Source organism: Xiphophorus couchianus, chromosome 1 (genome assembly GCF_001444195.1).
Source record: "Xiphophorus couchianus chromosome 1, X_couchianus-1.0, whole genome shotgun sequence".
Classification (NCBI taxonomy): Eukaryota; Metazoa; Chordata; class Actinopteri; order Cyprinodontiformes; family Poeciliidae; genus Xiphophorus; species Xiphophorus couchianus.
The window spans coordinates 13,343,596-13,580,179 of record NC_040228.1 but is presented as its reverse complement, the minus strand read 5'-3'; the positions used below and the strand labels follow the sequence as shown (position 1 = coordinate 13,580,179).

The 236,584-nt window shown below is 39.9% G+C and overlaps 13 protein-coding genes and 2 long non-coding RNA genes across 28 annotated transcripts; 7 read left to right on the top strand and 8 right to left on the bottom strand.

Annotated features, from left to right (window-relative positions):
* Positions 1-8,410: 8,410 nt before the first annotated feature.
* kcnc4 (potassium voltage-gated channel, Shaw-related subfamily, member 4) lies at positions 8,411-53,003 on the bottom strand. The gene is made up of 4 exons (XM_028019800.1): positions 50,974-53,003; positions 15,080-16,007; positions 14,224-14,397; positions 8,411-9,199 (listed from the first exon to the last, which is right to left on the bottom strand). The coding sequence occupies exons 1-4, from the start codon at positions 51,589-51,591 to the stop codon at positions 9,132-9,134; spliced, it is 1,788 nt and encodes a 595-aa protein (XP_027875601.1). The 5' UTR covers positions 51,592-53,003; the 3' UTR covers positions 8,411-9,131.
* Positions 53,004-53,110: 107 nt separating this feature from the next.
* On the bottom strand, positions 53,111-56,441 carry hspa1b (heat shock protein family A (Hsp70) member 1B). Its single transcript, XM_028019789.1, has 2 exons — positions 56,279-56,441; positions 53,111-55,167 (listed from the first exon to the last, which is right to left on the bottom strand). The coding sequence occupies exon 2, from the start codon at positions 55,146-55,148 to the stop codon at positions 53,232-53,234; it is 1,917 nt and encodes a 638-aa protein (XP_027875590.1). The 5' UTR covers positions 55,149-55,167; positions 56,279-56,441; the 3' UTR covers positions 53,111-53,231.
* Positions 56,442-56,707: 266 nt separating this feature from the next.
* On the bottom strand, positions 56,708-78,463 carry ahcyl1 (adenosylhomocysteinase-like 1). 3 transcript variants are annotated; one of them, XM_028020940.1, is made up of 18 exons: positions 78,072-78,463; positions 77,797-78,003; positions 68,376-68,490; positions 66,053-66,196; positions 64,859-64,959; positions 64,646-64,748; positions 63,713-63,807; positions 63,503-63,609; positions 62,975-63,091; positions 62,128-62,191; positions 61,926-62,014; positions 61,674-61,744; positions 61,428-61,522; positions 59,840-59,938; positions 59,641-59,709; positions 59,480-59,558; positions 59,232-59,352; positions 56,708-59,147 (listed from the first exon to the last, which is right to left on the bottom strand). In XM_028020940.1, the coding sequence occupies exons 2-18, from the start codon at positions 77,986-77,988 to the stop codon at positions 59,141-59,143; spliced, it is 1,668 nt and encodes a 555-aa protein (XP_027876741.1). In that variant the 5' UTR covers positions 77,989-78,003; positions 78,072-78,463; the 3' UTR covers positions 56,708-59,140. The 3 variants fall into 3 exon arrangements, with proteins under 3 accessions (XP_027876741.1, XP_027876732.1, XP_027876749.1); XM_028020931.1 differs by having other exon boundaries at positions 77,797-78,462; XM_028020948.1 differs by lacking the exons at positions 77,797-78,003; positions 78,072-78,463 and adding an exon at positions 71,374-71,458.
* Positions 78,464-79,952: 1,489 nt separating this feature from the next.
* nfyal (nuclear transcription factor Y, alpha, like) lies at positions 79,953-88,303 on the bottom strand. 6 transcript variants are annotated; one of them, XM_028018888.1, is made up of 10 exons: positions 88,182-88,303; positions 87,343-87,444; positions 85,417-85,488; positions 84,515-84,661; positions 84,228-84,359; positions 83,696-83,798; positions 83,415-83,587; positions 82,703-82,876; positions 81,779-81,889; positions 79,953-80,845 (listed from the first exon to the last, which is right to left on the bottom strand). In XM_028018888.1, the coding sequence occupies exons 2-10, from the start codon at positions 87,421-87,423 to the stop codon at positions 80,786-80,788; spliced, it is 1,053 nt and encodes a 350-aa protein (XP_027874689.1). In that variant the 5' UTR covers positions 87,424-87,444; positions 88,182-88,303; the 3' UTR covers positions 79,953-80,785. The 6 variants fall into 6 exon arrangements, with proteins under 6 accessions (XP_027874689.1, XP_027874703.1, XP_027874711.1 ...); XM_028018902.1 differs by having other exon boundaries at positions 79,953-80,842; XM_028018910.1 differs by having other exon boundaries at positions 83,433-83,587.
* A 1,145-nt stretch (positions 88,304-89,448) lies between these two features.
* ngrn (neugrin, neurite outgrowth associated) lies at positions 89,449-91,012 on the top strand. The gene is made up of 3 exons (XM_028012361.1): positions 89,449-89,898; positions 89,993-90,103; positions 90,348-91,012. Exons 1-3 carry the CDS (start codon positions 89,663-89,665, stop codon positions 90,916-90,918), a joined length of 918 nt encoding a protein of 305 aa, XP_027868162.1. The 5' UTR covers positions 89,449-89,662; the 3' UTR covers positions 90,919-91,012.
* Positions 91,013-92,457: 1,445 nt separating this feature from the next.
* On the bottom strand, positions 92,458-109,677 carry sort1b (sortilin 1b). The gene is made up of 20 exons (XM_028012348.1): positions 109,069-109,677; positions 106,963-107,022; positions 106,736-106,809; positions 106,546-106,648; positions 106,274-106,435; positions 105,023-105,096; positions 103,174-103,223; positions 102,747-102,874; positions 102,003-102,147; positions 101,377-101,532; positions 100,560-100,666; positions 100,329-100,431; positions 100,071-100,239; positions 99,598-99,788; positions 99,326-99,515; positions 98,432-98,548; positions 97,680-97,788; positions 97,467-97,579; positions 97,236-97,365; positions 92,458-94,673 (listed from the first exon to the last, which is right to left on the bottom strand). The coding sequence occupies exons 1-20, from the start codon at positions 109,339-109,341 to the stop codon at positions 94,659-94,661; spliced, it is 2,469 nt and encodes an 822-aa protein (XP_027868149.1). The 5' UTR covers positions 109,342-109,677; the 3' UTR covers positions 92,458-94,658.
* A 4,861-nt stretch (positions 109,678-114,538) lies between these two features.
* sypl2b (synaptophysin-like 2b) lies at positions 114,539-120,837 on the top strand. Its single transcript, XM_028021130.1, has 6 exons — positions 114,539-114,691; positions 114,853-114,930; positions 115,467-115,585; positions 117,236-117,437; positions 118,708-118,896; positions 119,974-120,837. The coding sequence occupies exons 1-6, from the start codon at positions 114,674-114,676 to the stop codon at positions 120,091-120,093; spliced, it is 726 nt and encodes a 241-aa protein (XP_027876931.1). The 5' UTR covers positions 114,539-114,673; the 3' UTR covers positions 120,094-120,837.
* Positions 120,838-122,452: 1,615 nt separating this feature from the next.
* amigo1 (adhesion molecule with Ig-like domain 1) lies at positions 122,453-129,416 on the bottom strand. Its single transcript, XM_028019570.1, has 2 exons — positions 129,251-129,416; positions 122,453-127,800 (listed from the first exon to the last, which is right to left on the bottom strand). Exon 2 carries the CDS (start codon positions 127,699-127,701, stop codon positions 126,184-126,186), a length of 1,518 nt encoding a protein of 505 aa, XP_027875371.1. The 5' UTR covers positions 127,702-127,800; positions 129,251-129,416; the 3' UTR covers positions 122,453-126,183.
* Positions 129,417-148,804: 19,388 nt separating this feature from the next.
* Positions 148,805-156,179, top strand: gpr61 (G protein-coupled receptor 61). Its single transcript, XM_028024369.1, has 2 exons — positions 148,805-149,256; positions 151,761-156,179. The coding sequence occupies exon 2, from the start codon at positions 151,987-151,989 to the stop codon at positions 153,400-153,402; it is 1,416 nt and encodes a 471-aa protein (XP_027880170.1). The 5' UTR covers positions 148,805-149,256; positions 151,761-151,986; the 3' UTR covers positions 153,403-156,179.
* A 2,819-nt stretch (positions 156,180-158,998) lies between these two features.
* gnai3 (guanine nucleotide binding protein (G protein), alpha inhibiting activity polypeptide 3) lies at positions 158,999-187,697 on the top strand. Of its 2 annotated transcripts, none has more exons than XM_028017929.1 (9): positions 158,999-159,455; positions 178,264-178,306; positions 178,782-178,923; positions 179,012-179,169; positions 181,061-181,189; positions 182,883-183,012; positions 184,863-185,016; positions 185,287-185,496; positions 186,989-187,697. In XM_028017929.1, the coding sequence occupies exons 1-8, from the start codon at positions 159,338-159,340 to the stop codon at positions 185,475-185,477; spliced, it is 1,065 nt and encodes a 354-aa protein (XP_027873730.1). In that variant the 5' UTR covers positions 158,999-159,337; the 3' UTR covers positions 185,478-185,496; positions 186,989-187,697. The 2 variants fall into 2 exon arrangements, with proteins under 2 accessions (XP_027873730.1, XP_027873720.1); XM_028017919.1 differs by having other exon boundaries at positions 159,318-159,436.
* Positions 165,735-169,057, bottom strand: LOC114144770 (uncharacterized). The gene is made up of 3 exons (XR_003595537.1): positions 168,579-169,057; positions 167,223-167,432; positions 165,735-166,722 (listed from the first exon to the last, which is right to left on the bottom strand). It is a non-coding gene; the product is annotated as an uncharacterized LOC114144770 (long non-coding RNA).
* On the top strand, positions 166,627-167,113 carry LOC114144774 (uncharacterized). Its single transcript, XR_003595538.1, has 2 exons — positions 166,627-166,730; positions 167,044-167,113. It is a non-coding gene; the product is annotated as an uncharacterized LOC114144774 (long non-coding RNA).
* Positions 187,698-187,725: 28 nt separating the features above from the next.
* gnat2 (guanine nucleotide binding protein (G protein), alpha transducing activity polypeptide 2) lies at positions 187,726-196,540 on the bottom strand. The gene is made up of 9 exons (XM_028017906.1): positions 196,240-196,540; positions 193,810-193,852; positions 193,400-193,541; positions 193,131-193,288; positions 192,892-193,020; positions 192,478-192,607; positions 192,244-192,397; positions 190,348-190,563; positions 187,726-190,051 (listed from the first exon to the last, which is right to left on the bottom strand). The coding sequence occupies exons 1-8, from the start codon at positions 196,343-196,345 to the stop codon at positions 190,373-190,375; spliced, it is 1,053 nt and encodes a 350-aa protein (XP_027873707.1). The 5' UTR covers positions 196,346-196,540; the 3' UTR covers positions 187,726-190,051; positions 190,348-190,372.
* A 6,569-nt stretch (positions 196,541-203,109) lies between these two features.
* On the top strand, positions 203,110-227,875 carry ampd2b (adenosine monophosphate deaminase 2b). Of its 5 annotated transcripts, none has more exons than XM_028022333.1 (19): positions 212,059-212,188; positions 212,380-212,519; positions 218,429-218,553; positions 218,647-218,777; positions 218,881-218,949; positions 219,050-219,152; positions 219,273-219,477; positions 220,820-220,961; positions 221,087-221,176; positions 221,380-221,509; positions 221,613-221,807; positions 221,887-222,018; positions 222,134-222,297; positions 223,266-223,392; positions 223,491-223,654; positions 223,875-223,995; positions 224,194-224,367; positions 225,044-225,154; positions 225,256-227,875. In XM_028022333.1, exons 3-19 carry the CDS (start codon positions 218,524-218,526, stop codon positions 225,469-225,471), a joined length of 2,304 nt encoding a protein of 767 aa, XP_027878134.1. In that variant the 5' UTR covers positions 212,059-212,188; positions 212,380-212,519; positions 218,429-218,523; the 3' UTR covers positions 225,472-227,875. The 5 variants fall into 5 exon arrangements, with proteins under 5 accessions (XP_027878108.1, XP_027878134.1, XP_027878127.1 ...); XM_028022326.1 differs by having other exon boundaries at positions 212,362-212,519; XM_028022307.1 differs by lacking the exons at positions 212,059-212,188; positions 212,380-212,519 and adding an exon at positions 203,110-203,469.
* A 1,958-nt stretch (positions 227,876-229,833) lies between these two features.
* LOC114136202 (glutathione S-transferase Mu 1-like) lies at positions 229,834-233,418 on the top strand. Of its 2 annotated transcripts, XM_028004159.1 has the most exons (8): positions 229,834-230,000; positions 231,063-231,138; positions 231,226-231,290; positions 231,388-231,469; positions 231,595-231,692; positions 231,788-231,883; positions 232,749-232,859; positions 233,077-233,418. In XM_028004159.1, the coding sequence occupies exons 1-8, from the start codon at positions 229,965-229,967 to the stop codon at positions 233,173-233,175; spliced, it is 663 nt and encodes a 220-aa protein (XP_027859960.1). In that variant the 5' UTR covers positions 229,834-229,964; the 3' UTR covers positions 233,176-233,418. The 2 variants fall into 2 exon arrangements, with proteins under 2 accessions (XP_027859960.1, XP_027859886.1); XM_028004085.1 differs by lacking the exons at positions 232,749-232,859; positions 233,077-233,418 and adding an exon at positions 232,097-232,557 and having other exon boundaries at positions 231,788-231,955.
* The last annotated feature ends 3,166 nt before the right edge of the window (positions 233,419-236,584 follow it).

Below are 236,584 nucleotides of genomic sequence, written 5' to 3'. Positions count from 1 at the left end.
GACAGTGACATTGAAAGCTGGGAAAGAGTTTCCTTAAAGCAAGTGAAAGCTGGAAACATACATGTTTTGATAATGCAAGCTGTCCTCTTCGCCAAAGATGGAAATGAAAATGTAATTTTTTTGTGATCAGTTCAAACAACATCAATATTTATCTGTTTCTGCAGCAGTTTCTGATGCTCTGGTCCCCTGTGTTGACAGGTTTGCCTTTACTTGTCACATCCTAAAACAAAGCGTGTGGTCATAGAACCCACCCACATGCAATCAAAGGTGCTTTTCTTCGACCGAGCAGCAATTAGTAAGCGGGAATATCAATATTTAACAACATGACATTGAACATGGAGATGTTGAGGCTCCTTGATGAAAAGCATTTTGGCCTTAATGGTTTCCTTCCTAACTGGGAGTGGGTGTGAGACGTGTCGTCTCTAATGCGTTTGCCATTTCATGCGCGCTGGCTTCATCAAAGGGGATAATTGCAGCCATTCAGGGATTCTGTTGGAGAGCAGCGCCGGAAAAGCCTTTTTGCAGTGACAGCCGAAGAGCAGCGGGCGGCTGATTAGACCACTGCTGAGCAGGAGTGCATGTTCGCCTTCTCATTGGTATCGCAATGAAGTAAAAAAAAATGTTGCTATGCAGAAACGTACGGGCTCCACCTTAGTTCCATTCTTGTTTCTAAAGGTGCTTTTGCTTTAAAAATGGTTCATCTAAATAAAGATATGGCTGAATAGTAAAAAAAAAAAAAGCCTAATTGTTTATCATTATTATTCTCTGTTGAACTATGTTTAAATGGAGCCAGTATTTCAGAAAACTGGCAAGTGAAGCAAATGCACACAGTAATGGCTGAGTGATTTCCCGCCTGTCTTGAGACATAATGGCTACGCTTTTACAAAAGACATCCTTTCACTCTAAGAATCTCATCTAACATGAAATAATGGTAACTAAAAGCTTTAAGCTGTCCAGAAGCTTTTCATGCAGTATCAAGATCTCACTTGGCTTTGGCTGACCTCAGACTTCAGATCAAGTCTTTGCTGCTTGTAGGTTGAATCAATTTATAGTTGTACGGTGAAAGAGTGTGGATGTTTCTGCCTCATGATTCAGATAGGACTTGCATCAATATTTATCTTACTGATATGGTGTCTTGAACAATTGTTGACACCCAACAACATTTTATAAAACCAGTTGTTTAGCAAACAACTTAGTAATACTGACCAGAAATAAAATGAATACCAAAAAAAAAAAGACATTTGATCAATTAACATTGCTGGAAATGAAACAGCTAAACTTTTAGGTGCTACTTTCAATCTGTACAGGGAAATTACACTTTTTCATATTTTGTTCCACTACAACCTCATGTTACTGTTATGTACTGAACATTTGGTGATGCTTTATTTGAAGTGCTGTGCCTAAGACTGACATGACACTGTCGTGAACATGAATGAGTCTTTATGAATGTTTGACTGTTGTCATGAAGCGTCATTTGGTAAATGATTATATCTGTAATGCAATGTTGCCCTAAAATTTGCAGTAGAAGTCCATTAAAAGTGTCATTATTTACCAAATGACACTTTATGACAACAGTCATAGACATTCATGAAGACTCCTTCATGTTCATGACAGTGTCATGTCAGTCTTATGCACACCCCTTCAAATAAAGTGTTACTGAATATTTTCCCACACCCAATGTGGTTATTATGTAGGCCAGAAATTATCATCTCAACTGACCAGAGATCTTCTGTGGCAAAATTTAAACAGGAACTATTCTGTCTTCTGTTCTCATCTCGCCACTCTTTCTTAAAGGTTTTATTGATGTCTTGTAGAACTAATAGATGTTCTCTAATGTTCTCTAAGGAACCTGAGGACTTCACAGAATGGCTGGATTTGTTATGATATCACATTACAGACTGATGGACTCTCTGAATACTGCAGTGGCTGTGTATTTTACAGGATTATTTCAACTTGTTTTGACAAAGTAGCTTTTAGTCATAACACAGAGTGACCTGTTAACCTGTGCTAATTACCTGAAATTTGATTTGGAGTATAAATTCATCAGGAATAATGATGTAAAAGAAGTGTTTAAATAATAGTTGCCGTGTCTCACTTGTTTTTGCATGTTAACAAATGTCACATAGTGTTGAAGTACACCATCCTGCCCTAAACCTTTACTGCAGCTCTGTTCAGCTGGCGAGTTGAGGATGTAAAATGCCAACATGAAAAGTCTCAGCTATACGTGCATGAAGCAGTTTGCTTCTGAAGGACGTTAAAATATCAGCATTCAGTCTTAAAATGAGAGGTGTGCAAAGCAAAACGGCTGATGTGCAAAATAAGGCTGACTCACGCGCTACCCTGGTGTCGCCAGACGTTATTGGATTAAAGCTCGTTAGCACGGCTGCCTGTCATCACACTTTACTTTGTGCTTTACCGAGGATGACTTGAGCCAGACTTTGAAGCTTGTTAGCTGCGACTCAGAGGCTAATTTGAATGAAATTCAATATAACTCCTGATTGCGGAGGTGCTCGGTGTGCAGCCGACCATCATGTGGGGGTGGCAGAGGCCGAGGCGCAGAGGTTGGTGGCAGGAGCGGGGGAGTCGGGGTGACATACAGCCCGTCAGGGTCAACGCTGATGGAGTCGTACATTCAAAGGGTATGATTAGTGTTCTCCCTCTCTCTCACACAAACACAAGGGAACACAGTGAGCGTCCGCCGCTAAACACCCAGGGAAGTATGGCTTCTGCAGCCTCTGAAGTGCGGAAGAACCTCTGTCATGGTACTTGGGCTGTCTTTTCAAACAAAGTTAATCCTACGTCTCTCCTGTGGTGTTGTCGTCTGGTTTTTTTTGGATGACCTTTAATTTTAGGGTGGTCGTATTAGAACTTTATGAAGTTTTTATGAAACCAAATCAGAGAGTGGAGAGGAGACAGACGTGAGAACCAGCCATTTTCTTTTTAGGCCTTGTGAGTCTTTGATTTAAGAAGTGATTATTTAAAAAAAAAAATAAAATTTATGATTTATTGAAAGATTTATTGAAAGAATGTGATTAGTGGACATGAATTCCTGTTTCTCTGTACTTTCAGCTTAACTCAAATGGATGAAAGATGTGATCATGATTTAACCTTTCCTATGAAAAGACATTTTTCCACACCCAAATGAAAAAGCAATACACACAATATCTGTGTAATTTTTTTAGTATTATTTTAATTTATCACACTCTAAGACATACATTTTATACATCAGAAATCATTAAATATGCATTGATATTTGTAGCTTTATAAAATGTTTTAAGATAACAAGGCCTCATCATTTCCAAGTATACTTGGCAGCAGCCTCAGGATTTAGCCTGGTTTTCCAAAGAAAGATAACAAACTGAACTGGTTCTAGAAAGGTTTAAAGTCATATTGCAGCTTTTGGACATGGATTTTTTTTTTTTCTTTGGAGCCGTGAATTTATGTTAAAATGTCTTAAAAGTGATTTAACTGATTAATCCTACCAGTGTACACATTTAACGAGAGCAAAAAGACGTTTTGGAGGAGTTAATACAGAATACAGAAAAATATGATCAAAGCTAAAATTTGCAAAACTGGACCACTAGAGGTCATCTACTTTTTTAATAAGCTGTAAACCGGGTTCAGCAGCAACAACTTTCAGAAGCAATTAATTTCAGATCAGAGCTCTGAAACATGGCTGGCATTTTCGGCTGGACCTGCAGAATAAAAACCAGAAAGGGGCGAGGGAGGGCAGCTCCAGAGCTCTCTCTCCCCTTTAATTTTCTTCCATCTGTCATCTGTCCCTGCTGGACTGTGGGTTCAGAAAAAAGCCTCCAAATTACCCCGACATTTCGACTGCTGCTTCAAATCCACACTTTTTTCGCGTTCAGCTCATCTTGAATTGACTTGCATGAAGCAAGATCAATAAATAGATTCTGTTCAGCGTGTCGTTTCTCTATCTAAATGCTTTCACAATAATGATTCGGGTCAACAACGATTCATCATTAACATGTAACTTTACATCCTCATTAACTAATGGACTGGCAGAAGTTTATTCGGGATAAGTCAAGACTACACAGTATGAGTGGCTCAGACAGCAAAATGGCTCTGGTTGAGCCCCTCTCCATGGTAACCGTGTTCACTATTGTCATGACAACCTCTTACAGAGGGGAAAAAAGCAGGGAACAAGCAGGAACAATAAAAGGGAGTAATCATGGATGACAGGACAAGCCCTGGCAGATTTTCCATCACCCTTCAACTTTGGCTGTTCCTCTTCAATCACAGTTAATTTTTATCAATTTAAAGGTGCTCTTCATTCATTCATTCATTCATTCATTCATTCATTCATTCATTCATTCTTTGCTACATTTAAAGATCACATTTGAAACAACTTTCATCAATTGGGAGTGTTGGATTTTATTTCAGAATAATCTGGGTAAAGGGGACTGAATTCAAATCTGAACAGTTTTTTTTTATCATTATTTGTGTCTGTAAAAATTTAAATCCCATGAAACACATTAGTTTGTTATCAGAATTTCTCTAAATCTAGAACAGTTCAAAGGTTATAAACACCTTTTTAAAGCTCGACAAAAACGCCTGACAAAAGTATCAACGCTGTTGATCATATTTAGTAAATGTTTGTTACTGAAACTTTTTCATGATAACATTTTTACTATTTTTAAAGTTTTTCAGAAGCTACAGTGAATGTAGACTTAAAAGACACCATGGAGTATTCTATGTTTAAATTAAATGAGATAAGAGATTTGAATGAAAAGATAAACATGCTTGGGAGTAAACATATTTTGATGGACCTTATAATATTCAAAATCTTTCTTGAAGAAAGACAGTCAACTAAAAGTGAACTGCCCCTTTTAATTGAAAAGGTTGTCTCATAGTTAAATGCGGGATCACTTAGGAACATAAAGATCTGGATCTGGACGTCATCAGAGGACATCAGGGGTGGACCGCTACAGGATCATCACTTTCCAGAAGCAATGAACACCACTATCCAAAAACAAAGCTTAAATTATAAATAGAAAAGATAATGTGAAAATCCTTGCTTCTGAGAATGACAAGAGAATCATGAATACCTGGATAAAAAAGCTATTGGGTGAACCAACATATCATGAGCACCCAAATATATCTGACTACACCTTGATCCACCAACGTTTGTATGGAGGACCAGAACTGACATAATTAAAAATAAAAACAGAAATCTATTTTTTATGTTCTTCCTCTTCCTTATACATGCATTTTCAACAAGAAATTTACATATTTTGTTTTTTTCTTTTCCTTAAACATGTGTTTTCGTCAAGAAATGGTGTGAAACTAACCAACCAATCAGCAGAGGCTGAGGCCTTATGACACCACCCCTCATTCGCATTTAAACATTTCTTGATAACAAGACACGCAAAAGGAAAAGGAAAAAATAAAAAAAAAGTAGCCAAGGCAATGACAAAAGAACAAACGCTTGTATAAGGAAAAGACAAAACAAAATATATAAATTTCCTGTTGAAAATGCATCTTTAAGAAAAACAAAAAAAATAAATAAATACATTTTTTGACAAAAATGCAATTATGAGGAAAAAAACACGTATAAATTTCCTGATGAAAATGCATGCTTAAGAAAAACGAAAAAATAAATTAATATTCTTTTTGACAAAAATGCAATTATGAGGACAAAAAACACGTATACATTTCTTATTGAAAATGCATGTGTAGAGAAGAGGAGTATGTTTGTCATCCTGGTTTGTCTGCCTGGGCTAAGTTCATGTAAAGCTTTTCCTAAAAATGATTCTTTTCGTTGATCATTTCCCTCCATCTCAGCGCCACATTGCATCCCTGAACATCCAACCTTTTCATTAAGGAGCTAATCCACTGATCATTTTGCCGCACCGAAGTGGAAGCTTGCGAGTCGTCTGAGCGAACCAGAGCAAGCAGGCAGCGTTTATTTGCATGTGATAAACAGCAGTGAGAGAAAGGGACGCGTGTAGCCGAGCGTTAATTAGCTGCCTGTCATCTCTGATCTCCATGGAGATGTGATCTGCGTGCCATCTACACCTTTTGGTACATAATCAGGGAGGCAGCAGAGAGCAGGAGGCGCAGCTGTGACTGCCGCTGCAGCGCTCCGAGCAGGCGCTCCGAGCCGTCTGCTGGTTCGTCTATAAATAGCTGCAGATAACGCTGATGGAAAAACTCCTCTGTTAATGAGGAACAAAAACAGAAACCACACCAACGTATCTTCAACACCGGGGGGGAAGGAAATGGGTTTTATTTGAATTTCTGCATAGAAATACATGCCTTGGAGGTATAACATCACACACTCCCTCCCATACACACACACACACACACACACACACACCCACACACACACACACACACACACACACACACACACACACACACCGACACACCCGACAGTTAAACTGGGCTAAAATTCACCACAGTTCCCTTTATGATCAGTTCAGGTCAAATATTGAACAGATGTGCAGTGTGCTTGTCTGATAACGTCAAATATGTACAACAGGAAATACAGAAAATAAGGGTAAAAAGGTGAATATTCAAAATAATGATCTCTCATTGTTGGTTAACAATGAGAGAGCTATTTTATGATGCATAAACAGACCTTACAGGTGATTAATCATGTATCATGTACTGTGCTACATACTTACAGCTGCTTATACGTTACAGACATCAGCGTCAGTATAGAAATAGTTTAAGGACATAAATTAATTTCCCTTTTGCTTTATTAAACATAAGGCCACTATGGTAGAGCATGAGGAATACATTATAAACATGGGTAAAGAAATCCTTGTCCTGCTGCTTCTGGGCTTGGAAGCAGCGAGAAACAAAAGCTGATTACATTACAGACATCTAAACTCCGGGGCTGCACAGTGGCGCAGTTGGTAGCACTGTTGCCTTGCAGCAAGAAGGTCCTGGGTTCGATTCCCGGCCGGGGTCTTTCTGCATGGAGTTTGCATGTTCTCCCTGTGCGTGCGTGGGTTCTCTCCGGGTACTCCGGCTTCCTCCCACAGTCCAAAAACATGACTGTCAGGTCAATTGGTTTCTCTAAATTCTCCCTAGGTGTGAGTGTGTGTGTGCATGGTTGTTTGTCCTGTATGTCTCTGTGTTGCCCTGCGACAGACTGGCGACCTGTCCAGGGTGAACCCCGCCTCTCGCCCGGAACGTAGCTGGAGATAGACACCAGCAACCCTCCCGACCCCATTAGGGACAAGGGTGAACAGAAAATAGATGGATGGATGGATGGACATCTAAACTCCATTACTCACCATGAGGCACAAGCGGAACCGATGGCATTGTACAGTATGTATTTTTACCAGCACGTACAGAAAATCTACCACTTAATCTAATAGAGTCTGCATTTTGTTCCAGAGTCAACCAGTAACGATGCATCGACTGCACTGAGCTAATATGACAAACAGACAATACTGCTCCGCCGATTTATTTTCTCCAGCTTCTGTCAAACTGTCCTAATTTACAAACATTTACAAGTTAACATGTTGCTTAAGCAGCATTGTTTCTGGGCTGTTCCAGACAGACAGATCTGCACATTCTGCAGCATTAGAAGGCAGTGACACAGCAGAAGGCAAACAGTGGAAAATATGATAATCTAGGCTCAAAGGTGTCTTAATAAAAACCTACGGTTCTGTTCAAACCTATCACCACCATTGTATTATTTTAGGCTTTTATTGATTTATTTCAACTGTGAAATGATAAGACAACATACAACTCCAATGATTTGGTTCAATAATCAATGCTAATTTTCAGATAAACGCCTCCACGTTTTGAAGCCATCACCAGGCATAAAGTATTCCTGGCTAAATATCCTGCCTTGCTTATTATAAGATATAATATTAGTAATTTAATTTTGTGTCCGGATATTGACTCTACTTTTAAAAATAACTCAGAAATTTTCAATACCATTGTTGTCAATACCATTACAGAAGTCTAATATTATGTTAGGAACTTAACTGTGTCAAAATTTAAAGTTCGCAAATTACTCCTTTAAAATTTTCAACCTCAAGCCAGTAAAATAGTTAAAATCTGATTCTGCACCAGAAAGGAACCCGGAGCTTATTGATGGATACAGAAGTGGTCGATTTATCTGCTAAAAGACATGTAGCAAAATATTAGATGTACTGCATGTATGTATTAGAACTGCTTGTATTATTTTTGACTCTTGGTGGATAGAAAATCCAAAGTAAATTTATAGTTGTGCTCCTAATTCTTATTTTTATAAAAAAATTAAAGTTGTATGTCGTGTCATCACTCCACCAGGAAAACTCAACAGTTCAAATAAATGATTAAAAATCCAAAATGAATAAGACACAATATCCCCATGATCGGTGTGTGTGCTCATATTTCTGTAAAGGTTGTAATCCCAGTGACTACCTATCTAAATAAATAAATAAAAAAAGATTTAACTACACAAACTAATAAATAGCAGTCACTGTGAGGACAGTTTTTGTTTGGATTGTAAATTATTTTAAACAAATTCAAAGTTCTTTACTAAGTTTCTTGCTTGGAGTTTAAGACCTAAATTAGTTAGTTAGTTATTTAGCGGCCAGCTGACCTCTTACTTAATTTACTTATATAATATCACATTTTAGAATAAGATGTATTGCCATGCTGAAAGAAGAAGAACAAAAGTGCTTACATAACTTTGGTGCTTTTTGTTTTTCTCTTTCTTTAAATAATTGTGGTTTTGTTTTTTACTGTGTAATGTTGCTGTACTGGAGGAAAATGATTCTCGCAACAGAAATAATAAAATTTGGGGTTTTACCACTTTGAACTGTAAAAAAAAAAATAGAACAATTTCCTTTGGAGGGGGAACTGTCTGAGGTTTCATGAGCCTGTAGCGCATAAGTATGCAGAAATAAATGGCTTCCGGGCCCTTAAAAGGAGCTATATTGTCCAGTGTATTGTAAGTGTTTCTGGTATAACTCTAGTACCATGTTAGGTCATGCAATACATGCAAAGTGCTTCGCAAATATGGCTGTACATATTTACTCTTGATCAAATATGTTACAGGAGGAAACAGAAATGATTCATCTTGATGTACAATATGTGGCTCTACGGTATTTTTCGACTGCAGGGATCGGACAGCAGACTTCACATTTCCACCTCCTTCGTTAGGTCAGAGTGGTGACCTCCGGCTGGGTGTAGTTTCCAGTGGTACCGAGAATATCTCTACAGCCTTCTGTTGAGAAACACAAAGGTAGAGATGAACAACAATATTTCATTATCTTTAAGCCATGATCATTAAAGATTACATGAGAAAAAATTACTTAATGTGTAAAGAATTTATATAATTTGAGTTTCACTTTATGAACTGAGTGACAGTTCTAGTGCAAACATGTTGGTACTCTTGAAATAAGAAAAAACGATGTCACAAGTAACTTTTCAGCAAGATATTGGAGCTTGTTTTAACTCAATAATTCATCAATATTGATGACAAAGTGCTAGTTCCACTGTCATATTATTTCACTTATAGATGGGAAAAATGTCTTGTTAAGAAATAATCTACCAGTAACTAATACATTTAAAATAAAAAAAGAATTATTCACTTAAAATATGCTCCTCTTGTGTCATTTTAAGTGTATTTTGATGTTTGCATTAGAAACTAGACCAAAAATACTTTGATTTTGTGTTTTTGCAGTGCAATTTCTTCACCTACTTGAAGGACCCGGTATTTGTTTATTACTCTGTTATGTTGGATTGAGTTAAAATCTCTAGTTTTGACAGAGCAGAACAAAATGTTAATACTCAGAGGGCTCATTCAGACCAGGCATTAAAATAATCAGCACAGAATAATGCACATCTGAAAATAGTTTCATTGAAAGATTAGCTATCCACATCTAAACTTCTAGTGCTGAGCTGTGCATCGTGGGCAGTGGCAAAGTGTGTGGAGGGAACAAATAAACAGAGATGGAATAACTGAATTTTTATTCTACATCAGATGTAAAAATTCAGAAAGGTTATTAAAGGACTAAAATTATCATTAACTAACTAATAACTATTTAAAACACAACGGTACACCGCAGACAGAAAACCTCTGAGGTTGGCAAAAGGCTCTGCTTTGTATCTTTGTGCTGTTAATGGAAACCTACTAGTGAGAAAAAAAAAAATCAATCTTCCAATTTATCCAGAAGAGTCTCTGAGGAATATCCAGGTTCATCTGGAACATTTCCTCTGCTTGTTTGCACATCCTCACTCACTCTCATGGTGCGCTCTACTCTACGAATGCATTTTGAAAGTGTTTGGTTCGACATGTATAAAAACACGGCATTAAGTATTGAAGAAGCTTCCTGTGCTGACTTTATTCAAGTCAACCATTTGTTGGTGCTGTAAGCCTCCCTTTACTGTTAACTCTGAGAGCATCTCCAGATGTCCATCCGTCCGTCCGTCTGTCCATCCATCCATCCATCCATCCATCCATCCATCCATCCATCCATCCATCTCTTGCTCTGCAGCAAGTCATACCTCTTTGGTGAAATATTATCCATACCTTTTACCCGGCAACTCTCTGGTATCAAGCAGCCCAAGTCCCCATGGGCACAGCACTGAAGACCAGAGCCACTGAGTCATAATCTATTTACAACAAGCCCACTGAAAATGGCTGCAGCCACAGAGGCAGCTTTTTTCATGCTTGGAAAAAAAATGAGACTTTGAATTTTATCCATTTTTTTCTGGTAATGGTGGTTAATCAGCAGCACATGTATGAGAAATATTTATGAAATAGGACAGCAGCAGGATGTAGGTTTTCTCCACTCACAATTAACTACAATTAAAATAAACTATAAGCAAAATTATCAACAAGTCATATCAAACAAGAAAGGAAGCAAGCTAAATTTAGCCTAGTACCTCTACATGGAAACATCTCGAGCTCGAGCGAAATGTGAGTTAATAGAATGACCTTTCTTTCAGATAATGTTGGCTAATAAGAGACACATGCATGTGAGATGATCCTGTAATAGAACAGGATGCTGTTATACAGATGCTCACCAGATACAGACCACTGGATTCAATTAACACGCTTCTCTCTCCATCACAGATTAGTTCTGGGATGTTCTGGCTTTCATCAGCATTTTGTCACTTGTGTCTCTTTTTATCACTTTTTCACAAGAGAACCTGAAATTTTAGGGGGTTTTTTCACGCTTTCAGATTATTTTTCCTCCATTATTTTTTACATATCCCTCATCTCATTTACGCTTGAAAGTTGTTTGACATTAACACAGGCAAAGCTTTCTGTTTAGGTTCTGTTAGGTTTGCAAAAAATATTTATGTTTGTTAAGCTTTTCAAATTAAGAAGCTTACATATGTTTTTTAGCACTGGATATTTGTAATTTGGTCTCATTCCTCCAGACAGGACGTGAGTCAGGTCTGTAGGCCACATTGCTTAAGCACACCTTATGGCACAGCATCATTATGACACTTCAATTTTACTTTTATGACATAACAGGACATTTCTCCAATTATTAGTATCTTTGGCAAACTCTGATCTGACTTTTTGTGTTGTTTTTGGAGTAATGGCTTCTTCTTTGCTGAAGGGCTTTTCAGCCTGTGTCAGTACAGAATAACGAGAATCTCATCAGCTTCAACTCATGAGGTGTTTTGCTTTTGTTCTTGTGTCGATTCGACACATTTCACAGCCGTTCCTCTCTGGGAGACAGGACATGTCTCCTGCCTGGACAGACTGCTGGACATTCCCATGGTGGCAGAATAAAACTGCACGAACGGATGAGTGTTACGCCTTTAATCATCTGGAAATTGTACCAAAGGACAAACCAGACTTGTGGAGGTCTGCAATGACTTCCAGAGATAGAAAAGAGTTATCTCTCCTTTAAGGATCTGAAGAAGGTGGTTCATGTTTTTATAAGCTCTCACCTGGACTATTGTAACTCTTTAGAAATTAGTCATCACTGCAGGGTGTGGAAATATGTCGAAACGAAGCAGCTGTTAAAAAAACAGTGACGTGCGCAACATATTTAGCAATCAAAGGAAAAGCACCTCAAATACTTGTCTACACTCAATTCATTTATCAAAATGGGCTCCATTGAACTGAGTTTAGTTCAGTATGATTTCACAGTTTAAGAACTTCAGTTTTTAAGCTGAGGAATCTCTGCTACCTGGAGTCACTACAGGCAGCTCTGTGTCATTTCTTTACATTTTAGATCAATAGAAAATCAATAAAAGAGCTTTGGAGCTGTAATTGCATCATCTATCTGTCTGTGCTGACGAAAACTAATGTTTCTCTTGCACCGCTGCTGATTTGACACAGGGCACCAAAACACATCTGGTGTTTAATGGGAAAAGGTCCACACAGTATAGTATTAGGATTTAAAAACAAAAATAGGGACAGTTTATTTTTGTTGTTATCTTGACTGACAGGAGAGCAAACACTATGGTGAGATCAAAAGACCTTCAGAAAAACGATTGTAGCATCTGATGAGTCTGGTTAAGCTGACCCTGCAACATGACAGTGACCTAAACCATACCAGTAAAACCACTAATGGCTTGCTAATCACTAGAAATTGGAAGATAAGTTGCTTCATCAGAATCTTTTGAGAAACTTTAGAAACAGGAGTAACATGCAAGAATCCCTGAATCTTGTCAACTGAAAGAAAAAAGTCGGACAACTTTCCTCAGACAGGTAGCTGCAGCTACGTGAAGATGCTCACTTTCAGACGAAGAAGGGAAGACGATCTAAAAGTAGAGGGTAATCTGTGCATTTTCTCTTTCCTTTACATCTTTTGCTTGATTAGCAAAACAATAATAATTTTTTTCCTGTAATTATTTCAGATTTAGCAACATCAAACTCATTTAAAACAGAGATCCCACCTTTTTCTCTGAGATCACCAAACACCCTTAGAACGCCTCACATTTCACATATCTATTTTTTTTTTTTTTTTTTTGCACTTTGCTAAATCGCATTTCACTCGGAGAGGTCATTAGCCTTATTGCTTTGGGAGAAACAAAAACAGGCCTCATAAATGGAGTACTTACTACAGCCGGGGGCCCGAGAGAGTTTGCATGTTTTTTTCAACAGCCCATTACATGGACTTTGTACTTGAATGTATTTCCTGAAAGCTCCATCACTCACTGAGTGTTGATTAATGTTATTTGTTGCAAGCTGGTGACAAGTTGTAACATGCAGGCGGGGAAAAAAAGAAAGAAAAAGAAAACGGCATCAGTTTTGGCAGATAGAGTTGAATTCAAATATTTATGAGATTTTTTTTTTTCACTCTGTCTGACATTTAATGGGTTAGTTGAGATTAAAAAAATATGCAGATGTCAAATTTATTTACTTAGCACATTTAAAACAACAAAGGTTGACAGACGTCTTTTATAGCTAAGCTGACAATCATAAAATACAAAATGGTATAAAACTGATTAAAAACAAGATTGTTAGTATTTCCAAAATCTATTTAGCAGTCAAAGGTTATGAAAAATTAGTAAGTTTTTAAAAGACATTTAAATGAGTCTATGCTGAGCATTGTGGACACGTAGATCACCTTTATGATTTAACTTTAATCTGGGAACATGCTCTTAAAGGTGTGTGGCTGCTGAGAGAAGATTGCACAAATCAGACAGAGCTAGATCATTTAAAACTTTAAATGTGAGCAATAAAGATTTTAAATCAATGCAACAGCAGACAGGAAGCCAATCAAGATATTATGAGACTGGAGTCATGTGTTTAATATCTCTAATCCAAAAAGAGGGTTTTCCTTTGATTGCTAAATATGTTTTCATATTACGTTTTTTTTTGTTGAAAAATATATATTGTATTATAAATATATATATTATAAAAATATATAGAATTCAAATATACTGAATTATATTTCAATGTCACTATGACTATTGTTTCATTAATTAATTATCTGTTTCGTTTGCAATCAGATACCAACATCTTAGTTTAATTATATATATAAAAAAAAAAACTTTGATTCCCAAGTATGGCAATTATAATTAAAGAAATCAAAGACCAACAGTAAAGACATAATGGATTCTAAGTTAATTTAAGTGAACTGAGCTGAACTGGGGTTTTTATAAAAACCGAACTAAACTTAATTAAACTGAAACTGCATTTTATAAAGAGTGAACTGAATCTTTACTAAACAACTTGAATTGAACAGGATTAGGATTAGACTGAACTGAAGTAAATTTCATTGGATTGGATTTACTTGAACTGAGCTAAATGAAACTTAAGGTGATGTAACCCACCAACGTGGATGCTGGGCTCTCCCGACGTTAGGATGAAGCAGGTGCCCTCCTTGTTCTTGCCTCGTCCTCTGGAGCAGTGCAGCGACCACTTCTCACTGGGGGACAGCGGCTGGGTCAGACTGCAGCCTTCCTCGTCTGAATGGGCCACATTCGCGTCCCCGTTCTGTTTGGAGTCTGACGTGGAGACGAAAACACGACGACAAGAAAGCCAAAGCTATTATTAAGGATTCCCCGTAGATCCAGACCACGGCTGAGGCATATTGCATAAAAAGCAGCATTTTTGCTGTGATGAAATCCAATTTGACTGAGATGTTATGGGCAGTAATTTGATCGTGGTGGATTTCTGTCTACATGAGTAGACGCAGAGCATCTGTCGGAAAAATGCAACGACTCTGGAATCTGAAAGCCAACCACAGTGGTTTTGTGGTATTAGAAGATACATAGTATTCATCATGAATAGTCTCCTGTTTTCAGGTGGAGAAGTAAAGAATCCTAAACATAAATACTTACCTATACTTAAATACTTGAATAATAATTTGTTTAAACAATGAACAATTATACTACAGACATAGAAAACATACGTGTATGATAGTCTGGGTATTTATTCGCCATATTCACAATGTAAACAGTGATATTACAAGAAACTGCTATATATTGTGCAGCCTTAACACCAGAGTGATCTACTAAGGTAGGATATTATCGAAAAAATAAAATCTAATAAAAGAACCACAGATCAAAACCTCTGAGCTCTTTAAGGCATTGAGCTCCAAAAATCAAAAAAATTAAAAAAATCAAACGGCATGCAAAGACTGCAGTGCATTTTGGTTGGACTGTGTGTGTGAAATGTTGGCCTCACCTGAGCGGTTCCTGCTGCTGCTCTCCTCCGCCGCCAGCGGACACGTGTCGCTCTGAGTGCTGTCTATGTGTGAGTTTGTTTCCGATTTCACAAAGGAGGCCGAGTCGGTCGGCGCGTCTCGGTTCTGGGTGTGCTTCTTCTTCTTCTTCGGCAGCTTCTGCTTCGCCATAGCCAGCGAGTAGTACATGCCAAAGTTGTTGACGATGACCGGGACGGGCATGGCGATGGTCAGCACGCCGGCCAGAGCACACAGCGCCCCCACCATCATACCCAGCCATGTCTGTGGATACATGTCCCCGTAGCCCAGCGTCGTCATGGTGACCACCGCCCACCAGAAGCTGATGGGGATGTTTTTGAAGTGGTTTTTAATCTTGGGGTTGTAGGTGACTCCAATGCGCTCGGCGTAGTAAATCATGGTGGCAAAGATGAGCACTCCCAATGCGAGGAAGATAATCAGCAGGAGGAACTCGTTGACGCTGGCCCTCAGCGTGTGACCCAGCACGCGCAGGCCCACAAAGTGACGCGTGAGCTTGAAGATCCGTAGAATCCTCACGAAGCGCACCACGCGGAGGAAACCCAGCACGTTGCTGGCCGCCTTGGATGACAGACCCCTCAAACTCATCTCCATGTAGAAAGGCAGGATGGCCACAAAGTCAATGATGTTGAGTGTGTTCTTGATGAAGGCCAGTTTGTTTGGACAGCAGATGATTCGGACCAGGAACTCGAAGGTAAACCACACCACACAGATTCCCTCCACCATGATGAGCTTTGAGTTGGTGACGGTCTCATCCCTGATCTCCATTCGCGTGATATTTCCCTCTGTGACAAGCTCTGTAATGTTTTGTTTTACGTCGAAGGCCTGATGCGTCTCCAAGCAGAACGTAGTGATGGACACCAGGATGAAGAAGAGAGAGATGATTGCCACTCCCTGTTTGAGACAGATAATCAACATTAATTACCATAATGCCATGTTTTCCCTTTTCCTTAATATTGAAACCACTGACAACGGACGATGAAATGTCAGTCACCTCCCAAAAGTGACATGCTTTAAAAAAAAAACAGGGTTCAGAACAGTAACACGATCATTCTGTCATTTATCCTTGGTGTGTATTTGTATGTCAGAGAAAATAATGATCAGTGTAGATCTCTACACCCGCCCTGACTTTAGAAGAAAACCAGAATATTCTGGCACATTATTATATTATTTTCTTAAGTTTTTTAAAAAATATGATGTCATTTTTATCACAATAAAAAAGTTACAACTGTTTGCTATTCCTGCAGATGGGAGTACATTTCCTAGAAATCAAAACTTTTTTAAAACTAAACCAATCATGCTGGGATCCTACATTGTAAAAAAAAGTCTCTAATTTACAGTAAAATACCAGCATCTGTATTTAAACTGTTTTTATACAGTAAAATTCTGGAAAATGTTAGTTATTGAACATTTTAAATACTGTAAAATTTTACCGTATTTACTGCACAAATACGGTAAAATTCTGGCAACCACAGGTGCCGATATTATACCATAAATTAGAGACGTTTATTTTTACAGTGTAATTACAGGAGTCAAGCCCGTCACTGACAGCAGGAGGCGCTGTGACAGTGCTGTGCACACCTCCATGAGAGGGCAGCCTCTTAGGTATTTTAAATAAATGTAAAGATTTTATTTTATTTGTCATTCAGTACCCAACACAATTGCGTTTATAAAATCAACCATTCACACAGAGCAACATGTCCAGGAAAAGTATCTAATAGATGTTTAGGGACTTTGTTTGCTCTTTTGTTAAATCTGTGTAAACCCTCTAAATGCTCTTTTTTTTAGATGTAAACATTTAATATATGTGATAGTTTACACTGACTGTATGGAGGGAGCCCACCTGTTCCACAACAATACCTGTGCTGTTTGTATAAACGCTGGGCGCTTATTCATACATGCTCTGTGCTAAATGCAGCCTGCGCTAATAGTAAGCTGACTCTCAATCCTTTCTGACTCTCCAGCTGGATGAATAATGCTCCTGTAACACGAGCGCACTCTCTCCCTTCGGGAACCATGTTCTTTTTTTTATTCAGCTGGGTTTTCTTTTGGGTCTTGGATTAGAAAAGGACATACAACACGAAAAGCTAATTACAGGCAAATAAACACAATAAGAACCAGTCTGAATAATAGGGATTTATTAACTCGTGATTGAAACAGCATCAGCATTGCACTGCTGTAGTGCAGGGATCAGCCATGACAACGCTCGCAGCCCTTTGGGAAGATGATGACTTTGCTACACGAAGAGCAGGGAAAGCCTCAGCTCCGTCCAGGGAGAAACTCACAGGAGACATTCTTACAGGGCGAACATAAACACATCCTGCACTGAGGCGAATTACTGTAGCTGCTATCATTTAGCACGTTGAGATGGCTTAATTGAAACATAAATTAGAACTCTAACTTTACAGTATGTGACATCTGTGATGCTGATTAGCACACGCGTTAAAGATGTGTAAAAATCAATTTATCATCTGCATGATCTCACACTGAAAATCTTTTGAAAAATCAAACCTTTTAATGTTACTACAGTCATTTTGTAAAGAGTGACAGAAAATCAGCATTATCTAAAGTAAATTACTTTTATTAACTCAATTAAACTAAGACAGGAAATTGACTAGTCACCCAGACTTACCAACAAAGTGTCACATTAGATCTATCTGTCAATTTTCTAGAAAATAATCCTTTTTGTTATATAAAGTGCTAATGCAATATAAATAAAATCTTATCTTAAAACTGTTTTTGACTGACCAAAACAAACATAACAAACATAAGAACACAATTTTTTATATACTCTTAATAGGATCTGTTTGCTGTAGTCAGATAAGACTGGGGTTTTTATTTGGCAACAAATATACAGGTGTTAATGCTGAAAAAAGTCCCTGAACTCCACTGTTAAGCATGGTGGTGGATTTGTGATGCTGTGGGCTGCTTCTTTTCCAAAAACTCTCGGGAACTTTGTATCTAATCCTTTAAACTGAATTTAAATAAACATTTTTGCACCTTCTTCCAGAAAACTGAAAGCAGCTTGTCACTGGTTTCATATCATCAAAAGTAGAGGCGCCAAGGGTTTTATTAAAAAAATTCAAAATGTAGGATTTTCTTACTTTCTGAATAAATGTAATCAAAACAAAAGTTTTAATTTTCTAAACATTTTAGTGAGAGATAATAATTCTGTTTTTATTGCAGCACTTTTTACTAGTCTCTATCAGGAATGTGAGCAATAATGATGAGAACTAAGCATCAACAAAACTCAAGATGTGCAATTTTTTTTTCCAAACATATCTTCATGTTAAAATCTCTATGAGCACCACTGTTTCATATCAAGTACTTTTTAAAACATCTCTGCTACATCTCAGGGAAATAATGTCATTTTTGTCACACTTATGTTTTAGATCAGCAAACAAATTTGAATGTCAGGCAAAAATAAAGTTAGCATTTTAGTGGTAGTGTGATGCTACAGAACCAAGATGACTTGTTATACTTTTCAGTGACTGTTGTCATGAAGCGTCATTCGGTAAATAATGACACTTGTAATACAAAGTTGTTCTATAAGTTGCATACCAAATGACACTTCATAACAGTCACAGACATTCATTAAGACTCCTTCATGATCATAAGGTGTTATGTCATGTTTATGACAGTGTCATGTCAGTGTTATGCACACCCCGTCAAATAAAGTGTTATCTAATTTTCTTTCACACCAGAACACAATTGACCGGACAATGAATTCTGCTCTCTACTAGAAAACAAGACGACCGACTGATAAGTTCATGACCCTAAACTCAAGCTCAGTTGAGTTTTGCAGCAGTCCATCTATTAAAGTGTTAAATAAACTAACAAAATTAAGGTTTTTGAGTGCCCTAGTTAAAGTCCAGACATAAATTTAAAAGAGCTGATGTTTTGTTCATGCTCTAAACAATTTAATTCTGCAAAGAAGAAAATTCCTCCAGGGTGACGTAAAGAATTCGCTGCACTTGTAGATACAAGGACTGACATCAAAATTTGCTTGATGATCTGAAACGTTTTGGTGTGACAAAACATAACAGCAGAAGAAAGCTTTATGGAGGCAAATACTTTCTCCTGTCACTGCATCCACATACATAACTTCATAAAATCCCAGTTTTTCAACCACCATCCACTTCCTTTCACCCATTTACCTTCCTCCCTCATCTCATTGCTAGCATCCCATTAATCTGCTCTCCATCGTCTCTCTCCCACTTATTGAACTGATGAGAGTTGGTGACACACCAGCACCAGAGTCGCCCAGCCTCACACTGACCCTCCTCCCCCGCCTTCACTATAGGCTCATCATTAAACCCTCTGACTTCCACCTCCTCACATCCATTCATCCATCCTCAACAACCAATACCTCCTGACATCACACAACCCTCAATCACACATTGTTGGAGCAATCTGTTGAAGCAGAGAGGCAATAAAACCAGAGGCCGCGCGATGCTCATCAAGAAGACATTGGTCCAAAAGCATCTGAATCCAGATAGGTTCATAAAATGCATCTCCTACTATCAGCGCGTGAACTAATTAGTGGCTGCTGAATAAATAGCAATTGATAACAATTATAAACCTGTAAACTTACATCTACACTCAGTCTGCCGCAGAAAAAAAACAAGCAATTATGGGGTTGCAAATCCAAAAAATAAGAGACTGATGACATCAACATGAGTTGCTCTTTTTGTGTTCACTCTTCCTGTGACTCATTGCACTGAGTGGTTATTGTATCGCCGTTACCCCAACATCGCCTACTGCTCTGCTCTGCTCAGTAAAAGTGAAGCCTTATTGAAAGATGCTAAGTAAATCCAGTGAGCGGCATACACTCACTGACAAAGCAGAGCAATGAGGAAAAAGGAGTCGTTGATGCTGTTTAGAAAATAATGTCACCAGGTCGAAGATTATATGCATAATTTAATTCCTTTTTCTTTTTTTTTATTTAGACAAAACAGCATAAGTAATGAGATTTAAAATTAAAACATATTCAAATGCAGTGTAACTGCAGTTAATCCCCAAACAATTCACATCCCTGACTGATTTAGGTTTAAAATGAGTTTCACTCAACCAAGAAGTTTGTTTCTGAGAGGAAATGAGACAGCATCTCTCAAAAATAGTGTAAATTTTCAGAAAGGTCAGCGTGTTTAATTATTCTTTTTTTTTTAATGGCTTGTTAAAATTTATCTAACCCATTCTAAGTCATCAATGGATGATGCTTATGTTTGCTGAGCAGCTTTCCGAATGTTTCTATTAGCATTTGGATGATTTATCTTGTCGCTGCTCCAGGTCTTTGAGTTTGAAAAGCCTCCTAACAGTCTTGTGATCTTTGCCTCCTGTCCGTTATCCTGCAATAGCTAGCCCCGCCCACTTCATCACAACCCTCCGGGGCTGACTACTGACCAGTTCTCTGTCTAACAGGTCCGGAAAATCTCTAAGACCTGGGTATTACCCTAAATGAGATCTATAAGAGATAATCTATTCAAACTGGTGTCGAAAGCGATTCGTCTAGCTCTAACTACCTCCAATCCAGAAGTTACGACCCTTTTCAGTTAAGAAACAATCAACTGAGTAGCCCTCACAGCTGCATAATTCCAAAAACCACTTCTGTTAACGGTAGCTCGCTTTCTAAAATATAACTCGCTCTTGGAACCGGCTAGACTAAATTTAGTGACTTGGATGTAAGTCCCTGGGTCATTATTTTACTCTCACCAAAGGAAATTATGAAGCCTCCTCTTTACTAGAACCATGTACCTTATTTTTACCTTTATTAGAAGAACTAAAGAATGATTACATGACTCGATTAATTCCAATGTCCACCAACCTCATTAGAATTTTAGAATATGAATTTTATTAAGCGAGCTTAAGCAGGAATATGTGACATACAAATCAATAATCAATTGTATATAAATTTGAGAACAGTATAATAAAGTCCACATGTATAACTATACCATGCTGTCTCCTTTCCCTAACCTATGTCACTGTTTCTGAGATGGAATTTTATGGAGCAGAGGCAACTCACACCCAGTTGATGGTGAATCTTGGCAGCAGAGACATCCAGATTCCTTGGACAGAGTCTTTATCCTTGTGCGGAAAAGTCCTCCTTAGAATAGTAGCAAAGTAGAACGGGTTTAAATCCTTTAAAAACCCAGCTCTTTTATCCCTCCGGGAACTTTGTCTTTTCTCCAAGTCTGTTGCAATGTATTCGGGGTGGAGGCAAGACCGATGGCCGAATCTGGAACTCGGGCTTGGGCGTCCGGAACTTGTCCCTCCTTGGCGACGCTGAGTGTCAAGTCTCCCGTGGTTCCAGGGTGCGGTCTGTTGCTGTTTCCTCTGCTTCCCCGTTTCGACTCCTTCAGCGCCGCGGACAAAGAACAAGAACTTCTCCTTTTCCGTCTGCTTTTATACGTTTCTCTGCCATGCATGTGTATGGGGAGTTTTAGTTTACGTGGTTACGTGGTTTCCTGAACATCTGCTGATTTCCACGGAAACCCCCGTCGGCCCCTCCTGTCTGCTGACTGGGGTGGAAAGTCCCGTCCTTCCTTCTGCTTGTTGATCTTAGCCAACCATACTGCTCCACCCATCCTGTGCGTACTGGCCATCTGTTCAGAACTGCTTGCGACAGCAGGAACTCACAAGTTCCCCTTCTCTTTTCACTCACTCTTTTCTCTGATTAGTTATTAACCACCGTCAAATATTAAAAACTATTTGCATCAATTTTCAAATCATCACAACTTTGATATTCATTAAGAATTAATCACCTCTTTCTCTTATTATAAATCATCAAACATAATCATCTCATTGTTGTTATCATTTCAGATCATTATTCGTACATTTCAGAACCATTCAGTGATTACTTATACACATACACATTTTACCAATTGTACTCATACATGTCCAACTTAATCATTATAAATCAAAACACAAGATTGCTTTATTTCCTTCAGGCTTTCATGCACCTTTTTCTGCGTGTACCTGGATAGATCTCAAACCCCATACCATTTTTCTTGACACCCCCTCCTTGAGATCGGACGGTGCTGCGCAGAAAACACAAAGTCCAAAGTCAAAAGAGATCAAGTCCATCACCGCAATCAGCAGTCAGGATGTCTTGTTCGTAGCAGGTAACCGGAGACGATGACGGTGTCCAGGTATCCACAACCTCATATTCCGTCAGATTGGACGGCGGAGAAATCCAGCGCTCGGCGTCCAACTGGGGAGGAAGTGGAGATCCTGCTGATCCAGGAGGGCTGATGTCCTCCAGTGAAGACTGCAGAAGCGAAGACAGATCCAACTCAGAGTCTGGCAGTGTCGGTGGGTTGTTACAATATCCCTCCAACTCAGCCAGTAGATCCTGAAAATCCATATTGGTCGAAGGCGGATCTGGTGACGGAGATGATGCGAAAAGGGTGTCCTCTGTCTGGCACGCTTGGTGAGATGAACTGAGAATCTCAGTTTGGGTACCTTTTCTGTGAGTCGCACTGCTGGTTTGGCATCCGACATCGATATACATATCCGGAGACATGGGACATGCGGGTGGAAGATACTCGCCTACTGCCACAACTCTTCCATCGAGAAGGTGTAGAGTTGGCAGGCATTGTCGAGTAAGCTGGTGTTCCCATAACTTCTGAATCACGGGCAGCAGGAGTCCCGTGTGCATTGGAGATGTTGTAAGGTCGTCGTCTTCTTGGCCAAAGGCAGAGGTCCACACAATTTTGTGCACCCGCTCCAGGAATCTAGATGTGGAAGCCGCTATGTAAGGCAAATCTCCTTGCCCTGTTGCGCAGAGAATTGCCGTTACATCTGTGATACGGCTGCTCACGCAACTGTGACACCAGCGGGAGGACGATGCAACCCAAATGAATCCATAGGATTCTGCGGTGATCCCACATCCCACACAGCAGGTTGGTGCCTGAGGAGAAACAGCAACCTAGGTAACTTCACGATTAGGGGTTTTGGATTAATAATAACACAACGAATATGCAAAAGCGAAAGCGGAGAGAGTAGCTGGTTTAAGCTCGTGTGCCTGCTTGGGCTGCCAGCCAGGGGGAATTGATCACAGGAACCGGAATGTCATGATCTGGAGCTGGTTCGCCCAGATCATAGACATGAGCTGAATCATGGAATATTGCAGCATAGGTCATCATCCATATAACGATGGCTAGGTCTGAGGTCTCCTGAAGCCAGTAGAGGACCACCAAGATCCCCCAAACCGTTGCCCAAAGAGCCAGAACTACCCACTTTTGCAGCCATATGCGCCTGCCCCGACCTTTGATGGAGAAGGCCTGGCGCGCTAAGTAGACGAGGATAGATACTGCGAAAAGCCCCTCTAGAATAGCTGTGAGGATCTTAAGTAGTGCGGTTCGAGTAGCTTGACGGCCCCCAAGGGCCAGCTCCAGTGTCAGGGCTGTGGTATCGGTAACAAGCCATAGACAAACCACAACGCCCCTGCGCCAGTTGATGCGGGTGCGGCCCATCAGGTAACAAGCGAAGAGGGATGAAGCTAACCCCCATTTCTGGAGGATGATGGGTCGTAGGATAAGCTTGACATATCCTTGTAGCGCAACGAAGATCCTCATAGGATGTCCCCTGGGCCAGGAACCAGTGTGGCAGTAGAGTACCCAGGCTAGGGTAACCCCTAAGTGCTCAAGGGTACTCACTTGAAGTGGTGCAAAAAGTGAGTTGGGGTTTGATGAGTTGGCTGAAGAGTTGGATTCCATGATGTCCGATGATGGGTCCTCCAGTTCAGGTCCCGTCAGCAGCTGCAGCGAAGATGGAATGGCTCGCAGGCACACGGCAGCTCTCTCTTATGCAGAAATAGGCTCCTCCTTCGGGGGGAGGGGCTGGTAATCCCTCCTCTTGCAACGACACAGTGCTTTTAGCCACACCTCCAAGACAATCTTGCCAACGATTAAGGCCACAGCCACGCCCAGAAAGCCCAAGAGATATGGCCACAGCAGGCTCAGAGCATCTAGCAGCCACTGTTCGACGATGTGGAGGCCTCCTTCCACTACACTAGCAACCTCTTCCACGACCTCGGTGATTGCGGTCACGATGGTTGCACCCATAGTTTCATACCAGAAACAGTCGTGTTGGTCCGCTTCTTCGCCACATTTCTGCCAAATCTCCTTAGAGATTGTGCAGGTGAGATTGGAATACAGAAGATTAGGTCCGACCCAGTCAAACCCTGAGTCCACTTTCCCATCACACAGACTCTTTCGGAAAGCATGTCCTTCGGCTATGGCTATAAGGGGATTTGGGATGAAGGGAACTGGAAGACCCAGAATACTCTTGCGCTTCTGGAGGTGGTAACCTAGGATTGCGTCGGTACAGGTCTGTCCGCTCACTATAGCCCTCCGCCATGTACCATTGATTTTGCGCCAAGTAACTTCTGAAGAGTGAGTGTCATACTCATCTGCATAATGCTGTGTGCAGTAGCGTTCCCAACCTCGGACCTCGTGGCAGGGTCTTCTGGCCAAACTTATGACACACTCAAAGACTTGTCGTGTGTTATTTTTACAAGTCATGCGCCAGGGTCTCGGGTTGACGTAGTTTTCAGGTCTCCAAAAAACTCCAGGCCAAATCATGCGGTCCTTAGAATAAACTGTGGCGAGGTATTGGTACTTGATCCAATAATTGGTAGACTCACTGAGGCAGGGTATAACCCAGGCTTGAAGTTCTTCTTGTTGGAGTCCCCACCATTCCCAGTCCCAATTTCGAGAATAATCTTCGTACCAGGCTCGCAAAGCCCATTTAGCGGTAGGGAGGACGTCAGGACTAGGGCAGTGATACCTCCAGGTGGAATAGAAGGCCTTGCTAGTTTGTACGAGGTCACATCGTGGTGACGAGTGGGTTTTCACCCAACAAGTGTTATTAAGGCTGTCAAAGATACTGCGCGCAACACATTTGTCAATTTTAGCAAAGTCGCCTTTAGGAGCGCTCAGAAGGTCATCAGGAGTTGGAAGGGGTTGTGTACGTAAATTGGCAATGTGAAACTCCTCTAACCCAGCAGGAGAGCGAACCGCTCCCTCTGGGAAGTCTCCCACAAAGAACGTTTGGTCTTTGGCTACGTATGTCCATGGGAATGTGCTATTCAGCCAGGTTTCAATTTCTGTACGTACTGAGCGTACAGAGTGCCAGAAATCCGACCAGTATTCTTCTACAGCTGTGACAATGTAGTTTTGGCCCCTGCATTTGACGAACTTATTCCAGAGGCAGGCATTTAACCACTTAAAGTGGTGCCTATAACAATGTTGTTGGTCAGATTGGTACATAAACCGTGTAGGACCTTGTCGAATCAGGAAGGCCGTAATGTTAGTCAAACTTTCGTTGGGGGGCGGCCTTGTTGCCCAATCGAGAAAGTCGTTTCGGGAGGTCCTGTTAATCCGCGCTCGCTCTGTGATGTTGGCATCCTCTCTGCAATTTAGGTGATAGTCACCCCAAAACTCCCCTCGTGGGAGCCAGGCTCGACAGCCTGAGGACCTGGGCGGGGCCGGGTATACTACTTCGGTATCCCAGTACCCTTGGTTCGGCAACAGTAGTAGCGACCGACAGGCCATGTTGCAATGCCATTCTGGAAATCCTCGATCCGGATGAATCCAGTTGCACCTCACGGTCCGTCGTTCTTTGCGCTGTAGAACCCGTATCCAGCAGAGCGCTCCGGTGTCGAGGAAGTCATAGGCGTAGATCTCCCAGGTCCGATTCAGAAGGTCGTCTAGGGAGGAGTCGTTCAGTTTGTAGGCTCGGCTTTCCACATACTTTTTGCCGTTTTCTTTGGTGAATAATTCGGTTCGATTCTGGACAGAAGTTTCGTTGTCCCATGGCACAAAAATAGCCTTGGTGCTTGTATTCCAGCAGTTGAAGGTGGCATACTTGGAATGTCCATATGTGACTCTTGTATGCGTAAGGTACCATGGTCCAACTCCGATGAAGTAGAAGATCGTAGCGAGAACAGCAGCAGCAAATAGCAGAGCGAGAAGCGTCAGCAGCCCTTTCAGGCAAAAGGATTTTCCTGTTATCGTAGTCGTTTTCCGTAGCAAAGGTTCGTTAGAGGTGTCCGAGTCGTCCTCAGCGTCGTCAGTGTCAGTAGAGCCGTCCGAATCCGATGTTGCGTCCAGCCAACCCTGGTCTGTAGGCTTGCGCCTCATGCCGATAGCATCCATCCTGGCCAGATTAGTGATTCTCTGGGATCCGGTGCATCAGGCGTTGTACAAATTTTTCTTAAAGCCTTGATGCAGCCTTGGTTAGCAGGGTTCTTCGCAACCCGTCTGGTGGCTCTTCTCTGCTGCAAGGCTGTAAATATTGGAGAGGGGTAGGGTAAATCGGGCTCCAACCCCCTCCACACCCACTTCCAGTGGAACACCCTCCAATAGTCCGGCCGAGGAAACGGGCCTTGGGCGGTGCCGTTTTTCAGCGCCTGGTCATACCAAGATTCGTGATTGTACCCTATTGGGGCGGGTACTGAGATGTAGGTGTACAAAGGTTGCCCATGCAAAGTTAGTCTGGTGCGATACCCCCAGGTTGACGGGGTAAAAATCCTCTGGTGTGGTGGGTTGGGGTAGACCCTGTCTATTTCCAATTTCAATGGAAGCCTGGTGTTATTAAATATATAACATCCTGGATTCATTTCCCTCTTTACTATGGTTTTTGCCATACTTGGTGATGTGGTCCAGATAATCATGTCAGTAAGTGAAATTTCACAATACAGTCCTTGCAGTGGTTCAAGGTAATGGGGACCCCACCTTATCCGTAGTTCGATCCCCTGTACCCTGAGATACACTGTATTAAAAGTCCATGGCAGAGATCTTGGGCACATAGGTGAAATTGATGCATAATGGACCGTGTTATTGGACCCTCGTCCTTGCCAAGCAGCCGGTGCGGTAGGGATGAATAAATGTGGCTTCGTTGGAGGGGGTGGCGTGTACTCTTCACTTTCCCCCACCTGTTTTGTGTTCTGGAAATCAGTGGGTCGAAGATATATGAGGTACTTGAGAAAATATGCTTCGGTGAGCGGATTGGAAGGAGTGAAATCTTCTCTTGGCATATCAAGTAGTATAGAGGTAGTAGGGAGTCTCAGAAACGGGCCTTTATCTGATAGTCCCGACGAGACTCCAGCTCCTACTTTGAACATTTTAGTTACAAAAACCCTTGTACCTTTCCGTCTTGTGGGTTTCGACTGACGTTGGGACTTGGCGACTCGTTTTCCCCCTTCCGGTGTGTCCGTCAGTTTTGGCTTTTCTTCCTCCATGCTAATGTTGAGGTGAGCCTATGCCAGGCGTGAGTCTTGGGTTTCTTCTTAGGAGGCTCTGGTTCTGTGTAGGACACGGTGGCGTAGTTCTGCTCGTCCGGTACCACTTTGATGGCTGCTCCGACCGCGTAGATTCCTTTATAGGGGACGGTGATCATGCGCACTGACAGTTGAACCTGACAGGAGGTGCTGGGATCGGAGGGCGTACCCACCCTGTGGGCCACGCCTCCCGGGTGTTGCAACACTCCATCCCGAAACTGGGATTCCGCTGTCACCCAGAACAGGCAAGACTTCTCCTTCGGTCTCACCGCATTGCTGCCCCACCCGTCCACTTCAGTGGTGTAGTAGTACAGACCTGAGCTGCGTACCCCATCCTCCCTTGGTACGTCCGGCAGATCCACCACAGGAATTGTGCAGTCATTGATGACCTCCAATATCTGATGTGCCCAGGTGGTCAGCTCCCAGGGGCCTGTCCAACCCCCATTTACGGCTTGGTCTCTGGTGTCATCTGGGAGTGCACTTAGCCCCTCGGCTGATGGTTGGTACGCGTGAGGCCGATGCACCCGGAAGATCACGGGAGAGTGGTTGGTATTCAATGGTGGAAATGACGGGGATGCTCTAGCAACTTCATATGGCCAAGCGGCGTGAATAGAGTCCCACAGGACATCATGGGGCCCTTCTTCCCTCCTCCATACCCATGGGTCCGCTTCTTCTGGTGTATTAGGGGGAGCTGAGGGTCCCGGTAATATTATCGGTATGAGGCTCCCATAGTTTGGTTGTACTTGTCCATATGTTTTGTAATATCGCAGCGAGCTGTAAAACCTTGTCACTTGCCATCCATCAGCCTGACCCGTCAGTATTACGTCTCCGCCCCTTAGTTGGTCCTTGCACACAGAGCAGTGGCTTAGGTCGTCTCCATCCCAGAGACAATAACAACTTTTTGGGTCTTCGTTCCGCAATCCCCATTGGGTCTCTAGCTTAAGCCGGGGCAAGTAACCCACCCGGCAGTTCCCGCAGATCGTGTTGTTCATAATCGTAACCGGGGAGACGCGAAGATGTTGTAGCATCTCTGCGGTAGCCTCCTGTCGCCTGGGTTTTTCGCGGCCCGGTCCCTCCCAGGTAATGGGGAGTTGGTGATCTGCTAAGCAGACCGGACAGCAACTTTTGGCCCTTCCCCATATTAGCATCTCTCGCTCCTCCGACAGGACTCCCTTTTTAGCCCAATCCAATTTCTTCAGGGCTCGTCCTGCCCAAATCCCTGAAGGTGTTCTTCTAATTACAACCACCCCTTTCACGGTGGCCAGTCCGATATAGGGTGGAATGGTACATGATTCACTGGCCATTTCACCGGCTTCTGTTTCACTTTAGTCAGGAACTGGCTTGAGCTGCTCAACTCCTTGAATCCCTTTTCTTTTCAGCAATACTGTGTTCCTATCCAGTACTTGCTTGACGATGTCAGTGGTCTCAAACTTGGGTTTTACTGCTGCACTTACAGGTTGCTCTCTTGCTTTGACCCACACGCGCTGTCCCTCTCGGAATGGCACTCTGGGCGTCAGCTTCTCCTTTTTGTCGCTGGAGCTCCGCCCCACTTCCTTCGTGGTGAACGGCCGTTGGTTGAGCTCCATTGCAGGGGCAGGCCTCTCGGCTCTGCTTCTGTCGTTCAGTGCCTGCCCTATTTCCACCGCCTGTGTGCTCCAACTGTTGGTGTTAGCATTTTTAGCTATCCAGCTTTTCACTAACCCTATGGCTCGTTCCACCACTCCGTTAGCTTGTGGGGTATAGGGTGGAGAGTAAACTCGCATTACTCCAAACTTCTGACACCATTGGTCAACCTGTGAATTACGGAAATGAGTCCCATTATCCGTGCGCAGCTCTTTCGGGATTCCCAGGGCACTGCATACTTGTTCCAGCATGCCGACAACACTATTGCCGTTTGCTTTCCTGGCTGCTTTTGTAGTTACAAATCCCGACATAGAATCCACCAGCACTAAGAGGTACTTCTCACCTCTTCTTCCTGTTATCCCCATGGGGCCTGCAACATCCATGCAGACTGAACCCCAGGGGACCGTGCTTTTGATGGATAACCCCTCCATCCGCTGCCCTCGGCGACCTGCGTTGTATTGTCCACATACTTCACAGTCCCTTAGCACGCGTTGGACTTGTTTCACTGGGATCCAAAGGTCTTGCTCCTCCAGCTCCTTACGGGTAGGTCGTACGCCTGCATGTCCAAGGGCCTCATGCACGCTCCGCACGACCTCGACCACGTACTCTTCTGGGACCTCCCGTCCTCTGGGAGTGCTGTCCCACTTCTCGGTACCGACAAAGACGATCTTTCTTTGCTGGACATAACAGTCCACTTCATCATTCCCACGCCAATGAGCTCCCTCATGCGTGTGTGCTTTTTGATGCTCAACATCTATTTCCAACTGTAGTATTAGCTCAGCAATCTTTTTCCACAAGTCTTTGTGTGCCACTGGTTTGCCCTTTGCTGTCTCGAAACCATTTTCTTCCCAAATGGCCAAGTCTTCTCTAAGGGCTTGAGCACAGTAGTAACTGTCGGTTACTAACCTGGCACTCTTGATTTTCCTTTTCACCAGCTCCAGCAATCCTTCCAGTACGGCCGTTACTTCTCCGGCTTGAGCGCTACCGGGAGCTTTTCCTTTCTGACGGCATTTTTCCTTGCCGTCTTGCTTCAGAATAAATCCCCAGTATGCCGACTGGTCGGACCCCTTTCTGGATCCATCGGTGTAGATTGTCCATTCCGGTTGTCCTGGCTTCTCAGGTGTCTCTGGCGGTCGTTTCTTACTGGTGGGTTGTGCTGGCCCAATTTCAAGCTCAGGGTCCAGCAGGATGTCCTCCCATCTTCCCCACCGTGTGTTAGTTGCTTTAGTACTTTCCACGGTACCTTTTCTTAGATATTTGTGAACTTGACTCTGTGTGATGACTTTAACTGGTTGTCCCTGTGCTAGATCCTTCAGCACACCCCAGTAACGAGCCAACACCGCTAGCTCTTTCTCCTCCTGCGGATATTTCTTTTCAACAGAAGTCAGGGTGTAACTCCACAGGGTAACCAAGCCTCCATTTTCGTTACTCACTTTAATCATAGCATCGTCATTCTCGCAACTGATTTCTGCCACCAATCTTTCTGACAAGCTTCTTGGCTCCAGTCTCACAGCTGCTTGAATGGCTTTCCTCAATTCCTCCAGGTTCTGTTGATTTGCTGCTGTCCAAACCCAGGGTCTTTTTCCGTCTCTCTCGTCGTCCTCACTCTGTCTCAGGCAGTGGTACAATGGTCTGGCGTACTTCTGATAGTTGGGTACATGGTCCCTGACATAGTTGCACAACCCCAATATTTTCTGCAAGTCATTTTCGGACTGAGGTGGTTGAATGTTCATCAGCTTTTCTCTGTACCCATCTGAGAGTCCCAAGTCCGAAGTGACTTGGCAACCCAGATAATTCACCTGGAACTGTCCAAATTGACATTTCTTGAGGTTTAACTTCAGACCTGCCTTGGTGAGGTTTTCAACCACTTTTTGCAGCCTCTCTAGGTGTTCTTCTTCTGTGTCATCAGCAATGAAAACATCGTCAATGTACACAGTCGCACCTACGTCCCCCAGTACTTCCATCACTGCTGACTGGAACACATTCGGGGAGTTCTTGTACCCCTGGGGTAACCTTTGCCACACATAGCTTTTGCCCTTGTGGGTAAATGCAGTTTTACCTTGCGACTGTCTGGCGAGGCGTAGAGAGAAAAATCCCTTAGCTAGGTCGATGCAGGACTTGAACTTTTTGACTCGAAGAGTTTTCAGCGCTCCTTGTGGATTGATTAGACTGGCTCGGTTCGCTATTGTTCTCCGATTCAGGGCTTTGAAGTTGATGACTGGCCTCCAACCCCCTCCAGCCGATTCAGGTTTCTTCACCGCCTGGATGGGGCTGTTGGTGATCGGGTTGAGTTCCTCTCTGATGATCTCCAGGGCGCTCAGCTCCTTCACTATCTTGTCCATCTCCTCGACTGCTCCCGGGTTCAGCGGGTACTGCCGGACAGGTGGATGAACCCCACCTTCGATGTGGTGAACAAACTTTGGACCCAAATCCCCACAATCGTTCTTGAACCGTGCCACTTGCGCTGTAACGATGATCTCACGCAGCTTCTCTTTCCCAGCCGGGGAGAAGTCACTCTCTGCGAGCTTCTGTTCTGTCACCGTCGGTATGTCAATCGGTTTGTACCAGTCCTGCTGCCCGGATCCGGTTTGGGTCGGGCCGATTTTCACTAATCTTGCTTTCAAACTCGTCAGCCTTCGCTCCAGTCGGCGATGTGTGCCTTTCTTTTTACTGAGTTCGTCTAAGTCTTTTACTGTGAGGAGATTGTAGGGCCCTTTCACCCACACTACTCCTTTCCAGGTCCCATATGGCATTTCTTCTATTTTTCCATTAGCAAACTGAACCTTCAGGTGTCCTGCTGTTTCTAGGTCTTTGCGGGTCATAGACACCTCCGCTCCGGTGTCCACCAGGTAGGGTACTCCCTCCACTTTAGCGTAGATTTCGTCCCCTTCCCAGTAGGCATTTTCTAAAATGACCCGCGACCTGGACGTCATTACTTTGGTGACCCCCCGGTCCCGGCTTTACGGGACTCACGGAGGGCCGTCCTCTGTTCTGGGCTCAATTTCCTATACTCCTCATCTGTCAGGAACTGACCTTTCCCTGGCTGGTTTTGTGAAGCCGGCGGGTTGGTCGGTCTCCCTTGTGGTCCTGGTGGTTTCTGCTGGAACGGCCGGTTCTGGAAATTGGATGGTGGGGTTCCCTGTTGAAACGGCCGGCCCTGGAAATTGGATGGCTGTGTGCCTTGCGGGAACGGCCTGCTCTGGAAGTTGGATGGCTGTCTGCTGTTGACCCTTCCAGGTGGCTTTGCTGGTTGGCTAGCCTCCTTCTTCCTCTTGTCCTCGTAGTACTGCTGCTCCAGGTCGAATCCTTGCACTGCCACATCCATCTGGGCCCCGGTTGTACTTCTCACTGGCGAACACAATCTCTCCTCTTCGTCCCTTTGTCACCTCACGCAGTACCTTCACATATCTCGCGGGAGAAACGGTTTGCTTTAGTGTGTGCCAAAGCGGTTCCAACCGGCTTCCTTTGTCCAGCCGTCCTCTAGCTCTCTTCACCTGGGACTCTTCGTCGTCCATGTCCTCCAACACCAATCTCTCATAGTTGCTCTGTGCTGACTCTGTTCCAACCATCGGGTCCGCAGTCACGCTGGTCAGCCACAACTTTTTGGCCCCTTCGTGGTTGGTGGTAGATAGCACGGTTGGCCAAACATCTTTCAAATACTCCTCATTATTCTCGTCTGCGTTTTTACTCCGTATCACCAGCCTTAGATTCTTTAGTTCTGCGTATGCATCTTGTCCAGTAGTAGTAGCCGGTGGTTGGGCCGACACCCCTTGTGGTCTCCGCGGGATCTGTGGTCCTGGCTCTGAAGACGTCGCCTGCGGCTCCTCTTCATCAGCCGACACCTCGTCCAGCTTCTGTCGAGTCTCCTTGGAGTACTTGTAGGCAGCTTTCTTCAGTCGTCGCAGCATCACATCATACATAATTCCCATGTATGCGTTCCTGAAGTTGGTGGTCAGGGAATAGTGTGCCGTCAGGGTAGAGCAGGATGGTGTCATCAGGATGTTAGCCCACTCCCCGACTGTCGCTTCTACCTCGAGCAGCACCCTGTCTCCCAGCCTGCTGGCCCATCCTGCTGGAATCTGGTACTCGGTCTGACCGACCTCTGGTACATATGTACGCCGTCCGTCTTTAGCCTGTACGGGGCCCCAGGTCACGTCTCTCGCCAGTCTCTCAGAAGAACCCTCGATGTCAAAGGTTTCTATTTCTTTCTTCTTACCTCGGTGCTGTCCTGTTCGGAGCGTCTTATGCCCTGTCGGTGGTTGCTTTGAGTCGGAGAAGATGCTGCCGTGATCACTCTCTTCTTCTTCTTCTTCAGAATGTTCAATCTCCTGTTGCTCTTCTCCATCCTCCGAGTCGCTGATGTCCTCATACTGTTGTTGTCGAAGAGGTTCCCTCCTGGGGGAGTTCAGCGGTTGAATCTTAGCTGGTTTCATCGGTCCTACTTCTCTTTGGACCATCAGCTGCTCATTCTTAACTCTGTCTGTGTTGGGTTGTCTCAGTTCACTGCTGCTTCCCTCGAATGAGAATTCTTTGACGTATCTTGCTGCGTGGGACTCTGGTCCGACTGGTGCTTCCCTCAACTTTATCCTGAGTGGCTCCATAACCTTGGCTTTGCCGGTCTGGGTGGTGTTTGAAACTTCGCTCTGGGGTATTTTTAAGGGATATTTTTTAATCCCCTGTGATGGATGGCTGATGTGGCATTGCTCCTCCATCTCAGTTGCCATTCGTACCCCCTGCTCAATGCGGAGTCGATGCATACGGGGGTCAACCACCACCACCACCTCTTTGAACACAAAGAAATGACTGTTGGTCTTGGCTATATTCACCACTCCGTTCTCTGCAACCGACCTGGCTGTGTCCCCTGGCAAATCTGCCGATTTCAGTCCCCGCACGCTCACCATCACTCGTCTCATGCCTTCATTACTGGCAGCCACTAGACCCCGTTCGAGTCCGTGCCACATCTTCTTCCGATATTCCTCCAGACTCTCCTTTCTTGTAAACATCAATTGGGACCAGGATTACGGCACCATAAGGAAGACTGTAGCCCTTCATTATCACCACGTCTCCTTTAGTTTTTGCACTACAGGAAGCTTCTAGCACCCGTGAATCCTTTTGGTAACATCTCCCTGCTTGGTTTTTAAGGCTCTTTCGGAATCTTCGGTGGTGGATCTTGTATCTGTCGTTGGTGAAAACAATCAGTCCGTCACCTTCAAGATCCCATATTCCTCCAACAAATTGATAAATCTTGAGCCCACTCTGCAGGCCCACGCTGATGGTCCCTAGTGGTATTTCTGCTAACTCTCGGGCCATCCTCCATACATCCGTTTTCTGGGTCTTTTTCCTGGGGCGGCCGGGGTCCCACAGCTCCTCATCCGATTCCTCCTCGTCCTCGTCGGAACTGCTGCCCGCTGGGGTCTCCGTAGGTGGCAGTGGCTGCCTCCTCTCCGTGCTGTGGACTCGGGGATGAAACCCGAGCTCCTGACCCCGTCGAGGGGACCAATCCCTGGCCGCTTGCTCCAACTGCTCCTCAGTGAAACCGTTGATGAGCGATCCCTCGTGGTTTTCCTCTTCTGACTGCTCAGAGGGGATCTCGTCGTACCGCGATGATCCCGGTAGAGCTGGGATGTTGTCATCGCCGCCCGTCAGGTCTATCAGGTCCTGCTGAGCTTGCTTCGGCTGGTTAGTCGGTGTTGTGGCTCTGCTGGGCAGTCGAGAGGGGGCCTCAGCCACCTCCGATTCCGCCTTCTCTGGGGCCTGCTCTTTTCCTCTGGTCTCCTTGAAGGCTGAAAGTCTCTGCAGGACCTCGGTATATTCTTTGTATTTACGCACCCCACTGGCGAGAGGGTTCACCAGGATCCCGTTGATGCCTGCTGCCAATGTAGCTGTCTTCACTATGCTGTCATATTTCTCGGAGGGGCTGTAGACCATCCGCAGCTTACCAATCGTCCATCCTTCAAGGAGTCCAGCGAACCATTCCAGCCATTCCTTGATCTCCGTTTTCTTGGTCACCTTTACCGGGCATTTAACGACTCCCAGTCGGTGACCATGTTTAAGCTGGGTGCAAAAGTATATCCGAGTCTGCACCAGGTACTTCATTAAGTCCCGTGCCATGTCCTCTTTGATGGTGTAGTGAGATTCAAAGAAAACCCTCCTATTTATCTCAATCCAGGAATCCAATCCATCACCGAGTAATATCAACGTTACAGGCAATTGTGATAATGTGGATTGGGAAAGATGGGATTGATGACTTTCCCCTTCTCAGCTGATGTTGCTTGCCTCTTGTCCCATTGCTGGCTTTAGCAGGGGATCCAGTTCCCCTCCTTCTTCTTCACTCATAGTTGTCTTTGTCTTCGAGTTGCCTATCCCCCAAAGCCTCTCTTTGCGCTCTTGAGTAGGGATGGGTCCAGGCTGTGTTGGCTACTGGCTTCACTGTCTGAATACTGTCTTTTATCCTCAGTAGAAGCTTTCCCTCACCTGCATGCTATACAGTTACTGCAAGGGTTGTGACTGACGGCCTTATCAGTCACCGTTAACTCTATTCTCTAAGAGTTAACCATCCAAGTGAGCTATTCAGAATCACACATCTGTTTTTACTGACCTGGTGTATAGGGCCCGCCTACTTGGCACCGCCCCACGTTGGGCGCCATGTCCGTTATCCTGCAATAGCTAGCCCCGCCCACTTCATCACAACCCTCCGGGGCTGACTACTGACCAGTTCTCTGTCTAACAGGTCCGGAAAATCTCTAAGACCTGGGTATTACCCTAAATGAGATCTATAAGAGATAATCTATTCAAACTGGTGTCGAAAGCGATTCGTCTAGCTCTAACTACCTCCAATCCAGAAGTTACGACCCTTTTCAGTTAAGAAACAATCAGCTGAGTAGCCCTCACAGCTGCATAATTCCAAAAACCACTTCTGTTAACGGTAGCTCGCTTTCTAAAATATAACTCGCTCTTGGAACCGGCTAGACTAGTTTAGTGACTTGGATGTAAGTCCCTGGGTCATTATTTTACTCTCACCAAAGGAAATTATGAAGCCTCCTCTTTACTAGAACCATGTACCTTATTTTTACCTTTATTAGAAGAACTAAAGAATGATTACATGACTCGATTAATTCCAGTGTCCACCAACCTCATTAGAATTTTAGAATATGAATTTTATTAAGCGAGCTTAAGCAGGAATATGTGACATACAAATCAATAATCAATTGTATATAAATTTGAGAACAGTATAATAAAGTCCACATGTATAACTATACCATGCTGTCTCCTTTCCCTAACCTATGTCACTGTTTCTGAGATGGAATTTTATGGAGCAGAGGCAACTCACACCCAGTTGATGGTGAATCTTGGCAGCAGAGAGATCCAGATTCCTTGGACAGAGTCTTTATCCTTGTGCGGAAAAGTCCTCCTTAGAATAGTAGCAAAGTAGAACAGGTTTAAATCCTTTAAAAACCCAGCTCTTTTATCCCTCCGGGAACTTTGTCTTTTCTCCAAGTCTGTTGCAATGTATTCGGGGTGGAGGCAAGACCGATGGCCGAATCTGGAACTCGGGCTTGGGCGTCCGGAACTTGTCCCTCCTTGGCGACGCTGAGTGTCAAGTCTCCCGTGGTTCCAGGGTGCGGTCTGTTGCTGTTTCCTCTGCTTCCCCGTTTCGACTCCTTCAGCGCCGCGGACAAAGAACAAGAACTTCTCCTTTTCCGTCTGCTTTTATACGTTTCTCTGCCATGCATGTGTATGGGGAGTTTTAGTTTACGTGGTTACGTGGTTTCCTGAACATCTGCTGATTTCCACGGAAACCCCCGTCGGCCCCTCCTGTCTGCTGACTGGGGTGGAAAGTCCCGTCCTTCCTTCTGCTTGTTGATCTTAGCCAACCATACTGCTCCACCCATCCTGTGCGTACTGGCCATCTGTTCAGAACTGCTTGCGACAGCAGGAACTCACAAGTTCCCCTTCTCTTTTCACTCACTCTTTTCTCTGATTAGTTATTAACCACCGTCAAATATTAAAAACTATTTGCATCAATTTTCAAATCATCACAACTTTGATATTCATTAAGAATTAATCACCTCTTTCTCTTATTATAAATCATCAAACATAATCATCTCATTGTTGTTATCATTTCAGATCATTATTCGTACATTTCAGAACCATTCAGTGATTACTTATACACATACACATTTTACCAATTGTACTCATACATGTCCAACTTAATCATTATAAATCAAAACACAAGATTGCTTTATTTCCTTCAGGCTTTCATGCACCTTTTTCTGCGTGTACCTGGATAGATCTCAAACCCCATACCATTTTTCTTGACACTCCCTCCACAGATTCTGTATCAGATTGAAGATTGTCTGAGTCATTCAAAAATATTAATTTTACATCCAACCAAATACAAAAACATCTTGTTTAAATCATATCTGACACAGATATGATTTTAGGCTTCTGCTTTTCTTACACCTGGCTTTAGAATGAGCCTAACTTCACAGATTGGATAAACGTTATTGATGCTCTCACGCAGTGTTGTATAAAGTACTGAAATCTCAGAGTCAAGTAAAAGTATAAGTACCTCTCCAAAATATGACTTTGGTAAAAGTCGAAGTCACTGACTGAAATGTTACTTGAGTTAAAGTCTTAAAGTATCTGAAACTTCTTGTACTTAAGTATGGAAATTACTGTAAAAATGGATGTACTCAAGTAATGTAATGAAAAGTACAAGTAAAAAGTAAAACAAAGCAAATGCAGTTTGAATGACATTTTTTATATTTTGGTAAACTTGTCAAATACACTTAAAATAATGTACCCAACCAAGTGCAGGCAAAATTAAACCTGCTAATAGATATACCTGCAGGCATCATTTAGTTAAGAAAATTAGGTGCTTTACCTATAGCACAAGGTTAACTTAACCTGCTTTACAACTGAACCAGCTTCTTAGTATACCCTCCAGGACAGAAAATACAAAGTTTTTGTAAGCCTCAAGTTTCCCTTCAAGTAAGGTCAGTGCTGAAAATGAGAAAAATAAATAGTACAGAAAATGCGGCCAACATGAAGAAAAAGAGCTGTTACGATTACTCTACTTCACAAATCAGTGAATCAGTCAATGCTACAGTCAGTAGGTGGTGCACACAACTGGTCATTATGCAAAAGAAAAAAAGAATTGGGAGGGAAATGCAGCTTATTGGCATCTGTAAACCTGGTTTTGAACTTGCATGCCTTTCCTATATTCGTTAAATTTAGTCTAAATTGCTATCGCTATGGCTTCTGTCCCCCTTGAACAGAGGAGTCTAGGTAGCCTGCTACAGTCAACATTAGGCCTAAGCTAAATACACCACGTATGGAACTGAAACAATGCCAAACAAAGTTCATTTATGGTCAACGTTTCACAATACAGTAGTGCCTAGTGACCAAGCTATAGTTACTGAAACAGGAGGATTATAACCATTTCATAAGAAGTTACCTCGATGTGTTTCTTCAAGTTGGACGGGGAGTTTTTGTAAGATAGAATTTCCACATCTTCGGGCAGGAATAACATAAACTGCATGCGGTACGACGAATCTTTAACACCCACGAAAGAGTGTATTGTGTTTAAATAAGGCCACGGGCTCTCATCACCAGCTGGTGGTTCCCCTGGAGCCGTGTCCGACGTAGTTGCAGTCGTTGTGGTCTCCGTCTCCTCCTCCATGTGGCTGCTGCTGATTGCGAGACTTGCTTTGTGTTTAATGGGAGAAACGAAACAGGTGTATCCTATTGGTGGTAATGAACAAGCCCAGGCAAGTAGGCTACGGACTTTGTTCGGTAGCCTACTTGCTACTTGCTAATCAGTAGGTGGGATCAAAACACTTGAGTTTCTCTCTCTCGCTTTTTTGTAACGAGTAACTAAACCACACATTGAAAATGTATCGGAGTAAAAGTACGCAATTAAGTTCGGAAATATAGTGAAGTAAAAGTGAAAGTCATCAAAAATTTTCATACTCGAGGAAAGTATGAAGTACTCCAAAATATACTTAAGTAAAGTAGTGAAGTATTTTTACTTCGTTACTATACAACACTGCTCTCACGTTTAAATCACAGTGAGCCCAACTAACCGCAGGTTCACAACACGAGATAAACAAGAATGCAATTTAAAATCGCCAAACAGCAGAGCTTTTTAAACACCAAAGAGAAAGCTTCTTTCTTCAGCGAGTCCGTGGGCTTCTGCATAGCTTTGACTAACAGATGCTGCACGGGGAGAACTCCAGCGTTTACTGATGTTATACCAACAAAACAGCTGAGACTAGATAAACCCACCAGCTGCCGCAGTCCTGAAGTGATGAGATCCCGGCAGCCTGGGGTTTACTGAAACTCCAAATGGTTTATCTTTGAACTACACAGAGCAGGCAATCTGCAGCCAGGGGCGTCTCTGCAGGGAAGGTTATCAATGCTCTGACAGACATGAAAACAGTTGAGACGTAACCAAACAGTGTAACAAGTGACCTCACACCTATTGAGCATGTGTCTGCAGGGAGCTGCCAGAGAACTGCTTATGTAGTAGACCATAGAGAAGTAGTTATTTCTCTTGCTCATTATCTCTGTGTAAATGTGAGTGTTTGCCAAGAAACCGCTCTGTGGCTCACTTAATGCTTGACACAAAGAGAAACCGAGCATTAGAAACTCTAAAGGCGTCATTTAGTGTCTCCAACTTGAACTGTGTAAAAACAAAAAGGAAGTCTTCTTAGAGGGAACCAGTTGTGTCATAAAGCTGCTGATTTCTGTGCAGTTAAGGAATTTGGAAGTGGGTTAGTGGCCATTACAATCATATGAAGTAGAGTAACATTTCATTCCTGAGCCATATGGTTTAATAAGGAGTTCTTCCATCCTGTCCTGCAACTCTTCTCAGGAGAGTTTCCTCAACGTTTAGGGGTTTGATAATGTGGACTTTTAAATAGCCTTCCAGCAGGACATTTATCTTTCAGTTTTCATTATATTTCTTTCTAAAAGGGGGCGGGCTCATTGAAATCGATACTCTGTGCAAGTTCTTTCCCACCAAACTCGCTCCTCCATGTGGACCTTGCTTTGTGCACTTGTGTCAAGTCATATTCGAAAAGGAAGGAATCAGCACACAAACTATTTCCTTAAACTTGACCGGGCCGCGGGCCGGTCAAGTTTAACAAACCTCTGGCTGACATCACACGGCTCCAAACATTTTATTGCTCAATCATTTAATTAATTGTCAAAGCATAATGTTATCAGGTTTCAGTGTGCATTCGGTTACAGCCGAGCTCCCCACCGGGGGGAAGCGGCTCAATCCTATCCGGTAAAATTAGAGCTGAAGGAACAAAAGCAGGAAAAATATCAAGCAGCAGGTTGTTATCGGCAGCAGCTGTGCGGAGTCCCGTCACAGTCATCACAGCAAGCTGCCGAGCATCACGCTGAGCTACCACCAGTACGGACATGCTATGTGCAAGAGGACCAGTAACAAACCCACAGAGCTCTCAATTGAGATAATAAGAGCAGCCAGCTCTGATATTCCTGGAACGCATGTCACACTGATTCATGTCTGCGAGTCTTGCTCACCTGAGGACAAAACATTAATCTCCACCACTCAGCCTGACAGCCACATCTCTGCTGGGCACTTCATTATCAGACATTTATATTCATAAATTCACAGAGCCAAAAATATCTGGAAAAATGGTGGTGATTATCTACACATGATGTATAACTGGATGGAATTAATACGGCAGGTCTGAGTCGCGGTTCTTGCGGGGGGCTATATGTCATTTTGCACTTTATTAGACCTTCATGTATGACCAGCAGAAGCAGGAGAGCAGCGCTCAGCCGGTGGGTGAGAGGTGAGGAGCCTCCTCCACAGAGGAGAGACACAAGTGGATTAGGAGGATCATTCACACAAGCAGCACTGTACACAGTCTAACGCTGCTCTGTGTCTGCAGTGGAAACATTGAGAGCGAAACCTCTCTGACCAATCAGAGGATCAGGGGCAGCTTCTAAAAAAAATGTTTTTTTTGAAGAGGATTACTCCAGTATGCAGTCAAAGATGTGTTTTAGTTTTTAATCAATGCATATAAGATGGTGAGATCCTTTTTGCAGTGTGAATATGGGATTCTAAAACAGCTTTTTAAAATATTACAGTTTTTTTTAGTCTAATTCATATGTCTGTGCAGTTAATTAGGACTTAGTTGTCAGTTTTGACTCCAAATTATTATAAAAAAAATGTTAGGTAGCCTCTCGTGAAGCATACATTTTTGTGAATCAGAATATTTTTGGGGGTTCTACTTCAAGAGCCACAACTAAGACTGATACGAGCTTTATCTGTAAAAATCAAGAAATTATTTGCGTAGAACTTGACTGAAAACACGAAGTAGGCTGAAGGATCTCGCAGAGAAACACTTCCTGCCCCAACCTAAGGAACCCAAGAACAGATGTGAAACAAGGTCATTACAAAAAACACAGTTACAGAAGAACCCAGAATAAAAACATCTAAAACACAACAGGCCTGAGTTAACACCAATGTTCATGATAATTCAACAATAACAAAGAAACTGGGCAAACAATGTCCCCCATTGATAAGGTTAGTCCTAAAAACAACTGCAAACTAAAAGAACACAAATCCTCATATCACACCTGCTCAAACTAAGAGAAACTTTAGGGGAACTATTCTGTAAACTCTGGGGGGAAAAATGTGACTTTTTGTAATGTTTTCATCCTGCTACATCTGGCATAAAGCTAATACAACATTTCGGAAAATTAACATCTCAGTCAAACATGGCCAGAGCTGCTTTGCTGATTCAGAACCAGGACATTCGTTGACAGAGGCATGAATTTTGCTCTCTTTGCAGAGCATAATTATTCAGTACTATAAATTGTTTGCTAAAAGTGACATATAAATTCACTTTTCAATCTTTCGTTTGTCCCCGTAGGGAAATTAAAGTTTAGCTCAAGCAAAGAGGAATCACACACAACAAAATCAGACAAATTGTATCCACAAAATCTGCAGCAACAGCCGTTGTGGCAATATAGAGAATAAAAATATAAACAGTAAAACTGGCGCTTTAGGCCAGCTGGAGTGCTGTTATTGACTTTCATTTAAAAACTTTACTGCTTCAGTGAAAAGGGACATTTTATATATTTCTCTCGACCACCGGGGAGGTAATAGCGGCAGTCAAGAGGTAACGTAAAAAAGCAGCTAGGAGAATGTCTTTAAAAACACTTTGATGCTTTGAGGTCATGGAAAATCAAATCCTATCATTCCAAAGGAAAAGGGTTAACAAACAACAATACTGGGAAAAACTTAATTTAGTTTAGTTTATTTATATAGAGCCATTTCACAACAAATGCCATCACAAGGCGCAGATTCAATACATTCAGTTTATTGTAGCAATTGGTAAAAAGTTTTAGATGTAAGGAAACAAAGCCACTTGGATTGAGTCGTTCTGAACATGTAGATGGTTGAATGCTTTGGGTCTCTAACTCTGTAGGTAAACTTCTTAAACAACACTGACTTATTTATTTTTTTAAGATGGTATTTATTCATTTGTTAGGGATAAACTCAGTTCCCAAGTCACAAGCAACAATTTCAAAATCAAAACAAGGACCAGCCTTAATTGACAAAGGCTGCACAAAATTTAGCTGCGAAATAAAACTGCACAAATCACAGTAAAAGAACAAATAGTAATCACAAAAGTAGTAGAATTATCAAAAATGATCCATAATATTAGTTAAAAACAAATGCAGGAGCCTCTCCGATGTGAATTGAGACGCTCTCAGTAAGAGAAAACGATAACCAGACAATCAGACATCTGGAGAGTTCCGCATTGCGTTGCTGGCAATTTGACAAACATAAAAAGCTTGACCATTAAAGGTTTTATGGGTAAACAATGTAACTATAAAGTCAATTTTAAAACGCCATAGCCAATGAAGTAAACAAGGGCATGCTTTCCAGTGCATTTTAAAGGATTAGATACAGAATACTGAAGCAGCTGTTAATGTGAAAGGGAGGTTAGCTAAAGTCAACAAATTACACTAATCTACTTGGTATGTAACTAAAACATTGATCATTTGGTAGCCTATGGGGCAGGAGAAAACTTTACCTACCTGCTTTGTGCAATGTACTGGTCCAACTTGCAGGCGAGGAGATGCTACCATGTTGTGTAGTTTCTCTGCAACCCTTCAAATGATTTTTAACCAAATAATAGTGGGTGTGTACACTGTAAACCTAAATATTCTTTTACATAATAAGCAAACCTATTATTACTAATCTTTTCATTGTTTTTTTAAAAGGTGGGAACATTACTAAACAAATGTGAATTGTAAACTACTCAAAATGAGTATTTGCTGTGCAAATGGCTCTGAACTGACACAACTCTCATTTACAAATTCTTACCTGTGAATTTTGTTTGGTAGTTCAACTGTGTTAGTTCGTTCAATTCTGTTTTGATTTTTTTTTTAACCCCCACATTTGACTCATGCAGAGCCCACTGAGGATTGTTTTTCTTTTCCATTCCTGTGCAAAAGTTGTATATTGTCTTGACAAAGCTGTGTATTTTGTAAAAGCAGCATGGATGTCAGCATAAATTGAATTTTATACTCTTCTTGTTGGGGCCTGCCATAGCAATGCATAGGGAGAGCAAGTCAGTCACTGCTCTCAATATGCATTACTATGGCAGGCACCTATTGTTCTACACCTCAAAATAATTGCCGCTTCCTACTACCGTTAATGCGGCTCGTACCGCTGCGTGCACCCTCACAATATATATTCCACATCCTCAAGACGTTCTACAGAAGCACCATAGAGAGCATTCTGACCAGCTGCCTCTCTGTGTGGTGTGGAGGCTGCAGCGCCTCCGACTGGAAGAACGTGAGGAGAGTGGTGCGGACAGCAGAGAGGATCATCGGGGCCCCCCTTCCCTCCATTCAGGACATTTCATCCCAGCGCTGCGTGTCCCGAGGCTGAAACATCGTCAGTGACCCCTCACACCCCCACCATGGACTGTTCTCCCTGCTGCCCTCTGGAAAGAGGTTCCGCAGCATCCGGTGCAGGTCCACCAGGTTCTGAAACAGCTTTTTCCCACTTGCCATCAGACTGCTGAACTCTTAACTGGACTGCACTTAAAATCTGGTCTCCACTTCATACCTTGCACATGTACAGAGCTAAATAACTTCCATTTTACTGTCAGTCTTGCACTTTATATTTTATATTCATATTTTATACTGTATTTTATTTTATTCTGGAGTAACCTCACAACATTGGAACCTCAAAACACTGTCCTGAGCCGTATGCAACGAAATTTCGTTCTGTATACACCCTGTGCATGCAAAATGACAATAAAGTCAGTCTAAGTCTAAGTCTAACACATGCGGCTAGATCTATGTCTGCTATTAACGTGGATTGCTGCAAATCAACAAACGATTTGATAATTCGTACAACTGCTATAAATTCATTGCATCTCTGAATAGTGCTGTTTATGTTATGTCTTACATGCATATCAACTAGTGGTGGCAAAAGCAACAAAAAAACTAGTATGCTCTGGACTGAAGATGGAGTTCATGAACACATAATCAAGACATGCTTTGATTAAACTAATTAATTCCAGTACCGAAAAATTGACTTTATACCAGGTGGGTCTCTAAAAAAAATAAATGAATTACAATTTACATTTAAAAATTCAAATAAACGTGAGTTATGATTGCTGATAAACATAAGTATCTTATTAGTAACTTATTAGTACTGAAACCTTGAGTTCTTTAGCAATGAGACGCGACTTCAGGAGCAAAAAAATCAAGCTCTATGTTAGAGTTTGATTTGTTTGGTTTTTGATTTTGCCAAATCTAGACCATCCCATACTGTGTGCAGCTTTCGTAATGATTACTAATTCAGGTTTATAGTGCGCATATTTGAGCCTGCATGTTTAATTAGGAGGGTTTGTATTTGTGCACCCCTGTTTTTGAAAGTCATTAAAGTTGCTTATTTGTATGTTTATTGCATTTTAATTCCATGTCCAGGGAAAAGAACAATTAAAAAAAAACATATTCATAGGCTGAAAATGAATATGACATTAATGCCCAGGAATGCATGTGCACTTCTCTCTGCCGCTGCGGTTTCTTGACTCCTGCTTTTACGCATTTAACCGATCCAGCCTGTGATCAGACCAAGTTATCTGCCAGCTTCACAGGCAGATAACTAAGTCTATCTGCCTCTCTCATTTCCTTCCTCCCGTCTTTCTGAAATAACATAGGAGCTGTAAAGCTGCCAGTCGGTCCAATTCCTGGACATTTACTGAAGAAAATAAAAATTGGACACTCTAGCAAAGCCACCTCCATACGTACAGTTTAAGAGCTGAAAATCAGTCAGACAATCCCACACTAGGTTTTTAGATTGGTTCCCGATAGAAGGAGAATACAAGAGTCAGTTAAAAGCTGTCTAGCCTTTGTCTAATAGTTCACAGAGTGAGGAAACACAAAGAAACCGAGTCCAGATCCACCAGAGATGTTGATTTCTATTTATAGTTATTATGCTCTACAAAGCACAGACCTTTCGACGGTCTGAGAAACCACTAATGGATTCATACACAGAATTACGCTTTAATTTAAGCATGGATGGATCAAACCATTTTTTAAATCTCCAGAACAGCACAGACCTTTCGACGGTCTGAGAAACCACTAATGGATTCATACACAGAATTACGCTTTAATTTAAGCATGGATGGATCAAACCATTTTTTAAATCTCCAGAACAGCACTTTATGTTGCTTTTAAACCTTTGGAGTATCTTTCACTCTTACTTTCTGGGAAGCAATCCGGGGTTGGAAAGATTCCTGTTTTTCCTTTTATGACTTCCCAGAGACTGAGCACTGGTCCAAAGACAACATGTGTAACGATCCTTCAGGCCGACTGTCCAAAAACCCTTTTCCTGAAAACAACTCTCTGACTTCCAGAGAATTAGCATCTTATCCTATAAAACAGGGCTGAACTTGCAGTGATATGTCTTGCAGGCTGTTTAGTAATCAGCATCCAGTACTCTTGTGTCTTACATATTAATTTATGTGATCATTTGAATTACATAAACGCAGATTTTCCCACACAATCTGACTTCATAAAAAAGGCAAACTATTCCTTTCACACGATCACTGGATCATAGAAATGCTCTAGTTTAGATGCTGGCATTTGACAAAATGTAATATTTATTGCTAGTTTCATAATTGGCTACTATGTTATGTTTTTATGGTGTAAAGCATTTAGAATGTTTAATAGAAAAAATAACTTTACTTGACTTTTGACATTATAGACATTTTCTCTGCTGTTGACACAGAAGTTTATCCTGTATGATTTATTTCTAGTGACCTTGACTGTTATTTGGAAAGTGCTAGAGAACTGTGGGTCATAATTAGAGGAATGGAAAGAGGTGATGCACATTTTATGCATTTACGTGCCACCAGCTATTAGTAGATGTGGAAATGCTGTTGTAGATCAACATATGTTGCTCTCAACAAAGATCTTTACGACCAACAAAAAATATTTATAAAGTAAGATTTAAAATATGGAAGTGATTAGAAGGCTGAATGCATGATTAAATCAGGATATATCAGCACAGATGAGGGAATCTGTTTCTCGGACAATTATTAGTTGTACAGAATACAAAAAAGAAGTCCTATTTTCTGTTTGCCACTACAGGGACACAAAAAAAAAACATGTAGGAGAAATTCCTCTTGTAAAATGCAACTAAAATGTAACAATATGACCGAACTCCAAAATGGAGCTAACCAAAAACTGAATAACAGCTGGAGAAAAAGAGGACTCGTTTAGATCAGCGCATATTCATGTGGGAGAATGGTCCAGTCAAACTCCAAAACAAAATCTAACTGAAGGTATTTGGTAAGACTCGAAGATGCTCTCTGTTGAATTTCTACTTTGTGTTGACTGGTCACATGAAATCCCCCAAAACACGCTGGAGTTTGTGATCGCAATGTGAAATAATGTGGACCAAGTTCAAGACTCTGCAAATATGCTTCCAGATTTAAACTGGTCAGCCATTTAAATGCAGCTGGTTTCAAATGCAGAACTTCTAACTGACATGAATAAAGTGGTCATAACAGAAAATTCAGCTGACCTTAGCAGACGCGCACCTAAAACCTGGTCTTTCAGAGGATGTGGCTTTAAAGACGCACAGATGAGCTTTTAGAAATCACATTACTTGAACTTAGCTCAGAAGCTCTCTGAAATAAAAAGGCCATAAAAGTAATGTGAGTCCCTTCATCCTCTCGGAGAGCACGCTCTCATAATGCACACGCAGAGTACATACATGTTCTACCCAGAGAGGAAGTGGACAGAGTGTTATGACTGGGTCAATATGAAACTGCTTGCACTACGGATTCAAATCTACACAGTAGTTTTTTTGTTGTTTTGTTTTGTTTTGGGGTTTTTTGGCAGAACTTCCCAAATGGATTCATCTGCAAACGCACCGACAGATGTGATGAACTGGCAGGTACAGCAGAGGTCTTGTGAAGCAACACAGGTGCTTCAGATATCCCCTGACTGAACCATTAAATAAACTGTTTATTTAACAGTTGTGGACTGCACATTACCTTATACTTGTGTAAAACTGAGAGTTTCTTAGCTAAGACCACTTAGCTAAGCTCACAAACAGATGTTACAGAAACAATGAACCTTTCTCAGCTAAGCACATTTTCTTTTCTGGCCTGACAACTCCTGCTGATGACACTTGATACTTGCTTTCATGGTTACTTCAATGAACACTCTGCAGCTTTTGTTATTGAGCCATTAGGCATATAGCAGCATTTCAGTTGCCTACAGCTGGAGTGCTGTATCTTCAGGGGTACAAAGAACGAAAGCAAGCTAAGCTCAACGAGTTCATGTTCGATCTGTCACAAAGCACTATCTGTTTTATTTAAGCCTGAGAAGAGTGTACGTAATTGCCTTGATATGTCAGTTGTATTTATTTTTCACAGAGGGATGTTTGTTTACTACCAGATACGTCTGGTTTCCACCACTTTGTAAAGTGGACAACACTGAGTGATCATCTCTGCTGTTTTATTTGGGTATATTTAAGTTTGTTTCTATTTATTTGTCTACATTTTGGTCATATATCTATTTTGTCTTTCAGATGAAGCAAACTAGACTTAATCTGATTCCCACACATTTAATAGCACAGTCTTGCACATCCAAAGTAGAGCAAACTTAATGAAATCAGTGCTTTGCACAACAGACACCTCAGCAGCTCTGCAGGAGTTCGAGGCGCACGAAGAGACAATTATTTTCCGCACTGCACTGTGAAAGAAGCATTGCTGAGAAAGAAGCCAATGTTTGCATCATCCTTCTTTTCTCCTTTGAAATTTCATGCATTATCACAGACAATGATGTGAGCCCGCTCTTTGTTAGCTGGCTATCTGCTCAGCATCTCTTTGACTGTTTGCTTACAGCTCTGCCGCGTGAGATCTGTAAAACTGCTGCTGGACATGCATGCATTGCCTAAAGAGTTTGCTCACCTCTCCAAATCATTAATCACCTCTTTCAATCGCTTCTATGGATAGAGGTGCATCAAATCCAGATCAGAGGAATGTAAACTGCTTCTACAAATGTTTTGTGAACTAAAGGGTTTGCTTTTTGCAGCTTGGTGAATTCCAGAGAGCTAACCATGACGGGTTCCACCTGAGCAATAAGTGTACTGTAAAATTTCAGTTGAAAATGTCTAAACCAGTCGTTTCAGTTGTCAGAAAGCTGCAAAGAGTCAGATGAAGTGGTATAAAGCATGGTGCCACTGGACTCTAGAGCAGTGGAGTCGTGCTCTCTGGGATGATGAATCGTGCTTTGTCTGGGATTCCAGAGAAGTCTGGGTTTGGCCACTGCCAGAAAAACAGCACTTGGTCTGACTGCTTTGTGTCAAGAGTAAAGTTTGAAGCAGAGAGGATTATGGTGTGGGGTAGTTTTCTCTGGTTACAGTAGAACAAACCTTTAATGCCTCAGCATTTAAATACCTTTTGGGCTGGGTCCTTGATGTTCCAAGATGACAGTGCACTAATGAAGTTTGTTGTGAAAAAAGTTTACTATACTTACAAATGATAAAATACTGATGGGATAAATTGGAGAAGTAAATGTGAGCCAAGTCTTTTTGCCCAACATCAGTGTCTGACCTCACAAATACAACTCTGGAAGCATGTTCAGAAATTCCTATAAACACCTAAACCTTGTAAATAACCTGCTGACGTGAGTTGCGGCTGCTATGGCTGCAATGGTTGGACCACCACAATATTTAGGACTTTGTATTGAAAATGGGTTGTCATTAAGGTTTATTTGTGTGTAAAGGCAAGACAAGTGACCCGATAGTTTTAGATGTATCAATCAGAAATCCACTTCAGCTTACATAACAATCAGACCACAGATATCAAGAGCTAAGCAGAGTCAGCTTTATATTACACACATATTGCACACGTCATACCTGTAAACAAACCATTTCATTGCTGGAACTCTGGAACTAATGTACAATAAATTACTTTTATTGTACTTAAGCATATTCAGGTATTACAAAGACAAACGGTAATAAAAAAAACAATCCGATCAGAACTTGAATAGGCCCAGATTTTATTCTCTAGGTATTCCAAGCTGGTACAGACAAAAACAAAAGACTTGCAGTAAAAAATATCAGCCATCTAAGCCTGACCTGCATTCAGGCTTAAATGGCTGAATGGAGATACACACCACACTTTTAAGATTTTAATTCGCAAGGAAATTTGGAAACCATGTATCAGCATGCTTCCACTTAATAGTTATGTGCTACTTTGCTTTTATGTATCACATAAAACCCAAATAAAATATAACAAGGGCTGTGATTATTACGTAACAAACTGTGAAAATGTTCAACTAAAACTTGAAACAATGACTGTTTCCACACACAATGAAAGCAGTCAGATAGCAGCTAATCAAATGTTATTAATCTCTTCTGCGACATACTGTACATATATAAGCTAAAGATATTTTTATCACAATTGTGTAATTATAAATGTTCTTTATCTTTGATCAACATTGAATGTTAAGTGTTTACTCAATCGATCATTATTGGCTTATGAGTGATAAAACTGAGTATATGTGTGTGTTCTCTGACATGCATTCAGAGCTTGTACAAATTTTCAAAGGCAACTTTCCTGAAGACCTTTAATCTACAGGAAACTTTTATATGTCACACTTTATCTTGAATCTAGACACGTCTTACATCGCTCGTCTTTAGGCCCCGCCCAGGATGTTCATGTGAGATTCGCAACCAAAAAACGTTGAGTTCAACCAAGAAAAGGGAGCATAAAAAAAAACTTACTCAACCAAAAACTTCTGATATGCAAAAATAAAAGTTTCAAACGAAAATTTGTGATTTCAATTTTTTTTAAAAAGTTTTTAAAGCAAATTTTTTTTGTTTAAAATAAAATAATTTGTACAATTTGATTGAGATATATATATTTTTAGTTTGTTTGAAACATTTTTTTTTTTTTTTTGAAAATCCAAAAATTCTGATTACAACTCTATTTTTTGTTTGACATGTTTTTTTGTTTTTTTTTTTGAATAATTGTGAAACAAATTTAACTCCATAACAGATCTGCTTTTTCAGTATTTCTCCTGCCATAGTGGATAAAGCAAAAGCATATGTTGATTCCGGTCATTGATTGTTGCATCTCTTTTTATTTGTTCAGATTTAATAAATTAAACCACGTGTCATGGACTTCACTGACGGGTTACTTTAATTTATCACTTTTTATCATTAATGTGTGCATGTTTTTAAATCCATAAATGCACAGTAGTTCTGCTGCCTGAACTGACTGACTGGCTGAAACTTTAGGGGACACCTGTTGATACAGAACAAGGAAAAAAAAACATCTTCAAAAGGAAAGCACAAGATGCTCTGGTCTCAATCTGGAAACAAAGTGGATCTAAAGAGAACCCACCAGCTGAACTCACCCTGGCTGCTTTGGAGGTGTACGGGTCGTCAAACAAGGCCCACAGTTTGGGTCGCCAAACTTCCCAGCACCCCCTGGACCTGTCGCTGCGGTCCTCAATGCCGAACCGTCTCGGCGTGTCTCTGTCGTCGTCTGTGTCCTCCGGGTCGGGCGGCTCGAATATCTCCAGAGCCTCTTCCGCGTCCCGGTGCTGCCGGTAGGTCATCCAGCAGCACGGTTCCACGTCGGTGTCATCTATCCCCCAGAAGGCCAGCTCCTCCTCGAACAGCGGGCCGCACACGTCCGCCGGACAGTGCAGCTTCCCGGTCCGGTAGTAGTTGAGCACATAGGCAAAGATGCCCGGGTGTCGGTCAAAGAAGAACTCGGAAACGCTCGGGAGCTCGGCGTCCGATTCGGAGCAGCAGCCCTGGGAGTCCGGTTCGGCCAGCCAGGCCAGGCGCGTCCCCGGCAGCGTCCGCAGGGTGCTCTTGTAGGTCTCATGCCGGGTGCCGCCAACGTTGATGATGATTTTTTCCGAGTCCTCCCCACTGGCCATCTCCTCCTTCAGACATGATTTAGACGGAGGTTTGTTTCCTGACTTGCGCCCTCGGTAGGTCGAAACGCACACAGAGCTGATCATTTAGAAGCTTGTTGCTCCCCGCTGCTTCCCGCTGCTGGCCGCTGGTCTGATCAGAAGGCTGAGAGAAGGAAGGTGCGTCCTCACGTCAGAGTCAGTGACCCATGACTTTCTGCTGCCAGAAAACAGAAACGAGCGGATAAAAGTGAAGGAATCCACCTGTGGGAGACCTCACCACGGTTCAGATGTTTTCAGCTGATTTGTTCCGTACTCTGCAGGTGATTCCTTTGGTTTATTTACACGCAGTTGGCTTTTTACGCAAACCAAGCGCGCCCTATCCAAAACGAATCTCTCCGTTTTAGACCAAATCCGACCTCCAGCTCTAATCCGTGTCAACTTTCCACCTCTCTCCACTCATACACACGGGGACGCTGATCCAGCTCAGAGGAACTACTCAGAGACAGGTTGCGCTAAAAACCGGGCTCTTCTGGCGCGCCAGATGTGAGCTCGCTTTGCAGCTGGGGATGTGTTACACCTCCTGAAGCGCAGCCTCTTTTCCCTTAGCGACACAGCCCGGTTGGACGGAGCGCAGAACAACAGGCTGACCGAGTTAACTCTTTGCCTGCAGAGGGCTGACGCATCATTTATTGAATCCCCGGCTCCCTCTAATTAGCGCGGCAGGCTCATCAAGTGTTTGTGCGGCAAAGAGAAAGGAGAGCAACAACCCTGCTTAATTAACCCTATTTATTTTCCCTCCAGGTTGAGGTGCATTGAACATTCATTAAATACAATTATCTGTTATTTCACGCTAGACATTTTTTGTTTTGTTTTGTTTAATCTGGTGAAAATTATTTCAATTCTTACACACAGACACAATCTAATTATGTCATCTTATTGAACAGATTAATTCATCGTTAAATGTTTAGTTGTTATTTCTTTTCTCACCCCCTTCATGATTTTGTTTATTTAATAAGTAAATTACAGCTCACGGTGTGATCCAACAGGTAGTTGTTGGCTTCTTGTGCGATCAGACAACGGACAGCTCGAGGTTTCCCTCTAGTGGACAACATATTAAATGAACTTCAAATACAGAGAGGGTCTCAATAAATGAAATAAGAAATTAATTTTGCAAGGTAGAAATCAAAATCTAAATTTCTTCACGATTGTATGGCCATAACATAATGTTAAAAATCCTTTTCGTTTTATCTAAAAGTTTCTTTTTTTGTTTGTTTGTTTGTCCAAGGAAACAGAATTTTGTTATCATTAGTTGTGAGCTATAGAAATGAACAATCTAAATATATCACTCTTGTACAGTATATCTATAATGTACAAGTTGATCCTTTTATCTTACGTATTCAAATAAATTAGCGCTTTGTTGATATTTAAATTAGTGATGACAATCACTGCATTTGATGGACGACTTTCATCTACTCTGTCATTCTATTCATATATTAACCTAGAAAATCTGTTTTTATTTAGCCTTTTATATTTGGATTTTATTTGAATCTCGTGTGTATTTATTCTTATCACCTTAAATGTTAAAGTACTTAATCAACACTGAATGGTTAATAAGAGGCAAATGTTATTTTTTGAACATGTTTATTTTAAATATGTGTAAAAACAATGAAAAACTTTCTCTTTTTTTTCAGAAACCAAACATAAGTCAGAAATCTTTATCCAGCAGTCAAATGCTGCAGTTAGTTTTAGTCGACCTCCTCGACAGTGGGACCCTGAGAGGTTCCTCCAGCCTGACTGCTGGAGCTTCCTGCCGCTGCACCTTGATACAACTTCGCCACGACCGGTTTGCACACCCTCTCCAGCTCATTCTGCTGATGTTCATACTCCTTCTTCTCTGCCATCTGGTTGTTCTCCAGCCAGGAAATTGTCTGGTTGCATTTGTCAATAACCAGCTTTTTCTCCTCCTCACTGATTTTTCCTTTCAAGGCGTCATCTTCGACGCTGCTCTTCATGTGGTAAGCGTAGGACTCCAGGGAATTCTTTGCCGCGATCTTTTCTCTCTGCTGGTCATCCTCCGCCTTGTACTTGTCTGCATCCTGCACCATCTTCTCGATCTCATCTTTGCTGAGTCGTCCCTTGTCGTTGGTGATTGTGATTTTGTTTTCTTTGCCCGTGCTTTTGTCGACGGCAGACACGTTTAGGATGCCGTTGGCGTCGATATCAAAGGTAACTTCGATCTGTGGCACGCCTCTGGGAGCAGGAGGAAGACCCGAGAGCTCAAACTTCCCCAGGAGATTGTTGTCCTTTGTCATGGCTCTCTCACCTTCATAGACCTGAATCAGGACTCCTGGCTGGTTATCTGAGTATGTGGAGAAGATCTGAGTCTGCTTTGTGGGGATGGTGGTGTTTCGCTTGATAAGAGGGGTCATAACGCCACCGGCTGTCTCAATGCCCAGGGACAAGGGTGCCACATCCAGGAGCAGTAAATCTTGGACATTTTCTGAGGTGTCACCCATGAGGATAGCAGCCTGGACTGCTGCACCATAGGCCACCGCTTCATCAGGGTTGATGCTCTTGTTTAGTTCTCTACCATTGAAGAAGTCCTGCAGGAGCTTTTGGATTTTGGGGATTCTTGTAGAGCCACCAACTAGGACAACTTCGTGGATCTTGGATTTATCCAGCTTAGCATCTTGTAGGGCCTTCTCAACTGGCTCCAGTGTTCCCCTAAAGAGGTCTGAGTTGAGCTCCTCGAAGCGTGCCCTTGTGATTGAGGTGTAAAAGTCAATGCCCTCAAAGAGTGAGTCAATCTCAATGCTTGCCTGAGTGCTGGAGGACAAGGTCCTCTTTGCTCTCTCACAAGCTGTGCGCAGTCTCCTCACTGCTCTCTTGTTCTGGCTGATGTCCTTCTTGTGCTTTCTTTTAAACTCCTCCACAAAGTGGCTGACCATTCGGTTGTCAAAATCCTCTCCGCCGAGGTGTGTGTCCCCAGCTGTGGATTTCACCTCAAATATTCCATCCTCAATGGTCAGGATGGACACGTCAAAAGTGCCTCCACCAAGATCAAAGATGAGGACATTGCGCTCTCCTCTTTTGCCTTTATCAAGGCCGTAGGCAATGGCTGCAGCTGTCGGCTCATTTATGATGCGGAGAACATTTAGTCCGGAGATCACTCCAGCATCCTTTGTGGCTTGCCTTTGGGAATCATTAAAGTAAGCTGGCACTGTGATGACCGCATTCGACACCCTCTGTCCCAGAAAGGCCTCCGCTATTTCTCTCATTTTAACCAGGACCATCGAGGAAATCTCTTCAGGACAGAATGTCTTAATTTCTCCTTTATATTCCACCTGGACTTTGGGCTTTCCGTTGTCGTTGATCACCTTGAAGGGCCAGAGTTTCATGTCAGACTGGACCACCAGGTCATCAAACCTTCTTCCAATGAGCCGTTTGGCATCAAAGATCGTGTTGGTGGGGTTCATGGCAACTTGGTTCTTGGCAGCATCCCCAATGAGCCTCTCTGTGTCGGTAAAGGCCACGTAGCTGGGAGTTGTCCTGTTGCCTTGATCATTGGCGATAATTTCCACTTTTCCATGCTGGAAGACCCCGACACAAGAGTAGGTGGTGCCCAGATCGATGCCAATGGATATTCCCTTAGCTGATGACATCTTGCTGGTTGAGATGAACCTAGATAGAATCAGAATTAAAATAATTTTATTTTAAGGGTAATCTCTGATGAAAGCCTTCAAAGTGAAAGAAAACTGTTAGGATCACTAATGCTGATTAAAAAAACCTTTGTGCTCAGCATTCATTTAGATATCAGTTTCAGAAAAGTTGGCCTGTAGTTTTATCTTTTTAACACCTACAGTGCAGCTTTGAATCATCTCCCCAGGCTGTTTTACAGTCATTCAACACTTTGACACATGTGACTAATACACCTCACATTTCAATATAGCTAGGAACATGCTTGGATCATCAAGCGACGACTAAAACATTGAACTGAATGGAGTAGGGCTAGTGTTGCCCAGAAGAGGTCTTGAAATGGGACCTTAATGCCCCATCTGTAATTTTGTTCTGACTACAATTTATAGGCCTCCACCTTTTCAGAAGACCATATTGTAGGCGAAGTAAAATGCCTTAAACTTTTTTATTTCAACGTAGGATCTCAGTTTCTTTACATGTACAGTATGTACCTTTTCTAATTGCCTTGAGTAATAGCACCTAATTGTAGCACATTTTCATAATAGTCTTTGTACTTGACCTCTTTTTGCCACTTATCTCAGACGTTTAATTTATTTCAGCTAAATTCAATAGCTGTGCCTGTTTGACGACAGTGAAACAGCATTTCTGCAGTGATGTATTAACTGGTTAATGTTAGTGTCTTTTATTGGACTGTTTTCCGTTTTTTACTGATATCCTTTTTAGATTTCTTCCTCCTCATAAAGCAAAAAGAGTTTCATCCTCTAAGTCTGATACCACAGTTCAAATTGTGTTACCTTTAGCACATTTGTAATAGATTTTATGGAGCAAATTGTGTGTCTTCACATCAAAATATTTGACTTACACTTCCAATGACTTATTGTTACAGGCTTAAAGAGTAAGACTCAGCATGTCTCATTTGAACCAACTCAAAGAAATTAAGATGAACCTTCACACAATTTTCTGTCAACAGATATTTTAAAGCATTTTAATAAAAAAAAGATAAACCGACTGAAATAATCACTCCTTTCCTTTTCATTCTCCAAGCGTTTTCAATTACATGTTTGACTATTTAAATGGTAGAATTCCAGCTACTTACAGTCAGTGGTGATCTCCTTGTTGAGGAAAAGGTTAGAGCTTCGTTCTCGTCAGCTTCTGCTGTCAGGTGTTTCTTCTGAAATAATGCCTGGATTGAGTCAGGCCCATTGCATATATAGTAACACCCTGGTTTCCAGAAGGCTCCCAGTAACCCCTCCTCCTCCTTCAGGCCCAGTGAGGAAACTGATAATATTAGAAACTAATGCAGCTGGCTTGGAGCGCGAGAGAGAGTGTGAATATTCTGGAGAGGGAGAGCAGATTGACGCCCAGCCAGCAGGGCTGACTGAGAGGAAAGCAATGCAGGGAATGCAGTGGCGTTAAGGCTCATTCTGGAAGCCAGGAGGAAGTTCTTGCTGTCTTCAACTCGAATTTTATCTCTAAAATGGCTCATTCTCCACACACACACAAAAAAAACTCCACACTTTTAAAGTCAGTTAAAAAGCTTTGCTTTATTGCTGATTTAATGCATGAATTTACATACATAGTACACACTTAAAGTTATTTTAATCACATAAATGGTTAATTAAGGTGACACAGTTGAATCAAATTAAGACAGTGACAATCATACGCCAGACATAAAGTTCATTATTTTTCTTAAAATACATCTCATATGTTAAAGTTACAATTAGTACCATAAGTAGTGGAAGGAAGACGTTACGTTTAAATAGGTTTTGTTAAAAAAAGGAATGATGATTCGCTAAATTAAGGTCAGCGCTGATGGTTGGTATAGAAAACCTGTTTCAAAACAAGTTCGGACACTCATGGGATTTCCAAACTGGAGCAAATAGTGCAGATACTCAAACCCATTAAAACTTTGGGTCTAAAGTTTTAATAGAAATAAAATGTAACTGTTTAAATGAGGTTTCTCTGCTGCTAGCATTTGGTTCTCACAGACAGAAATGTTAGTCTTTTATTTTTTCCGATAAAAACAATCATTCTTAACCAGAAAGATCAAAATTTCTCTTTCTAGAGAGAGAAAAAATCATGCATTTTTCTTCCTTTTGAAACAGTGTCCCAACCTCTTTGAATACAGGATTATAAAAAAATCAAAAAGGCACACTCATACCATGGCCTTTAAAGGCATCATTCAGGCAAAAGGTTTTTACAGTGACAGAGATCAGGACTGGAATGTGTCAGAGCAAATGGAAAGTTGGAAATAAATTAGGGGAGTCACTTATTGAGAGAGCTCTTGTGGCTTTACTCTTCAGGTTTTTCCCAAGTTCCCTTCAGGTATATGTAAAGCCTTTATTTTTAACACATACTGTACTGTGTCAAAATTAACAATTTCTGTTATTTTTTTCTTTTGTTAAATAAACTTCTTTAGATTGTAATGTTAAATTGCAGTGCTTTAAAAAAGTATTCACATCCTTTAAGCTTTTTCACCTTTTTTACGTTTCAACCAGAAACTTCAAGGGATTTTATTTGATAAAGCAACACACAGCAGCATATTTGTGGAGTGAGAAAAAAACGATTAATTGTTTAAATTTTTTCCTATTTGTTTTGCAAATAAAAATCTGAAAGTGAGTCAAGCACTTTTTTACCACAATGCCCCTACCTTATCAGTATTCATCTGAAAATGGAAAAATGATTCATTAGTCAGAGAAGCAGAACAAGAGGTTACTCTGGAGGAGCTGCAGAGGTCAACAGCTCATGTTGGAGAATCTGTTGACAACACTACTACTAGTTGTGAACTCTACAAAAAGGATTGTGGAGAACGAAGGCAAAAACTTTTACCACAAGCCGCATAGAAGATTTAGTAAATATGTGGAGGAAAGTGTTCTGGTCAGATGACACAAAAGTAAAACAATTTTAACTAACAGTTTTGCACTTTGCAGTGGAAAAGTGCACACTGTCCCAACTGTGTAACATGGTGGCGGCAGCATAATGCAAGGGGGATGTTTCTCTTCAGCAGGAATTATTGGAAAGTTGTCAGAGTTAATTTGGGAGTCCGGAAAGGAAACCAGAGGCAGCAAGTTTGAGACGGGGGTGGAGGTTTAACTTTCAGCCTAAACAACCAGAGCTACAATGAAATCTGAACCAAAGGCCTCCATCCAATCAGAATAAGTTTGAACTATTTTGCAAAGAGGAATGGACAAAACGTTAGTCTCTAAAGACGTGCAGCTCTAATTTGAGTAGAAGGTGGTTATACAAAGCTTTGACTCAGGGGGGGAGAAGAAAACTGCTGGATGTAAGACTCTTCAGATTTTTATTTGTATACATTTGGAAAATCCCGTATCCTTCAACTACCTTGCGATGCTGTCAAAAAATCCCAATGAAAATATTGAAGCTTTTGGTTGTATTGTTACAAAAAAATGCATATAAACACATTTTTTTATTCTTCATGATCTAGTGGATGTTACCTTTTAGGGCTTGTGTGCAGGCAGCATTAAAAAATGCTTTCATGCATACGAAACGACTAAGATAATGTGCATACCATCACAGAGCTTGCTTTGGCTCAGCCTAAACTCTGGTTCAAAAAATGTGCCCATAAATTCTCCACACCACTGACAAACGAAACAGAAACGGCCATCGTTTGGCACTGTGCGTTAAATAGAGTAAACGAACAAATCGACAGCTCTGTGATCAGGAAACAAAAACTCATTAACAACTAAATACACGAAAACATCAATGCATGCAAGTAGGATACTCTCTGAACACAAGACAGACCCATGTTAGTTCATTATATATTATAAGTTCTCTATATGTCTTATCCTGAAATATTTAGATCTACTCCTAAGGTGCTATTAATAAGTTACATTCAGCATAAGTAAAATAATTCCTCCGTTTTGCAGTAGTTTAGAAAATAAAATAGATATCTCTGTTTATCCCAGGGCAACGTTTCACTGAGTAGCAGACATCTTTATTAGTACCTGTGAAGTAAAGAAAGTGTTAATGGATTTCTTTGTTGTATTATAACAAAGCGTAATCATAGGAAATCACAAATTGACCCCAACCTGTAATAATTTGGCTTAAACGGGCCGTTCTTGTTCAGCCCCATGTACTTAGCCTGCTCATCGGACAGCTCTGTCAGGTGGGCATCAAAGTTGGGCAAGTGCAAACTGGCCACGTACTCATCTTGGAACAGAGACAGAGAATAATTCATTATAGATAAAGAGGACATCATCCTCAGCTCCAATAAATAAATGCTGTAAACCCTTTTGGGAGTCATAAGACGGCAGCAGGGATTTAGGGAAACTCCTACCCATTTTCTTGGGCAGAAGATACACATCTTGTTTGTATCGTCCTTCTGGAGCATTGTACAGCTCAATCAAGGCTAGAGCCTACAGACAACACAGAGCCAACAGTAGATGTAAGATTTTTTTACAGCAACACTTGCAAACATTATACTGCAATAACACTGACCTGAGTAGTAGCAGTGATGGACAACACGAACGTAGGCACTGTAGAACAGCTCAGATTTAAAAGACGACCCTGAGGAAAACCAGAATGCATGCAAAGCGTTTATCATACATTCAGTAAACAAACTAAATAAAATAGAAGTAAGGTCTGAAATATGTCAGGAACAGTGAGGTTTTACTGTGAACTTCTCCTGCGACTTTACCTCTGCCAGCACAATAACCCTTTTCCCATCAGGCCAGATGATGTGGTCGACCTGAGAGCGAACCCTCTCCCAGGTCAGCTCGGGGCTGCGTAGACTCGCCTGAAGAGCACAAAGGAAAATACACACACACACACACACATATAAAATAATTAAGAAGGGAAAAATTAAAAGCCACCTGCAACCGAACCAAACACAAATGAGCTTGACTGTGCTGGGTTTCTATCACATTTGGATGAAAAGATGAGCGTTCACCCCGTTTAGAATGGTGGTGCTGTGACATAAAATCACAGGAAAATCAAAGCCTTGGCCTTTCTGGGGGAACAAAGAAATGTAACTATTAGATAATTTATCCATCAGTGCTTTCACCACCGTGTCTATTCAGTACCGAATCAGATTGGATAGGGGATCAGAATTATATAACAGTAGGTATCAGGATGAAATTCTACTCCCGGTACCTGATGATGGTCTTCTGTCTGATTTTGTTTTCTTCACTCCACGCTACACAAGTTGAGGTGTGGGCGATATTCACGTGCACAGCTGATTCCGTGCACATTATTTTGTTGATTGACTCTGGGTTTTTCGCTTCGCATCTATGGCTTTTTAAGCTTTTACTTTGATGTTCACAGTGGGAAACAGAGAGAAGCCGCATCAACTCCTCAGATTCTCACTGTGTCTGTAACACGATGTTCCCTGCTTCCCTCAAGCATGAAAAGACACTGTGCAGCAGAGGGCGCTGTGCTTAGGGCATTCTTAATAATTGTCTTCTAATTGTACAACTCTAAAAACAATGTTTAAAGTCAATGTATGTTTTTGTCTGCATAAAATTAACTACAATCATCATGGATTATATTACAAGCTAAATTATAAATAATGAGACGTAAACAGAGAGTAAACAAACCACTCCGGATGTAAACATTTTCAGCAGAAGCAGGACTGCAGCTATAATTTTGAATAAGATATATATTACAAAACAAATCTATTTTATGGAATGTGTTGCAGGAACATTACAGTAACTTTCTTAACCACATTGAGAAAGGTTGACCTGAGAAAACTCTGGTTGGGATAAAATATCTGCAGCTTTCAGTCATAAATAGAACAACCTCAAAATAAAGTTGTGTAAATAAGTATTTTTAATGTATTCAGGGTACATGGCATTAATTTTATTACCTTTAATGAAGTATCAGACTGTGACTTAGTGTTGGCCGATGCCTGTTCTTAAATTGTTCAAATCAAGTAACAGTTAGTCACTCAGGGAGTAAAAAGGAAAGATAGAAATATTGGGCTGAGAAACCAAGCCAGTTTAAAGGTCATATTCCACATTCCTCACCATTAATAATAGATGGAGCTTAACCTCTTCACATCTAATCACCCTAATTGCTAAATCAGGAGCTTTATAATTGTGATAAATTCCAGCAAGGAATAAAACATGAAGGCATATTTGCAAAGCTCACAGGATTATAAGAACAAAGAACATAATAGGGTTTTTCCCCCATGAAAGTGTGTGAATGTCTGCCAAGTTGTGCTTAAAACAGGCAATTGTTTTTTAGTGGGAACTTTTCCATAAATAACAGAAAAACAATTAAATTACCACATCGATCTCTGTATTGGAATGCCCCATATTGCAGACAATGCAGCCATTTTTCATTCGGTCAAGGTGCTCTCTGGAAACAACGTTCTTGTTCCCTGCAAATAAACAAACGGAAACTGATGACCTCTGAAGAAAATCCCTGAATCAAAAGGGAATGATGTTTAAAATGAGACACATTTTTGCACATGGCCAACGCTGTGCCCATTAAAGCAGAAGTAATAGATGTCACTGCATGGGGCTCCATACCAGTGCAAGTTATCACCACGTCCATCTGCCGGATGACCTCGCTCAGCTTGACCACTCGAAATCCGTCCATGCTGTGCGGACACAAACCAGATCTTAGTATTTTGTTTACACAAGAGAGAAAATAAGCGAATGAAAAGACGACATAATAATGCACTAGTTAGCATCGCAGCTAATTCAATGCACAACACAGAAATTCTAGTGGCGCACATTTATTGATGGGGGAGTGCCGAATGGTGATGTGCAGTGACTCACCATGCCTGCAGAGCACAGATGGGGTCAATCTCTGTGATGCACACAATGGCGCCAAGGGCTTTAAGAGCAGTGCAGCAGCCTTTTCCCACCTACAGATCACAAGGCAGTGCAATATAAAGGTCAGCTGCACCAGTGGAAATTCAATCATTTCAAGTAAAAGCTTTTGTTCTTTGCTTTTTTTTTTTATCTAGGAATGACTCACCTCCCCATAACCACACACAACCACTTGTTTGCCTCCAAACATTATGTCCGTGGTCCTTTTCAAGCTATCAGAGAAAAGTAAAATAAAATATCACAATCATCCCGGACCATCTTTATTTTATTATTTTACATCATTTAAAAATAAAAAAAAATGGTAGCAGTAAACATCAGTAATTAAAGACAATGTAAAGAGAGACATTGTATTTTTGTCTTCACTATCAGACATTAAAACAGACTAAATGTTTTCTGTTTTAGGTCGGTTATAGTTCTAAAAAAATATTTCTACTTACTAAATGTCATAATAATGTGAGAAGATCTTTCCTATTTTCTTTAAAATATACACACACTTCATATTTAGAAAAGAACAATACTGTGGATATACTGAAGAAACATCTACAGCATGGCATTGACAAAGTCAATGTTTTGAGATGCTGCGACAGGTTGGCGACCTGTCCAGGGTGACGCCGCCTCTTGCCCGGAACGTTAGCTGGAGATAGGCACCAGGACCCCTCCCAAACCCACTAGGGACCAGAGTGTAAAGAAAATGGATGGATGGATGTTTTGAGATTGTTGTCAAAAAGCTCTGACCATACTCTCATTGATTGTTTTTTGGGCAGAAATAAAAAGATGTGTATGATAAAAGTGTGAAACCTGTGGATTTTAGTAAATAAAAATAAACAATACCCCTCCTATTATTCTTGCATTTAAAACGGATTTTATTTTGGTAATCCAAACGTCTTTTAGCAGGAAAAAGCTTAGTCTGATTAATGTTAGACAGTGTGAAAAAAGCCGACAAGTCTTTTTATACAGCCTACTGTAAATATTTAAAATTTTCTAATCTTGCTCACCCATCCAGAATAGATTCGCGGCAGCAGTAGAGGTTGTCAAACTTCTGCTTCGTAACCGAGTCGTTCACATTCATCGCAGGGACGCACAGTTTGCCCGCCTTAGACAACTGATACAATCTGAGAAGACAAATTAGGAAGTCCTTTTAGGCCAATCAGGTGACATGGCACCTTTGTTCATATCCAATGAAAGCGAGATGGCCATCTTTATGACACTGAGCTTTCTGGAGCTTCTGGCTAATTGAGTCTATGGAAGCGTATATTTTAGCTGCGTCATGTTTCTCCAGTTCCCTGAAGTGATATAAGGGCAAAGTCCTCTTAAACCCACAGTGACCTTTATCAATACCAACATGACCTATATAACACCCTTACATGTTGTTCCTGTTGACACAATATTCAGAATGTTATTTATAAGCAAATGCATTCAGGTAAATTCCGACTTTTCCAGGAAAACAAAGAACAAATCGGAAGAATGAAGCCACGGTGGAGCAGAGATAGAGGCTTGAAGTGAAAATGATAAAACTGTCTGACCTGTGAACACCAGTGACGCTCTCCTCCACGATTCCTCGGACCTTCTTGAACACGCTGGGATACTTCTTGTAAACCCAGTGAGTCAAATCTCCACCATCGTCCAAGATCTTTCATTTGAACCAAAGAGGAGATCGTTTAACTGCATCAAAGATTTATGAATGCCCCAGAGAGAGAGGTGTTAAATTCATGATTCAAATGTACTCATAATACCATATTGGCCTGCCAGCCGTCCCTGTTGACACAGCGATCGATGCACCACCAGAAGTCGTCCTCTGATTCACCTTTCCAAGCAAACACAGGTACACCTGCAGGAAGCAACACACACATGACAAGCAAAGACAGAGGCCCATTAGGGTGGCATTACATAATAAAAAACACAAGCATGAAACGGTTAACTTTCAAGGTCACTTAGAGTTCATTCAGACTTACTACTAAGATGAAGTAAAACCTAATCTACTTTTATCTGTTAAAATGTAGGTCACTACAACAACAGGATTTTATTTTTGCCTAGAATACAAATTTGATAGCTATGGCTAACCCTCACACTGTATTTACTCATGATGTTCAAAAAAAAAATAAAAAATAAAAACAAATTAGATTGAAGGATCTAAAAAAAAATTGTCTGTTTTGTTGTAGCTCAGGATTCCAGTCAAAGTTAAAGGAAATGTCTCTATCTGGATGCTTGCGATACATTCAATTATAGATACTTAGTACTGATCTACTGACTGTGATTATATGAAAAATACTCAAAGTAAGACATCCAGTCATATTTTGTGTAGCCATTGTTTAAAAATTATATATTTTTTAAACACTTTTACGCAGGTAAAAGTGATCTAATGAATTTGGGTTTTCTCTAATAACCCATAGATAATGTCCATGGTGAAAAAAAGATTGTGTTGCTGCTGCAGGTTTGATCAAAAACTCCCCCAAAAAACTGATTTTTTTAAAATTTGAAGTGTGGGGGAAAATCCCTGTTATTCATATGCATTGTAAAATTCAGATGATTTATTATGTTGCTGTTCAGGTAAATCTCGACTTCATGTTACCAAGGCGTTGAGCGAATCATTTCAGAAAACATCATGCTTTAAGCCAGTAGATTATATAGAAAAAATCCCCACAAGCTTCTGGAGGGGACGATCTCACCAGTTTCAGCGAGAGCAGCGGCCACCTCGTTTTGAGTGGAGTAGATGTTACAGGCAGTCCAGCGGCACTGGGCCCCGAGGGCCACCAGAGTTTCAATCAGGACCTAAGAGGGGATGATGGATTGCACACACGTGTATAAAAAGTTAGGAGATGTGAGCTGTAACAAAACATCAGCTGGACCTGCAGAGAACAGGACGAGAGGACAGAACGTACGGCTGTCTGAGCAGTGATATGGGTGCAGCCCACTATCTTCGCCCCGGCCAGGGGCTTCTCCCCCTGGGCTCTCTTCCTCAGCGAGATCAGGGCAGACATGTCTGTAAAGCAAAAATATAATACTTAAAAGCTACGAACATTTGTTTCTCACTTGAAAACAAATTTTAAGTTTGTTTTTTTTTGGGGGTGGGGGGGAGGTGTCAATAAAAAAACTCAGCTTAGGGAGTTTCTCTGATAAGTGTACATTTATGGATTGGACATAAAGATATGCTATAATTTGGAAAATAAAAAATTTAAATTGACCATCCACAAATTGTATATTTTAACTTTTATATTTTAGGTGTTCAAGTAAGGAATGAGTAAATGAAACATTATTTTAAATGCTGGAAATGTTTAAAGATAGAGTCAAATTGTGTATTTTCCAACATGCTTGGGGACCCCTGAGTTAAACAGTAGTGTGATGATTGATATAAAAATGCTACATGAATCAGAGCAAATAAGCTACGTTTGTATTTTTAATAAAGAAAAGATGAGAGTCTGAGTTTGATTGGAATGAGTGACTCATTAACAGTATTTTTTTAAATAAAAAAGTAATAATAATAATAATAATCTCTTTCTACAAGATGGTTATAAAAAGAACGGCAGGAATATGACAAACTACTAGAACAACAGCAACATACCATCTACAGCCCTGCAGATTTAAAGCCTAATAAACACTTGTCAGGCATTCACATACTTCCCTTGAACAATGTAAACAGCTAGAAGCACAGCAGACAGAAGTGAAAGACTACAGCACTGCATCTTTGAGCGTTGAAAGTAAAAGGACATACGAAACGATAAAAAAACTGATCTGTAATAATGTTTTCAGAATAACATCAGTACTGAAGAAGATAGGGTCTTAACTGTTGCGAAATTAGAAGATAAATTATAACAAGTTGTGTAGTGGTAGTAAGCAGTTTTTTGGCAAATATTCAGGAATAAGAAACTGCTTTCTTTGTTTGTTTCTTTGTTTTTAGAAGTTTTAAAAAGCAGACTGCCTAACAGCAAAACGATTTTGTCTCCTTTTACTGCAGAGTAGAAGAAAAGCTGCAAACTCAAAACTACACTAATCAGGAAACTACAGTTTGGATTTCAACTTCTGCAAAGAAAAATCTACATTATCTTCTACATAAGATGTTATAACTGTGTGGGTACCTTGCTCTGCTATTTCAATTTCCCGCCGTCCAAATTCAGCCTGTTTGATGTTCTTCACACAGAAGTCGGTGCTGCCGTGGCTGTTGACCTGGGCTTTGTCCCGGGGGGAGGTTTCATCATCCGAGCTGTCGGTGTAAGAAGCAGCTGGAAAGCGAAGAACACAAAAGCTCACTTTTGTGTTGAAACACACGAGCGGAGGCAATAATAAAATCTATACTTCAAATCTATTGTGAGAAAGAAAGGACCTCTGTGTGCACTTCCTGTGGGGGTGCGTGTGTGTGTGTGGACATGTGTGTATTTATGGCGCCTTGAAAAAAGTATTCACACCCTCTGAGCTTTTTTTCACATTTTGTCACAGTCCAGTCACAAACCCCTAACTTGTTTAATTGGGATTCTACGTCATAAATCAATGCAAAGTAGAGTATAATTGTGAAACGAAAGGATAATGACAAATGGTTTAAACATTTTTTATAAGAGTTGAAAACAGTGGTGTTAAGTTGTACTCAGCTCCCCTGGATCAGTACTTTGTAGAACCAGATTTGCCTACAGCTATAGTGGAAAGTCTTTCTGTGGAAGGATCAGCTTTGAAAAGTCCAGAGACTTTTCTTGCTAATTCTTATTTGCAATAGCTGCAACTCATTCAGAATGGAGGTTAGTAACATCTGCTTTTAAAATAGGTCCACAAACTCTCTAAAAGGTCTGGACTTCGACTGAGCCAATTTTGCACATTAATATATTTTGAACAAAACTATTTCAAAACTATACAAGGACACTCTGCCCTGATGTCGATTTATCCTGGTCCCCTGCAGAGTATTTAGCTCCATCCACCTTCCAATCAGCTCCAACCATATTCCCAGTAGTTGCTAAAGACAAGCATTCCCACAGCATGACGCAGCTCCCACCATGCTTCACAGTGAGAAATAGCACTTTTATTTTTCCCTCACATAGGACACTTTGATTAAAGACAAAATCAAATCAAATCAAATTTTATTTGTATAGCACATTTCAGCAGCAAGGCATTTCAAAGTGCTTTACCTCATAACAAACACAAAAACACAAAGTCATGCAACAAAGACTCAACAATCAAAACACTACATTAAGTCAAGTGCCACCATTAAATTCGTAATTGATTATGTTTCAAATACAACTCTAAACAGGCGGGTTTTTAGTTGAGATTCAAAGGAAGTCAGTGTTTCAGCTGTTTTACAGGTTTCTGGAAGTTTGTTCCAGATTTGTGGTGCATAGAAGCTGAATGCTGCTTCTCTTCGTTTGGTTCTGGTTCTGGGGATGCAGAGCAGACCAGAACCAGAAGACCGGAGGGGTCTGGAAAAAAAGTTACATTTGGTCTCATCTAACCAAACACCTTCCTCGACAAGTTAGCTCTGGTTTATGTACCTCACTCAACCCAAAACAGGATTCGAACCTATTAGTTAGAACAAAAAGGTCCTGAGAAACTCCTATTAGTTTATATAGAGAAACTCCTGGTGGGCCTATTCTTATTCTGTTTAGCGACCCAGAACAGGAACATTTAGTTTCATACTTCACTCAAACCAGAGCAGGAGTTAGAACAATATCTGGAGAAACTACTCATTACCTCAGTTAGTATTAAACTTTTGGTATCGGAGCAGGACCTAGAGAAAGTCCTGTTAGTTTAAAAGAAACTAGGAACAAACTTAGAAATTATAAAATCAAACAAGGAGAACCAACATCTGGTTTTATCAGAACAAGAATCCAGAGAAAGCCCTACTAGTTTATAAATTACTACATATTGGTTCCCCACTTATTAAAAGTGGGGAACCAATATGTAGTAATTTATACTTTTACTTTTCTTTTTTATTACTTTATCCAGAGAAATTCCTATTACTACTTAGTACTTTTTGTGTTTTTTCCCTTTTCTGTCGTTATTTTTGTTTGTATTTCCTCTAACTCATGTAAAGTCCTTTGAATTGCCTTGTTGCTGAAATTATGTTATATAAATAAAATCACCTTACCTTACCTGAAGTCTTGACATGGTATATAGTATATGGTTTTATTTTACCAAATCTATTAGCCCAACATCATAAACTGACGTCTGTTTTTCGACCTACCATCGGTTTCCCTTACTTTGTAGCTACCTTGTGTTTCTCTATCACCTAAAGTCCAGATAAAAGATTGAAATTTGTGGCTTCTATGTGAAATATGTGAAAAAGCTGAAGGAGTTTAATGTTTTCAACTCAGTGTACAGTAGGAAGTAGAGTGTTGCTTTAATGGATATAATGCATAAGTCTTTCAAAATAATATGTCATATGTATGTGTGTTATGAAACCATTAATGCCCATAGTACCTGAGCTGTAGCTGTCTGTGGAGGACTGGGAGATGGAGCGTGAGAGCGAGCGGCGACCCGCCTTGGTCGGAAACTTGCTGAACTCCTGCTTGTCCTCTGCATTCGCAAACTGGATCTGAAAAAAAGTCAATCAAATGCAACACTGAAATCACACGCAGACAAGGCCAGAAAGTATCATCGCCACACATTAGCAGTGTAGATGCTCGGTAACATGCTTACGTAACTGCTTATATTTGAACTCATTTTGCTGTTTCAGCCTCAAAACTGTCCTTTGAAAAAAAAGAAAAAGGTGGAAATCAGCTCATTTTTGCAAAACGCAGGTGGATCAGGAAGAAGAAAGCTGCTGCTTATTTTTAGACGCGCTCCGCTGCTCTGTGATTTATGCTTTGTTCAGATACACAGGCTCGAGTTGTTGTTGTGGGCTATTGGTTTTTCATCATGCTAACCGAAGCCTTCAAAGCGCCAAAGATCAAAGCCCTGGAAACACATGAATCAGAACAGCAAAAGCTTGATTAGCGTCTGTATGTTGTAACCTTGCTTTTCGTAAAAGTCGTAACTTTATATAACTGGTTAGACACCTGGTTATAACAGTTATATCGTAACTGAATGTGGTCTTTGGTTCCAGCATCAAAACACATTTTTCCAGCTTATGAGCTTTAGACAGATGTAAAGAAATATTCTGTTACATCACAGTCCCATAAGTAATGCTGTTCCTCAGCAACACAAGGTCTCCAGGGTCGTTCCATTTTGCACATTTTGTGTTTTGTATAATTGGGGATAGAAAAAAAATACAAGCTTGGACAAATCCTCTCAGAAACTAGAGATGCACACTGGAATCACCCGATCTTCAACTTGATTGACCCTTATCGGTGATCAGCTGGTCAGAAAGTTGAAGATCCAATCTTCATCTTTTTCCTGATCTGTGAGCTTCACACAAGATATCGGTAACAACCAAAGTAATGCAGAAATCAAAATTAATGCATTAATTTCAATTAATTAATTAAGGAGAGAAAATCTCGTTTAAAAAAATGTATAGTTGCATAATTCAGTAGAGTATGAAGTATAAAACTGTTGGTTTTCTTGCATTAAAACCATCTTGAATGTCCCTGCATCTGGATCTGGATGGTTAGATGAAGCTACAATGTTCCAGTTTCAAGATATCTCAGCATAATCCACATTTTATTTCTATTTACCAAAGTTTATTGGAATTGAAAGGCTTACTGAGGTAGTATGGTGGCACGTGTTAAAAAAATGTGGTTGCTTAATCCCAGTTTATTAAGTACAAAGCCTCTAATTAATGATACAGTCTTTTTTGATCATATCCCATCACAAATCAAATCAGATGAAGTTTTGGAAAATAAATTGAAATGGCAGAAGGAACAAATACATTTTGAAAACATGAAGAAAGGGAGGTGCAAAAAGGCTTAGAAAGTCAAGAAGCCACTGAAAATCTGTAAGAAATTAGAGAAAATTTCTTCCGCTTTGTACAAATTATGTTAACTGATTACCTATAAAACGGTTTGTCATTATCAGGACAGCATAAAGAGTGGCACAACTGGTAAAAGCAAAAGGACTTTCACAAATAAAGTCTTCTTTTGGCAAAATATAATAATGTAATTATTATAGTTGTATGTATTTCTAAACTTCTCAATGTTCCTATAAGCTCTCTTGGAGCCACACCCCAAAAGTAAAAAGAACTGAATTTCACCATAAAACAGCTCTAGTCAGGCAGCCCATCATATTTCTGACAAAAGGAGTCAAAAGAATAGTTAGAAGAGTTGTTCAAGACCTTAATGGAACAAAATATGACCAAAACATGACTAGATCCTGATCAGGAGTGGCTCTGACAGCCATAATGTCTGCCTTTCCAAGAATTCCTACTCTTGTATCCATAATCGCGCTTTGATGTTGCGTCCATCTGTCTGTCAGACAGCGCTGTGTAAAGTCATAACACTGTACAGTGTCATGCAATCATGGCTGATCCCCTTGCAGACACACAGACAAAATGCAGAACACTTTTCCTGTAAGTCCTCTCTAACTCTCGATCATTCGACTTCTCTGTCTTGGTGGTGTTGCAGTGCTGCTTTAAGTTATTGATTTCCCACACACAGTTCACACCGCTCCCTTTTTGAGACACTTTGTGACAATGCTGTCGGGCTCCCTTGACCTCTTATTTTCAATGTCCGTAACTTGTGTTTGGAGTGCAAACTGTTGAGCAGGCCACTGGAGTTGACAAAACACACAGGGACGATGAATCGGTGGGCCAAACAGCTAGTAGAACAAAACCCCCGAGCGACATGCACTGCATCACATACACTGACCAAGAAGAATGACAGTACAGCTCAACCTTGATAAAAATTGCTGAGGAGTTAACGATTCAAAGACTTACATAAATACAACTAAAGCCAAAAAGCTAAGAGAAGCATCATGTGGCTCAGTTTTCAGGAAGTGACCTCACGGTTGGATGGAAGGGATTCGTTCTCCTGCAAAATACCGACGAGATAACGGCAAACATAGTAGTTTCAGTCTCTTAACTTCTTGACCCTATGATCCCTCGGCCCAATGTTCATCACACCTCGACTTCAGCAGTCTACCATGCAACCGAACAGAAACTCAAGAAGCTTGGGAGTCTGGGTGAGCAGAGCAGATCTCTGCATGGCTCTGTTTTCACAACCCAGACTGTGGCCTTTCTCACATCACTCAGTACATTGAGTTTTCCTCTGGATCGTTTCATGTGGATTCAGCACACACTTTGCATTTTCCTTTCCCGACTGGTAAACATTTAAATAAGACCGTACTCCTGGTTACGACGTATGGTAATGTAAATGATTGTTACTGCCTGAGATAACATCACAAAACCTTTGTAGTTCAATGTAAAACAGTGCTAAACAGAATATCGTAACCCATCTCAAGCCACAAGTGATCCAAACTGACCTCTGCCTGGGAGTTCCAACATCTAAAAAGATAGGTTTCCTGTGAAGCATTACAAGCAACTCACCTGTTCTCTCCCATGTCCATGCTTGTGAGCCATAGCTGCCGGTCACTGTCTACTGCTCGCTTCAGCTTTCTAGCCTACCTCTCTGAGTCCTGTGTGTGTGTGTACGCGCGATGGTACCAGGTGTCCCTGATGCTATTATCCCAGAACACTCCCAGGCAGCTCAGGGGGAGGTTCCCACCTATTACCATAATTTCTAAATGGCCAACTTTGGCTAAAACAGGCCAGGACGTAAAAAGAGAGGTCAATTTCAAACACGTCTCTCTCTCTCTCGCCGTTTGCTCCGCATTGTCCTTGACAACTCGCTGCTGAAGGCTTCAGTTTTTATTTTATGGGGATTTTTTTTTTTTTTTTACAGTGCAGATAGAGCATTGTACGAACCAGAGATATGACGACACCACACGCAAACAAGTACAAAAACACATTTGCTGAAGCTCGTATTTTCAGCTTGAGTTCCTAATTTGCAGCACTAAATGTACTGGGATTGGCAGGAGGAATTAAACCTGTTCTCCATTGGCCTTCTGCTGCATCATTAGGCATCTCTTTAGACCCATCCTGCAGCTAAAAATACCCTTTCTCTCTCAGATAACAGGCCAGGTCAAAGACTTAAGCCGTAGAGTGTTACAGTCGGTCAGTGGCGTAAAGGCTCAGTGTGGCCCCGACATAAGGCAACCAAAACTACTTAACCAGACACCGCCACCGCGGCTCTATGGCACCATCTAACTGTAATCCACACACATCCTCGCCGTCAACTGCTCACAGCCGCTGCATTCAACAAGTCAAACACAGGCAGCGCAGCGGGTAAAACAGGTCACACGGCAAGGCAAGTTTCAAGGGATGTATAACACTGAAATCAGCACACTCCTCCTGGTATGCAAGGGCTACTGTTTAAATCAATGCATGCATGACCGATTACTCGGTGTTGTGAAAAAAATACACCGTGAACTAATCCTGCCTTCCTTGCAGGCTTTGTGACCTTCAGCTGAAACTATAAGTTCTCCTGATTAAGATAACATGCAGCCGTATTTTATGAATAAACACTTGCAGTACAGCCACACTGATTTAAAGGGGTAATCCAGACTTTTTTCCATGTGGGGTTCTGTTAAGATGCTATATTCAATCATTAACTTGTGGTAAATAACTCTCTTGGGGTCTTTACTTTAATTAAACCAGGATTCTTTTTTTTTTTTTAGGTAACAGGGCATCAGAGGAAGTCTAACTTAGAGGTCGGCCATGTTAAACCTAACATCAAAAAATATGCTTAACGCATTTCACGTTGCAGAATGTTGCAGAAACAATCGGTCCCTTCTGTGTGAGTCACTGTGCATAAATAAACCTCAAAGAAATGTTTTGAAGTTCAAGTTATTTTATCATCAAAGTGAAAATGACAATAGAGTTACCTACTTCAGGTTAGGTACTGACTTCATATCACCTCTTGATATAACAAGAGGTGATATACCAGGGATAATACAATCTCTGTATTATGAATAAATACAGGGATTGTATTTATTCATAACAAGAGGTTATACCAAGAAAATCTAACGTTTCCATATGAATGCTTTAATTTGTCAAAAGATGCACTAAAATGAATTAAATATATTGAAAGTAAAGGGAACGGTGAAAAACAAAACTTATGAGGATGTGTTGTAATGCTTCCTTAACTAACTTGAGTTTAAAAAAAAAAAATTAGACAAAGGATCTGAGTTTATTTTGTTTGGTATCGTCACGTCATCTAGCCTCCACTGCGTCATCTAGCCTCCACAGAGGATGATACACTCCTGTGGCAAATGTGTAATCACTTGCATGAAGGGTTTACTGAAATGAAAATGACGAATGTGGGACAGTCTTTAGAGGATCCGAAAGCTTTCATGTTGAACTTCTGTTTTGCGGTCCTCCCCCACCTTGTCCACCTTATCTCATTACAGCATTAACTTTGATTCCTCATCATTTCAGAGTATAATCCGTTCTGCCTTACTCAGACCTCTCCATCTCGCACTGTGGAAAAAGATTAAAAAATGCGAAACATAAACTATTGAGAACTATTTGGGGGAGAGATTAGATAATCTCGATAATACAGGACATTGATCAAATCTATCAAAAGCTGAAGAACGTAATATGATTATAATCAAAAGGAGAAGAAAGCAAACTGTTTACTTCTATTTGTTGAGCTATAACCTGTAGAAAAATGGTTAGTCCCAAACCCCAGATATGCTCCATCAACATAAAATATTTGATGTATTCTTAACCAAGGTTTAGGAATGAAAAAGATTTTTATATTTTCTTGACCATTTTAGAGTCCCAGAAAGTTTAGGCTCTGAGATGATATTTGAATTTGAATTTCTAACCTAACCAATATTTTCCAATCCAAACGTTTTTAGACATTTAGTGATGTTTAAATTCCCTTCAATATATACATAAGTGAATATTACTAAATACATTCCTGCTATAATAGTCTTTTATGTTCACATAGCAAGGCGCTGCGTCTGTTATATCATATTAACACCCAGTTGAACTTTTTCACATTTTGACACATAATTAACAAACGTCAATGTATTTTGTTCGGCTTGTTTGTGGTAGACCAAGACAAAGTAGTGCATAGTTGAGCAATGGAAGGAAAACTGACACTGCTCTTTTAAGTCTTCCAAATAGAAAACAAATGTTTATTAATATCTTTGAAAACCCACATGTGCTTTGCCTTGCACTTCACAATTCCTCAGTTCTTTGTGTTGGTCTGCCACCTAAAATCCTAACAAATCCCTTCGGGTTTGTGGTTTTACCATGACAAAATGTGGAGAAGATCAATAGTGCGAATAAGTTTGCAAGGCACTGTAAACATGATATAACCAAACTTCAAAGTGGGCACGCAGCAGTCCACACCTCCACAGGGATCAGATACAAAATGATGATGCAGGAACAAATTCAATGTGAGTAAGTCCCGTTCTCTGGAGGTCGGTGGGGGGGGGGGGGGGGGGGGGGGGGGGGGGGGGGGGGGGGGGGTGACGTATTGCATAACTGTTTTGTATTGAAAGAAAATGGAGGAGGAGGCAGAGGTTTGCTGTTCTTTGACTCACCCACCATCACACTCACTCAATCAAATTTGTAGAATTGATTGTATTTATCCACCAGACATTTTTCAGACCGTCAAAGTCAATGCAGTGTAAACCAAAATAGTAACAAAGTTTTTCTTCTTACAATGATTTGTAGAAGTCGTCTTTACTGATTTTGCAAACAGGTGACTTGAGTCAGACACTGGACTCTCAGTTTTATTCATAACAAAGCGTTGTTTTCATAAAGCTGATGCACATTCCTATCATTCAATATGTTTGGAAACAGGCTTCCCGGAGGCAGCTCACAGTCCACACAATATTGCCTGTCAGACAGGAAGGAGGTCTAAGCTAATATTTTAAAGCCTCTGAGCCCCGCTGCTGGGAACGCAGATATGGCTATCTTTTGTAATTTTTATGTAATTTGGTTCATATTATGAGTATTCAACTTGGTATGAGACGGGCTGTCTTTACAGAAGCTAAATCACAAACACAGACATACAGTAGATGTAGGACAAAAACGAAGATTTAATATTCAAGGTGATTATTTAGCAAAAATAAAGTGAGTATAATATCTACGTATGTTTTCATGACATTAGAAATATGTGGAAACAACCTTCTTTTAATCTGCAGAAATTACATATCGTTCTTACACGTTTATGTGTTTCTACACTGGACTCATTTAAAGCTTTTCCTGTTTTTGATGCAAAAGCAAAGCAGATTGTGAGGTGAAATCTGTAATGAGACATTTTTTTATAGGATAACGAATCGTCACCAGTGTGGATTCAAATCTATGACTAATTTTACGCAAACAACATATAATCAAACATTTGAAGGATCTAGTTGGCTCTGTATTTGAATAACTATGAAGAGGCTTTGGATGTTGGCACATTAATACTAATAAAGAACTTTTAGATTTTGTTGAGTCACAAGAAATAAAGCAAGGAAGTAGAGATATTATACTACTTATATTATAATATTAAGAACAAACAAAAAACAGTCACTGTTTTGTGAAGATTTACCTATCTAATACATATACAATTAAATACAAATCATGTAACTAAGCATCTGTTACATGCTTAGTTATATGTAACAGATGCTTACATGTATCTGTTACATGTAAACATGTAACAGATGCATGTAATCTGTTACATGTATCAGATGTAACAGATGCTTACATGTATCTGTTACATGTAAGCATGTAACAGATACATGTAATCTGTTACATGTATCAGTTGTAACAGATTACATCAAGTGGATTAAAAAATGGATTTTTAAAACTTAAAGTATACTCAGTTTCAGGCCGTGTAACAACATTTAAAAACTGCATTCATGATGAAGATGTAAAAAATATAAACATTGCTGATCTAAAGTTTCCTATTTTCCACAAGAATACAAATTAAGGAACATAAAAATAATGACAGAGTGAAAGGTTATCCCGCTGTGAGAATCTAAGCCTTCTAGCAACTACTGTAAAACAATTATACCGAGTATCTTTTTTTTTTTTTTAAGGACGTTACATATTCAGGGAACAAAATACTAAACAAATGGCTATTTCTGGAGATAAAAAAAACAACAAAAAACATCTTCTCCTCTAAATGTGAGCCGGTTCTCAGAAACACAGCCCTCGACCTGTAACCGGCAGTGGATAAACACTCAGATTTATCCGGTGCTGGGAACCAGCAGTGGATGTGTAATATGAACATCTGACTAGAGAAAGTCTTTTTTGTTTTGCGCCGTTGTAAAGCAGCCAAGACATTCAAAGTCTTTTCCCTCAGGTGCACAGTGTGCAGTAAATACACTCTTATCAAGCTGCTCCAAAAACTAATGATTCCCACCCACATGAGAAGCCTGAACTTGGTCAAAGCTGACCGGGTCAACAATGACAGAGTTCAACAGCTAGATGGTTGGACTGGTTAAGATGGCAGAGCTGGATGCACCACTCAACTTTTTCTTGGCGAACTTGATATCCAGTTTTCTTTGACAAGTCCCAATTTGACTTATTCGACATTTTATTTCTAAGAGCTATCAGACATCAAAGGAAATATATGTACATTACTTTCTTTTGTAGAAGGGATGATTTTGAACTAAAAATAAAGAAATAAGATTATATTCATTGATGCATCAAAGCGCAGTAATATATTTCAAATTAAACGTAAAACAATGCATCATTATTGAACAGAAGTCGTGGGGTATCTTACTTTGGATACATTTAATGAAGAGAAGATGGAAAAAAGTGCTTTTCAAGTTCTGATCGAGATTTAATAAACCGTGCATTTTGTCACTTTACCAAGGACTGAAATCAAAGATTAAAAATAGTCTTTTTGCTCTTTGGTGTTTTCAAAACAAACAATATATTTTATCAATACTGCATGGGAACACTAAAAAAAAAATCTAAATCAGTTTTCTTTCAAGTATAAATTCTCTGTTTTAATTTTGAAACAATTCAGATTGTTTGAAGGACTTAACCTTATTTTAAAAAGTGGTTTGTAGAAGAAGTAGATTTTAATCCAACTAAAAATTAAAAAGTATGCAACAAGAATATCCTGCAATAAGCCTGTGTTCCTAACCTCTACTGGATTTTTATTAAACTCAAAGAAATGCATCAAAGTGCATGCTCTTGGTTGGAGGGAAAATAGAGGGAGCTGTAAGTCTTGAATCACATAATAAATAGAGTTTATTTTCTTTTATAATATCTGACCTGCCAGTCACAGAGCAGAGCCGTTCAAGGGAAAGTTGGCTGATTCTGATTCTTGCTGGATTGATTGATTCTTATCGTTTTTACAATTTTAACATCCACATTCCTGCGCCTCTAAGAAAAGCTACATAAACCAGAGGTTATGCGGGGTTGAATGTTTTCTCACAGAAAATCTTCTATGGCATTAACTACCACATACTTAGTGTGGAAGCTCCCCCCCACATGGAGATTACTAAGGCCTTACATGTAAGCTTTAGGTTTAGTTTCCTAAACAAAGAATATTTACATTGACATTGTATAGAAACAGTACAAGAATACCTAACGCTTGACGGTAATATTGTTTAAAATGACATGTCACACAGTATTACAGTATAAGTTGTAATTCTTCTATAACGACTTCTTTCATACTAAGTGAAATGGGAACAAATATATACAGTATGTCCCACTGAAACTACTAACCCGACTGAATTACCCTGCTTTTTAATACCAACTGCATGTTAGTTAACTAAATGTTAAAGTGTGGCTTTGCAACGCATTCACTGTGGCTTCTTTCCCCATACTGTCCAGCAGTAGCCCAGACTGCAGCACACTTCTCCGCACCAACGTGAACGTGTCCTCCTCACATGTGACCGGCTGTTCATTTGCCCAATGGCAGCAAGTGATGGCGGGCATCACGTTTCTTACCTTCTTCACCGACTTCAGAGTCGGGACTGCGGTGAACGCCGCAGAGGGCATCTCTCCAACGTTCATGTTCACGTCGCTGCTGTTCTTGCTGACGGTCAATGCGGAGTATTTTTCCGCGACGTTTTCCGTCTCTTTGACATATTTAGTGGCCTGCTTGACCTCCGTCTTGCTGTCCACTGCCGAGTCTGTCATCGCATCTAAGTGATACTAAAACAAGGAGGAGATGAGAGGTGGGGGGGAAAGAGAAGCCGGTTGTCTGTGGAGTTTAAACTAACGTTAGCTCCGTCCGTCGCCTTCTTTGCTCTTTGGCGTGTTGGTTTAAAAATGACCGAACGGATCCTGTGATCTATATAAGTACAAATTAGACGCTTAGGTCAAGTTTTCTGGCGTCTTTAATTCCCTATAAGCGCTGCGGAGGCAGTTGCTGGTCCTGCGTTGTGCTGTCAACCTCGTACAGAAGCATCTCTGATGGGAGGGGGCGGTAGGCTCAGCCTGTCACCTGAGGAAGTGGGCTGTGTTCAGGCGATGATCATCCACACAGACAGCGCTCCAACCGGAGGACGGAATTCGGAACAGAAAGACGGGAAATTCTGTTCGTAAAGAGTTTTCATAGTATTTACTTCCGACTTGTATAACTCGTCGTCAGTTTGCATAAAGTAAACCTTAGTCCGTAAAGCCTGTTTGACCGTTGCCAAGGAGGCTGAGAACAAGTCCCGCCTTCTTTGCTGTGATTGGTTGACTCTGAGATCCATTTGGACAATCCACCGCTTCTGATTTGCTGCGCTTTATTAAGCTTAAAGGGTCCTGAACAGGGATAGATTGAGAAAAAAAACAACAAAATGTTTAAATAGTTTTAGCCTGTTTTAAACATTGATATAATGAATTGGGCAGGATCGTCGGAGAGAGAATACTCGAGTACATAGAAAATACTCGAAATACGATGTACTGTTATGTATCAGTTTGCATATATTGAATGAAAACCAAAAAAGTAAAAAAAATAAATTAAAAAAATTAAAATGGTCCGAAGGGTAATGGTATCCTCCTCAAAATAAAAATAGGCAATCTAGGAGTAACACGTTACAATTTTATTTGATTTGCTTAGATATTGAAGATTGACATTTCTAATAAAAAATACTTTTATAAAATAAAATAAAATATAAAGAGCATTGTTTTGTGCCTTAAGACCTTAGGTGAAGCTCCAAATTAAGCAACCCTAGGGGTTTCCCTCCACCTTATAGGACAACATCCTAATCAAACAAAAGAAAACCTGGATCATAGTGTGCCATTCCAGAATTATAAGTTCCCCCCATCGTACATCCCTTAGAAATATTTCTGCAGAGGCCGAAAGTTTTACAAAAAAAAAAAATGCCTTAAGGCCAAAAGGCTTTGGGGTCACAAATGTCTTGGAAAGAAGGGAACAATGTAAATCCATTAAACAACCAGGTGAAAATAAACTGCTACTATTACAATTCATGATAACATTATTTTCCATCTCACATTTATTTTCAAGTTACTGCTGTTTTAGCATTAGCATAAATTTGTAAAGTGGAAAAAAAGTACATGACTTTCCTTTATTTTTCTTACTTAATAAAATTTCTGAAAGGTTTTGTCTTAAGTACCCTTTTCTTTGATAATCATTTGTAAAATCCAGTGCAACTAATTGCCACTTCCAATTATCACAAGCCCCGGGGCTCCAAACACAGTAGTGGCAGCATCATGCTGTGTGTATGCTGGACAGGGAAGCTGGTCACAGGAGATGGAATATAAATGGAGCTAAATACTGCACAAACCAAAGAAAAACTACTAGAGACGGCAAAAGCTAAAGACTGACGTGCAGATTCACAAGTGAAGGCATCTGAAGCAGATTTACACCTTGATTATAAATTGCAGGAAATGCGTTCAGTTTTTTAAGAAAAAGTTGAAAGCACGTCTATTTGATTCTACATTATATGTACATGCCATTGTGTGACATCACATAATATCCCAATAAAACACATTAAAAGGTTTGTGGTCGTAACATCACAAAGGTTCAGGATTAGGAATACTTTTACGAGGCACTGTATTTGGTTCAACTAAAAAAAAAATTTTTAAAGTCTGCCCCAGTTAAGACTCCGGGGGCTTTCCTAATTAGTTCTTAAGTAATGAAACAAAATATCTCATTTCTTAATAAAATTTTAATTGACATGTTTTTGAAGACAACATGAAGACAATGTCCTTTTCACAATTATAAAAAAAAATATTAACATTGACAGATGCTGATGGATAAAAATCTCTATCTACAAAAAAAAACAAAAAAACACCTAAGTGGACTTACAGATGAAAAGTTCTCAACTATACATGAATGAAGTTTGTATTACAAAGAATTGCTTTTTTTTCCCAGCAAAACACAAAGTCCAACTATAAATTGTATAAAATACATCCTTCTATACAATGTCTTCACATTACTATCACATCTCTGGAGCACCATGTACTATGCAGCCATTCGGCAAGTCCAAAAAGTACATGGATTTAAATAATTACATTTTTATGTAAAGGAGGAATCAATGATACAAAACAGCAGGGTAGCATAAAGTAACAAATGCATCAGAAAACAAAAAAAAAAAAATAAAATGGTACCATTAAAAAAAAAAAAGTCAACTGGAGACAGATCAACAAATTGTCAACAGACCAGAGTCTGAGTGTGACTGTCTTTTTTTTCTCCTCTGTGTGATGAGTTGACAAAAAAAAAAGAACCTTAAAACAGAAAAATACAACGAAACTGGGCTCAGCCAACATGATAACATCCTCCATTTTAATGAAGAAGATCAGAGACGCCTTCTGGCTCAGCTGTGGCACAGCCAGCTCCCTGGAAGACCAGTCAAGAAGTTGAGAGAGAAAAGAAAACGCCACAGTGAAAGCACTGCTGGGTGTGTTGAGGATTACAGAAGAGTGGGCCGGATGGTTAGCTGGGTTGAAGAGTCACAGGCAGGTCATGATGTCAGGGAAAACGCTAGGACACTCTGATCATCTGAGTCACTGTCTCATCTGTTGCTGCCGGGGCGATTTCCTGCTGCGAAAAGAGCAACCATTAATTACGAGAAGTTTTAACAAGGCTTCCTGCTAATTTTAAATGTCTTCATTTCATACTTTTGCTGACAAATTAATTTTTTGTTTGTACGTACGTGTGTGGTACAGATGTTTACATGAACATATTCAAGAAAATGTCATACAAGTATGGAGATAAGTCCAATATGTAGATAATCATTGTAGGTCTAAACACAATTGTACATTGTCTTTTTTGGAACTGTGCATATGAGGAAGAACTCGACTGCAAAACTATGCTGATGTTGGATTTGGCAATGTGGTAAAGCACTACTTCCCTTCGTAATTAGATAAGCACTATTCTAACATGTCGACAAAACCAGAACACATGCATTAAATACAGGAAATAACAACGTCAGATTTCTCTTGTTATAGCTATAAAATTCACCCAAATGTTAGCGCTTTGCTAAACAAGACACAATTGCAAAATCTTTAAAACCATCAGGTTTACTTTTAAGCCTTGTACTTCACAGGGGAAGCCAAAAGAAACATCAATAAAAATATCAACAAAATGACCCTTTTACAATTCTGTTTTGGAAAAGCATGGCTTAATCATGGGTTCTGTTTCTATCTTTAAACAGACAATCAGTAGGAATGTTATTAAAGGTCAATGCAAGAAGCTCTTTGTAAAAATTCTGAAGCTTATCTTTGAAATGATAAAATAAGAAATAAATTGTTGTAATTGCATTTTTTCATGCTCAGTTTTTGTCTCTCTGTACTTATCCAGACTTGGAAAAGTACAAAATAGAATTCCATGATTTCCAAGAGTTTTCACACATGCCTAGGAACATGCTTGCATCTTAAATATAAAGTTACTCATCCATTATGAAAGCTTAAAAATGTATGACAGACAAGTTGCAACTTTGGAGCTTGTCTTTTCCCCCACATCATAACTTCTTACTTGCGATAGGCCTAAAGCCGCCTCCTCCTTTTCTTTAGGGGAAAAAAACCGCCCTCCGTCTCCACGCTTACGCTGCATAGCATGACGGTGACGAGACTCGTGTAGATATTTCTGTAGGAGACAAGGAAATAAATTTTAAAAAATCTATTTCAATGGACCAAAAACTATTGGTCCATTGAAAAATTTAAATTCATTGGTTTATTCCCTTCTGTATTACTACTAGATTATAGAAGGTCATACCCCATACCAGAAGTTTTCTTTACTTTTTCCATGATGTACAAACAGCAAGCTTCTTACTATGTTCATAATAAAGTTTTATAGTTTATGTTTATTTGTTTTGAAGGAAAAAGAGAAAAACCCACACATGCTGCAAGTTTATTTTTATATTAAGAATAAATGGCAATTTCTCAAGTTAACTGGCCCCATACCTCTAACCCCTATGTCTATAAATACGGGTCCAATGTATTAAGATCAGGTCCCTATAAGGCCCGTTGGACTTCAGAAGACAAGTGATTATACCAAAAAAGGTCCTACATAGACAATATGAACAAGTATACACATTACTGAAAGTGTATGGCAACATTATACTTTCCCTCTGATACACTTGAACAGACATAACACTACCTAAACATTGCTACTACACTGTGAAACTGTGGTATTTTTACTAATTTTGTCATACTGCAACAACTTCCACCCGTCCCGGCTGGGGATGGGAAAAACAAACCAAGACGGAAACTGTTGCCAAAATAAATTAGTACAGTTCAAAAACAGGTCCACTTTTTTCCACTGCAGGTTAAATATTTGAGACATTTTCACACAAGTACAAGTTACTAGATAGACAGCTTATTCAAGAGCCTTGTTGACGACCATCAGTAAAAGAAGTTTATTGTAGTTTTTCTCTAAGAGAAACAAAGCACTGCATACCCTCCTCTCCTTGGGGATCTTGCCCTCAGCCTCCAGTTTGGCCCGGGCTTGCCTTCGCTTCAGAATACGATGATATTGTTTGGCGTTGACGTACAGAGGCTCTTCCTCCAGCATTTCAGCTCCCGGGAGGGGGATACGCTGCATGGTGGGAACGCCGCCTCCACCTGGCACCATCTGGTAAACGCAGGAAAATAAACATGAACAAAGTACTCAAAAATCTTTACCATGTTAAAAACTTAAACTTAAAAATATGCAGATGTAGAAATCAGTCATGGCACGTTTCCATACAACACTTCACAGCCATCACACCTTTTGCAACTAAACAGAAGTTTTCATTTTAAGTACTTAGTTTTAACAGAGGGGAGATTCAGACCTGATTGCTGCTTTCACAGAGTCAATCAAATGATTCTGCAAACCAACAAAACTCCCAAAAGGTGGACTATGTCAAATTAAAATTGATTAAAATCTATTAGTCTTATGAACATTAATCATGAAAATGCTAGATGGGTTTACATAAAGGAAACACATAGCAGGTGTGATGACTCATGAGTGTATAACTTAACATATTCAGACAACACTGAAATGATCCCAACGACCTCTGTGACAAAACCAGAAATTGGCTACTGTTGGTGCTCGTTTCCCCAAACTCTGCACCCATGTGTCAGTCTAGATGTAAAAAGACAGGAAAAAAAAAAATAAAGATGCTGAGTACCTCTGCACAGGGTCTTACCATGACCATTCCACCTGCATTGACCATGTTGCCGGAGACAGGCAGGGTGACGGTCACAGTGCCTTGGCCGCTGTTGGTAGTGTTGGTGTTAGCGCCCCCTGTTGCTTGCACTATCTGAGCACCTGCCAAGCTGGCAGCGGGGATTGTGATCATTCCTGGAGAGAAATAATTAGCACAGACATTGTTGAGACTCACAGCTAAAAATAAATAAAAATGCTTATGAAGTTTACACACAACAACAAAAAAAGAAGAAATAATTGTACCCTGCTGTAGAACAGAGCCATCTGCGTTGACGGGCTGGTAGACGATGGTCTGCCCGTCAGCTGTCTGTGCCACCTGTTGACCCTGTACGCTGATCTGCTGGCTCTGATTTACAGCATAAAGAAGAGATATTAGAAAACATAGACTCCCTGTACTCATTTTTACCCTTTGGAGGGAATTATCTAGCAGTTTAGTAACTGAAATGTATTTTTAAAGGATAAGTCATATTTGTGAATACTCCAGGGCAGGTTACCAGTGATGCGTAAAGATTTTAACGGTTTACACGACCAGAACAGCTAAAATGTCCTGTCATGATGTTTCTATGGAGGAAAGTCAATTTACTGAGATACCAGAGTAAGTGAAGAGTTAGAAACGTTAGCAGCTGGATTAAAAATGGCTTATAATCAAAAATCCAACCGTCATTGTCACTTTCCGTTTCTGCAGGAGCAAAACCAGAAAGCAGAGACTGCTAGTTTCTGTCTTCTGTGGTACAACAGAAGGTCAATGATGCTGGAGTCTGTCAAAATGAATGACCTGGTTCTGTCCAGCAGTGATAGCTGTCTGAGGCTGCTGGATGATGATTTGTTGAGGCTGACCCTGCTGGCCCTGGAGCTGCAGAGTCTGACCACCTTGAAGCTGTATCTGACCAGGCTGCACCAGTTGGATCTAAGGAGACAATTAAATGTGTCTTAATGGATCATCAATACCATAATAAACCAAGACAAAAATGGTCTCATTGCTATAAACATGGGCAACATGTGACATTACATTCTCCGATTGTTAAATTTAATCACAGATCTTCATGGACACTTGTCTTTTACCTGCTGCAGACCTTGAGCTCCAGACACAGGAACCTGCATTATGGTCTGACCTTGACTCCCTGACATGGCTTGCACCATAATGGGCTGGCCTGACGATGTGATGAGCTGTCCGCCGCTTACCTGTACCATTAGGGGCTGCCCCTGAACCTGCAGAGAGGAATACAAAGCTATTAAAGTGGCCCTCATGCAGTGTGACCCGTCAGCGCCCACATGGGACATGAAAGGCTGCATGCAAGTAAAATACACCTCAGTTACACAAAACTTTGGAGAAAACTGAAAATGTATCACTGTGAAGTTTTGTCTCCTGAATGTACAAGTGTAAGATAAGATGTGTGTGACTGATAAGGATGAACTTAACTCTTAACTTGCATAAAATGCATATTGTGGAAGAAAATAAGTCCCAAAGGAAAAAGCCTGAGAGAATTCATCAGTTGATATAATGCAAAAAAAAAAAAATACAGAGACAACATCATCATCACAGCTATGAATGAGATGCAGCTGACAGCAGTGACAGTGGATGCATCCTTTTCAATGCTGAACTCCATAAAGTTCACATTACCCGTGCTTCCAACAGTACATCTAAAAAAACAAGAACGTTTCGAACTTGTTTTTTTTTCTTCTTTAAAGCAGAGAAAACACAACTTAGACAAAACACTGATTTCTGTTTGTTTTTTTCTTTCACAGCCATTGGAGGAAAGCCGCACACACTGCAGGCTGGCAAACACAACACACTGTGCTGAGGAACATGCAGTACAGGTAGTTGCAGGAAATGCTGGAGGCGGGGGGGAGAAAGACGATGGTTCAAACGCCACAGACAGGTCATGAGAACAGCCCTAGGTACGGCATGCAAACTGGTCACTTATTAAAGCGTTACTGCAGTGACAGGGCGGCTGTGACACCACTACCTGGAGTGTCTGCACCTGCTGGCCTGGCGCCTCTGCTTGCAGCTGCACAGCCGTCACTGTGCCTTGTGTCTGCAGGCAAGGCGGGACGTTACACTCTCAGACAAGTACGGTAAAGACCAAAATTACTCATACCTTTGCCGACTGATACTTCAGTGATCTTTGTCTTCTGGGTGGAAATAATTAAAGCACAATCAAGGACGACAAGACGCTTTGTCCGCATTATCTCGAGCTTTGTGGCTTTATATTTTAATTATTGTTTTGAGAAAAAGCTCTCAAGCCGCCTGAGTATTTTTCCGCAGACTGGATAGATTTTGGTACAATGTTTTCCAAAAATCATCCACATTGTATCCACCAGCTCTGAGAGGATCCTGTAGAAATCATGTACCAGTGACTCATATCTGACTCAAACTGGTCACTTCAGGACACAAGTGGATTACGTAACTTGATAAAGGTAAAGGTCTATAGAATCTATAGAAAAACAAAGCTACATTGTTTTAAAAAGATAGTCATCAAAAACAGTTAAAGTGATCAAAAATAAATCAGTAAAGAAGATTAGGTTAATGGGACAAAACAACTAAGTTACACATTACAACATTTATAAAAGATGGCTTTTGTAAACAAGCCTTAGACATAAAAAAAAAAGTATTTTGTAATAATCAACTAAATATAAATGAAAATTATGACAAAGTTTTGGTCACTTTTACAACAAGGAACAGCCTTCCATGTACTACACCAGTTCACAAGGCTTTGGGAACATTTTGTTCCCACTATGACAACCAATGTTTGTATACAGTAAGGAAATGTGATTCTGTGACTGACGAATTGTTTATAAAGCAGGGTGTCACTCCTGCTTGCATCATTGGTCATTTTCCAACCAAAATAGAAATAGTCAGTGGTTCTAGTGATTGTATAATATAAAATATCCAGAAATATTCAACAACCAACAGGCATCGGTTAAACGCAGTGGTCCAAAATGGAAGTGACAAGAAACAAACCAGTGACACATAGGAATTAAATGGAATGACGAATTAACAGACAAATCAAACTGACCCAGAATCCAGATAAGAACAATTTGATCGTTGTATCAAGATAACGGACGATGACTATTACTGAATAGTTATATGGCATTATTTATATTTATGTATAAATAATGCCATATTTATACATGAATATGTAAAAACATGGCATTAAATACTGAAATTAGAACTGCATAGTATGTCAAATTGCAGTAGTAATTACAACATCACTGTGTGTAACAAAATAATCAGTTTATTGGATAGATTCCAGTCTAATACTAAAGCTTTTTGAGAAAGGTGAAGATATTGAGAGATGGTAAAGGCAGAAAATGTGGATTAATTAAGTTATGTCATCACCATTTTGAGCAACAGGATCAAAAATAATTTCTGATATTGTGCAAACCTTAAAGAAGTGTATTTTTACAAAGTAAAATATTAAAAGATATATTTTAGGTATATGCTGAAAATTATATTTTCAAAAAGGATTGTTTTATTTATTTGAAATCATTATATTCAGGTTAGCTTTTTTGAAAAATTGGCATTGGTGAATAATAAAGAACAAAATGGCTGAGGAATAGGAAGATGCAGGGCAAACAAAAAAAACTGTTTTACAAAAAAAACAAAATCAAGTCAAATTTAGACCATCATAAATCAATAAGCTTTGAAAAATGTTATGTTTTCCTACTCTTTGTTACGTGCTTACATTATTCCTTGCCAGAAAACAAAAGAGAAAACATATTCACTTAAAATGTGGCATTGGTTGAAGTAACCTTAGGCTTGTTGGCAAATATCAAAGCAATAAATGTGACTTCCTTTAGGGCTCCTTTTATCTGGCTGCTTTAGAAAATAAAATGAGGTTAAAAAAAACAAAGCACTGTTAAAGAAACTGCTCAAAGTGTGGTCTCACCTGCTGCTGGATCTGTCCATTAGCAGTCTGCACAACAATCTGCTCCCCTGTTGTAGTGGTGGCAGTGGTGTACTGCTCCATGCTTTAATATGATCAATCCTCCTGAGACAAAGACATGTACAGTTATACAGTCATTAATACATTCACATATTTAAAAAAATACATATTTCAAGCAGATATTGTATCAATCAAACATGACTGTTTTTGCTGATTATTATCTCGTAAAAAAAAGGTCGTTCTTTATCTTTTTATTTCTGCCGTGTTTGGTTGCTTTAATTTTAAACACGCAACGCCTACTTATCTTAAATAAATTCAACAATGTATCTTAAAACACAATTTTTATATCTGGGACAACATAGGAGAACAAGAAGGGCGATATTTATCCGCGTTTTATTCACTGTTGTAATAATATGGGGCTAACAAGGCTTTGAGAGCTAGCTGTGGTGAATTCTAGAAAGCACAAAATGGATGCTCGCTATCTTCAAGTGGAAAGTCGGGCGTTTTGCTTCTTGTTTCAAATTGTAACCAAACATTAGCTGGCATACTCATCCGCTGATGAGTTTACGGCTTCATTGGGAAGTGCCGCTTTGTTTAACACTCCTTTTAGCACAAAGGCTAACATTAGTGCAGCAGGGAGCTCATGTTTTTCCCCCCAGTAGCCTAACACCGAACGAGAAGACGAAGGTCTTTGTGGCTAAACAAGTCCTCGGACACAGCGGTCAAAATTACTCTCAAATTAAATTTTTTTCTTGCATTAAGCAGGGTTAGTAATTTGGTTGGTCCATGACAAACCAATCCGTGCTGACAACTACCAATGCCTTCAATCGTGGCTCCCTTACCGTATCTTCACTGTCCGGTTTCCCTCTGATTGGCTCCAGTACAGCTCGCTAAAACCCAATCAACAAAGTGAGCGGACAAAATGGCGCAAATGAAACAACGGCAGCTGGGAGGAGGTGCGCAGCTGCGTGACACATGACTACAGGGGACGTATAAACGTGCAGTACCCCTACCTACCACTGGATGGTGCTACATTTGCCAATCATTAGGTGCCTTTAAATTAAAATTTTACTGCAACCAATATGCATTGTTGTTTTGTAGTAGTGACATATTGATACCTGGCATGGACATTATTTGGTGTTCACTGTTTGTTAATTTGCTGTGAATTCTCCATTCACATGTAGGATACAATCGGACAAAAAAAAAACAACTAAGGACCAAAGGTGTCACAATACATTAAATAATTAATTTATTAGATTTATTTTGAAATGTTATATTAAAGAAAATGAAAATGTAAATAATCAAATTATTAAAAATACTAAGTTTTATCTCTCAAACGTATTATTATTATTATTATTATTATTATTATTATTATTATTATTATTATTATTATGGTTCCTTCATTACCATTTACAATGGAAACAGTTAATTATAAATGTATAAATTATAAACAACTCAGATAAATTGAACTAAGTACCAAGCTCTGGTCATGATCTATTTAGAGCAGGGGTGTCAAACTCCAGTCCTCAAGGGCAACTGTCCTGCAGTTTTTAGATGTGCCACATGTACAAAACACTGGAATGAAATAGCTTAATTACCTCCTTCTTGTGTAGATAAGTTCTCTACAGCCTTACTAGTGACCTAATTATTCTGTTCAGGTCTGCCGCTCTATTCAGCAGCGGCACATCTAAAAGTTGCCCTGCACCACTGCCCTGCCCTATGTCACAGTTTGACACCTGTGACATACAGAATCACACTAACAGTTTAAATTATGTAATGGTGAAGATTAGAGTAAAGTACTTAAACAATTTTCAAGTGATTTTTAGCTATTTTAACTTTTCATTCATTATTTTGTAGTGATTTACATCTATTCAATAATTTATTCAACAAGTTGTTTAATATTTAAATAAGTATTCGCATATTTATATTTATTTAATTCAATGTCACGTGTCATCTATTTAATTGTAAGCTCATTCAAATTTGGCACGTTTGGACCTGGCTAAAATCAATTTCTTTCGGGTTTATGTTGGCACTACAATTTCATGTTGTAGACACTAACTGTCCTCCGTACCGCTAGGTGGCAGCCTTGCATTAGTTCATAGCACTGAGCTGTGTTTGCGGAAGTAGTCACACTGTGAAGAGTGCATGTGAAGTCAGAAGGAGGCATTGAGCTTTAGTCAAGTCTCGTGTTTATTCTCAGATAAGATCAACGCACGCTTTGCATTATCGCAAACTATTCTGTGTTCATTCCGTCTTAGTTTTTGCCAACTGACCAAATCTAATCTTTTTGTTAGTATTGCACTCGAATGAAGCCCGTCCATCTATGAGTATGGCCCGACCGTTTCAGGTCTGCTGCCTCCTCTTTAGGTTTTCTGCTCCCTCTTTGGCTTCCCCCGTTTATTTAAACGGCGTCAGATTCTCCAGCAGAGGCAGCAGCAAAGTCTGGGTGGGACAGAACCATGTGAGCGGAGACGGAACCAGACCACAAACGTCCAGATTCAACGATGACGTAGAGCCTGAGCTGGAGGGGCTGGAGGATAAGCTCCAGGCTGTGCTGGAGTAAGAACCATTATACATTATTATTACAACCACAAAACATATTCTGAATGCAAACGTGATCATTGTAAGCAGCTTATCTTATGTTTCTTTTCAGCAAGGAGAAAAAGAGACAGCGATCAGTGAAGTTTGATATGATAAGAAGGAAAATGACTCCACCAGGAGCCCCCCAGAGGAAACTAACGTGGGATGCTATTGAGCAAATAAGGTGATGGTCTCTTTTTTTTCAGTGTAGTGTGTGCGCTACTTTTTTTTCACCAAAAACCTAAAAATAGAGGCAAAATTGTGGTGAATTTTTACCATTAGACCAAAACCTGTGTATGGTGAGTGTTGATTCTACTCTTATACAAAAAGTAATATTGGTTTTGTGGCTCTAAATAACTTTTGTTTAGTAGAAGCAAAAGCAAACATGACTCTTTAGATTGCTGACACTTTTCACACACTTATTTCAGATATTTGAAGCAAGAGCAGCCAGAGGAGTGGACGATCGAGCGCCTCGCTGAGGGCTTCTCTGTCCCCCAAGATGTCATCCTGAGGGTCCTGAAGAGCAAGTTTACTCCCTCTCCCAACAGAAAAGTCAAACAGGATGCTAAAGTGATGGTTAGACTCAGCCAGCAGGTGTTACCTTCTGATAGCAGGAGGCAGGAGAACAAACTGAAGCTTCCTCAAAGTCAAACACCAGTTACACTCATACCTAGACAGACAGAAGGTGCTCTGATTTCTGAGACTGCTCCGGCTCAGGTGCTTCAAAGTAAAGGTTCAGCATCTCTTGTTCCTGTTCAGCCTGCAAAGCTGCCAGCTGGGACTTACAAAGAGGCTAGAGTGAAGGGGTCAACAATAGACGGGGATGGTTTTAGTACAAAGGAAACAGAGGAGGATGAGGAGTGGGAGGAGAGCTGGGATGGGCAGGTTCTGACAGAGGAGGACCTTGAGGAGATTCTGGACATGGATAAACCCGCGCCTGTGGTGCAGGTGGGGAACGATTTCTTTGATGCAGAGGGAAACTTTTTGTATAGAACCTGAGGACAGAATGAGTTGAAATGCTGAATGAAGATGATTTGTACACTGAAATTAATGTAATAAATAATTTTCTTAGAAATGATCAAAATCCATGGAATTAGTTTTATATTGAAGCCATTTCTTTTAGCTTTTTTTAAAAAATATATCTATATTTGGGTTTTTTTTCCATGTGCTGTATTGCAGTATTAATACTTTTCACATTACAGCTGCACATTTTATTAGAATTTAATCAAACTGATTTACTCAGAGTAACACCTAAATGAAGGGAAAGTAAGTTAGATATGTTTTTTTAAAAATTGTATTCAGCTCTCAGAAAATATGTAAGAGAACCTTGCAAAAGGTTTTTGACATATGAGAGAACATGTTAAGCCATTCAGCTTGAGGGAAAACAGGCTGTTATCTCTACAAAAACATCTGAATCTTCCTTCTCCCTAGATTTAAATTCTTATCTAATATTTATAGAAGGAAAATGAGTCATTCAGTGGTATAATTTGCATAGATATACTCTTAAATAATGGATGCTTGCTGAAGGTGTAGATTTAACTTCCTTGCCCAGTAACACTAGATGACAGTGTTTTGCTCCAAAACTATTAAATGTCATTCTTAAATTTCCCTATTCAAATTATTTTTTAACTTTATTTGGACTGAGGCCAAATAAAGCTAAAAACAAACTATTAATACACAGAGTTTGCAGATGTTCAAAGTCAGGATCAGAGATTAATGAGTATATTTAAGCATTTCCAGTGTCGCATGTCTCAACCTCATCAGGGTTTAATAAGACATTTTGAAATACATTATTCAGACACACTCATTCAGAGTTCCTTGTGTTATGCTACACCCATATCAGTATCATTTATCGCAGGAAGAAGTCATAGCAGCAACTTCAGTCTGAGGCAGCATAACCACATCCTGCAGGTGTTGTGTTTAATTTGCCTACCTGCAGAAATCTCCAGTTGCTAAAGTGCATCTTGATTTCTGCATGTTTGAAGAAAGCAATCAGTGGTTTCAGAGTTTATTTTGGAGTATGAGAATAAAGGGCGAGTATAAATGCATGCCATACTTCAGATTTCAAATTCTACGCCTTCCGTTTTAAAACACACTCTTCATTGTGGCCGATCACATAAAATCCCAAGAAATTACAGTGAAAGTTGTGATTGTAATGTCAAATATGGATTTAGTTTTTACATAGAAGCTATTTGTGAAAGTGTAAAAAATTGTTTTTTTAATGTCCATTACATGTTATACAGACATGTATACATACCAAAACCAAAAATACAACTATTGCTTAAACCAGATACAATGTATTGACTAGTAGCTGACTTCTGTGTGCATTTCTACTCTAATAAGGTTTTTAAATTAGCATAATGTCAATATGGAGGCTATTACATCAACTGTCGACAGTGACACAACAAAACTTTAAAGAACTTAAAGTGCATTTAAGACTTTAGAAACACAACATTTAAATTCCAGTATACAAGATTTTAAACCATTAATAAACTTTTTTTTTAAGTTGATGGTATTCACATGAAATAAGTAAACACAAAAAGAGGAACACGACTTTATTGCCAAACCCAAAGAAAATAGCCTCCAATACACAGTAAAGAGAAACAGCAGTTACAAATGTTCAAACTTGAATATTTACACAACCAATCACAAAGACTCTTTAAAATCGATACATCAGTTCGAAAATGCAAGGAAAACGTGTTTTCTTTAACACAATGCAATAAAGCTTCATTAAATAGATCTCATTTTCCAGTGTATTGCAGCTACATAGTAACCTTTTTCTCTTTTGAACTTAATTTCTTGTCAAACAGTCTCAACCAGAACCAATTTTAATATCAGCCCCCAAAAATAGTTTTTGCTTAAAAACCTTTTAGAGTTAAGTATCGTTTACATGCAGTTTAGCACTAACCTGTATAAAATAGATATTTACTGCGCCAGGAGTCTTTATCGGGGTAATAAGTGAAGCTTGGGGTTGTCACCGACATTAACTGTTAAAACTAATAAGATGGTGGACGCCGGCCACATGTCAGATAATCACACCAGGCACTTGTTTAACCACATCCAATTTACTGCACTCTACACCAGCTGGTTATAAATAATGTAAACCTATAAAGTATTTAAAACAAGACTGTGCGAAAATGTTTTTAAGACAAATCAGAGACGTGGTTGACATGGTTACAGATAAAACAGTGTAAAAGACGCAACCAGAAACAAACATTAACGTTTGTATTGCAGCTCACCCAACCCCTACCAGGCTACAGTAATTATGCTTTACAACATTTACACAATTAATTACCTTCTTTGCATTGCTGTTATGTTTTCATCGCCAATTTTTTTTTTATGCATTTGGTTTTCTAGTTAATGCAAAAGATATGTCACATATTTTGTAGAAGTTAGTATAAAAACTGCTCAGATTATTACAAACACAGGTGTATAGGATGACAGCGATCACTACTGTTACAACAGGTCTCGTTTAGGAAAAATGATCGACAAATGCCGAACGTACAAGGGGGCTTTTGTGCTTTCAGTAGTTAGAACTGCAGTCTGAGCTTTAACAAGACAACCAACAACTCTAAGAGATGTTTTGTCATGCATGGACAATGTCTTAAACATACAAAATCTTCACAGGTTATTGCTATCAAACCTCATAGAGATGCCTTATTATGAGAGATGCACCGATCAATCAGCAAGAGACCGGAAACAGGCCGATGCTCCCATTGGTGATTGGTAAAGCAAATACTGGAAAATATGATTTCCTATTTTCCCTGTTAAATGCGTCAAATCTAAGAATTCACATAATTTACGGCCAATTAATATATCAGTCAAAAGCATTCAACGTAATGTCTTTATTAAAAATGAGAAAGGAAAGGAAAATATGCTTAAATGTAGATAATATAATTTCCTTATTTTTTGTTGGATTCAATGTTTCCACCTCTTAAATAAAACTGCATTAAAACTACTAACTTATGTGATGTAGTCAAACTGGGGGGAAAAAAACGGTCAAAATTAGAAAATAGGAATCAGTATTGGCCGGAAAAACTCTGATCGGTGCATCTCTTCTTACTTCTTCACCACAATGCAAAGATCTACATACTTGCACTCCAAGAACACAGAGAAATGTGGAAGATTTCACCAACGGGCAAAATTTCTACAAACATGGAAACAATTTGGGAAAATACTTCGATAAAAGAAGGGATTAAGACTCGACTCATCTGTGAAGATTAATATTAGCTAGAGGCCAGTTGTGGCCCCAAATCTCCAAATTGATATCTGATTGAAATCGTTAAAGGAAAACAGTATTTATGTACAAGACAAATCTTCAAAAGTGAAAAAAAAGATTTCCAGGAGCACTTCAAGGAAATGGAAGAGGCAGGACCCGTAAAACAGAGGAGACTTTATACAACTCACTTTTCCTTCATTCCTAGTGCGCTAGTCAAATTTTCTCAGCAGCTCAGCTGTTTCTTCATTTAGTGAAATAAATAACTGAAAGTTTAAAACTTACTCAGTACAACCGACACCTTAAACACGACTTCTTTCATTGTTCTCCCCAACTGCGGCATTAGCTCTCAGGAAGCCTTCTTACATTCATTTGACTTAGCCAATGACAGCAGAGTCTCTGTCGCTGAGGCTGAAGTTTACATCAGAGGGTGGAAGGAAAAAGTAGCTGGAGAGGAGAGTGACGGGAACAGCGGCTGGCTGCGGGACAACCTGTTGCTCGCTTGGTTAAGAGGTGGCGCCTGCTATTCAAGCAGATCCTGCACAAACACAAGACAGCATAGCACTGAAGCCAGAACCAACACTGTGGGTAAATAAGACACTGCACACAAAAACACACCCAACTCTGTTTCACAAGTGACGTACATATGTCTAACCACCAAGATCCCTTCAGTGTGAAGATAACTAGTTTCTGTGTCGCCTTTTTAAAGGTTGGTGTCGTATTGCAGAGCTTCAGTGTTGAGTCTGGGTGAGGTAATGTCCGCTTCGGGTTACTACATGTTTACTCATAAATTAACCCGAGCCGAGTCTTACCTCTGCTCAGAATGAAGCTGGCCAGAACAATCAGTGGCTCCAGAGACGCTGGAACACTGACCTCAGTGTTCCAGCCAAACAAACACAACTGAGGGATCGTTGGATGGAACGCTCATGTTAAAAGTAATGGAAGTTTAAGCATTTGCATCGAAACAGAGCAAATTTTTCAGCCAGTAGTTTGACTAGAACAAGCAATGATCTGAATTTGAACAAATATAATCCTGATTTCACTTTAATAAATAAAAAAAAAAACATTGCACTTTTTCAATTGTTAAATAAATTATCACAATGTCATGTGTTTACTTATGAGATAGTGGGTTAGTAAAAAGTTATAATCAATGCTTACTATTGCGTAATTGCAAATATACAGAATCCTCAATGCTGATTGGTAGCTATCATTGCTACCAATGATAGCTGTGTAAAAAGCCTTAAAATTAACTCAACTCATATTTCTTCTGTGATCAGTCGTCAAGCTGTTTTGGATCATGACGATTGATTTTCAGTTTTCTGGGAAAGGCCACCAGGTTTTATTTAAATTATTTACATTTCATGCACAGTTCTGATGTTTACGGAGCCCTCCAGGGACACGAGGGAAATATTTTCTTTTGCGTTCCCTCGCAAAAGATTTTGTGTTCCCTCGCAATACTGTACTGATCAGTTCATGCGGCAAAATTAAATACTGTAAGCCTTTCTTACGGTGGCCACCGTACTTTCTGCTTTAATATAAGGTTATGTGAGGTTTTTCCATGAACGTTAATATCTTATTGTGAAATATCTGAAGTTTTATATCTTTTTCTTTAGGCACCACAAACCTATGATATAAACAGAAACTTTCCGTAAGTAGGAAAGAAATAAAAATACATCCTAATATGGACTATTTCCGAGTTATCGCGGGGTAATAAGTCATCTGACAGTTTTGACTGTGTCTCTGTTGTGCTGTTTGTCTGAATGGTCTAAAGGGCCGTTTTCATGTTCAGTTCCATCTCAACCTTAACAGACATAAACATGCAGTGAATAAATCGACTTTCAATCAGTTTTTTGCACCAAAGATTTAATAATAATAAACACGTTTGGTCCAAAACACTGAAAATCGATTTATTTACTGCATGTTTGTCTGTTAAGGCTAAGATAGAACTGCACTGAAAGCAGCCCTTTAGACCATTCAGACTACAAACACAACAGAGACACAATTAAAACTGTCAGATGACTTATTAGCCGCAATAATAATTCAGAAATAGTCCAAATAGTTTGGATGTATTTTTATTTCTTTCCTACTTATGGAAAGTTTCTGTTTACATCATAGGTTTGTGGTGCCTTTCTATACTAAGAAAAAAGATATAAAATGTCAGATATTTCACAAAGAGATATTAACATACATGGAAAAACCTCACATAACCTTGTATTAAGGAAGAAAGTACGGCGGCCACCGTAAAAAGGTCTTACAGTATTCAATTATAACTGATCAGTAGATTATTGCGAGGGAACGCAAAAGAAAAAAAATTCCCATGTCCCCTGGAGGACTCTGCAGATGTTCATACCTCTGGTAGATTAATATACATTTTAATAAATTCAACACAAAAAATCGAATAAAGTAAAATGACTCAATTCCAAACATAACCTTTATTGGCATCAAAGCAGCGAAACCCGAATTACTGACCAGTTTTCTGAATGTTTCCACTGGTGTGTTGATGATTTATCTTTAGTGATAAGCTCCAAGGCTTTCAGGTTGGAAAGCTTTCAAAGTGGTAAAAAGGCCATCACCCTAATGTTTAACTCACACTACACATTCCTCCACATACTGAGGAGCAGACACTTTAATACTTTGCAACAGGATTTTAAAAGATAACCTGCTTTTTTACCGTTAACAAGAAATATTAGAACTTGAGAAATTTGTTCAAGTATTTAAAAACCAGTGACAATATAAGACTCTGTATTTTGTATTAGATGCAGTTGGAACAAATAAACAAGGCTGTTACAATAGTCCAGTGATATTGCCAACAGTTCAGGAAGTGATGCACTATAAAAATCACACATTCACCATAGTTAAAATTAAAAATGCAATCCTTTTCCACATATTCGTCACCTGCAAGAAGGTGACGCAAAAAGGATGCAATTCTCTGCTTACTGCAAATAAAAACCTTCATGTACTCTTTAATTTACTTTAATTGCTCAGTATTTATAATTCTATACAGAAAGAAACCAGCTTACATTTAGTGTAGAAAACCCGAAGACTGCGTGTGTGACATATTTTACGTTATGTTAAGAAGAAACAGTTTTTTCCGACATACCTCATCAGAGTCATCGTGAAACTCTATTTTGCCGTTGGGGGCGTGGTTGGTGTCCAGCGGCTCATCTATCCCGTCTGCAGCGTTGTCCTCAACGTGTTGCTGCAGCACAGAGTACCTGTGCACCAAAAACCTGCAGAACACATTAAAAAGACTGTCAGGAAACCAAAAGCCATTCAAAATGTGAGGAGAGGAAGCATTAGGCCTGTGGTTTATAAGGTAAATGACACCAACCTGCCGCCGCAGACGTACTTCCTGACAAAGACCACTCCTGCTGCGACGCTCAGCAGCATGACGACGACGACCGCTAACAGTATGGCCACAGACTTGGAGGAGTGACCGTCTGTCTGCAGAAAACACAAACAGACAGAAATGTGAGAAATGCAAACACAAAACCAGACCACAGATAAACAAATGACTGCGGTTTGTTTTCGCAGAGGCACCAACCTGAAGCTCTGGAGATACAAGATCACTGACACACCTCTTACTGAGGTCAATCTCTTTACGTTGAGGCATCTGTCCTCCTTCACATTTATCTCCAGGGATTTTCCTGTACCTGAGGACCAAAACACGGACTATTTTAGAGTTGTCCAGCATAAACGTGTCTAATAGGTGTTCAGGGATTTGCGCATAAGAAAAGAACAACTAATCTTTTTAACTGACTTCAAAAAACAATATAAGAGAAAAAAATTTAAATCCTTAGTACACATATCTTAATTATTTGCTGTTCCTTGCAAATACAATGTGCAGTAATAATTGTTAAGCTATATAGTAATTAGAGATGGACTAGTATGTCAGTAAAACTTGCCAAATGTTTAGTTTTGAGTAAAATTCACTCTTACAACAAGCTTCACTGTGACCCTCATTAGTTTCCTTTCACCTCTTTCTGCATGGCAATTAGTTCCTTATTTTTAAGGAACTAATTGTCATGCACTGACACAAAACACAAACTTCCTCCTTGTACCCAGTATGGCTTCAGCTAAATCAACAATGCAACACCTAAATCTCCACCAATACTGAACAAATTTTCCAGAAACCAACAGAGATTACTCACTTAGAAACCAGCTAAATCAAGTTCTGGAACATTAATGTCCAAACTCATCACATGAGAGCTAACTCATGTGATGCTTATACATCACTTGGGAAGTGAACCACAGCGATGTAATTAAACTCGAATTTGACAGAATCTGAAACCTTACCCTTTGGTCTGCAGTTGCTCCTCTTTGCCATGCAGGCAGAACTCCAACACTTTGCCCTGCAGGTCCGGCTGCTCCACACACTCAGAGCTGTTCTCTTTACGCGAGTATCCAAAGTCACTGCAAGGAGTCGCACAATACCAGGATCAATACTCTCTTATCAATAAGGTATTCATACCCTTTAACTATTTTCCATATAACAGCTTTGTAGAGAAAAAAAATACTCCTGGTTTTCTTTTTTTGTTTGTTCGAATAAAAAAAATCTGAAATGTGTGACGATAATTCATATTCTGCTACAAGCAGAATCTCTGGCCTTGCTGCTTTACTAAGGAAACGTTTTCCCAAAACCTGATGCTTCCACTACTGTGTGTCACTGTGGGGACGACGTGCTCAGGATGATGCAGTGATAGTTTTTAGACACACACGGTGCTTGGATTGAAAACAGGATTTGGTGCTATTTCAGCAATTTTATTTGCCGCTCCTCCTTAAATTACCAGAGTACGTGACTCATAATTATCCCGTCAACAGATTCTCCCTCCTGAGCTGTGGTTCTCTTGGATGCCTTTTTCTGATTAATGCACTCCTTCCCTGGTTTCCAGTTTAGGTGGACCATCACTGTTAAAGTGGATTTCATTCAGGGGATTGTGTTACAGACTGAATGACAATGCATGACACCCTTTCAGGTTTTATTTGTAAATGATTTTGAAAACCATGCATAGCTTTCTACTACTTCACATATTAGAAACTATTTTGTTGTCATCTCTCGCATAAAAATCTTATTAGAATACATTAGCCGCTGTAAGGTGACAAACTGTGGCATAGCTCAAGAGCCGTGAACATTTGCAAAACCACTTTTCAGGTTTGAACAGGAACAGAAACACCTTCTCTGTATCTCACCACAAGAAGTCGTCCAGGGTGCATGCACATGGAGTTGGCTGTGTGTTCACAGTGTAATCACGTCCATTCCAGCAAACGGAGTCCTTTCTGAGCCGCAAGAACGTCTCTTTGTAACCCAGCATGCAGCCATCTGTCGGGTCACTGATGTCATCAGAGTGGGCCAACCACTGCACATAGTCGTCGTCGTTGCCTACAAAATCATAAGTAAGGTCAAAATCCTTGAAGACATGCAGTTAGGAATTAGGAGTAATCTCTTTTATTGCATGACTTGCAGTCTCTGGTGAGCAGTTCCCTGAAGTCGATGGTGAAGGAGACCCAGTTCTGGGTGATCAGGGAATCTTTGTAGCCCCAGATGCTGACATTCATGGAGCGAGCTCCCGGCTCTGAAGCCAGCCCCGTGAACGAGATTGGCTCTTTGGTGAATTCGTAAATACTCCAGCACTGTCCTTCATCGGTGGAAAATCTGTCAGGAAGGTTAAAGAGTGCTGAAAATTTAGAATAAAAGTAAGAAAGCTGAAGAAAGGACAGGGTGGAGCTCGCTTGCACAAAGCATTGATATTTATACGATTCATCTGAATTAGTAGGAAATCCTGTAATTACAGGCTTGTTTAGTACAGGCTTAAAACCTGCAGAGAGGGATTCATTGGTGTGTAAGTGAGAGGCCAAATATTTTATCTATCCAATCACAAGAGCTACAGAAGCAAATCACCCCAGGCTTTACATTCATTTTAACTAAACAACTCACTTGATTTTGTTGATGGGTTTGCCATTGTCCTCCACAGCCACCAGCAGCCCTCCTGAGTCCAGCATGGCGTAGTGATGGGGCCCATTAAGAGCCTTTATCCAGGTGTAGCCTCCATCATCGGACACATAAACATCCGACTTCATCACAGAGATGGCGTCCCCGACGCTGCCTGAAAAAAACACGTCAAAAATGCTTAGAGCGCCAAAAGCAATCGGGTTTGTTTCAAACATTTCTGTCCTACAGGGTCAACATGATTACCATGAGCTATGATTAGACCCACAGCGTTTGGCTCCGTCAGGGGCGGCATGGGGACGTCCAGCTTCATAGCAATGCTGTAAGCCGCATGGATGTGGAGACTGCACTGTAGATTCAAGAGAAACACAATCCAAAGTGATATGCGGTAGCTGCAAAGGTTAGAATCACACCTGAACCTGCAGATGTGCAAAAACATTGAGAACGTAAACACGGCAATGCTTTGTCTAATTATACCTTGTCTGGATCCTTGGCTGTAGCGTCACACTTGGTGTTGGCAGGTCTCTGCAGGGGAACCCACTCTCCTCCCTGATCAAAGGACACCACAGACTGCACAGAGGTATCTGGAAATAAATAAAAAACATTAAAAAAACACAAGGAGAACGCATTTACAGGTAGCCGAGGGCGAAAGCCAGGAATAATGTTGGCAAAAAAAAAAGCTTGATTCAATAAATTCAACACATAAACAGGCAAATCAATACAATGCGAAAGCAGGGATGAGAAATGGGTCTAACAGTGAGTGTCTAATTAAATATTTACTTCACACACTTCTGAGGGTGTGTAGCGGAGGAGCAATGTGTGTGAGTCTGTTTCTAAGAAGAATCTGAAGGCTGCTACAGTCTTTTGCTAAAGTATTCACATCCCTTCTTTTAAACCTTCCCACATTTTGTGATATTATAGCTACAAACTTGAGTGGCAATTTATGTGACAGACCAAAGCTAAAAGCTACAAGTATGTAGGACTACATGGGTTACTAGAGTTGATTGGAGGATTAGGTTGAGTTAAAACAATCCAATATGAACCATTTCGCAAATGCTCAATGTTTCTGCATGTGCAATGTTTCTACCTCTAAATTTGCAAATGTGGTGGAGACATAACCCAAAAGGCTTGCAGTTCCGTCTACACCGAACGGTGCTTCTACAAAATATTTGTTCGCATTTTTGTTCTTCCACTTCACAGTTATACTTTGAAATTTGCTTTGTGAGAAAATGTGAATACATGTAAGACGGGTGTGAGTTATTCCAGCATCTGCATACTTAGAAACACAAAGTACCTTCTGCCAACACACTGGTGATGAAGACTCCTCTCAGGGAAGTGACGTTGGTGAAGTCGGTGTCGCCCCCCGTCGTCGTATAAAGATGACGCTCCAGTGACTTGGAGTAGACCGTGCCTCGATCGTCCGAAACATAAATTGTACCAAAACCAGTATCTGTAAAAGAAGATCACACAGGACCTGATGAGGATCTAAAAATAAACACGATAGGGTAATGATGTTACATCTGGAGTATGTAGGCGCCGAAAACAGATATGCAGGAAAATCTAAATGGCATCAGCCCAAAGGGTGTTAGAGGGATCGGATGAAAACGGGGTTTGTTAAAGTCCTGAAAGTGTCAAAAATGACAAGAAACAGCTACATGGTCTGCTGGTGCAAGGTAAAACTGATATGAGCATGTTATCAAATTTGACAATCAATACCACAGGCATAGCTTTGCATGTGCAAAACCGGATAAACAAGGTAACTAATTTGAATGCTGTTTTTTCTGTTGTTGTTTTATTTACTTAATATGTAAACATCTTACAAAAGTAATTCCCTTGCACCATTATCAAACATACCCATGTCTACAAGAGCTCCATACTAATACTGTTTTAATAAACATCCGAGTTACTGCTTGCTCTGACCTCCAGGCTCGTCAACATGCATGAAGACCATATCGTCATTTGCTGCCAGGATGGAGTAGAACTGCTCATGGCCAACCGGAGGGAGCTGAGCCATGTTCCAGTTCTCACCCTGATCCACAGACACGTGGATCATCCTCATAGTGCCCTGCACGGACAAAGAAGCAAAAGGAGTTCAGGTCAGAGACAAGCTCATTTAAAGAGCATTATTTAAAACATAGGAACTCTAGTTTGGATCCCATAAACACTGAGAGTATCAGTGTTATCGTTTTGTTCAGAAAAAACTTTTCATCAACTCCATTTTTCTGAATGAAAACTTACTGACATTTTTTGCTGAAGAAATGAAAACCAAAGGAAGAGTTGGGGGAGGAGGGAATCAATAAGACTTTTTCTAAAGTTTAAAAGTTTTTTTTCCAGTTTCTAAGGAATGTGTGCATCCTATGCAAATAGCTTCCCCATGCAGGTGACATTTCCGACGGTTCTGATAAATATCTGATAAACACATCAAATAGCGAAAGATATTTCTAAAAGGCACTTGTAATGTACATTTCTCTATCTAGTTTATGGGAGAAGTGTGATACTTCCTCATGTGCGATGTTGGCATTTTACGTCAATAACTTCTCTTTTTAATCTAGATGTGGAAATACCTGAAGAATGAATTTTCTTACCAACCTAAAGGCCTAAACAACTAAAGGTCTCCTCTGATGTTTTAATCACACAGCCTTAAATAAATTCTTTTACACTGACCTTTCCCGTCATTACTGAAGCAAAGAGGAAGCGTCCACCCAGGCCAAAAGAGAAGATCTTGCTGGCAACAGTCTTGATGGTTTTACCCAAGTCTGTGGTTCTCTTTAGCTGCAACATTCCCCTGTCACCTGAATCATGGAGGCAGGTCATTGAAATCATCAGAAATATTGAAATGTGAAACAGTCAGAGCATGTAGCATTTTTGGCCAACTCCTCGCCTCATCTGACATCAACTTTTACCATCTTGATACATTTTATAATATCGCTGGATGTAATTGTTGGAATCATTTATCCTGTCCTCTAGACACCTAAGATACTTTTAACTACGCTTAGCTTAGCCACATCAAAGTATGAAAAGAAAAACTGGAGGAGGAGTGAAATGCTGGAGCCCAGCATGTTTCAGTTTTGCTTGGGGAGGAATCACTTACTGCAGGATCCATTTTGGCTGCTTGTGAAGAAGATGGTATTTTTTCTTCCCCTACATGGAAATGGAGACAAAAGAAGAGACGCTTTGTGAGGAAAAATAGGTTACACACAGCTTTGTTCCCATTGTTACAAGTTACAATGTCAGAGTAAGGGAAAAGTTACTTTGTTTCACTTATTTCTCCGCTGTTGTAAATAAAACACACAGTTGAAAGTCTTAAGAGATTGATTAATAATTATAAATATGCAAAGTAAAGCAATTTGTGGACTGAGCAAAATGTCTAGGCATGACCTACAATGAAGTTTGATATACTGCATGTTCAAACCAATTTAACTTTTTAAGATGTTTTTTAACATTACAACCACTAAGCATTTTGTTGGACATTATGTGGTGATACTTTTTTAAAAGGTTTGTTATGCTAATGCATTCATTCCTCTAAAATTATGCTCTGCAGAACACCGTTTTCCTGAAATTACAGCTTGAGGATAATTCTTTTCCAACTTCCAACTAATCAAAAGCCTTTTGGCTGCTTCTTTGATCTATGCTCTTCTTCTTCTTCTGTCATTTTAAGTGGCCACGTATTTCTCAGTAGGTTTTTGCTGTTGTTGCAGTTCTACTATCTGCCATCAGAGGATCATCTGAATTGAACTTCTCTGTGATCTGCCTGCTGTGTTCTTTGGTCTCTATGTTTGTTCACCAATGTTCCCTAGCAAATAAAACTGGATTTATGCTGAGGTTGTATTGATTCGTATGAGGGTGCACCGATTTATCTGTGCTGATTTCCTTAATTTTGGGAGATCGGTGATCGGCCGATTTTGTACACGTGAAGCCGATCTTATCCACCGATGTCATCAACCCTTGCAAACGTCTAAAAATCAACCGCTGTGTTTTTCTTTTCTCCCGGGACAGAAGTTTGACTGACAAACCGGCCGACCTGGTCATGTCTGCACATTTACAGTTAACAATAGTTTCCCCATTGTTGCCAATTCAACAACTTTCTTGATATATTGAGCAACATTTCTGCCAAAAAATGGTATCAGATAAAATCGGAATTGGTAAGTTAGGCTTTTTAAAAGATCGGTAATTGGCGATCGGCCAGAAAGCTGCAATCGATGCACACCTAATTCATATATGTTCAAATGAGCATATATGAGGCAATGAGATGCACTGCATTTTATTTAGAGGTATCAGAATAAATGGAGGCTCAATAAAGTTGTACGAAACATTTTTTTTTTATTTGTGTTTTAAAAAGCATTGAAAATCATGCATCCTTTAAGTTTAGTTAAACTTAAGGGTATGAATACTTTAGCAAGGCACCATGTTTTCATGCTCCCAGCTCAGACGTGTCATTTCTGATTAAGAAAGAAAAGCTTCTGCTTCAGAAAAACAGCTCCTGTGAACGCCATTTTCCACACGTCAGGCGACTCGTTACAGCCTTAAAACTGAAACTAAAATGCTACACAAAGGTTGCAAAGCGATAAGCAAAATGAAATGTGTTTGAAAACAACCCTGGACTCAAGAAGGGCTTGGCACCAGCCGAGCAATCCAGTTTTACTGCATGTTTGGCGGCTGATGCAGACTATTTAGTTTATTTCAGAATAGAGTTGAATCTGATTTAACGCATGAGAATAACTTCAGCACATTCAGTATGTGTCAACCACATTTAGTCTATGGTTTGAAAATATTTGTTTTATTCACCTCACACCACAGCAGAGAGTAGGAACTAAACTGTCTTCCTATACTGAAGCTTTATTACAGCCGAAAATGAAAGAACCAGCACCACAGATTATAAAAGCTTCTTCACATCAAACTATAGTGGATATTAAATGAGTTCAGTGTCAACCGTCTCTCACCATTTAAAAAGGCACACCATGTCGGAGATTTTCTTCCAGTTGCGTCCAAAATCTTCCGAAAGCCAAAGTTCATTCTGAGAAAGGAAATAATTATTAACTCAAGAATTCATACAAAATAAAAAATAAACTTTTGTGAGGTTCAAGCTAAAGTTGAAAGACCAGCTCATAAACCCCAGAGCGTGTTAATAAATAAACACTAAGCAAACAAAGTGGTGTTTAAGTCTCATAAATTAATTGGGTCATTCCACGTCGAGTCACTCCCTTCTTCAACCTAATTCTCAAATGTATTTCACCTTTATCTTTTTCTCTAGATGAAAGTATAAAATTACAAAAAACCATGAATAATACGACTGACCATTTAGACTTGCCCATGTCTAAACTTGCCCAGTTTAGACAAGTTAGAAAGTAACTAATTACAAACTACAGATGTCCCAAATCTTTTTCGGAATAAAAATTAAAAACTAAAGTTTCCTTTTTTTAAAAAAATTAAATAAAAATGTCTTTTAAGTGTGTTTTTATTTGTAGAATACTTTTTAAAGTCAAACTTAGATTTCAAGCTATATAAAACATGACATTTTAAGACTATAAGTTTGGAGAAACAGAAAGCAGTTCTCACCATTGCTAACTAAAAGTGAAAGAGGAGCAAGTTTTAAAAAAAAGATTTCCTAAAAATTCTAAAACGATCTTCAGTTTTAAGCAATTTGGAGCAGGTTTTGCCATTTCCTGAACTGTTTCACCGTCATCACTTCTGCATTATAAGGATGTTAAGCAGAAGTTTGAGATCAGACTTCTGATCTCAAAATGGTTGATTTGTCTGTTAGCAAAAAATCTACTTTTCTAAAACACATATTCATGAAAAGTTGAGTGTAATTTAGCAAAATCATTGAAAAAATATCAAACTAATAACAATGAGCACTAATGATATTTAGTTTATTTAGCACTGCTATGAAACATTTAGTTTTTGATTTTGTGCTAGAAGCCCCTCAGCCTCTCTGCTAGAGCTAACTAGTCATTAGCTAATCATCTAACAAGAACCTAAATTATTTTATTCTTAAAGGAAATTTGGACTTAGAACAACAGTGCTTGTTGTTTCCATTTGGGATTAATCTAAGTTTTTTTGAATTGAATTGAATTTAATTCAAGTCCCTTTTAGTTGCATCATAATTGCTCCAACAAATTGGGCTTTCAGCATTATTACTGTCCAACCAACTTTGTTTCTTTCCTTAAAAGTCTTCTGCATGCACTTCTTACCCTCATGCTGAGGACTGCCAGCACATTGGAGTTCTCAGGGTTGTATGAGATCTGCATCATGGGATTGAAAGGCAAGTTCAGGTGGGCAAAAGTCTTCCCAAAGTCACTGGAGGCAAAAATCCGATACCCATCTCCTCCAGAGATTTCAGCTGTCAGGATCACCTAAAAGCCAGAGTTCAAATGTTGCTGTTCAGACGCCATTGCAGTGGTTCTGTCTACACAAGTCAAAAACAACCAGATGAGGCAGTGGCAAGGAAGAGGATGTGGCTTACTTTGCCTGAATTCTCAGGGCCGATTGCTATGCCAAACTCTGCTGAAATGAACGTGTTGTTGATTAAGTTGGTCACGTCCTCAAACGACTTCCCGTAGTTCTCACTGGCGGAGAAGAAGTTGCAACAACAATGAGATGTAATCTGACACGCAGCAGGCCAACTTCCTAACAGGTGAGTTTACGAGACCTACCTACGGTAGAGTTTGGACTGGCCGAATCTCAACAAGAAGATAGGCACCTGAAATGTGGTCAAAGCCAGTATGACCTGCGAAGAACAACGGTTCAAGGAGACACAAGTAATGTCATACAACTCTCGCGTGACAAAAAAATACATTTTCATATTTGCCTGCAGACTGGCTTACACTAAAAGAACCAAACATATTTGACTCGATCTTGTCCTGATGGGTACAACACTCACCCCTGTGCCATCTCCAACCCAGGCCAGTGACACGGAGCCACTCAGGTCATTCAGTGTATACTGGGAAAAAGAGAACAAACAATTGTTGAAGAGTAGCTTAATCGGATGAATGTAAACATCCTTATCACATGCAGTAGCTGGCAGAAATGGGACAGTTACCAACACATATTCATACAATCATCTGCATGTGAGCGTGTGATTAATGAGACTAAGTCATTTTCAAGTTCAGATGTCAGCGGTAAATGAAACACAGCACCTTTAGCCACCTAGACGTGTTCCTGGTTAGCTCTCAACTATAACACACTATATATGTTTTCATTTAACTTACAAACATTTATTATGAGTGTGATTGAACACAGCCCAAGTACCACCGATTCTGCTTACAGCACACTTTGAGAGCAATGGATGGATACTTACTGTAATTTTGATTTTCATAGACCGACCACCATAAGGACAAGTTTCCAAGTGATTATAATGCAGATGCTAATACCGTTTAGCTATTTTGTTCCTCATAAATTAACATAAATGTAGCAAGATGGTATTAATTGTTGGGCTACCTGATCCAGTAGCCGACCTGCTTCACAGATATGCTGCCGTTTGCTGCCAGCCAGAGCTTTTCAAACAGCCGTACTTAAAGGAAATGGATGGTAAATTTTAAGGGTCCCTTTTTCCACATCATGTCTCTTCATGTTTTTCACCAAGTGATATTTCCAAACAGCCATTTTTGCTTTTCTTGTTCGTGAGAAGGAAAGTGTGATAGCATTGTTTAACCCCACTGACTGACTATGAACAGTGTCAACAGTACACTGATAACCGACCACTGCTTTGAAACTGGTAACAACACGCCTACGCTTATTTTAAAATACCTTGGGGTATTTTCTTCTATAATGTTTATTAATTTTCATAAGTTAGCAGCAGATAAAGTTTTCAGAAAGCAGACAGAATCACCTTTATCAAGTATACTTTTGCATTCACTGTCAAACGGAGACCTGCTGCCTCTTCAAGATTCATTTCCTAAACAACAATTTGTGGGCCCATTACTCATCACACACTGTGCTGAGAGCTGTTCATGCCGAAAGCAGGTCGGTGCCGGTAGGACCTGGATGGTAACCTCTGCGGAAAGACGAGGCTGAGCCTCGAGGAACTCTCTCGGCCTGAGATTACTGGAGCCAAGTATACAAAGTACGGCATGCAAAGTTGATCACATGGCACCGGTGAGGCAGGCAAATAAGCAGCGCATGGTTCTTATTTAGTCTCTGGTTTTGTTTTTGAAGAGTAGATTTATGAGCTGGTCTTCCTGGTTAGTTTTTTTTTTGTTGCTGTTTGTTTCTGTCTCTGCTACCTAACAACACTTCCTGCTTCTGAAGTGCTCCAACTTCCCCAGCACAAGCACAGCTTTTAATTACAAAATAACCAACACATCGTCAGTCACAAGGATTTCAACTGGTTTCAAATTTCCTGTCAGCGTTCAGGCAGTTTGGCTTTCAGGGCAGAAGAGAAAACAAATGGATGCTGTGTGGTCCAGAAGGAAAACAAATGTGTGTCGCAGATACTAGTGCAACCTTTTGGGAGGCATAACCAGGCCTGACTGTTGTTTAACTTGATTTTATTACACTGTGTCAAATTCTTACAGGAAATACAACTGAACAGAGGCAATAAACAAGAGCATCTCCACTTAGAGTCTGAAAAAATTGAGGAACTGCAAAGGTGCAGTTTAGTTTTGATTTGCATTTACAATTTGATATGTCTTTGCCTGTGATTTTATTTTATTATTACCAAAACATACACAGGCCATTGCTGATGAACAAATACTAACTTTTGATCTCTATATAGCAATTTAAGTCTTTTTGGGGGGGGTACTCATGATAGTTTAGAGGCCCTAATTCTCGTATGCCTCTGGCCTTCTCTTTCTCAATGGAAAAGAGTTACACCCGTGTGACATCCAGCAATTAAGAATATGAAATAAAAAAAGCTCCATTTATCTACCAGAACAGCACATTAGGCCTATTCGTGCACCTGGTAAGCACCTGCGCACTCTCCTCCCTCCCCAGGCGCAGTTTAATTGTCGGACTGCGACTTGAAACAGAACCTCTGATGGTAACTTACACTGTGGGTGTTGTCTTTTAACTTGCTCTGATACCCTTCGTGCTTTTTGCACGACTCGCCCTGGTCGACGCTCCTTCGCCGTATCCTGTGGTGGTGCGATGCGCCCGGCCACGACGGCAGGGACCTCTTCGCGATTTGCGCGGCTCTCCTCTCCACGGAGCGCCTCACGAACACCGGCTGTCCGAGAGCTTTGGATCCCGGCTGGAAATCCAAGCCACCGGCTGGGAGAGCGCAGACGGCGAGCAGCAGGAGACAATGCAGCAGGAGCCCCATCCTGCCAGCTGATGAAAGCGGCAAAAGCGAAAGGCGACCCAAAAAGAAAAGAAAAGAAAAAAGCACTAAATCCCTCTTTGTTTATCTTGGTCTCGTTGAAGAATTGAAGGTCGCTGCAGCTCCGCCGCGGATGACATCAACAACAGTAGTCGTCCTGACAGCGACTGCACCTGCTTTGAAAACAAAGAACGTTCTTGTTTCTCTGCAAAAGGGGGAAAACAAACAGTAACTACAAAAACTGAAAATTATCTGATTTTCTTGCGCATAATAAACCGGTTGGTGTGACACCAATTATTCGCGCTGCCGCTCCACAGCCAACATGATATACTGTACAGTAAGACAAATGGTCTGCATAGTCTACTGCTGGGCTCGTTTGTGATTGGCTTATTGTGCAGCATGGCCAACCCCTTGGCTTTTCTGATTGGTTAAATTATATTAAAAAAAAGAGAGGTTGGACTGCACAATTAGCTGTCAAAGGACAGTCAAGGTAGGTTGAGCGATAGCTACTACCATGCAGCTCTATCTAGTAGTCTGAACTTTCTGACTGAGCACAAAAAGAGTGAAAAGAGCAAAACGTTGAAAGAGACTTCGAGTCCTTTACTGACAACGCAGTTTATAACGACGGGGACAGCAAACCTGCAGCCTATAAATTAATTTATGCTGCATCGACCTTAGCACAGGTGGTGGTAATTAGAAGAAAAAAAATAAAAATAAATAAATGTTATATATATGTAGGCTGTTGATGCAATAATCAGACTGAGTTCAGCATGTCAATCATTTATTTACTACTTTTCTTTTTTTTCTTCTTCCTATTTTAAGCCCGTTTCATTGTGAGGTAGATGAAAAGGTGAAAATGAGTCAAAAAGGTTTAACATTTCCAACCTGATTTCTGTTATATAAGTATGTGAGCGTCGTCATCAGATAAAGCAAGATAATAAAACCACATCACCCTTTTTGGAGGGGCGATTGTCTATTTTATGTTTGTATTTTTATTTTATTTATGTTTTATGTTGTTGTTTTCCCCCAGAAACAATAAAAAAAGAAGGGGATCATTTTTGTCCATTTTTTATTATTGAACCATACTGCAGTAGAAGTACCAAATATTCAATCGTTGGCCAATATACAAAACTACTTCAATTTTCAGATTGTTTAAAACTTAACTTAACTTCACTTAACAGCAAAACATAATAATATGTAAGAGTTCATACATTTATGCAAAAAGTATCTCACATTCCTGTGTGTTTATTTGTCAGGCATGCTCACATTATATTATATTATGAATAGTTCCAGATTAAGAGAACTACAAAAAATGTTTTCTGAATCATAGTAAATTTGTTCCTCTAACTAGGATGACTTGTCACGTGCTGCAAATGACAAAAATAGAATATAATCTATTTTTTGTAGTAATACACAATAGGTTCACACGTTCATGCTCTGGTTTTCCAACCTTTCTGCTCCACACCACGATCAATGCTTTCACACACACAGTTCTGACAAGGAATGAGAGATGGGAGGAGCAGAGCAGCAAGTGTTTGCACTTCCCCACTTTTTGCTCACGGAGCGGCTCAACCTGTTTAGCAAGTCTGTGAACTAGCAACAATAAAACAACAGAAGACATGCTGCATCTTATCGTGGCCCAAAATAAACTGTGTCAATCAAGTTTTAGTCATTTAAGAACACTTTAAGGGGCTATTTTTAATATTTACTTTAAATCATTAACTATATTCTTTATTATCTTAGTTGTGTGCTACTGAAGTCCTGAATTTGCTCTCAAAACCACACAGCTTGTTTTTATGGCTGCATTCCTGCACAGAGAGTGAAATATAGCCTGTCCCCAGAGGCAGAAACTACAAGAAAGGCACCCTAAGAACCCTTATTCCTTGAAGGAGACATGTGGTTATTGTTGTGGTTATGTCCATTCAGTAAGTTAAGTTTGTTTGGCTGTAATGTAAATGATCTCCTTTTACTTAATTAACTATCTATGTGTAGTTTTTTAGACAATCTGAGTCTGTGTCTGCATATTTTTAAATAGTAAAGAAATGTTTTTTTTAGTTTAACTATGTGCACAGGGCCTGGCCCAGTGGTGAATGAGGCCTGAAGAAGACTCTGATTTGGGAGCCAATGGGGTTAAACTCATCACCCTACAGTCAACACTAGCAGTGTTTTAATACAACTTGAACATTTTTCCAAGTTTAACTGGTTAGGTCTAAATCAATTAAGGATAATTGCAACTTATTGGCTATGAAGATCTTTTCTTTATGCATTTTAAAATATATATTTTTAAACAATTTAAAATCTTTTGAATAAGCCTCCCGAAACCATCGTTTCCAATAGTCAAACAGGAGGGTTGGGTCTCTTGATGGTCTGGGTGCCAGCAGTGGCTCAGTTCGCTCATGCCTCAGCCCAGTTCTGAGCATGTATAAATGTCTGACATTACATATATTCTAGCCTCTATCAAAGCAACAAAACCAGTAAAACCAGTAGTAGTATTTTTTTTTCCAAGTGAGATTTTGTGGAACAACAAACTCCCCATCACACCCAACCTATTTGTTTTCCAGTTACTGCTCATAAAATTTCTAGAAATGGCCTCAGCGACCAGGGCAGGTATGCAGGTTCATACCAGTGAACTATAATATTAAAAAGTTTTTCCTTTTTTTTTTTTCTGAAAACTTAATTACTGAGTGAGACACATTAGGTAGATTAAGTACACTGGGACTGACGTTTTCAATGTTGTATGTTTTTCAGCAAATGAAAACACAACATTTAAGATTAGAATATTACATCGTTTTTATCTTTTTAATAGAGAAATGTGTGCTTGATGAAATGGATGTATATTATCCACTTAAAGGGGCAGCATTATGTATTTTCCAGGCACATAGAGCCATTTTATAGAACAATCGGGTAACTATATTACCTTTGGTTGTTATAAAAATGCTTAAAAGAAATTTGACTTTGTAATGTGACATGTTGGAATTGGCCTCTTTGTCTTTAAGAAGCTCCTGCCCTTTCTGACTCTCAGTCATCACAACTGAGAACAACTGTTCTTAGAAGTGCTTTACTGAGAGGTAGTTTGTATGATAAGGTCATCAGACCCACAGTTCTACCAAATGTTTTCTATTTGCTGCTGCTGCTAGTCTTATGGAGCTGAGTGGAAAAGCGTGTTCATGTCAAAATGAATCTGCAGCAATCCGTCACTTGTGGGTTTATTGAAGAAATTCTTTCTCTGGGAATATTAGCCCCACTTACAGTAATTTTAAACCAGATCATATTAGTAAAGATGAAAAAGATACTGTATGCTAAGTTTAGTAGTTTCTATTAAATATAAGTATGCACATTGATAAGAGGATCTCAGTCTGAGGTGAAATTAGCAACAGACGATGCAGAGACCACATTTCGGTCAGGACTGTTTCATGCATTTGTGCAGATATTTTCTTTTTTTCTGGCTACAGGCTAAACACAACTTCTCATCAGTGGATGCATTGAGGTCGGTGAGTCATTCAGGTGCTTTTTGGCACATTTACAACAGGATGTCATGTGCCTAGCCGAGAGGAATGGCTTCAGAGTGCTGTGGAGAGAGACAGTTATTCTTTTGTTATGTTTCTCCCATCCCCACAAAGAAACTCTGGACCTCATTCATGGCGCTTTGATTACCAGTCTAACCAAGCGGCGGGTTTTTTTTCCCCCCCACGTAAGTGGGACAGGACGGCCAGATGCAGAAAGTCAAATCTGACTTGTGGTGAGAATCTTAGATCCTGCAGAGTTTTGAATACTTTACTGCAGTAAAAAGTTTTGTTTGTCTTTCCAGATGTGGGGAAAAAAAAGTCAAGTAACAATGAAAGAGAGAGGGAGGCCATCGTGACACTTAAAAACGTAGACATTTCTTACAAATAAGAGGCAAAGAAAGGAAAGTGAGTAAAGTGAGTTCCTTAATCCCTTATCTGTCATGATGACAACACCGATGTCCTCATGGAGCCCTAACATGTAGGCGTTTTGGGGGTGTCAGGTAAGGGGCTAGCCATCAAAAGTCCCCTAGGAAAAACTCTGACAGGAAGAGATCTGATTGACCCAAAGCCACAACTGAATTAGGAGACCAGTTTCTGAGAGTTAACAGATTAGGTGATTAATTGTGGTCATAGTAAACAAATCTAATTTTCAACTGTGAGAGGAAGATTTCCAGGTTCAGGCTTGACAGGATGAGTTTGTTTTTTTTTTAAAAAGCCATTGCTACAAAGTGAGAATGAGATAAACAGGCTTGACTGGGCCATGAAACACTGCTGATGGAGTTCTGAAAACTGGAAGACGGTGTGATGAATGAAAATTTGAAATATTCGGTTCCTCAAGCAGGATCTTTCTACGCTGTTAAGTAGGGGAAAGAATGGTTCCTGGTTTGTCAGAGGTTCATCGTACAGCAAGATGATGACCCAAAGCATTAGTCCAAACTATGCCAGAACTAGCTCATAAAAAAAATAGTAAGCTTGAAAACATGGAGTATCCAGATCAGTCTCCAGACTTACTCTCTTCAAGCTGGGTGTTGGGAGTTTGGATAGAGCTGAATGAAAGCGAAGCAACCTTCAACCTTCAAGTGCCACATACTCATGGACATTTCTGCAATAGAAACAGGAAGAACTCTCGGAAGAGTCTTTGATTTCTCACATAGAAAAAACATCTACAAGTTTGTTCAGCCGTTATATCTGCAAAAGGTGGCAACTTTGATGAGACTAAAGTTTAGAATAAATGTTGACCTATGAACTGATTCTCTGATTCATTTTTAGCCTCAGTCGCTTTCACTTCTTTGTGCACTGGGACTTTGACAAATTGAGGCGTCTCAAAACTTTTGACCAGTTGTGTAAAAAACGTTTTCCCTCTGCGAAGTGGCTGTTCATCACAGAGCGCTAGAGAGTACTTTCCTGTATCTTCTGGACTGAGAACTTGCATGTTTCTCCAGGAATCTGTTGAAGCCACTTCCACAAATGTAACCATTCATCTGTAATCTGATTTTGCATTAGAGAGGAAGAAATTTTTTTTGCTAAATCCGATTTAATTCAGAAATTCTTCTCAATAAAACTAATAAAACCCTAGTCTGTATGTTTTGGATAAGGATTAAAAATCAAGTCCACATGACGTGTAAAAAAAAAAAAAATCCCCTTATTTCTTCGCTTTCCCAGCAGCGCCCCCTGCCGTCCCCTCTTCTTAACGCCTTAACGTCTATGGTCACGTGTCAGCCACTGCGATTCGCTGAAAAGTTTGACTCGACACAAGGAGCCTGCACGGAGCTGCAAGGCCGAAAAGAAGCGGATAAGTTTTATTAGTCTGTTCTTCCCTCGGAGCGAACATGGAATCCGTAGCTCAGGTAACATCAGGGGCCACAACACTCAGAGGAAACCAGGATAAAAGTTTTGTTTTTCAACCAGCAGATCTCCTTCTCTGGTTTTTTTTTTTTTTCTCGATAAGCCCACCTCGGTAGCAGATTACTTCATATTTTCTAACATATTCTGTATTTATGTTTATTAGAAAGTGCTCTCATCGGGATTCACTCTCGACTTTGGACCCCTGAAGGAGCCTCTGGCGTTCATCCGTGTGCTAGAATGGGTGAGTTTTACAGGATTTCTGCTCCATATGGCCCGTGTGGTTCTGGGTGTGTATTTACGCGGGTAGCTCATCTCTGCTTGCCAGAAATACCTCACAAATTGATTAGGCAGTTGGTCTTGTGATCCTCCCCACGCCCAGAGGAGTTATTATTTGAGCTTCAATGTGGAATGCGTTGCACTTTCGTGGTTTATGTCAGACTGAATCATGCCCAAACCTCTGCAGCTCCGGGTGGAAGTGGGCAGTTGTTGCGAAACATGCGGAGAAATAATTGCAGCATCTAATATAAACATTTTCAGCTTTCATCTATCCATTGCCTCACAATTTTTACCCTTTTATTTTATTTTATTTTAAAAGAGTGAGCCCTACATTGAAAATCATGTTATCGAGACTTCCTGTCAACATTTTTCATGTCAAATACGAGGAAGCATGCACTCATGTATACGAGCGTTAGATCAGCACTTTTCATTTCATCACCCTCTTCCTCATTTCTTTCCTTCAACTGTGTGTCCCCTCTGTTTTCCCCTCTGTGGTTACAGGTTTTTTCCATATTCGCCTTCGCTACGACTGGAGGTTACAGCGGATCCACCAGCTTCAACATCCAGTGCAAAGGAGGCAAAACTGAGGAAGTAACTGCGTTATTCAACTACCCGTTCAGGTACGTCCAAGTAATCCCAGGTCACCCAATCAGGGATTGTTTTGAGTTTCCCCTGCTAGGATTACCTCAAGATAAAAAAAAAAAAAGCATTTAGACTAAAATCTTAAGCAAAAAAAGATACAGATGTAACAAGAGTTTTTTATAGAACAGGAAACAACGAACAAACCTGTTGCATTAAAGGCACAGTCTGTAATTTTTTAAAAACCATGAACTGTTCTTTACCTCTCAGATCTCGTATTGCCAAGAGTTTGTAGAAAAAGGAACAAATCCTTAGAACTGTGGTAGTCTAAGAGCTACTCACATTTACTCTACTTTAGCTGTTTTTAGTGATTTAAAGGGGGATTGTTTGTAAAATCAAAGTTTTTTAGCTTTACATCATGTTCTGATGTTAATTCCTCATAAGAAACACACCCGCTTTTATTATTTCATGCAGAAATCCTTTTAATCTCCCGTGGCAACCATTCAGCTGTGCAAAACGGCTGGGTGGGCTCCTCCTCGGAGCTGCAGTTTCCATATTTCTGCCTCAAAGCGCAACCCTCTGCTGCGACTCGCACAGTCAGCTCCTGCAGACTAGCCAGCAGCATTTAGCAAACACCTGGTGGATCTGCGTGCCTGCCGAGCTCTTTGTATGAGCTACTTCTCAGTGAAATGCCACTCAAAACTTTAAAGGGTTAAAAGAGGAGTGATGATTTTCTGAAAGTTGGAGCAGGACTTTCTCAAAAAGACACAGGCCCAATTTCAAGGTGTTAAATTATGAAGTAAAATTTCTCTGTCTTGTTTGACATATACAGAATTTTTATAACAACTGAAGGTCACATAGTTACTCGATTGTGCTATAAAATGATACTATATGGCTGGGAAACACATAGTACTGCCTCTTTAAAACAACTCAAACAAATAGACACGACACTGTTTTAGTGGAAAATAAACCTCTAGACTGAGACTAGACTATTCCTAATACACAGCTGTTAAGCTCTTCACTGTTTTTGACCATTTTAGTGGTACTACTCTTGGGGGCTGCTGGCTGAATTTATCCCCCTGATCAAGTAACAAAATGAACAGTGATTGGTTGTGAAAGTGTCGATATTTGATATCCATTAACATAATGTTTGTAATCCCATGGGTTTGAAAATTTGTCCAATAGGGTGAAGGATGTGACTGTAAACTCGCTGAACCTCACCTCAACTCTTCAACACTATTACATATCTGCCTTTATTTTGCTGTAGCATTAGAAGATATTATGAGAAAATCTTTACACACCTGACTCTGTAGCAGACACATGGATATTTTTCAGGCAGTGAGTCAAACTTTTTATAATAAAAAAAATAAAATAAAATAAGAAGGTGTTCCACGGCTCAGAATCAGGCCAAATCAAAAGACGTGACAGGACGTTATTTCCACATCATTATGTTGTTTTTGTGACTGGAAATATTTTCCAACATCTGTTTGCTTAGCAGTGTGTGGGGAAAGGGTAGGACTCCGTTCTGCAGAGACTGAGCGATTCGTTCCAGCGCTTACTCTTGCGTCTGTTTTGAAAGGATTTTAAACCACTGCAACAGAATTACTGAAGATATTAGCCGTTTCACAATGCAAAGTTATTTTAAAACTGTGGTTTCTTAGAGAAAAAAAAAAGCTCATTTGTGTGCAAAGGTTGATGGACCATCCCTATGAGGTTCCTGACTGTGAACCCAACGGAACGACACACAACTACTTCCTGACCGGAGATCACTCGTCCTCTGCACAATTCTACGTCTGTATCGGGGTTTTGGCTTTTCTCTACAGCACCGCCTCGTTAATCCTGTATCTGGGCTATCAGCACTTGTACAGACAATCCACTCGGGGTCCCATCATGGTACGTTTGCATGGATTTCTTGCATTCTTTTCTTGCTTTGTTTAAACAGACTTGATAAATGTGGATCAAAAGAAACCTCAAGCAAGAAATGTCGTGGAATAATTGTATCTACACCCTCGTCCTGAATCTTACTTGAGTTCGGAGAAAGTGTAGCAGAGCCGTGTGAGTGAAGGACTGTGAAGGGTGTGGTTGTCAAACAAATGAAGGACATTGGTGTTGTGCAAACGTTTCTGTGAGGAAGCACCACGGGCAACACTGGAGGAGCAATGTTGCTGTGTTGTCATAAGCTAGTGAGGCAGGTGACTGTGAGGAATCTCGGCCACAGCAGAAGAAATCTGTTGCTTACTGAAAACATTGGCTTAGAGAAGCTTCTCTGGACTATTGTTCAGGATTTAAAGATTTGCTTGTTTCCATTTTGGTTTACTTCTAGGAAATTTTGTAAATGTATATAGCCATAAAAAAAAACACAACTTAAAAAAACCCAACACACTCTCAACTAGATTTTGGAGTCTGAATGGGAGAAAAGAAACGGATATAGAAGTGAGTAAAAACAAGATTTAATTCAATTTTTTTTTGTTTGAAAAACATATGAGCAAATATTTAAATTTGCATTTCCATGTTTTAAAGCAATGAAAGCATATATCTATTCATGCCTAGGAATATTTTTTAAAAATGCTGTTTTTTGTTATTTTAAAATGTGACTAGAAAACAAAATGAATTACTTCAATTTTTCACAAAAAGGGGAAAAAAATTATATTTATTATTTTGCTTTACTTCAATTTTGCTTATTTTCCATAAAAATGGAGTTACCTTTTGCTTTACATTTCCTAATTTATGATGAGAACATCCACTTTCCCAAACATGTGTAGATACATGTGTGTTTTTCTTTATCTTTGTAGACAACTTAGTGCAGATGATTTAAAACAGTTGGTGTTGTCAAATCTACAGAGTTTAATACAAAAAAAGACTTGCAATAATGACATTTTTAGATTCAGTCATGCTGTAAAAATTGGGACATGTGTGAATCCAGGGGCTTTTTCCCCCCCGTGTTCAGCTGCCTTCCTCTTATTTTCTTTTGAACTGCATAAAACACATCCGATGAGTGATAAACAGCTACTCAGATATGTTCTGTAGTGTTATGATTGGTTCAATCAAATCAGGGGGGGAAAAAACCATTCTGTCTTATTAAACCTGCTTGTTTATGTATGGCCCTGAAACTAAACACAAGATTAAACCTGTTTTTATACTTCCTTGTTTGCTGTTTCTCTAGGATCTGCTGGTGACTGCATCCTTGGCTTTCCTGTGGCTCGTATCATCCTCCGCCTGGGCTAGAGGCTTGACTGATGTCAAATCAGCCACTAGTTTTGAAACTATTTCCCGTGTTCTTGAAGTTTGCAAGCAAAACAACACTTGCACCCCAGGAGCTTTGCCCTCTATGGGCAAATTAAATTCTTCTGTGGTGAGTTATAACACAACTTGGCATTTCTTTGCACAAAAAAAATCAGGTTTGTATCTAGACAGGACTGTTCCATGTTTTGCACAAACGACTGTGTCTTTTCTGTGAGTTTTGTTGGGCACACTTGTCAAGTGGAATTAAAAACAAAAGAACATGGTTTTCAATCAAAATTTTAAAAAGGTCGGAAAAGTGTTGTGTGCATTTTCTGGCTTTTTTTTTTAAGACTCTTTAAAATTCAGTGCAACCAGTTTCCTTCAGAAATCATCAGGATTAGCTTGCACAGCAATATCTCCAGGTCTGAGTGTCACAGAGGATCAGGATTTTCTTTCTGAAAAATGAAACGGCTTCACAAAACTACCATCCTTCACTGACACACCAGGGAAAGTAAGCATTTGTCAGAAAAGCAGTCAAGAGATTCAGGGTAACCAAAACAAGTAGGAACTGCAGAGAAGAATCTGTTGACAGGAGCAATATAAGTTATGCACTCAACCAATCTGTCACATTAATGGGAGGCTGGAAAAGATGTTCCTGAAAAAAGTCAGAAGTTCTGCTTGCAGCTTCCCACATGTCATGTAAAACAAAAGGCAAGCATGTGGATGAACATGTTCCCATCGGTTTAGGTCAGAGCTAAACAGATTGCTGGCAATTCACGGTCAATCATGGTGGTGGCAGCATCACACCCTCATTCTTTTTCTTATGCAGGTTCTAAGACGTTGCTCAGAGTTAATGGGAAGACGGTTAGTTCAACATACGAGGCAATCTTGGAAAAAAAAATCTTTAGAGACTTTAGTGGAGGTTCACTTTTCAGCAGGACAACATGAAGCCAGAGCCACAATGGAAATGTAGATGAATCTGATTAAACTTGAGCTGCTTTGCAAAGATGGATGGACCAAACTGTCAACGATGTTAGAAACATTAATTCTCTCAAAGACTTATAGCTGTAATGAAAAGAAAAGGTAGTTCTGCAAAGTATTACCTCTCTGGAGTAATTACAAATTATTTATAAAAGGGGGGGAGGGGAAAGTAAAACCATGCATCCTTTTCGGCTAATTTTCAATTTCTGTCCTAACTCCTCTGCAGATATTTGGATTCCTTAACCTCATCCTGTGGGGAGGAAATTGTTGGTTTATATACAAAGAAACCCCTTTCCACAAGACAAACCAGCCTGCCAACGTTGAAGCTGGAGCGACGCCATCGTAACTGCATGGCTCCCTCATTTGAAAAACAGTCTATGTGCAGCTGACTGCACTTTTTGCAGAAAAGATTCTAATTTTATGTTGTTGTTTTTTTGCTTAATCAGACATTTATTTTTTAATTTTTGTCATTTCATCTCAAAGGGTACTAAAATTTATTGTTTAGCCAAGTGTTAATACAGACTGACCCATGTAATACTAAAGCATACAGACGTTTGAGTTTTGAGTTTGTAGATGACACAGGTACAAATGCAAAACCTGCTTTAACAGCTGCACACCTTTTTCATAGGATACTGTACAGTATCTTTGTTCCATGCAAATTTTCTGCAATTAAATATTGTACAAAACTCAGGGCTGATAAGAATATTAATCAGACTTCCAGTTTCAGTTCAAGTACTTGAATGTGTTTAGTTAAAATGAAGCCCACGTTTAAATTATATAAATGCCACTGTGAGATTATTATGTAAAGGCCAAATAGTTATTTTTTCTTGTTTTCGCAGTCATAATAATTGCTGTTACAGTAATGGTAATATTTCTAGTTTAGACTAACATCTGAATATCGTGCTGAATGCAGTGTTTCCGTTGAATCCGTTAAGAGCATTTTACTGTTACAATTTCAAATGAAGAAAAATTTCTCGTTACATTAGATATACTTTCGCCTTGTCTTTTTGGAAAATGTCCAAGAAAGTGTATTTACAGTGTTTGTGTTTGGTTGTACTATTGTTTAATACAATTAATTGCTTCAACAGTTGAGATGTGTTTAAGTTATTCTTACTTCACTTCATGTCTCTCGGTCTGTATCTGTTTTGCCTCTCTACCTGCTCTTTGCAATAAGAAAAATTAATTTGCCAAGAAAATGGTTGTCCGTTTTGAAAATTTATAAAAAACAATATGCGCGTTTCATCCCCATGTCTGCCGTAGTTGTTTCCTCACAGTTTAGTTGAATTATGCTTATTTGGAACATTTTTCTTTGCTTTATCTGCTTAAAACGTTTAGTGTGATTGCTTAAGGACTTACTAGTGCTTTCAGTATTTAAATTTAGATGTCAGTAACGAACCTCAGAATAAGTCAAATGATGCCAAACAACCTTAGGTTCTGTCACAAAAATAAATTATTGTAAATGCGCGGACAAGGCAGGTTTTCTGTTACGTGAAGAGGAGGTATTATGTTTTTTCCAGGTATACAGGGCCATTTTATAGCCCAATAAAGTAACTATACTGCCTTCTATTGTTATGAAAATGCTGTATATGTCAAACATAAAAGAAATTTATAATTTATGCCTTGAAATTGGTCTCTAAAGCTCCTACTCTTTCTGACACTCCGCCTTCAACACAATGTCCGTCCATGATGACACGATATTTACTTCTTTCCCCAAGTATTCAGTTAGATTCATGCTTTGTGATTGACTGGGCCACTACCATGCAGCTTAACTTTTATTTCTCTAGAACCAGTTTATAGTCTTCAGATCTGTTTAGGATGATTATTCTGCTGAAAGAAAAAGAAAAAAAAACATCCACCACTGTTTTATATTCTAATTCTTGTCATGATTGTCACAGTGAATTTTCTCCAATTATATGATGTCTGCCAGTGCAGTATGATGAAACCCCTGGCACCAATGTGTTTGGAGTGAATTCAGAGCACCTCTTGGCTGATTTATGGTAAAATGACCTTATTCAAATTTTGACCTTAACAATTGAGAAGCTTAGAGATTTTGCTGTCACCACTACAATCAGTGTGTTTGATCTCCTTCTCTTTACTTTATTTATACTAATGTATTAGATTATAAAGAATCATTTATAAATCGTTGCAGGTTAACGTTAATGGTTGTACGATGCATGTTTTACCACCAGAGGGCAGTAAAACACTGATCAATGGTTTAGAGCAGCGTTTCCCAATTCCGGTCCTCAGGCCTCCCTGCTCTGCATGTTTTAGATGTGCCTCTATTCCAGAGCAGCTGATTCAAATGATTGCATGACCATCAAGTGCTGGAGAAACCTGTTGATCACCCATATATTCAATCCAGGTGTGCAGCAGAAGGGAAACACCTAAAACATGCAGGGCAGGGAGGCCTGAGGACCGAAATTGGGAAACGCCGGTTTAGAGCATCTTGACTGAGCTATGCTCTATGAAAAAGCATTTACTCAATCTAGTCAATCTACTAAAGCTGATTGACTGTATATTAAATGTATGAACAACAGTTAGATTTCAATAGAAGGGTTATATATGGTGCTATGAGTGGAGCACCACCTAATCCACAGATCTAACCCACTATGTATTAGGCAAAGCAGATCAGAACTTTGCAATAAAGTTAGCATCACAGTTTAATTGCCTTATGATTTATAGACAAATGAAAACGACACAAGATGTAAAACTGTATCTTTTATTATGTCAAATTATTGTGTATTACTCTTCTTTAATGCCTATAGTTTGCAGCTATCCTGCAGCCAGAGAAGCTTTTAAGCATACCATGCAAAGCCATTATCCTTCAGCTACGAGGCCTCTGAGTTTTTATGGCAGTGACCAACCTTATCATTTTTAAAGTTGTGGTCAATAAACACAGTGCTTTCAGTGCTGCTTAAAGCTCCCTTCTTATGCTATGGCCTCGGGTAAAAGCAACAAGCTTTCTGCCTCACCTACTCATGGCTGATTGCTACTTTATAGCTATGGATGAAAGATGATTATGTGCAGCGGGGTAGTAAGAACGCGTTCTCTTCCCTTTTTAACCTGGCTGGATTTATCTGATCTTAAGAGCAAAGAGCCTGCAAGGTGCGGAAATAGTAGGTTTGAGGGTTTTGCTTAAAAGATGCTGTAAATGTGAGCAAGTTAGAGACGTTACACAGTCCTGAGGAAATCTATTTATCTACTATTTAGTGAGCTTCTCATACCCACTTGTTTTTCAGAAATTCAGTGGACCCCTCTGTTTCCCACTTCCCTCACTCACCTGCCAGCATCTCCCTACATCGTATGGCATAACAATCTAGTAAAGCACTGTGTTTTTAATTTCTTATGGCTTTAGGAACAAAAAAAATCCAATACTGATTGAATATAACTAGAGGCTACATACAGTCTAGTCACTGCCGATTAGGATTTATATCTCTTAAGTTATTTTTTTTTTTAAAAAGAAAGAAAGAAACGTGGCACTCTCTACATGCAGGTTTTGATACCATGTTCAGGCATTTTCTGTTTGCCCAGCCATTTCAATAAAAAATAACTAATTCCTACCCTGCTTAAAAATAAACATTTATAATAAGACTTGGATGTTGGAACAGATAACATTAGCACAAAGGCAGACAAAATGTAAAATGAACAGTATTGGAATATACAAGAATACAGTCAGTACATCAGAACAGTACACAGCTAATCAATACTAAACACAGAATGCGAGTCTTAATACATACATGTATATATATATATATATATATAGATAGATATTTATATTGTTTAAATAGATATACACAAAGGCAGATTTGCTTTGGAGAAAAATAGCCGAGATTTTCCCTTTATGTCAGGACCTTTGCAAAAAGCACTTAACAAAACGCAATGGAGAACCATGATACGAACTGTGGAGGTCGAACATCAGAGTGGATCTAGTGGAAATGTATCTCCTTCTTGATAATGGTTGATTAATGTGCCGAGCTACTCAAAAGCCATGATATAAGTTTGTGATCTCAGCTTCTAGAGCTGTCTTAAGTGACACCATTATGATGGATAAAAAGCACACATTTCAGCTGCAAAAGGACAAAAAACAAGAAAAACCCTTAAAATGGTTCTCTCTCTAGGACAAACGCTGCCTGTCTGTGAGGGTTATATATGCAGCTTTTTTAAGTGTGGCTTGGTATTTTCTGCTGCTGTCTGTTTCTCCACCTGGTGTTTCAGCATGTGACAGAGTGATATGATTCGCACACACCACCTCTCTGACAAGTGTGACTTCCTTTTCTCACCCACTCAGGAGATGCTGCTGTGCATTCGGCAACTGTAAATATTCCAAGAATTTTGCGTAAGAAAACATTGCACCAGAAATGTGTAAATTGATTTTTTTTAAAGTTTCGAAGATGCGATTTTATGTATTCATCATTGTTTTAGAATTTTTTGTTTTGAATAACAAGTCAGAGGCATAAAGGAAATTTGGTATTGTGCTGCACTTTGCAACCACATGACTCAGTTGGGAGTGAAAACACTTGATGAAAGCTTCAGGCAAATTGCAGACTTCTTAAAGGGCATCGCATTCATTGCTGAGTGATTGCTTTCCAGCCTAAGAAAGGGCAGCTTTATAATGACCGGGAAAGACGCAAACAAAGCAAACACATCTGGGCTGAACTGAGGCTGTCAGTACAGATGAAGGCAAAGAAAATGCCTCGTTTTGTGTCACGGTGACGATAACATGATCGATCCCCACTGGTTCAAAGAGAGAAAGACATGGAAGGCAGACTCAAACTTCTTCCAATCAAAAGATAAAAATAGCATTTACGCCCAGCTGGCCTTATTGTGCTGCAACATAAACCCAGGACAGATTAATGAAACTGCTCCTTCTGGATGAACCAAAGCGTTCAATGTTTAAATAATATTCTAAGGGTATCTAAAGGGATATTTGAAGAATATTTGAAGATGGGTTCTGAAGAGGTTTAAGCAGTTATTGTGTCTCCAGGAGATAAGGACAAATTTGAAGGAAAGAAACTCAGTCTGCTGCATTTTATTCTAAGCTAGAATAAAATGCTGCATCTCCATTATTCATAAGCTTATTTTTAAGATGGAAACCATTAAGGTTACTCAGACCCCAATGCTTTACTGCTGATACAACAAACATCAGATTCTAGCAAGAAAGGGAGAAAAAAAGGCTACATTTCAGGTGTGACACTGGGAACTATTGATTGAACCGAACCTCATTTTTCAAACTACATCTCATTTATCACATCTGAACACAGGCTTGCCTACTCAAACAATAAAAAAGTATAGACTTTCAGCTTTCCCGTAATGTGCACCTCTTCTCTTAAGAATAAAATAACATAATGCAGCATAAGCTAAGCATCTGAGCATCTGAGCTTTAAGCTCTGGATTAGCACAACCAATGCTGTTACTTTGCCAAGAAGAAAATTTAACAGCATTTGGCACCTCCGCGGACGACAACCAGAGCCGTCTCTGTCCTTGTAAGGAGTTTAGTACCTATGTGTTTACAGAATTGAGACAACATGTTAATAATCTGTCAGAACAAAATACCTTTCTGCACCTTATGTGCTTCTGCAGGCGACTGCGTACGATTACCTGTGAGAGGCGGTCAAAATATTGTCTGGTTTTCACTGCAGATATGCAGAAACAATAAGGGAGAAACTGAATGCACAATTATTTCAGCATATGGTTACGCAAAAATTGTCAACCGTGCAATTAGGAAATTTTTACTTATCATGTGTAATTGATAAATAGCTGCCAAATATGGCTTCATAACTTATATAAAGCAGGATCAATCTGTATCCGCTAAGGGTCAGATAAAAAATAGGGTAAAAACCTATTTCTGAGAAATCCATATGTTCTTACCTTGATTACATATCTCAAGCGTTAGGATCTTATATAATTTAATGTAATAGTTTTTATGGCATGCCGTGTCACTACGTATATATATAATTCGAGGTGAATGTCACTTCTACTCAGAGCCTGGTCACGTCAGTTTCTGTCTTTGTTTGATATGATGCAGCCTATCCAAATTTTTCATTAAAAATACAATTATGAGGAAACCACGGTTTTGATTTATACCAAAATGTAAAATGTTGTTTTTGAAATCTGCAAATTTTTACAATTCTCAATCGGTTGTAGTACATCGCTTCCTGAGTGCTGCTAACAACCACATTTCTTCTCTAATAGGTTCCACATCCTATATGCATCCTTTCCTTTCACAGTATGAATAGTAATTGCTACAGGTTGAAACGCTGGAAAAGTCTGGCTTATTGTCCTCTTTGACAACAAGACAATTCGCTTTGAGCTCCCTTTCAGATGCAATAATAAGTTTGCTATCCATCCCTCTAGCCTTTTCCCGCTCAAGGTCACAGTAGGAGTTTAAATTCAATAAATCATGGCTCTTAATGTGCCCATTAGCGTCACTGTCGTCTCAAACCACCATGGGAGTGTCTGAGAAGACGGAGCTAATGGACTCTGCTACCGATTTCTTCCTCTTCCCCTTCATGAGAGAGCCAGCCTCTCCATCCAAGTCGTCATTGTCCTCGTCCCCGTTGGGATTCACCTTGCCATTCTGGCCCTGCACGTCTTTGGAGTCGATGAACGCAACGTGCCTGTTCAGCTCGGCCTTCATCGCCGGGTCCTCGTGGGTGGGAGTGACGCTGAGCATCGAGGAGTGGATGCTGTCCTCGCCCCGGTTCTTCCCTTTGCTGGGACAGCAGAAACAGCGGCACGGTGTCAAGTAGAGGTACATGAGCACCAGCACCACACTGGCCAGGCAGCCCACCAAGGTAGTGTAAGCTGTGTTCAAAGTCTCCCCAGCCCCATGCATGGTGAAGTTGTGAACCTTCAGCACAATGTAGATGGTCTCATTAAAACTTTCGCTCACAGCAAAGCACGTGTAGGTCCCGGAGTCATCGTACCTCACCGGACTTATCTGCAGATTCCCGTTTGGCAGGACCTTTGCAGTCTGGTTGTCTCCTGACGTCCCGGGCAACGCCCAGGTCTTCATCATGTCACGGTGTTTGGTGTCACAGCTGAGGATCAACGTTTGCTCCAGGAAAGCCTCTTCGTCTGCCTCCTTGAACGTGCTGCAGTTCATGCTTTCGCCACTAAGATCGAAAATCTGGGTTTTCTGCGAATTAGGCAGGACGCACGTGAACTCGTCACTGAAGTCCACAACAGAGTTCAGCTTACGAATGTACCAGTGGGCCAGGAGTGTGTAGAGATTACAGGTACATTGCAGAGGGTTGTTGTGGAAGTAGAGGCCATTTTTAATCCAGGCAGGCAGCATATTAAGGTCATCTATGGGAACCTTTTTGATCCTGTTGGACGAAACGTCCAGGAGGCTCAGCTTTTCCAGGCGATACCTGTCTTTGATCAGCTCCCCTGGGAAGCGGGAGATTTGGTTCTGGCTGAGATACAGCTTCTGAAGGTTGATCATGGTGGCAAAGGCTGTCCTGTCAATCTGTGAAATTTGGTTGTTGTAGAGCAAGAGGACCTCCAAGTAGACCAAAGGCTCGAAAACAAACTCATCCAGCATATGCAGTTTGTTGGAGGACAGGTCCAAGTAGCGCAGTTGCTTCACATTTATAAAAGCTTCAGAGGAAAGGAAAAAGAGATCGTTGTGGCTGAGCAAAAGGTTATGGAGATTCGGAAGCTTGACAGTAGTCCATTCAGATCTGAGCCGAGATATGGCGTTGTAGCTGAGATCCAGCACAGTGGTATAGAGTGGCAGACCAGTGGGAACGGCACTCAGGTCCATCTTGGAGCAGCTGACGATGTTCGAGGCGCAGATGCACGTCGTATGGCAGTTCAGTGTCGACCCCGCTGCCTCAGGAAGCCAGAGGACGGCGGCGCAGAGGGTGAGAACCAGGCCCCATCTCTGCAGCTTATTCTGAAACTTACAGAGGGGTAAAGTTTCACCTGCTCTGGAGGAAGATTGCAACATGCTAGCAGTTGTTCTCAATCCTCGAGAGGTTTATTATGATCCCATTTTCAGGAAAACGCTCTAGGATGTAGGAGTCCCAAGCACATTGGTGAATAAAAGCTGAAAAATAAGACAAATATATTATTAGATTTTTAAAACAAAACATGAAAATACGCAGTTTCTGAAAAATACTCCAATCATATGAATACAATACAAAATTTCTGGATTTTACTTCTCTTTTAAATGGAGGATAAAACTGTCAACCAGAGGTAAACTGAACCAAGACCCCAAAATCTTCAGGAGGCCCCGAGAACACTTGAGCTCTCACGTAGGACATAATCCTCAAAATGTCATTTTTGTTCATTGGAATCTTTTTCTTTCAAGACTACTTCTCTGACTAACGCTCTTTTCCCCCTACTTATCAGATTAGGTGTGCAACCATGACTTGGTTGGTTTGACCTTTAACCCTGATCTTTCTATGTTCCTCGGCCATCATGACGCCGTTTGTTCACCAACGTTCTGCTAAAGCAGAACAGTTGCAGATACACTGTGACTACATTACAAACAGGTGGATTTGAGTTACTAACTAGATGCCTAGATCCTAGATTGGTGAATTATTCTGGAAATTATTTTTTATTTTCATTCTTCTTTGTTGGTAAACAATAAACAATAAATCAATTAATTGCATGATAAATTAAAAGAAACTCAATAATTTCTATTTGCATGATTTATCGTTTTTCTCTTTTACCATAAACTGGATGATAAAAATCTTCAGTCTGGTGCTTTGATCTCAACTAACCATTTTTTTGAAAGATAATTTTGTTTACACCAACTTCATAATTTGTTTTATTTGTTTTCTGCTGTTTTCTTTATTCTTTTTGAATATTTTAAATGTCTTATAGTTTCAGTGTTCAAATGTTAATTAGATTTTAAAGTTTATTGAGCTTTGAGATTGTCTTCTCAATGCCATTATTAATTGAAAAAGGTTTCCAAACAACAATATTATTGTTTATCGCAATAAGACCGGCCTAGGCATATCAGAAAATCCCAATAACACACATTAAAGTGTGTGTTTTTAAAGAGTCACGGTATGAAAAGGTTCGAAAGGAGTGAACACTTTAATAAGACACTGAAGTTTGATTAACTTAGTGAAGACTCCTAATTTATTACTAACAGATTTTTTTCTGCTGCTTGTACCTGAGCTAGAGTCACTTTTCATCCACACGGGAACTGCTGTGAAATCCATCTTGACATATATTTGCAAATTTTGCCAATAGCTGTCAGCCAAACTTGGCCCCTCCTTCCTGACTCAACCGAATCCGTGTTGAAACTGCATTCAATTAGCGCTGGAAGTCAAAGGTTGGAATGACATCACGGCCGAGCTGAGAGCGTTCTAGTTGCAAGTTGTAAAAGGTTGAGACTTGCTGTTTGATTTGGTGTGAACTGCTATTAGCAAAACAGGATGTTCTTATATTTATTTCACAACAAGTTGCTTGATTTTTTTTCTAAACAGTGAGCCAGTTGTTTAATGAGATAGTTATCATTAAAAGTGTAAATAAATAGTTAACACCTGCAACATCTACCACTTCTTTATGTGCTGCAGCCACATTCAGGGTTTCCCTCGGACTAGAAGGATCGCATCAGTTTTGGGACAGGCACACCTGTTCTGCAAAGGCACCTCAAAACAGAAAGGTAGGTCCTTTAAACAAAAAGGTAGAATTTAGAAAACACACAAAAACTTAATGCTATAAAAACCTAAATTGTGAACCCTACAATATTTAGTTAACAATACAAATATGCTTATTTATCATTGTTCATTTTAGACAGTATTTCTTTTAATTTCTTTGTTTCAAATGTGACCAGCTTTACATAGCTTTTTCCAGATCCGCCGGTTGATTACTTAATTAGGATTTAACTGAAGTGCAAAATAAATTACATTTATTGAGCTCAATACATTTATTGTGTTTGCCTTTTTAAGACTCTAGTTAGTGTATTGTCAACAATGTCTTCCAATAACACATAATTACCTCATCATATTTTCACATCTTCTTTTAAAAAAATGTTTTAACTGCTGGTGGATCTGGCTTAGAAAGTTTCTGGGGGGAAAACTCTCCACACTGGATGCAAAACTTTACTAGTCGGAGTACTAACTTTTGGGTCCCTCCTTTTATTCTTTCTTCCTTTTTTTTTTAACTGGTAACTGGAAAACACGACCTTTGAGTACAAACAGGACCCACCTTAAAACTGTGGGCAGCGGCTGAAGGGGCTAAGAAGTAGAAGCCCCCCTTATTAAAATCTGCTTAAGGCCCGGTACAATCTAGTGCCGGCTCTGGCGGACATTTCAACTTTAACCATCTTTTATGAAAAAAACTAAGAAAAATAAATTGTAATTAAAAAAAAAAAGAAATGCATTAACTCAGATTATTTCTGTTTAAAAAATTATATTTAATTTTAGTAAATGGTGTGTTTAGTGGACTCGTAATAAAAAATAACCCCCAGTGTAGAGGTTCGCGTAATTTTCCTTTCAGCCTTCACCTCTCCATCAGCACAACTTTCCTGTGCAGCTTTACGTGTCTGTCTTTAAATCAAACAGACACACAACACGGTGTTGTAACTAACCCATGTGTATTCACACTCCCTAAGACACAAACTGATTCCCTTTGCTCTGCCCATCTTTCCATCTCTACCTCGCCATTTCTTGATCTCCCTGACACAGATGCACGCTGCCGCACACAGTGAAAAAAAAAAAAAAAAGTCCAAACAAATAAACGCACACAGGCAAAATCATGCAAATATCAGTACTACCACGTCGTGTCATGTTCATAAACTGCCCTCCGCTCATTTTATGTAAGAGCCGTGCAAGCCGTTGCACTGCACGATCATGTTGACAAAATAACAAGTACAAAGAAATAAAGATGGAGAGAACACTTGCCTTCAGTCGTCGGGGTGCAGCAGCAGAAGGCGACGCTGGTTTCGTGAAACCAGATCCCTGCGTTTGTTTACGGCGGTTCTGCAGACGAGGAGCTGTCTGAGCGAGCTTCCGCGTCTGCTGCTGAGGACGGCTGGTGCAGGGAGGAGGGAGAACCCCTGCTCAGATCTCTTTGGCAAAAATAATAATCCCGCTCCACGAGGCATCTAACACCCGGTGCAAAATTACGCAAAAAAAAAAAAAAAAAAAAAAAAAAGATTGCTTACGTAAAACGCAGAAATCAGGCGTTCTTTTAACCAATCACCCTCATTTAGTTATCAGATTCTAGTCGGTTGTTGTTGTTTTTCTTTTATCATTAGCACGTTTGGGTCCGGAGCGAGGAAGATTCTGGAGCATTTTGGTGCAGGTTCGGTTTAAGTCCGGTCTGATCATCATCATCATCATCATCATCATCATCATCATCATCATCAGCGCAGCAGCAGCAGCAGCGGGAGCCACTGGGATCATTAAAAATGAGCAGTCTACATATGACTGGCTTTCTGCGGCTCCACGCAGGCCCGCATGCGGCTCTTTTCCGCGACGAGCTGCTGCTACTGCAGTGGTGGAGTCGCTGATCGGTATAATGCGCTCAAATCCACAGAGCGCTGTTTACCGAAAGTGACCGCGCCAAAGACGCGCTAAAAGCTCTGGAGATGAAATGGAAGCCGGATATTACAGAGCGAATGATAGGGGTGATTATGGGTTTTTTTTTTTACCTCAAGCAAAGCAATTCTTAATTGATTGTCGATTCAGAAGGAAGCACTTTAAAAATCCTCGCAAACATAGGCTTTATATAGACGCTACAGCAATAATCAGACTTGAATGTGTTTTATTGGGATTTTAAACACCAGTTTAGAACAAGTAGTCCATAATCGTGAAGTAGAAGAATAATATTTCACTTATCTACTGTGCGGTTTTATATTCACACCCCCATGATAAACCTAAATAGAGTCTACCGCTGTCAATATAAATAACGATGTGCAAAAAGATGTAGGGGACAAAGCAAACACGTGGAAGGAGAAGCTCCAGTCAGACGAGACCCAAATGTAACCTTATAGCCAACATGCAAAATTAAATCTGTGGTGGAAAACGTACACTTCACATCATCCTAAACAAACCCTATGAAACATGATGCTGGCAGCATTATGATGTGGGTTACAAGTACCGTACATTGAAATTGGCCTGAGTTATTATGAAGATGAGTGGAGCTGCAGGGTTTGTGAAAAAGACTGGATTGTTGTGTTTCAGCAGGACAATGACCCCAAACATACAATAAAATGTTTTCATAAAAGGATATTCATGTGAAGATCAGACCTTCTCAGACACACCAATGTGACCAAAGTTGAAATATTTTGCAATGAAGATTTGAGAAAAATGTACACACGAAGATAGTCTCTGGCTGCAACTGCAGCAAAAACGTAATTCAATAAACTATTGACTTCAAGGGTTCTGAATACGACTGTGTGCTTTTCAGATTTTCACTTGTTAAACATATTGTGAGCTACAGTATGTACTATTTACTTTCCTCTGAACAGTTGAGAACTACTTTGTGCTATCGTCTGACATCAAATCTAAATGAAATACATTTTGTGGCTGCGAGATGAAAAAAATGAAAATGTTCAAGCAGAACAACGTCTGCTTTTGTAAAGGTCACATTTATCTCAGTTAAATAGGAAAGGAAGTAGAAAAACTGACACGTTTTTCAGGTGACAAACTATACTTAAGGTGAGTTTGATTGATTTTTCCAGAAACATCTTGGTAGCAGTGTTGAATCTAAACGCTGGTCACTTTTCACGTCACCTTCACGTCTGCTGTACTTGAACGGAAACTGTTTGTGAATTTTTCTACGTTTCTGTGAACGAGGTATATTTCTTTATAGCCACATGAGCCAGATTGTCCTTCCTCTTAAAGTAAGACACAGATTTCACTCACATGTGGCAGAATGTGAAACAAAACTGTCATATTTCTCCCTCCTCCTTCCCGCATATCATTCCTATAACCATCTGACAGCCCAATGTCTCGACAGTGACTACGTGTTCTGAGTAGTGCTACTATTTTTATTATGTCTCCATATACGTAGGTTCTCAGACACTACAGCAGACTATGTAAATTAAATAATTATTTTGGTCTGCAGTGAGTAATCTGCGTGATTCAGCTGTGATTAAGGTATTGCCAGGTGTCTTAACTCTGCACACAGGCAGCTTGGTTGTATTTATATCGTAGTCTTCGAAGAGCCCAAAGCAGAAGAGACATCCAAGTGAAAAAAATTCCTGGAATATTTGCAGGGAACATTGTTAATCCCGCCATCCGGGCTTTATTTTGTGGCTGACGGCCTCGGGATTGCAGACGGCCTCCAGTCTGTTACTGGGCTCTGGCTATTCTTACGCTCTGCGCTCACGTTGTTTATGTTTTTGATGAAGTCTGTGCCAACTGTGCAGGGGAAACACCTTGTCAGTTCTTTTATTCAAGCGAATCCACCCACAAACTGCTTTCTGAGATACTTTTTTAACATTTTTCTTTTGGGAAGTTTCCTCAATTCACAGACCTGCTGCTGTAATTCATACTGTGTCTCTGGCAAAGCTGCGAGGGCAGGTGTGCTGCCAGGAAGCTGCTGTCGCCTCCCACTCAGGGGTGTATTCTCTCAAACAATGGGAAGAATGTGACAGAAAGGAACAGGGGATCATTTTAAAGAAATCAATAATAATCTGCCTGCAGTATGCAATATGATCAAATAATGCAAGACATCGTATGCATCAGAATGTATGGATCAGGGGGAATATTTTTGATTGATTATAAGTATTTTGGGCATATCCTTGAATCTTTGCTACTCTATTATTGAGTAGTTTCCACTTGTTTTGTGGGGGAAAAAAAATCTTCAAAACAGTAAAAAATAAAGTTAATCCTTCACCCAATGTTATGTTAACATGTCAGGAACTGATTTTAGCTCTTTATTTTAAGAACTAAATAGATATTTGCCAATCATCACTCTCACAATGTACCAGAACACAGGAGCTTGTTCACATGCTTTCATCAACGCACACCATCCAGACCAGAACTCATTATCAAAGTTACATCCGTTACTCGATTTGCACCCGTCTCAAATTTATGCGATTGGGACTTGATGTCACCAAGAGCCATTAAATGTCTTGAGTTGTTATCTGAAACTAAATAATCTTGAACAGGACATCCTTAGCACACATATGTGTCTTAGATTTAATCGTTTTTCCTAATCTAATCTTTATGCTTCCTTTGCTCTTGCACGCCTTTAGATTAAATCAAAAAATAAAATGTATTGGTTGGCACTTTCTCTTCAAATGCTTTCTCCTTCTCTATACATTTATAGAGAGGCTAAGTGTATTTGTATAACACGTTTCAGCAAAATGCCTTGTCAAAGTGCTTTACGGAATAAAAGCATCAGACAGTAACCGATACTGGAAACAAAACAATCAACAAACATTACCATAATTAAAATCTAATCATTATCAAATGTTGAATGAAGATTAGAATTAATCAATGTTCCAGTTATTATTAATCAAAGGTAACTCTGAACAGACACGTTTTCAGCCATAATTTAAAGAAACTCAGTGTTTCGGATGTTTTGCAGGTTTCTGGAAGTTTGTTCCAGATTAGAGAGGCATAAAAACTGAATGCTGCTTTTCCATGTTTGGTTCTGGTTCTTGTGTTGTGAAATAGACCAGAACCAAAAGACCTGAGCGGCCTGGAAGGTTGATACAACAGCAGCACCAGATCTGTGATGTATTTTGGTGTGAAGCCATTCAGTGGTTTATAAAGTAACAGAAGTATTTTAAAGTCTGTTCTCTGAGCTACAGGGAGCCAGTGGAAGGACTTTAGGCCTGGTGTGTTGTGCTCTGTTTTTCTGGTTTTAGTGAGAACACAAACAACATCTAAATCTTTTTCCTTCACCTTTCTCCAGTTTATGAAACATGCATGTTTGAAGTTCAGCTTGTCTATATGTTTTACCTGTTGGTTTAATAATGTCTGGGCTTAATAAACTATAGGTGTGAAAGATGAGTCTGCTGAAACGAGTTTGACTTGTTTCCAGAAAGAAAAAAAATCAGGCAGGGTTTAGATTGTGTGCACAGTTTTAGACATTTACTCTCTTACTTCCACACATGTAAACATGTGAAACGAAAACCCTGTAAAGAAAGCAGAGAGTCTGAACCCAGAGTGAAACCTCTGTCTGACCGTGTGTGTGTGTGGGTGTGTGTGTGTGTGTGTGTGTGTGTGTGTCTCTAGCGTTGTGACGCTGGTGAGATGGAGCTGAAAGTGATTAATGTTCTGTTCGACTTCCTGCAGCGATAGGGACAGTGTTGCCTGGCAACTGCTCGCGGCCTTTAGCCGACTGGCTTGGCTCTGTGGCAAACCCGGGTGGCCTTGTCTTTTCCAGTACTTTCAGCTACCTGCTCCTGTCCAGTTTCCTCATGTCTGCATGTTAGACTTCAGGATAAAAACACAGATATTATCAAAGAACTGCCATCACTAGATGTCCTTGGTTAAAGCACAATTTAATGTCTTGAGTTTAAACATTTCATGCATAAATTTGAATGTGTTCAGATAGCAACAAACAAGACGTGTTGTAATATGGTGGCAACACTGTAGGTGAGTCTCAAAAGAAACACTTTAGCAGCCTGTTATTATATGGCACTAACCTAATTATCATCACATATATTATGGACTGCAGTTTGAAAGTTTGTAACCTCAGACTGCAAAAATGATAAGTGTGCACTTTTATGCCTCACAACCCAATGCAAATTATGGATGGCTTGTATTGCGATACGATAGTAAACAACCTCCACATCCTGTCTATAAGCTCATGCTAATGGAGCCAGACACCATCCAGCTGCACAGATTGTATCAGACTGATATACAATCAGAGATGTAATTTAATCCTCTATGGTTACCATGTTGCCCACAGACACAAACTCCCTTTTTTGCCCTGTCACAGCACTACAATGTTTAGCTTTAAATAAAACTTTATGTGGAAAACCCCCCCCAAAAAACAAAGTTACTTGAAATACTTTTCTAAAACTATTTTCAAATTGAGGGTGAATAAACATAAATTTTTGGTTGCGTAATACATTTTTGCCAATGGAATCATATTGTTAAGACTTGCTTGCAATGAAGCCATTATATGCGATTGTGGACAAGTTTATAGGTTCCCTTAAGGCAACAGTGAACCTTTGTGATCTGTCCTTGACGCATACAGTGCACATATTGATATTCTCCTCTCATGCTCCTCTACACATCATTACTGTGACTAATGATCATATCCCCTGACAGAAACATATTTATAACAATCTTCAATAATTAATTTAATCTGAGTGAGTGAACACCAGTTTTTTTGGTGGGGGGGAGAGAAAGGAAGTATATTTTTTCAAATATACAGTAACTAGTGTTGGTTTTTCACAACTTCTCAATAAAGTACTTTTCTCTTTGCGGTTGTATTGTGACAAAATGTTAGAAAGTTCAAGCAGTGCAAGTGTTTTTTTGCAAAGCCGTGCATGTCTCGCTCAAATGTCACTCTTTCATTTTATATAACCACTTTTTTTTTAATGCTTTGAAAAAATCAGGGACAAGTAGATGTGGTAATTGTCTCAGTGATAATAAAATCACAGTAATCTTTGTTTAGCTGTCTGAGCTGCTCCTGGTTTCCATGGCCACACGTTCAGTGTTGTGTTTGATGACATGTGCGAGGATGACGAGAGGTCACTCGACAATCGTATCTCAAGAAAAACGCCACGACGGACGGCGTATGCTTTTTTTCTTCAAGAAAAAAAAAAGCTGTCTGTAATCTTTGCAAGTCTTGTCCTCCCACTGCTTAGCAACCAGACAAATTTTAGCCTCTGATGGCAGAGACCCCGACTCTAAACCACAAGAAAGGCTGCAGGTGTCACCGACAATAGATATAATCAGGAGGCAGGCCGCTCATTGTTTTCCCTCTCTAATTAAAGCGATCACCACAGCAGCTACGCTATCGTAATTATCATTCTGTCAGCTAAAACTGACATGACTCATTACAAATACACACAATAATATTAAAGCTGCGATTAGCCGCGCGGCAAAGCAAAAGTCTTGTTTTGTTTATACTCAGGCAGATATAGCAGGACGAGACGCTTTCCAGGCCGTGTTTTTAATACCTGTTAATTCCTTCCGGAGGGTGATGATAAAACTGTTGATGCTTGTCGGCTGGCCTCAGTGGAGAGAGATAATTCCTGGCTAATGAAGTAAACGGGAAAACAGAATAACCTCCAGTCTTTCCTGCATCAGGCCTGCCCCTGTTCTTGGCCAATAGGACGAAGGTCCCAGGGGAAGGCAGGATGTGTCTTTAAATAGTCACTGACTCAGAGCTTCATCATTTTTGCTTCTTGGGTTAGAAAATAAAGCGAAATGCATTCTGCCACTTAGAAATTGTAGTTGCTAAAATAGGATGTAATTTACTTTGGTTTATCCCTTGTTTGTTTGTATTCTGCTGCCAGAAAACGACTTTTCTTTAATCCAGCTTTGTCCAGGTCAATATTTATTAAAAATTTCTGAAGGTCATAACATTTTTTTGGTTTCAAGCTTGATGGCCGTAAATTAAATTTCAATTTCTACCAACATTTTGAGGTTTTTATGTTGTCTGTTTCATCCCAACTTTTGTCTAATTTTATCCCTCTATGTTACCACAATGTAACAGTTTAATTCTCAAGTTAGGTAAATTAATTATATTTAGATTTATGTTAAGGAATTATTAAGGTTTTATATCACACCCTATTACAATCGGCTTGGCTTCTGTTCTCCAGTTGGATCAATTATGAGAGATAATGAGTTCAGATCAAACCCCATAAAATAAAAAAAACCTTTAACTGACCTCATGTTGACAGAAATTATTGCACTAACATTTGCACTAACATAATCATTTACATGCAGCTGAGTATGAGTAGTGGAGAGACGTTTCTTTTTTTTTCTTTGAGTGTACACATATCATATCAGATAACTATAATGAAGAACGTTTTAAATGAGATCCTTCTTCAACTGAATCTATGAAAAGTACCAAGATAGTAGCACAGAAAAGTGATTCCCAAAGGGCCCATAGGGGGCGCTATTCTTCCACATCTGTGCTGAGTTCCCTATGGAGCTTGTGACAAACTTTAAACAGGATTTCTTCTTGTCACTTTTCCACGGAAGGCCAAATTTGTGCTGCAGATTTTCCCATCTGAGCAGTGGACAACTGCAGCTCCTCCAGAGTTACCAAAGGTTCTTTTGCTACTACTCTGTAGGTTCAGGTGGACACTGAACTTAAATTACCCACAAGGTGGATTATGTCGACTAAATCGGGGATGGCAATTTCTTTCAGTGGATTTTATTTAGTATTACCAGAGAAAAGTGGAATAAATATGAATGCACAAAAGATTGTTCAGATTTTTGTTTGTAAATAGTTTTGAAAACCTTCTATGCTTTTCTTCTACTTTGCTGTTGTGCTTTGGAAACTCATCCTGAACGAGAAAATGTCTGTTATGTTTGTTAAAAGTCCATCAAGCCGGAGAGGACCAGTTAAAGTACTGACCCGAGGCTCGTTTGCTGAGTACTTGGCTTTTTTTTTTTCTTCCGCCCTTCACGTTTCGCTCTGCAGCGGCTGTGTCTGTGGCCACTAGAAGCACATCAAGCCTCGGTGAAGAGGCAGTCTCTGCAGCTCTCCAGTCAAACGGCAATGATTGAGCTCCAGGGCAGACAGAAAATTGAGTCTGCGTGTTGGAGCGCAATGAGGGCAAACAATCCTGATTTTCTCTCTTTTTTTTTTTGTAGAATAATAAAGAGTTTATAATGAGAACTGAAACCTGGAGATCAGTTCTTGAAATAATTAAAAGTGAAAGGAAGGAGGAAAGTTTTTCTAAAGGAATGGAAATGGCTTCCCCCCCAGAAACCTCGCCTTGCTAAATATGGAAGCATTACTTTATAATGAGCTCACTTCATAGAGTTTTTCTTTTAAAGGAAGGTACTTCTAGAGAGTTGAAGAGCCTGAACAAATGAACTTATCTGCCCTTCAAAGAAAAATAAAATATCCACTATAACATGAATATAGTCGTAGATGGCTGGTGGGACGGAGGACTGTGATTTGTTGGTCCTTAAAGAAACAGCAAGGGAGAGCAGCTGGTCTGAAAGTAGAGAAGTGGGGGAGTTGAACAAAATGTCCTTTGGCTTTAAAGGACAAGTGTCCGGTTGCATCATTTGATTGGGGGGTGTTTACTGCATGACATTCTTCAACCAGATCCCGGCTGTAGATAAAGAGGGACACATGAGGATCTTCCTTGTCATCAGAGGTGAAGGAGGCGAGGCAATTCTCTATTTTTACAAAAGTGTGTGTGTGTGTGTGTTAATGTCAGAGCAATGGGGTGAACACTTCTTCAAACAATGGACCCTCAGATACGTCTAAAATTAAACATCACGCTTAAAGCAGTCAGCCAGTCACTCTTGTGTGATTCCTGATGTTCCCTGACACAGGAAAGAGGTTTCCTGAGGTCTCTCTGTTTACTCTGAACTCTGACCTTCACAAAGCCAGCCAAAAAAAAAAAAAAACCTAACTACACTCATTGCATAAGGCAAAAGGCTTCATGCATAACAGCACTGTGGTGACTTTGTAAGAGGATTTCAAAAACAGGTTTTAGGCTTTCCCCTGTTTTAATCACTCCACTCTCTTGCCTCTGTCTTGTCAGCATGTGGGATGTGCACCGCAGGGAAGTGAACCCAAAAGCTGGTTTTGTTTGTACCAGCGGCAGTAACAGCAGCAGCAGCAGCAGCAACTCCTACCCCAATTTAAGCTGCGACTTGGCTGGGGCGTTATTACATAATGGCTGCTGGAGCCATCGGGAATGAATGATGAGGGAGCTAAAAAGTCTAGAAATATCAGAAGTGAAATTTCAGCAGTACTATTGAAGCAGCAAGCCTCAACAATAACGTGTACAGCAATGTTTTGACAAAAATGATTTGTAATGATTAAAACTCTTTGGGCGTTTACTCTGTAATAGTTAGGTGAAAACACAGTCATGTCAAAACCTGGCAGTTTTAAGCTAAGTTATTTTTGGCTTTCTCCTAGTAACTTTTGGTATCTTTTATTATTCTCTCTCTGAGGAGAGAAAATAATAAGCAATTTAGTTTGAAAAAATACTCACAGTATTACATTCCAGTTGTCGTCTTTAAACGTATCTACAACTCACATTTTGTGTTCACTTCATCAGTGATAGTTTCAAATTACAGACTTCCACTGTGTAAACAACCAAATTAATATTTTAGGGTTTTGACCCGTTAACAAACACCACCTCTGTAAATTCCACCATTTTGATATATTTTTCAGTTTGTCTCATAAAAGCTTCAGGATAATCTAGACATTCACAATTTGCTTCAATCTGTTGTTTAAGTTTTATTAAGTCCAACCTCACTGTTCCTTGTGAGACCCTCCAACCTCCACCAAGATATTCAGTGTCATATTTGTTCTGTGTCACTGACTTCCCAGAGTCCAGTCATTCCACACAGCGAAACCAAACCATCACAAGAGGGAGCATTGCTGTGTTAATTAAACAGAACTGTTTTTAACCAGCGTTGGTCTATAATTGAACAAGCTTGTGGTGAATTTCAGTTTTTTTTTTATGAAACTGTGTCTCTTTTTGCTGCTGTTATTAATCCTGAAAGTAGTCAATCTGAGATGCATGAGCCCCAGACAGAACTGGATTTAAGGACCTTTATCTATGATCTAATGCTGTGTCTCCATGTCATTATTCATGTTTGAATCTGACATGACCGTGTTTGGGACGATGGTGGCCCTTTGGGTTGAGTAGTCGCTCTCAGAAACCTGCAGGTTTGGTTCCTTGCTCCTGCCACATGTCGCTGTGCCACTGGGGAAGCCGCTTACGTTAACTGAATACACTGAAATATGTGCTGCTTGAATCCCACTGTTAACATCTTATGATGTATAACTCAATGAAACTGCTATGCTGGAGGATGTTGATAACATTTTTTTGAAAAGTTCAAAATTGTTAAAACATTTTTAATAATTTTAAGTGACGATTCCAGCACTCTTGAGAGCCCCCTGCTGGTTTGGAGGCCTTTAGCAGCTGCAAGTTTAGCTTACTCCTTTCTCCTACCGTTTGCACAGGGACCATTTTATTTTGTTCTTCTGCAGACATGAAGGACTGACGACAGGAGACTGGTGTGAGGAGTTGCACTGCGTGAATGTGACACCAGGTTAATAAAGCCAAAAGTAACTTCTAAAAGTAACTCTTTTCCATCTGTCGCTTTAATCAAAACAAATATATTTGTGTTACCAAGAGATTTTTATTTTCATTTGTGCTTTTATTCAGTGAAATGACTAACCCCTGATGAACTTATACACTTATACATACAATATTTTTCTTCCCCTCCATTAATGCTGCATTACAACATCATTGATTTCTAATCTCTTCCAGAGCTACAATCTCATTTGAAAGGCTTTGAGTTAATCCCCTTATTTTACTTTCCAAATATTCAATAGACGCAGAGATAGAGTCACAGAGGGACATAACTGATAAATTAAAAACATTAGTTATGAAATTGTAAAAAAAAAAAAAGTTCCTGTAGTGTTGCTTTAACTACACTGAATTGCCACGACTAAATCAAACTAAACTCAGTAGCTGTGAGGAAAAGAACAATGGAAGAAGTCACACCGACGAAAAGCAATAAAAACCAAGAAGACAACAGGCGTAGTTATAGATTTAATTGTCTAAAAAATACAATACGCTCTATGTGGTGACAGGGATTTGTCATGATGCAAGACAGGAGTTGTTTTTCATATTGCAGACATGAACAGAAAACAGGTGAGCTGATTATTGTTTGCTCATTTATAATGTATTTTGTTGCCTAGCACTGTGAGGAAATACCGATTGTCCTCAGATGACAGAGTTAATGAATATTAGCATTCACTTTCACTCGTTGATGGACGGATGATTAAGCCAGTTTTGTGAACCAAAAAGGCAATACATGTTGGAATTCCTGCTTTATTTCTGCACCAGTTTGTGGGCGAAAACTAAAACTGATCCCTGACCGTGTTTTAAGTTAAAACGCATAAATCTGTCTATAGGGTCCTGCAGTGAAATCTTCCTGTGTTTCTCATGTATCGCCAGGCCTGTGTGTGCCCAGATTGAAAGCTGCTCGGCTGATTTTCACTTTGTCACCCTATCTAAGTGCTGACAGCTGGCCTGCATTATTAACCATGCAGCATCTGCTTGGATCTCACAATCTCATCTCCCCCCTCCTTCTGCTCCTCCTCCTCTTGCTCCTCTGCACATCCAGCCTGCAGGACACAGCTCTGGTTGGCCCAGATGAGGGGACTGAATACACGTGGCAAGGCTGCAGAGAGAGGGGAGGAAAAAAAGACTAAAATGGGGGATCAACCTATACTGCGCTGTTTCTGACTGCAGTCAGTCGTGAGAGATGGTTTTCAGGAGCAGCACATCGAGTCCCGGCCCATTAATATATACTCGGAGACAAACTCTGCCAAACTACTAAACTACTATGTGTCATGTCACTGTTTTGTCTTTTGCGGACCTCTGGTATTTGGGATGTTCTCATGAATATGGATTTCCATGACCATTTCTATCACCTATTGTGAATTTGCACAGTTAGTAATAGTTTATTCACCAGCTGTCAAGGCAGAGCGAATGGATTGTGAAGGGTGGGAGTGTGGTATTTACACTCAACACACGACTCTTTATTTCATCAATAATGCGTAGCATATTAGTCGCTTCTGAACTAACTGCATTTAACAGTTTGCTGCACGTCACTTTCAACAGTCTATTATTTTGTTTTCGTCTAAAATAAAAACGACAAGCAGGGGAATTGTGTTACTACAGACAAACTGAAATGGAGATTTGTTTTTACCAAAGAAAAAAAAACAAAAACGTTATTCAGTCAAGCCTTGTTTATTGCAATCTTGGTGTGGGATTCATTGTGAATTATGATTGTGGATGAGCCAAATGTAGCCAGGAGACTTTAATTAAACCAGAACAGACCAAATTTACGTGATGTGACATGGAAACTGGCGACTCGAGCAAACAAGGCGAATCTGGGATAAACAAACTTGGAGATACAAAAGCTAATCAGTGCCGGGCGGTCTAGCAGTCGGGTCTTGCACAGATATCTGGCCTTTCCCAGGTTCTGGGATTAGCATGCTCATGAGGATGCAGCAGAGGAGCTGGGTTGCTGTACCGCATCCCTTCATGAGCCACTTTGGCCAGAGGCTACAGTTCTTGTGCTTCATTGACACACCACCTCTGTTGTAGATTTCAAAAGCCTTCAACGTTGCAACTCCAGGTAGCAAAATTATACAAGGAGGCATCCATCTTCTCCTTACCGTATTCCCAAAATGCCAAAACAGGGCACTTGGAAAAAAAAACAAAAAAAAACTATAGAGTATAGAGTAATTTATTAGATTTTTTTACTTTTTAAATAATTGAAACTCTACAATATAGACAAGATTAATAATACACATGAACTCAATCTCTCTTCAAATACATATGTTCACATATGTTTTCAAAAGTACTTTTTAATATTTTCGTTGACTGTTTTAAATGCAGCTCTGACCTTTAATGTGATAAATATAGAAACAAACCCAGACTGCAGGAGAATGAAAAGAGGTTTTCTGTGCTAATGAAACCTGACTGGAAGTCGTTGATTACGATGTACAAACTCAAACGACTAATTAGCAAAAAAAAATTTCAAGAATGTTGCATAAAACAAGATTACTAGGGATAGGTCTGTAACAGATTAGAGTGCCTTTAGAGGAAAATAAAAATAATTTACAGATTTACCCATTTTGTTTAAATATAAATATGGGCTAAGGTAAGTCACACTGCAATCAAAATAGTTAGCAAAGACTTTGTAACACCTAAGCATGAACTGTCACATCTACTTAGGTGTCAAATGTCTGAATTCCTATTGTAAAAAAACTAAAAAATTAAAATAAACAAAATAAATAAATAAATGTAGAGGTACAAGATGGTTAAAAAAGCTTATATAAGACACTGTTCTTCCACAAGTGACCAAAACCAATAAACAACCCTGGAGTTTTCCATTTTTAAAATCAGCAAAAATAAAGCTCCATTCAGTAGATTTATTTATTTCTTATAGACTTTTTGAATCATTAAACTACCAATGTTCCAAGCAGAGCCCTCCCCGACGTGTGCAGGTCAAATCTGCAAAGTCTGGACTTGATCATGATGTGGAAGTATTTTCAACTTTTGATTTACTGACAATTTGAATTCAGACATTGCATTGTGAGCATGGGTGGGAAATAATGCATCTAAAATAAACCTAGTCCTAGTCCTACTACCTGGACCTAGTAGCTGCAGCGACTGAAAATATGTGATGTGCTGGTGGCAGTGCATTATTATGGCATTATTATTGGCAATAATTCAGATATTGGCTGCATTATCTCCACCAGATAATGCAGCCAATATCTTCAGCAGGCTGCTTGCCTGTCTGCTCAGACAGGTTTCTAAAAAACGACCTCATCAGCCAATTTAGTTTTTGGTCATATGAACTAAATCTACTGACTTTGACCAATTATTTTACTGTTTGAAAGTGTGACATTATTTTTTAAACTAGTGTAAATGAGCTGATTTAGCCAGAACAGTGTCACAGTATAAATAGATAGTTGCACTATTCTCTGATCTTCAGACCTCCAGTGCCATGGGATTACGGATTATCTGCTCCAAGAAACATAAAACCGCTTATGGGATTTTTTTTTTTCTCCCCCTGCATTTTGATATGGAAGTTGGAGGGAAAAAAAGTCTTACTCCTTTTCTGCTGGATTAATTCACTGAAAATTTTTTGTGTCAAAAATGGTGAAGATGAGATGTTACAGAGATAAGATGATTTAGATAAAATAAGAAGAAATTCAACCAAACCACACATCTTCGAACCAGTACACAAAAAGCAAACTGTGAATGTTTTTGCACCATTTAATGTTTTGTGCTGTTTCTTCCTCTGTGCAATTCCAAGTAATGATTCCTTTTAACTCAGGAATGTTGTCTTTATGGTTAAGCAAAATCACCTGAAGGCCACTTATGACTCCATCAAAAACCGCTCCTCTCTCTGCTCCTCCACAAAAATGCCATCAATAATCAAATTGTTCTCTTCATGGACATCGTCACATCTAAGTCAGAAGTATCCGAGGGTACTTTACTTCTTAAGAGGAAAACTTGTGTATGTAATTTATGTTTTTATAAATTAATAGATGAATCAGTGAAATTGTGGCACATCACTCACCGTCAGAGAGTCACAAACATCACTGCACAGGAGTTGAAGAAGAGCATCTGATTACTAAATATAGTGTCCTCAATTGTTTAATAAACAAAGGAAACATGGTTAATCTCAAACTACTCCAACAATGAATGGTCAATTAAAAATTAGATATAATCTTAGTGTTTTTTAATGTAGACTTTGTTCCTCCTTACTTCTGTGTTATTCCGCCTCCCTGGGCAGACGGCGGTGTTGGACATTGGTACTCATCAGTGACTCAGAGCGTGCAGGATGTCAGCGCCAACCTGGACTCAGCAGAGAGTGCTAATTGTGTCTACTGGGACAGCAGCGCCTGACTCTGGGAAATGAAGCAGCACAAGACCGCTACTGTTGCTGGACAGCATATTTCCTGGCTGTTTACGCAGAACAGGTTGTCCAAGAGCTCCCAGCAAGCTTTCGCGTTGTATCCGGACTATCTGTTTAGGAAATTCATCAAACAACTTTCTGTTTTTTCTGCTGTATCTGATACTATTCCACCAAACAAATGAAGTATTTTTGAATACTGCTTTAAAGACTGAGTGTCCTTAAAGCAGTGATGAAGATATTGCATTGGGGTTTGATTTTCTGACTATTCTGAGTGAGTGAATCGTGTCAATCAGTATTTGGAGACAAATATTCAAACAAATGGTGAGACATTAAGCACAACCAAAAAACATTCAATCCCTGCTGCTATGTTTATAGCGTAATTTGAAGTTTTCACCATGTTGGGATTTTATGCACAAAAACAGGTGATTTCTTTCAAAATGTTTCGCCAGTAAAGCGTGACACACATTAACAGTCAGCCTCCTTTGCAATGATTTTCTTGAATAGAGTCCAGTGAAACCAAAAGCCTGCATATATCACATTACTTGTAAATAAGGTCGAACTCATCTCAGTGTAAATACAGCTAGAGAACATTAGTGAACAAGCAGCATCATGAGAACCGAGGGTCAGAGCAGACAGGTCAGGCATAAAGCTGTGGGAAACCTTAATGCAGGGCAGGGTTAATAAACAATAACCCTGTGTTAGAACATCCCACAGATGATAAGAGTATGGTAAAGCTGTGGGCGCACCAAGGAAAGCTTTTGTCAGAGAAGCAACTCTGGAGGGGCTGCAGTAATCCCAGCTCGGGTGGGAAAATCAGTTTACAAATCTTGACTCTTTCTCGGAGAGGAACAGCAAACCAGGTCAGAGTCGATAGGAGAAATGTTTAATTGTAAAGAAAAAGAATGCAATACCTGCGCCTAATTCATTAATGTTCTTCCTGACGCCTTTGCAGACTTGGATTTGTTAATAATTTAAAAGTTGTGTATCATTTTCCGTCTACCTCTTGAATGTGAGCTATTGGTGTTGGTCAGTCACATAAAATCACAATAACTTTCAACTACATACTTCAGTATGTAGTTGAAAGGGAACAAAATGTGGAAAAACATAGTGAATACTGTCACTAGGTGCTATTATTCTTACGGACTGTGGTTTGAATTTTTAAAAACAGCACGATGCACAGAGTTGTTCTGAAAATGTTTCTTCTAACACTGTGTTCTGAAAGTGCAACCTCCCTCATTTACTAGGATGGGTTTTCTGGTTCTTAGATTCAACATAAAGAAAGAATACAAATATAATCAGAGAAAGGTCTTTTAAAAATTACCATTTTAAATAATTTTTCATTCCCATCAGTTTAGTTTTAAAATGAATGAACCCTCAGGGTTGGTTTTCACTCAAGGGAGAAAATGAAGCCTTTCTAAAGTCATCCAGCTTTGTTTAAACTGAAGCAAAAGGACTTTGCAGAACAATTTAGTGTGTGTGACGTAAGCCGAGTCATAAACTGGCCTAAATACACTCAGACAGAGACTGAAGGAACTGCATCATTCTTATTTCTCCTTTTGCATCTCAAAGGAATTCACCTTGACTACGGATGACACTTATTTTCCAGCATCATGAAAAGCCGAATAGAAATGATAAAATTTGTAAAACTTGCATGATGGTGACATGACTAAGCATGCATTGAGGCAGGTTATAGCCAATGAAATGTCCGCTCTACAAGCATGAATCAAATCATTGCTTCTGTGCAGCAAAGATGATCAAACATTTTCATGGATTTCCAGATATGACTTGTTAAATGTGAGAGCTCCCCCTACTGGCAGCATCTGAGCTAGTGGCGGTGCAGTCACATGAGATCAGTAGCAGTAATTGAACTTTAATCAGCCCACCTGTGTTTAGTTAAGCACAGGGAACAGGACAAACACAGACACAACACAGTCAGAAGACACAATGAACGCCTCCACAAATGGCTGCTGATGCATGCTGGGTAGTGAGGCCGTTTGCCCTGAGGTTCACGCTGCGGTGGGGAGCAGGGGCCACACGGGGAAGCTAAAGTTGGTGTTGCTGTGGAGACCATTGTGTTTCCCTCCCTTGTGATTGGTGCTCCTGGCATGACCAAGGATCTGCTATTTCCGTCATGATTCAACACCTCGGACACGAGCGCGGTCACAGGATGCGCACGCACACATCAACACACACAAAGAGGCCGCTGTGCTCACGTCCCAGCTTGAAAATACCTCAGATTAACATACAACAGACTTGTTATTTGTAAAAATCTACTTAAGCACTTCAGTTTCTTCTAACATTAAGAAGCTAAACTCAGTGAGCGTACAAAACCCAATACTGTTTTTTCTTTCTATCATAATCCGAGGCTAGTTTTTTAGCGCCTAAAGGCCCTTAACAGGGAAACCTTCAGGAGACAAACAAGGCAGTAATTGGATCAATAAATTAATATGCTTTTAAATGACCAATTGATTTATTGGAGGAAAAAAAGTAATGACAAACTCATCTGGGTTTATGAAGCTCCGTGTCAAGTGATGAATCAATCCATCAGGAAGCACTCGGCGTTAAGAGAAGCCGTGACAGAAAATCCCAGCCATGTAAATCCTCATTTCACAGCCTGACAGTAAAGTACAGTAACATAAATGGATGAAAGGAGCTGACAGACACAACAGCAACCTTTTACATCAAAAACAGAAGCAAAAAAGTGCTCAACACACACCATCATAAATCCCTTATGTGCGCCATGACAGATGCCTCTTACAGATTTTTTGATTTTGCGTATTTATACAACTGTAAATAGACAAGAATAATCTAGATAAGATCAATGGAGGCAGAAACAAACATTTGCAGAACACAAATTAAGAAACTGTTTAAGATGTTAAGAGTAACAAATAAAATAAAAATAAAAAAAACAAGTACAGGATCCTGCCACGTTTTAATTCCATTTTATTAACCCCACGTCTCGGTATTAAAATGTTTATTTATTAGTCTGGAGTAACATTATAATCTCTAATAATTTCATAATTAATAGTTTCATTACCCGGAAGTGGAAAATCATGACAGGTAACTGAAAATTAGGCTTGAAAATATAAATCTTTGTGTAATTAATCTGTATCACGTGTTGTAGTTAGTAAATTGAGTTAGTGAAATACATGAACTTTTCATAAATATTCTGATTTCTTGAATATGACTGTAGGTTCAACAGGGGACCAGGTTGGTTTGTCACCTGAATATATACAACAATCACTGGGAAATTGCAGAAACTCTTGAAGAGTAAGATGTCTCCTCATATCAATAATTGGTGATAAATGTAAAAAAATAAACACGTTATTAATAACGAAATAAAAACCGTTCCTCAGGGTAACGGTGGCTGTTACCAGGATCTGGATTGACCTGTGGTACGGTGACCAGAAGGAGTGAAAAGTAGGGAAATGTCTTTCTGTGTGCAGAGGCACTAAGACCCAGTGGAGAACGAGGGAACCTGCCTGCCCACCGCCGACTCGCTCTGGACGACACCAAGAGTCTCCGTGTGTCTGTGTGTGTGTGTGTGTGTGTGGGTGTGTGTGTGTGTGTGTGAAAGTGTGTGAGGTGGGGGGAGTATGTCCACCCATTTGGACATCATTAATTCCTGCTCCTGTTCTTGCCTCTGGATCACCTTGATGTTCAGAGAGGCAAAGATAAAACTGAGAGGGTGGGTGTGTGTGGGCGTGTGTGTGTGTGACTGAATGACATGAAAGCATGCGACCGGTCTGAGGCATGGCAAATTGAAACGGCCCAGGTGAGGAGGAGACTCAGGACTCTCATCCTCCCCCTCCTCTTCCTCCTTGCTCCTTTCCTCCTCTCCCTTCTTCCCTCCCTGTGACGTGGTGTGTATCAGTGTTTGCTGTGTGTGTGGGTGAGAAAGCAAAACAGGTCAGCAGTGCCTCAGCAGACTGGGAACCTTCACAGGAGGAAGCAGCCCTCTGCAGACTCAGGTATGTCACTAACTATTCATCACACACACACATCTCCAGCCACAGCTGCCCCCCTCAGCGGAGCGAGAAGGTGGGTTGAAGGTAGAAAGAATGACTCATGAGGCAGGAGGATGTTCCACCACATCTCTGCTTCTTCATGCAAAACAACAAACTACAGACGCAAGCACCTCGTTTTCCACACCGTGTCACTACTGCTGTTCGTGCGTCGCTGCAGGAAAGTCAGAAAGACGTGAAGCGAGAGGTTCGGCTGAACAACAGCCTACTTTTTTTCTGCTTGCAGCAAACAGTGTCATGTGCATATGATAGGGTCATATGTTTCCAAGTCAGCAGTCCGAGGGACTCAGCACAGCCTTGGATTGTAGCTTTGTATGAATTTTTTTCTAGTGTGTGAGTCCAAGTTTGAACTGAAATTGCACTGCTGTTTCTGATTTGATTGCATTAAGTGTGCTAAATGTTTCTTTCCCACAATAGATAGTTCTATTTGTGTGGTTTGTATCTCATAAAATGGATCATTTAAAAATTCCTGAGCTTTTCAGATGACACTTAGCTCAATGAGAGCTTTTTATAAACTGGACTGCTTCTCTGTACAACAAAGTGATGATAATGTTCGGCTTTTATGTAAGTATGAATGGAGCAGTCTTAGATTTTCATGGTCTGGAAACCTTTAGTAAAATGCTCACAATTTAAAATTACTAACAAAACAAATAAAACAGGATCAAATTGCTTTTACTTACAAAAAAGCGATAACATTCCCTATCACTGCTAATATATTATGATATATTAATTTTACAAGTTATAATGAGGTTTTTGTAACACTTATTTACAGTTATTTTGATTTTATGCACAGATTTAAGCAAAAGCACATTATCTCTTTGCCATTCTCCTTTTTATGGAGTAACACTGGGACTAAAGAAAGCTTATATTAGAGGGTTAGCTAGTTAGGCTATCTGCTGTGGTAGCCAGACTGCAGTCACTTCTGTAGTTGGATTTTGTAGTGGAGCTTCTTTAGTTTCCACCCCAGGACTTTCTGGTTACTTTTCAATTGGTAATTTATCAGAACAACCCAATTTGTCTTTGTTGTCTCCAAGGAAAAAAAGCACAGAGACCTTTTTTCAACTAGTTGAAGCACCAGGTGGTGGAGAGACAGCCATACTTCACGATATGGTCTGTACAATCTAATAAAACTGCATTCACTTTGGGGTTTTTTTTGTCTACATTGCTACTCAGTGGTGGTTGTTGTGTGTCTTGTCTCTATGCTGCTGTAACTGCGAAATAATTTCCCTGCTGGGATGAATAAAGTAATTCTATTCTATTCTATTCTATTCTATTTTCACTAACATCTCTTTAAACAGTAGTAATGATGAGATGGAAAATTTAAGTTTTCAACGTGCAACTTTCCAAGACCTAGATATACCTCAGCTCCCGCCCACTTTAAAATAATAATCCACAGTTGCTTCTCCATCTTAGGAAGTTTAAATAAGTGACTCGATCCCCTTGACCTGTTAAGAAAAGACCACCCACTGTCTTACGCCTGCACCTGTCAGGTGATGGCTGCGCCTGTTGTGTGTATACGTGGGCAGGAAAGTAGACCTGCAGGGGATGAGGCCTGTGACACCTATGAAGTGGAAAACTTGCACCTGCAGGTGAGCAGCATATGGAAATGTACCAAAGCTTTGGTGCTCATTCCTGAGCTTTAACACTGCGTGGGGTTGTGTCCAGGTGAGGTTGTGACGGTAAACACTGCCTACTCGACTGGCAAACGCTGAAACAATCTTCTGAGGGTGACCCACCACCATACGCATGAATCCTATTTGATTTCATAAGAGAAATCTTTGAAAAGTTTTCTGGCATTTTCCTAATGGCAGGAAGACATGTCAGGATTTTTGCGATCTGAAAAGCGCTCATCGATCTCCTCCTCACATCACTTAAGACAGCAGGGAGCTCTGCAATGCTGAGTTTTGCAGTTTATTTGGACGTCCATAATTTCTTCTCCGCTCTCTTAATGCGGACATATGGTTCAACCCTTTGCTTTTAGCTTCTCCCTGGGGGCTTGCTGCCTTGAAAACACACATCTGAGGATGCAGATGTCAAAATAGCCAATAAATTATGGCCTTGTCTGTAAATAAGTGCAGCCGGCATCGAGATGAATAACTTTTAAGAGACAGAAAAGGTTTGGGCCAACACAGGGCAATGCATTTAGAGGAATAAAAAAAAAACTACTTTTCACAACTTAAAGCTTCGAAATGATTAACTCTGTAACATCTTATCAATGTTTTTGCACTTCTGCACTGAATGTTACATAAGAATGGAAGAGTTGGAGTTTGATGCTAGAAGGATTTGTGCATAATAATAATAATTATTGCACATCTTACAAACTTGATACACAACCAGTTTCAGTGAGTGTGCTTCATTCATTGAAGCACACTCCCCAAAAGACAGATTCATTTCAAGTCTATAAAGTCCATGTGAAGAAGTAAATGACTTAGTGACTCTTTTTCTTTCAGGTCTTTGCTGAGAGGGATAGTCAAGAGAGGACTCCTTCATTTACAAGATCATCTACGTCAAGGTGAAGACTTGAATCATCATCTGCCAACCTCCAAACTCAAATCCTCACTGGTTACTATGACCAACACCAAAGGCTGAACTTCTCAGATCCCCCCTTTGACAGAGGAGGATGGGTGATGGACCCATGAAATTCAGCAGTCTCCCTCCTCTTCATTCCATCCTCTCATGGAGCATACCATCAGACCACGGCCCTCCTGGAACAACGCGTCTGCCGCCTCCACATTCCAAAACTCTTTTCGGCCAAATGTCTCCAACATAACCAGACAAATCGGAACTACCGATAATGGGATAGATCTGAATCAGATCTTGGGGCTGTGTGCTATGCTCGTCATGGACGTCCTGGCGGTGGTGGGGAACTTGGCTGTAATGATTGTCATCACTAAAACGCCACAGCTGAGGAAGTTTGCCTTTGTGTTCCACCTCTGTCTGGTGGATCTGCTGGCGGCGCTGCTGGTGATGCCGCTGGGGATGCTGTCAGACCGGATCCTGGAGGATGAGGCCCTATGTCGAAGCTACCTCTGCCTGAGTGTGTGTCTAGTGAGCGCTGCCATCCTCACCATCTGTGCCATCAACGTGGAGCGGTACTACTACATCATCTATCCCATGCGTCATGAGGTGAAGATGACGGTCGGGGTGGTGGTAGCGGTGCTAGTTGGGATCTGGATTAAAGCTCTCGTCATGTCGATGTTGCCCCTGCTAAGATATCTGTTTCAGGATTCCCCAACTGTGGGGACTCCTGAAGTCCTCCTTCCCAGTAAGAGACACTGCTCCCTCCACTGGACAGGAGGCAGGACCACACGTCTTGTTTTCATGGTTTTCTTTACTGTAATCTATTTTCTGTGCCCCATGCTGATCATTTTGGTGGTCTACTGCAATATGTTTAAGGTGGCCCGAGTAGCATCCATGCACCATGGTCCCAACCCCACCTGGGTGGACACATCAAGACAACGCTCTGACTCTGTCAGCAGCCACTCCACCATGGCAGCAAGCCTTGGAGGCACCGGAGCACGTACAACTCCTCAAAGGACCTTCAGTGGTGGGAAGGCCGCAGCAGTTTTGGTGGCAGTCAGTGGTCAGTTCTTCTGCTGCTGGCTGCCATATTTCTCCTTTCACCTCTACTCGGCTGTCATTTCCACCGCGCCGGCCTCACTGACCCAACTGGAGGACTTGGTCACATGGATCGGCTACTTCTGCTTCACCTCCAACCCCTTTTTCTACGGCTGCCTGAACCGTCAGATTCGAGAGGAGCTGGGCCGCCACCTGGCTTGCATCTTCAAGAGGGCCGGGTCCGTCGAGGGGGAGCAGCTGCCAAGCCGTGAAGCCTCCATTGAGGAGAACTTTTTACAGTTCCTCCAGGGCACTGGATGCAATCTGGAGCCCTGCAACTCTCACAGCAGAGCAAGCCCGGAGGAGGCAGGAACTGAAGGGCTTCAAGAATCAGCTGTTGAGCAGAACACGCCAGCTGACTTCCCCATCCCAGGGCAGATCCTAGAGGAAACCGCAGAGTTCATACAGCAGCAACAGCTGAACAATGAGCTTTGTGTGTCAGAGAACTGCTGCAAGACTGTGCCAGAGATATAACTGCCTCATGTACTGTTTCTTCCGCCATCTAATAACCCTATGAACATGTTTAGTTTTATTCATAGTGTTTCTTATTCATGCTGCAACATTTTTTTTCCCAAGTGACAGATCAAGCGCACTGCAAAATGTGTTCTAGAGTTGGGCTTTGGGTCAGAACCCGATGAACCCTTGAAGAATTCCAGTTTTGCGCATCGCTGACTGCCCCGTTACATGTTTTGGGAGTCATATTGTGTCATGCGGTTTTTGCTTTGCGTCACATAACACTTGATGTTTTGGTTACAGTTCAAGTGACGTGACGAACTTTGTATAAACATGAAGCGACTCTGAGACAATGCAAGAGCATAAATCAGGGATAGAGTAGTTTTAAGTGCTGAATGACTTCTTTAATATTCTCCAGAAATGTATTTATTTATTAAGTGTTCAACATCTATTAGCACTTTCCATAAAAACAAAGTGATCCTGGGCTAATGCACAAAATGAAGCGCTGTTTTTCATGTCAAAAAAGGTGGATTTGTATATTGGGGTTTTTTTTTTTGTCCTTTTGATAATTTTATTTAAATATTTTGATTTCAGAACAAAAGAGAACCTCCTTTACAATTAGTCCGAATTGACTCGGACATAAATATCGATAAATGTTCTAAACTGGTGGTTCTCAAATTGTTGTTTTTTTTAACAAGTATCACCTTGGTAAGCAATACCTTCTCTAAAGTACCGCCATACTATCAACACGACAGGACCTGGAAATAGAAATCCACCAGCTTCACTGAAGGAAGTCGCTTAAATACAAGCTCCATTTTTACAGACACTGAATTTTTCCAGTTTGAAGAAAAAGTCAACAACGAGGTTTATATAAATCATAATTGTAAGAGAGAAAACAGGAGGTTTCTGATCTGAATTTATTGTGATACACACATTTAAAAGAAACAGTGCCGTATAGCCTCTTTTGTAGAACTTGTTGCTGCAGCCTTTGCACAAAATGTAGAGAAAAAACATTGCCATTAGCTTGTGTTGCTAACAGCAGTTAGCTAAGTAGGCTAACTAAGCACATCAGTTAGCAAATCCAACTGGTTTTTGATTTGATTTCTAACATGGTTTAGTCAGAGACCAAATTTTTAACGTTGGGTGTAAATGTAGCAAAACATATGTAATCTGGTTGTCTTGGGTTTACTATCTTCTGCTGAATCAAAGTCAATTTGTTTGCTTTTACTTTGGAAATTATAGTTTAAAAAAAAGTATGTTAAATGCAGCCCAAGAACCACAATTCAAAAGTCACGGATTTAAGCTAATTGAGAAAAATAACAACTAAAACGTACAGAAGAAAAGTGCTTCAAAAACTTGAAGAAAGATATTTTCTACTTTTACTAAAGATTTTAAGGTATTGCATTGAATCATCTGTTTTCATCATGCACTTATTTTCATGCACACCACCAAGGAAATAAAGGCTACAATATTCCAAAGGCTTTAAAGAAAAAAAATGATGCGTTGAAGTAACGTAACTTTTATTGTGTTGAACAGGATTGTTTCGCAGCTTTTGATGCGGCTGGTATTTATAATAAACAGGCGGAGAGTGTATTTTTAGCCATTTTCCAGAATGTTATTATCATGTTTATCTGTTCTTAGTCTTGTGATTACCACCTCCTCACCAAAATGGAAGACTCGTGATTTCAGCCCCTTCCACTTAAAGACAAACATTGTGGATGGTTTAGTTTGTTTATCAGCAGCGGGGTTTTAGGCTCCGTCAGAAAACAGCAGCCTTGCCATGTTAGAAAAACTGCAGGAACAAAACGTGGCGCTCATTACACCCAGTGATGTCTGCGCTGTTTACAGGTAAACCCCAGAGCGGTGTGAACACTCCCGTGTTTGTGCAATAAACAACCAGGCTTGTTGTGGCTACACACAGCACAGAGGTGTGACAACGCTCACACACATGGAAAGCTTTGCCTTTGGCCTCGTTTAGCAACAAATGGAAGACACCGGAGACACCTCTTCTGTTCCCAGGCGGAAAGCCAGACGGTTTGTTCAAGTCACACTGTAGTAGTGACCGACGTCGTAAAGACGACAGATTTGCTAATCTCTAAAGAAAAGGCACCTTTTGTGCTGTTTTCCTCTATTTTGGACTCGTCTCATACAATGTGTTGGAAAGTTGGCGAGATCACAAGACTCTGAACACAAGGCAAACAGCCAAGACAAAACAAAAAAAGTCTTTTTGTCAGGGGGAACACATAGCACTCTTAATTTCCTTGCTGTTTGACTTTGTTGCAGACATGTTTTAAAATGTTTATTTTTGAAAAATAAAAAAAATAATAATTTAATTTGCTGACTCACAGCCACAGAGCAACTTTGAACATTACAAAAGACGAATCAGTGGCACAGTCTTTTGTGTTCCTCACTTTTTGTGTGTTAATTTATTATCAGCACTTATTTAACTGTCGTCTTTTAGTTACAAGATCATATAAATGCCTTGATTTTTAACACCAGCGTTTAACAACATCAGCAGAACTGCCCTGACCAGTCTGATAAAATGCTTTCAACTCTCTTCCTGTCAAACATCTCTTCTCTTCCAAAGAAGAAGATGAAGCAGCTTGCTGACCTGGTAGAAGGTGGACAATTTATTTACTTTTTAACTGCAGTGTTGTCCTCCGTATCACACCAAAGAGATGGATGTGTTCATTTTCCTTTGTGCATCTCTTTTTTTGTACCTGAGCTGAAAAGACTGTTATTCCTCATGTATATTCTCCGTCTGCTGAACTCATTAAAGACAACAGAAATTATTTTAACTCATGTGTTGCGCTTGTTGTTGCTACAGATATGTTTAGATCCAAAACTTCCAGGAGTTCAATTAGTTTATTAAAACGATAAATGCAATGAGGCATTTAGGAAAAGGTCGGATGCTGGGTCAAACTTTTACCAACATAATTTATATGAGCATGACTTCATGTATTTTATTTCTAGCACATTATTTCTTTCTTTCTGATAGTTTACCTGCGGACTTCTGCACCTTTTTTTTGCTTATTTTTTGTTCAAGTTCTTAAGTCGTGACGGGAAAGCAGGCAACAATCTGACACAATTTTCTACATTCGCTCCAAGTTTTCAGACATTAAATTTTTGTGGGTGACTTTTTCTTTTTCGTATATATAAAACTGTCATCTCCAGTATTTTTCATAAACATCACGAAAAAAAAAAAATCAAAACAAAATGTGTATTTTAAAATCAACTCAGGATGTCAAGGTCGAGGTTTATTTCGTAACCGATACAATTTCAAGTCGTTTAGGATATTTTAAATATGCTCTACAAATTAATTCCTGAATGAGACCATTTTCCACAAATAATTAGATTATGTTCCAGATAAAAAATTAGCAAACAGGCAAATCCACAAATACTAGACTTCAAAAGGTGGAGGTTCATTATAATTGTCTTAAAACACAGAGGTTTTTTTCCGGCTTCATTAAACGTTGCGCTTGCTGCAGCATTTGGATCAGCTGAAAGCTTTCTCATAGAAATGTCAAGATTAGCTATCGTTACATTTTTTTTAATTTAACTATCATAATACTTATTAATATTATAATTATTTCTTAATTTATTCTCAATTTCTTGTAAATTGTTGCTGCTTTCTACACATATAGTAATTTTTTTAAACATCCACAGTCAGTTTAAGATAGTTGAAATCTGAATTTATTATATATAGTATTATTTTTCCTATATTGTAAGCTTTCCCTTGGTCTCTTATTCTTATTTCTTTCTGTAACCTGCTGTTGATACACCTGAATCGGGACAATAAGAAACATTTCTATTATATCCTATAGTTTCTTCATTATTTCCAGGTGTCTACTGAGTTGCTGCTGGTCCATATTCCCTCAGAGCTCCTTGTCTTCTTCCTGATCTGTTTATTTTTCATACCCTCTCCTGTGCTGCTCCCCATCGGTCACAGCCGCAGCCTTCATGTCGAGTGGTGCAGGGAGCCTCCTGCAGAGCGAAGCAACACTTCAAACAGCCTGACCTTTGTTCCCAGCTACCACACTCAATACAAGTGCCACCAACTTGTCACTTCTGAAGGTCACCGGGGGCACAATGGGAGAGTTCGGGTGTAAACATACGCCTTGAAACAGGCTCCGAAGAGATGACACACACAGACTCACGACACCATCAACAAGACTCGGTGCGGAGGCTGACTGCAGTGATGGACCAGAGATTAACTCAATTACAAGAAATTCTCATCTACTCTCAAATCTTGACTTCTTGGAAATCAGCTGTTGCCTTGGTGATGTGCAGGCATAGCAAGGGTTAGCTCGGCAGCAGGAGCAGGAGGCGGGAGTCGATCAAGGAGAAGAAATGTGGATTATTTTGATAAAATAATTCTGCATTCAAAGACATAAACACAGCACTCTTCTAGTTCCTTCACTTAAATTATATATTTAATTATCTTTCAAAATAATGTTTCTTCTTTAAGAAAGGAATACAATATACACCATACTTTGGAAAAGTGTTCATATTTCCTGAATATTTTTACGTTGTTTACGGCAAACTTTAAAATATGTCACTGGGATTCTACATGCAAATGCAAGGTTGGGCTTCATTGAATTGTGGAAGACTGCTGATGCATGTTGTGTTTGTTTGTTCTACAAAGAAAAAGTGTTCAAGTGTGCCATACATTTGTTCAGTTCCTATCAGGAAACATTTTGCGGAATATTTTACACCTTTTCAAGGCTTTAGAGGTATTTCTCTACCAGCTTTTTACATCCACAGCACTGTTTCTCAAGCTTTTTCAGGCCAAGGTCCACTTGCCACATTTAAGAAACACTCACAGACCACCTAATTTGAAATTGCCCCCACAATAACACATCTTAAACCTGAAATGAAATTTAACGTCTCTTAACTCGTTGTTTTTGTTCCTCCTAATGTGAAAGGTGGTGCTGTTTTGTAAATGTAACTGGCCCACAATAAAACCATGAACGAATCTACTCAGGCATTTTGAGCTATTTACAGATTCTGAAAGTGTGGATTCTAAACTTTCCAATGATAGAAAACACATAGAAATAAAAAAAAAGCTTTTACTACAAGTATTGTGTGCATTAATAACGTTTTGGGGCTATTTGTAATTTAGAAGCCTAATAAAAAAAAAATAGACTTGAGTTGCGTTGGCAAAATTGATCATTATCTTTCAGCCAGTAGGTCATACATAAATAATTAATATTTATTGTATTCAATAAATATGGGCAAATATGTCTATCATTAGAATGCTGTGTTGTGCATCACAAGCTGCAGTTTAGTTGTGAGTCACTTGAGGGCGCCATTGTATCAGCAAAAACTTCAACTTTTAAATATAAAACTGACAACATAGAGAAACACACGCGTCTCATCATCGTATTTAGCTTCAGTAAAACTTGGCTCATTGGACCATTTTCTTTCCCCTCTGCTTGTGGAAGCGACTACATTTCCCAGAAGGCTAGCGGCTGGATTTTTTTTTGCTTGTTTTTACTCTTGTTCTCAGTTTGCAGCTGGAACAACTGGATCAACTCGCTGCTGTAGTGGATATGTTAAGACATATACTTTTTTTTCTTTTTAATCTGATTCCTATTTGAAGAAGTTTCTTTAAATAACTTATTCAGTCGGTTTTGTTTTATTAGAAAATTTACTCCAGATCCACAGACACATTTTTGGAGATTATTATTATTATATTATTAATTTTTTCCTTGTTATTAAACGCTCGGTCCGGACAGGAGCGTCAGGGCTGCAGCCTGGTGAGTTCAGCAGCATCACAGTGAGGGTTGAACTGGACGCGGCTCTCGGTGCCAACGCCTTTCCGTCTCTCTGCGCTTCTCCTCCCGGCCGGGGAAGTTCAGCTCACACCGAGCCAGGAGCAGCAGACCAGGGCGGCGTCCGAAGCCAATATCCGGAGCAGAAAAAGTTGTTTTGGGGGGGAAAGAAGAAACAGAAGATGGGCTGCACGATCAGCGCCGAGGATAAAGCCGCGGTGGAGAGGAGTAAAATGATTGATAAAAACATACGAGAGGACAGAGAGAAATCGTCCAGAGAGGTGAAACTGCTTCTACTCGGTATGAAACCATACCTGATGCTTCTTCTTCTTCTTTTTACTGCTTTAATGCCTTTATGCAGAGTCTGTAAAGTTACTTTTTTAAATTTTCCATTCCTTCACCGCCACTTATTTAGTTTGCAGTCTGGGAACTCCAACACTCCTCCCCTTTCTCTGGGAGCCTGGAGTCATCGTTTCTTGAGAAAACTGTCAGAAAGAAACCAGATGTTGGTCAAAGAGCAACTGCAAGCGCTTGGCTGGCCGAGCGGCTTTCTCTCAGCGTAGAGTTGTTGAAAATAATAAGAACAGCATGCTTATATAAGAGGACAAGTGCAGTCATTTGTTACTGAAGATGTTGGCAACAGACGCAGCTCTGTTTCACTTCAGGTCATCAGAAAAGCTGAACAACAGCTGGCTCATCAATCCAAAGAATGTTGCAATGAACAGGAAATATTTCTGGATCTGCATGTAAGCTAACATTCATAGCTGCATCTAATCAGACAAGAACATCATCTGGAAGTTCGTTTATTTAGTGATTTAGTTGGAAAAGTCGAACTTTTATAGAATAGAGTTGTGCTTACTTGTATTAAATTTGATGATTCTGACGCACAGTTAATGAAAAACCATAAAACAGTTTTCTCAGAAAAATAGATTATTACTTTAGACCAAAACAAGATGGATTTTTAAATACGTGCTGTCACTGACACACTACACAAGGAGGGTAGGCCAAAACACTTCACTACTTTAGAAAGCCACTGTTGACATAATTTTGTATTCAGCATTTAAATGGAAGATTTAGTGGAAGGAAAGTAATTGGTACAAACTGGTGTACCAAGCAAGAGGGATAGCAGCAGGCTTGAAAAGCATTGTGAAGCTCTTAGCTCCATTTCACTTTGAGTTTTCATCCTTGAGGGGATGTCTGTTAGTTAACAGAAATAAATACCTGCTTTTCACATTTAAGACAGCTGAAACAAAATAACTTCATGATCAACTTCAAGAAGTTAATCTGTTGCAATAAATAGCATCTTTCATGTCATGAGAAAACTTCAAGAAAGCACTCTTATTTCCCATCTTTTCATCCTGTCCTGTGTTTTTCTCTTTCCATGTCTATTAAAATTCACCAGTTTGCTCGTACAGTAGCCCATGTTGGTCAAATTAAACTTTATATCTTTTCATAATGTTATCCCAAATTCTAGACTTTTAGGAGGAAAGTTGTCAGCATCATTCTGCTGCTCTCTCTATGCTGTATGTTCGAACGTTGCACCTGAATATATCAGCATGTCTTAGTGAATGTAGATTAATGGTATAAACTTGATTAACACATTTTAAGAGCTGTACTCTTTCTCTTCCACTATGTTCAATCCACTGTCTTTAAATCCTAAAAGAGCTCCATGTGAAACCAGACATGAGCCGGAGGACGTGGTGCGCCTCATTTAACTGGGGCAGAAGATCCTCCTGGTGAATCTCTGCGTGTGTCTGCATGGAAAACGGCATCTATATATGCACAACAAAATTGTATTAAGTTGACATTACTCTAAAGAAGAAGATATTCCGGTTGCATAAGTTACATGTACAGCTTTGTTACAGTGCCTCTGAAAAGTTAAGGCCCCTTACACATTTTAAAATTTGTCACATTAAATGTATTTTATCAGGATTTTATCCAACATTTTTGGGGAAAAAAAAGAGAATGGAGCTCTAACTCCAAAAAAATGTGTCACAAGTAATTGAATTAAGTTTGTCTTTATTTACACTTGACAACTTAAAAAGCTTGATAAGTAAACTCAGATAAGCTTAATTTGATCACACGTGACCAATTCATGCAATATATTTAAGTTGGATCAACTGTTCTCTTTAGTTTAGATCAAAACAAAGCAGAGGAAACAAATGAGTCAGATTTGGTCTTGATTTTAGGTTAAATCAGGTTTAATTTTTCACAGTTTGATCACTTAAATTGGTTCACAATCTTCAACCAGCTGATATGATTTTTTTTTTTATTCACTTAACTCCCTGCTCATATGTTGCTGCTCTCCCAGCGAACCTGTCGCTGTGGGTGATGGCCACACAGAGATGCCAGGAGGATTACACTCCCAGCTGCGCTCAGCATTTCCAGCTTGTTACAAACCTTTAAGCCGCCCAAACCCTTTGCAGCCAAACTGAAAAGAAAAAACAACAACAAAAAACTATGATAGACGTTCAGAAAATTGGCAACTATAAAAGATGACAAGAAAGCAAAGCTTAGTGGAAGCAAAATATTAAAAAATTTGGAATATTATTAGTTTTATGTTCCACTTCTGAAACGCATTCAAAATGAACTTCACAAAGCTATAGAAAAATGATTTACGCCCAAAATGATTAGAGCATCCCATCACATTGGACTCTGTCAGTATTTTCATTGTCTATGCAACATTTTTTTCAGATAATCTACTTAGTGCTGGACTCAAACATCTTCTCAGGGTCATCAAGAGTAGCAGATATGTAATTAGATGGAGGATTCTGAGGACAGATGTGACATGTTGGGTCATGCTGCAGGACGTCCTGAGCAGCTGCAGCAGAATGCATTTTAAATTGCATAGAAACATCTCCGCTCTGCAGTCGTATTTCTGAGCAGCGAAATGTGTTTATTAGTGATAATCTAATGAGGCAGACATGGTTTGTCTGAGGAACGGACGAACCTGTCGGTAATAATCACACAGAAGCTGAATCAGCGGGTTAATCGATTCTGAGCAGGGAATCTGATTTGTTTTGACGAGACTAGAGGAGAATATACCACTTCCCTTACAGTTTAAACCTTCTGCAGAAATCCCACTTCACATCAGTTGTTATCACCAATGGCAACCGCTGGCAGCCTTTGCTCTATATCCACTCATTGCTGTTGCTAAAATGGGTTTTCTTACTTGTTCTCCCTCAACTATTTTTGTTCTCTGATTTCACAAAGCATTTTTTCCCCCCATAAAGCACTTCCTGTCATTTCTGAGTTTCAGCCCACAACTCTGAGTCAACTGTTCCCCTTATAGATTGTATCTCCACTCTTGTACGTCAAAGACCCTGTTTTCGGTGTTGCATGACAGAAAAAAATTATTCATATTCCTTGAATAGCTCCACATTTTGTCATGTTTCAACCTCTGCCTGTGCAGAGTTGGGATTCAGGGACGGACTGGCATTCGGGACTACCAAGGATTTCCCCAGTGAGTTAGCGGGTGGGTTTATCTCTTGGGGGAGCTTTTTTCACTTGACCTGAAGACACACCTAGCAGCGATTGTTTTGTGACGCCATGTTCCCTCATACTATGCCACATCGACTTTGTATTAATTTATTTAACCTTCTTTTAAACTTTTGTACATCATTTCCGCTCTGGTCAGGTGGATCTCCTTAGCTGCAGCACGTGAACAAGGGCTGCAGGGCCAGATGGCCGGCAGTGAAGTGTGCAGAGCAGAAAAACTTGCCCCTTAAAGCCCGGCCACCAAAAACAAATAGCATCTGTGGCGCTTAATTAAAAACTCAACAGTCACGAAATGGAAAAGCTTTCACTGTAAAAAAAAAAGTCATTTTTACGGTAAAATACCGGCAGCTGTGGTTGCCAGAATTTAACCGTTAAAATTACAGTCAGACAATTTTTACAATTGCTGATTCTACAGTAATAAATGGTGTTTTATTTAACCTTTTACTGTAAAAATGACAGTTTTTACCATTGAAATTGATCAAGTTTTATCCTAAAATTTCCATTAATATTCCATATTTCAAAATGGCGCCGGTTTAGTTGGCTGCCTGCAGACGCAGCTCCCGTCGTGTGTGTGTTAATCTGTGTATATTTGCTGTAAGCGATTAGGGATCCGTGCTTAAAGAACCCATAGATCATCAGTTAAGCTTCCACAATGGCTGGATGTGGTCCTGTCGGTTCTGTCGCTGTTCTCTACGGAGTAGAGGCATGATTGTTACGGAGATCCTCGCCGAACGGAGCAGTGGCATTGTTTACACGCGTGAACAGCTGATTGCGCTGTGTAAGCCTCTGCTGCGGCCCGGAGACAGGCCGGTGGTCCCAAAGGAGCTATGGAGGAGACGACGGGGCTGCAGGTCTGGAGCTAAACGGAGGGGGAAGAGGAGGCACAAACCGGCGATACCGGCGATTATTGTGGGGAACGTGAGGTCTTTGGGGAATAAGACAGACGAAATCACGGCGCTGGTTAGGACCCAGAAGGAGTACTGGGAGTGCAGTATCAACTGCTTCACGGAAACCTGGCTACACTCGCTTATTCCGGACTACAGGGTGGAGGTTCCTGGATTCTCCTTGGTGCGGGGGGGATAGGGACTTTTCCAAGAGTCGGAAGAAGAGGGGCGGCGGGATTGCACTTCATGTGAGTGAGAGGTGGTGTAATCCCAGTCATGTTAACGTGAAGGAACAGATTTGTAGCCCGGACATTGAACTTCTGGCTGTGGGAATGCGGCCGTATTATTTACCGAGGGAGTTTACGTCCGCCATTTTGATCGCTGTTTACATTCCCCCATCAGCTGATGCAGCGGTGGCCTGTGACGTCATCAGCGCTACTGCAGCCAAACTACAGACTAAAAACCCGGACGCCTTCATGGTCATCACAGGTGACTTTAACCATGCCTCATTGGACAAAGCGCTACACAACTTCCAGCAGTATGTTGACTGTCCCACCAGGGAAAACAAAATGCTGGATCTCCTGTATGCTAATGCCAAAGATGCATACAGCGCCACAGCCCTGCCCCCCCTTGGCAGGTCGGACCACATCTTGGTAAGGATGACTCCCAAGTATGTCCCCTTAGTGAGCAGGCAGCCTGTGCGCATCAGGACGGTGAGGAGGTGGACACAGGAGGCAGCTGAGGCACTGCAGGACTGCTTTGGGTCGACAGACTGGGATGTGCTCTGTGGGCCTCATGGGGATGACATCGACAACATGTCTGACTGCATCACAGAATACATCAGATTCTGTGAGGACACTGTCATGCCAGCCCGGACCGGGCGCTGCTTCTCCAACAATAAACCCTGGATTACCAGCGACCTGAAGGCACTTTTAAACAAAAAGAAGATGGCTTTCAGGTCTGGAGATAAGGAGGAGCAGAGGAGAGTCCAGCGTGAACTCAGAGAGACACTGAGGACATGCAAGGACAACTACAGGAGGAAGCTTGAGTCCAAACTCGAGCAGAACAGTGTGAGAGATGTGTGGAAAGGAATGAAGAACATCGCTGGAATGAAGGGGAAGGACACACTGATACCTGGGGGCCGAGATAGAGCAAACCAGTTCAACCAGTTTTTCAACAGGTTCAGCTCACCTCCTGCTACTCCCATACCACCACCATCCCCCCACACATCCACACTGCCCCAAGTCGTTCAATCCACCTACCGGCATTCTCCAGCACACCACCTCTCCTTCAGCCCCCCATCCCCCTCCTCCTCCCCCATCTCCACTGCAGACAACAACACCTACCCCCAGCTAACGGTGACTACAGGCCAGGTTGAGAGACAGTTGGAGCGATTACACCAGGGGAAGGCTGCAGGACCTGATGGCATTACACCACGGATCTTGAAGACCTGCTCCATCCAGCTGGCCCCTGTACTGGCACACATGTACAACCTGAGCTTGAGGCTGGAGAGAGTCCCGCTGCGGTGGAAGACATCACATGCGGTTCCTGTTCCCAAGAAGCCAATCCTGTGCCTATCCTGCTTCACAAACAGACTGAAGAACTCTTCTGTCTCCATGGCCATAAAAAATATACAATTTAAACACTGCTCAGCAACAGCAAAGAAATGATAAAACATTTTCACAGTTTCTACTGGCATTATTTCTATCATGAATATTTAGATTTAGCAATTTTTCCCCTCCATTTCAATTGTCTTTTGTATTTATTATATTTCGGTAACTAGTAACATTCTGATCTATATTGTGAAAACTTTATGTTGCTGGTAAATATAGACTGTGTGTAAGTATAAGAATTACCTCTGGAGGAACTCCAGTGTTGACCGCAGTCCCACTGGGTAGTGTATATTATAACAGTAGTAACTGCCAAACATCAGGCAGATGGCACAGGAGAAGGCAGTGATGTGGTCATTGATAATCTTCTGATCAATACTCAACATGAAGCAGTCTGCAGTGAAGCAAGAGGACCCTTTGAATAAAAAACATGAACAAATTTATATCACAAAAAGCCCCTGTGTGAACCATTCAACTACTTTGACAACTTGGGTCAGACATACCACACACAATAAGGCAGGTTGTTGCTGGCACATCCTCCATCTCAACCTCTTCAGCAAGGCTCGTCTTCTGAACATAGTGGAACATATGCTCTTCCTTCTCACCAAAAAAAGCAAGTAGAAGAAGAATCATCTCTGTACAACCACTGGACTGACCTTTTTCACTTGCTAACTTGAGGAGAGACTCCAGAACTTGTTTTTCTTTCTGAGCAAAAACAGTTTTCAGGAAGTTGACGATGCGCTCCCCCTTTTTGTCCAGATTGGTGAAGAAGGCTTCCATCAGACTGATGCCAGTAAGTTGCTGGAAGTGTTCTGCCATGCCAGTTTCATGGAACAAAAAAGGCCATTCTTGGCATAGCTTCAGGATGCTTGTACCTTTATTGATGTCCTTTCGTTGCGTGTAATAGGTGGACTTGATAAGTTCTTTCACATCTTCTGCAGCATATTTTTTGTCTTTGAACATCTTTTTCATGTCTTCTTTTTTCTTAAGCTGACTCTACAGTCTCAGAAAGGGGCAAAAACCTTGGCGCCCAGTTGACACAGCCATACGTGTCTTGAACACTGGCTTTCTGCTCAGCAGGTATCTCATCAGTGTCATTATCTGATTCTGCCTTGCGTTTAGTTATCTTTGGTGTGTCTTGTCGTTAGACATTTTCAATTCTTGCCTGGAGTTGTTTTACCAGGGAATGATAACCAAGTCCAATAACGTCACCATCAATGACATCCTTAAGTGACTTTGAATACCTGCTCACCATCCTTTCTGCTATTTCAGTAGTGTTGCGTTTGGTTCAATTCTTGCAAATCAGCATCATTTCAGAGACAATAATCCTCACCATTTGTCTTCGAAGTCGTGCACTTGGCCTTTTCTGTCGTTCCAAAGTCTGTATCAGCTCTTCTGGAAGCTTCTGCCACGGTATCTGAAAACTGTCAACCCAGGTTGGCAAAACTGGGGAGCAGCTCAGGGAAGGCGATGAAGTAGCAGCAGACGATGGTTGTGAAAGTGAGGCTGCCGATTGAGAGGACTGAACGGACTGTGGAGAGGAGGATGCCCCGCCTGAAGTTGAAGCCATTGAGTCTGGAAAGGTACAACACATGAAATTGAAAAACATTAAGTATAAAAGTTTTTGGTAAAGAAAATAAAATGTTTATCAAAACAAGATATACACAATATGCTTAAATCTCAAAACTGCAATTATCTTGAAATATCTTATTGACTGGTCATATCAAATTAAGTTATACATAAATATATACAAGTACATGTACTTTTTACTGTTACAATTTTTCATCATTTAAATTGTGTTAGTGATATCAAAATTACTTGTGTAAAGTAATGTTAGGGAACTGTTAATGTAGAGTGTTTCCTTTTCTAGCAGACTGTTGTGTGTCCCCTGCACAGGAACTACCAGGTGTAAATGAGAAGCTGTACATTGTTGTCCTTGTCAAATAAACAAACATATGAAATATGATTGAAATTTGTCTGTGTTGACCTTTCATTTTCAATTTTGATCTGTAGTTAGGTGTAAAGCACATGTTTTTATGCAAAAGTTACACAAGACTTTATCTCAAAATACTTACTATTTTGGGCCCATGCAGCAACCAGTCTTCTGGCCTGTATGGGCTTCAGCACAGGCAATAAGTCTCCTTCGGTGATATACTGGAAATCATCTGTGGTTGTAGTGCCGAGTTTCTCCAACACATCCTCTAAAGCAGCCAAAACTTCCTGTGAAAGACCAGGAAGCGCTGCTCGAATGGCATCGCGGATGTCCTTTTGTGTATCCATCATATCTGTTGAAATACAGAAAACTAAAAAAAGGTTGATCTCTGAACCATTAATATCAAGCCTTTACACTGCCAAAACACTATGCTTTAATGGTACAAACCGATTCCCATCTTTTATGTAAGATGATCATGGCCACATGTCAATCAGTTTACTAATGTGTCTGCATTCTAATCTTCTTGTTTCATCCTTTACAAAGTACATGTGGTAGTGTGGAAGAAATTCTCCACGATACACTCTCATCAGAAAATGAAGTGCAGATTCATCCTTCACCAATGTAAGGATGAGTTCACCAAACTCCAGTCACTCATCATTCCTACTGACTACAAATTGGCCCTTCTTGTACGTTATTACTGCACATCTGTGGGAGTCATTGTATTGTTTTCAGTGAACCCAAAATGAAGAACTGCACCTTTAACTTCCTCACTGTAAAGTTCTAAATACAATGGTGAGCCATCTTTTATTTGCAAGGTTGGGAGAGTCACTGTTCCAGCAGAAAGAAAGGCCTGTAACATTTGATGTCTCTCTGAAAGAGTCAAACACAGATTTTTGAAGTTCTTCAGTTGTCTGGCACATCTTTTGAAGTAACTATGTTTGCTCTCGAACCGCATGGTCCAGAGCCTGATGAGTGGACCAAATTTCAGAATCAGCCCTGGATAGTGCTGTAAATAATGATGTTTAGGTCTCAGTGCGTTATCTGGAAACAATACCTTCCTGGTTTCCAAATATTCCTGGATGAGAACATTCAAATATGCAACCTGAGGCTTGGAAATTTGCTGAGCACAAATCAGGTCAACAATATCCTTAAGCTGCAATGTTAACTGCCATATACCATCTTGTGAATCCTGCACCTTATCACCAATTAACAGAGGCAACAGTCTCAAGAAATTCCAGTTTTGTACTGCTTGTCCACTGAGTTTCAGTGCTTTTGGAGTGACAGCACAAGGTTTGGAACAAGCATCTATTGTTTGTATTTGAATTGTCTGATGCGCCTGTTCAAAATTGTGTATGTCAGCCATTTCTTTTTGACAATCATGTATTTGAGATAAAGGGCAACATCATATGAGAGGACACCCTCGAAGATGTCATGGCCAAGACAAGGGGGCATGCCTGGTGAACAAACATTAAAGTTCTCTAGAGTATTAAACACTGACCTGAACTTAATCCCCTGTACTTCTGTCACATCCTCTCTTTCCAGCTGTTCAGTGGCAGATTGATACGTTTCTGGAGTCCGCTCTGGTCCGATGATAGCTGGATTTTCACTCTGAAATTCAGACCGAGTAATCAGACAATATCTGCAGAAGTACTGAGATGTACTGAAATTTTCCGTAAAACCCCCGATGCAGTGAGAGCCCAAGTTGTCTCCAGCAATGCAATACAGTGCTCCTTTCACAACTGATTCATCTGCCATAGTTATCCCATTCTCCTCTAGTATTTTCAAGTCAGTCAACAGTTCTGAAAAAACTCTGGAATGGCCAAATTCCTTGAAATCCTTCTCTCTACACAACAAGACCAACTGCATATGATCAGTATTTGATCGGACATGGGGTGGCATATTGAGTAGAGAAAAGTAAACAGCCAAGATCTTGTGCTTGTTTTTTGCAGATCCCAATGGGTTCACAACTTCAAATGCATCTTGATAGAGAACCAGCTTGAGACAATTTTGGTTTTCTTGTAAAAATACGCTGGACATAAACACCTTACCATCGTCACAGTCAGAGAGAACATCAGCTTTTGAAACGCCATGAGCCATCATTAGGCCCTGCCAATATTTGGAATCTAACATACCTTTTAACGTATTTAGCACAGGAACATAGTATGCAAATCTATCTTTTCTGTCCTCATCTTTGCCCAACAACACTTTTTTGGGTTCCCCATATTTGAACATGTCTTTAAAACACTGGGCTCTAGAATAAGCAGTTCTCATCGGCCCTGTGTGGCAAGCTGAGAACAAGTCCGACTGTTTTATTGTGTCACAGATTTTTGCAATGTCTTCATCTGCAAATGACATTTCTTTAAGAAGCAAGTTCAATCTATTTAAAGAGTATGTTTGTCCCAATTCATGTATATTCTGCATCTCTTCTACAATGTTTTGAATGGTAGATGATGGAAGAAGATGCTGTCCCTGTAGTTTTATGTAAAACATGTAAAACTAAGATACAAGTCACTGACATTTGGTCCATCTATGACTGTGTCTTCTGCATCTGGCACACTGGAATCTTTTGTGGTAGCACTTGCAGCACTCTGAGTATCTTCATTACTTGTTTCACAAATCACATTTTCCAAATGATTTTTATGTTTCCTGGAGATGTGAGAGGTAAAGGAAGATTTTACACGAAACACAGAGGTGCACCCTTTCACAGGGCAAGTTACTTGGCGCCCCTCTACTATATGCTCCTTCAAGTGAACAACCAAAGCTTTTATCCCTTCACACTGCCAGTTACAAAGTGGAACTGTGCATTTTAATTTCGTTAAACTTGTGTCCAGAGCAACTGTTGGCATGCTATTATGATGACGATAGAAGTGTGCTTTTAATGCTGCATAACCAGTACACACCTGCCTGCAACCGGCTGCAACACACTTGAACATACGCCTGGGTTCGTTGCGATGCAGTTTGCAATGGAGAACAAAGGCTTTAACAGATTTAACTGTTTCTGCACACAGGTTGCATGAATACATCTTAAATATATTACTTCGATGGATAGCTTACAGCGATGGCGATACAAAACAGATGTAAGCAATAGCTTTGTGGAGAGGCTAACTTTCCACAACTTTTTTTTTTTCCTCGTTTCCCCTGAAATTTCTTTTCAACCAACCGAATGCAATTCAAACTATTTGTTTTCTGAAATTTTCCGCAATATTTCCTTTCCTGAGAAAGAGAGCCGATCAGATGGAGAAGGTTGGATGATGAAGTCTCTGCACAATCTGAGCGCTGAATAGCTGGACAAAAACGCGAACCACCGAGTGCGACGGGTCCTCAAATGCAGCACGCTGATTGGTCCGTTCAAATCCACCGCTTCCAAAGTACCGCCAGAACTCCACTTCGCCCGTCCGCGCGGGCCAGGTGCAGGTTCCCCTGTTGGGCCATTAATTAAGACTGACTACAGGCTGCCTGCCAGGTCTACAGGCAGGAAACTTGACTTACATGACTTTTGTTAAACCGAATAAATTATATTACAATATAGACTACAAATATCTCTAAAACATTTTCTGTGACTGGGTACAGATTATTTTAATTTATTTGTTAATGAAAAAAAATCCAATATTGGCAACAAGATAATTTACAGTACAGAACATTTCATGGAAAGATATTTAATTTCCATAATTCCATTCAAAAAGTCAAACTTTAATAGATTCCAGATTCAGGACCCACAACTTAAGACGATTGCAAGTATTTGTTTATTTTTACATAATTTGGGCTATCAGGAGAATTAAATGCAAAGGTTACAGCACTACTACAATTTTTTTTTTCATTTCCACAACAGTATGCATATTGACCTTTTTGAACTGTATACTTTAGATTAATTAAATGTAAAAATTACGATATACACTGCTAGAAAAATTATAGTATATTTTTGTAATTGCCACAGCAGTATGCATATTGAACAGTTTCGAACTGTATACTTTATAATTATTGAATGCAAAAACTACGGTATACATTGCTAGAACAATTACAGTATGTTTCTGCAATTGTCACAACAGTATGCATTTTTAACAGCTACTAACTGTATTATTTAAGAAAGATGAGTGCAAAAACTACAGTATATACTACTAGAAAAATTACAGCATATTACTGTTAAAAGTATTACAAGATTTTTTGTAACAGCAGGGCAATGTAAATTTTCTGAAAAAAACCCCAGTAAAAATTACATTTTTTCCTAATTATCTTATTTACGGTAATTACTTGTTAAAGAAACAGTCTAACACTGATTTCCAATTTACGGTTTTAAATTTTCATGGTTTACTTTATTTAACTGTAAAATTTACGGATATTTTTTACTGTGTTGTTCCTACTATTGCCACATAAATGAAATCTGCCTCTCATGTCCAACAGAGAGATGCGTAGTGCAGTGACTCCAGCTCGTCATGCAGGGCCGGTCAGATGTGGTATAAGGTCTTGAGTTTGACTTGTGGACTCCTGTTCCAGTTAAGAACATTAGTACCAATAACAACATCTCAATATAGATTTGTTGAAATCTGACAGACTGAGCCAACTTTAATTGATTCACTTTATTTGCATAAGACTGAGATTACACTGTCATAAACATGACATTACGTGTCATGGAGTCTTCATGAATGTTTACGACTGTTGTCATGAAGTGTTTTTTGGCAACTAATGACACATGTAGTGCAAAGTGCATTAAAAAGTGTCAAATTAGCATTATTTTGTAAATAATTTTGTTTTTATGCAAAGTTGCATTAAAACTCACATTAAAGTCAATTAAAAGAGTCAACTTTGCAGTAAAAGTGCCATTATTTGACGAATGATAGCAGTCGTAAACATTCATAAAGACTCCTTTATGTTCATGACAGTCAGTCTTATACACACCCCTTCAAATAAGGTGTTACCGTTTAATTTACCGGGCTTAAAAACAACCACAGATCATTGGTTATGATTTGCTGAGTCGTAGGCTACTTGTGAACAAAGCAAGCTCAAACACTAGGATTAAATTTGTTGCGTCAGATTGTAGCTATGGTAACACAACCGGCATCTGTCGTCATGTCATTCCTCCGTGGAACATCACCTGCCACTGATACTTTAAGCAGCATTAAAGAAGTCTGCATTAGCTACGAAGTTGTAGCAGTGAACGTTTTTGTCTACACTTAATAGTTATTAGGATAAAGTTTTAAACAGTTTGAAACATCTTGTGTGTCCCTCCCAAAGCTTGTTTTGTCCATTCCTGCAGACAGAACAGGTGCAAAGGAGCCATGCCACTATTCTCCACTAGAAGCATTCTTCATTTGTGCCCAAGCTTCAATTTCCTGGTTGATGTGCTGAGATGTCGGGTCAATATTTACTAATGTTCTTTCCTCTTCTTATTATTTGTTTTCTGAAGTGTGCCAATCCCTCATGCAGCAAAATGCCCACGAAACAATATGCTACATCCGTACTTCACAACTTTTGATGAAGTTCTCTGGCTTGCAAACTTCCACCTTTTTTTTCAAAATAGAACGACTGTCATAATGGTGAAACACTTAAATTTCAGGTTGTTTGCACCAGATTCTCCAAAAGTTAGGATATTTTCTTTAGGTGGATTTTTAAATTACAATCTGGCTTTTTAAGTTGTTTTTTTGGAGTCCTGGCTTCTTCATCCCAGAGTGGCCTTTCTGTCCATGTTCACGCTGGATGTTTTTATTACTGTGGATAACCCCTTCCATCTTCAGTCAGAAACGTAACAGGGTCTTTTTCTTTTGCTTAAGGATTCATTTTCACATTTTGACACATTCACCTCTGTGATTCAGAACCTATCCTCTTCCCAAACAGTGCGATGCCTGGATGTTTCCACGTGAACATAATTGTTTAAACAGATACACTTGGAGCCCTAGGCTAAATGGAAATTACCCTCGAGGATGAACCAGACTTGTAGGACTCCACCGTTCTCTTCCTGATATCTTCACAGGTTGTTTTTATATTCCTACGATGTCCGATGTGGCTCCAATTAACTCAAATGTTGTGAATTAACCAATCAGAATGGTACAAAGCGAAACGCATCGTCACTTCATCTGGGCTTTTCCAGATTGTTCAATTTATGTAAAGTTATAAATTTCCTAACAGTAACAAAAAATATGTTTCTTATTATTGTAGCATTTCTCAAACATGAATATTTTTGGTATTTCTCACTTACATAAAAAAGGAAAAGCTTAGTTTCAGTTGATGTTAGGAAGCACATCAGTAAGGAAGCGTGGTTATGTCTCTTTGGGTGGGTTTAGGCTACACTTTAAAACTTGTTGACAAAACATGTGAAACTTGATCCACAACGTGTACTTTATGTTGGCCTTTCTTTTAAAATCACAAAACACTGAAGTTTGTGGTTGTTACGGGACAAATGGTAAAACATTTAAGGGACATGAATACATCTACATTGTTCCAGTCCCACCTAAAAAGGCTGGTTGTTTGGAAACATTTATTCTGAAATACTAACCACAGAGATGTTTCCAGCCAATCACTCTGCGTCTGTGCTGGTGGAGTAGGACTAAAGGGGAAAAACAAGGAAAAAATGTGGCTGCTGCCCGTTATTGAAACCACAGAGTTTTAAGAGCCCCTACTCTCTTCCAATGAAACCGTTCTCCTGTTTGACCACAAACAACGAATCACGAGAAAAGTCCAAAGTTTAGATTCCTGTTAAAAGAGGCTCGGTTTGGAGTCTTGCTTCTGTGTGGGTTTGAATGCCTGTGCAGAGTTGGTTTGTGAACTGGCAGACGTCCAGCGTTGGTAATCAGCCAAGAAATGCAGTGAGTGAGGGAACTGGTGGCTGTGAGGACTGAGGATCTGAATCAGCGCAATTTGTCTTCTCCTGTGACCGGCTTAGATCTCTTCTGCTGCCGTCAGCTCGACCAAACAATTCCAGGATTTAATTCCTGTTGAACAGCAATCTGAACACAATATTCAGCTCTGATCCCCCTTGACAATGTCCAGCTGCTGAAGGCGACAGGAATGTGTTCTGACACCTTTTTCATACAGATCAATGCTATGCCAATTATTTTGTGTTTTGACACAGCTGCTCCCTTTGGGAAAACACCAGCAAAAATATTTTTAATTCCACCGCCTGGAAAACGTATGATGCAGTTTCTGATGATTTACAAAGCAAAGCAAACATGGGTCTGCTGCTGCCATGATGAACTAAGATGATGTGTTTATGGAAATAGTTTGTCTTAAGCTGTCTGAGTTTGAGCTGCAGTGTTTCACATGTACACAAGCTTTCACTGCTCTTTAACCCAATGAGAACTGGTGCAGCTTATTCATGCTTCCCCCTTTCAGAAGTGAAAGCAAAGCGAGTTCGTTTTACCCAAAGCTGCTCTTTTTAAATCACGGTTTGGAGTTTTCGCTGCTGAATCAAGTGCGAACCTCAGTCCTTGAGAACAGAGGTTTTTATTTCCAGCACATGTTTTTGGATCGGAGTTGAAGAAATGTGCAGTTTTTGGGAAGATGTTTTGAACAATTGATGTTGTTTTGTTCAGAGTCAGTTGCACGGTGATGATGGCATTGCACAACTCGGTAGCTGCTGCAGGAGCAAAATTACAGAATTGCAGATAAAATGTCCCCTATCAGTACCTCGATTATCTGTTTTCCCTGTTGGATTGTTTTTAAAGAGTTAAATATGGAGTGTAATGATTTGTCAGTCAATGTAAATGTTTCTGCTCAGCTCAGCTTGGCTTTGTTGGTTTTTGGTCATTCTGTAATGCTTTGCTCCTCCGGGTTTCGCCTGGGTGAATCCATAAATACCTGAGACTCCCTCTAAAAACTCCACATTTTACTAGTTCAGAAACCAAGTATTATATTATGAAATGACTTTTCTTAAAATCAAGAAAACTACAAACAATCCTAAACATTTTCTTTCTAAAACTGCTATGCAACATCAAGTTTTCTTCAGTCAGAGGCGTCCTCTGATTTCCTGTAATACAGACATCTACAGGAGATCTTTCTTGCCCACAGACATCAGCATTTACAACAACCTTTTGAAGAACCTTACAACAGGACTAACAACATCTAATTTATTAAAGTATCTTTGAATTTGAATTAAATATAACTTATTAAGATACCTAAAAATGCAGCTAAGAGGTTTAGGTTTTCCTTTTCCTGATATTGTGCCTGGTTAGTGTTCATCTTCACAGCGTAGTTACAGTTAAGTATTAATATCGCTTGCGTTTTTTCCTTCATGTTGGAACACAACAGCCAGAAACCTTTATTTTGTTGGTGTTTTATGTGATATGCCAAATTAATGAACTGCATAAATGTAAAGTGGAAGAAAAATAATAATAGCTATCAAACAGCTTTTCTTACAGAATCGAAAACATTGGTCTGTGTATTTAATCTACATAACGTGTTTCACTAGTGAATTGAATAACAGAAATAACATTTTCTGTGATATTCTTATTTATTGAATATTACTGCAGTTTTGCTGTTAAGAACTAAGTTAATATGTTAGGCCTGTGGTGTCCAAACATTTTATCATGGGGCCAAAATTATTAAGTTGAAAGAACTTGAAGGCCATAAATAAATATTTTTTAACAATTAAAAACCTAAAAAATGCGCCGCTAATTTTATTCACCTGCTGAACAATAAACAAATCCTGCAGTCATTAATTAAATGAATAATGTAGTCTGATTCTTGTGGTAAATGATTGACAAAATTATTATTATTATAAAAACGGATTTGCACATTTCCTATTTTCTTCGCCTAGAATTTTATTATTTGTCCTGTATTTGCAATTTGGGTCACTATTTCTTCGATAGTGCTTGCTGCATTAAGCAAAGTTTAACAAAATAATTTAAAGCACATTCAGGCCCAACCAAGTCTGTTTTTGAGTAAATCACGCTGGTTGTATTCGGGGATTTTTGTTTTGAAATTAAAAAGAAGAAAACTGTGAGGAAATTCTACAAATCCAGTCCATTTTGTTTTGCCTTAATTAAAAACAAACTGAAGTCTCCTTCTCTGTTTACCAGCTGTTGGATCCAGTCATTTTTGTGGCATGCAGCTGAATAAGAACATTCCCATAAATATTAATAGATGCAGTGCAGAGTTCCTGAAACAACTATTTTAAGGTTTCCTTTGTATATAAAAACTAAAAAAAGTCTGTAGCACGGCCAGCAGCAGGGTTGGAAATGCAGAAGAGAAAAAAAATTTCTGCCTTCTTAAGATTTGACTAAAAATAATCAGCTGAAGTTAAATGGCGTTCCACCTTCCACATGTTTCTTCCAGCAGAGTTTCATGGTTCCAGTAACACGACACATCGTCAGTCACATGTGTAACAGAAAAATAACAATAATAATAGGAGCTGAACTAGCATGAGGCCTTCCTGTAAACCGTTTCCATCAATGTGCACAGCTGGGTTTGGGCCCGCCAACAGGTTGGTGTTTGGCTCAAACTGCTGACACACTCTTTGAGTCGTTTGTGTTTTTTGGTCGGTCGCTCCGCTCCCTGAAGCCCAGCACAGCGCGATATGTGGAAAAAATCACGGAGGCAGCCAGAGACATGGCGGCTGCTTGCTGTTTGACTGATTGTTGCGCAAATTAATTGTTGGAGTGAAATTGTTTCCCTGCTCTGCAGTATTAGAATATCACTCATCGTAATGGAGGCTTTGGGAAGGTTTGACCTCTCAGTCATCAGTTAATCATCCGTCACAGATCCCTGATATTGTATTGTCAAAGTTGAAGTTAATCTCATGTCAGCGTCTGATGATTTCCTCTGTTTTTTACTCCTACCAGCTGCAGAACTGTGCAAAAGTCTCTGTGCATCCATTTTTACATATATCTTGTTTCTGTGGAGACAGATTTCCTTGTGTTTGTTGTCTCAGTTTTATTTTTGTCCTTTAATGTGTACATAAAACTAAATACAAATTCATCTTTAAGTGCTTTTTCTATGAAAAGAAAACCAAAATAGAACAAAGCTGAAAGACAAAAGAGTGTATTGGCATCAGGCATTCGTTACTAGACACAAGCTGTCATGATGTAGATAAAGTAAATGACACGTCATCATCAAAAGGACAGGGGAAAACAGTCAGAAATAATAAAGAAACTGATACATGTGCATCTATGGGAGAGTTTCAAGGTAAAAACCGACACTAACCAAAACAAATATAAAACCCTGCTGCTGGTAAGAATTATTATTATTATAAAATGTACAGAAATGGGCAAAAAAAATACTTGCTGAATTTATGTTTGTAAGAACTGAGTTTTTGTCATCTTCAATAATTTTTGTAAAAACAAATTTAGATTCAGGGTTCAAATAGACACAACGCTTTTCTAATTGCTGCTACAGTGTTAGTAAATATTGATTACAAAATGCACACATTAGAATCAACATGGACTAAACTTAATTTGACTTACATGTGAACATATTGTTTATATTATATCTTTTAAATCAAATGTATATGACTGTATTGTGTTCCTAACAGGGTTTATGTTATAACAATTCATCCATGACAAGTGTTTATTAAAAATATAGAAAATAATCAACGACAATCAAATTGAATAAAAAGACTATCTATAAGAATGACCACATATATTTAGTTAAAATAAACATCAGATTCTAGAATAATCTGCAAGTTAAATAAATAAAATGTTGTCATATTTCACACTGTATCATGTTGAAATCAATATTTCTCTGAAAATTATAATACTAGATGCTTGTATATTAAAACAATATTAACTCAGTAATAGCGATTGGTCATTTTATCACTAGAAACACCCAGAAATATTGTTTAATTTTCAGTGAAAAATCATTTTCTATTATTTTTCTGAAACTTTGTCTACACCTCAATAAATTATTATTTACAAAACATATGCTGTTTTTAAGAGGTTGTCAATATCTTGCTTTAACAATAAGTTTTGCATGTTGTTAAGTGACCCTGCTTTCTGCTGAATAGAGACAATTTGCATCCAGAAAACATTGTTCTATTTTAGACATTTTTTATTTTATTTTCTAATGAATGACAGATCACCAGTCCCTCCAGCATGAACGAATGACGAATTCACTCAGTACACTCACAAAATGGAGAATGATTGATTGAATGACATCAGATTATTTTCACATTTTAGACCATCTGAGCCCCAAGGTATTACTCTGTAATAATGCCAAGTATTAACGCTTCATTTTACCTCTTTCTACTATTTTTTCAGGTGCCGGGGAATCCGGAAAGAGCACTATTGTCAAGCAGATGAAGTAAGTCCAAACTTTTATCACAATCAGGATGCTGGTGTCCATGGCTTTTTACACTTCCTGCAGGAATCCTTTCTGCTATTTTTATTTCTCGCCGATGAAAGACAGGCTCGCTTGCTCTTTTAGCTGCCACACTGTTGAGCTCATCTGTCTGGAAAAATTGTAGCAGCATGGTGGAAACTTTACTTTGTGCCAGTCAGGCAGCGAGGAGGAAGCCCCCCTTTTTTTTTTGCAAATCACGTTAAACAAAGGCCCCAGAGGCTGGTTGTTGCCTGGCAGGACCTGAATAGAGTCGGCCGGTTCCCACGTTAAGCATGCCGTTTGCTCGCTGAAGCTCAAAGTTCAGCACTAATGACAGCGAGACATGAGATCTGCCAAACGTGTAATTAGATATGAGACTGTTAATCCTGCTGCTTGTCTCATATTCCATATTCATTTGGGAATGTGAGAGTCTGTTCTGATTTCATTTATGCTTTAGAATCATCCATGAGGACGGCTACTCGGAAGAAGAGTGCAAGCAGTACAAGGTAGTGGTGTACAGCAACACCATCCAGTCCATAATGGCCATCATCAGGGCGATGGGGCTGCTGAAGATCGATTTTGGCGATGCTGCCCGGGCGGTAAGTTAACAGCCTCCTCCTCACTTGTGGCTTAAGTCAACGCAGGAGTGATTTTGCAGCGTCAGCAGTTGCCGATCGTGTTTTGCAGGACGACGCGCGTCAGCTGTTCACCCTCGCGAGCACGGCGGAGGAAGGAGTGATGTCTCCGGAGCTGACCGCCGTCATCCGCAAGCTGTGGCGCGACAGTGGCGTCCGGGCCTGCTTCGACCGATCTCGAGAGTATCAGCTCAACGACTCGGCTGCATAGTGAGGACGTCACAGTGGGAGCGCTGCGCATTAATTAGTAGCTCCAGATAAGAGCTGAACACGTCTCAGTTGGTTATAAAAATTACACTTCCTGACCTCTCGAACTAGGGGTGTGCTGATAAATCGGCCCCAATTTTGAAAGATCGTGATAGGCGGATACTTTAATGTGAAGCTGATCTTATCCATAGATCTTATCTACAGCCGCTGTCCTCTGTTGCTCTGCCGTGAGAGACGGCTGACAGACCCACCAGGTCATGTCTGCACATTTGCTAACAACAGTCACCCCACTGTTACCGACTCAGCAACCTTCCTGCTATATTTACCAACATTTCAGGTCAGGCTTTTTAAACCATCCAGAAAACTACAATCAGCTCACCCTTATCTCTAACACTTTGTCTGGACTGCATGTTTTCACACATTGCGATGTTACAACCACAAACTTTGGTTACGGTAATTTTATTTGACAGACCAACACAAAGTAGTGAATAATTGTGAAATGGAACAAAAAGATATGTGGTTGTGAATACAACTTTTTGTTTGACCCCTTTTACTCTGAGAGCCCTTAATAAAGTCCAATCATCAGACAGCTATTCTGTGCAGTTCACAGAGGAACACACCAGACGGGTGACGGGTGAAGAGGGATAAAGAAGAATTTAGGTACAAAGTAATACTTTGTGCTCTCTGCTCAATCAGAAATTTGAAAGGATATGGCACAACTTTAAATCTACCAAAACACTGATCTCCACTCGAACTGACAGAATGGGCAGGGACAGCAGTCAGAGCTCGCCAGGTCAGGTGTCAGAATCTGTGGTCAAGACAACCATCAGCCTTTCTGGTGCAGCAATAAAGCCACTGCTGAGAGATCAGATGGCACCGAATGCAAACGTTTTGGCCAACACGCAAAACACTGGTTGAAAATTAACTCGACACATCGACCCTAGACATACAGCCAGAAGGAAACGGTTTGATCACAACATTTTCTTGCAGTAGAATGACCCAGTCAAAGTCCAGAAAGACATCCAAGTGGCGGTAAGACTTGAAAATAATCAACACTCTTCATACAACCTCAAAGAGCCAGAGCCATTTTGCGAAAAAGAATTTAAAAAAAGATCTAAAGCCCCTCCGCTCTGTCAATATTTTAATTTGTTAAAGAAGATCATGGACATTTTTTAGAAATATATGTGATATACTACTGTTTGTTGGTTTATCATATTAAATTATTGTAAAATACTCTAAAATTTGTGGCTGCAATATGACAAAAAGGGGTGTGAAGACTTTTGCAAGTCGCTGTATTTTACCACTTTAGTAATGAAACATGTTACAATAGTCAACCACTGAGTGAAACAGTGTTTTACTTGAAAAAGCAAACAAAGAGCCTAATATAGCCTCTGTCTTATATTACTAATCAAACACAGATGCAGCCCAAGCAGTTCTCTGTTTTCTCCGGTCTGTTTTACTTTATGTTACACCCATCCTGAGCGAAAATCTCGCCCAGTGTGAAGGACGTGTTCTTTGTTGTGCAAACACCCGAGTTGTCATGACTCTCTTTGCGCTGCGAGCAAACCCTGCGACAAGACGAACCAGTGGAGTTAGTCTGTTTTTACTCAACCCACCAGAAGCCAGTGTTTATCATCCATGAAAATATGAGCCCATATTTAGTATTGCTCCGTGGCGTCCTGAGATGTTTTGCTCTAAGTATATTGAGAGATGTTTTCCTGTCGAGCATGACTTTTTTTTTTACGCTTTCAAAGCCTCGTGAGAATGAAGTTAATTTGCGTGATGTCGAAAGGCGGTACAGACAAACATTTGATTAGTGAAAATAAAAACAGTTTGGGTTTTTCACAAACATAAATATTTGCTGCTACATCATGTCCTTTTTTTCGTCCCTCAGCTACTTGAACGCGTTGGACAGGATCTGCAAACCGAACTACATCCCGACTCAGCAGGATGTGTTGCGCACCCGGGTGAAGACCACAGGGATCGTGGAAACTCACTTCACCTTCAAAGATCTCTACTTCAAGTTAGTATTGATGAATCATGGCAGAGCTCAGCCTGCAGGGAGTTTTTGTTGCTATAAAAAAAACTCCTCTTACACTTAGAGACCAGCTGCGTTTGTTTTAAATGGTGGATGTGTTCGTTGTTCAGTTTACTTGTCAAATACTTTTTGATTGTTTTGTGGAAATTGCATACTTGCAAGACATAAAAACATAAAGACTCGTCACACCCCTAGAAGTTTTTCACATTTCTGTTACAGTGTCACAAGTTTTTTTGGTTTTTTTTTTATGTTGAATTTTGCACAAAGTCGCGGGCAAAGGAAAGTGGAATGATGCAACTCTGAGAAATGTGGCATGTACTCGTCTTTTTGTCTTTGCCTAAGTTGCTCAGGTTCAGTCAAATTCCACAGAGAGCATCTGTGAACACGAACTTGCCAAAGATTGTCAGTTTAATTTAGCTCTGGACTTTGACTAGGCCATTCTAATATGCTTTGCATTGTAGTTCTGGTCATATATTTAGGATATTTTTCCTGCTGAAAGATGAACCTTAGTTATAATTCAGATTTTTAGCTTCATCCGTATTCCCATCACCTCTGACCATCCTGCAGGTGCCTGCAGAAGAAAAGCGCCCCACAACATGATACTGCCACCACCATGTTTCCACCATATGCTGTGTCCAGACTCCAGGGCAATGAGGAGAGTTAGTTTTCTGCCTCACAGAGGTTTGCATGTTGACCAGAACAGTTTGAATTTGATGTCATCTGACCGGTAATGTGATTTCTTATGGCTTTGTTAAAAAATGACTTTCCATATAAGCCCAGATTTGTGGATTGCATGGCGAATATTGGCGGTGTTTACAATTCCTTACACCTGAGCTATGGATCTCTGCAGCTCCTCCAGAGTTACCATGGACCTCTTGGCTGCTTCTTTCATTAATGTTCTCCTTGCCCCTTACGTTTTATACTTTTAGGGTGGTGGATCGAACAAAAAAAATTAATGACATTTTATTTATGCAAAATTTTTTTAAACTATGCATTATTTTTTTGTCCAATGTAATGGACAAAACACTTTGTGTTGGTTTATCTCATGAAATCCCAATGCAATATGTTAGGTTTGCAGTTCCAGCAAGACAAAGAAAAGGTTTTAAAACCTTTGTGAGGAACTTTTATTATTTTCTTTTGAAACTATTCTGTCCGTGTTCTTTCCCCCATTTGGTTGATGTTGCTTTGATTTGACACGCAAACCATGGCTTATCTTATAAATGCTGATGAATTTTTGCTCTAATGCCATATGAGCCACCGTTATAATTATATTGCTTCCCTCCTCTTTACATTATTTTATTTTTCCCTCCAGCTTCTGTACTCTGAAATATTGGTAAAGCATTAACTGTAATAACATCGGTGCTCAGAACCTCAAAGTGTGCAATCACTGAATTGGTGTCACAGGACAGGGTGTTCTTTCATTTCGTTTCTGTGTCAGCCTGGGATAGATTTGGTTTGCCTGCAGTGCGCCTCAGGTGGAGCCGGACGCGGCGCGCACACGAACAGGAGATTACAAAGTCAGGTCGCCTGCATGGCGTCCGCGTATACGCTCTGTGTGCCTGAGCCCCGGATTATGAAACCTTGTAAACCTGATATTAAAATGACAGTAGAAGTGATCTGAGTAAACTCATCTGTTAATGCACTAAGTCTCTGCTTTTGTGTTTGTGTGTGTCTGCAGGATGTTTGACGTTGGCGGTCAGCGCTCGGAGAGAAAGAAGTGGATCCACTGCTTTGAAGGAGTTACCGCCATCATTTTCTGCGTGGCGCTCAGTGACTACAACCTTGTCTTGGCTGAGGATGAGGAAATGGTAGGTGATGGATGCGCGGTTGTCAGAGTGGCCATGAATTTGGGATTTATAGCCACACGATCAATATTTTGCGGCCGTAAGTTAAAAAGGTGTGCCGGTGTGGAAAATTAAACTGTGGCTGCACCGTAAACAAGCCGGCCAGGACTGGAAATCAGTCAAACTCATATCAACATTCAAGTCACTGGTTTTCAATTAGTTTTGCCTTTTTGATGTAATTTATGGTTTAGCTGGATCAAATTCACCCTGAAGACAAATCAAGTCCTGCTGCACTTTTTGCTCATAACTCGGAGACTTCACAGTAAGCGTTGGTGCTGTTTGGAGGTTTTCCCCGTTTTTTCAAGTCACATTTGTTCCTCTGTGGGATTTTATTTTTATTCTTTATTGCTGCAGAAAATCCCTGAACTGTGTGTTGAGATCAGCACCAAAACACGAAACAAGCAATGGACCAAGTGACTCTGAAATGAGCTGATTTTATTTTTACTAGCCAGCTACGGAGTAGGATAAGTCAAGTTAATACATTGACAAAATAACTGAGGAAACATACACATCCTTTTTTCAGCCAACACTGTCTTACGGGAATCTTTGTGTCGGATTTTTGTGGTTAATTAGTTTAGAATACCAGAATGCTGAGATTTGTGTTAACAAATGCAGGAGTTCGCTGTTTATGTTTGGTCAACGCTCCCCTGCAGAACATTTTAATAATTGTTTTCTGATCATTAAAGTTGACATTTAAAATGTTTAGAAGCATAAATAGCACCACATCCAGGTCAAAATATATAAAACAATTTAAAATAAATCGATTTGTGTTTGGACACTTTCAATAGTGTCCCAACACAAATAATAGAGGCTTTAGAACGACTTTGCTTTAAAAGTGTCATTATTTACCAAATGACAGTCATACACATTCATGAGGACTCCCTCATGTTCATAACAGGTGTTATTTCATGTTAATTGCAGTGTCATGTCAGGCACACCCCTTCAAATAAAGTGCTACCAAATTGTTAATTTATCAAGTTCTGTTTCTGCAATACACACAGAACCCTATCTCTGTAAGCCGCTCTTCAAAACTGAAAAGACAAGAGTCCATGACGTAAAGCACGGCAGATGTGTGCTGATCTTCATAAGTCAAGAAAATGCTGCAAGATAATAAATACTTACCAACCGTTCCCCTTCACGGCAGCAACAATAACAAAAAGTAAACAACTGGAACTTGACGACCAGCGCTGGATTAGTACTCAAGTTCATTTTGTCTCCACTTGTTGTAAAAGATGATGAAGAGAGACAACCAAATAGGCATCTCTTGAAGTCTCCACAGAAATTACATGTTTAGCGATCAACATTTCTTTACCAGCTGTGCTAGTAATTGTGAGAGGCAGCGTAGACATCCGTTGTGTTTCCTTGTGTTACTTAAGGCTTACAACATACGGTTGATGTGGTTATGACAAATTGTGAAACAAGATTTATTGTTGGCTATCCTGCTTTCTTTAGATGAGTCAATGAGCTAAATTTAATAATGAATGACTACAACTTGCTGTATGTCTTTTTAAAGTTGTGTTTACTGGCGAGGCCTCCTTTGTGAAATATGATTTTACGGCCTTGTTTTCTCACAGCGTAACATGTGGCATTTCATTATGAGCCGCAGAAAGTCTTTGCTTCAGCTCACCATGAACAGCCATGAGGTTCTCTCTGTCTTATACGAGGACTTTCATACCCGCTGGCACTGACTAGTTCTGTGCTTGCAAGCTTTTAAAGGGCCGTAAAAAGAATCAGAGTTAAGTCTGTAACATGTGAAACAGCCATGCGTAAGGAAGGACTATTCGGGGTGAATTCACTGCAGATGTCCTCCACAGAACCGGATGCATGAGAGCATGAAGCTGTTCGACTCCATCTGCAACAACAAGTGGTTCACACTCACCTCCATCATCCTCTTCCTCAACAAGAAGGACTTGTTCGAAGAGAAGATCTCCAAGAGTCCGCTTACTATCTGCTACCCTGAGTACACCGGTGAGGCAAATCTCTTGGTTCTGCTGAAGATTTCTTCTTTATACACTCGGATTTCCTGCTACTGCTCCTTTATTTAGTCTATCTGAGAATTTATTTTTAAATTCATTCAACTTCTAAGATTACCTCAGTATTACAAAAAATACCCTAAAGTTAAGGGAAAATACCTTATTAGATCAGGAGAAATAACATCTAACGTCTGTGACGGTATGGACAGCATTATGCAGCGGTACATATATATTTAAATATATATTATTTTTCTTTTTACTATAGGTGAGAACTCCTACGAAGAGGCAGCTGCTTATATCCAGTGCCAGTTTGAAGACTTAAATAAACGAAAAAACACAAAGGAGATCTACACCCACTTCACTTGTGCCACAGACACCAAGAATGTGCAGTTTGTGTTTGATGCCGTCACTGACGTCATCATCAAAATCAACCTGCGAGAGATTGGACTCTACTGAAGCTCCTGCCACCTTCCAGGTCAGCGTTCTGACTTTCAGCTGTGCTGCTAATCACATATTGACACCATCTGTTCGTTCAGTTGTCAGATCGCTCCTTGTTCAATCCTACACTAATCTAGGGCAGGGAAATATTTGGATTTCAAGGTGTTATTTCCTTTTCCATTTTCCATGTGTGGTATCTGTCTATCTGGCCAGGCAGCAGTAGGAAATATTTATTTTTCTAAGAATATCACCAGCTGCAGACTGACTCTCAGTTCAACGATTGCTGAGTGGCGGGACCAAAGTTTGGTTCGGGTTGCACTTAATAGAAAACAATCCATGCTGTTCGTGCAGCTCCCTCAGGTACACTGTTGGCTAAATTTTCCATAAACTGCAGCTGTGATAGGGTGAAGACAGACACCTCCACCAAAAACCTCCTTCGTTCATCATCTGAATGCTGTCAGTGCAGAGACACACCAGGCGGCACACAGGGGTTATGCTTGCCAACATTTGCATGTCCTGTCGCTTTAAACTCCTGCATATCAATGAGAAACAGCCTGAAATATGACAGACAAAGCAACTTGTAAAAACACTCAGAATGTTAGCATATTTGTTTTCCACGAACACCCTGAAAATATGATGTTGTATGGCAAATTAATTTTTTTTTTTTAAAATGACCATTTTAGCATCTTTTATCCAAACACATTTAGACTTTTATCTGCTTTGTGGTTTGCATTAACTGTTCACATTTAAACAGCAGCATAAAAGTTTGAACATTGTGTAACATCCAAACTTTTTATGAGAGCTGTGTGTGATTACACTTACTTAAAATGCATGAATTTTGTATAATTTGCCATTGCTACATTTTGTACCAATACTTTTAATGGCAGATAAACTTAGTTTAGTGTAGAACTGGGATTATTTTGCTGAGTGGACCTGCTGCTGTAGTGTCTAGTTTGGTACAGGATTGGTGGAAATGTACTGAAGGTGCAGATTCATTACATCACAGCAGCTCATTTCAGATCATACTTAATACACAGTTCCACTAGCGGATCTTGATACTGTTACGTTTTAGTTATTTTCATTTTCGGGATTAAAACACGTAACATGTTATCATTAGTCCTAAAAAAATATCTCTATTTTAAAAAAATAAAAAATGTTTTGGATCAGCCCTTAAAGTCCTAAGATGAATCTTACAATCTGTCTGTAAAGGGAGCTAAAGATTAAGAGTCGAAGCTCATCGCCAAAAATAAATAATCTACAAGTGAAACTATAAATATGGTTTGGTTGCTGTATTCTAATAAGGATTTTAAATAGATTATTAAGGTTAAAAGGTTTAGGTTATTATGTTGTTTTGTTAACTTTTGACACATGCTTTTCTCATTTCCTATCACAAACATTTTTTTTTGGTGATATGACAATAAGTTTAACTCTAAATGTGGCAGAGGTATGAATGATATCAGCTGTTTATGATGTCGTTCTGTTTCTGAGCAGTGATGTGTGATGTGTAATTATGTTTGTTTTATTTGCAGGTGAGTTGAGGGAATCTGGACTTCTGAGGTGTCTCGATGAATTGGAGCATAGTTTTTACTAAAGACTACATTCATTGCCAGGCGGGATCTAAAGGGCAACTCTGGCCACTTTTCTCTCAGTAAAGATGATTACTGCGAGTCCAGCTGTATTTAATATCTTTTGGTTATTCAGACACAGGAAGTCTCTGTTGCTTTTATGTTCAGTATGTAATCTGCACAAGGACTAAAATGGATAATTTCAAAGAATATCCATCGCTACATTTCACAGTGGTTTATGAAAGTTAGGTTCACAGTTCTGTTGTGTCTCGTCTTAAATGTCTGTGATTTGCTTTTGATGACTTTTTGTTTTTGTTAAGTTCTATTTTAATTATTAGAAGCAGTTTATAGATTTAATATTCCCACCTTTGGATATGTGAATTTCATGACTTTTGATTTTGGAAAGATTTTGACGTGAGCCGTTTATAAATATATGTGATGTAATTGTTTGAGTTTGAAGGTAGATAACTAGAGTCCAATGAGGTCATTTCCCCACCAATAGTCCACTTAGTTATTTTGACTTAAACTAGAACAAAATATAGTGAACAATATGTTTGAAACAAATCACTGAGGAAATCAATATGAAGGGACATTTTTATTTTATTCTGCTTGTTTATTCTTATTTCATTTTTATTTGGACTATAAATGTTACTAATATTATTGAATCAGTAAAGGTCAGTGTCTGTTTTTTTAAGGTAATATTATGCTGTAAACATGGAAGTTGGTGTCATTTCAAAAATATAAAGGAGATAGTTTTACTCTTTAGCCATTTGCCACTGCTGTGTAGTCATGGTAAAAAGAAAATTTCCCTAAATGTCAGCGCAGTTATCTGAAGAACTAAATGCACCCTTGCTGCTTCCACTGGATAACGAAGGTAAAGTAGCAGCCAATTTAAAATGTTCCCGCAGAAATGGACGACTTAGCAAGCTCCATCTTTGGCCATGTTTGAAAAACAGACAAGCATGTCTGGTGGGGAAGCAGAAAGTCTCTAAAATAGCAAAGATGCATCTGAATCAAGCCTGCAACTTCTCCAATCATTAGAGATTCATGGATGTAAGAAAAAGTGCCATGATTTCAGAGAACCAACTCAGCAGATCAGCATAAGTGGCTCACATCAACCATGAAGCATGATGGTGGAAAGTTGATGACGTACTTTGGTTTGAGTTTGAGTTTAAGTCAGATGCTTCACTATGGTATAAAATGAGTTTTTTTTTAATAAAATCAGCTTTTTAAACAGATATTTCCAATGTACGGAGCCCCATAGGGGACATGGGGATTTCTTTTTTCTTTTGCGTTCCCTCGCAGTAATGTACTGATTAGTTCATGTGGCGTAACTGAATACTGTAAGCCTCTCTTACGGTGTCCATCGTACGTTCTGCTATGACTTAAGGCTTTCGTGAGGTTTTTCCATGCATGTTACAATCTCGTTGTGGAATATCTGAAGTTTTATATCTTTTTCTTTAGGAGAGAATTGCACCACAAACCTACGATATAAACAGAAACTTTCTGTAAGTAGAAAACTAAGAAAAAAATGCATCCAAACTATTTGGACTATTTCTGAGTTATTATCGCAAGGAAATAAGTCATCTGACAGTTTTGTGCTGGTTGAATGGCTTAAAGGGTCGTTTTCATGTGCAGTTTTATCTCAACCTTACACGAACAGACATAAACATGCAGTGAATAAATCGATTTTCAATAAAAGAGTTAATAATAAACACATTCTCAATGAGGCTCTTTAAGTGTGTATATATTCGAAATTTTGAATTGACATTTGGGACTGTATACAAAATAGACCAGCAAATATTACAGCAAGCCTATTGCGAGGGAACGCAAAAGAAAAAATGTTCTCCATGTTCCGTAGAGGGCTTCGTACCAACGTGACTTTGACCAAGCTAACGTCTTCAAAAACTCTTCATCATTGTACAAATGGCAATGTCAATGCCTTGTCCATGAGCTGGGTGTGAAAACGCTGACTTTATTTTTAGACAGACACTAAATTAGTTCTTCTTTTGAATTGCACTCTGGAAAACTTTGATTTAGATTGTTTATCAGTAATGATTTTCACTTGGCTGCCATTTCCACTTACATCAAAACAGGATATTTATAAGACAGCAGTTCTGTCATCAACAAGCAACAGGCTGAAGCTGTCAGGATGGGCCTCATCATCCACTGCTTTGTTCAGTGGATGAAGATGTAACTGATGTAAAGACACAGACACACACACACGTGAAGTTAATGCATCTTTATTTCGTGCCTCTACATTTCATCAGAAAGAACAGATTCCCATTCCCTTTTCTCATAAAGCATCCATCCTCTAGTGTTTTCCTCTCATATGTTTCCAGATAATTCATCATTCAAAATATAACTCGTCTAATCTTATGTACAAAGTTCATCTACCATGTTTGTTGTTGTCAGATTTATTCATCACAATAAAATGTTAAGTGAATTCAGTACATTAACACTATGTAGGTTAGATACATGCACAATTGGGTTTGTAATCTGGACAAACTGCAAGCAGTGGGAACATCAGAGATATCTGCTCAGCAACTTTTCAGCTTAAATATCAAGATCACAGAGACTATCGCACTCAAAAACAAAACAAAGAAAATTGTCTATTCAGAATTTTTTTTTCTTTTTTTTTTTTTACTTTTCCCAGATGGCTTTAAATGTTTTCACAGAGCTTGGCTTTCAGCTCAATTATGATTTACAATTTATAAGTTTTAAAAACTCAATGATAATCAGAGAAGCAGCTATTTCATCTTCGTACCTTTAATCTTTTAGCTGTGTAGGAATCTGAGGCTCCACAGTGTTCACATGGTGACTAAGTATCTGTTTTTACCCAGCCGGACATGCAGAGAGTTGCAGGAAGGTAACATGGGAGATGATGATATTCTCTAGGAGCGTCCAGCCACAACTTGACGTGGAGATGACGGCATAAAACACAACAGTCTGAGGATGCTCTGTGCCCCGTTGGTACACTTCTTTCCTAATGCCAATGTGTGCGGGGCTCCGGTTGAAAAAGATGTTCTGAAATGAGAGAAGACGAGGAAAAGTTGTTGAAAGCCGCTTAAGAAAACGTAAAAGTACATTGTTGGGAGGTTGTAAAGACTTTATCACAAGTCGTCATGGGGATTGCATCAGTCTTTTTATTTATATTTGTCATCCTCAGCAGTCCACCGAGGTCCAACCTTTCTTGCTTGAGTTTCTGTTTTCTCATGTTATGGCCAGTTGTTGTTGGTGAGAAAATATTGACTTAATTAAATTTGCAGGGCTCTGTCTCATCCCGTTACTGTGTGTGAAGACAGTTTTTAAAGATCTCGTACCTCTCTCCCATCACTCTGGAGCTGCTTAGAACAGACCGCAGTCTTTAAGGTTTTCTTTGATGATGATGTCCGTCACGGCGTTGAACACGATCTCGACGTTCTTCGTGTCTGTGGCACAGGTCATGTGGGAGTAGATTTCTTTCTGACCTTTCTTCATGTTCAAATCCTCGAATTGTGTCTTGATGTAGGCACTGGCATCATCATATGTGTTGGGGCCTGAAAGACGTTTTTCGACATATACATGCATCAGTTAATAGAGACAAATCAACACTGCCCTGTCTTCATTAATACTCTTTTTTTGTTCTTATATTAGCATATTTATTTCCAGACCAAAAGCTAGAAAAACACTAAATGACAAGTTTGAACACAAACGCCACAACTTTAAGATCTTTATCAATAAATAATGTAAAAATGAGTGAGAGAGACAGAAATGACACCCAATCAGATCCAATGAATTATTAGAAGTGAAAGATAATATAATTAACATCCAACATTACTTATTATTTTATTTAATCTATTATTATTTAGGAAGTGCATTCCTCTTTGACTTTATATTTTAGTCAACTAAACCTAAATAGAGATTGACTGAAATGAGGGTTGATGACGAGAAAAAGAGAAAATCTTATGATGTATATGTCACCTGTGATCTGCACCCAGTTTTGATGCTGCATTTGAGTTGGGATTAGTGGCGTGTAATTCCCAGTGTCCTCCTGCATCAGGACAGGGCACGCTACTTTTAACTTGACATAAACATCTCATGTTGTTATTATTATTTTTTCTCTTAATTTATAAACAACTGTCCATTGGCGACCTGTCCAGGGTGTACCCCGCCTCTCGCCCAGTGACTGCTGGAGAGATAGGCACCAGCCCCCCACAAAGTTGCAAGGAGATGAGACTATAGATCAGTGGTGCCCAAAGTCGGTCCTCGAGGACGAGCATCCTGCATGCTTTAGTTCTCTCCCGGGTTTAACACATCTGGATGCAATGATGGCTCATTAGAGGCCTAAGAAGAGCACTGACATGCTGAAAAGGTCGTTACTACCACCAGGGAGAGAACTAAAGCGTGCAGGATGTCGGCCCTGGAGGACCAACTTTGGGCACAACTGCTACAGACGATGGATGATCTTGCATTGAAAGATGAACCATCCATGGGTGCACTCACGATGAACAGGATGTAGGTAACAGCTGTTTGTTGTCATTTGCAATTTCAGTTTCAAACATTCAGCATGCTAAGGTGAGTGAATCTTTATCAGTGGCAGCATAGATAGAGACTACATAATGTTATTAATGCGTCATTGTTGTGGTATTAAAGTCACAGTTGCAGATATTCAGAGTTGGTCAAGGTTTGTTGGAGCTGAGGTGCTCATCCGCTAAACTAAATAATAAAATAATCACAGACCTCTATGATCTATAATTTCCCATTATAGTATCTATGGTTTAAATTTCTTTGAATAAAATGCCAGAGAACGTGTGACTGTTGTTTCTCCCCTGTGTTGGAGCATAGATAAATTCAGTGTTGCTTTTTTTCCCCTCATAAATAGCTTCGCCCTCTTTGGGAGGCAATGCAACTACTTTTGGTTAAAAAAAAAATTGTTTTAGGAGTTTTAGGTGCCTGAATGTTACAAGCAAGAATAACTTCTAGCCACTGATTGTAAAAGCTACACAAGAAAGTCTTTCACTTTATTGAGAGAGGTTTCATTACTGGATGTTTTACAGCTTCATTGAATCTCCAGATAAAACAATGCATAATACCACAACATAATTTTAACTGAGTTCTAGATAATGCAAGACCTTAAATGTTATACATATACATATACATACATAATTTCCATTCAAACTATGGAAGCAGCTATAGTTTGAATGGCTGCTTCCAAAGTTGGCATCTGTTGAACGTACCGTCATAGTCAGGGAAGCAGATACTCAGATGGACTTTCTTGATCTTCTCCTCGAAGAGATCCTTCTTGTTGAGGAAAAGCACGATGGAGGTCAGAGCGAAGAATCTGTGGTTGCAGATGCTGTTGAATAGATGGAGGGACTCGTGCATGCGGTTCTGGAAAGACCAGAGACACAAAAACCGTCATGACATGTTTGTTTTTTTTTTAAAACAACATTGCAGCCATTCTGACTCACCACTTCATCGTCTTCTACAAGCACCATGTCGTAAGCGCTGAGGGCTCCACAGAAGATGATGCAGGTCACACCCTCAAAACAGTGGATCCACTTCTTTCTCTCTGACCTCTGACCTCCCACGTCAAACATCCTGTAAAGCGTAAAAAGTTGAAACAAGCTCTGAAGTGGCCAAACTGGGAACCTTTATTTAGATTTTATTTTTTTATTTCTGGGCTAACCTGCCTATCGGGACCGCATGGATTATGAAATCTGTTCAAATTAGGAGATACACTAAAACTACAGGTTTAATTATTTACTTAAGGTTGTCCTGCATCAAACCAGGTCAGGAAGTTAACTTTGGGCCAATATGTTTCCGTGGACAGTGCAATCAAGAGTCAACTCGATTTCCATCAATATGTAAATGTTGAAGCTCACCTGAAGTGCAGCTCTTTGCAGGAGAACTGCTCTTCAATAATACCAGTTGTTTTGACTCGAGATCGCAGCACGTCCTGCTCGGTGGGCATGTAGTCCGGGAGACAGATCCGGTCCATTTCGCTGAGGTAGCTGAAGGTGTCAGGACGAACAGCAAAGCAATCAAGATTTGCATATATGCCCTTTGTATCTACACAATGATCATCCTTTTTATGTTGCTTAACGCTGGGAAAGCCGCTCACTATCCAGCAGAGTCGTTCAGTTGGTACTCAGCGGCTCTCTCGTACGCGCTCTGCACTCCAGAGTCTTTCCACAGCTTCTTGATGACATCAGACAGCTCAGGAGGCATTGTCCCTTCCTCAATGGAGTCTGACAAGTTCTGCAGCTTCTGCCCATCCTCCTACGAGTTTCATGCACGATAAGCACAGGTCATGGAAAACAAGGTTATTTATTTATTCGATTTTAATTCTGCTTTGGAATTCGAGAGCATCAGAAAACGTCTGCAGCACACCTGCGCGGAAGGTGAGCCAAAATCAATGCTGAGCATCTCCATGCCTCTGATGATAGCCAGAGCCGACTGCAGGATGTTTCCGTAGATGATCGTCCTAAACTCCATTTGCTCCTCTTTTGTGTAACCGCCTTGGTGGAGAATCCTGTGTGTGAGCAGAAAAACAACTTTTCATCACTGATTCTGCCACAGGTGGACAAAAGTCTATTTGAAACAACATAAAAATAACATTGGTAAATAAAAGTTGTTTAAAAAAAAAAAAATTAAAAGTTGAATGGCAAGCTCCAGAGCTCCCACTGTTCATATTTGATCGGTCTAATGCCTACAGTGCCACCCTGTGGATTTTCTTTACTCTCATCGCCACATAAAAAAAAAAACTGAGAAACTTTCCAGTAACGGATTTTAATACTTACTTCATTTGTTTTACAATGGTGCTTTTTCCTGATTCACCAGCGCCTGAAAAAGAAGGAAAATGTCAGTGAGGATATCTGGACTTCTCTTTGAAGCATTTCTCTGTCATCATTCAAATGTGTGCATTTAAGATCCAAACGATGCCCAATGCAAAAACACAAAATATTACAAAGTAATTTTGGTTCAGTTTCCAGTGCAAATAAACAGACAAAACTAACTTAGAACTCACTTCTCAGCAAGACATTTTTTCCCATTTTACAAGTGAAATAGTCTGTTAATGGAACAAGTGCTTTATCATCAATGTTAAGGGATTATTTACTTAAAAATAGGCTCGTGTATTTTGCTGAAGAGTTAGCTCAATATTAGCTCGGAGTGATCAGGAAGGTTTGGGTGGTTATAAAGTTCTCTAAAGACCAAAATCACACCAAAACAAGCCAATATTTTCATCATGTTGTTGAATTTTACTCCAAAGTTATTTGGTTCTCCGGCATTCTTTCGTGGTTCCTGAAGATTTTGCACCCTCTGGTAAAATCCCACCCTCCCAATAGACAGTGCATTGGCAAAACCACAATGCATAGTGAACAATCTTTAGTCTCACGTTTTGCATCTGAACAATGAGCATGCAAGCCTAATGTGGGTTAATCACATAATTTCGGTGGCAGAATTGGATGTGCTGGCTGAAGAAGAGCTTCCAAGCAGATCAGGCTCTGCACTTCCATGAAAGCTGCCGCTGAGCTGAAGGAGTTTATGGCGTCAGAGAGCAGTGAGGGCTGACCGCCTTTCTCAGCCACACTAAGCCGTAGACTTACTGCTGAGCTTTTAAAGGGTTCATCAAACCTTTTCAAAGGAGATCCCAGGTTGGCTGTAGTGGTCATTAGTGAGTGGAGGGTGGGAAACGTTTTGTCATTCAAGAAAAAATGCTAGCTAGCACCATCATCTTGCCTTCTGTGAGTCTCTGTTTTACAGGCTTATGCTTCTATATGTTTGTTATATATGAACTGTTGAATAGATTTTTAAAAACATGTTTTTTTAGCCAATTTCATCAACAATGTGCATTAAATGAGCAAAGAAATTAGTGAAATTAACAATCGATGTAACTCTTAAGCTCAGAAATCTCATTTGTACTCTTTATAGTTCACTAATTTTAAAGCAGATTTAACTACTTTCAATGTGTCTGTTATGTTTTTGTCCTAATTTCTTTACAGATATTAAGCTTTTCATGTGAGGTTAAGACTATGTTAAAAAATATAATCAGTGTTTACATTTGTACAGATTATTCTCAATATTTAAATCATCTGCAAACCTGCTAAACATGGTCTGTAATTTGTAGTTCTTCTCTCCTACCACCAGGGGGCTCTCCGCTGAACATTTTCCTGTGTTGTTGCTGTCATTGTCAGTGACAAACAGCAAGTTGCTGCCAAAAAACTTTAAAAAAGGGACCAACTTCAGTTTCCATCCGATGGTTATTATCATGCAATTCTATATCGTATCCAGAAATGTCTTATAGTGGATGATATATAGATGAGTCTAAAATCCAGAATCAGAACTATGTCAGTCGGATGTAAATGCCATTAAAACATTTTTGTTACACATCATGTGCGAGTTGAGAATCAACAAAGACCTCAGCAAGTGGATCTGCACTAAACCTGTTAGCTAATCGGATTGTCGTATCACTGCAGGACTGTGATTCATTTAGACTAAAGTCAGTGATCTTTTAAGAAGCTGCGTCCTTTCGTTAGAACCAGAAAGTCAGCAGCCGCTGGTCAACCGGGAGCAGAGGCTGTTATTTCAATACAATCGCCAAATTTGTAAGGAAACTTTGAAATATAGTCAAACTGTGGGCATTAATTATATAGTTATACTTAAATGTCGAGCATCAGTGTGAAAATCTGTCAAAATACTTCATCAGTTTTTATCTTCTGTCTATATGTTTAATAATTACTTTCTCTGAGGTTGTGGATTAGATTCTCTACAGACAAATGATTTCCACTTCCTCTGTCTGTTGTTTTCCTTTATCTGAGGTGTAATCCTGAACTGTGGGAGTGGGTTAAAGCTTCATCTCTGCAGTCAGTTCTCTTGGTTGCAAAAAGATCCGGAGAGAAACTTAAACCAAAATCAAATGGTCGAAATCCAAAATGCGAGACATTAAAAATTAAACAAGTGAGTAGAGTGAAAACCTTCATCTTCCAACCTTTGCTAGTCAAATGTCTTACTATGGTTAGTTTAAACTTTGGTCCGCAAACCTAAAACTATAAGTATTCTGATTTATTTCATGCATCTTCTCTGAAGTTATCCCTGATTTTAAAAGCTTCGTCCGTACTCAGAGTCTTCTGAACCCAAAACCCATCAGTTGAAGAGCTTAGCATCACCTGTCGCTGGAGACAAAAAGCACAACTTCAACTAACAAGGTCCACTCATATACAACAACTCACCAAGCAGCAGCAGTTTGACCGTTTTAGCCTCCTTATCGGCATCTTCCTGGAGCTGTTTTTCCAATTCCTTGGACTTTTTGTCCTCAGCGCTTGCTCCTGCACCCATGATTTCTTCCTCCGCACTCTCAAGGTCCTCGAGGAAGGAAATTTTGACGGGTCTATGTGAGCACCTGCAGAGAATCCAATCACAGCACTAATTGTGCTGAAAGGTGATTTTAGAGCGGAAGGAGATTGGGAAGGAGGGGTTGAGCTTTCCTGAAATGTATCTTGATTAGATGGAGTGTCGTAAAGGCTCAAATGAAGTCACCAGCTTTCACCAGTAGAGATTCACTTCTTAATTCCCTGTTCTTAAACCTGGACTTAGGAGGGGCCTCTTCCTGATTGGCTGTTCAATCCATTTAATCTATTGAGGGCGATGGGGATTGAGGTAAAAGAAGGGGAAAATGATCTCGGACATGTCAGGGTGCAGTGAAAGACAATAATGTCAATATTTGCTTGTTTTTCACTGATCTGATGTGACTCGGTGATGGAACATATAATGCATGTTCAGAACTACCTATGACTATTATTCCTGTACAAATATGAAGCATGGAAGGAAACTATTACTCCTTGTTTTAGAGAAAAGGATGCAGGACGTTCATTGTTTGCATTTCAGAAACATTCTCCATTTAGATTTTATCTTGAGTTTACAAGTGTTGCTCCTCTCATCCCAACTTGAATTTCATGCTTGATGTACTCTTGACTCCAGCATCCGTCACATGGATGAGGCCTCCTGCCTCATCCATGTGTCTTATAAACTTCTTACGGCTAAGAGGTTTAAATCCCAGGTGGTGAGGTGGCAGCTAAATACGGCAACAGTGGCTGCACAGTGCCGTACAGAGGGGTCTCTTCGACGGCGTGACCTGAAAGCGTGGAGCCCATTACACAATCTGCGTCAGCTCCAGTGAGATCTCATCTCACACATTTAAATGCACCTAAGTAAAATTTGTATTTGTGCAATTGTTTCGAGGAGGAGACGTGGAGGTTAAGCCCGGTCAGATTATCCTGCAGGATCGAAGCAGCGAATCTTGTGAGCCGCCTTGTGTGGTTCGGAGGCAGAGAGCAGTGGGCGTTGTCTCCGGCACTGTTGGGTCACCGCTCGTCAGAGGCCGAATACTGAGAAACTGTACATGAGATTACTAAATCCATCAAAGGCAGATTGTTTCTGTAAACTTTGCTTTAAGTATGTGACTGAATCAGCCGACAAAACACTCTCTTCAGCTCTGTTTGCAAACAAGCTTCATACAGGGTAGAATGCAAATAAAAAAATAAAAAAAACAGAATAAGGTTTGAAAATGATACTGACTTTATATTTATTGACACCACTGAAAAGAACGTGGAAACAGATTTCAAACTGGGTTTTTTTTCAGCAGCATAATTTCACACACAAAAAACAAACATTTAATTCTAAATATTTATTCAATGGGTAAAAATAGTAGATAATTACCTGATGTTAATACTTTTAAACTGCTTATGAGGTAAAAACAAGGCTGATTGTACTTTGAAATATTAAAAAGATAAGGCGTTTCTCCATAGTGCTCACTGACTCTCCTCATGGACTCAGTAGAAAGAAGCTGGAGGACAAAAATTATACTGAAATAATACTAGCATTACCTCAAAATAATAACACTCAAATGTAAGTAACAAGTAGAGTAATAGTAGAGTAATAGTAAGATTAAAATGTATTTTGTAAAAACATTAATTGTAATGAGTCTGGTCAGAACATCTGATTGATTTATTTTTTGAATGATGTATTATTATTATTATTGTTACTCCTGATAAATTTAGGCGTAGATTATTTTTTCCATGTTTCAGCATGTTTCTTCAGACTGGAAGTGATATTAATGGTGTATCCAGGGCCCAGTCAAAGTCCCGTCTTGAGTCTAATAGAGAATCTACGGACGGAGCTGATCGAGTTCCTGAAACTCTTTTTGTGTTTTGCAAACTGTTTGCACATATGCAGGTTTGTGTAGGAGGAGCCGGTTGTTCAAAACTTCGATCGACCTTTCATCCTGGCAGACAGCCTGAGAGTTAAGTGGCGTCACAATGAAACAGGATAAACCGCGGACCGGCCACTGGAGCGACTAAACCAGAACATCTCCAAATGAATGTTGGAAATGGTGAGAAGCAAATAAAAATCAACAATTGAGCAACACTGAATTCATATAAATACTTATTTTCAAATAAGACACAGAATGTGTGCAAAGCTAGCAGCACTGTCTTGACTCTATGCTGACTTTCATCTCAACTGGGCAATCGACAATTACTCAGTTGTCTCCTGAATTACTCAAGGCTGCACACTTCATTCTGCCGCTAATGTTCCACTAATTGCATGCAACCTGGTGCTTGCAACCTAAATCCCTGAACGCTTTCAAGCAGCCTAATCGCTGTAACATATCGAGTGGTGGCAGCCAATCCCATTAGGCCGTGGTCGGAGTAGGCCGCGCCCGGTGTGCAGCCACCGCGGCTCTGATCTGTTGACGAGATTACAGCCTTAGATCCATCTGAGTGTCAGAAACGAACCACTTTACATCATGACCCAAGGAAGGGGAGAGAAAAAGTAGCTTTGCCCCCATTTAGTACGGATGAGCTGGTCAGGGTGAAAGCTTGCTGATGATTTCCCTAGATGATGAATGAAAAAGGCTCATTCTCCTGCTAATAATGGGAGTTTCAATGCGGTTGGACATGAGAGCCTCCTTTAAACAACCCCATCCTGTTTGACCGATGATGAAACTAAATCGAAGACCTCTGTGATCCTGGAAGTGTCAGTGAAATTCAGTTTTCCTCCCTGAGAGATGCGCATTGAAGTGTGATTTTGGCTTTGGTAGAAATAGATGTGTGTGAAATCCTCAGAAGGCTCCACAGGCTGCCAGCCACCGATGAGCTCACGTGGTTTTAGTCTAAGAGCTTCCCAACTGAGGACAAAACAAATGAGTCTCTCCAGTGATACATGCGGGTGGGACCTTTGCCACGCTGCACTATTAAATGTATAAAACAGCCACAGTTCATGTCTTGAGTAATAATGGTAATTTGTTGTACTAGATGATTAATTTCATGGCTTGACGTTAATTAACTGCTTAAATGCACATTTTCGGATAGGTTTGAACTGTATCTTCATGACATACACATTAATTAAAAGCCTTGTGTATTCAAAAGGAGATTTGTGTTTCATCGGTTATTTATTTGTTGGATCATTAATTCTTGGCATTAAATCAGATACTGCAGGGAAAATGTGTTTCTGGGTCTAATATATGACTCATTTTATTGGAGTGAAGCTGGAAGAAAAAAGGTCATATTGACAGATTAATTTATTCATCTAATAAGCAGCAACACTCTCCTGGAAAACCTGTGTGATCATGGATAGAAACTAAACACACTTTGTGCTGCAATCTTGATATTATTAGAAAATAAAAGAAAATGTTCCAAAGAAAAATGAAAGTCTTTGCTGACAAATCTTTGCTTGATAATAATTTATTTCATGAGTTCAAAATGTTGCTGAGCAGCAGCAGTAGAACAAAAATACTTATTTTAAATTTAGATCACTTATAACATGAAATGATATGATTTAATTTCATCTTAGCCTGATCCTGATAAACCCTGAGGTTCTGTCACTCAGCCTCTGGTTTGCCCTGCATGTATAAATGTGTCGTCGCTGCTGAGCAAGAGGAAGTGTGTCTGAGGTCAGTGTGTGTGTGGCCTAATAGGGATTAAGAGGTGGGTCAGCTCTGGAGCAAAAGTCAAAAGCTCAAAAAAAGAAAAGAGTCTGTCAATATATTCATTTAATGTATTGATTACCAATAGATGAGACAACATCAGCAGGTTGTTTGGATATTTACATGCCTAAGCAACCTGTTTTCTGAGAAGTCCTGAGATACAGTTTAAAATGTTCTACTTCGTATAAATGTGCATTTTAAGCTTTTTAAGTTTACCTTGGGTTGAGTTATTTTACTGAGCTGTGGCTGAAGCTAAAGATTAGGGTGATGGTAAGGAGGCCTTACTATCCATGTGTCGAGATCTCTAACACTTTGAGCTAAACTGTCAAAAATTATGAGGGGAGACAAGAAAAAAGTGGGTCAACAATTAGCAAAAATTTGTTGATTGCTGTAATGCAAGTAAATGTTTTGATTAGATTATTCATAAGGGCATTAATCATTTCAACATGCCACATTTTAATAAAAAGTAAATGTAACATTTTCCAAAATTGTTGCCCATTTTACAGTGATTTATTATCTTATCTTTTTTCTTCATATGTTCTATTTTAAATCCTTTGGGTTGGATAAAAATAATAAATCCAAATCTGCCAGGGATATGAATAGATTAGGGATTAGCTGTATGATGTTCAAATATAAAAGTGTCATTGTAGAGAAAATGCGACTCTCCTTATCCTACTGTACACCCATGTTGTTGAAATGTGTGAAATGCTGTTTATTAGAAACCAGAGAAGAAGAAGAAGAAATGTCAGGCTGTATTAATCATCAATATGTTCTCAAAATGTCATATATATTTATGAGAAATTAAAAGAAGAGAAAAGAAAAATCATAACCAGGACTGCTGGACAATTGATTTTCCACCAGGGTGAATCAGTCAAATCCCCTCAATGGATTTCAGAGCAACTTAGAGATATGAAATCTATAGATTCTTCACCAGTAGATAAATGAACTGGTCAAACTGGAAAGAGTCCATCAAGACTTACAGAGTATTCAAATGGGAGTTGAGTTTCAATCTGGTGACCCAAAACCACCTAAAGCAAATTCTTCCTGCAAGATAAAGACATAAATGTGTTGATAACCTCATTAGAAAAGACCGAGGGAGATGGTAATAAATTATAGGAAAAACAATCATGACAAAACTACCAAAACACTTTAAGGAAAGACAGACGAATTAAGGCGGGTTGATCACCTCCAGAGCATCGTCAGTGCCAGCGAGACCTTGACTCTAATCCAGCTGAAGATCTGCAGATGGATTTATAGACAGCTCTCTTTGACAGAGCCTGAGTCAATCTGTGAGGGGAGGGGCCAATATTCCCCTTTGTTGGTGTGAAAATCTGGGACCATGGTACACAAACGCTCTGGAAATGTGTAATTTCTCCAACTGTTGTTTTTCTAATCCTCTAATGATACATTTTGCTGTTTGAAAGCTGGTGTCATTAAAATGAGCAAATGAAGCTTCAAAACGACATGATTCACTTTCTTTTGACTGTAAAGGTCATGTGGCGACTACAGCGTGGAGCTGGGTTACACAAGATGTCACAGTTTCTCTTCATGCCACAAGAGGGCGCATATTTCCCACTGTTGGCATGAATAAGTAATAAGAAACACCACACACACACACGCACACACACACACACACACACCCTCCTGCTGAGTGCATTCATTCATGGTTGACCCCATTAAGCCCTTGGTTGGCAGTGAGCTGGTCTCACCGTACCACAGGAGGGCTTCAGTCAAAAATTGCTCATGTTCAAATGCTCACCAAGGCGCTGCATGTTTATCTTGTAACTTTTATTAAAGTATTTTTCTTATTTCAGGTGCCCTGTTAAATGCATGCCTAAACATGCATTGTCGTTTTATATCATAAATCCATTACTTATCTGGAAATGGAGGTTTAGGAATTAAAATTAATGATTAATAAGGGAGTTATGAAAATGTTCATAAAAATTAAGTAGAGAAAAATAAGACAAAATTAATTAGGTAAAAGAAAAAGTACATGTTTGATGTCTTTTAGCAAAAGTAACAAAAGGTGATGTAATGTACAAAGTGGCAAAGCAGAATAATTAAAGGCATTAAGTAACTAAAAAGTGTACTTCATTAGCAATTATAATAAACCAAAAGTGTAATTATAAGCATACTGTAATCACACTACTAATATATAAAATATGTAATGCCAATATACTTAAAATACATTCGAAGTATATTTTAAATGTAATTCAATCACAAAAATAGTACACTAAAAATATACAAATCAAGTATGTTTATATTACATAAAAAGCAATATACTTAAAGTATACCAAGTGTAACTTAAGTTGTCCAAAAAAAGTACATTGCAGTACACTAAGTACACTTTAAATTGTGCTTTAATACAATTTAAATACTATTAAAGTCCACTAAGCATAAAATGAATTGTTCCAAAATGTCACACTTTAAGTAATTCTAAGTGAACTTGAAGTATACTCATGATTAGTCTGACTTAAAGTATGCTCAAGTATGTTAAAATTTAACATACTTAGTATATTAATTTTTCACCAGGGAGAGAAAAAGAAACTGGCAGAAAGAAAACAACAAAAGCTCCCAGAGGATGTAATTGATGAAACAATTTCAGACACAAACAATTTTTGAACAGTGAATTGGTTTTACTGAGAACTCCCTGTTCAGTCCATATTTTGTCAGTGCTGAACTATGAACATGAAGCGCCTGTGCTTGTTGGGCTTGATGCTGCGGAGCGTGGATCTACCTGCATCACCTCTGCAGATCTTCTTCCGTGCCTCACTGACTCGCTGCGCTTGCAGGGCGAATGTTGATATTATCGTGTTCACACTTATCAAATTTTATGCAACCCATTTTATAATGTATTAATAGAAAGTTTGCTAGCCAAGACTCTGCACTACAGAGTATGCACAGATTTGTGGTTGTCATGGCAACAGCAGAACAGTGTGCGTGTGTTGTAGTGGTTGTTGTGCGTGGCTGTGCAAGTGTGTGTTTTTTGCGCATGACCAGGGGGGGAAATGCGAGACCATACATCCCCCCCCCCCCCCCCCACCACCACCACCACCACCAGCGCTGCAGCTCAGGCACTGGGGTCTTTTGCGAGGGGGCGGAGTTTGTTTCTCTGCAGAGGGATGCTGATGCTGATGGACCAGTGAGTCTGGAAACCCCTTCTGACACATCGACTGCAGTGAGACTCGCTCAAGCTGAAAGCATCTGTGCTACATCTCTCTCTCTCTCCCGTCTGTCCTCCTCCTCTCTTCACCTCCTCTCCTCACTCGCCCAGCATCACTCCGTCCTCCACAGCTCAGCCTGACTCACTCAGTTCTCCTCCTCTTCCTCCTCTCATTCGAGCCGAGCCGAGCAACACGACCCAGGATCATGTCCTCCAACGTGCCCTCCGGGACCGCAGCCGGTGGCTCCGGGGTCAAAAGCAAGCCTCTTTCCCCTTTTAAGAAGCGGGGCAGCCTGCAGTACACGGCCAGCACAGGTGAGTGGAGGAGGTGAGAAGAGTCTCACATTAAACATCAAACCCCATGTTTCAGCTCTGACAGCTTTTCAGGACGAGTCACAGAAAAAGTAAGACAGTGTAAATAAAAACACTTTGTGCGCATTACTTTCCCCTGAGTTGGAACAGGTTGGCAGTAGTTGAAATGCAAACCTGTTGATTACAGGAAGATGCAACAGAGGCTGTTTTGTGGGAAAGATTTTAGGCATTTTACTCCCTTGCTGAAAGCATGTTCACAGTCTTTCTATTATATTTCTTTTTTTTTTTGTTATCTTTTCTGGCTTCATCTTTCATGGTTTCACAAAGCTGCACCACAAATGAGCCACACCAGTATGAAACAATTTAGCCGTTGCGCACCTTGTTTTTCTCAGGTGAACACCCCTACGCTGTTAGCTGTCTTGTTTTAGGCTGAATTAGGACTTTACAATAGGGATATTGTTTTTAAAGCATTTTGCAAATTGACTCTTCCTGTCCTTCTTTTTTCCTTGAGAGAAGAAACTTGATGACTGTGGTTTTTGCTAAGCTGGTTAACTGCAGAGAGAGAATATGTATGTTGGTACCTCAGGACTTTGTCCTCGGCTGAAAGAGAGGATTAGCCTCCACTCCGATGTATGCACAGTCTTTTATCCAAACCACAAAGAGGAGGCGTCATATGCCGCTCCAGCCACACTTTCTCTGAAATGCAAAACTTGTTTGTTCGTTCTAGAGTGATGTGAGGCTGAGGGGTTGCTCTCCGAAACAAGATGAAAGCGTCCCTCTGTGCAGATCGTATTTGTCTCTTTTAGCCCCACATTCAGGCATTAGGGTTTCCTTTTCAGCAGGGAAAATGCAGAAAATAATTTCTGCATGGGTGCAGGTTTAATTTTTTTTTTTTTTTTTAATGTAGGAGATTATAGGATATAAATAATGGTTGAACTAATCTAGGAAAATATTTTGTCATAGTTTGGATCTTACTTTTGCTGTTTAACCTACAGCCGCTCTCAGAAGTGTACAATACTGTTCCAAAAGTCACTAATACAAAAATAATTAGAGCATGATAAATCATTTTAAAACATTTTCCACAAAATCATATATTCTGTACAACAAATCATTTATGAAATAAAAGAAGAATTCTATGGAATAAAGTAAAAAGGCGCTAAAACATGGCTGCATAAATATGCACACCTGCAAACAAACACTTTGATAAAACATAATTTCGATCAATTTCAGTGTTGAGCTTTCTGAGTGAGGAGTCCATCAGCAGGACAGATTTTGATTTGGTGAAATGTCACTAAATCTGTTGAAATCCTTTGATTACCGTCCTATTCAGATGACTCCACATATGTATCGTCTAATTTAGCTCTGCACCAATTCAAAACATTCATTTATCTTCCATAAAATCAGTCTTTTGTTTATTTGAATGAATATTTAGACTTACTTCATCTTCAGTTTTACATCAGATATTGAGTTTTTTGGGGAAAAACCCCCAACAGTTTTTGGACAGAAACTACCATGATGCTGCCATCATCACTCTCATTTTGGTATTCACTTGGTGATGTCACCTTTTTTTTTGTTACTTAAATAGCTGGACAGAATGTTTCATCAGACCACAACATGTTACGCATATTTAGAGTTTTGAGCCAGTTTCAGATGTATTCTTTGGAAAAAAGACCTTTTATTTTGACATCCCAACCCTCAGTGCAGACATGTGGAAAATCCAGGAGATATTTGTCAAGTCAAACAAAATCACTACCTGATGGAAATTGTAGCTATATTCTGGCCATTGCAGAGCTCATCTTACTTCTTCCAGTTCAAGTTAATTTGATTATCTGAACTGAAGAAAAACTGAAACTGAATCAAAAGGTGCTTCAGCAGAAGTACCTTTTGCTGAAGCAAATATGCTATGCAACAAGGTTATAGCATATTTACATTTTTCTTTCAATAAAACTCTTTGTTTTTCATTTGGATTATGTAAGACTGTTATCCTTGTACGTTTAAAAGCTTTGAAAATGGTGACTCAAAGTCTCTCTTGTTAGATCAAACCTGTCGATTTAACAGCGGTTTGTACACTTCAAAACCTCGACGTTCCTGTTGTTCGTTTTATGAGGGAATCAAAGAATAAAATCTCTGGCAACAGGAATAAAAGCAGCTATTATGTCCTGCTTAGTGGTATAGTTGCACTTCACAATGTTATTGTGATAGCAGAGTATCTTATTTCATAGTGCTTGTGTTTTTGGAGCCACAGCAGTGTATCATGATAAAATTTGAAGTCCGTGCCCTCCATCTTGACTTGGACAATTGTTATAGTCATATTTCTACAAAATCTTGCATTGTTTAAATTTAAAGTTGTCTCAGTAATGTCTTGGTTCTCATGTCTCCACTGAGAACCAACACTGGCATGCTCAGACTTTAGTTTACGGTCAATGTGTTCAATAATTTGACGTCTAATCCAGCAGCAGAAAAGCTGAATGAATCATCAGCTCCCAGATCAGGATGTTTTCAGCAATTATCCAGTTTAGCAGCTTGTAAACAAAAGCATTATTATAAATAAATGCTCTCATGCTGGGTGGAATAATTGCAAAGATGCTGTTTTTTTAAGTCCCATTTCTTTTACCTCTTCATCGTTAGAGACTTTACCGAAGACAGTCTGCAGAGGCACATGGAAAAACAGCATTCACATTTGAAAACATTTGATTTTGTTAAAGCTGAAAGGGAACTAACTGAGTAAGCAAATATGACATTTAGGTGACTCATCTCTTTTGTTTTGTGCTTTTTTGCAAGGGCGCTTGTATAGTTGGGGGGCAGATTGTACAGTATTGTAACCGCGAATGCAGCGAAATCAGGCTGATTTGATTGCATAAGATCAGATGGTTAACTCTAAAATTTACAGTGCAGACACAGAGCCACGCTGGGCAGCGTGTTCAGATGGAAATGCCACACATAATTCTTGGTTCACAAAGATAAATCCTCCTCACCGCTCACTCAACGCTCCTCTTCAAGCACAACTACACGTTATACCTGCAGGTCACATAGAGCTGCACAGCAGAGCCAACACGGTGGGGTTTAATCTGGGGTCAGGGGGCTTATAATGCGCTGGGGGAAACCCTGGATATATGTATAAACATCATTGACTCCTGGATTTCTGGGCTTCTCACTCTTTCTCTAAGGGGGCCCAGAGACCCTGCGGAGAAAACCCCTCCAGTATAACAAGGCAGTTCCCAGGAGGTGCACTCTCCAGTACCCCCTCCAAGGACTTAAAAAAACTGGGTAAACAGTCAGAACCCGACCCAAACCCGTAGGTAGAGGGAGAGGCTGTCCTCTTGTTCACCCCAACGTACAGGCACCAAGACGGGAGGCAACAAGTCAGCCCACTCCTGCCCAGCGCCTCTCACAAGAGGCAACTCCAGGGTGGGAGAACATCCAACCCTTTTCAAGGAGACTGGCTCCAGAACCAGAGCCATGCACTGCAGTGACTCCGAAGAGTTTTTGCGGTTAGTGGCTCATGTTATTGTGACAGTAGGCAGACAGGAAGGAGGGCGAGGAGAGAGGGGAAGACATGCGGCAAGGGTCGTCAAACCCGCGACGTCCGTTTCGAGGAGTAAGGCCTCCAAACGTGGACGCTAACCCCCTGCGCCACCACAGTACGCCCCGAGTCTGACTATTTCTAGCTGGAACCCATCAGCTCTTTTCGGGCTGAGCCCGGCCGGGCTCTGTGGGTTAAAGCCCGGCCACCAGGGGCTCCCCAACGTGCCCCACCCCCAGGCCTGGCTCCAGGGTGGGACCTCATGTACGGGTGAGCAGAACCACTGTTGCCAATGGTCGTTTTCATCATAAGGGATCTTTGGGCTGCACTTGGTCTGGTTCCTCATCTTGGACCTGTCTGCATTGGGTGGCCCAACCAGAGGCAAGAAGCCCCGACAGCAAGACTCCTAGGATCACTGGGACACTCAAACCCCCCCACCACGATAAGGTGGCAGCCCATGGAGGGGATGTGTAGGTGTGTGTGTGTGGGGGGGGGGGTGCAGCCGTACAGCTGCAGGCGCTGCTGCCCTCCGATAAAATCCTGCAGGCGTCTGCGCAGTTCTGAACTTTAACCATAGAAAAGAGTTTTATGCATAAAGCAATTTATTTTAAACATTTTTTGTAATTTACTTTTTTTTAAATCTAAATATAAACAAATGTTATTAATTTAATGTAAAAACATTAAATTAAATAATTTCGTTGGCAGTGCTCCCTAATGACAATGGCTATTTTTAGAACTTGCTCCGTGGGCGACTGACAAGGTCCCCTCGGGCGACCGGAGGCCCGCCGGCCCCGTGTTGGTGACCCCTGCTCTACAGTCTTGTCAAATAATTACTCAGTGCTTAATAGATTTGTTTCTGCTTCAGCCACTTTTAATTGAATTTGAATTAGAGATCACATGATGTCTTTCAACATGCTTGCATGCAGCAAAAGTGAATTATCCCCCTTCAACAAGTAAATGTGCTCAGCTGAGAGGGAGCAAATGTGAAAATATGCTGCAGGATCAGAACAGCTCAGAGTTGGAGTATATTTTGTGCAGCATGTTTGAGCTTAGTGTCTGTATTTATCACATCATTGCAGGGTGAAGCTCAGCAAAGAGCAGCTTTAGATGTATCTCTTCTCTGGGTGTGAGGAAGGTACAGTAGTTCTGCGATTAGAGATACCCACTCTCCAGCTCGCCCCCACACCGCGCTGATACCATTTGGAGGCACTGAGGCACTGAAATGTTGAGGCATTGAAATGTGTGCAAATGGTTGTAAATGAATGCAGCAGTGGCTGTCTGCTTGAGTCATAACAGCTGTTTGACATTAATTGAGACCAAAATGGTTTAATGGAAAATGCATTAAGAGCAGGGTGAAAAAACCCCCAACAATATCATACATTACGCTGTGTGTTTGGGTTTCATTTGTGTTTTCGATAATTTCCTTGCTGTTTATTTTGATCTTTAGATCTTGCCATATTCTGTTCATCTCTCTGTGTTCATTATTGTTAGTAGGTGTTGCTGTGTGATTTCATTTTTTTTCCATTTAGATTAATTTCTCTTAGTGTTAGCCTTTTCCCCTTGGTTTGTAGTTTCTGTGAGTCTTTGTTCAGCTTCTTTGCATTAATTATTCCCTGTTCCTCTGTCCGTGCTTCATGTCCCACTGTCCTCATGCTTCTGCTGCAAGTTTTCTGATTTCATTATTAAAATTTCACCACGATTCTCCAAAGCTTCTTTAGTCCAGCTCTAAATACACACTACTTGAGAATTAAAGATTCTTGGAAAAGTTTTCATACCTATCTGAACTTTTTCACATATTATAATAATGCAGCCAAAATCTGCAGATTATTTTACTGTGATTTCATGTGATGTACCAGCACGAAGTGAGGTATATTTCTAAAACGCTTTTACACATAAAACGTGCTGTCCACTTGTTTTCATATCCAGTCGACAGTTTGTAGAAAAATTACAGCTTCAAAAATCAAAAAATCAGGAAATTGAATCTGTCCTTCTTTGATAAACAGATTAAAGTCAGTCAGACGGGGTGAATATAATCGGTGAACAGTAATATTCAGGTCCTGCCACAGACTTTTAATTGAACTTTAGTCTTTCCTATAACTGGAACATTCAAACATGCTATCATCTAAGGTTTAGATGATAGCAAAATCTGATTCTCAATCACTTCCCAATCACCCCTATTAATCTGCTTCTCAGATTGATAGAAAGACGCAGAAAGACGTTGATCATATTTGTGAAAGCAACTCATGGCCTATAATAAAATGTGAAACATTTCCAAAGTAAGCCCTTTAATCAGCTCACTGATTCAGAATGGTCATTCAGGAAGCAATGAAACACTGTAATGCCACTGCAACAAGAATCTAATCTGAGGTAATAACACAAATTTCTCTTAATGATTGACCAAAACTCCGACACACCTTCATCAGATAACCTGAGCTCAGACACGCCGCCTTTTTCTTTCCTTTCCGCGGCTCGGATGGAGCAACATCTGGAATGAGATGGGGTCAGGGAGGGTGGGGTCGCCTGTCCTGGAGCCTGATGGTGTTTGATGCAGTCGATAGGTCGACCAAAACCTGACCGCACTCAAAGAGGTCCAGTTTGAAAGGTACAGACATTAGATCACATTTTTTAATGGCTGAAAATGTTAAACTCTAAATTTTACTTATCATTTGCATAATGTGGCGAGTTTAGCCTATAAACACTAAATTACCTAGAATTTAACTGAACTGAATGAGAAACTTAAAGATTAAAAAATAGATTAAAGGACAAAAGAATTTTTTGGCACTTTGTGATTTCTTTAAACAATTGTTGCTTAGTCTTAACACAGGTTGACAAATTTCTCAGATGATTTTTTAAGAGCTGCCTGTAAAGAGATTTGATAAATAACTTTCATCTATGTGAGAAGATTGACTAAAACACCCATAATGCATTGTGAACTACTTTCATTTTCATGTGTGGATATGAAATCAGAAAAATACAGACAATCTGACAGATATCTGTTTAAAACCAGGTTTAATTTATCTCTTGAAGTTGCTGAACATCATTCAGATGTTCATCCATCACAATGAATCATTATAAATGCAGTTATTTGGCTGTAAAACCTCACGACCATTAGAGAGTGCCGCCTCTGAATAAATCCATGTCTCAATGCTCACTGAAAACCGATTAGAGTTCTTCAAAGCTAATTTGTATTTGAGTAACGGGCATAAGAAGTGACAAGATGGATTTTCTGGTGCTCTGATCGGGTGGGTTCATTTTTTGGTAAAAGTGTCACGTTGGGCTTCACCCTCCATAATATCCTCCCCATCAGGAGGGCTTTCCAGAACAGATTTTTTTTTTCTTTCTTTTTGTGATTCCAGCCATGTGGGATTGCATAGAGTTACTTAGGATATTTCCATGTTGTTGTAAGAGGATATCCAGAAATTGAAGGTAAAAGTTGAGTTGAGTTTCAGCAGAACAGCATCTCATGTCTTACTGAGCTGACAAACAGGACAGATAAAAGACAATAGCCCCTGAAGCAATGATATCAAATGGACTAAAATCAATCAAAAAGCAGGAATCATCACATAAACAAACAATGAAATAATAATAGTCTCATCTATTAGTTGGTAGCACTGTTGCCTTGCAGCATGAAAGTCCTGGGTTCCAATCCCAGCCTGGGGTCTTTCTGCATGGAGTTTGGTCAATAGCTTCAGCCAGAAAGTTTTCTTGCTATTAACTCTTTCAGTTTTGGTAGAGACTGGGAAAGAAAGCAACCAACCATGAAGTGGTCGGCCACAGAGTGGGCTTATTCGATGCTGAGATACACAGTGTGCAGAGATAGCCACTGTTCTGCAAAGATGCTGGATCCAAACTCATGTGTCCTTCAGATTAGCTCAAGAACTGTCTAAAGAGAGCTTCAGGGAATTGATTTCCCAGGTCCTGCGGCAATGCAACACACCTTTCTGTCCAACGAGCCGATGAGAAAGTCTGGGTTTGGTGCTCGCCAGGAGAACAGTGCTTACCTGATGGCGTTGTGTAGGTGTAAAGTTCAGTGCAGAATGGCTTATGGTGCAGGGCGGCTTGCAGGGTTTGGGTTCGGCTCATTGGTTTCACTAAACGCAACTGTTGATATTTTGCATACCAAGTATTAGAGCCAGACTTTCTGATCCGACATTAAAGTTCCCATAAATCCATTCCTAATTCAATCATATAGATTAAGAGTGGGAAGTAACTCATGTTCACGTCTGTGTAAAGACAAGTAACCCAATACTTTAACTTTAGGCCACATAATCAATAGGATAGACTGTCAGGGACACTCTATAAGAAAATAAAAATAATAAAGTTACGAGAACAAAGTCATAAAATTACAAGAATAAAGTCATCATATTATGACATATTCCTGTATTATAAGACACATATATTGCAAACATTTATGACCTTATGAATCAACCTCATAAAGTCATATGAGAATATCACCTTATTCACATATTACAACTTTATTCTTGTATTATATGGACTTTATTTTTGTAATTTTATGACTTTATTCTCAAACTATTGTAACTTTATTCCCACATTACTACGACTTCATTCTCATTTTATTTCGACTTTATCCTAATAATATCATGACTTTATTCTCATATGAGTTTATTCTCATAATACTATTATTTTTGTTTTATTTTTTTTTAGTATGTCCCTAACATGCCATCGTAGAAGAAAGAGAAGGTCATTCCAGAAAACAACAAAGCGGCTCTTTAAGTTTATTTGTGAGAGGAGATTCAGCTCTGGTCACATGTTGAACACATTTTTCCTCCTCAGACTTCTACTATTTATCAAAACAACAGCAACAAAAGAAGGACAATGAAATGTCAAACCTTACAGCTGAGACAGCAACGTTTTGTTCAGATACACATGACACAAACATCCCGAACACATGGTCCCTTCAGCAAAACACAGCTCACGCCACTGCGCGGAGAACAGGGGGGTGCTGCTCCACCAGTTCAACCCAGGAGAGACGGTGGTTTCCGCTGATGCTCCTTTGTCTCCCCCTCCCCTCCTCCTCATCCTCCTGTGGTACAGTCCAGATAGATGTCAGAGGGTTTTAAATGAGAAAGATCAGCTCCAGAGGCAGCTAGTGCAGCGACAGCTGGCCTGGACCAGGAGGCAGGCAGAGCAGAGGGGGGCTGTGAGGGGGAGTTCATGGATCTGCCGGACCTGCTCTGTGTATGTATGACAGGGACAGATTATGGATAGCAGCAGAGATGACTGATGGTTTGACTCTGTGAGTGCATTGATGTACAGGCACGAGTGTGTTTGCAGTTTTTGGGGGGGTTTATTGACTTGGAGTGTTTCTCATTTGTTTCTCTCCATCCCTCCTTTGCCTCCATCATGTTGAGCCCATGCTGAAAGGACAGCAGTCGCCATCCTGGGCCATTTGCTGTTTGGCATGCTCCATCTCCCAGCCAGGACAGCGTCTCTTTCCCTCCTTCCCTCTGTCTGTCTGTCCTCCCTTGGCTCTGCTAGCTGCTGGTTAAAACTGGCTCTGAGGAGACAGGTATGCTCCACTACCCTCATCCCTCATTACAAAAAAAAAAAAGCACAGAATGCCCCCCCTCCTTTATTCCTCTCCCTCTTTCCCAATCACCTCTCTTCTGGCTGTCCTCTGACGGCTTTGTGCTACAGCCCCAAGCAGCGCTGTCTTTAGAGTGCCGAGGAAACAGTGTGCTGATTGATCGCCCCACAAACTTGCTTCCTGGTGCATTTCCAGAGTGGGTAAAATGGTGCAAGTGTGCAGAAAGAAGAAGTCCAGATCGATAGTGCCTGCAACTCGCCGAAGCTGTGGGATCCTGGAGGGGTTGTAATGCTGGACCGTATCTGGGCTGTTAGTGTTTTTTAGTTTCCACAGGGTAGGCTGATGAAAAGCAGAAAAAAGAGAAGAGGCTGTTTTTATATCACTTTTGGCCTGTGGGCATGGAGATAAAAACTGTCTCTGCAGACAGAAGCAAGTTTCAGGGTCTGCAGATGGATGTTGAACCACAAGGGAAAAAGTTTTTAAATGCTGCTTAGTTATAGTATGAAGGTCTATCAGATGGTCATTAAATCCTGTTGGATTTATTTGGTTCTAGATAGCAGTCAACTACACGCAGAAGTACCAGAAACACTTAGCTTGAAGCATATTGTTGTAGAAACAACATGTCTAAGTATGTATGATTTCAAAACTCTTGGTTTTTGCATTTCGTTTGACAGTTTTACCAGAAAGCCTTTTTTTTCACATTCGCTAAGCATCAGAAATAAATCCGATTCTGCTTGGAGCTTTCCAAATAAAACTCTTCTACGGCATTGTTAGTCTCCGGCATCCCAAAGCAATCTTGCCTCTGTGAGAATATGTAAGTTTTACTGAGAAATATTTTCCACCGAGGCAATGAGTCACAGCCCTGACTGTAGATTTAAAATCTCCACAGGTGCAGGTAGACTATGGTAGTTTGTACAGCGGCCTGTTTGATGGTAAAACCAGAGAGATTAAGGGAGGATGTTGAATTTTATTCATGCTGAATATGTATTCTGAATAAGGGCCCAGAGTTAAAAGGAAAACATTTACAGACATGGAAAAGGAATAAAACATACTGATCTCGAAGCTACGCTGTTTGTTTGACATTGAGAATCATATGACTTTATCTGTCTCTTGCATCTTATCTGGTTTTCAAAAGAGTCAGGAATCATCTTGAGCTTCACACAAAATAATATATGCACTCACTGGTCACTTTATTAGGTACACTTTGTTTTCAGAACTGCTTTATTTCCTATATATTGTATGATAGATTGAACTAGTTGCTGGAAACATTGCTCAGAGAAGACGCTCTATTAGACTGAGATCTGTACAGTGAACTCACTGTCATGGTCAAGAGCCCAGAGTGAGATTATCTGAGCTTTTTTCTGACAGCACACTGTGGTCATAATGAGATGGAAATACTCAATAAAAACACTCAAGCTAGCTGTGTGTAATTTAATGATGCTCAACTGACACAATAATGGACCTAAAGTCCATCCATTGTCTAAACCCACCGCTTGTCCTTGCCGGGTTGCGGGGGAACTGGGATTTATCTCCAGCTGTCATTGGGCGACAGTCGGGGTGCACCCTGCGCAGGCCGCCAGTCCATCACGCGACAGCACAGAGACAAACAGGACAGACAACCACGCACACACTCACAATTTAGAGAGAGCAATTATACAAACAGTCATGTTTTTAGAGGTCAGAGGTCAAAGTACCCGGAGAGAACCCATGCATGCACTGGAGAATATTCAAACTCTAGAAAGACCTCAGTCAAAACCGGTGCTACCAGCTGCACCACTGTGTAGCCAGAATGTGCCATGAACACATCCCCACATTATTATACTGCTACCGGTCTGAAGTGTTGGTACAAAGCAAGATCGATTTGATGTTGTTGCCACATTCTGATCCTACAGTCTGATTCCAGCAGCAGAAATCTAGACTCACAGGCCAGGACCAGAACTTGTTACAACCACATTACTTTGGTTGCAACAAGTTGTTAGAGTTACTGACCCCTGATGTCAACAAGGCCTTTTTGTATCAACACATATTTTCTGTTTTTTTAATACATTCTCTATAAATCTGAAAAATCTGAAAGGAATGTTTTGTTTGGAGATTCCAGCAGATCATCTCTTTCTGACACAAACAGCCATACTGTGTTAAAATGATTTAAATCTAATTTCTTCCCCTTTCTGATCTTCTATTTACTTACTTTACTTTGTGTGGATAAATGCTCCGAGTCCCTAACAGGTGATTGGCAGATTCGCTGTTCATTTTAACAAGTTATTGAGCAAATGTTTCTACTAAAGAGCCCCCAGTGAGTGGACATCTCCAGCCTTTTTCTTTGTTGTGTGAATCCTATTTAACCTCATTTTGACTCAGTAGATATCAAGCAGTGAGTGTTGTCCTTTTTCTTCAGCATCTCTTAGATCTTATAGACAATTATAAACCAGTTTAACAATTTTGCAGGAGAACTCTGGTCAATTTAACATCCGTGTGGACAAAATACTTCCAAGGAAAACACTGATGGATTTAATTTTAGAGCGGTGTGCTCCCCGACCGTGAGGGAATGAGTCATTATATAACCATAAACGCCACTGATCCAAATATAGCAGCCATTAGGGGCTTAGCTTCAGGTCTGGAGGCAGTGGCTGGGCTTGGCCTTACTGCATCCCAATGTGGTTGTCGCATCCTGCCCTCCACACCAGTGTCCGGTGTCATTAGAGCGGCTTAATATCCATTGAACTGAGAGTAGAAATAATATCCTTGGCTGCTGCTGCACTGCACAGATGTCTGTGGCTTATAGGCTGCAGTTTATCAAGCATTGTTCATGCTTTTGTTCTGTTTTTTAATCCAGTCAGCTTTGTTTTGCATCTTAAATGTAACCTTTCAAGTGCAAATCTTTTTGACTTTGAACATAGGATATGTAACATCGGGCAAAGAAACTTGGTATGAAAATTTGACTTTTGGTTAAGTCATGGGCATTTAGAGTTAGACGCCTATGCTTTGATACTATTGTCTCTTCAAGTCTCCTAACAATTTTCTGTTGAATTTAGTTCTGGTTTCTGGCTCAGCTGTTCTGAAACTTTGCTTCACTTCAGATGAAATTATTTTTTTGTTGATTTGGATGTATGTTTGGACTCAATGTGTTCATAAAAATGTACATTTCTCTTGATCTTAATTTTCTAGCAGAAGCCTGAATGTGTTTGACCTAATCTGATTGATACGTGGAACTGACCTTCATTTCCTCCAGACAAAACAAAAACCTTTCATCAGACAAAAGGGATTCTGCGACCACCATGTCTTACTGTGGGTATGGGTGTTATTTTGGCGATGCACCGGTTTGTTTTTACACCAAAAATATTTTTGGGAATTGCAGCTGGATTAGTTGTGGCTGTTGTGACGTGCAGTTGTCACCTCTCTGAGAAATAACAATCCAGTGACTATTTTTGAATTTAGAGCTGAAAGTTTGGAATGAAAGAGAGTCAAGCTCAGAAAATCTTCCTGCCATCTAAGCTTGTTGTGTCATTCAATGAGAAGGTTACCTATGGTGCACGTTCACATCAAATACAGAATGTGATTCCTGTTTTATCTTATCTGTACTCCTGGGTAAATAATGCAAGCCATGCCAATCTCTCAGTCAATAAAGCAAGGCGTGGGGTGAACTGTGGTGATGCCCCAAACCTCACAGGGCAGCAAATCAAAAAGACCTTCAAAAAACATTATGAAATAAACTACATATATATATACTTACTTTTTTCCAACAATTATCCAGAATATTTTAAATTAAAATTGCTCAAAGAAACAGTTATGGTAAATGCCTCATGTCATATGTGTCTTGCTTACTCGGTTACAGTTTTCCTGCAAATGTCAACTCTTAAGTTTTATTTTTCTGTGCAGCAGATGTGTGTGTTCCTCTCATTGTTCCCCAGAGTTTCAGATACAGTCTATGTTTTGACATTGCAGCCATGTGGTCCCAGCAAACTTGTTCTCTGTGTTGAGTGGGATGTGTTGATTGGACAGTGTTAGGCTGAGTGTGATCAAATGTGTGGTGGGTTGAGGGCTGGCCAATTAGTTTTTAACAACTACTTTTTTCTGCAACTCTGTAAGGGTCCAGACTTAAATAAAGACAATAGGTGTTCAAAAACATTTGGAAAAAAAAAATCTCAATTTAATAATTCTAAAAAACAGTTTAAAAAAGCTTGGAGATTGTGGTGGATGATCCTGTTTTAATAGAAAGTTTACTTGTCTGGTTATGTGTGCGTTGTGTCTGAGCTGCTGACATCAACAAATGATGTCCAAGAGGTCAGACTGTAACATGCAGTCCATCCTCTCTGACCTCTTTCTGAATATGGTCTACAAATACTGAGGGACATCAGCCCCACTGATACTCTGCCATGCAGGCAATGAAATATTCAACATGATGATGAATATTTCAGTGACAGGAAGTTTCGAGTTAAAGATGGATATCTGTCTGAAAACTATACCCGTGGTGAGTAGTTCTCACCCTTCTCTCATTGTTTATGTCTTAGTAATAAAATACTTCCTTTTTGCTTATTAAATTTTGTTTGCATTCACTCACTTCCATCCTTGTCACAAGGATTCTCACGTTCTGAAAGCCTCCTCATCTGTCCGTGACAGCTGAATCTGTGTAGGATGGGGTCCTGCAGAGCAATAATGGCCTGTGTGCCTCTGCTCTGATGGCTCTTCACCTAAAAGGTTCATTGTGTACGAAGGCACAAATAGGCACTGAGCTCCACTGCTCTGTGAGAACCCACCGAGCAAACTTGTTTTAGTCACTGCTCACTACGTGAAGTGTAGATTAGATCTGAGCTTCTTCAGCAATAATCTTCCTTCCTTCCTCTTCTTCTTCTGTTTTTTAGGCTCCAGGTTTTATAGGATTATAAAAAGCTTCAGTGTCACTAATTGTTCAAAGAGATCTGACCTGCACAGGAAGCCCACGCAGTCTTTTTGGTTGCCAAAAGTTTAAGTAAAAATTATTCAGAAATAATGACAACCTGGATGCAAGAACAGAAGTCTGGTCCAAAATCTGGCACAGGAGACTGCAAAGAGGTCAAATCTTTGACCAGTGTAAAGTGTAAAGCCTTACTAACATGAACTGAGCTACAAAACAAATACTATCACATTCACAAGCCACCTGTGTAGATAAATTTGCTTACATGTCCAGAATCGGGGAACAAGCAAAAATAAAACATGCATGATGAAGGAGTTGAGAAGGCAGCTAGAAGTAAATTGTTACATATGGTACAACAACTTCAGGCATCAGTGCACAGCAAAAAAACCCTAAATAAAAATCTTTACTTAGCTTAAGCTGTCTACATATGGCAAAAATGGTTTTATATTTGTTTGTTTGAACATGCACTGTAAAAAACAAAAAAAAACACATTCACTTTTCTTGCTGTTAAATCACACTCCATTTCTTCTGATTAAAATTGGCTTGAATACCAAAACGAATTATATTTTCTAAATGCCAGGATAATGAGGGATGCACTTTTCATTTTCCTGTTATTCAAATTCAGAATACTTCCTCAGTATTTCACAGAACTACGATTTAAAGTCAAACAACTTACAACAGTTTGTTTCCACCACCTAAATTCCTAGTTGGGACGTTGTCTTCAGATTTGCAAGCGTCCCCATTTTTCCTTTGATTTTACCGATGGTCATTATGTCCAAACAATTAAATTGAAATCAAGGTAGGTGCATGTGCAAACAGTTCTTTATGTTGCTTTTTAGAGCGAAGGCTTCTTCATCGCTGAGTGGCCTCGCAGCCCATCTTCATACAGAATTTGTTTCGCTGTCGATAATGATACTCTTTTAACCAGCTTCACAAAAAATAATTTGCAAATTCCGCACTAAATTCTAATACACCACTTTGCCTCTCTCTTTCTCTGCAGTTGAATTTCGTGGCCCTCGGCGACTTCTCACTTCCCAGCATTCCTTACCCGGGATCCCAGTGGCCCTGAAACAATCCATCGACCTGCGCACCTCCATGGACGGGAAATACAAGGAGATAGCTGAGGTCAGAACTCTCCCATTGAGCTCCCCTAATGTGAACATATGTCTTTTAAGCTAATATGTCAGCTTAACTTATTGTTTCTGCTTCTGTGTGAAGGAGCTGTTCTCCCGCAGCCTGGCGGAGAGTGAGATGCGAAGCGCCCCTTATGAGTTTCCAGAGGACAGCCCCATCGAACAGCTGGAGGAGAAACGCCATCGCCTTGAGCGGCAGATTAGTCAGGATGTCAAGTAAGTGGCAGAAAGTAAAGAAATGTGTAATCAATGCAGCCACTCAGATGGTTTTGTTTGCAAATCAGAGATCCCAAAGTGAGTTTAGGGCCTCTGTGCTCAGGTTCGAACCAGACATCCTCCTCCGAGCCAAACAGGAGTTCATGAAGACGGACAGTGCCACAGACCTGGAGTGAGTCAGCTTTTGTTATTTTGTTATGAATTTTGTTATGATTTTGTTATGAAATGATTATTGTTGTCAAATTTTCATGGACTTATGGACCTGTCATCAGATTTATGAAGGAGCAGAGCCAGGCTCCTAATCAGCAGGACAGAGACGTGGTCCAAGAGAGCGAGTACCAGAGAGTCAGTATTTCTGGAGAGGAGAAATGTGGGGTGAGTTGGAGAAGTCAAATAAAACTTTCTGAGTTTCTTCTCCGTTAATGTAACGCCTCCTCCACTGTGAAGACATACTCTATCTTTGCACCTTTTGTAATCTGTTGCTTTTCCCTGAAGGTTCCCTTCACAGACCTGCTGGACGCTGCCAAATGTGTGGTGAAGGCTCTGTTCATCAGACAAAAGTACATGGGTCTGTCACTGCAGAGCTTCTACAGGACCGCAGCTCGCTACCTGCAGGAGCTGAGCGAGAGACCGCTCTACTTGGACATCTACGAGGAAGAGGAGGAGCTGGCAGAAACCACAGAGACCAACATCACTGCAGGTCGGCACATACAGCAACACTTAATGAGCCAGAGCAATGAAACAGAGAAGTTAACTTAGGTATTAACTGTGAGAAGTTACAGCTCTCCTCAAAAAATATGCAGAAAGGTTTGGAGAGAATCGTCTGAAAGTTTCCAGCTTTTTATTTTCAGTCCAGTTTCAGACCTCTGCTGTTGTCCCAGTTCTACACTCAAACAAATGTCCAAAACACATTCAGTACACAGAAACAAATGTGTAGCCAGTTGTTTGGTTGCTGTTCACCAAACAGGGGAGACCCCCTAGACAAACAGGAAATAGAAAAATTGTCAAGCCACAGCAGGCAATTACAATTTTGTTTGTGCCGCCCCTTGGCTGTTCCCACCCGGAGCAGAGAGCCATGTTTTACCTATGCCTGGACCCCTTAGTGTTTACAACAAAGGGTCCCTAATATTTGTGAGTTTTATTGTTTAGTTTCTTCTTATGTCTTATATTAATGGCATTGGGGAGACTAAGTATTTCAGTTTATATTGTGGCTTACCTGTAAGATGTTGCACATTAAAATAAATGTTAAATGAGATTAGTTTAAAATCAATATTAAACTGATGAATACATAACATAATTTAAAATGAATGTAACAGGAAGTACAGAGTATTTGCTTATACTGACAAATTGTTTGCTTTGTCACTCACCCTTTTTGGTAAAGATTCATATATTTAGCAAGATGTATTGGTGTTATTATGACATGGGGGCCACCAGCTGAAGTTCACTGTAGTATAATTTTTTACACATGGACAAAATCTCGAATGTCCACAGCAGAGGGACTAGTTTTATCCAACAGAAGATGCTACTGTTGAGCTCTTTGAAAAGTGTCACTTGCTGCCAAAGCTTTTGTCCTTTCAGTTAAAGGCATCACCACGAGCGTCATTTGCATGTCTGCCTAGCAACTCATTTAGCACGCTTCAAATAACAAATGTGCCCCTTTGTTCAACTCTATTATTTTTGACTCCACCAGCTGACCAGTTAAAGAAATTACCACCTTTCTGGAGTGAGATGCTAAAACAAAAATAGACATTAAACAGGCTACTGCAAAGTACAAGCTGTGAGAGAGAAAATGACTTATTTTTAGACTTTCTTCATTTTCATATTTTATTTACTTAACAATAAAGAATGTGAATATGTGATGCTAGTTTTTCTGGATCAGATTGTAGAATGCTAGGAGACAGCAGTAGTACTCTCTCAGTGGAATACAACCCGGCACCCCCACAGATTTAAAGCTCTACAATCTGTTACACCCCCCTGAACATGCTGCCACAGTGTGTGGGCTGCTGAGCTCAGACCGAGCATGAATTTCTGCCCCCTCACAGATACAACGGTGCACCCACCTGCTTCTGACACGCACCCGTACGAGAACCGGGACCCCGCCAGCATGGCCCCCGATGTGGGTTACGGCTGTAAGATGGTGAACGGCGTCATGCACGTGTACACCAGCAGGGACGTTATGGAAAAGTAAGATATTGGGGACAAATTTCTTGGTGCTTCATCCTCAGTTTGAGTAGTTTTCTGTTTTTAGACTCAGTTCACGTGTGCCAGTGGCAGCAGGCAGACTTGTTTGACTGTGATGTCCCAAACAGGAACACAGAGCTCGACCTGCCGTACCCAGACCTGAAGGAGTACATCGCTGATATGAACGTCATGATGGCCCTCATTATTAATGGACCCGTGTAAGCTCTAGTTCCTAATACTGAACACTGCGTTGTAGAAAACAGCCTTGCAAAAGTTTCCCTAGGCCTCAAACTCTTATTGAGATTTAATAGGATAAGTCAAAATAACGCGTCACAGGGTTATGGTTACTTTTGCAAGGCACGGATTGTTTGAAATCAATTTAAAACCAAATAGTGAGGTGAAATGTCTTCTTTCCCCACAGAAAGTCGTTTTGCTATCGTCGGCTTCAGTATCTCAGCTCCAAATTCCAGATGCACATCCTGCTGAATGAGATGAAGGAGCTTGCAGCACAGAAAAAGGTTCCCCATAGAGACTTTTACAATATTCGTAAGGTAAAAATCACACCTTCTTGTACCTCGTTCTGTCATAATCATTTGTGGGTAACCCAGAAAAAGAAAAGATTTCCCCCCCCACCCCCCGTTTTTTGTTTTGCAGGTAGACACTCACATTCACGCTTCGTCTTGTATGAACCAGAAGCATCTTCTTCGTTTCATCAAAAGAGCCATGAAAAAATACCCAAAAGAGATTGTGCATGTGGAGAAAGGCAAAGGTCAGACACTCATGGAGGTGTTTGAGAGCATGAACCTGACGGCATTTGACCTTAGTGTGGACACTCTGGACATGCATGCCGTAAGCAACACAGCGTTACAAATGGATAAACAAGAACTACGAGGTGCAACGAAACGTTTCAACTGTTTTCCGTCTGCAGGACCGCAACACCTTCCATCGGTTTGACAAATTCAACGCTAAATATAATCCCATCGGTGAATCCATCCTGAGAGAGATCTTCATCAAAACCGACAACTACATCGAGGGGAAGTACTTCGGTCACATTATAAAGGTGCTCGTTAAAAAGCATACACAACTTCTTTTATCCACTTCCTATGAAATCCTGACTGTGTGTTTTTTAAAGCGCTGTCGCCCTCTGGTGGCTGTTTTTTCTCACTGCTTCTCAGGAAGTGATGGCGGACCTGGAGGAGAGCAAGTACCAGAACGTGGAGCTCCGGCTGTCCATCTACGGCCGCTCCAGAAACGAGTGGGACAAGCTGGCCAAGTGGGCCGTCAGACACCAAGTCTACTCCAACAACGTGCGGTGGCTCGTACAGGTGCCACGACTGTTGTGAGTTTCTCCACTGGCGTAAATCAAACTTTTACTCAAAACTATGGACGGAATAAAGAGCAGAGACGTGCGGTCAGGGGAGGCAGGGGAGGCAGAGCCTCACCTGTCATCATGGAAAAATAATAATAATAAAATCATTTATATTGCTATTTTCACCCCGTGGTTTGTACTATAAAGTACCTATTTCTCATTTAGCTTAACCAATTCTGATTATTTTTTCTTCAGAATCGCTGATTTTTTGCATTTTTCCATTCAAATGCTCGGGGCAGCGAGCCGAGCCTCACCTGGGATTGATCAACCTCTCTAAGAGAGCATGTTCCTCCTGTCTGTACGTCGCCAATAAAATGGCTAAAAAACATTTAATGTATGAACTGATTTTCCATAATTTAGCTTATGTATATAATGTACACTGTTTTTTGTGTAACTTGATTCGTGATCATAAACGACAGAGAACAGATTCGAGGTGAGGCAGGCAGTTCTCTTGCCTCACGGCAGGGGGCGATAGTATCTTTTTATACAATCTGATAAAGAGATAGTGTCCAATAAATACTTGTGCCAAATAATAGATACATTTTATAAATAAATATCCTTATATATATATATATATATATATATATATATCCTGAAATATTTGTATTTAAATGTACAAAAAAAATTAATGTGAAATAAATTCAGGTTTTCAATTAATAGTTTATCAATTTAGTACATTTGCTGTGTTATTTAAACAATCATAAATAAATATTTAATTATGTGGTTATTGCATTAAATTACAGTTAAATATTTACATTTAAATTGCTTCATCTAAATAAATGAATTGACTACTTAATCTGTCATAAAATAAATTCCTGTAGGTTTCCAAACAGCCAGAAGTCTTTGTAAATATCTGACTCATTAAATCGGTGCAACAATGATGTATAAGTGATTTCTTTTTATTATTATTATTATTTGTTTATGTTCTCCCCTCACAGTGATGTCTACCATACGAAGAGACAGCTGTCCAACTTCCAGGAAATGCTTGAGAATATCTTCAGGCCTTTGTTTGAGGTTACAATCAACCCTGGCAGCCACCCAGAGCTGCACCTCTTCCTTCAGCATGTGCGGCCACTTCACTGACCCACCGAATCTGATCGTCACCTTCACATCCTCCTCAGAGAATCTTTTTTTAACAGATCTACACTTTATTTGTCCTGCAGGTTGTTGGCTTTGACAGTGTGGACGATGAAAGCAAACCAGAGCAACATATCTTCAACCTGGACAGTCCACTGCCAGCCAACTGGACAGAGGAGGACAACCCGCCATATTCCTACTACCTCTACTATATGTATGCAAACATGACAGTGTTGAATCACCTGCGCAGGTAAGTTAGATTACACCTTAGTAATCTAACATGTTATTTTAAAATATATATATGTATTTTATTGAAGGCTACTGTTCAGAAAGTAAACTCTTTAGATCCTTTGCTTTTCTCTCTCATCTCTTTGATTGCGTGTCACTGGAGAAGATCTGTGGGTGTTTGTTTGTTCAGTCTTGTTCCTCGCTGGGTTCCCAATATTTTCTACACTGTGTTTTTATCCCAGGCAGCGCGGCTCTCACACCCTTGTTCTGCGGCCTCACTGCGGGGAAGCGGGGCCGATCCATCACCTGGTGTCTGGGTTCATGCTGTCGGAAAACATCTCCCATGGGCTGCTGCTTAGAAAGGTCAGACCCCCCCCCCCCCCCCCCCCCCCCCCCCCCCAAACCACAAAATGTTCTTATGGTACTTTGTGAAGAAACATTACATTTCAGGAGCTGGTCAGAAGTCAGAACATCAAGGCCTTTTCTATTCTTTTGTGGTTTGATTTCTTCTTTAAAATTCTCTTGGGGCATGTCATAACATGATGCCCGTTTCTCTTCCAGGCTCCTGTGTTGCAGTACCTGTATTATTTGGCTCAGATTGGCATCGCCATGTCTCCTCTCAGCAATAACAGCCTGTTCCTCAGCTACCACCGCAACCCTCTGCCAGAGTACCTGTCTCGAGGACTCGTGGTCTCTCTCTCCACAGACGATCCTCTGCAGTTTCACTTTACCAAGGTTAGATGCCTACCAACTCACAAATGAACTATTGAGTTTAAACAGAACCGTTAGCAGTGAGAACATTAAAACTTTGAAATAAAATAATCTTAAAAGGAGTAGGTGTGCTTGTCCTGCCTACTTGAAAAGTGTTGGATTTGTGTATAAATTTATTAGGGCCACGAGATAAAAGAAGTTAATTATTACATACAATAAAGTTCTTCAACGTACTATGATTAAAAATTATTACACCCTAAAAAATCCTTTGAACAGCTTAATACACTAATTTAGTTGATCTAAAAACACATAGCAAACATTTAATTAATTTGTTTTTCTTCTTTCATGAGTTCTTTCATAAAAGAACATTTAACAAAAGAATATTTTTATATCAGTTTTTATTCTGCTATCTTTTACTTTCCAAACTCTATATCTTCTTATGAAGTGACCTCTGAAAGGTGGCCACTTAGTTTGTTGTAGTGAATTTTATTTATTTTCACCAGGGTAAAGGTTGGATAAATACAAATGCACTCTGCATTTATAGAGTTTTACTTGTGGATTTTTTTTTTTTTATTTTTGTACATTTTAATATGGTAAATAGATTTAGCTGGAAACCTTGGTTAAATTTAAATCCTGCTGGTGGAAACTGCCTCTAAATTATATTAGCACTGATTTCAGAGCATGTGTTTATTTTGCGCAGGAGCCGTTGATGGAGGAGTACAGCATCGCTGCTCAGGTGTGGAAACTGAGCTCCTGTGACATGTGTGAGTTAGCCAGGAACAGCGTCTTAATGAGTGGATTCTCTCACAAGGTAGCATTCATCTTAATAGCACATTACATATTAACCTGCCTCACGGTTATGAAACAGACTATCAGTGTGCAGACAGTTTGATCTCCCTCTGTCCTCATCAGATGAAGAGTTACTGGCTCGGCCCAGACTACATCAGAGAAGGCCAGGAGAGCAACGACATTAGGCGCACCAACGTTCCCGACATCCGTGTGGCGTACCGCTACGAGACCATGTGTGAGGAGCTGAATTTGATCACGCAGGCCATCCGCACAGATGAGCTGGAGACCATAGAGGAGGAGGGGGCATTGTGTATGGGAGCGGTGCAGGCAGAGAAGTGAACATGCAGCACAGACGACTCAGCACACAGGCCACGTTTCCGCATCTGGACATTGTACCCGTTTGCATAGAAACATATCACTTGTGTAAGAAAAGAAAAACCTTCCATATGGGATGATTACGAGCTGCTAACGTCAGAAATTAAAGCCTGTGTATCTTCATGTTTTCTTCCTTTAGTTTCCAGGAGTCATTTGTTTGGTTCCTGGTGCTTTTTTCCAAAATGTCTCTTGACTAAGTTCTTCTAAGAGTATCATAGACTGTTCACATATTCTGTCACCATTTACTGTATGTCCAGTGTCTGTAACTGCTGTACCAAGTCTTGCACATTTTCAAAAATATCATGAATAATAAACAGGATCCAAGATTGACTGAGAAAAGAGAAATCATTTAAACAACATATAGAGCTGCATTTAGGATCAGTTTACTTGGTTACTTTTTTGGCTATTTAGGAGGTTTGCCAATGTTCTTTTTTTTCTTTTATCTCTGTTAGTCCTTCATTAGTTGTTGTTTCTCGCAGCCACTGCTCCAGCAACATCAAACCTATAATAACATGAGTTAAAGAAGTGAATAGATAGATTTACCATCCTTGAAATTCAGATTCAGCAGAAAAAGTAATAGTAGAGCCATTTGCAGAGTTTGCAAACCTGACAGTGTCTGTCAATTGGAAAAAAATATATATATATATATAATTTCACGGTATGCGAGTAAAAGGGGCTAAATACAATAGCAAGTCACAATTTTCAGATTTCATATTTGAGGTTGTAACATGAGAAAATAAAAAAAAACTAAAGCGGTATATTTCTAAGACTTATTGCGGGAATATACATAAAATGTACCACATTACATCCGGGCATGTGTAGTAACAGTGTGGACCAATGTGAAACTGCAAGACACCAATTAGAGCATAAAGATGGACTTAATGTTTTCCATCCATCCATCCATTTTCTTACACCCTTGACCATAGCGGGGTCAGAAGGGGTGCTGGTGCCTATCTCCAGCGAACGTTTTGGCTGAGAGGCGCGGTACACCCTGGACATGTCACCAGTCTGTCGCAGGTCCGACTTAATGTTTTAACATCATTTAATAGTTCACAGATTACCGTTTTGAAACCTTTATTTTTGGTAGGTGGTTTTTGGTCTTTCTGCAAAGTGACTACATAATTTTTCTCTACATCCAAAAGCTGTGGGTGGATAGTTATTCTGTCAAACAGAGTTGGATCTGTCTTGAAAAACAGAAATCCATTTAAAAGAAATTGGTGAAACAAATCTTGTTTTCTATGTAGTTTGCATGTGGTCTCTGTACTCTCTGAATACTCTTGTCCTAAACATGCATGTAAGACTTACTGGTGACGCTAAACCACCTTAAGCTGTGTCTGCATGGTTGTTTGCCTTCATTGCTTACCCCACTGTGGAGTTGGAATAGGCTCCAGCATGGAAGCATCTCTCTTTGGATGGCAGCGTTATTGCACTTTAGGTTTCTTACTTGGTGGCTTTACGTCTGAGATTTTGTGCTCTGTACATTTTATATAAACAGGTTATAATCAGAGGCAATGCTTTAATTGTTGCCCATGAGCAACTGTGGCAACATAGCTAACAAATCAGAGAAGCCTTCACACACATCATCTTCCTTGATTTTATTAAAATTCTCTAACTTAAACTTGAACAGACGTCAAATTAACAAATAATTTTGTTAACTTTGATGCCCTTGCATGTCATTCACAGTAACTTCTGTTGAATGTAGTTGCTGTCAAATACAATAAACAATTCACGCAATAACACCACTAGAATTTCTTTACAAATGTCCTGCAAACATAAAGATATCCAAACTTAAAAAAAGGACAAAATCTGTTTTATGTGTGCAAAAGAGGCCAGCAGGATTAAATTACAACCACAGAAACATGTTAGATGATTGAGTTTCAATCATGTTGTACCAAAGAGAACGTCTCCATCTTTAGTTACCTGCAACATTTTGTTATATATCTTATTAGTGATTCATAAAGGTAGAATGAGGACAAGTCAATATTTGGTCCTAAAGGAGAGTGATACTACACTTCTGTAGTAAAAAATTATACTAGATTTATAACTCTGTATCTGCTGATGGTTTGACCTTTGATTGCCACCATGTGTTCTTTACAAAGACATCTGAATACATGTCAGCTGTACATGGTATAATCTATTCCTTAAGTTTATACTCCTTGCACATATAGAGAAGTGCCAGATTAAAAAAAAGTTATTTATAAACTGATAATTGATGAAGTGCAAAATCATTTTAAAACTCCTGCCTTATGGATCCTGGTGTCATTAGGGCTACTTAAAATCTAAATGTTTCCTTTTTGAGAATTGTATATCTGTCATTTGTGGAGTATTATTGTGTCTGTTAAGAATAAATATAATTTATGCTGTTAAACCTTAGTATTCAGTTTGTAATGTGTCTTTGAGGTCAGTAAATAAAAAAAATGAACAGAGCTAATATTGAGCAAGCAATGCGTAAACAGAGCAAAGTAAGCTTCTGTTTATTTATTGGTTTTACTTGTTGATAGCTCAAAGAGATGGGATGACATATTTTTCTTTGTCAGCGATTTAGTGTTTAAATAAAAGACCCGAATCATATGCCCAAATAAATAAAACTGAAAATCTAGAAGTTTTACTAATACTTGCTTTATTCTGCTAAAGTTTTCTTTAAATGCACCCAACCTCCAAGTAGCCAAGGGACGAAAGATTAATCAAATTATCTTATGAAAGACAAATAAAATCATGTTAATAAAAACAATGCAACCAAATTGTAACCAAGCTCATACATCTTCTCTGTCAGCTGGTCAGTCCTCTTGTCTTCTCCTCTTTGCACTGACTCAGCACTCAGAGCTCAGAGAAGTCAGATATCATTTTTGAACACATCTCCACTTGAATAAGCAGCATGTCGTAAACATTGCACTTAAAAAATCTCGAGAGCCCTAGACATAAAGATTATGTAGTTAAACGTTATGTCACTTGAAAGCATTTTGCACAGTTAAGGTCCTTATAGTAAAGTGTTTAAATCAGAGTGTGAATATGGATGTTCAAGGATACTTTTTGTAGAATCATATTCAGTTTCTTGTAGTTCTGCAGGAAGCGACGTTGATACTTGAGAAACCTCTTCACTAAATGCACTGAGCAAACCAACTTGGTTTGAAATGATTGTTGAAGAAATGTTATTTTAAAATCGGGCCACTCCAGCCTGCTGTAGTTCTCTCACAAATATCAATTTGTTTAGCTAAATTTTCCTGCAATCAATGCAATGTTCTTAATTTGTTATTAAAACACTTTGCTGCAACGGCAGCATAGTAGATTTTTGATTAATAACATTGCAAGTAAGAGAAAAATAGAAATGGGCAAGCGCAAGAAAAATGCCGTATATGATGCACCAGGAAGCTTGTGTTTTAAGATGGCAGATTTTATCTTAAGCAGTGATTTAAAACAAAATAAATTGAAAAAGAAATAATGACATGTTGCTCTACTGGTAACAACCCTTCATATTTTGATACATTCAAAAAAGAAATTGCCAAAAATGTAATTCTTCTGAATGCAACACTTAAAAAAGTGTTTCATTTGTGGATGAAAAGAATAAACTTTACAGAAAAACATTACAGACCACAGTTGAACTGACAATTGTGTAAGTCAAAGCTTTTTCATTTAGAAACTGAAATGAATAATTATTTGCTTTACATTGTTCTATCATACTCTTTGGATTGATTCATCTTATTAGGTCAGCAAACTGTGACTCAGCACAATTTTGAAAGATATGCTGAATCACGTAGCACAGCCATAAAATGTTCCTATCTCTTTTATAAGCAAAACAAAAATGCTGAGTAAACATGAGCTTGCTTGTCTTATCAAAGCCATACATGTTATCAATTCTGGTGTGGGCTACAATCCAGTGTGACCTTGATTTTCTGTCTTTCACTCAACAGTCCAGGCTAATACATAAAAAAGTTTGGGAAAAATTAAAAGGGATGAAAAGATTCATCAGTCATAATCAATCATCAGTCTGATTTTTCAAACAGACTGATGATTGGTGAAGGAGTCTCTGTGCACCCAGAGTCATAACTTCACTCTAACCACTCTGAATGCCTCCTCTTTCACTGACTCTCCACTTCGTTTTGTACAATGCTGATTTAGTTTTCCCATCCATGCATGTTTCAGATCCCCAAACCGACTAGCAAACGCTTGAATATCATTTTGATCTGAAAAAATACAAGAAGAAATCATTTACAGAGAAGTAGCCAGTTAAACAAGGTCAATCATGAGTCAGCACTTTTCTTAACTCAGCCGCTCGCTGTGTACATACACAGTTGCCCATCAGCTGCCACCCCTCCCACCTCTTCCTCCAGTTGGATCACAGGATATAAAAGACTTTGTTTGTCCTCTCCTTTTCACTGCCAAGCAATCCTTCTGCAGCAGCGCCAGCAGCAGCCCCTTTTCCTCTGAGCCACACTCCCTCCAAAAAACAGGGAATCAAGATGACCATGATACTGGCCTACTGGGACGTCCGAGGGGTAAGTAAATACTTTTGCTTTGAACGTATCGGTAAACCTTGATGTTTTTGCAGCTCTCTAACATATTGTGCATATTGCAGAGCAGCAATCAGAGCGAATACATTCCTGATGGTCCGTCTCTGCAGGCATTTGAAATAGCTGCTATCACTTTACTTCAGCAGAAGATGCCTCAGACTGTTTTTACTATGCTTTTATGGACACATTAACTGAGAGGTGTTTCTTTATGGCCAAGCAATTCGGATCAGCTTTCGAAAGTGTAATTTAACTCTAAAGCACACTTGTTGCTCCATGGGAATAAAATTCACAAGGCTTTTAATCTGCACATAACCCTAGAAAAAGTCTTAGAGTTAGTATTTTTATTTTACAGTCTACAGTGACAGCATGAATCTTATAGATCCAAGAAACTAATAGTAAATGTGTTTCATTCAATCAAATGGCACCAAACTATCACTTCTAATAAAGACTACACTTAGCATTTTTCTTATTTCACATAGTCCTTGCAAAGTGGGACCAACACAGTGATTACAACGATAGCATAAGCAGATCAATTGAAATTCTTTGCTTATTTATATTTGCGAAACTCATCACTGTTCTTTTTGCATACCAATAATTATCACAGAAAAGACAACCCTGTGAAGCCTGCGGTGTTTTCTGCTAACAGACCAATCAGAAGCCTTTTGGTTCTCTGAGATGACATCTATGCAAGAAAGGTTTATTGCATAACTGCCATAAATGCTTATCTGTAACAAAGCTGCAGATATGACACAGTGAGATACAAGCTCATTGTTCTTTGCAGTAGATTTAAATACTTTCAGAAAGATTATATGGTTTACATGTTTACGTTGATAAAAAATAACTTTGATTTTGAAGAGTAATGGTTAAGCATAACCAAGGAATCAGAAGGTCTATTACCTGAACTAAAAATATTTCAAAGAAGAGCTTAAGCTTCATCTTGGTTTGTGGGTCTTTGGTTATGTAGTTAACTGTGTGTTGGCATATCCTCGCATTGAACTCTTGTGAAAATCTCTAAATTCGTGTAACCTTAAACTCTCTTCTCTGCAGTTTGCCGGACACATACGGCTCATGCTGGAGTACACCAAGGCCAACTACAAGGAAAAGTTTTACGTCGTTGGTGATGGTAATTAACATTTATTTCAGCTTAAAGATATATCACTATTTAAAACTTACTTACTTTGGTAATTTAACGTCCATTTTTCTCTGACAGCCCCAGGTTTTGACAAAAGTTGCTGGTTTAATGAAAAATTCAAGCTTGGACTTGACTTCCCCAACGTAAGGGAGACTTGCATTTTAATTTTACTTTTATTCTGGGATATACTTAATGTTTCTTGTTTTTAATAATAAGGACAATATTTACATTTCAAAATAGCTGCCCTACCTGATTGATGGAGACAACAAGGTCACACAGAGTATGGCCATCCTGAGATACCTCGCACGAAAGAACAACCTGTGTGAGTATTATTTGTCATAAATAGAAATTTTGTTTGGGAGAGTCCATTCATTCACCCACAAAATACATACATTTTGAAGTTGCAGATGTTGCCTGTGAGCTCTGAAAACTTTCCTCCTCAAACAGGTGGAGACACAGAGGAGCAGAAGATGAGAATAGACATGCTGGAGCAGCAGTGCTTAGACTTGAGAGCCAGCTTTGTGAGGATGTGCTATGTTGACCTTGTACGTATATAACTGTTCAACTGTGCAATATTCAGTCTTACTTAATAAGTCTTAATGTCCTCTAATGCTAACATATATATATATTCTAAAATCAGGAAGGTCTAAAGCCAGACTACTTGAAGGCACTGCCAGATGCACTGAAGCTGTTCTCTGACTTCCTGGGACAGAGGAAGTGGTTTGCTGGTGACAAGGTAACTTATCTTATAAACATAAAAGAGTTAATAGTCAGCTATAAAACAGCCTGCAACAGGTTTTTATTTAGGGTTTTCCATCCATCCATCCATTTTCTGTTCACCCTTGTCCCTAATGGGGTCGGGAGGGTTGCTGGTGCCCATCTCCAGCTACTTTCCGGGCGAGAGGCGGGGTACACCCTGGACAGGTCGCCAGTCTGCCGCATATTTAGGGTTTTATTGATTTTTATTATTCCCTCAGGGTTCTTGCCCTGGGAAGCTAAAATGACAAATCCTAAAGTTGATATGTCAAAAAAGAGGACGATCTGTTATTATACACAAGCATTGGCACACTGGATGAATACAGATCTGTCCAATATATTGAATCAAAAATTGCTATTGCAGTTTCTAATTTCACAATAACAAAAGATTGCTTGGAAGGTCGCAGATCCAGAGATTAGCAGTAATCCATAGAAAGCTCAGCAAAAATATTGCAGACATTGTGATCATGCAAAAGGAGTTTACCCAAGAAAATGTGGGTTAATTGTCATACAAACTATATCATAATAACATTGTACAATAATCTTGCTATGTTAAGTCTTCCTAAAATACAAAAGAAAATGTGTCTTGCATTCCTTGTTCTTGTGCATGATTTTATGCTACTATCATGTTCGAAATAAATAAGTAAATTAAATTGTACAACCCTACATTCATCCAAAAATCACCACTTTTGACACAAAAAAGCTAGGCACTGATCTTTTATGTAAATGTACTCGCTATCGCTGCATCAAAAGAATTATTTTTGATTTATTTACATAATCTGTCAACTTTACCTTTGACTGCAAATGATAATTTTAAGTATGTTGTATCTTTTCTTTTAAACTAGCTCACCTATGCAGACTTCATCATGTACGAGATACTGGATATGCAGAGGATGTTCCATCCTCCCTGCTTGGATAATTTCAAGAACCTCAAAGCTTTCTTGGACCATTTTGAGGTAAGAGAACACTCTGCAGTTTAAATTTACAATGATCTGTCCACCACCATGGTAATTGCCCCCAGGTTTGTTCTGTGACGCCTCAATTATTAAGCTTAAATATGTTCCTCACAATGTTTTTTTCTCTCCAATCTTTCCAGCAGATATGATGAAATATAATTGATCAAGTCAGGATTTACGGTAAAGTGATGTTTGTTTCTTTTGCATTTTGTTTTAGGCTCTGGACAGGGTTTCTGCCTACTTAAAGTCAGATAAATACATCAAGGAACCCATCAACAACCGCATGGCACAGTGGTCATTCAAGAAAGTGAAGTAAAAGTGAAGAACAACAGCTGTACTCCTGGAAGACATGATAAAAAGTTTGAGAGTAAATAAGTAGAATTTGATTCAACAATTAATTTGCAACTCAGAAAAAGTCGTCATCAACAGGTGGATCAACATATCAAGTTTCAGTATTTTCCTACTAATGCTACAATGTTAGGAAAAGTATGGTTTGCTTAAAACTCTTTTTACATGTGCAGCTTTTTGGACAGATTAAAGTAAATGTATCTACTTTGAACTTTGCTCTGGCTTCGTTCTTTCTGTTTGGGACTCAGGCTAGATGTTACATTTTTACTTAACACCACTGAGTAGAGACTAAATGAATAGATAGAGATACTGCAAATTTAGCTGAAGATCTTTTGCAATATAATACAGAGGTACAAAAATATGACTTGTTTAGACTTTAAAACTGGTTTTCATACTAAAAAACACACAGTACTAAGTACCAGCCTCAAAATGGTTTAAGAAAAAGGGGTCAGAGAACTCACTAATGCACCTTGTTTTTTGCTTTTCTTTTCCTTTTGGGGGGCAGTGGGAGGTTTAGACAATCCTACACCAATGAAAAGCCTTGAAATCAATCCAGGTGGATCTGTACAAAATTCTGGTTTCATGAAGTATAAGGTTTATTCTTTAGGATGTGGGGCCCCCTAGTGGTGTAAGAAAATATCAAACTGTACATGCCATCCTCTACCACCTCAATTGTGGCCCTAAAAAATGGAGGTCTAACAGATTCCTTAGAGAAAGTTGCTGTTCTCCAATTAAAACAACTGAAAGATTATTTAAAGTTAGCTTCTTTTAATAAGCATTCCTAAAAGTATAAGAAAATTCTAAGGTCCACAAAAAAGCAAACAGTTTATCACACTGATTATTAACAAAAGCCTCTATCAGATCATCCTTTCAGATAGTGATCTAAAGGTTGACCCTTTTGGAAAATGTGGGTCATGTGGGCATGACTAGCTATTGGGTTTACAATTACTTGGATAGATAAGATTTGTCAGTATTTGATTTGCTCATCGCCAGTAAAAGTTGCTAAATGGAAAATCGTTTGATTCTAATTGCAGGATGACTGAATCCTGCATCTCCATTACATGCCTTTTTGAGTAAAACTGAAGAAAAAAAATACACGCAGATCTATTATTTTGGCTTTTACCTTCTTGCACGGCTCAGCAAGACCAAACTGAAAAGCAAATTAAGGCTTAAGGAACTGAAAGCTAACAACTTGTTAAGCCTCAGTTAGTGTCCTACGTTGCCCTTTGTTTTATTGTCATAATCTTTCTGCTTTGCCCACAAAGAACTGTGTTCTTTGTGGGCAAAGAACCACAAAGTTCTTTGTTCTGTGTTCTGTGTTCTTTGTCAGTACTGAAGGCCTTTTGTATTTCAGGAAGCTGTGCTTTTTTCAATCTCAAAGCTACTTATAGATAAAAAAAAATTTAAAAAGGAAAATATAAAAAAAAACCTTATGATTTACATAAAAAAGAGAAAGAAAGAGAGAAAACAGAAGGAAGGAAATAAGGGCTCCTCTCTTTTTCAGTCAGCACTCCATAATCACGAGGGGTTTTGTGGGAGTGTGCAAATGAATGATCCAAAGGTGCAAAACAAAGACTTTGTTGTTTGAGTGTATTCAGTTCAGCAAGCACTAATGTAGGTCAAAGCAAGCTGGGAATTCAGAACGAAATGTTAACCAAATAGATAATAGGTTTTCTGAAAGTTAAAAAAACAATACATAGCATGTAGCTATGTTATCTTTTGACAAGCAAAAACATACAAAAAATTATTCATAAGAACTACTTAAATGTGAAACATCTGCGTGTCATAATCTAAGCCATGGTTTAATAAAACATTTTATTATATATATAGAACGTAACTTTGCATACACAAATCACTTCGTTTACAGGTTTGATGAATCATTCTTGATTTATGATCGCTCGTTGCTCCTTATAACAATGAGCATGCAGGTGCAGCACAGTTACCTACACAATCATCCCTCCTCTTTGTTTCCTTAATCTTAACAATATAAAGGAAGGCTCACGTATAAATCATCAAAACTTGCAGATCATGCTGACTTGTCACGGCACCTCAATGCTGTTGTAATTGTGGAGAGATCTCAGCTTTTGTTGATACGAATAAAAATAATGGAACAAATCCACACCAAAGTGTGTGTACTTTTCACAATGACAATCATGTTTTAGCTTAGTCAACATAACACGACAGTTGAGGTCTTTAATTTAAGTTAATAATATCAATTTTCTCAGCTCATTTGTTTAAAACAAATTTTAGGATTTTAGTCAAGAGAAATAGCAACCTAGAAAACACAGAAGCTTTAGCAGTAGTTGAAACTGCAGACAACACATTTAGATCTAAGATTCTGACTTTACACTCCCTGGCCACTTTATTTGGTACAAATGTTAATTTTGCCTGTTAACAAAAGTCTCCAACCACATGTCAGAAACTCAAAGTATTTAGGCATCTAGACGTGTTCAAGTATTTCAGAAACAGAGTTGATCTACTTGGACTTTCCAGCAGACAGTCCAAGTAGGGTTTACTCTTGGGTTTGCAGAAAACATAATGAAAACGAAGAAACTATTCAACCTTTTTGACATCAGAGGTCAGGAGATTGATCAGATTGGTTGAAGATGATAGAAAAGGATCCGCAGTTAAAATAACCACCAAGGTATGCAAAAAGTCATCTCTCAACACAAAATACTTCAAACATTGAAGGCTTCAGAAGCAGAAAACTACATGGAAAGACACTCATTCTATGTGGCTTTCTATAGAAACAAAACACTCAATCTACAAACCACATAGCAAAAGTGGACAACAGTTTGGAAAAATTTTGCCTGGTTCAATGCCTCTTGATTTTCACTGCAACAAGCAGATACTAGGCTCAGAATCTGGCATAAACATGAGACAATAAATCCATCCTCCATTGTATCAGTGGTTCAGGCTGCTGCTGGTAGAAGGCGGGAATATTTTCTTGGCAATGTTAAGGGACTTTGGTGAAAACTGACCATTATTGAAATGCCTCTGCCTACCTGGGTGTCTTTTTGTTCCTTTAGGACCCCAACGAACATCTTCTCATGGCTACTTCCAACACGATAATGCACCAGGTCACAAAGCTCAAATAATCTCAAACTGGTTTCTTGAACATGACATTAAACTCAGACCAAAGTTACAGAAATGTTTCAAAGTGGCGCTTATACATTTCAAATCAAATGCATAAAAAGGTTCTTACATTTTTGCATGTCGTTAATCGTCTTACGATTGAATTTGCAGAAGCATAGCTGTTTCCAGAACTTCAACCTTTGCCATATGTATGATGAATGTCTATGATTTTAAGCTCTTCTGTGTGTGATGGGCTTGGCTGATATTTACTTTTCTTTCTTTTTAACTCAAACCCTCCCATG

Bases quoted from the DNA above. Each gene is read 5' to 3' on its own strand.
- kcnc4 (XM_028019800.1), bottom strand. From the start codon at position 51,591: ATGATCAGCTCTGTGTGCGTTTCGACCTACCGAGGGCGCAAGTCAGGA. The intron at 14,398-15,079 runs GTGAGGCCAACA...TCTCCACGTCAG, and splicing joins CAGCAGCAGGAACCGCTCAG to ACTCCAAACAGAACGGGGAC. The intron at 9,200-14,223 runs GTGGGTTACATC...GTTTCTCAACAG, and splicing joins AGAGCCCAGCATCCACGTTG to AAGGCTGTAGAGATATTCTC.
- hspa1b (XM_028019789.1), bottom strand. From the start codon at position 55,148: ATGTCATCAGCTAAGGGAATATCCATTGGCATCGATCTGGGCACCACC.
- ahcyl1 (XM_028020940.1), bottom strand. From the start codon at position 77,988: ATGACAGACTCGGCAGTGGACAGCAAGACGGAGGTCAAGCAGGCCACT. The intron at 63,092-63,502 runs GTCAGACAGTTT...TTGTCTTCTCAG, and splicing joins AGCGTCACTGGTGTTCACAG to ATTGTATCAGTTGTCTAAGG. The intron at 61,523-61,673 runs GTATGGAGCCCC...GTTTATTTGCAG, and splicing joins CGTGGTGATAACTTGCACTG to GGAACAAGAACGTTGTTTCC.
- nfyal (XM_028018888.1), bottom strand. From the start codon at position 87,423: ATGGAGCAGTACACCACTGCCACCACTACAACAGGGGAGCAGATTGTT. The intron at 84,360-84,514 runs GTAAAAGACAAG...TTGTCTCCTTAG, and splicing joins GAGCTCAAGGTCTGCAGCAG to ATCCAACTGGTGCAGCCTGG. The intron at 82,877-83,414 runs GTACTCAGCATC...TGCGTTTACCAG, and splicing joins TGGTAAGACCCTGTGCAGAG to ATGGTGCCAGGTGGAGGCGG.
- ngrn (XM_028012361.1), top strand. From the start codon at position 89,663: ATGAGTATGGCCCGACCGTTTCAGGTCTGCTGCCTCCTCTTTAGGTTT. The intron at 89,899-89,992 runs GTAAGAACCATT...GTTTCTTTTCAG, and splicing joins AAGCTCCAGGCTGTGCTGGA to CAAGGAGAAAAAGAGACAGC. The intron at 90,104-90,347 runs GTGATGGTCTCT...CACTTATTTCAG, and splicing joins GATGCTATTGAGCAAATAAG to ATATTTGAAGCAAGAGCAGC.
- sort1b (XM_028012348.1), bottom strand. From the start codon at position 109,341: ATGGGGCTCCTGCTGCATTGTCTCCTGCTGCTCGCCGTCTGCGCTCTC. The intron at 97,580-97,679 runs GTTGGTGCCTCT...TGTTTTCTGCAG, and splicing joins TTGTATCTCCAGAGCTTCAG to ACAGACGGTCACTCCTCCAA. The intron at 97,366-97,466 runs GTTGGTGTCATT...TGTGTTCTGCAG, and splicing joins AAGTACGTCTGCGGCGGCAG to GTTTTTGGTGCACAGGTACT.
- sypl2b (XM_028021130.1), top strand. The intron at 115,586-117,235 runs GTACGTCCAAGT...TTGTGTGCAAAG, and splicing joins TTATTCAACTACCCGTTCAG to GTTGATGGACCATCCCTATG. The intron at 117,438-118,707 runs GTACGTTTGCAT...CTGTTTCTCTAG, and splicing joins CCACTCGGGGTCCCATCATG to GATCTGCTGGTGACTGCATC.
- amigo1 (XM_028019570.1), bottom strand. From the start codon at position 127,701: ATGTTGCAATCTTCCTCCAGAGCAGGTGAAACTTTACCCCTCTGTAAG.
- gpr61 (XM_028024369.1), top strand. From the start codon at position 151,987: ATGGAGCATACCATCAGACCACGGCCCTCCTGGAACAACGCGTCTGCC.
- gnai3 (XM_028017929.1), top strand. From the start codon at position 159,338: ATGGGCTGCACGATCAGCGCCGAGGATAAAGCCGCGGTGGAGAGGAGT. The intron at 181,190-182,882 runs GTTAGTATTGAT...GTGTGTCTGCAG, and splicing joins TTCAAAGATCTCTACTTCAA to GATGTTTGACGTTGGCGGTC. The intron at 183,013-184,862 runs GTAGGTGATGGA...TGTCCTCCACAG, and splicing joins TGGCTGAGGATGAGGAAATG to AACCGGATGCATGAGAGCAT.
- gnat2 (XM_028017906.1), bottom strand. From the start codon at position 196,345: ATGGGTGCAGGAGCAAGCGCTGAGGACAAAAAGTCCAAGGAATTGGAA. The intron at 193,853-196,239 runs GTGAGTTGTTGT...CTTCTTTTTCAG, and splicing joins GGTCAAACTGCTGCTGCTTG to GCGCTGGTGAATCAGGAAAA. The intron at 193,542-193,809 runs GTAAGTATTAAA...GCTCACACACAG, and splicing joins ACCATTGTAAAACAAATGAA to GATTCTCCACCAAGGCGGTT.
- ampd2b (XM_028022307.1), top strand. From the start codon at position 203,361: ATGTCCTCCAACGTGCCCTCCGGGACCGCAGCCGGTGGCTCCGGGGTC. The intron at 222,019-222,133 runs GTGCTCGTTAAA...ACTGCTTCTCAG, and splicing joins ACTTCGGTCACATTATAAAG to GAAGTGATGGCGGACCTGGA. The intron at 223,393-223,490 runs GTGCGGCCACTT...TTTGTCCTGCAG, and splicing joins TGCACCTCTTCCTTCAGCAT to GTTGTTGGCTTTGACAGTGT.
- LOC114136202 (XM_028004085.1), top strand. From the start codon at position 229,965: ATGACCATGATACTGGCCTACTGGGACGTCCGAGGG. The intron at 231,139-231,225 runs GTAATTAACATT...TTTCTCTGACAG, and splicing joins GTTTTACGTCGTTGGTGATG to CCCCAGGTTTTGACAAAAGT. The intron at 231,291-231,387 runs GTAAGGGAGACT...ATTTCAAAATAG, and splicing joins TTGGACTTGACTTCCCCAAC to CTGCCCTACCTGATTGATGG.